Genomic DNA, 288,358 nt, shown 5'->3' on the forward strand with positions numbered 1-288,358 from the left:
TATTCCATTACTGTACTTAGAAGCATGTCAAACGCTGTTTAAAATCAATTTTTATGGGATTTCTCTCATAAAATAGCGATAATATTCCAACCGGGCAACGTTGTATTCATTCAAAGGCTGAAAGAAAAAAATGGAGCAGTCTCGTGAACGCGCATCTCAGTCTCACTGTCCCCAGGCTGACCACTCACAAACTCTGCTGCTGTTCTTTGCCCAGAGACAGCAGACACCCCATTCCACTTTCTGGCGGCTTTAGAGAGCCAATGGAAGCCCTAGAAAATGTCACGTTACAGCACAGATGCTGTATTTTCGATAGAGATGCAACAGAAGGACAACAAATTGTCAGACAGGGCACTTCCTGTATAGAATCTTCTCAGGTCTTGGCCTGCCATATGAGTTCTGTTATAGTCGCAGACACCATTCAAACAGTTTTAGAAACTTTAGAGTGTTTTCTATCCAAATCTACTAATTATATGCATATTCTCGTTTCTGGGCAAGAGTAGTAACCAGTTTAAATCGGGTACGTTTTTTATCCGGCCGTGCAAATACTGCCCCCTAGCCCCAACAGGTTAACAAACCTCCAAATGAGCTTCAATGCCATACAACACTCTTTCCGTGGCCTCCAACTGCTCTTAAACACTAGTAAAACTAAACGCATACTCTTCAACCGATCACTGCCCGCACCCACCCCGCCGAATGGCAACACTACTCTGGACGGTTCTGACTTTGAATATGTGGACAACTATAAATACCTAGGTGTCTGGCTAGACTGTAAACTCTCCTTCCAGACTCAAATTAAGCATCTCCAATCCAAAATTAAATCTAGAATCGGCTTCCTATTTCGCAACAAAGCCTCCTTCACTCACGCTGCAAAACATACCCTCATAAAACTGACTATCCTACCGATCCTCGACTTCGGCGATGTCATTTACAATATACCCTCCAACACTCTCCTCAGCAATCTATCACAGTGCCATCCGTTTTGGCATCAAAGCCTTATATACCACCCACCACTGAGACCTGCATGCTCTCGTCGGCTGGCCCTCGCTACATATTCGTCGCCAGACCCACTGGGTCCAGGTCATCTATAACACACGCTCCAGCGGGTATATCTCACTGTTCACCCCCAAAGCCAACACACAATTTGGCGGCTTTCCTTCCAGTTCTCTGCTGCCAATGATTGGAACGAATTGCAAAAATTGCTGAAGTTGGAGACTTATATCTCCCTCACTAACTTTAAGCATCAGCTATCTGAGCAGCTTACCAATTGCTGCAGCTGTACATAGCCCATCTGTAAATAGCTCACCCAACTACCTACCTCATCCTCACAATGTTTTTATTTACTTTTTTTGTTCTTTTGCACACCAGTATTTCTACTTGCACATCATCACTTCTGTGTTAATTTGCTAAATTATAATTACTTTGCTGCTATGGCCTATTTATTGCCTCACCTTCTTACTCCATTTGCACACATTGTATATATATTTTTCTGTTGTGTTATTGACTGTACTTTTGTTTATCCTATGTGTAACTCTGTGTTGTTTTTTGTCACACTGCTTTATATTGGCTAGGTCGCAGTTGTAAATGAGAACTTGTTCTCAACTGGCCTACCTGGTTAAATAAAGGTGAAATAGTAAAATAACAAATAAAATCAAGAAATCGTGCAAACTCACATGTACTTGCCAGCCTTTTCAAAGCAAGGATGTAGTCAGCCATGGTTTCCCCTTGACTCTGGTGATGTTGGAAAAATCTGAAACGTTCTGCAATGAGAATTGGCTTAGGCTTGAAATGCCTTGAAAGAGTTTCAGTCAGTTCTGCATAGGTCAACTCCACTGCTTTTAGTGGTTCAATGAGACCTTTCAGCAATCCAATCCTCAGTCTGCTTTCTTTTCATCTTTGATTTAATTTGCAGCTAGCCAACGCTCAAAATGCTCTAAATAGGAATCAAAATCCTCATTAGTAGCCTCAAACTCTGGTACTCGACCAATGGTTGCCATTTTCACAGTTAATTGTTCAGTTTCTTCATTCCTTGTATTTCTTAATTTTCATCTAATTCTTTACTTTCTTCATTTCAGAAGTTTCTGCAATTTCTTCATTCACTGCATTTATTTGTAATACATTTCTTCTTCCTTTTTTTTTACAATATTTCTCCACTGAGATCGCCTAATTTCAATGGGTTCAATGACAGTTTTTAATTTAATCACCAGAGGGCAGTGTCGCTATTCTGGTCTCCAATAGGCTTGCTACTTGGCAGCTCCTGAATACTGTACCTACTAGCAGTGCTTAGCCTTTTCTAATGGCGAAAAAAAAGATGATTTACATAATTATTTGGAGTTTCATTACTCACACAACATTCTTCCCTTCAAGCAATGTCCGTTTAAGAAGCTTAATCACCTCATCGCCACTGTAATATTTATGTTGTGGAGAAAAGACCAGGCAGGAGACGGGAGTATAGTTAGTCTCGTTTAGTCAAAACCTCTCGTGCTCCACAGCCCCCGGCCCAATAGTATGCATGTGCATTTCCTATTAGGTGATGTAACATAACACTGCCGTAATACATTACTGCTTAGTAACAGCATAGTAACTAATATAAACAGATGTAGATCACGGATACTACAGAATGATATTCCAACAGTCGCGAAGGAGTTCCCAGATATGCTGAGCACTTGTTGGCTGCTTTTCCTCCACTCTGCTGTCCAACTCATCCCAGACCATCTCAAATGAGTTGAGGTTAGGTGATTGTGGAGGCCAGATCATCTGATGCAGCACTTCATCACTCTTCTTCTTGGAGGTGCGTTGGATCATTGTTCTGTTGAAAAACAAATGATAATCTCACTAAGCTCAAACCAGATGGGATGGAGTATCACTGCAGAATGCTGTGGTAGCCATTCTGGTTAAGTATGCCTTGATTTCTAAATAAATCACAGACAGTGTCACCAGTAAAGCACACCCACACCATCACACCTCCTCCATGCTTCATGGTGGGAACTACACATGCGGAGATCATCCATTTACCTACTCTGCGTCTCACATAGACACATCGTTTGGAACCAAATATCTCAAATTTGGACTCATCAGACCAAAGCACATATTTCCACCAGTCTAATGTCCATTGCTCGGGTTTCTTGGCCCAAGCAAGTCTCTTCTTCTCATTGGTGTCCTTTAGTAGTGGTTTCTTTGCAGCAATTGGACCATGAAGGCATTCTCCTCTGAACAGTTGTGTCTGTTAATTGAACTCTGCTTTTTGGGCTGCAATTTCTAAGGCTTGTAACTCTAATGAGCTTATCCTCTGCAGCAGAGGTAACTCTGGGTCTTCCTTTCCTGTGGCAGTCCTCATGAGAGCCAGTTCCATCCTAGTGCTTGATGGTTTTTGCGACTGCTCTTGAAATGTTCCAGATTGACTAACTTTCATGTCTTAAAGTAATGATGGACTAGCATTTCTCTTTGCTTACTTGAGCTGTTCTTGTCATAAAATGGACTTGGTCCGGGATGCTGGCCATCTAGGCAGAGTTCCTCTGTCCAGTGTCTATGTTCTTTCACCCATCTTAATCTTTTATTTTTATTGGCCAGTCTGAGATATGGCTTTTTTCCCCGTAACTCTGCCTAGAAGGCCAGCCTCCCGGAGTCCCCTCTTCACTGTTGACTTTGAGAATGGTGTTTTGCGGGTACTATTTAATGAAGCTGCCAGTTGAGGACTTGTGAGGCGTCTGTTTCTCAAACTAGACACTCTAATTTACTTGTCCTCTTGTGCACCGGGGTCTCCCACTCCTCTTTCTATTCTAGTTAGAGCCAGTTTGCGCTCTTCTGTGAAGGGAGTAGTACACAGCATTGTACGAGATCTTCAGTTCCTTGGCAATTTCTCGCGTTTTAGAAGAAAGTCAATTGTTTCTGGACATTTTGAGCCTGTAATCGAACCCACAAATGATGATGAGGCGCCAGATACTCAACTAGTCTAAAGAAGGACAGTTTTATTGCTTCATTAATCAGCACAACAGTTTTCAGCTGTGCTAACATACAGTTGAAGTCGGAAGTTTACATACACCTTAGCCAAATATATTTAAACTCCGTTTTTCACAATTCCTGACATTTATTCCTAGTAAGAATTACCTGTCTTAGGTCATTTAGGATCACCACTTTATTTTAAGAATGTGAAATGTCAGAATAATAGTAGAGAGAAGGATTTATTTCAGCTTTAATTTCTTTCATCACATTCCCAGTGGGTCAGAAGTTAACATACACTCAATTTGTATTTGGTAGCATTGCCTTTAAATCGTTTAACTTGGGCCAAACGTTTCTGGTAGCCTTCCACAACCTTCCCACAATAAGTTGGGTGAATTTTGGCCCATTCCTCCTGACAGAGCTGGTGTAACTGAGTCAGGTTTGTAGGCCTCCTTGCTCGCACACGCTTTTTCAGTTCTGCCCACAGATTTTCTATAGGATCGAGGTCAGGGCTTTGTGATGGTCACTCCAATACCTTGACTTTGTTGTCCTTAAGCCATTTTGCCACAGCTTTGGAAGTATGCTTGGGGTCATTGTCCATTTGGAAGACCCATTTGCAACCAAGCTTCAACTTCCTGACTGCTGTCTTGAGATGTTGCCTCAATATATCCTCATAATATTCCTGCCTCATGATGCCATCTATTTTGTGAAGTGCACCAGTCCCTCCTGCAGCAAAGCACCCCAACAACATGATGCTGCCACCCTTGTGCTTCACGGTTGGGATGGTGTTCTTCGGCTTGCAGCCTCCCCCTTTTTCCTCCAAACATAACAATGGTCATTATGGCCAAACAGTTCTATTTTTGTTTCATCAGACTAGAGGACATTACTCCAAAAAGAATGATCTGTATGATCTGAAGTATGATCTTTTTATAGTTTGGCTTTTTTATGGCGGTTTTGGAGCAGTGGCTTCTTGCTGAGAGGCCTTTTAGGTTATGTCGATATAGGACTCGTTTTACTGTGGATATAGATACTTTGGTACCTGTTCCCTTCAGCATCTTCACAAGGTCCTTTGCTATTGTTCTGGGATTGATTTGCACTTTTCGCACCATAGTATGTTCATTGCTAGGAGACAGAACGCGTCTCCTTCCTGAGCGGTATGACGGCTGCGTGGTCCCATGGTGTTTATACTTGCATACTACTGTTTGTACAGATGAACGTGGTACCTTCAGGCGTTTGGAAATTGCTCCCAAGGATGAACCAGACTTGTGGAGGTCTTGGCTGATTTCTTTTGATTTTCCCATGATGTCAAGCAATGAGGCACTGCGTTTGAAGGTAGGCCTTGAAATAGATCCACAGGTACACCTCCAATTGACTCAAATTATGTCAAATAGCCTTTCATGACATGATTTTCTGGAATTTCCCAAGCTGTTTAAAGGCATAGTCAACTTAGTTTATGTAAACTTCTGACCCACTGGAATTGAGATACAGTGAATAATAAGTAAAAAAAAAAATGTCTGTAATCAATTGTTGGAATAAATTACTTGTGTCATACACAGTAGACGTCCTAACCAACTTGTTAAAACTAGTTAGTTAATAAGAAATTTGTGGAGTGGTTGAAAAAACAGTTTTAATGACACCAACCTAAGTGTATGTAAACTTCCGACTTCAACTGTATTTATAATGCATCTTGATAGTTTCATAAAGTGTATTTTCTTTGTCCAAGTAAGGTGACACAGGATGGTCATAATGCTTCATGACAGTGTTATGAAGTGTGTGTTCTATAAGTTATTTAAAATATGATGAAAATAAAAATCATTATAACAACAACAAAGGATTTAAGAAACAAACTTTCAAATGAAAGGAATCTTCTTGGCAAGTAAAAAAACTAAAATGAATAAATGTGGGTTTTGATACTCTTATGTATTTGTCATAACCAGCCATTAAATAACACAGTACGTCACAATAGGTGTATATATATTGGTCATGGCAGTGTTATGACCATATTATGACAGGTTATGTTGAGTTATGTCAGTTGTTTTGACATTATGATATGGTTATGACCATGTCATAGCATATTATGACACTGGGTGTCAAGTAAAGTGTTACCCAATTGTCTATATTCAAGGCAAACCCTGGTAGCTTTATTAAATGGAGTGATAACTATATGTTTGGACAGCACTGTGCTGATAGAAGAGCATGGTTCTCTCTCTGTGGAACGAGTCAATGTCATCCAGTGTCTCTGATCTCCACATTCTGCATTCAGGCCACGTTATGGTATGCTTGATCACTAGGGAAATAAATAAATGATTAAAGTCAGTGAGAGACTGGGGATAGGAGGTGTGAAGTGTGTAGAGCCTGAAATAAAAGTACAATGGCATATTTGCAACAGCACAGTGCTTTGCCTCTCTTTTAAATAGTGGCTTTGTTTTAAATATCATGCATGTAAATACAACATTTTGCCAGGGCCAGGCGTTTGGGATTTAGACTGGTACAGTGGGACCATTCTCCTGGCTACTTCAGTGATCCCTGAACTGGCAAAAATCACATCAGATGCACTTAGCCTCCACACAGGGCGGGAGGCATCAAGGTGAAGAGAAGTCTTATTCTTTACTCAGGCAGGAAGGAAGCAGAGCACTGCTTGTTCCAAGTGGAGCATACAGTAGTGTAGGACGTAGTGGCAAGGCAAGCAGCCCGGCAGGCATATGTTCTGCTTGGGAGAATTTGTACACTGGTAGTTCACTGAGGTATTTCAATGCTAAAGTGGAGAGCTTACCACCCATGTGAGTAGTACAGATCAGAAGACTTAACATAATGGTGATCATGCAGAACAAACATACTTTAACTAAGCACGTTCTAGTGTACAGTAGGGACCTTTGCTACACTAGGTATACATACACTGAGTGTACAAAACATTATGAACACCTGCTCTTTCCATGACAGACTGATCAGGTTAATCCAGTTGAAAGCTATGATCCTTTATTGATGTCATTTGTTAAATCCACTTCAATCAGGGGAAGAGACAGGTTAGAGAAGTATTTGTAAGCCTTGAGACAATTGAGACATGGATTGTGTATGTGTGCCATCCAATGTGCAAGACAAAATATATAAGTGTTTTTAAACAGGGTAGGTGCCAGGCATACCAGTTTGTGTCAAGAACTGCAACACTGCTGGGTTTTTGACGCCCAAAGGTTTCCATGTGTATGAGGAGGAGTATTTCTTTTGCTAAAATAAAATGTAGAAGGAGCGAAGGGATGGAGGGACGGAGGGATGGAGGGGGCTCTTGTCTGTGTCCCAAATGGCATCCTAATTCCTACATAGTGCACTACCTTTGAACAGAATCATATGGGCAATGATAAAAAGTAGGGAATAGAGTGGTATTTGGGATGCAGACTTGGAAAACAGTGTTGTATGAAAATAAAATAATGTCTGGGCTGGTCCTGGTGGCCTCTTCTGAGAATGACAGTGTGAATCCTATAGGATTCCTCATGTGCTTCTCTGAGTGAAATGCCTTTTATAACCCCTGCTCAGCTCTCTCTCCATCACTCAGATGTCTCTCCAATCTGTATCCGAGGTCAAATTAATTTTGGAATATTTTGTTCTATGGCCTTTATATATAGTGACTTACAAGGGTCGAGGGGTTTCCCATTGGCCTTCGTATACATACACTACATGACCAAAAGTATGTGGACACCTGCTTGTTGAACATCTCATTCCAAAATCATTCCAAAATCATTCCAAAATCTCATTCCAAAATCAAGGTCCCCCCTTGGCTGCTTCAATAGCCTCCACTCTTCTGGGAAGGCTTTTCACTAGATGTTGGAACATTCCTGTGGGGACTTGCTTCCATTCAGCCACAAGAGCATTAGTAAGGTCGGGCACTGATATTGGCGATTAGGCCTGGCTCCCAATCGGCGTTCCAATTCATCCCAAAGGTGTTCGATGGGGTTGAGGTCAGGACTCTGTGCAGGCCAGTCAAGTTCTTCCACACTGACCTTGACAAACCATTTGTTTTGACATCGCTTTGTGCACAGGGGCATTGTCATGCTGAAACAGGAAAGGGCCTTCCCCAAACTGTTGCCACAAAGTTGGAAGCACAGAAATGTCTAGAATGTAATTTTTCCTCCTCCAACAAACTTTACAGTTGGCACTATGCCTTGGGGCAGGTAAAGTTCTGCCGGCATCCACCGAACCCAGATTCGTCCGTCGTACTGCCAGATGGTGAAATATGAGAACGCTTTTCCACTACTCCAGAGTCCAATGGCGGTGAGCTTTACACCACTCCACCCGATACTTGGCACTGCACATGGTGATCTTAAGCTTGTGTGTGGCTGCTCAGCCATGGAGCTCCCGACAAACAGTTCTTGTGCTGATGTTGCTTTCAGAGGTAGTTTGAAACTCGGTAGTGAGTGTTGCAACAGATGATTTGTATGCACTTCAGCACTCGCCGGTCCTCTTCTGTGAGCATGTGTGGTCAACCACTTTTGCAGCTGAGCCGTTGATGCTCCTAGATGTTTCCACTTCACAATCACAGCACTTACAGTTGACCGGGGCAGCTCCAACAGGGCAGAAATTGGACAAACTGAGTTGTTGGAATTGTTTTATTTTAATTTAACCTTTATTTAACTAGGCAAGTCAGGCTAGGGGGCAGTATTTTCACGGCCGGATGAAAAACGTACCCAATTTAAACAAGTTACTACTCCGGCCCAGAAAATAGAATATGCATATTATTAGTAGATTTGGATAGAAAACACTCTGAAGTTTCTAAAACTGTTTGAATGGTGTCTCTAAGTATAACAGAACTCATATGGCAGGCAAAAACCTGATAAAAAATACAAGCAGGAAATGAACATTTTGTGCCTGTACTATTTTCAAGTCATTGGTAATAAAACACACAGTGACAAAGGATTCATTTTGCACTTCCTATGGCTTCCACTAGATGTCAACGATCTTTATAAAGTTGTTTGAAGCGTCTATGATGAACAGAGACCGAATGAGAAGGAAGGGAAGTTGACATCCCTGGGAGGTCGTCACTTCATTATTGCGCGCACATGCGCATTCATGTGAGGCGAGACATTTTTCAAAACTTCTTTCAAGACACAGGAGAGGTCGGGTTGAAATATTACTGATGTTTCACGTTAAAAATGGACCAAAAGATTGATGCTAAACAACGTTTGACATGTTTGAACGAACGTAAATCGATTTTTTTTTAAACTTTTCATCGTGACTTTTCCCTCCCATTTTGAGTAGCCTACCGAACGCGCTAACAACACGGAACAGCATGGAGTTATTTGGACATCAATTATGAACTTCATCGAAAAAAACCACATTTGTTGTGGACCTGAGATTCCTGGAAGTGCCTTCTGATGAAGATTATTAAAGGTAAGGGAATATTGCTAATGTTATTCATGGTTTTAGATGATTCCAACATAGCAGCTAGCTGTATAGCCTAGTGTATTTTTCTGACCAGAGTACTCAGATTATTGCAAAGTATGCTTTCCCAGTAAAGTTATTTTGAAATATGTCAATGCGGTTGCATTCAGAATGCAACGGAGTCAGGCGCAGGAGGCAGAAAAGTTCAATGCAGTGTTTTATTACGCACAAACGTATACGCCAAAATGCCGGGCGCACAAAACACAAAATGCCCAAAGTACACTTATCCAATACACACAACACAGTGGAAGGAATAATTAAGCCCGCACACAGAGCAGGCAGGCCTACTGGCTTAAATAGCCCAACTAATAAGCCTAAACGAAAACAGGTGAAACTAATTAGACAAAACAAACAGAAAAGGAAAAAGGGATCGGTGGCAGCTATTAGGGCGGTGACGACGACCGCCGAGCGCCACCCGAACAGGGAGAGGAGCCACCCTCGGTAGGAGTTGTGACAGTACCCCCCCTGACGCGCGGCTCCCGCAGCGCGCTGACACTGGCCTCGGGGCCGACCCAGTGGGCGAGGCGCAGGGCGATCCGGATGGAGGCGATGGAAATCCCTCAACAATGATGGATCCAGGATGTCCCCCACCGTTTCCCAGCACCTCTCCTCCTGGCCGTACCCCTCCCAGTCCACGAGGTACTGCAGGCCCCTCACCCGGCGTCTCGAGGCCAGAACAGCACGTACTGTGTGCGCCGGGGACCCCTCGATGTCCAGAGGGGGCGGATTAGACAAAACAAACAGAAAAGGAAAAAGGGATCGGTGGCAGCTAGTAGGACGGTAACGACGACCGCCAAGCGCCACCCAAACAGGGAGAGGAGCCACCCTCGGTAGGAGTCGTGACACCCTAGCACTACACAGCTGATTCAAATAGCCAACTCATCATCAACCTTTGATTATTTGAATCAGCTGTGTAGTGCTAGGGCAAACCCAAAATGTGCACCCTGGTGGGACCCCAGGACCGTGTTTGGGAAACCCTGCTCTAGTGTGTTCCATCATTCCATTCAATAAGCCTGCTCTAGTATGTTATATTGTTCCATTCCATTCTCTAACCCTTCTCTAGTGTGTTCCAATGTACCTACGTATCAGGTATGAAGGTAATACCCAGATGCAGACCACATTGAATAAACAATAGTTTAATATACCAACAGCGGCAGGCAATAGACAGGTCAAGGCAGGCAGGGGACAGTAAATCAGAGGTGGGGCAACAGTACCAGGCAGCAGGCAGGCTCAGGCTAAGGCAGAGGTCGGTAATCCAGAGGGGGGAAAAGGTACAGGTCGGCAGGCAGGCTCAGGGTCAGGCAGAGTGGTCAGGCAGGAGGGTTTGGAGTCAGGACAGGCAAGGGTCAAAACCAGGAGGGCGAGAAAAGAGAAACTGGAAAAAGCAGGAGCTGAGACACAAAATGCTGGTTGGCTTGAACAAACAAGACAAACTGGCAACAGACAGAGGACACAGGTCTAAATACACAGGGGATAATGGGGAAGATGGGTGTCACCTGGAGGGGGGTGGAGACAATCACAAAGACAGGCGAAACAGATCAGGGTGTGACATTTCCATTCCATTCTATAACCCTTCTCTAGTGTGTCCATTCCATTCTATAACCCTTCTCTTGTGTGTTCCATTCTTCCTGTCTATTCTATAACCAGTGGATGAACTGCATATAATGTGCACCCTGCTGATGTCATAGGAAGCGATAAAGAAGAAGAATACGGATGTCGCCCCTCCACTTTAAGATGCGGTGAAGGAGTAATATAGAACAGTGTTAGATTACCCACCTAAAATATGAGCCTTAGTTATATTAGAATGTACTGATGCCTGATAGATAGATGGATGGCTGGCCAGAGTTGATTGAATTGGCCTATACATCTCAAATAAGAGGAGACTAGCTGCCATGATAAATTATGTCATTTATTTCATTTTGGAGATATTACTGTTGGCTCTGTCAGGATATAGAAATGGATAGAGTTCCACAATCGTATTTCAGCTCCAAGACCAATACCTTTTCTCTAACGTCAGACTGGATTGTCAAAGGCAGATGCTTTGCAGCATATATAGAGCAATGTGTGTGTGCGCGCGTGTGCGTGTGGGGAAGGGTGGCGGGGTGTAAATCTTTGACTGTTGTCGATGTGTGCAGCGATATATTGATTTACAAATACAAATCAAACAGTGTTTGTTTGTGAATCGAGAATTGCATTTGTGGATAGTGATTTACATTTGTGGATTGGTGATTTACATTTGTGGAAAGTGGTTTACATTTGTGGATTGGTGACTTACATTTGTGGAAAGTGATTTACATTTGCGGAAAGTGGTTTACATTTGTGGAAACTGGTTTACATTTGTGGAAAGTGATTTACATTTGTGGATTGGTAATTTACATTTGTGGATTGGTAATTTACATTTGTGGAAAGTGATTTACATTTGTGAATACATTTGGCATGATATTGATCCCATACACTTCCCTAATACCCACTGGATCTATTATGAGTTGACTCGCTGTTTTGTAGCATTTGACATTTGTGGGGCATAAATTACAAATTATAAACATCCTTCACAGAATGCCATAGAAGGTATTTGCAGTTTGTTATAGTTTCCCCAATAAGTTGTATTTTGTTTTACAAAAATGAACATCATAAAAATGGCAAGAAAATTGGCACTCCCAAGACCTACATGCATATCTGCCAATTTTATCCGTTATTGTACAAATTATTCCGTTCCAGATGAAAAGACAAGTACAGTTTAATCATCAGTATTATGTACTGTTTTACACATAAAAATGTGAATTCAAATGAGCTTGAGGCCATCAAGTAAAAGATAATCCACAAACAATATATTCTCCTTTCTGTGACTGTCTGTAAAGATGCCTCCCTCAGCGGGAAGCCGTGAGTCATAAGCTACCAAATAACCCTTATGGAAAAACCATACAAATTTCACATGAACACATGATTTAATGTAAAGTTAATGTGACAACATGTGACGCAACATATCATAACATAAAACTACACGTGACAACATGTGAGCACATGTGAGAACATGATCTCATGTGAAAGTAATGTGAAATAAATGTGTAAACATGGGGATGCAAAATTTCAACATGTGATATCATGACACTACACATGTGACACCATTTGTGTACATGTAAAAACTAAGGTTTCAAATGTAATTTAGAATATTTCACTTTGAAAGGCATAATTGACATTGATTAAATTTAAACAGTCATGGTCCCATGCAGGTTTTGTCTAGTGCCCAGTTTCTTCCAGAGACGTCCACAAGGAAATTTTTTGGATGTTCTTAGAACGTTGTGTTATGGTTCTCTGGAGGTTTTTTTCTAGTTGTGGTGAAAATTAGGTAAATCTACAACAAGTTACTGTATCTAAACACTAGAGTTAATAGACAGTATGCTGAATACTTGGAACTAAACCTAACTTCAGATTTGAACTCACAACCTGTTGGTAGCTAGCTAGCTGACCATCCTGCTGTGCCACCAGGTCTGTGGACTCATCAGAGATTGGCAAGAATACATCTCTGCACTTTGCCTAAAGTTGCAGTAAAAATAAAGTAAATATATAGGTTAGCTGACAACATCACAAAATAAATGTGCATGCTTCAATGGGGCAGAAGTCCGTCTGGTGTGATTCTGGATGGCCAGACAGCTAGCAACAATGACAAGAAGCTACCAGGTGGGGAATCGTGTCTCGTTTGATCTTTTTGTATCTTGTTAGTGATACCATGTCCTGTTTTGAGGTGATTTGACTGATGTCACGTCTATGGCAAAAATTTGCTAGCTAGCTAACCATCAACTGTAATAATGTATTAGAGAGACACATTGTACAAATGTATTTGTTTTCAATAAACAGTTTACATGTTGTCAACAATCTAAGGAAACCCTGTCTGTTTCACATGTGTCGGTTCTGTAGCTAAACTATCAAGCTGTCTATACAACAACTTTAAATATTTTTATTTAACTAGGCAAGTCAGTTACAAACAAATTCTTATTTACAATGACGGCCTACCCCAGCAACGCTGGGCCAATTGTGCACCGCCCTATTTAATGCGTTTAAATAAATAAAGAGAGCATTTCTACAAACTGAGGGCTAGATTCTATCAAATCCACACTAGTGGACACCTGCATAGAGGTTGTTTTGGAGGTGGAAGTACGTTAGGGTTACCAAATCCACAAGCATCTCCCAGCATTATATCTGAAGTGGAAATTGCCATTGGCTGCACGGAGCTACATTACCAGAAATTGGTCACTGGAATGTGATATGTAATCCACACCTCATTAAGGCTGATAGAAACCCTCATGATTTTCAATTTGAATGTCATTATGTCTATATAGCTTACACTTTAGTGTTCTGAACTTCTAACTCCAGTAGGATGGGTGTGTCTTTGTGACAATGACCATACGAGCAGTCACTCACCAATTTGACACCTCTAATGCAGTTATACCTCAAATTCGCCAAAACACCAGCTATGCGGGTGTCAGCTATCATGTGTTTATGCTTGATCTGATTAAATATAGGCCTGAGCACTGCTACTTTTTAGTTGATGTTGTCAGATAATCTGATAAATATTGACTTGATTCCGGGAAACCTTTAGCAAAGTGCAGAAACGTATTCTTGCCAATAAATATGTGGCCGATCTCTGTCATGGCCACAGACCTGGTGGCGAAGCAGGAAATTCAGGTTACAATCATCTACAAAGTTGTGAGTTCAACTCCCAGGTGTGGTTTCATCCCAACTATGCTAACCAACGTTGAGGTCAATTCCATTTATGTTCCAGTCAATTCCGAAAGTAAACCCAATTCCAAATGTTCTGGTATTGTGTACTTCCTGAATACAGTTTGTTGTATATCTACTGACAAAATGCAGTTCAGCTGTAGAAATACATTAAATGATGTTCACTTCAACTCAGTAGCCAGTAACTTACTATAAATTTACAGGATTTTTTAAAAACAGTTTGTGCCCTAAGCACATTTAAAGTATCCTATAAATTGAAATTAAATTGCAAGTTATGCATGCCAAGGTAATTTGCAGGATGGGCCAAAAAAGTACCCAAGTGCATTATGATTGAAAGTAAATGTGGAAAAAGTGAAGGGGTCTGGATACTTTCCGAAGGCACTGTATATAGTGCACTAATTTTGACCAGAGCCCAACAGACCAGAGCCCCACAGACCGTCAACTCCTCTCAGGCAACGCTGGATAATGTAATGATCAGCTCCACGACGTTAAGTCACCTGAAATAATGATCTATCTGCGTGTGTGCGCATGTGTGATAGCGGGATATTGCTCTGTTAATCTGTTGGAATAGAGAGAGAGAGAGAGAGAGAGAGCGAGAGAGAGAGAGAGAGAGAGAGAGAGAGAGAAAGAGGCGTCTGGATTGATAGGAGACAGTCAGGCCCAATGGTGATGCTGCCTGTATGCTGCACACATACTTTTGTGCGAGCACACACACACTCTCCATATCATCAACTTGTCACCCTAGATAAGTTAAACAGTAGGTTTTTTGACACTGGTATTTCCCATCGCTCATTCTCCTTGACAACACCAATCGAAAAGACTGTTACCAGTGTGTGTGTGTGTGTGAGTGTGTGTGTGTGTGTGTGTGTGTGTGTGTGTGTGGTGTGTGTGTGTGTGTGTGTGTGTGTGTGTGTGTATGTATGTATGTGTGTGTGTATGTATGTATGTGCTGTGCTTACAAACATATTCTGAAATAACTTTATATTTCTTAGAAAGATAAGCTTGAAATAGGCACAATTTGATTAACTCAACAACCAAAAACACATAATAGTCTAGTTTTCCTAAGGAACCAGAAAATATTTAGTTGTTTCTGTTTGTTTATCAAAGTTAGCTGACTAACTAATTGAACCTGCTTTGCATTATAACCCTCAGGTATGGCCATGTTGTTTACCCCAGTAAGGGTAAATGTTGTATGTTGATGTGGTGCAGCAAAGCTGTCCCCGCCATTCATTGCTTCTGGGACTTACTGTAATTTTGCGTTGGAATTTTACTGAGCAATATAATCATTTCAAACAATAAACCATCAACATGGTTACACACTGACAGAGATCCTATAATGATTGTGCTCTGTTGAACAGGCTTAAATGAAGATGAACACTTTAGTAACATGCTACCAGAACATGCATTTTTAAAAGCATTATAGAGAACTTATAGTAGTATAATTTTCTACTCTCAAGTGAATGCCCAGCAAAGTCTGTACACATTAACCTAGAATAAAAATAATTATTTATTAATCCATACAAGAAGAGAGACGATTTCTGATAGAGAGGACGAGGTCAGGACAAAAAGCTATTGAATCAATGTAGCTTTCTGGACTGAGAAAGGAAGGTCTTTTTGATTGAAGAGGCTTTATCTCATTCATTTTGTTCTTGCGAAAGTGCACTGGCAATTTGAACTGTAATGTACATTCAGAAAACAATTACCCTGCTACCACTGGTGCCAAGACTCTCAGTCTGAAAGTTTAGTTGGGTGGCGATATGGCAACCTTACACGGTTGGCAAAGAGGCTAGTATGTGAAATTATATACTCTTTTATCATGTGTAATTGTTCAGTTTATATATATATATATATATATATATATCTCTTTAGTATATACACTGAGTGTACAAAACATTAAGGACACCTGCTCATTCAATGACATAGACTGATCAGGTGAATCCAGGTGAAAGCTATGATCCCTTATTGCTATGCAGACGACACTCAATTAATCTTCTCCTTTCCCCCTTCTGATAACCAGGTGGCGAATCGCATCTCTGCATGTCTGGCAGACATATCAGTGTGGATGACGGATCACCACCTCAAGCTGAACCCCGGCAAGACGGAGCTGCTTTTCCTCCCGGGGAAGGACTGCCCGTTCCATGATCTCGCCATCACGGTTGACAACTCCATTGTGTCCTCCTCCCAGAGTGCTAAGAACCTTGGCGTGACCCTGGACAACACCCTGTCGTTCTCCACTAACATCAAGGCGGTGACCCGATCCTGTAGGTTCATGCTCTACAACATTCGCAGAGTACGACCCTGCCTCACACAGGAAGCGGCGCAGGTCCTAATCCAGGCACTTGTCATCTCCCGTCGAGATTACTGCAACTCGCTGTTGGCTGGGCTCCCTGCCTGTGCCATTAAACCCCTACAACTCATCCAGAACGCCGCAGCCCGTCTGGTGTTCAACCTTCCCAAGTTCTCTCACGTCACCCCGCTCCTCCGCTCTCTCCACTGGCTTGCAGTTGAAGCTCGCATCCGCTACAAGACCATGGTGCTTGCCTACGGAGCCGTGAGGGGAATGGCACCTCCGTACCTTCAGGCTCTGATCAGTCCCTACACCCAAACGAGGGCACTGCGCTCATCCACCTCTGGCCTGCTGGCCCCCCTACCTCTGAGGAAGCACAGTTCTCGCTCAGCCCAGTCAAAACTGTTCGTTGCTCTGGCACCCCTATGGTGGAACAAGCTCCCTCACGACGCCAGGACAGCGGAGTCAATCATCACCTTCCGGAGACACCTGAAACCCCACCTCTTTAAGGAATACCTGGGATAGGACAAAGTAATCCTGCTAACACCCCCCCCCCCTAAAAGATTTAGATGCACTATTGTAAAGTGGTTGTTCCACTGGATATCATAAGGTGAATGCACCAATTTGTAAGTCGCTCTGGATAAGAGTGTCTGCTAAATGACTTAAATGTAAATGTAAATGATGCCACTTGTTAAATCCACTTCAATTAGTGTAGATAAAGGGGAGGAGACAGGTGAAGAAGGATTTTTAAGCTTTGAGACAATTGAGAAATGGATTGTGTATGTATGTCATTCAGAGGGTGAATGGGCAAGACAACAGATTTAAGTGCCTTTGAACAGGGTATGGTAGTAGGTGCCAGACACATCGGTTTGCATCAAGAACTGCAACGCTGCAGGGTTTTTCAGGCTGTTCTGAGGTCAAAAGGGACGGGGGGGGGGGGGGGTACAACTAAATTAGGAAGGTGTCTGTAATGTTTTGTACACTCAGTGTGTATACAGTGCATTCGGAAAGTTCTTACCCCTTGACTTTTTCCAAATTTTGTCACGTTACAGCCTTATTCTAAAATAGACAAAAAAATTCCCGTCATCAATCTCCACACAATACCCCATAATGACGAAGCAAAAACAGGTTTTTAGAAATGTTTGCAAATGTATAAAATAAACTGAAACATCACATTGACATAAGTATTCAGACACTTTACTCAGTACTTTGTTGAAGCACCTTTGGCAGCGATTACAGCCTCGAGTCTTCTTGGGTATGACGCTACAAGCTTGGCACACCTGTATTTCTCAAGCTCTGTCAGTTTGGATGGGGAGCGTCACTGCTCAGCTATTTTCAGGTCTCTCCAGAGATGTTCGATCAGCTTGAAGTCTGGTCTCTGGCTGGGCCACTCAAGGACATTCAGAGACTTGTCCCGAAGCCACTCCTGCGTTGTCTTGGCTGTGTGCTTAGGGTTGTTGTCATGTTGGAAGGTGAATCTTCGCCCCAGTCTGAGGTCCTGAGTGCTCTGGAGCAGGTTTCCATCAACGATTTATTTGTACTTTGATCCGTTCATCTTTGAATCGTTCCTGACTAGTCTCCCGACCCTGCCACTGAAAAATATCTCCAGAGCATGATGTTGCCATCACCGTGCTTCACCGTAGGGATGGTGCCAGGTTTCTTCCAGATGTGAAGCATGGCATTCAGGCTAAAGAGTTCAATCATGGTTTCTTTAGACCAGAGAATATTCTTTCCCATGGTCTCAGCGTCTTTAGGTGCCTTTTGGCAAACTCCAAGTGGGCTGTCATGTGCCTTTTATTGAGGAGTGACTTCTATCTGGCCACTCCACCATAAAGGCGTGATTGGTGGAGTGCTGCAGAGACAGTTGTCCTTCTGGAAGCTTCTGCCATCTTCAAAGAGGAACTCTAGAGCTCTGTCAGAGTGACCATTGGGTTCTTGTTCACCTCACTGACCAAGACCAAGGCCATTCTCCCCCGATTGCTCAGTTTGGACGGACGGCCAGCTCTAGGAAGCGTCTTGGTGGTTTCAAACTTCTTCCATTTAAGAATGATGGAGGCCACTGTGTTCTTGGGAACCTTCAATGCTACAGAAATGTTTTGGTGCCCTTCCCCAGATCTGTGCCTCGACACAACCCTGTCCCAAAGCTCTACGGACAATTCCTTCCAACTGAAAAATAGTTTTTTTTGCTCTGACATGCACTGTCAACTGTGGGACCAAATATAGACAGGTGTGTGCCTTTCCAAATCATGTTCAATCAATTGAATTTATCACAGGTGGTCTCCAATCAAGTTGTAGACACATCTCAAGGATGATCAATGGAAACAGGATGCACCTGAGTTCAATTTCGAGTCTCATAGCAAAGGATCTGAATGCTTACGTAAATAAGGTATTTTATTGTTAATACATTTGCAAAACAATTCAAAAAAACTGTTTTCAATGTTTTCCTTGCCTCATCATAGGGTATTGTGTGTAGATTGCTGATGATTTAAAAAAAAACTGTTTAGAATAAGACCCCTTCACTTTTTCCAAATTTGGTTACGTTACAGCCTTATTCTAAAATGGGTGAAAATATTTTTTCCCTCATCAATCTACACACAGTACGCCATAACGACAAAGCAAAAACAGGTTTTTAGAATGTTTTGCACTTCAACAAAGTACTGAGTAAAGTGTCTGAATACTTTTTCAGTTTTTTATTTTTAACAAATTTGCGACAACGTCTAAAACTGTTTTTGCTTTGTCATTATGTGTAACGCTCCTCTTCGTCTGAAGATATAGAGAAATCGCTGTCGGAAAAGGTGGACCAATACGCAGCGGGTTGAGTGCTCATCATTAATTTATTAAACAACGTGAACACGAAAAAACAAGAAAATCAGAAACGACAGGTACAGTTTAGCTGGCTAACATAAAGCAGCAGTGCTAAAGACAACAACCCACAAACCCCAGTTGAAAAACACACACGTAATATATGACTCCCAATCAGGAACAACGACATACAGCTGTTCCTGATCGGGGGCCACACAGACTAACAAAGAAACAGAACAACTAGATAAACCATAGAAAATCAACACTAGAACAATACTCAAACCCCACACTACATAAACCAAACACCCCTTAAATAACACACACAACCCAAACCATAAGAAACAAATACCCCTCTGCCACGTCCTGACCAAATATAATACAATTACTCCCTCTGCTGGTCAGGACGTGACAGTACCCCCCCTAAAGGTGCAGACCCCAGAATGCACCTCAAAAGTAAACACACAAAAAAACAAACAAACAACAAACAAAAAATTCCCCCTAAACTAAAAGGATGGAAGGGAAGGTGGCTGCCGTCAACGATGGCACTTGTGCTACACCCCCCCTCCCCAACCCACCTACACTGGAGGAGGCTCTGGTTCTGGCCTCCTGTCCTCCCGACTGACGACATAGTCTCTTGGTTCCGGACCGTAGGCAGACTCACTCAGTTCCGGGTTGTAGGCAGACTCACACAGTTCATAGTTAATTTCAATCTCACCCGGTTCTGGGTTGCAGGCAGCCTCACCCGATTCCGGGTCGCGGGCAGACTCACCCGGTTCCGGGTCGCGGGCAGACTCACCCGGTTCCGGGTCGCGGGCAGACTCACCCGGTTCCGGGTCGCGGGCAGACTCACCCGGTTCCGGGTCGCGGGCAGACTCACCCGGTTCCGGGTCGCGGGCAGACTCACCCGGTTCCGGGTCGCGGGCAGTCTCCCCCGGTTCTGGGTCGCGGGCAGTCTCCCCTGGTTCCGGGTCGCGGGCAGTCTCCCCTGGTTCCGGACAGTGGGCCGTCTCCCCTGGTTCCGGACAGTGGGCCGTCTCCCCTGGTTCCGGACAGTGGGCCGTCTCCCCTGGTTCCGGACAGGGGCCGCTCTTCCCTGGTTCCGGACAGTGGGCCGTCTCACCTGGTTCCGGACAGTGGGCCGTCTCCTCTGGTTCTGGACACTCTGGACGAGGCACTGTTGCCGGACACTCTGGACGAGGCACTGTTGCCGGACACTCTGGACGAGGCACTGTTGCCGGACACTCTGGACGAGGCACTGTCGCCGGACTCTCGAGGCTGGGCTGACACACTGGAAGCCTGATGCGTGGGGCTGGTAGAGGAGGTACCAGGCTGGAGACACGCACCCTAGGGTTAGTGCGGAAAGCAGGAACCGGCCGAGAGGAAATACTATTACGCACTAGAAGCCTGATGTGTGGTGCTGGTACTGGAACTGCCAGTTTGAGAACACGCACCCCATGGCTAGTGCGAGGAGCGGGAACAGGCTGAGTAGGACTAGGCTGACTCACTGGAAGCTTGATACGTGGTGCTGGTACTGGACGTGCCAGACTAGAGGTTCGCCCTTCCGGGTCAGCACGAGAGGCGGGAACTGGAAAAACTGGGCCATGGAGGCACACAGGTGGCCTTGATCGCACCTCCTGCACAACCCGTCCTGGCTGGATGGAACTAGTAGCCCTGTACGTGCGGAGTGCTGGTACAGGGTGAACTGGGCTGTGCAGGGGCCTGATGGTTGCCATGCGTAGAGCGGGAGTAGGGTAGCCTGGTCCAAGGAAGCGTACCGGCGACCAGACGCGCTGCGCAGGCATCCTCCTACCAGGCTAGATGCCCACTCTAGCACAGCATTTGCGAGGGGCTGGAATAACTCGCACCGGACTGTGCGTGCGTATGGGTGAGATCGTGCGCACTTCAGCAAAACACGACGCCCTCCACTCCATACGCTCCACCATATAAGCACGGGTAGCTGGCTTATGGCTCTTCCTTGACCTAGCCAAACTACCCGTGTGCCCCCCCAAAAAAAATTATTGGGGGTGCCTCTCGTGCTTCTCCCTCAGCGCGTACATGGCCTCATACCGCCGCCTCTCTGCCTTAGCTTCCTCTATTTCTTCCCGTGGGCGACGGTATTCCCCAGCATGGTGACAAGGTCCAGCCCCGTCCAGAATCTCCTCCCAAGTCCATCTCTCTCTATAGTCCATGTACTCCACCTGCTGCTCCTTCCTCCGCTGCTTGGTCTTTGTTTGGTGGGTTGTTCTGTAACGCTCCTCTTCGTCTGAAGATATAGAGAAATCGCTGTCGGAAAAGGTGGACCAATACGCAGCGTCCCACCTACTCAACAGCCAGTGTAATCCCGTGGCGCGATATTCAAATACCTAAAAAATGCAAAAACTTCAATTTTTCAAACATATGACTATTTTACACCATTTTAAAGACAAGAGTCTCGTTAATCTAACCACACTGTCCGATTTCAAAAAGGCTTTACAACGAAAGCAAAACATTAGATTATGTCAGCAGAGTACCCAGCCAGAAATAATCAGACACCCATTTTTCAAGCTAGCATATAATGTCACATAAACCCAAACCACAGCTAAATGCAGCACTAACCTTTGATGATCTTCATCAGATGACAACCCTAGGACATTATGTTATACAATACATGCATGTTTTGTTCAATCAAGTTCATATTTATATCAAAAAACAGCTTTTTACATTAGCATGTGACTAGCATGTGACTAGCATTCCCACCGAACACTGCCGGTGAATTTACTAAATTACTCACGATAAACATTCACAAAAAAACGTAAAAATTATTTTAAGAATTATAGATACAGAACTCCTCTATGCACTCGATATGTCCGATTTTAAAATAGCTTTTCGGTGAAAGCACATTTGGCAATATTCTCAGTAGATAGCCCGGCATCACAGGGCTAGCTATTTAGACACCCAGCAAGTTTAGCACTCACCAAAGTCAGATTTACTATAAGAAAAATGTTATTACCTTTGCTGTTCTTCGTCAGAATGCACTCCCAGGACTTCTACTTCAATAACAAATGTTGGTTTGGTCCCAAATAATCCATTGTTATATCCAAATAGCGGCGTTTTGTTCGTGCGTTCAAGACACTATCCGAAAGAGTAAATAAGGGTGACGAGCATGGCGCATTTCGTGACAAAAAATGTCTAAATATTCCATTACCGTACTTCGAAGCATGTCAACCGCTGTTTAAAATCAATTTTTATGCCATTTTTCTCGTAAAAAAGCGATAATATTCCGACCGGGAAAGCCTGTATACGTACAAAGAGAGAGAAAATAAATACATCTCGTGCCTTCGTGCACGAGCGTGAGTCTCAGAGTACTCTGACCAGCCACTATCCAAACGCGATAATGTGTTTCAGCCAGAGGCTGCCTCGATATCATTCAGCTTTTTCCCGGGTTCTGAGAGCCTATGGGAGCCGTAGGAAGTGTCACGTTACGGCAAAGATCCTCAGTCTTCAATAAAAAGAGCCAAGATGAACAACAACTTGTCAGAGTGGACGCTTCCTGTTTGGAATCTTCTCAGGTTTTTGCCTGCCATATGAGTTCTGTTATACTCACAGACACCATTCCAACAGTTTTAGAAACTTTATGGTGTTTTCTATCCAAAGCCAACAATTATATGCATATTCTAGTTACTGGGCAGGAGTAGTAACCAGATTAAATCGGGTAAAATTTTTATCCGGCCGTGTCAATACTGCCCCCTTGCCCTAACAGGTTAAACAACGTGAACACGAAAAAACAAGAAAATCAGAAACGACAGGTACAGTTTAGCTGGCTAACATAAAGCAGCAGTGCTAAAGACAACAACCCACAAACCCCAGTTGAAAAACACACACCTAATATATGACTCCCAATCAGGAACAACGACATACCAAAGTGTGGCTCCCGTTCCTGATCGGGAGCCCCACAGACTAACAAAGAAACAGAACAACTAGATAAACCATAGACATTATGGGGTATTGTGTGTAGATTGATGAGGGAACAACTATTCAATTAATTTTAGAATAAAAAATAAAAAAAAATGTAAAAATATATATTTTTATAGTATTTACTGCATTTAGATTGTGTGTAAATTATGTTGTCTACATTCTGTGTCAGCACCATTTCACCAGGTCAAATATGCTCAGAATGAAATCGACAATTGTGCCCTCTCCATAGCCCTTCTCTCCTAGCCATAGCCCTTCTCTCCTAATGTCATGATATGTTTGGTAAAGTAATAAAGAAGAAGGTGAAATATTTTGGGTAGATATTCCTAAAACTGATAATTCACTACCAGTCAAATGTTTTAGAACACTCATTCCAGGGTTTTTCTTTATTTTGACTATGTACTACATTGTAGAATAATAGTGAAGACATCAACACTATGAAATAACACAAATGGAATCATGTAGTAACCTAAAAAATTATGAAAAATGCTTGGGTAAAGGGATGTCAGCACTAATTGAGGAGCAGGGTTTGTGTTCGTAAACTTTCCTGTCCACATCTAGTCTGTTTGATTACATTTGTGTCCAATCTCCAATGTTTACCTAATCTTTTTTTATTATTTTTTTTATTCCCCCAGAACTGCCACAAGATGTACTGAGTAATTTACAGGCAAGTTTGTTTGGAGGAGGATCTTGATCAACGTGGTTTTACAAAAATACATATACAGTACCAGTCAAAAGTTTTTTTCTTTATTTTTACTATTTTCTAGATTGTATAATAATAGTGCAGACATCAAAACTATGAAATAACACATATGGAATCATGTAGTAACCTAAAAAAGTGTTAAACAAATCAAAATAGATTTTATATTTGAGATTCTTCAATTAGCTACACTTTGCCTTGATGACAGCTTTGCACATTTTTTGGCATTCTCTCAACCAGCTTCATGTTGTAGTCACCTGGAATGCATTTCAATTAACAGGTGTGTCTTCTTAAAAGTTAATTTGTGGAATTTCTTTCCTTCTTAAAACCTCTCTGGGTTAGGTGGGACGTGACCGTCCCACACTATTCAACAGCCAGTGATATAGCATGGCGCGAAATACAAAACAGCAAAAATATCATAATTTCAATTTCTGAAACATACGACTATTTTACACCATATTAAAGATAAACTTCTCGTTAATCCAACCACATTGTCCGATTTCAAAAGGCTTTACAGCGAAAGCAAAACGTTAGATTATGTTTGGAGAGTACAAAAATAACCACACAGCCATTTTTCATGCAAGGACATGTGTCACAAAAACCCAAAACACAGCTAAATGAAGCACTAACCTTTGACGATCTTCATCAGATGACACTCCTAGGACATCATGTTACACAATACATGTATGTTTTGTTTGATAAAGTTCATATTTATATCCAAAAACAGCATTTTACATTGGTGCGTGATGTTCAGAAAATGTATTCCCACCAAACCTCCGGTGAATGTGCACATCAATTTACAAAAATACTCATCATAAACGTTGACAAAATACATAACAATTATTTTAAGAATTATAGATACAGTACTCCTTTATGCAACCTCTGTGTCAGATTTTAAAATAGCTTTATGGAGAAAGCACATTTTTCAATATTCTGAATACATAGCTCGCCATCCCAGCAAGCTATACAGGCACCCGCCAAGTTCGGGGTCACCTAAACTCAGAATTAGTATATAAATATTCTCTTACCTTTGCTGATCTTCATCAGAATGCACTCCCAGGACTGCTACTTCCACAAGAAATGTTGTTTTTGTTCGAAATAATCCATATTTATGTCCAAATACCTCCGTTTTGTTCGTGCGTACAGAGCACTATCCAAAGGCATAACGCGTGAGCGTGGTACCAGAGACGAAAAGTCTAAATGTTCCATTACTGTTCTTAGAAGCATGTAAAACGCTGATTAAAATCAATCTTTATGGTATTTTTCACGTAAAATTGCAATAATATTCCAACTGGACAATAGCATATTCATTCAAGAAGAAAAGAAGGAACGGCGCACTCGCGGGATCGCGCATATCCAATCTCTTTGTCCCCAGGCAGTCCACTGATTGACTGAGCTACTATACTCTGCCCAGTGACAGGAGAATGCTGAAAGAACTTTCTGAAGGCTGTTGACAGCCAATGGAAGCCTTAGGAAGTGCAACACAACCCCACAGACACTGTAGTTTCGATAGAGAATCAAAAGAAGAACTACAATTCTCAGACTTTCCACTTCCTGTTTGGATTTTTCTCAGGTTTTTGCCTGCCATATGAGTTTTGTTATGCTCACAGACACCATTCAAACAGTTTTAGAAACTACAGAGTGTTTTCTATCCAAATCTACTAATAATATGCATATTCTAGTTTCTGGGCCAGAGTAGTAACCAGTTTAATTTGGGCACGCTTTTCATCCGAAATCGAAAATACTGCCCCCTATACCATGACAGGTTAATGCGTTTGAGCCAATCAGTTGTGTTGTGACAAGGTAGGGGTGGTATACAGAAGATGGTCTTTTACCAAAGAGGGCTAAGTCCAAGAACAGCTCAAATAAGAAAAGAGAAATGACAGTCCATCATTACTTTAACATGAAGGTCAGTCAATACGGAAAATGTCAAGAACTTTGAAAGTTTCTTTAAGTGCAGTCGCAAAAACTATGATGCTATGATGAAACTGGCTTTCATGAGGACCACCACAGGAATACCCAGAGTTACCTCTGCTGCAGAGGATAAGTTCATTAAAGTTACCAGCCTCAGAAATTGCAGCCCAAATCAATGCTTCACAGAGTTCAAGTAACAGACACATTTCAACATAAACTGTTCAGAGGACACTGTGTGAATCAGGCCTTCATAGTCAAATTGCTCCAAAGGAACCACTCCTAAAGGACACAAATAAGAATAGACTTGCTTGGGCCAAGAAACACAAGCATAGGACATTAGACCAGTGGAAATCTGTCCTTTGGTATGGAGTCCAAATGGTGATTTTTGGTTTCAACTGCCGTGTCTTTCTGAGATGCGGTGTGGGTGAATGAATGATTTAGTGTATTTCCCACCATAACGCTTGGAGGAGGAGGTGTTATGTTGTGGGGGTACTTTGCTGGTGACACTGTCTGTGATTTATTTAGAGTTCAAGACGCACTTAACCAGCATGGCTACCACCGCATTCTGCAGCGATTCTCCATCCCATTTGGTTTGGGCTTAGTGGGACTATCATTTGTTTTTCAACAGGACAATGACCCAACATACCTCCATGCTGTGTATGGGTTATTTTACCAAGAAGGAGAGTGATGTAGTGCTGCATCAGATGACCTGGCCTCCACAATCCCCCGACCTCAACCCAATTGAGATGGTTTGAGATGAGTCGGACCGCAGAGTGAAGAAAAAGCAGCCAACAAGTGCTCAGCATATGTGAGACCTCCTTCAAGATTGCTGGAAAAGCATTCCAGGTGAAGCTGGTTGAGAGAATGCCAAGAGTGTGCAAAGCTGTCATCACGGCAAAGGGTGGCTATTTTGAAGAATCTCAAATTTAAAATCTATTTTGATTTGTTTAACAGTCTTTTGGTTACTACATGATTCCATATGTGTTATTTCATAGCACTACTACATTAATAAAATATTGCCTTCTTGCTAGATTGATGACTAAAGCCATAGCGAAACAGTGCAAAATGTCTGTTAGCTCAGCTGGTTTTAATGATATGAAAATGTTTGTTTCTTCTCTTTCTATTTTCAAAGGGCAAAATGTAATTTTTTGTTGATTTCCATTCAACCATATTTTTGATGTTGTTGAAGTTGTTGTATGACGATGAATCATAGTGTTATATTGCCCAAGCCAGAACACTCAATATGAAGTTATTTCTGAGTTTGTGTTGTTGTTGTTTTTCTTTGGCTCTGGAAATGAATATGATGGGTCAGAAGCATAACTAAAGGTTAAAAGTCAAAGAAGGGGAAGTAATCCAAGGGTCTAAGATGTTACTCATCATTCCATCCTATGGTTTGCCCTCATAAGTTTACTGCCAATGGGATATTTTCTAATGAGTTCAGTGACCTTTTTCCCCGTAGCCTGCATAAGAGATGTTAAGCTACTGTACTGTACCTTGCTCACGCATTATTGCAGTGACATTTATGAGCAATTCGTTTTTTTCTGAATTGAGTGACTGGTGGGTTGTATCAACTATCACTGACTCGGATCAGGCCCCTTAATTGTTATATTTCCCTTTTTAACTCTGTTGCAGATAAACATGCACCATTCAAAAAGCTAAGGTTTTAAGACAAATCTAAGGAATGGATCGAAATTTACAGCATGGTTACCTGAAGGACAATGGGGGAAGGTCATGCTTTTTCAATTTCAGTCAAGAGGAAGGGTTTAGTATTTGTTTCATCTAGTCCAGGGGAGGGTCATGTAATATGTAATTGATGAAGTTTAAATATTACTCAGTGTTTTAAAATTAGTTGCTTATTAGAATATATATGAATGGGTGCCCAATGCCACCCCTCATCTCTGATTCTCCGCTGGGTATGTAATATCAACAGTGTCTCCAGAGTGGCACAGCGGTCTAAGGGACTGCATTGAAGTGCTAGAGGTGTCACTACAGACCCTGGTTCATTCCCAGGCTGTGTCACAAACGGCTGTGATCGGGAGTCCCGTAAGGCAGCGCACAATTGGCCCAGCGTCGTCCGGATTAGGGGAGGGTTTGGCCGGGGGGGTAGGCCTTCATTGTAAATAAGAATTTGTTCTTAACTGACTTGCCTAGTTAAATAAAGGTCAATAAATAAAAAATAAAGTGTGCCTATAGGCTATTTAGTGTGGTCTCAATCAAATTATCTATAGCCTATGCTACAAAGTGCATTCTCGGAGAAGCACTGAGCAAAGTTATATTTCTAAGATAGCTGCTGGGATGGTGTAAATGAAACTAGGCTGCATTACACACGGCAATGGATATTCCAACCCTGTGCCCCGACCTGCTCTGCTCTTGCTGATAAAACAAAAAAATGTGTGTGCTACCTAACCAATGGTTGTGCTGAATAATTGCTGAATCAGAAGGGATAGTGTTCCCCTGTGCAGTGTAGAGCCAGTGGAGGTAATTGGGATGGGAAGGAAGCCCGCTGACAGCGCAGCGGAACGTTTACACAGACTAATGGGCAGCATAGAATGTCACTAACACTGTTTGGAAAAGACAAAACTAGAGACAGAGAAAAGGGTCAAATGGCACCCTATTTCCTATGTAGTGCACTTTCTTTGGTCAAAAGTAGTGCACTAAATATGGAAGTGGTTCCATTTGGGACACATTGAGAGTGTGATGTTTGGTTGTAATAACGTAGGAAGGAGGTAGACTGGGGAGACTGGCCATGTAACTCAGAGGTAGAGAGGGAGAGGTGTGGGAGAGTTTTTGTTTCGTGCCTGACTAGCATTACCACGCTACTCTGGAGAAAAGTGTCTATACGCTTTGGGGAAGAATGGGGAATTTAACTCCGACAGTAAACACCCACTTTGATCAGCTTGATTTTCTAGCTGGTAGAATCCTGTAGTAACCGTTCCTGCTCTCTGTGGCCCAATATCGACTGTCTGTATCTACGTCCCAAACGGCACCCTATCCCCTGTATAGTGCACTACTTTGACCAGGACCCATAGGGCTTTGGTTAAAAGTAGTCCACTACATAGGGAATAGGGTGCAATTTGGGATGCATGCCATGTCTGCATAAACTTTCTGAGGAGTCCTCCTGGTGCTATAAATGAAGAAACTGTGTCAGGAGCTCTTCTTAAACCTGCCATCACCTCCTCTTCAAAGCTACACTCACAGGTAGCTGGAACAGAAAATAGCACTAAGGTAAGGTACTACACACCAAATGGGCCAGTGATACCTAGTGTTGATTTTTCATTTACTGTATGTGTGGGAATAACTGTTGGCCACATGCAGAACTCCCATCTTTAGCGAACCCACACAGAATGTTTAATTTGATTATACAATCTCCATTGCATTGTATAACTTGATTATGACACACCCCAGGAGCTGTGATGATCCACATACAGCAGCCAAAATCCAAGTTTGTTATTTAAGAAGTAAGTCCAGTGAAGATTGATATTTTGATCCTGCAAGATTAAAACCTCTCTAGGCTAGGCGGGACGAATTCGTCCCACCTACGTAACAGCCACTGCTATCCTGTGGCGCGATTTTCAAAACCTTAAAAATCCTATTACTTCAATTTCTCAAACATATGACTATTTTACAGCCATTTAAAGACAAGACTCTCGTTAATCTAACCACACTGTCTGATTTCAAAAAGGCTTTACAACGAAAGCAAAACATTAGATTATGTCAGCAGAGTACCAAGCCAGAAATAATCAGACACCCATTTTTCAAGCCAGCATATAATGTCACCAAAACCCAGAAGACAGCTAAATGCAGCACTCACCTTTGATGATCTTCATCAGATGACAACCCTAGGACATTATGTTATACAATACATGCATGTTTTGTTCAATCAAGTTCATATTTATATCAAAAACCAGCTTTTTACATTAGCATGTGACGTTCAGAACTAGCATACCATGCAAACTTCCGGGGAATTCGCTAACATTTTACTAAATTACTCACGATAAACGTTCACAAAAAGCATAACAATTATTTTAAGAATTATAGATACAGACCTCCTCTATGCACTCGATATGTCCGATTTTAAAATAGCTTTTTGGTGAAAGCACATTTTGCAATATTCTAAGTACATAGCCCAGGCATCACGGGCTCGCTATTTAGACACCCGGCAAGTTTAGCACTCACCATAATCATATTTACTATTATAAAAGTTTCATTACCTTTTGTTGTCTTCGTCAGAATACACACCCAGGACTGCTACTTCAATAACAAATGTTGGTTTGGTCCAAAATAATCCATCGTTATATCCGAATAGCGGCGTTTTGTTCGTGCGTTCCAGACACTATCCGAAATAGTAAAGAAGTGTCACGCGCATGGCGCAATTCGTGACAATAAAATTCTAAGTATTCCATTACCGTACTTCGAAGCATGTCAACCGCTGTTTAAAATCAATTTTTACGACATTTTTCTCGTAGAAAAGCGATAATATTCCGACAGGGAATCTCCTTTTCGGCAAACAGAGGAAAAAATCCCAAAGGCGGGGGCGGTCGGGGTCACGCGCATAAGCCAGTGTCCCTTGATCGGCCACTTGAGAAAGGCGATAATGTGTTTCAGCCTGGGGCTGGAATGACGACATTCTGTTTTTTCCCGGGCTCTGAGCGCCTATGGACGACGTGGGAAGTGTCACATTAGAGCAGAGATCCTTAGTAAATGATAGAGATGGAAAAGAAGTTCAACAAATGGTCAGACAGGCCACTTCCTGTAAAGGAATCTCTCAGGTTTTGACCTGCCATTTGAGTTCTGTTATACTCACAGACACCATTCAAACAGTTTTAGAAAATTTAGGGTGTTTTCTATCCATATGTAATAAGTATATGCATATTCTAGTTACTGGGTAGGAGTGGTAACCAGATTAAATCGGGTATGTTTTTTATCCAGCCGTGTCAATACTGCCCCCTAGCCCGAAATACCGGTGCTTGTGAGTGTGTGATTTTCTCATTATCTAACACAACGATGATTGGCCCTGACTATTTTGTACAGTCCTAATTGTCCCCCAATAGACCGAGGGAGAGGATAGTAGAGGGTCCCCAATACAATCAAAGAGGAACACTCTTCAACTCTAGACTTGTCACCATGCAGCAATCCAAATTTTCCCTTTTTCCCTACTGGTTTGTGTGCGCCCTGGATTCCCTCTGTTGGTAGGAACATAGGCTTAAATAAGAACAAGGCTTCAATAAGAACAAGGCTCATTTGTCTATCATGGTTAGCCAGATACCCAGCAAATGCTTTTACACTCTTTTTCTTTGTTCAAATGGAGATTGTTGCCTCACTTTGATATTTAAGCTGTCATTGCTTTCTATTTTTTTCAGCTTGCACTTTTGTTATGTGTGAGTGGGGTTAGTTCAAGAACACAGTCTCTGTTAGAAACAAAATAAAAAGTACAATTTACCGTTCCAATAAGTGGCTGATGTTGAAAGATTTATATTGCTGAGGCTTTGAAGTGTCAGCACTTTGAAAGAGTAGGAAGTAGGCCTTTTCTACTTTACATTCAGACATGTTATATTCCTGTCATTGCTCAACAAAAGTTCACTGTAATGTTTTGATGAATAAAGTGCTCATAAAGAATATGGCGGGACCGCTGTCAAAGGATATGTCATTGCATATTATCACAAACAAACTGTATTATATTTGCCTATAGTTGATTTCAAAAGGACAAATACATTTACAGATATATTTTCCAAGCAGAATGAAAGTAATGAATGCCTTACATATTCAATTTGGTTAAAAAAAAAGGACAGCCTCCATCATCATATAAAGCTGCAAGGGGAAGGTTGATGCTGATGATGATACTGTTCCCATATAGAGCCCAGGCTTTCTGACTGAGGAGGGTCCTGGATGCTGCTGGTTCTGCAAGGAGGTTGGACTTTAGCATGTATAGCTCGTTAGCACATAGAGCGCACAGACTGGTGTCACCTCGTCAGTCATTATGTGTTACACCTGTGCTGGTTGCCATGTCATTAGTGGGAAGGTGTTTCAGCTGTGTTGGCCCAGGTGCTTACTAGTGGCTTTGCCAACTTTCAGTGGGAACCCACATGGGCACTCACATTTCAGAACGCTCAAATTGAAAACCATTAAACGAAATAATCGAGGTGTAGATTACATCTCACATTCCAGTGTTCAAACTTGTAAACAATGCTGCATGGGATTCATCTTAATGCGAATCAGTGCAACCAATGTCCACTTTAGGTATAATGCCGGGAGCCGCTTGTGGATTTTACAACTCTAAAATAGTTCCACCTCCAAAACCGTCAAAGCATCAGCTATGCGGATTTTGGCTAGAGCGGATCTGATTGAATCAAGCCAAGAGTGTTAAATTATCGCACTGCTTAGTTTAAAGCCTTATTTGCATAATTCCCAGAATGCCTTGTCTTTTGAGTGAATTGCAGAGTTACCAGCCATGACTCTATTTTTTAGTGACACAGACATGGTTATTGTATTCATTCATTGTTTCTGTCCTGTGGCTTTCACCAAGTGAGATCCTAAATAAATATGTTATCATTAAAATTCAATTATTGAACACAATACCTACATCATACGGCCTTATTTTTAGGGCTTTGCCCTATACAGCACAGAAGGGTGGTGACACCTTAATTGGGGAGAATGGGCTGGTGGTAATGACTCGAGCGGAATCAGTGGAATGGTATCAAACACATGGTTTCCAGGTATTTGATGCCATTACATTTGTGCCATTCCGTCCATTATTACGAGCCGTTCTCCCCTCAGCAGCTTCCTGTGCTAGTCAGTGGCCTGAAACTCATGGTTTAGAGACATCAGGCCTGCAAGTCAATTTATTGTGGCTTGCAAAGTGATGTGTAATTCCTATTGGAATTCAGCCAGAGTGGGGATATCCAACATTTAGTTATTTTACTCACACGCAACCTCCATTCAGAATGACTGCCGGGTTGGGAAGACTAAGATATGATTCTAACTAAACCATCTAAACTAGAAAAATATATTTCAGTAACAGGCGTAATTAATTAACAGGCGTAATTAAAGTAACAGATTTGATTAGTTTAGAAAAATGTATATTATTTATATTTGAGTAGCACAAGATTAATTAATCAATCAATGCATATGCAAAACCAACCTGCAATAGAGCATGCTGGGATATATGTTAATGTTAGTTTTGGTTTAACACTGGCTATTAACACCAACACTGGGGTTATTTTACAGCAGAGTTGATTTACACCTGAATCAACGCTATAAATGTTACACTGAAAAATCAACACTAGGTATAACTTGCCCATCCTTGCGCTTTATTACAAATGCTAAGTCACTCACCCACCATTGCACCTTGTACCAAATGGTAGGTTGAACCTCACTTTATATGCACAGAAAGATACAATTGTATGTGTTCATCTACAAACTCCCTCTTTACCTCTGTAGTCTGGTCTCCTTCACCACCAGCAGTTACCATACCCAGTCTGCTAGGTGGTTGCTACTTAAAGTCCCCAGTACATTCACAGTATTAGGCAAGACTGCCTTCTCTTCTTATGCACCAGAGGCATGGAATAGTCTACAATTCATGCTTCAACTAGATATGTTAGTGCCACTGAATTAATTTAAAATATTGTTGGGAGACTGTTACGGAGGAGCGTAAATGCTTTTTTTTAGGCTGGATCATGTTGTGTTGTATTGTATTGTTGTATGTTTTAATTACGTAATGTATTGATTGTTGCTGCCTTCTTGGCCAGGTCTCTCTTGAAAAAGAGACTTTGGGTTTCAATGGGCTTTTCCTGGTTAAATAAAGGTTAAATACATTTGGTGTGTAGTACCTTACCTTAGTGTTATTTTCTGTTCCAGCTACCTGTGAGTGTAGCTTTGAAGAGGAGGTGATGGCAGGTCTAAGAAGAGCTCCTGACACAGTTTCTTCATTAATAGCACCAGGAGGACTCATCAGAAAGTTTATGCATCCTAAATTGCACCCTATTCCCTATGTAGTGCACTATACAGGGGATAGGGTGCCTTTTGGGATGTAGATATAGACAGTCGATATTGGGCCACAAAGTGTAGGAAAGTTTACTAGAGGATTCTACCTGCTAAAATATCAAGCTGATCAAAGCCCACAGTGGGTGTTTACGGACAGAGTTCAATTCCCCATTCTTAACCAAAGCGTATAGACACTTTTCTCCAGAGTAGCGTGGTAATGCTAGTCAGGCACGCAACAAGATCTCTCCCTCTCCTCTCCCTCACCTCTCTACCTCTGAGTGACATGGCCAGTCTCCCCAGTCTACCTCCTTCCTACGTTATTACAACCAAACATCACACTCTCAATGTGTCCCAAATGGCACCCATTCCCTAAAATGCACTACGTAGAGAATAGGGTGCCATTTGACCCTTTTCTCTGTCTCTAGTTTTGTCTTTTCCAAACAGTGTTAGTGACTACTTCCTGCCCATTAGTCTGTGTAAACGTTCCACTGCGCTGTCAGCAGGCTTCCTTCTCATCCCAATTACCTCCACTGGCTCTACACTGCACAGGGGAACACTATCCCTTCTGATTCAGCAATTATCTCTGTGAAAATGTCTCCAGAGACTCCTGTCCTGAGGCTCCGTCTCTTCTGCAGCCTCATCGTCTTTCTCTTCCTCCTCCCTCTTCCTCCTGCTCCTTTTCCTCCTGCTTGGCTGTCTATATACTGACCAAAAATATAAACGCAACATGTAAAGTGTTGGTCCCATGTTTCAATAGCTGAAATAAAAGATCCCAGAAATGTTTCCATACGCACAAAAAGTGTATTTCTTTCAAATGTTGTGCACAAATGTGTTTACATCCCTCTTAGTGAGGATTTCTTCTTTGCCAAGATAATGCATCCACCTGACAGGTGTGGCATATCAAAAAGCTCATTAACCTGTCTGGGCTAGGGGGCAGTATTTTCACAGCCAGATAAAAAACATACCCGATTTAAACTGGTTACTACTCTTTCCCAGAAATGGGAATATGCATATCATTAGTAGATTTGGATAGAAAACACTCTGAAGTTTCTAAAACTGTTTGAATGGTGTCTGTGAGTATAACAGAACTCATATGGCAGGCAAAAACCTGACAAAATTCCAAGCAGGAAGTGGTCTGTCTGACAATTTGTAGTTCTTCTTTCTAGTCCCTTTCGATACTACAGTATCTCTGGGGTTACGTTGCACATTCTAAGGCTTCCATTGGCTCTCTAACAACTCCAGAAAGCGGATTGAGGCGTCTCCTGTCTCTGGGCAGAGTATGGTAGCTCAGTTTGTCAGTGGTCTGCCCGGTGACAAAGAGATTGGAGATGTGCGGTCCCGCGACCATGCTGTTTTTTCTTTTCCTCTTTGAATGAAAACACTATTGTCCGGTTGGAATATTATCGCTATTTTACGAGAAAAATACCATAAATTGATTTTAAACAGCGTTTGACATGCTTCTAAGTACGGTAAAGGAACATTTAGAATATTTTTGTCTCGAAATGTGCTTGTGCATTACCCTTTGGATAGTGACCTGAACGCACGAACAAAATGGAGGTATTTGGATATAACTATGGATTATTTGGAACAAAAACAACATTTCTTGTGGAAGTAGCAGTCCTGGGAGTGCATTCTGACGAAGATCAGCAAGGGTAATACCATTTTTCTAATAGTTATTCTGAGTTTAGTGAGCCCCGAAGTTGGCGGGTGTCAAAATAGCTAGCCGTGATGGCCGAGCTATGTACTCAGAATATTGCAAAATGTGCTTTCGCCGAAAAGCTATTTTAAAATCTGACATAAAGAATTCCTTTATGCAATCGCTATCTATAATACTTAAAATAATTGTTATGTATTTTGTTAACGTTTATGGTGAGTAATTTTGTAAATTTACCGGAAGTTTTGGGTGAACATCACATGCCAATGTAAAAAGCTGTTTTTGGATATAAATATGAACTTGATTGAAGAAAGCATGCATGTATTGTATAACATAATGTCCTAGGAGTGTCATCTGATGAAGATCATCAAAGGTTAGTGCTTCATTTAGCTGTGTTTTGGGTTTATGTGACATATATGCTTGCTTGGAAAATGGCTGTGTGATTATTTGTGGCTATGTACTCTCCTAACATAATCTAATGTTTTGCTTTCGCTGTAAAGCATTTTTGAAATCGGACAATGTGGTTAGATTAACAAGAGTCTTGTCTTTAAAATGGTGTAAAATAGTCGTATGTTTAAAAATGTGAAATTATTGCATTTTTGAGGTTTTGTATTTCGCGCCACGCTCTTCCACTGGCTGTTGAATAGAGTGGGACGGCTGAAACCAGCCACCTGGACAGCTGATGAAACTGAGGAGCATTTATGTCTGTAATAAAGCCCTTTTGTGGTTAAAAACTCATTCTGATTGGTTGGGCCTGGGTCCTCAGTGGGTCGGCCTGTCACTCATGTGGGTGGGCCTGTGCCCTGCCCAGTCATGTGAAATCCGTAGATTTATTTCAATTGACTGATTTTCCTTATATATACTGTAACTCAGTAAAATCTTTAAAATTGTTGCATGTTGTGTTTATAGTTTTGTTCAGTATATATGGAGGGGTCTTTAACATTCACCTCCTTCTCCAGAGGCTCCTTCACTAGTGCCTCCTCCTCCTGTTCTCTGTTATCTTTCCAGAGACTCCTTCACTAGATCTCCTCCTCCAACTATCTGTTATCTTTCCATAGGCTCCTTCACTAGCGCCTCCTCCTCCTGCTCTCTTATCTTTCCGGAGGGTACTTCACTAGCGCCTCCTCCTTCTGCTCTCTGTTATCTCTCCGGAGGGTACTTCATTAGCGCCTCCTCCTGCTCTCTTATCTTTCCAGAGGCTTCTACACTAGTTCCTCCTCCTTCTTTCTGTTATCTTTCCGGAGGTTCCTTCACTAGTGCCTCCTGCTCTCTGTTATCTTTCCGGATCTCCTTCACTAGTGCCTCCTGCTCTCTGTTATCTTTCTGGAGGGTACTACAGTTGGAGTAGTAGTTGGACAGAGGCCAATTCTAATTTTATTAATCACATGCTTTGTAAAGATCAGGTGTAGATGAACAGTCAAATGCTTACTTACGGGCATTTCTCAACAATGCAGAGAGAAAGAAAATAAAGAAATAATAGAAAAATAATAACACATAATAATAGAAGTAATAATAAATACACTGAGCAATGTATCAAGTGTTTTCAGGGTCCTGGGGATGAAATGCTGACCATAAAATCCAGTTCTTGTTTAGAGGGGGAGCAAGAATTAGACATGTTGGATGAAGGATGGGATTCTACTGCATTTTAAAACTTAACTATATATACAGTATATAGTGTATTAGTTCTTCAGATAAACTAGTGCCCTATATGGGGAATATTGTACCATTTGGTACATAGTGTTGTTAGATACAGAACTTGGGGCAAAGTGGTTGAATTGACGTCATTATACAAGCACAAACCGGTTCAAATAACATAATTAGTACATTATATTTTTTTCAATTACCAATTTCTGCCTGCTGGATACTACCCCACCAGTATCCTTGTTGTAGATGTATTCCTCTTTTAACTTACCATGTATCAAAGGGAGAAGGAGAGAAGGATTGTTGATTGAAATATCATACATATATCTTGACATCACAGGAGGTTGGTGGCATCTTAATTTGGGAGGACGGGCTTGTGTTAATGGCTTGAGTGGAATGGTATCAAATACATCAAATGCATGGGTTGATTCCATTCCATTAGCTCCGTTCCAGCCATTATTATGAGCCGTCCTCCTCTCAGCAGCCTCCACTGCTTGACACCTCTTATTAATTGTAATGGGAAAATGAAGGAGAGGATAGAGGAAGAAATACTGTGCACTTTTCAAATGTCTTTCAGCACTTGTCATAATCAAAGCTTCTGTTCAGACAGACATCACCAAACCCACATTTAGTCAAATGTACTGATCCACAGATACTAATCCATAATCTCAGAGAGCTGTAGCCATTGACATTGTTGATGGTTAGGGAAACGGTTGTTGTGCTATTTAAAGAAGGTTATAGGGGGAAATTGTTCAGCCAGGCAATTGATCTCAATTGCTCACCAGGTTGAACTGACATTGACTTTGAAACAATGGCTGAGTTCCGAATGGCACCCTATTCCCCAAATGGTGCATTACTTTTGACCAGAGCCCTGTGGTCAAAAGTAATGCACTTTATATAAGGAATAGGGTGCCATTGATGACGTAGACAGTTTCTGAGGTTAGCTGACATAACAGAATGGAGCTATACGTAGCCATACCATGCATCAACAGATTATTATTGGGTTGGTAACAATGGCCACAAAATGTACAGTATGTAGTAGACATGTACATCTGTTTATCTGTTCCTTTAACCTCTTAGTGACCCCTTAACACGCGTATCTCGTTAGCGGGTTCGATTTGACAACAGCCAGTGAAATAGCAGAGCGCCAAATTCAAAACAACAAATATCTCATAATTAACATTTCTCACACATACAAGTATGATACACCATTTTAAAGATAAGATTCTCGTTAATCCAACCACTGTGTCCGATTTTCAAAAGGCTTTATGGTGAAAGCAAAACATTAGACTATGTTAGGACACCACCTAAACAAGAAAAGCCAAACAGACATTTTCCAAGCAAGGAGAGGTGTCACAAAAACCAGAAATATAACTAAAATTAATCACTAACCTTTGATGATCTTCATCAGATGGCACTAATAGGACTTCATGTTACACAATAAATGTATGTTTTGTTCGATACAGTTCATATTTATATCCAAAAATCTCAGTTTACATTGGGGCGTTATGTTCAGTAATGTTCTTGCCTCCAAAACCACCGGTGATTTTGCAGAGAGCCACATCAATTTACAGAAATACTCATCATAAATGTTGATGAAAATACAAGTGTTATGCATGGAACTTTAGATAAAGATCTCCTTAATGCAACCACTGTGTCAGATTTCAAAAAAGCTTCACGGCGAAAGGCACATGATTGCAATAATCTGAGTACGGCGCTCAAACAACAGCAGCAAGCCAAACAGAAACCGGCCATCTTGGAGTCAAGAAAACTCAGAAATAGTATTATAAATATTCACTTACCTTTGATGATCTTTATCAGAATGCACTCCCAGGAATCCCAGTTCAACAATACATTTTTGTTTTGTTCGATAAACTTCATCTTTATGTCCAAATACCTCCATTTTGTTCGCGTGTTAGGTTCACTATTCCAGGCGCGCACTTGCTAATTCCAGACGAAAAGTCAAAAAAAGTTATACTACAGTTTGTAGAATCATGTCAAACGATGTATAGAATCAATCTTTAGGTTGTTTTTAACATAAATCTTCAATAAAATTCCAACCGGACGATTCCCTTCTCTTTAGAAATGAAGATGGAGGAGGCTCGCTCCCAAGGCTGAGCGCATGACTGAACTCGTGCCTTATTCTGGGACACCTGTTTCCAGAAGCTCTTGTTGGCTCCCTACTCAGTAAAAGCCTGAAACAACGTTCTAAAGACTGTTGACATCTAGTGGAAGCCTTAGGAAGTGCAACATGACCCCGTTAACTTGTTATGGATAGGGGGCAGTATTTTCACTGCCAGATAAAAAACGTACCCGATTTAATCTGATTATTACTCCTGCCCAGAAACTAGAATATGCATATAATTATTAGCTTTGGATAGAAAACACTCCAAAGTTTCTAAAACTGTTTGAATGGTGTCTGTGAGTATAACAGAACTCATTTGGCAGGCCAAAATCACTTCTCCAAACTGTTCACCTTATCCATTTCCCATTCTGATGTATTGTGTTGAAGTGAGTTTGTCGGAAAGTAAACTGCGAATCCTCAGCAAACCTGCTGTGTATACCTGTTTCATCTTTCTCTCTCTCTCTCTCTCTCTGCACAATGTTCCTCCACATTGTTCACTAGACTACATATCCTTTGTTTGCATCTAACATTTCAATTCCCTCAGAAAATTGCTGCTACAATTTAAAATATGAACACTGAAAAGAATCTCTTCAATTCCGATAATTTTCCGCTAAAAGCATTTTGGATTGTTGCCTACTGTTAATCTGAAATAGAAAATTGGATAATTCAGTTGAATAGAAAAGCAGGGGAAAGAATAGGTTGGCTCCAGCTCGAAACAATCTATTCCATCATCCATTTTAGTTAAAGAAGTTTCTTACTTCAATGAAGACATTACTGTAGGAGGAATGCAGTGTCGATGGAGAGAAACAGAGAAAGAGAGAGCGAGAGAGTGAAAAATATGTGAAAAGGGGAATGAGTGTGCCAGAAAAGACTGTTCCTTACCTCTCCTCTCCCCGGGCCTAACCTTAAGGTCCCTAGCACCAACTACAACATTTTCCGTCAAGCTAGAACTGCCAAAGGGGGAGGAGTTACAATCTACTGTAGAGATAGCTTGCAAAGTTCTGTCATACTTTCCAGGTCTATGCCCAAATAGATCGAGCTTCTAATTTTAAAAATGAATCTCTCCAGAAATAAGTCTCTCACTGTTGCCGCCTGTTATAGACCCCCCTCAGCTCCCAGCTGAGCCCTGGACACCATAGGTGAATTGATTGCCCCCCATCTATCTTCAGAGTTCGTTCTGTTAGGTGACCTAAACTGGGATATGCTTAACACCAGCAGTCCTACAATCTAAGCTAGATGCCATCAATCTCACACAAATTATCAAGGAAACCACCAGGTACAACCCTAAATCCATAAACATGGGCACCCTCGTAGATATTATCCTGACCAACTTGCATTCCAAATACACCTCTGCTGTTTTCAATCAGGATCTCAGCGATCACTGCCTCATTGCCTGCAACCTCTATGGGTCCGCGGTCAAACGACCACCCCTCATTACTGTCAAACGTTCCCTAAAACACTTCTGCGAGCAGGCCTTTCTAAGTCGACCTGGCCAGGGTATCCTGGAAGGATATTGACCTCAGTCGAGGATGCCTGGTTGTTCTTTAAAAGTAATTTCCTCACCATCTTAAATAGGCATGCCCCTTTCAAAAAATGTTGAACTAAGAACAGATATAGCCCTTGGTTCACTCCAGACCTGACTGCCCTTGACCAGCACAAAAACATCCTGTGGCGAATTGCAATAGCATCGAATTGTCCCTGCGTTATGCAACTGTTCAGGGAAGTCTGGAACCAATACACACAGTCAGTCAGGAAAGCAAAGGCTAGCTTTTTCAAACAGAAATTTGCATCCTGTAGCTCCAACTTCAACAAGTTTTGGGACAATGTAAAGTCCATGGAGAACAAGAGCACCTCCTCCCAGCTGCCCACGGCACTGAGGCTTGGTAACACGGTCACCACCGATAAATCCATGATAATCAAACATTTCAATAAGCATTGCTCTACGGCTGGCCATGCTTTCCTCTTGGCTACCCAACCCCGGCCAACAGCTCCACACCCTCCGCAGCTACTTGACCGAGCCTCCCCAGCTTCTCCTTCACCCAAATCCAGATAGCAGATGTTCTGAAAGAGCTTCAAAACCTGGACCCGTACAAATCAGCTGGGCTAGACAATCTGGACCCTCTCTTTCTAAAACTATCCGCCGCCATTGTTGCAACCCCTATTACCAGTCTGTTCAACCTCTCTTTCGTATCGCCCGAGATCCCAGAAGATTGGAAAGCTGCTGCGGTCATCCCCCTCTTCAAAGGGAGTGACTCTCTAGACCCAAACTGTTCTAGACCTATATCCATCCTGCCCTGCCTTTCTAAAGTCTTTGAAAGCCAAGTTAACCTGTTAGGGCTAGGGGGCAGCATTGACACGGCTGGATAAAAAACATACCCGATTTAATCTGGTTACCACTCCTACTCAGTAACTAGAATATGCATATACTTATTACATATGGATAGAAAACACCCTAAATTTTCTAAAACTGTTTGAATGGTGTCTGAGTATAACAGAACTCAAATGGCAGGTCAAAACCTGAGAGATTCCTTTACAGGAAGTGGCCTGTCTGACCATTTGTTGAACTTCTTTTCCATCTCTATCATTTACTAAGGATCTCTGCTCTAACGTGACACTTCCCACGTCATCCATAGGCGCTCAGAGCCCGGGAAAAAACAGAATGTCGTCATTCCAGCCCCAGGCTGAAACACATTATCGCCTTTCTCAAGTGGCCGATCAAGAGACACTAGCTTATGCGCGTGACCCCGACCGCCCCCGCCTTTGGGATTTTTTCCTCTGTTTGCCGAAAAGGAGATTCCCTGTCGGAATATTATCGCTTTTCTACGAGAAAAATGTCGTAAAAATTGATTTTAAACAGCGGTTGACATGCTTCGAAGTACGGTAATGGAATACTTAGAATTTTATTGTCACGAATTGCGCCAAGCGCGTGACACTTCTTTACTATTTCGGATAGTGTCTGGAACGCACGAACAAAACGCCGCTATTCGGATATAACGATGGATTATTTTGGACCAAACCAACATTTGTTATTGAAGTAGCTGTCCTGGGTGTGTATTCTGACGAAGACAACAAAAGGTAATGAAATTTTTATAATAGTAAATATGATTATGGTGAGTGCTAAACTTGCCGGGTGTCTAAATAGCGAGCCCGTGATGCCTGGGCTATGTACTTAGAATATTGCAAAATGGACATATCGAGTGCATAGAGGAGGTCTGTATCTATAATTCTTAAAATAATTGTTATGCTTTTTGTGAACGTTTATCGTGAGTAATTTAGTAAAATGTTAGCGAATTCCCCGGAAGTTTGCGGGGGGTATGCTAGTTCTGAACGTCACATGCTAATGTAAAAAGCTGGTTTTTGATATAAATATGAACTTGATTGAACAAAACATGCATGTATTGTATAACATAATGTCCTAGGGTTGTCATCTGATGAAGATCATCAAAGGTGAGTGCTGCATTTAGCTGTCGTCTGGGTTTTGGTGACATTATATGCTGGCTTGAAAAATGGGTGTCTGATTATTTCTGGCTTGGTACTCTGCTGACATAATCTAATGTTTTGCTTTCGTTGTAAAGCCTTTTTGAAATCGGACAGTGTGGTTAGATTAACGAGAGTCTTATCTTTAAATGGCTGTAAAATAGTCATATGTTTGAGAAATTGAAGTAATAGGATTTTTAAGGTTTTGAAAATCGCGCCACAGGATAGCCGTGGCTGTTACGTAGGTGGGACGAATTCGTCCCGCCTAGCCTAGAGAGGTTAATAAACAGATCACTGACCATTTCGAATCCCACCGTACCTTCTACGCTGTGCAATCTGGTTTCCGAGCTGGTCATAGGTGCATCTCTGCAACGCTCAAGGTCCTAAACGATATCATAACCGCCATCGAAAAAAGACAGTACTGTGCAGCCGTCTTCATCAACCTGGCCAAGGCTTTTGACTCTGTCAATCACTGTATTCTTATCGGCAGACTCAACAGCCTTGGTTTCTCAAATGACTGCCTCGCCTGGTTCACCAACTACTTCACAGACAGAGTTCAGTGTGTCAAATCGGAGTGCCTGTTGTCCGGATCTCTGGCAGTCTCTATGGGGGTACCACAGGGTTCAATTCTCGGGCCGACTCTTTTCTCTGTATACATCAACGATGTTGCTCTTGCTGCTGGTGATTCTCTGATCCACCATCTCACTGGTCATCCCCAAAGCCAACACCTCATTTGGAAGCCATTTCTTCCAGTTCTCTGCTGCCAATGACTGGAATGAATTGCAAAAATCGCTGAAGCTGGAGACTTACATTTCCCTCACTAACTTTAAACATCAGCTATCTGAGCAGCTAACCGATCGCTGCAGCTGTACATAGTCCATCTGTAAATAGCCCACACAATTTACCTACCTCATCCCCATATTGTCTTTATTTACTTTGCTGCTCTTTTGCACACCAGTATCACTACTTACACACCATCATCTGCTCATCATCATCTGCTCATCTATCACTCCAGTGTTAACCTCTTACATCTAGACGTTCTGCTAGCGGAACACCTGCTCCAATATACAATGATGGGCGTGGCGCGAAATACAAAGTCCTCAAAAATCCGAAAACTTCAATTTTTCAAACATATGACTATTTTACACCATTTTAAAGACAAGACTCTCCTTTATCTAACCACACTGTCCGATTTCAAAAAGGCTTTACAGCGAAAGAAAAACATTAGATTATGTCAGCAGAGTACCCAGCCAGAAATAATCAGACAGACATTTATCAAGCTAGCATATAATGTCACAAAAACCCAAACCACAGCTAAATGCAGCACTAACCTTTCATGATCTTCATCAGATGACACTCCTAGGACATTATGTTATACAATACATGCATGTTTTGTTCAATCAAGTTCATATTTATATCAAAAAACAGCTTTTTACATTAGCATGTGACGTTCAGAACTAGCATACCCACCGAAACTTCCGGTGAATTTACTAAATTACTCACGATAAACGTTCACAAAAAACATAACAATTATTTTAAGAATTATAGATACAGAACTCCTTTATGCAATCGCTATGTCCGATTTTAAAATAGCTTTTCGGTGAAAGCACATTTTGCAATATTCTGAGTAGATAGCTCGCCATCACAGGCTAGCTATTTTGACACCCACCAAGTTTGGCCCTCACCAAACTCAGATTTACTATAAGAAAAATTGGATTACCTTTGCTGTTCTTCGTCAGAATGCACTCCCAGGACGTCTACTTCAATAACAAATGTTGGTTTGGTTCCAAATAATCCATAGTTATATCCAAATAGCGGCGTTTTGTTGTGCGTTTTCTCGTAAAAAAGCGATAATATTCCCACCGGGAGTCGTTGTTTTCGTTCAAAGACTGAAAATAAAAACATGGAGTCTTCTCGTGCACGAGCCCCCAGTCTCATTGTTCTCTGATCGACCACTATCCAAATGCGCTACTGTTTTTCAGCCATGGCCTGCAAAGTCATCATTCAACATTCTGCCGCCTTCTGAGAGCCTATGGGAGCCGTAGCAAGTGTCACGTTACAGCAGAGATCCTCAGTTTTCAATAAAGAGACTGTAGAAGGCCAAGAAATGGTCAGAGAGGGCACTTCCTGTAAGGAATCTTCTCAGGTTTTGGCCTGCCAATTGAGTTCTGTTATACTCACAGACACCATTCAAACAGTTTTAGAAACTTTGGAGTGTTTTCTATCCAAACCTAATACTTATATGCATATTGTAGTTTCTGGGCAGGAGTAATAATCAGATTAAATCGGGTACATTTTTTATCCGGCCGTGAAAATACTGCCCCCTATCCATAACAAGTTAATCTGCTAAATTGTAATTACTTTGCTATTATGGCCTATTTTTTGCCTTACCTCCTCATGGCATTTGCACACACTGTATATAGACTTTCTTTTTTTCTATTGTTTTATTGACTGTACGTTTGTTTATTCTATGTGTAACACTGTGTTGTTGTTTCTGTCGCACTGCTTTGCTTTATCTTGGCCAGGTCGCAGTTGTAAATGAGAACTTGTTCTCAACTAGCTTACCTGGTTAAATAAAGGTGAAATAAAAAAAGATACGTTTATTTATTTATCATTCTATAAATGGAAAGCTCTTGTGTGTTACTGTCAACAAATTTGTCCTACCTCTGATTTTAAATGATATCTTCTTCTCAATACAAATAGGTTCCACGTTATATGTAGTTTACTATCGAAATCAAGTGTTATTGACAGATACAATGTGATTCAGACTAGAGATTCTTATATTAGACCCAGTGAAAAGGCTGTTCCTGTTCCAACACAGCGTGTTCTTCTTAACATTGGTTTGGAGTAAGTAACAAGCACAGCGTTCTCTTTTGTTGCCTAAATCATGAAATGAAACTTACACTAAATTTTCATCCCAAATGGCACACTATTTACTTTATGGTGTACTACTTTTGACAAGTGCCCTATAGGGAGTGGGGTGCCATTTGGGATTAAAGCCTGCTTGGCAGAGTGCATGCTAAATGGGGATAGCACGGTAAAGCTGATTCTTATGTAAGAAAGATATATCCCTGTAGATTCCAGCTAAGCTCTGTAGGTTCTGGGCCATCAGGGTGCACTGATGCATGTACCACACAAGGCATTTGACTATCTGTCAGTCCCTTAGCTTATGATGCATGAGCAGAGAGGGAGTTCAATTCCATCATGGGAAGAGGACCCTGGTGAAACTGTAAGATCCCTATGGGCCTGGTCAACAATAGGGCACTATAAAGGGAATAGGGTTCCATTTGGGATTCAATCAGGCAGTTCAATTCCATCATGGAAGGATGACCCTGCCACTTATGGGGAATTACAAATGGTAAAACTGAGAAAGATAAAGTGGAGCAGAAAGGATTAAACTTCTCCCGTCAGTCCAAGACTGTACCAATCATAGAAAGAAGGAATAATTATTTTTCTATGGTACGAAGGAGGGACAGAGTGAATAGGACCTTGATCATTCAATGCATGTTCTAACTGCGTTCTAAATTTCCTCCCAAAAAAGCTGCTTCAATGTTAATTTCGACCACATTAACAGAAAATATTCGTTAACAACCAATAATGAAAACTAATGACTATAACGAGGTGCCATGAAAAAAATTATAACTGTTGTCACGCGCTGATCTGTTTCTCCTGTCCCAGTGATTGTCTCCACTCCCTCCAGGTGTCTCTTATTTTCCCAGTGTATTTATCCCTGTGTTTCCTGTCTCTCTGTGCCAGCTCGTTTTGTATGTTTCCAAGTCAACCAGTGGTTTTCCTGTTCTTCTGCTTTTTGCATTTCTCCTTTTTCTAGTCCTCCCGGTTTTGACCCTTGCCTGTTTCTGGACTTTGTACCCGCCTGCCTGACCATTCTGCCTGCCTTGACCATGAGCCTGCCACTTTGTACCTCCTGGACTCTGATCTGGTTTTGAGCTTTTGGTTGTCCACGACCATTCCCTTGCCTACTCCTTTTGGATTAATAAACATTGTAAGACTCAAACCGTCTGCATCTGTGTCTCGCCTTGTGTCATGATAACTGTAACAAATTAGTTTAAATTTTAGTTGACTAAAATGTCACGACACGAGAATTCCACGTGAAACTAATGGACATTCAATGTGAAGCTCCTTTTCATCTGTTTTGTCCAATCATATGCATGCATACCTTACAATATTTAATGCAATCCACTTATTGGCAGAATGAACATCTTTCAGTTGTGTGGTCTGATTGAGCTGATCTGTCCCGGCTCTTCCACACAACTCCTGGGTTGTCACTCCAGTCACGCGTCAATATTTTGAACTGATTGGCAAGCCAGGGCACTTGAATTGTAATTACGCTCTAAATAAAAAATCCTGTTTTTCCGGTAACTTACTGTCAGCCATTGTGACGGTCGTCAAAAGGAGTAGACCAAGGTGCAGTGTGGAAAGTGCTCATATTTATTGTAACTCAGAACACTCAAACAAAATAACAAACAAAGAAAACCGAACGTCACATTCTGTAGGCTTACTGAGCTGGCAAAAACAAGATCCCACACAGAAGGAGGGAAAAAGGGCAGCCTAAGTATGATTCCTAATCAGAGACAACGATAGACAGCTGCCTCTGATTAGGAACCATACTAAACACAAAGAAATAGAAAACATAGAATGGCATAGAATGCCCACCCCACATCACACCCTGACCTAACCCAAAAAAGAGAAAATAAACGGCAATCTAAGGTCAGGGCGTGACACCCATCTGTAAGTTACTGTAAAAAAAAAAAAATCTGTATGTTACCATAAATCCTAAATGTTGGTTTAACAGTATATTACTGTAAAGTTTGCAGTAAAGCTTTTTTCTCAAGTGTATCAGCTTTCATAGGAACATTACTTTCCCATTATTTTCTCCAATTGCAGTGTATGATATTCCATTTGAGCTCTGAGTCTGTCTTTTTATAAACTGTAAAGAACAGTTTTTGTAAAAATTACAATAAGCCTAGGATCGTGTAAACAGTCACATTTACCATGATGTCTGCATTAATATGGAGGAATGAAAAATAGCTCTCTTTCATATACTAGTGGTGCGTGGCTAAGCTGAACATGTTGACTCAATAGTACATTTTGTGATAAAAGCAAAAATTTGCCACAGAGGTAGATAGATGCATACATTCTGAAATATATAGATACGGAGCCACCCCAGATTTGGCCCCTGGGGGTGTGGCTCAGTCAATGTCTCTATATCAAGTTGAGAGTATCCTCTTTCAGAGGCAATTGGATCTGAGTTGGTAGCCCATATTGTTCCAAAGTTAGAGCTAAAAGTCTGACACAGGCGCCCATATTGCCTGTATCTCCCATATCGGTGGCCATCTTAGGTCATACCGGTATGTCAAAGTTGCTCGAACGCCAATGTCTCAGCCTCTGAGTATCACAGAAACACAACATTTGGAATAAATAATACAAATATTCATAAGTTGCTATGGATGAAATAGATAAAAAATATCTAAACAAAACAATAAACGTTCACGAAAAACATAACAATTATTTTAAGAATTATAGATACAGAGCTCCTTTATGCAATCGCGGTATCTGATTTTAAAATAGCTTTTCGGTGAAAGCACATTTTGCAATATTCTGAGTAGATAGCCCGGCAATCATGGCTAGCTATTTTGACACCCACCAAGTTTGGTACTCACCAAACTCAGATTTACTATAAGAAAAATTGGATTACCTTTGCTGTTCTTCATCAGAATGCACTCCCAGGACTTCTAGTTCAATAACAATGTTGGTTTGGTTCCAAATAATCCATAGTTATATCCAAATAGCGGCGTTTTGTTGTGCGTTCAAGACACTATCCGAAGGGTAAAGAAGGGTGACGGGCCCGGCGCGTTTCATGACAAAAAAATTCTAAATATTCCATTACCGTACTTCGAAGCATGTCAAACGCTGTTTAAAATCAATTTTTATGCGATTTTTCTCGTAAAAAAGCGATAATATTCTGACCGGGAGTCGTTGTTTTCGTTCAAAGACTGAAAATAAAAACATGGAGTCGTCTCGTGCACGCGCACGCCAGTCTCATTGTTCTCAGATCAACCACTTACCAAATGCGCTACTGTTTTTCAGCCATGGCCTACAAAGTCATCATTCAACGTTCTGGCACCTTCTAAGAGCCTATGGGAGCGTTAGAAAATGTCACGTTACAGCAGAGATCCCCTGTTTTGGATAGAGATGATCAAGAAGGCCAAGAAATGGTCAGACAGGGTACTTCCTGTATGCAATCTTCTCAGGTTTTGGCCTGCCAAATGAGTTCTGTTATACTCACAGACACCTTTCAAACAGTTTTAGAATCTTTGGAGTGTTTTCTATCCAAAGCTAATAATTATATGCATATTCTAGTTTCTGGGCAGGAGTAATAATCAGATTAAATCGGGTACGTTTTTTTATCCGGCCGTGAAAATACTGCCCCCTATCCATAAGTTAACGGGGCCATTTTGCCACAACTTCGGAAGTATGCTTGGGGTCATTGTCCATTTGGAAGACTCATTTGCAACCAAGCTTTAACTTCCTGACTGATGTCTTGAGATGTTGCTTCAATATATCCACATCATTTTCCTGCCTCATGATGCCATCTATTTTGTGAAGTGCACCATCCCTCCTGCAGCAAAGCACCCCCACAGCATGATGCTGCCACCCCGGTGCTTGATGGTTGGGATGGTGTTCATTGGCTCACAAGCCTCCCCCTTTTTCCTCCAAACATAACGATGGTCATTATGGCCAAACAGTTCTATTTTTGTTTCATCAGACCAGAGGACATTTCTCCAAAAAGTACAATCTTTGTCCCCATGTGCAGTTGCAAACTGTAGTCTGGCTTTTTATGGCGGTTTTGGAGCAGTGGCTTCTTCCTTGCTGAGCGGCCTTTCAGGTTACGTCGATATAAGACTAATTTTACTGTGGATATAGATACTTTTGTACCTGTTTCCTCCAGCATCTTCACAAGGTCCTTTTCTGTTGTTCTGGGATAGACTTGCACTTTTCACACCAAAGTACTTTCCTCTCTAGGAGACAGAACGCGTCTCCTTCCTGAGATGTATGATTGCTGCGTGGTCCCATGGATGTTATTTGTTGTACAGATGAATGTGGTACCTTCAGGCATTTTTATATTGCTCCCAAGGATGAACCACATTTGTGGAGGTCTCCAATTTTTTTCTGAGGTCTTGGCTGATTTCTTCAGATTTTCCCATGATGTCAAGCAAAGAGGCACATTGAGTTTGAAGGTAGGCCTTGAAATACATCCACAGGTACACCTCCAATTGTATCAAATGATTTCAATTAGCCTATTAGAAGCTTCTAAAGCCATGACATCATTTTCTGTAATTTTAAAAGCTGTTTAAAAGCGCAGTCAACTTAGTGTATGTACACTTCTGACCCACTGGAATTGTGATCCAGTGAATTATAAGTGAAATAATCAGTCTGTAAACAAATGTTGGAAAATTACTTGTGCAATGCACGCAGTAGATGTCCTAACCGACTTGCCAAAACTATAGTTTGTTGACAAGAAATTTGTGGAGTGGCTGAAAAACGAGTTTTATTGTCTCCAACCTAAGTGTATGTAAACTTCCGACTTCAACTGTATATATGTAAATAATGACCCGTTTTAGGACGCTAGGCATATGTCGCACGTCACTAATTCACAGGAGAGCCATTTTAAAGTATTGTTATACTTATTTTATCAAAATGTATTTTGGGGCAGATATGCCTTCTGGAACATGTGAACTTTCATGTGCCTTAATAACAAAATGATATGCCACAGAAAACGACCAGAACCTTCCCGCTAGCCATGATTGGCTAAGATAATGGATGGGCTGAACATGTTGAGAGATGAGTTTGGATTGGTCTGCCATGTAGCATGCTATAACGTGAGCTGCTCAGTATGTGTATATAATCCTTGCTACCGCGTATTTTTTGAAAGATATAACATTTGCCATGGAGAAGTACAAAAGTGTTGCTACTGCAACATTGCTGCTTTCTGCACATGGTCAGTGAGAACCGGAGTGAATTGACACAACACCGGCCAAACAAGCTGTACAAACAAAACAGAGTTAAAGGGGTTCCAGTCCAGTTCTAGAGTTTTCCCTGTTAACACTATCAACGTTTCCTTTTACTGTGGCAATTGTGATCAAATCAACGCAATATTAGCCACTTTCAATGCAACATACCGAACAAAACAAGCTATGCAAGAGATGTTTTTATAGGCAGAATGCAATGGAGAAGGATTCTATTGCATTGACCTGCACTAGTCAGCCCGTACGTTACATAGACCGTCGTGGCATAAAAAAATCTGAGCTTCAGTAGGCCTATACACAAATAGACCATTGCCATATATGGATCTGTGCCATTTACTTTGAACTGTGTTTACAGAATGAGTGGTCATGAGTAGATGCTTTTGTTTTGAGATCAAAGCGAGAGCTGCATGTGCCACGTGTGCACATTTTGTTCATATGCTTTGCTAGTTTTTTATAAATGTTTAATTTCACCTTTATTTAAGCAGGTAGGCCAGTTGAGAACAAGTTCTTAGTTACATCTGCGACCTGGCCAAGATAAAGCAAAGCAGTGTGACAAAAACAACAACACAGAGTTACAGATATATAAACGTACAGTCAATAACACAATAGAAGAAAAATAATCTATATACAGTGTGTGCAAATGTAAGGAGGTAAGGCAATAAATAGGCATTAAAGACAATTTAGCATTAACACTGGAGTGATAGATGTGCAGATGATGATGTGCAAGTAGAGATACTGGGGTGCAAAAGAGCAAGAAGATAAAGAACAATATGGGGATGAGGTAGTTGGGTGAGCTATTTACAGATTGGCTGTGTACAGGTACAGTTAGTGAGTTATTAGCCCAGTTATAGATAATTTGTAGTCAGCAATAGGGGAGTGATTGCTTCCAACAAGTGCACAACATTTGTACATTGGTAGACATCTTTGGTGTCACAGGAAAATAACTTTTGTTTGTCTTTAAGGGGCAGTGTTGTATTTTGAGACAGGCTTGAGTAAGCTAAGTAGCCAATAGTCAGAGTGTAGCATAATTAGTTTTATTCTCTGTAATAATGGTATGGGAATATTATTTATTTTTACATTTGTAAAGTGTTTTCTTGCATCAAACAACACAACAACATTTTCAGTCACCTCCTTGTCGAAGGACAAGTGGATAAACAGGTCAATGTCAAGCCCTGCATGTTTTCTTTTTTCTTTAAGTCTCATGGAATGTATGCCTACATAGAACACCACACCTTGGCTGCTACTGTAGCCTGAATGATACAACAGTGTCGTGTCTTTGGCTATGCCGGATTAAGTGATATGACATGCTATTTTATAAAATCCTTTCTCTGTAATTAATATCACCTGATTAGCTAATCATGTAAATGTAATTAACTAGAAAGTCGGGACACCACGGAAGAGTGTTTATAGAGTCGTTATCTTCCGAATAAACTCTTAAAGACCTAGTAATTTTTTACATCGATAGCAGTCAATATTAATCGTCACCTTATTTTCAGTCTCATATGAAAGTTGTAAGTTCTTGGTTATCTTCACGAACCCTGGCTAACAAGTTGAATCAGCAATACAAAATTGGGTTTCATTATTTATTTACCAATACCTAACTAATCACACAGAATGACATATACACAGAATACAAATGATGTCATACAGAAAACTTCCCTGGTGGACGGAACCTGTATGAGGCTTGTTACACAAAGAAAGGGGGTTGGGCTTGAATGAAAGAGCGGGAAGACTGAGGAACAAAGAAACAGCTGTGCTATCGTAAATACAGTATCTTATGCATTCTAAATTACCGCCCATTTGGAAAAGGAAAATGCAATAAATATTTACTCTGAGCTGCACTTCGGTAGGTTGGTCGTAGATGCTGGCCGTGTTGGCCAACAGAGATCTTCCTGTCCTTGGAAGAATGTCACTGGTGGTAAATTGGATACATTGTAGTATCTTCATTGTGTGTTAGACTGGATACGTCGTCCGTCCTTTCCTAGCCCATGTTTACAGCGGCCGCTGCTAACTCAACGGCTAGGAAGTATAACTTCTGTAGTGAATAAGAGTTCAAAGTTCATACCATTCACAACCAAAGCTCACGCTGAGGTTGGCTTAGTTCTGTACTTAACATGTTAGTCCTTTTAACACAGAGACTGCAGACCTCACGTACCTGGAACAGGCTGGTTATGTTTTTGTCAAAGGCTTATATAGTGGAGAGGGGTGTGTTTCATCGTTTATAACCCATGTCTCTTCACAGGGGCGGGCCACTGATTGAGAAGGGCTCTTTCCTTGTGAAAACCCAATTCCCAACTGAGCCACACAGGACCACAAGGAGTGATCATGCCAGGTAGTCCTGAGGCATGGTACTAGGGCTCAGGTCCTCCGAGAGAGAGAAAGAAAGAAAGAGAGAAAGAGAGAATTAGAGAGAGCACACTTAAATTCACACAGGACACCGGATAAGACAGGAGAAATACTCCAGATATAATAGACTGACCCTAGCCCCCCGACACAAACTACTGCAGCATAAATACTGGAGGCTGAGACAGGAGGGGTCAGGAGAGACTGTGGCCCCATCCAATGATACCCCCGGACATGGCCAAACAGGCAGGATATAACCCCACCCACTTTGTCAAAGCACAGCCCCCACACAACTAGAGGGATATCTCCAACCACCAACTTACCATCCTGAGACAAGGCCAAGTATAGCCCACAAAGATCTCCGCCATGGCACAACCCAAGGGGGGGGGTTGAGTCACATCAGTGACTCAACTCACTCAAGTGACGCACCCCTCCTAGGAACGGCATGGAAGAGCACCAGTAAGCCAGTGACTCAGCCTCTGTAATAGGGTTAGAGGCAGAGAATCCCAGTGGAGAGAGGGGAACCGGCCAATCAGAGACAGCAAGAGAGGTTCGTTGCTCCAGTGCCTTTCCGTTTACATTCACACTCCTGGGCCAGACTACACTCAATCATAGGACCTACTGAAGAGATGAGTCTTCAATAAAGACTTTTAGGTTGAGACCGAGTCTGTGTCTCTCACATGGGTAGGCAGACCATTCCATAAAAATGCAGCTCTATAGGAGAAAGCCCTGCCTCCAGCTGTTTGCTTAGAAATTCTAGGAACAATTAGGAGGCCTGCGTCTTGTGACCGTAGCGTACATGTAGGTATGTACGGCAGGACCAAATCGGAAAGACAGGTAGGAGCAAGCCCATGTAATGCTTTGTAGTTTAGCAGTAAAACCTTGAAATCAGCCCTTGCCTTAACAGGAAGCCAGTGTAGGGAGGCTAGCACTGGTGTAATGTGATCAAATATTTTGGTTCTAGTCAGGATTCTAGCAGCCGTATTTAGCACTAACTGAAGTTTATTTAGTGCTTTATCCGGGTAGCCGGAAAGTAGAGCATTGCAGTAGTCCAGCCTAGAAGTAACAAAAGCATGGATTAATCATTTTTGGACAGAAAGTTTCTGATTTTTGCAACATTACGTAAATGGAAAAAAGCTGTCCTTGAAACAGTCTTGATATGTTCGTCAAAAGAAAGATCAGGGTCCAGAGTAATGCCGAGGTCCTTCACAGTTTTATTTGAGACGACTGTACAACCATCAAGATTAATTGTCAGATTCGACAGAAGATCTGTTTGTTTCTTGGGACCTAGAACAAGCATCTCTGTTTTGTCCGAGTTTAATAGTAGAAAGTTTGCAGCCATCCACTTCCTTATGTCTGAAACACAGGCTTCCAGCGAGGGCAATTTTGGGGCTTCAACATGTTTCATTGAAATGTACAGCTGTGTGTCATCTGCATAGCAGTGAAAGTTAACATTATGTTTTCGAATGACATCCCCAAGAGGTAAAATATATAGTGAAAACAATAGTGATCCTAAAACAGAACCTTGATGAACACCGAAATTTACAGTTGATTTGTCAGAGGACAAACCATTCACAGAGACAAACTGATATCTTTCCGACAGATAAGATCTAAACCAGGTCAGAACTTATCCGTGTAGACCAATTTGGTATTCCAATCTCTCCTAAAGAATGTGGTGATCAATGGTATCAAAAGCAGCACTAAGGTCTAGGAGCACGAGGACAGATGCAGAGCCTCGGTCTGACGCCATTAAAAGGTAATTTACCATCTTCAGTGCTATGATGGGGTCTAAAACCAGACTGAAGCATTTCGTGTACATTGTTTGTCTTCAGGAAGGCAGTGAGTTGCTTCGCAACAGCTTTTTCCATTTTTTTTGAGAGGAATGGGAGATTCGATATAGGCCGATAGTTTTTTATATTTTCTGGGTTAATGTTTGGCTTTTTCAAGAGAGGCTTTATTACTGCCACTTTTAGCGAGTTTGGTACACATGGATAGTGTGTATAGAGAGCCGTTTATTATGTTCAACATAGGAGGGCCAAGCACAGGAAGCAGCTCTTTCAGTAGTTTAGTTGGAATAGGGTCCAGTATGCAGCTTGAAGGTTTAGAGGCCATGATTATTTTTATCATTGTGTCAAGAGATATAGTACTAAACATTTGAGTGTCTCCCTTGATCCTAGGTCCTGGCAGAGTTGTGCAGACTCAGGACAACTGAGCTTTGGAGGAATACGCAGATTTAAAGAGGAGTCCGTAATTTGCTTTCTAATGATCATGATCTTTTCCTCAAAGAAGTTCATGAATTTATTACTGCTGAAGTGAAAGCCATCCTCTCTTGGGGAATGCTGCTTTTTAGTTAGCTTTGCGACAGTATCAAAAATAAATTTTGGATTGTTCTTATTTTCCTCAATTAAGTTGGAAAAATAGGATGATCGAGCAGCAGTGAGGGTTCTTCGATACTGCACGGTACTGTCTTTCCAAGTCTGAGCAGATTATTTGTTGCGATTGCAAACGTAATAAAATGGTGGTCCGATAGTCCAGGATTATGAGGAAAAACATTAAGATCCACAACATTTATTCCATGGGACAAAACTAGGTCCAGAGTATGACTGTGGCAGTAAGTAGGTCCGGACAAAACCCACTCGATAATGGCTCCGAAAGCCTTTTGGAGTGGGTCTGTGGACCTTTCCATGTGAATATTAAAGTCACCAAAAATGTGAATATTATCTGCCATGACGACAAGGTCCGATAGGAATTCAGGGAACTCAGTGAGGAACGCTGTATATGGCCCAGGAGGCCTGTAAACAGTAGCTATAAAAAGTGATTGAGTAGGCTGCATAGATTTCATGAATAGAAGCTCAAAAGATGAAAACGTCGGGGGTTTTTTGTAAATTGAAATTTGCTATTGTAAATGTAAGCAACACCTCTGCCTTTGCGGGATGCACGGGGGATATGGTCACTAGTGTAACCAGGTGTCACGTCCTGACCAGTATAAGGTTAATTGGTATTGTAGTTTGGTCAGGTCGTGGCAGAGGGTATTCATTTTATGTGGTTCGGGGTGGTGTGTTTTGTTGAAGGGGCATTTGGTTTTAGTATTCCGGGGTTTTTGGGCACTGTTTGGTTTTCAGGTATTCTATGATTTGTCTAGTATGTCTGTTTCTATGTTTGGTTAATTGGGGTTGGGACTCTCAGTTGAAGGCAGGTGTTGTCTATCTGCCTTTGATTGAGAGTCCCATATATGAGGGTGTGTTTGTGGTTGTTATTTGTGGGTGATTGTTCTGTGTTGAGCTTTATGCTTTGTCAGACTGTTTGTTGTTGATCGTTCAGTCTAGTGTTTTGTTATTTTGTTATTCATTTTGAAAATAAATAAACGTCAAGATGAGCCTGCACTTACCTGCTGTGTTTTGGTCCTCCATTTCCAACGACAAGCGTGACACCAGGAGGTGAGGCCTAATTTAACACAGTAAATTCATCAGGCTTAAACCATGTTTCAGTTAGGCCAATCACATCAAGATTATGATCAGTGATTAGTTCATTGACTATAACTGACTTGGAAGTGAGGGATCTAACATTAAGTAGCCCTATATTGAGATGTGAGGTATCACGATCTCTTTCAATAATGGCAGAAATGGAGGAGATATTTATTCTAGTGAGATTGCTAAGGCGAACACCGCCATGTTTAGTTTTGCCCAACCTAGGTCTAGGCACAGACACGGTCTCAATGGGGATAGCTGAGCTGACTACACTGACTGTGCTAGTGGCAGACTCTACTAAGCTGGCAGGCTGAATAGGCTGCATAGTGCTGCCTGGCCTGCACCCTATTTCATTGTGGAGCTAGGGGAGTTAGAGCCCTGTCTATGTCCGTAGATAAGATGAGCGCACCCCTCCAACTAGAATGGAGTCCGTCACTCCTCAACAGGCCAGGCTTGGTCCTGTTTGTGGGTGAGTCCCAGAAAGAGGGCCAATTATCTACAAATGATATCTTTTGGGAGGGGCAGAAAACAGTTTTCAACCAGCGATTGAGTTGTAAGACTCTGCTGTAGAGCTCATCATTCCCCCTAACTGGGCGGGGGCCAGAGACAATTACTCGATGCCGACACATCTTTCTAGCTGATTTACACGCTGAAGTTATGTTGCGCTTGGTGACCTCTGACTGTTTCATCCTAACATCGTTGGTGCCGACGGGGATAACAATATCCCTATACTCTCTACACTCGCCAGTTTTAGCTTTAGCCAGCACCATCTTCAGAATAGCCTTAACGTCGGTAGCCCTGCCCCCTGGTAAACAGTGTATGATCGCTGGATGATTCGTTTTAAGTCTAATACTGTGGGTAATGGAGTCGCCAATGACTAGGGTTTTCAATTTGTCAGAGCTAATGGTGGGAGCCTTCGGTGTCTCAGACCCCGTAACGGGTGGAGTAGAGACCAGAGAAGGCTCGGCCTCAGACTCCTACTCGCTGCTTAATGGGGAGAACCGGTTGAAAGTTTCTGTCGGCTGAATGAGCGACACTGGTTGAGCATTCCTACAGCATTTCCCTCCAGAAGCCATGAGAAAGTTGTCCGGCTGCGGGGACCATGCGAGGGGATTTATACTACTATCTGTACTTACTGGTGGCACAGACACTGTTTCATCCTTCCCTGCACTGAAATGACCCTTGCCTAACGATTGCAGCACAGCTATCCTCGCCGTAAGGCGATCGTTCTCCTGTATATTATGAGTACAGCGACTGCAATTAGAAGGCATCATGTTAATGTTACTACTTAGCTTTGGCTGTTGAAGGTCTTGGCGAACCATGTCCAGATAAAGCGTCCAGAGTGAAAAAGTTGAATGAAAAAAAGTTCAGTGAGGGAAAAACTAAAAATATAAACGGTAATTAAAAAGTAAAAACCTTAAAGTTGTCAGGTAGCAAAGTAAGGTTAGCAACAAAACGCACAGCAGCACGTATACAAGTCTGCAAGTTGTGACTGGAAAGTGTAGCTAGACTCGGTTCACAGCAGACTGGAATCCCTTTAGCTAACTCTATTTTGTTTCTGTAGCTTGTTTGGCCTGCATTGTGTCAAGTTACTCCAGTTCACACTGAATTTGTGCATAAATGAATCCATCACAACTTTTTCCCACTGATCTTTGTCGATAGCGCTTGCTAAATTCAGAGCAGAAATATTGTTGAGAGCAGTAGCAACACTTTTGCAGTTCTCCATGGCTAACATTATAGCTTTCAAAAAAGCAGCAGTCAAGGATTATCTACGCATACTGAGCAGCTCACGGAAGAATGCTATATGGCAGACCAATCCGAACTTCTCTATCGGCATGTCCAGTCCATTAATCTCAGCCAATCATGGCTAGCAGAAAGGTCTCTGTATTTTTCCGTGGCTCAACCAACTAGGCTCATAATTTAACAGGTGTATTCATATTTACAGATATCATACAAGTCTGTTAGTAAGGCACATGAAAGTTAACAAGTTTGAGAAGGCATTTATACACCCCCCCCCCCCCCACAAAAAAAAAACATTCAAATTCATTTTCTATAACGTAGCAACGTGCGATGTATGGGTAGCTTCCTGAAACTGGTCTCATTTGTCCAAATAGTGTATTCCTAATCCATTCCATGAGCAAATGATTGAAAAACAACAAGGCTAACTTCGAATGGTCCTAAGGATACCATTAGTACACCGCTAATGTATTCACAGCCATAAAGAACTTTCACCATGCCAGCCACATCCCTTTTCTTTCTCTCTCTTTCTTTTTGTCTCTCTCTCTTCTCAAGCCCTGCCCCCCTACCCTTTTTTATGTCAGTGTCCTCAGCCAAATGGATGGTTGGTTTGGGCATTATCATCTATGAATATCAAAACACAAATGTTTGTTGAGTGAGCCAGAGTGAGATAGTGCCTGAGGCCATGCACCTGTTCCTGAAGATGAGACGGGAGAAGACCCCCATTCAGAACCCTTAATTTTCAGCTATTTATTTGGATCAAGAAGGCTCTGGTCCCAATTGTTCTTGCTGTGTATTATAGCAAATATTTGTTAGTTGTATCTATCTGATTAGTTATCTGCTTTGTTATTATAATCTACCTATCAACTGTAAAATTGTGTCATAAAAATTATTAAATATTATGTAGATAGGATTCCATGAAAGAAGCAATGGGCCAACAAAGGATTGTGTATCTGAAACGGTATTTCACTGCAGATTTTCTGAGTTCACTGCATTCAATAGAAAAACAGTAGGGAACGGTTGACAGCTCTAGTTGGAAGATCAGGGGCAGCACTGAGGCTGTAGTTCTTATACCCCTGTAGGTAAAGGTAATGAGTACAAACTGCATTAGCCAAGCAGCTTTCCAGAAATATAAGATGGCAGGGGCTTGTCCTTTAAGCCAATGGTGGTCATATTTCAGACAGGAATAACAGGAATGAGAACACAAATGTGCTTTAGCATTAGCTCAATGTATCGTCTATGGAGGAATGGGACATCTGGGACATCTGATCCCTCCTGTCTCAGCCTCCAGTATTTATGCTGCAGTATTTTATGTGTCGGGGGGCTAGGGTCAGTCTGTTACATCTGGAGTATTTCTCTTGTCTTATCCGGTGTCCTGTGTGTATTTAAATATGCTCTCTCTAATTCTCTCTTTCTGTCTTTCTCTCGGAGGACCTGAGCCCTAGGACCATGCCTCAGGACTACCTGGTATGATGACTCCTTGCTGTCCCCAGTCCACCTGGCCGTGCTGCTGCTCCAGTTTCAACTGTTCTGCCTGCGGCTATGGAACCCTGACCTGTTCACCGGACGTGCTTGTTGCACCCTCGACAACTACTATGATTATTATTATTTGACCATGCTGGTCATTTATGAACATTTTAACATCTTGACCATGTTCTGTTATAATATCCACCCTGCACAGCCAGAAGAGGACTGGCCACCCCTCATAGCCTGGTTCCTCTCTAGGTTTCTTCCTAGGTTTTTGGCCTTTCTAGGGAGTTTTTCCTAGGGAGTTTTTCCTAGCCACCGTGCTTCTTTCACATGCTTTGCTTGCTGTTTGGGGTTTTAGGCTGGGTTTCTGTACAGCACTTTGAGAATATCAGCTGATGTACGAAGGGCTATAGAAAAATAAATTTGATTTGAAATTTGATTTGCCAGCGGACTCTGGTTATAATGAGGATAAATAGGCAGGGAAGCATTTACAAGGATGGGTCATACACATTACCAGAGGAACTGATGTAAAGGGATAAATGTTACTCTATTGACTGTCCATATCATGTTTCCTTGCGACATATCTAATGCTAATGGACTAATACATACGTATCTTAGATAAACAGTTGAATTGTTAACACTTTACCATGGCACTATTTTGACATATTCTAATGAGACCATGTTGACTATAGGTAGTATGATCAAGTAAGTGCAATACAATATAATGGTGAAGTGAATTGAAGTGCCTGTCTCCAGTTGGCCAATGTCCTGAGATTTAGCTATAAAAGCCATGCTGGCAGCTCAGATAGTAAATAGTTTAACCTTGGTAGTTCTCCCCAGGGACGAAGATAGTTGAGATAAGAGGAAAAAGAGGAACGAAGATACATTACCAGTCAAAAGTTTAGACACACCTACTCATTCAAGGGTTTTTCTTTATTTTTATTATTTTCTACATTGTAAAATAATAGTGAGGACATCAAAACTATGAAATAACACATATGGAATCATACAGTAACCAAAAAAGTGTTAAACAAATGAAAATATATTTTATATTTGAGATTCCTCAAAGTATGACAGATTTGCACACGCTTGGCATTCTCTCAACCAGCTTCATGGGGTAGTCACCTGGATTGTGGCTACTTTGAAGAAGCTCAAATATATAAAATATATTTTGATTTGTTTAACCTCTATGGGCTAGGTGGGACGCTAGCGTGCCACCCGTGGTGCACTCCATCAACAGCAGGTGCATTTCAAGAGCGGCAAATTTGAATCCAAATAAATGTCAAAATTCAAATTTTTCAAACATACAACTATTTTACACCCTTTGAAAGATAAACATCTCCTTAATCTAACCACGTTTTACGATTTCAAAAAGGTTTTACGGCGAAAGCATAAATTTAGAGTATGTTAGGACAGTACATTTACAAGAGTTGTGTGTAATGTTTTGTCAATTCAAAGACCGGGTCACCAAAACCATAAAACCAGCTAAAATGATGCACTAACCTTTTACAATCTCCATCAGATGACACTCCTAGGACATTATGTTAGACAATGCATGCATTTTTAGTTCTATCAAGTTCATATTTATATCCAAAAACAGCGTTTTACTATGGCATTGATGTTGACGAAATCGTTTCCCTCCAATAACCGGCAGTCAAGTCAGCGTCACAAATTAAATAATTAAAATTAGAAAACATTGGTAAAATATTATATTGTCATTTAAAGAATTATAGATGTACATCTCTTGAACGCAATCAACTTGCCAGATTTAAAAATAACCTTACTGGGAAATCACACTTTGCAATAATCTGAGCACTGCGCCCAGAAAAATACGCGTTGCGATACAGACTAGACGTCATGTTGGGGAGATCTAAAATCGAAAATACTATGTAAATAATCCATTACCTTTGATTCTCTTCATCAGATGTCACTTCCAGGTATCACAGGTCCATAACGAATGTAGTTTTGTTCAAAAAAGCTCATCATTTATGTCCAAAAATCTCCGTCTTGTTAGCACATGATCTAAGCCAGCCGGACTTCTCGTCATGAACGAGGGGAAAAAATATATTTCCGTTCGTTCAAACATGTCAAACGTTGTATAGCATAAATCATTAGGGCCTTTTTTAACCAGAACATGAATAATATTCAAGGTGGACGAATGCATACTCTTTTATAACGTATTGGAACGAGGGTACCCAACATGAACTCGCGCGCCAGGTGTCTAATGGGACATCATCGTTCCATGGCTCTTGTTCGGTCAGATCTCCCTCCAGAAGACTCAAAACACTTTGTAAAGGCTGGTGACATCTAGTGGAAGCAATAGGAAGTGCCAAAATATTCCTCAGCCCCTGTGTTTTTCAATGGGATAGGTTTAAAGGTAATACAACACATCAGGTATCCACTTCCTGTCAGAAAATGTCTCAGGGTTTTGCCTGCCAAGTGAGTTCTGTTATACTCACAGACACCATTCAAACAGTTTTAGAAACTTTAGAGTGTTTTCTATCCATATATAATAAGTATATGCATATTCTAGTTACTGGGTAGGATTAGTAACCAGATTAAATCGGGTACATTTTTTTTATCCAGACGTGCAAATGCTGCCCCCTAGCCCTAACAGGTTAACACTTTTTTTGGTTACTACATGATTCCATATGTGTTATTTCATAGTTTTGATGTCTTCCCTATTATTCTACAATGTAGAAATAGTGAAAATAAAGAAAAAACCCTTGAACGAGTAGGTGTGTCTAAACTTTTGGGTGAATGAATAAACAAACAATTCCCCAGATTAGATATGGGTGACTTTGACTAAATTCTTGCTCACAATTTTCAAAACTGAAGAAATGCAGAATTTACATAATAGATAATTACATATAAAATAGCATTAAAACACATAATACGGGACGTAAAAACAAACATGATTCAGCTTTTTATTTTCTTGATTAGAAAAGTGTGTTATTGAACATTTATTTTCAATTATCACCACATTGTCCGATTGCAAAAAGGCTTTACGGCGAAAGCATAAAGTTAGATTATGTTATGACAGAGCCTAAACAAGAAAAACTACACCGCCATTTTCCAAGCAGGAGAGGCGTCACAAAAAAACAGAAATACAGCTAAAATGAAGCACTAACCTTTGACGATCTTCATCAGATGACACTCCTAGGACTCAATGTTAGACAATACATGTATGTTTTGTTCGATAAAGTTCGTATTTATATAAAAAAAAAAACATTTTACATTGGCACGTGATGTTCCAAAATATTTTGCCTCCAAAACTGCCGGTGAATGAGCAAAACAATTTACAAAAATACTCATCATAAACGTTGATAAAATATTAAACTGTTATTCAAAGAATTATAGATAAACATCTCCTTAATGCAACCGCTGTGACAGATTTAAAAAAAGCTTCACGGGGAAAGCACAAATAATCTGAGTACAGTGCTCAGAAAACAGCAGGCAATACAGACACCTGCCATTTTGGAGTCATCTAAAATCATAAATAGCATTATAAATATTCACTGACCTTTGATGATCTTCATCAGAATGCACTCTCAGGAATCCCAGGTCCACAATAAATGTTGTTTTGTTCGATAAAGTCCATCATTTATGTCCAAATACCTCCTTGTTGTTAGCGCGTTCAGTAAGCTACTCCAAATGTAGGAAGCACAACGAAAATTTCAAGACGAAAAGTCAAAAAAAGTTATATTTATGTTCGTAGAAACATGTCAAACGATGTATAGCATCAATCTTTAGGGCCTTTTTAACATAAATCTTCCATAATATTCCAACCGGACGATTCCAATGTCTTCAAAAACGTTATGGAACACAGCTACCTCTCACGTGAACAGGCGCCACTGAACTCATGTCATTTTCTGAGTCATCAACTTCAAGGCCTTCTTGTTCTCTCTCTGTTCACTGCAAAAGCCTGAAACAAGGTTCTAAAGACTGTTGACATCTAGTGGACGCCTTAGGAAGTGCAAAATGAACAATGACTTGAAAAGACTACAAGCATCAGATTTTCCACTTCCTGGTTGGATTTTTCTCCAGTTTTTGCCTGCCATATGATTTCTGTTATACTCACAGACATCATTCAAACAGTTTTAGAAACTTAAGCTAATAATATTCATATCCTACCTTCTGGAACAGAGTAGCATGCTGTTTAATTTAGGCACGTCATTCATCCCGAATTTCCGAATACTGCCCCCTATCACTAAAAATGTATGGTGAGTGAGTGTTGCACCTTTTCCTTTTCAAAGTGATAATTAAAAATAAATGTTCAATAATACACTTTTCTAATCAAGAAAATATAAAGCTTTTATTGAACATTTATTTTCAATTATCACTTTGAAAAAGAAAAGGTGCAACACTCGCTCTCCATTAAAAACTAAATGTTAATTTTTTTTACATTTACGTCATTTAGCAGATGCTCTTATCCAGAGTTGGGGGGGTGGGTTAGAAGGATTACTTTATCCTATCCCAGGTATTCCTTAAAGAGGTGGGCTTTCAGGTGTCTCCGGAAGGTGGTGATTGACTCCGCTGTCCTGGCGTCGTGAGGGAGCTTGTTCCACCATTGGGGTGCCAGAGCAGCGAACAGTTTTGACTGGGCTGAGCGGGAACTGTGCTTCCACAGAGGTAGGGGGGCCAGCAGGCCAGAGGTGGATGAACACAGTCCCCTTGTTTGGGTGTAGGGACTGATCAGAGCCTGTTTAATTTAAGCAACGTTAAAAAGCTTCTTAAAAAATAAAATATTTATTTAAAAAAATAAAAAACGTTTAAAAATGTAATATTTATTTTTTAACTTCTCTGGGCTACGTGGGACGCTAGCGGTACACACTATCAACAGCCTGTGAAATATCAGGGCGGCAAATTCAAAACAACAAAATCTCATAATTTAAATGTCTCAAACATACAACTATTTTACACCATTTTAAAGATACACTTCTCCTTAATCCAACCACATTGTCCGATTTCAAAAAGGCTTTACGGCGAAAGCATAAAGTTAGATTATGTTATGACAGAGCCTAAACAAGAAAAACTACACCGCCATTTTCCAAGCAGGAGAGGCGTCACAAAAAAACAGAAATACAGCTAAAATGAAGCACTAACCTTTGACGATCTTCATCAGATGACACTCCTAGGACTCAATATTAGACAATACATGTATGTTTTGTTCGATAAAGTTCGTATTTATATAAAAAAAATAAACATTTTACATTGGCGCGTGATGTTCCAAAATATTTTGCCTCCAAAACTGCCGGTGAATGAGCAAAACAATTTACAAAAATACTCATCATAAACGTTGATAAAATATTAAACTGTTATTCAAAGAATTATAGATAAACATCTCCTTAATGCAACCGCTGTGACAGATTTAAAAAAAGCTTCACGGGGAAAGCACAAATAATCTGAGTACAGCGCTCAGAAAACAGCAGGCAATACAGACACCTGCCATTTTGGAGTCATCTAAAATCATAAATAGCATTATAAATATTCACTGACCTTTGATGATCTTCATCAGAATGCACTCTCAGGAATCCCAGGTCCACAATAAATGTTGTTTTGTTCGATAAAGTCCATCATTTATGTCCAAATACCTCCTTGTTGTTAGCGCGTTCAGTAAGCTACTCCAAATGTAGGAAGCACAACGAAAATTTCAAGACGAAAAGTCAAAAAAAGTTATATTTATGTTCGTAGAAACATGTCAAACGATGTATAGCATCAATCTTTAGGGCCTTTTTAACATAAATCTTCCATAATGTTCCAACCGGACGATTCCAATGTCTTCAAAAACGTTATGGAACACAGCTACCTCTCACGTGAACAGGCGCCACTGAACTCATGTCATTTTCTGAGTCATCAACTTCAAGGCCTTCTTGTTCTCTCTCTGTTCACTGCAAAAGCCTGAAACAAGGTTCTAAAGACTGTTGACATCTAGTGGACGCCTTAGGAAGTGCAAAATGAACAATGACTTGAAAAGACTACAAGCATCAGATTTTCCACTTCCTGGTTGGATTTTTCTCCGGTTTTTGCCTGCCATATGATTTCTGTTATACTCACAGACATCATTCAAACAGTTTTAGAAACTTAACCTAATAATATTCATATCCTACCTTCTGGAACAGAGTAGCATGCAGTTTAATTTAGGCACGTCATTCATCCCGAATTTCCGAATACTGCCCCCTATCACTAAAAATGTATGGTGAGTGAGTGTTGCACCTTTTCCTTTTCAAAGTGATAATTAAAAATAAATGTTCAATAATACACTTTTCTAATCAAGAAAATATAAAGCTTTTATTGAACATTTATTTTTAATTATCACTTTGAAAAGGAAAAGGTGCAACACTCGCTCACCATTAAAAACTCAAGGTTTAATTTAAGCAAAGTTAAAAAGCTACTTAAAATATAAAATACAGAGTTTTTAATGGTGAGCGTGTGTTGCACCTTTTCCTTTTCAATGATGATCACATTTTTTGGATGAGCACCCTTGACTTCTTTCCATAAAATGATTTCAAAACATTTGAGAGCTAACGTCTGACAGCAGTGCGTAGAGTAACGTTTCTCAGGCAGTTCGTACAGCGTTGGTAGAGAACAGTTCATTACTTACTAAGGAGCCTGTTGGTTCAGTCACTTATTTTTGGAATTTTAAAGTTGCACATAAAAATAATGTGACTATCACAAATGCAGGTAAAACTATGGCCTATATCCGATCAGATTTTTTACAAAAAAAATGTCTTTAACCTTTATTAAACTAGGCGTATTTACAATAATGGCCTACTAAAAGTCAAAAGGCTTCCTGTAGGGACAGGGGCTGGGATTAAAAATACAAAATAAAATACAAATATTTCACAAAACACACATCACGACAAGAGTGACACCATAACACTACATGAAGAGAAACCTAAGACAACAACATAACACGGTAGCAAAACAACATGACACCAAGATGATGGATCAAGCGTTAACCAGCGATAACCGACACCCACGTTGCTGATGTTTTCACTGTGTTGGAGGTTTTCACAGCTGCTCTTGTGATAGTTGTCAAAAAGCCATATCCGTCCCACTCGTTAGAAGTTCAAACTGTGAAAGTGTAGGCTTTATAGACATAATGACACTCAAATTGAAAAGCATGATCAAGGTGTAGATTTCATCTCACATTCCAGTGTTTAAACTTGTAAAGAAGACTGCATAGAATTTACCTTTATGTGACATAGTGCAGCCAATGGGAATGCTCACTTTAGGTATAATGCCGGGAGCCACTTGTGGATGTGACAGCTGTAATGCAGTTCCACCTCTGACACCGGCAAAACATGTAGATGATGGCTAAAGCAGATCTGATTGAATTGGGCCCTAAGTCTTTCACTATGGCCCTGTTAAACCTTGTAACTGGGTTTACTGACACGTCTCTCTTTCATTGTGTCTAAGAAGTGATGCATTGTTTTTTTGGTCTTGGATCTGAAGAGCTAAAGGCCAGCTAGCTGCAGGAAGATAAATTATACTGCTGGACTTGTAGAGTTGCATTTTCTCTGAGCCCCAGATTTAGTTCTGCACAAGCTGGGAGGAAAATGAACAGAGAACTGAAGAGGTTGTTCTGACGGTAAAGCTACTGTAATTGGTAGTCATGCTGACAAAAAAAAACTACCTACAGAAATGGAGGACCTGATATGTCATCCCTGTTCTGGTAGGGATATGTATGCTACAACTATTTTTACAATCTCAACCAGACTGCTATATTCTCATGGCAAGCTTTTTACTGCATTACAGTCTTCGAAAGGTGACTGTGTAAGGTATAATAAATGGTTGATGTCATTGGAAAATGTAGGCATTTTATGTTACATAATGCCTTAGCTACAGCATATAGATCAGGTGTATAAATTACAACACACACAATCCCAGAGAAAAATGCACTTTAACAACATACCAACTGACATCAGAATTCATGTTCATATCTTTACTTATAATGCCACTCACTGGGGGTAGCAGGTTCCTGCTGAAAATAAAAATAATTCTTAAGTCCTGAAAAGTCATTCTGAAAAGTACTTTGCCTAACTACAAGAAAGTTTAAAAGACATGCTGAGTGGGCGGGGAGCTTATAGTCATGAGCTCACCTTGACTGACAGCTCTTTGAAACGCCTATGTCAAGCGACTTTGATGCAGTGAGCAGTGTTGCAGTAAAATCATCTCAAGCAAATTTGGTGATACATGAAGAAACTCAAGCATTGAAGTTGCATAAATGATAAACATTTATTTATACATTTCCTGTTTGGCACGTCTCTTCTGATATGCATCACAATACTGACAGATATGTTGACTTGACAACTGTGTTCGAGTTTTGTACAACCCCCCAAAGTAAAATTGTGGTACGAGTAGAGTAGCTATCTAGCTATATAAAACGCGCCTCTCTGCAAACACGCCTTCTCCGATGTTGGTTACAAGGCGGTACTTATTTAAATTAGGTAAGAGAATATCATGTTACCATTGCTGTATTAAAATAATTATTTAAAAATAAAATTATTTTAATAAGAGTTAAGGTGATGCCACCTTGTCCCTTTAATAATGAATCCAAGTCTTTGACATGGGGGAAGAGACCAGTAACTTTATCATCAAACTTTATCAATGTAGAAGCAACAGACATTTTTCATACTTTGGTCATCATACTTGGATCTGGTTTCCTTCAAATCTCATCCAATTTCATGACAAATTTTGACTGTTCATGACCTTCAAAGCATTTGCTTCACAACTTTTTAATGCTTTTAATAATTGAAGGCAAAGATCTCGAAAGATCTCTCACAAGACTCTTTGTCTCGCTAAGGGACACGATTACAACTCAGGATGATGCCTTTGAGAGAAACATCAGTCTGGTTGAATATTTAAAACCCTCTCATGACTCTGTAAAATACTGAAGGGGCACTTTTACACACGCAGTGTCATCAGCAAGAACCAGACTCCCAGTATTTTAAAATTACTTTGTAAAAAATTTCCAAAACATGAATTTACATTGGAAACCCAGTTTGTTTTAGTGTTTATAGGAAGCTATTTTCTCCCTTAGGGCCACCATAGTTAGTCATGTGTCTGCAGGTATGCTTGACAAAATTAAATTATGTTGCTAAACCATGGTTAAAAAGCAGCATACTGCTATAAGAAGACCTACATAAAATGTTACCCATTTTTGCACTATATTATCGCACAACGAAACAGATACAGATACACATGAACACATGAATGAATATGAATCTGTATCATGAAATATGACACCATCTACCCCTCCATTGACAGTTTACCAGAAGAGTTAAGAGGATGAGTTGGAGGTCTTCTGATTTGTTATTTTGTATGTTTGACTCATTAGAAATGACTCCACTGCTTCATTGCCCAAATAAGCCACCTCATCGCTGCTTCTGTAAGATGGGCAATTCTTCACCCTCTAGCTAGCCCATGGCTGAATGAAAACCACCACTCCACATCCACCCCTCTCCCTCCCATGTGAAAGCTAGCTCTGCCTTGAAATTCTTTGACAATTGCATTCTCGCCCAGGGCTGTCAAACCAGCCAATAAAGAGGGATTGAGGAGCAGGATCGTGATAGTTTTCTGTCCTAAGCAACAGCTGACCTATTTTCCTCTCGCATAATTCTATTTTGATTGAAAATAGAGAAAAATACTTTTCACAAACACATTGACTGGGAAATGTTTTCAGACTTATTGACTGGAGAGGGTTCAATGTGAAGTGTCCACTGAAGTTTAATCTGTAAACTAACGCCAAGGAACACCCATTACAACCCTTTATCTGCTTGCTATTGTATTTGTAAATATTTATTATGGATCCCCATTAGCTGCTGTCAAGGCAGCAGCTACTCTTCCTGGGGTCCGACAGAATTAAGGCAGTTATTGTCACGGCTGTTCAAAGGATCGGCCAACGCGCAGCATGGTTGTAGTTCCACATATTTATTTATTCCGTGAAACGTTTGCAATACACCAAAATACTTGTAACAACAAAACAACAAACCGTGACACAGAGAAAATAACACTACTCAAAAATTAATTTCCTCCCTCGGGCGACGATACTCCCTAGCCTGCCTCCAGGGTCCTTTCCCATCCATCATCTCCTCCCAAGTCCATTCCTCCAGCAGATCCCTACGTTTGCAATACACCAAAATACTTGTAACAACAAAACAACAAACCGTGATGCAGAGAAAATAACACTACTCAAAAATTAACAACCCACAAATGGAAAAACCCCCTACATAAATATGATCTCCAATTAGAGACAACGAGAACCGGATGCCTGTAATTGGAGATCATCGCAACAACCCCAACATAGAAACAGAAACCTAGAAAACAACATAGAAACAGATAACAAGAAAACCACCCAAAAACACCCCCTGTCACGCCCTGACCTACTCTACTATAGAAGATGACATCTTACAAGGGTCAGGACGTGACAGTTATACAATTTTAAAAACATTACAATACATTCATTACAGAATTCACAACACGCTAAGTGTGTGCCCTCAGGCACATACTCCACTACCACATATCTACAACATAAAATCCATGTGTACGTGTCTATGTATACTGCGTATGTTATCGTGTGTGTGTGTGTGTGCATGTGTCTAAATAAACTATTATTTACAGAAAGTTCTGTTCATTCAAATCAACTATTTTCTATAATACATTTCATGCATGTATCTGTATTTTGAGCTGAAAGCGCAGTTGTGCAGCAAGTATAGTCAAGAACATCCAACTGCTGCTGTTTCAAACAATGATTGATAGGTATTATTAAACGTTGGCCACTATGAATGAATCCCAGTATTTGTTGCCCACTTTTCCACTCCACCTGAGGAGCTTAAGGAGGACAGAATTGGGCAGGTGGAGGTGGAGGGAAACAAACCCACAAGACCCACAAGAGACAAACCCTCTCAATCCTGTCATGCTCCACGGTCACTGTGTCTGTTCTCTCCACAGAGCAGAACCCTGGCAGACAGCTCTACCCAGAGGATCAGACAGCAGCACCAGGCCCTGACCACACCAGATAACAAGGACAGACATAAAGCCCCTCTCCCCTGTCTCTAGGCCTCAGGTAAACATAGGTAAAAGGATCCCCATCCGAAAATTATACTTGAAGCTACAATCCTTCATTTGTTTTTAATTGAAGAGCTTTAAGATTGCACCTTCAAATGTGTACTACCATATACTCATCACAGAAATAAAAACAGGAACACAGAGATTATTATGAAATAAACACCAATTATTTATTTGAAATTTGTGACAAGCACACGAAAAAGAAATGTTCTTCTTTTCCACCACATGATTTTCTTCATAACACATTCGTGTCTAGTACACAATTTTCTTCATAAAGAATTCAAATTTGTTGCGGCTAACGTTAGCTAGGTTAACACTTTAAGAGTGTGCTCCTAATCTCAGCTCCTTACCTGTATAAAAGACACCTGGGAGCCAGAAGTCTTTCTGATTGAGAGGGGGTCAAATACTTATTTCCCTCATTAAAATGCAAATGATTTTATAACATTTTTGACATGCGTTTTTCTGGATTTTTTTGTTGTTATTCTGTCTCTCACTGTTCAATTAAACCTACCATTAAAATTATAGACTGATCATTTCTTTGTCAGTGGGCAAACGTACAAAATCAGCAGGGGATCAAATACTTTTTCCCCTCACTGTATTTACAGATGTGAGGTGTACAGCTGGAGCGATCGGTAAGCTGCTCAGATAGCTGATGCTTAAAGTTAGTGAGGGAGATATGTCTCCAACTTCAGCGATTTTTGCAATTCGTTTCAGTCATTGGCAGTAGAGAACTGGAAGTAAAGGCGGCCAAAGTAGGTGTTGGCTTTGGGGATGACCAGTGAGATATACCTGCTGGAGCGCGTACTACGGGTGGGTGTTGTTATGGTGACCAGTGTGCTGAGATAAGGCAGAGCTTTACCTAGCAAAGACTTATAGATGACCTGGAGCAAGTGGGTCTGGCGACAAATATGTAGCGAGGGCCAGCCAAGAACATACATGTCGCAGTGATGGGTGGTATATGGGGCTTTGGTGACAAAATGGATGGCACTGTGACACACTGCATCCAGTTTGCTGAGTAGAGTGTTGGAGGCTATTTTGTAAATGACATCGCCGAAGTCGAGGATCGGTAGGATACTCAGTTTTACGAGGGTATGTTTGGCAGCGTGAGTGAAGGAGGCTTTGTTGTGAAATAGGAAGCCAATTCTAGATTTCATTTTGGTTTGGAGATATTTAATATGAGTCTGGAAGGAGAGTTTACAGTCTAGCCATACCTAGGTATTTGTAGTTGTCCACATATTCTAAGTCAGAACCGTCCAGAGCAGTGATGCTAGTCGGGCGGGTGCGTGCGGGGAGTGATCGGTTGAAAAGCATGCATTTAGTCTTACTAGCGTTTAAGATCAGTTGGAGGCCACGGAAGGAGTGTTGTAATGCATTGAAGCTCGTTTGGAGGCTAGTTAACACAGTGTCCAAAGAAGGACCAGATGTATACAGAATGGTGTCGTCTGCCTAGAGGTGGATCAGTGAATCCCCCGCAGCAAGAGTGACATCGTTGATATATACAGAGAAAATAATCGGCCAGAGAATTGAACAGTGGTTCCCCCATAGAGACTGCCAGAGGTCCAGACAACAGGCCCTCCGATTTGACACACGGAACTCTATCTGAGAAGTAGTTGGTGAAACAGGCGAAGCAGTCATTTGAGAAACCAAGGCTGCTGAGTCTGCCGATAAGAATACGATGATTGACAGAGTTGAAGCCTTGGCCAGGTCGATGAAGACAGCTGTACAGTACTGTCTTTTATCGGTGGCGGTTATGATATTGTTTAGTACCTTGAGCGTGGCTGAGGTGCGCCCATGACCAGCTCAGAAACCGGATTGCATAGCAGAGAAGGTACGGTGGGATTCGAAATGGTCAGTGATCTGTTTGTTAACTTGGCTTAAGGAGACTTTTGAACGTTAGGGCAGGATGGATATAGGCCTGTAACAGTTTGGGTCTAGAGTGTATACAAGACTGTCTAGACTGTATACAAAATCGTGTGGTAGACACGAGCAAATTGACTTTTTTGTCTGTCACATTTCTCGCATAAGTAATTTGTGTCTATTTCATGACAATTTGTGATAGTGGGTTACAACAGCAGCAGTAGCAACAACAGGCAGGACATATAAACCCTCTTGGCAGCTTGAAAGCCCTGGCCCTGCAGAGTGATCAAAGTTGAACAACAAATGCTGCTTGTCTGTAAAATGGGGAATAGCTGTCTTATCTTGACAGTCAGCACACTGTTATGGGTTTTAGAAGGGTGGGGAGAATCAATCTTTCTGTCGAGGCTATGAGCAATGAAATTTGGCCATATTTTCTCTTGTACAATCCTTTTTAGTGTGTACAAAAAAACAGTTTATCTGATTTCCCTGAAAGTATATATTTTTTTAAATAAAATAATTAATAAAAGTAGTAGCTTTCCACATTTGAAGCAGATTATGTTTTTAATGCATCTGTCAGTCACTTTCTGGCCACTGTAGAGTAGTCAATTTACAGTCCATGATTTTGTACTAAGATATACATACACAGTGCCTTCAGAAAGTATTCATACCCTTTCACTTATTCCACATTTTGTTGTGCTACAGCCTGAAATCAAAATGGATTACATGTTTTTTTCAATCTCACCCATCTATACACAATACCCCATAATGACAAAGTAAAAATATGTTTTTATACATTCTTACACATTTATTGAAAATGAAATACAGGAATATCTCATTTGCATAAGAATTCACACCCCTGTGTCAATACATGTTAGAATCACCGTTGGCAGTGTTTACAGCTGCGAGTCTTTCTGGGTAATATTTGCACATTATTATAAAAAAAATATTCAAGTTGCTTGTTGATCGTTGTTAGCCCCTTTCAAGTCTTGCCATAGATTCTCAAGACGATTTAAGTCAAAACTGTAACTAGGCCACTCAGGAACATATCTTTGTAGTGACTGGTCATATTGATACACCATCCAAGGTTGAATTAATAACTTCATCATGCTCAAAGGGATAGTCAATATCTGCTTTTTGTGAGGTACCAATACGTGCCCTTCTTTGGAGGCATTGGAAAACCTCCCTGGTCTTTGTGGTTGAATCTGTTTGAAATTCACTGCTCGACTGAGGGACATTACAGATAATTGAGTAATATGAATATTAATATGTTAGTAGATTATTTACATTTTGAGTTTGTAATGGTTTACATGTTCAGCAACACGAACAGCGACAACTGAATGGCTGAAATGACCGCTGCAAAACAGAACAAGTGGAGAGATATAGGCCATCACCTGGAAGAACCATACAGGGGCAAATGTTCCTGAAGATGACCTCTACTTGAAGTGTGTTTACATTGACAGTGTGGACATTGTGTGGAAGTTGTAGAAAAGGAAACTGGGTGTGCATCCCAAATGGTATCCAATCCCCTATATAGTTCACTAATTTTAACTAGGTCCCAAAGAAAATAGGGTGAATAGGATGCCATAAGTGTGACAAAGCGTGGGCGTCTATGTGCTGACCAGCATCCTGCCCTTCCTACAGACCAGACTATTCATTCTCATTATGATGGCACTCACTGCACCAACTATGTTAATGATGATGAATCTCACTATAATGGAGTCAGACCCCTTTATTTACCATTGCATTGCATTGTCTAGAAAATAAAACATTGACTTAAAAACTAACATTTAATCTCAATATAATTTAATGGAGATCGTTGGAATCACGAAGTTATTAAGAACTGCGATTTTGGGGTTGGGTGGAGTGAGGGACAGTTTGCATTTTGTCACTGTAACATCCACCAATCAAAGTAAGTGACTAATGATGATGATGTAAATGAAAATAACATTCAAATACATTAAAATACTGTAGGTATAATGTTTTCACCCAACCACACATATTACTCCATAAAGTTTATACAACATTCTCAGTTAATGAAGATGACAGAGTGTGTTTTGGGCCACTGCATGCAGCAACTCTGTGATGAGTATTATTTTATGGACAGCAGTAAATGCATCACTAAGCTATTTTACATTTTATGACCTCCATTACACTACAAAGCAACTTCACTTATACTGCTGTCCTTTGCTGGTGACACAGCCTATAAGACACAGCAGGCTGGGAGAAACCCCGGGTCTCAAAGGACAAATTAAATTTCACCTCCCTGGAAAACTCTATTCACGTCACAGGCTTGTAATATGTGTAACGTCTGCTTCCAACTCACACTCTCAAACACGTAGATCCCCTGAACAAAGATCACTTTCCATCCCACTTCCAGCTCACACTCTCAAACACATAGATCCCCTGAACGCAGCTCACTCTCTAGATCCCAATCACCTGAATTCTGATCACCTGTTCAAACACCTGTATGTCATTATCACACACTATTTAGTTCAGTTCTTTGCACCGCATCATTGTGAGGTATTGTTTGGTTTGTGACACACTTATAGGCGGAGTGCTGGGTTTCCTGTAATGTACTCAGCTTGTGTATGATAGTTTTTGCTTGCCTCACTAACGATGCCTTTTACCTATTCTCTGCCTGTACTTTAGCCTATCGGATTTCCTGTTATCAACCTATTGCCTTATCTCCCGGATGACGTTACTAGCCTTTTCCCTGCCTGTACTGTTGCTGTTTTAGACCCCTATGTATGACCTTCTGCCTGTCCCTAGACCCAGCTACCTGCCTCCTCCTGAGGTCCTTTACAAATACACACCTGCTGCGCCCTGCGCTTGAAACAAGCTCTCTGTCTCCCATCGTGTTCAGTACAATATGGTTCTCTCTCTCTCGCTTGCACTCTCACTTTCTCTCTCTCTGAATGATATATGTTATAAAATGAATCACGCTAATGTAAAATAATGTGTTGACTGAGATTGCAGCATGGTATATGCAGCAACATCTTAATACATATTAATAGAGCGAGAGTTGCACCCCTTCTCAAAAAACCTACACTCGATCCCTCTGATGTCAACAACTACAGACCAGTATCCCTTCTTTCTTTTCTCTCCAAAACTCTTGAGCGTGCCGTCCTTGGCCAGCTCTCTTGCTATCGCTCTCAGAATGACCTTCTTGATCCAAATCAGTCAGGTTTCAAGACTGGTCATTCAACTGAGACTGCTCTTCTCTGTGTCACGGAGGCTCTCCGCACTGCTAAAGCTAACTCTCTCTCCTTTGCTCTCATCCTTCTAGACCTATCTGCTGCCTTTGATACTGTGAACCATCAGATCCTCCTCTCCACCCTCTCCGAGTTGGGCATCTCCGGCGCGGCTCACTCTTGGATTGCGTCCTACCTGACAGGTCGCTCCTACCAGGTGGCGTGGCGAGAATCTGTCTCCGCACCACGTGCTCTCACCACTGGTGTCCCCCAGGGCTCAGTTCTAGGCCCTCTCCTATTCTCGCTATACACCAAGTCACTTGGCTCTGTCATATCCTCACATGGTCTCTCCTATCATTGCTACGCAGACGACACACAATTAATCTTCTCCTTTCCCCCTTCTGATAACCAGGTGGCGAATCGCATCTCTGCATGTCTGGCAGACATATCAGTGTGGATGACGGATCACCACCTCAAGCTGAACCTCGGCAAGACGGAGCTGCTCTTCCTCTCGGGGAAGGACTGCCCATTCCATGATCTCACCATCTCGGTTGACAACTCCATTGTGTCCTCCTCCCAGAGTGCTAAGAGCCTTGGCGTGACCCTGGACAACACCCTGTCGTTCTCCGCTAACATCAAGGCGGTGACCCGATCCTGTAGGTTCATGCTCTACAACATTCGCAGAGTACGACCCTACCTTACACAGGAAGCGGCGCAGGTCCTAATCCAGGCACTTGTCATCTCCCGTCCGGATTACTGCAACTCGCTGCTGGCGGGGCTCCCTGCCTGTGCCACACTACAACTCATCCAGAATGCCGCAGCCCATCTGGTGTTCAACCTTCCCAAGTTCTCTCACGTCACCCCGCTCCTCCGCACACTCCACTGGCATCCAGTTGAAGCTCGCATCTGCTACAAGACCATGGTGCTTGCCTCCGGAGCTGTGAGGGGAACGGCACCTCCGTACCTTCAGGCTCTGATCAGTCCCTACACCCAAAGAAGGGCACTGCATTCATCCACCTCTGGCCTGCTCGCCTCCCTACCTCTGTGGAAGCACAGTTCCCGCTCAGCCCAGTCAAAACTGTTCGCTGCTCTGGCACCCCAATGGTGGAACAAGCTCCCTCACGACGCCAGGACAGCGGAGTCAATCACCACCTTCCGGAGACACCTGAAAGCCCACCTCTTTAAGGAATACCTGGGATACGATAAAGTAATCCTTCTAACCCCCCCCCCCCCCCCCAAAAAAAAATAGATATATAAATGTACTATTGTAAAGGGGTTGTTCCACTGGATATCATAAGGTAAGTGCACCAATATGTAAGTCGCTCTGGATAAGAGCGTCTGCTAAATGACGTAAATGTAAATGTAAATACAATGTTGATTCATTCCACAGTGGTTGTTACTGCATAGGAATTAGAACAACTTCACAAACATCTATTCCATAGTTAGCATAATGATTAAACCTCTCCATAATCCTTAAGTCCTGGTTCAGGGCAAGCTAGTTCAGAGCGACAGCAAAAACTGAGGAAAGATTTTAGAACCACTGCTCTAGCATACAATCATCACTGTGCAGAAATTAGTTTCTTCATCTGTCAAAGAAAAGCACAACGTTGGTGGCTGTCATTTTAGAGCTGTGTCACATGACATGGCCTGGGATCCTTTGTACTGAAGGAGGTCAGAGACTCGAGATCCATTGGATCTAACCTCAATGAAGTGAAATCCAGTGTGACTGAATGGTGTGAGAGAGGAAAGAATGGCGGACAGGTACAAACAAACGGTTATTTAAGAGAAAATGGAGGATCTACCTCAACACAACACTTGGGCAGATAAAACATGAGAACTTGGCCACAACTAGTGTCTCAGACTTGTATGTTGCTGAAGCTTGTATCGAAAATGCATCAAAACAAAATAACTACTACAAAGAACAATCAAACAATCAAATTTGTTGATGTACAGTACAACAGAAAAGCAACACCATTTGTACATAACAACTGGCAACAGAGGAAGGCTAGTATTTTTGTTTTCTCTTTGCAATGATAAGGCATATTAAAGTCTTTGCATTTAAAGGAAAATATCATATTTTTTTCAACTTAATCTCTAGCAGCACCCCAACATCAAAACATATGAAAATTGTGTGTTTCTATGATTTGTTGTAAAAAAAGATAGAGGAAGATAAGTGTTTCCAATGACATCATCAATCACTTAGTAGGCAACTAGTAGGTAATGCATACCCAAAATTGGTTAAAATCATACTGCACACTGATGATGTCAATGGAACAATTATCTTCCTCTGTCTTTTTTTACTAGAAAACGTAGAAACGCGCAACTTCCACATATGTTGATGTTGGGGTGGTGCTGGAGATGATGAATGTGAAGTTGAAAAATGGTGAATTGTTCTTTTAAGACGCCAATTCATACAAACAGCACATATTGATGAGCTAAGGTTCGTTGTATGTGTCTCCTTTCCCAGATAGACATTTACATTCCTGTCAGTCTTTACCAGGAATAAGTGTTTCCAGATAAAATGTGTCACAGCACCGGAGAGCCCTGAAGACAAATGTTAGCAGAATGGAAGACAGCCATTGATTTGTAACACAACAAATTGAAAGAGAATAAAATAATAATTACTGCATGCTATGAAAGGTAAGGAGTTGTCAGATCTCATTGGATTACACGCAGGTCCCTCCATCACCTGGTGAGGTAGAGACTGTGGGGAGAGATGGGGGGATATATCAGAAACAGGCTGTGGGTTGGGGGATGTGTGTGACAGGTTGACGTTTATTAAGGTGAGTATTGTCCTTGAGGCAGAACTGAGGGGTTTCCACTAGATGCCCCAACTGCAAAATTGAAATTGGCTATATTATAAAAAAGTGTGATTATTTTTTGTTGATGTTGCTTTTTGGTCCTAATTTAAGGTTAGGCATTAGTGTTAGCAGTGTGGTTAAGGTTAGGTTTAAATTCAGATTGTATGACTTTGTGGCTGTGCCAGCTAGTGACCACTCTGCAGAAATGCCCCCAGAACATGATTAATGAGAAAAATGTTAGTGTGTGTGTGTGTGTGTGTGTGTGTGTGTGTGTGTGTGTGTGTGTGTGTGTGTGTGCGTGTGTGCATCCGTGCATATGCCTGAGTGTGTACACGTGCGTGCGTTGCATTTACACCACAGAAATGTATCTCTAATTAATTTTTTATATTTTTTTCACCTTTATTTAACCAGATAGGCCAGTTGAGAACAAGTTCTCATTTACAACAGCAACCTGGCCAAGATAAGGCAACGCAGTGCGACAAAAACAACAGCAGAGTTACACATGGGATAAACAAATGTACAGTGAATAACACAATTCAAAAATCTATATACAGTGTGTGCAAATGTAGTAAGATTAGGGAGGTAAGGCAATAAATAGGCATAGTGGCGATATAAGTCTCCAGCTTCAGTGATTTTTGCAATTTGTTCCAGTCATTGGCATTAGAGAACTTGAAAGAAAAGCGGCCAAACGAGGAGTTGGCTTTGGGGATGACCAATGAAATAAACCTGCTGGAGCGCGTGCTACGGGTGGGTGTTGCTATGGTGACCAGTAAGCTGAGATAAGGCGGGGCTTTACCTAGCAAAGACTTATAGATGACCTGGAGCAAGTGGGTTTGGTGATGAATATGAAGCGAGGGCCAGCCAACGAGAGCATTCAGGTCGCAGTGGTGGGTAGTATATGGGGCTTTGGTGACAAAACGGATGGCACTGTGATGGACTACATCTAATTTGTTGAGTGGAGTGTTGGAGGCTATTTTGTAAATTACATTGCCGAAGTCAAGGATCGGTAGGATAGTCAGTTTTACGAGGGTATGTTTAGCAGCATGAGTGAAAGAAGCTTTGTTGCGAAATAGGAAGCCGATTCTAGATTTACTTTTGGATTGGAGATGCTTATTGTGAGTCTGGAAGGAGAGTTTACAGTCTAACCAGACACCTAGGTATTAGTAGTTGTCCACATATTTTAAGTCAGAACCATCCAGAGTGTTTTTATATTTCTATAACCACATGCCTCTTCAACCACTGCTAGTATTACCACCCAACACCATCACTGACACAACCCTACAGTAGCAGTCTGTCTGTACATAGACAAACCAGTTTAGTTCTATACATTTTAAAGTCACTCCATCTATAAACACAGAAGGGCCATTCCAAGAGCTATAAATACATGGTGTGAATTGTTGATGTCGGACTGTCATTTTGAAAAGCGTTGTACCTGGCGCTCCTGAAACCACCCGGAAATCATGGACACGATGACAGTGGAAAACAAGCCTGGGTGAGGATCAGAATACAGAAGTAACACAGACAGACAACATGATGCTCTAGTGACTTTTCTGCTGTGAAACCCACAGGGATGTTTGTGTGTGGGTATGCTGGCAGACAGTCCTGTTAGAAGCCTGTAAGTGAGAGCATGAACAGGGTCAGTAACACCTATAATCCAACCTGGTTTGCATAGCCTTTGGCATTTACAGCACAGAAACATTCTGATGTGAAGGAAATCTCCATTTGCATCATATTTTATTCCGTTTTATATATATATATATATATATATATATATAGTACCAGTCAAATGTTTGGACAAACCTACTCATTCAAGGGTTTTTCTTTATTTTTACAATGAGAGAATGCCAAGAGTGTGCAAATCTGTCATCAAGGTCAAAGGGTGGCTACTTTGAGGAATCTAAAATCTAAAATATATTTTGATTTGTTTAACACTTTTTGGTTACTACATGATTCCATATGTGCTATTTCATAGTTTTGATGTCTTCACTATTATTATACAATCTAGAAAATAGTAAAAATAAAGAAAAAAACTTTTGACTGGTACTGTATATACACTGCTCAAAAAAATAAAGGGAACACTTAAACAACACAATGTAACTCCAAGTCAATCACACTTCTGTGAAATCAAACTGTCCACTTAGGAAGCAACACTGATTGACAATACATTTCACATGCTGTTGTGCAAATGGAATAGACAACAGGTGGAAATAATAGGCAATTAGCAAGACACCCCCAATAAAGGAGTGGTTCTGCAGGTGGGGACCACAGACCACTTCTCAGTTCCTATGCTTCCTGGCTAATGTTTTGGTCACTTTTGAATGCTAGCGGTGCTTTCACTCTAGTGGTAGCATGAGACGGAGTCTACAACCCACACAAGTGGCTCAGGTAGTGCAGCTCATCCAGGATGGCACATCAATGCGAGCTGTGGCAAGAAGGTTTGCTGTGTCTGTCAGCGTAGTGTCCAGAGCATGGAGGCGCTACCAGGAGACAGGCCAGTACATCAGGAGACGTGGAGGAGGCCGTAGGAGGGCAACAACCCAGCAGCAGGACCGCTACCTCCGCCTTTGTGCAAGGAGGAGCAGGAGGAGCACTGCCAGAGCCCTGCAAAATGACCCCCAGCAGGCCACAAATGTGCATGTGTCTGCTCAAACGGTCAGAAACAGACTCCATGAGGGTGGTATGAGGGCCCGACGTCCACAGGTGGGGGTTGTGCTTACAGCCCAACACCGTGCAGGACGTTTGGCATTTGCCAGAGAACACCAAGATTGGCAAATTCACCACTGGCGCCCTGTGCTCTTCACAGATGAAAGCAGGTTCACACTGAGCACGTGACAGACGTGACAGAGTCTGGAGACGCCGTGGAGAACGTTCTGCTGCCTGCAACATCCTCCAGCATGACCGGTTTGGCGGTGGGTCAGTCATGGTGTGGGGTGGCATTTCTTTGGGGGGGCCGCACAGCCCTCCATGTGCTCGCCAGAGGTAGCCTGACTGCCATTAGGTACCGAGATGAGATCCTCAGACCCCTTGTGAGACCATATGCTGGTGCGGTTGGCCCTGGGTTCCTCCTAATGCAAGACAATGCTAGACCTCATGTGGTTGGAGTGTGTCAGCAGTTCCTGCAAGAGGAAGGCATTGATGCTATGGACTGGCCCGCCCGTTCCCCAGACCTGAATCCAATTGAGCACATCTGGGACATCATGTCTTGCTCCATCCACCAATGCCACGTTGCACCACAGACTGTCCAGGAGTTGGCGGATGCTTTAGTCCAGGTCTGGGAGGAGATCCCTCAGGAGACCATCCGCCACCTCATCAGGAGCATGCCCAGGCATTGTAGGGAGGTCATACAGGCACGTGGAGGCCACACACACTACTGAGCCTCATTTTGACTTGTTTTAAGGACATTACATCAAAGTTGGATCAGCCTGTAGTGTGGTTTTCCACTTTAATTTTGAGTGTGACTCCAAATCCAGACCTCCATGGGTTGATAAATTGGATTTCCATTGATTATTTTTGTGTGATTTTGTTGTCAGCACATTGAACTATGTAAAGAAAAAAGTATTTAATAAGATTATTTCTTTCATTCAGATCTAGGATGTGTTGTTTAAGTGTTCCCTTTATTTTTTTGGAGCAGTATATATACCATGCTCCTCCAGACAAACTTGCCTGTAAATTACTTCTTGTGGCAGTTTTGGGGAAATGAAAAAAAGATTAGGTAAACATTGGAGATTGGACACATGTAGTCAAACAGACTAGATGTGGACAGGAAAGATTAAGAAAACAAACCCTGCTCTTCAATTAGTGGTGACATCCCTTTACACAAGTATTTTTCATCATTATGAAAATGGTATATTTATTTACCCATCTATGATAACTAAATGTTTTGTTCATTTACCCCCTTTTTCTTGATATCCAATTTGTAGTTACAGTCTTGTCCCATCGCTGCAACTCCCCTACGAACTCGGGAGAGGCGAAGGTCAAGAGACATGCATCCTCCAAAACACAACCCTGCCAAACCGCATTGTTTCTTGACACACTGCTCGCTTAACCCGGAAGCCAGCCTCCCAATGTGTTGGAGGAAGGCGCCCAGCCTTCCACAAAGAGTCACTAGAGCACGATGGGACAACGGGATCCAGGCCTGCCAAACCTTTCGCTAACCCGCCTCATGGGCCTCCCTGTCACGGCCGACTATGACACAGCCTGGGATCTAACCCGGATCTGTAGTGGCACCTCTAGCACTGTGATGCAGTGCATTAGACCACTGCGCCACTCGGGAGGCCATAAGTAATAGTTTTGTGCTTGATGTATGACTGGTAAAGAAAAATTATTAGTATCTTGTTAACGTTTTCTCTCTCCCCCGTCTCACTGTCCTTCTCTCTCTTGCTATCTCCTCTCTTTATCTCTCTCTCTCTCTGTTGTCCATTCATTAGTATCCTGGGTGCTGGGCTGGACTACTACATATGGGGCCCCAGTGGAGCACCAACCTCTGGGAATCTGACCCTGCCCGGGCGCCTGGGATACCTTTTATGGTGACTAAGCTTCTCAGTACTGGAGAGAAATGCAGTATGTCTCCCAATCAGATCTTTTGTTTCTCCCATCGTTTGCTGTAGGGAACATTACATGTAATAAAATGGACAGGCAGCGATGGGCAAAAATGACAATATACCATATAGATCAATGTATCAAAATAAACCAAAAATACTTGTATTTTGAAATGCATTTAACTAAAATACATGTATTTTATATTTTAAAATGCAGAAAAATACATTTGCAAGTAGCCATGCCGAACAGCAACAATGTTCTCAGTGACGGTCCTGGAAACATTTTACTTTCTATAACTGTGATATGTTGTTGTTTATCTATCCTAGTTGAATGTGCTGACTGAAACTCACTTTGGATACAAGTGTCTGCTAAATTTACCAAAAAATTCTACAAACCTGTTTTCACTTACTCATTATGGGGTATTGTGTGTAGATTGATGAGGAATAAATGTAATTTAATCAATTTTCGAATAAGGCTGTAACGTAACAAAATGTGGAAAAAGTCAAGGGGTCTGAATACTTTCCGAGCATACTGATCAATTTGATCATTATGTTTATTGTCCCACACCTAACATACTTTTATTGCAAATTGCAAATAAACTTCACATTATAACACAGCATTACAGTCAAAGGATATTCAATATTGTGTGCTACAAATGTGTTAGGGAGCAGGCGTCACTGAGTGAGAGGAGGAATATAGGTGTGTGTGTGTGGTGTCTGTGTAGTGTGTGTGTTTCTTCTGTTTTGTCCCATTGTAACCTCATCTCTAGGGAACTGAGACAGAGGCATGTCAGTGTTGCCTCATCGTTCCCAGGGTGTGACAGTCTCTGAAGCTCTGAAGCCACCATTGGTGATGGGTGCAGCTGGGGCTTAGTGGCAACAATGGGCCTCTCTACACATATTTCACGCACGCACGCACGCAGACACACACACACACACACACACAATCTGTGTGTCACTACTTCACAGGAGAGGCATTTCAATGTTTATTTTGATCAAAATATACATCTTTGGGCAAAAATGCTTTCTGGAACATTAATGTACCATAATAACAAATGTGTATGCCATCTGTAAATACGAATAAAATGGTTAAATAATGAGCCTAGTTGGTTTAGCCACGAAAAATACAGGAACATTCCCACTAGCCATTCGTTTCTGAGATAATGGATGGGTTGGACATGCCGAGAGATGAGTTTGGATTGGTCTGCCATGTAGGATGCTTCTGTCTATAACATGATATGCTAAGTTTGTCTGGATGATCCTGTCTACCGCTGCTTTTTTTGAAAGTTAACATGAAGTACTTAAAAAGTTTGGCTAGTGCTCTCAACGTTGCTGCCCTGAAGTTAATAGCGCTATCAACAAAGCTCAGTGGGAAAACATTGTGATGGACTACTTTCTGGAGGATGATTGTGCCATGTTGACTCTCTCTGACGCTGAAAATGAATCAGATAATGAGGATATCCCTGATTTAGGTAAAAAATAATTCAATGAATCAGACATTGCTTTTTTCACACCATAATGTCATCAGACTTCTGATACCAATGCAAGGTGAAAGGGGGCCACAGAAAAGGGAACCTCTACAATTTTTTTTATAGAAAAGTATTTTCTATTTGAAAAATACAAATTACAGTATCTTGTTACAAAATACATTGGAGTGTAATTCAGCAAATTACAAATTACATAATACTGTCAAGTGGGTGAAATACATATTTCAAATACAATGTCTTTGGGCAGCATTTCTGTAACCATCACACCAGAACACTACAAAAATAATCACAATACCATAGATGACATATAACTAAGATGATTTAACATTTATAACTACACAGTAAACTGTATTAGCAACATATTAACAGGTAGTGTTTCAGACAATTGACTCTTGAGTATTCTTTCTTTCAAGGGTTACGTACCAAATGGCATCTTATTCCCTACATAGCATCCTATTCACTACCTCCAGTAGTGTGTGATAGATAGTGGTTCAAAAGTATTTGACAAAACTTGGGCACAATTCTCATCCTTGGTGACTCAGCATCGTTGTTGTCAGTGTCAGTTTAGATGAGAGATTAATATTGATGGGCCATGTCCTTGGCCAGGCTGCTACTGTACACAGACTGTAGGACTAGGGATGCTCAGTCTGCAGCACCACAGTCCCCTAGGCTCACCCTGTTCTCTGCGGTGGACAGGAAAGTAACAGACAGTGTGTGTGAGTGCTTGTGTCTGTCTGTTTGTCTGTCTGTCTGTCTGTCTGTCTGTCTGTCTGTCTGTCTGTCTGTCTGTCTGTCTGTCTGTCTGTCTGTCTGTCTGTCTGTCTGTCTGTCTGTCTGTCTGTCTGTCTGTCTGTCTGTCTGTCTGTCTGTCTGTCTGTCTGTCTGTCTGTCTGTCTGTCTGTCTGTCTGTCTGTCTGTCGATATGAAAGTGACAGACTGCCACTTCAGGTGCATAATCCTCCCAGGAGAAAACTGGAATCGGTAATGAGAATCTGAACGCGAGAGAATATGACTGTTATTTTCAAGGCAATGAATTGATTGGCAAGCACATTTTTCAATTATAGACTAAATGCATGGGCCCTGATGTGGTACAAGAACAATGCTGCCTTTGTGGGGAGAGACATTAACTAACAATGGAAAACAGTTGCATGCGTGTCACAAGGACATCAAATCAAATCAGCTTTATTTATATAGCACATTTCAAACATGAATGCAATGCAATGTGCTTCCAAAAAAAATAAAACATGAATAAAAAACAGTAAAAATAAAAATATTTACTACACAACAAACATAAGAGAACAAAAAACTGAAAGACTAAAAAAGAACCCAAATGAAAAGCAAAGCTAAAGAGGTGTGTTTTAAGATCTCTTTTAAATACAGTTTCAGGCCCCCCTCAGGTTCTCTGGTAGGCTATTCCAGAGGCAGGGGGCATAGTAACTAAAGGCTTCCTCTCCATGCCTCTTGGTCCTAGGCTTTGGGATAGTTAAAAGGCCAGTGCCAGAGGACCTGAAGGACCTACGGGGTACATAACTCAAAAGCATGTCTGACATGTATTGGCATGCACAATCATGGACTGTCTTCTTTCTTTTTATTACCATTTTTCTTCCTTCTTCAAATCAATTGTTAAACACACAGGTAGCCAGTGCAGACTTAAAGTGTAATGTGTGCACTCCGTCTGGTCTTGGTCAGTACCCTTGCTGCAGCATTCTGTATGTTTTGCAGTTGACCAATGGCTTTCTTTGGTAGACCAGACAGGAGAGCATTAGAGTAGTCAAACCTGCTTGTAATAAAAGCATGGATGAGTCTCTCTGTATCAGCCTGAGATAGAAACAGCCACACCTTGGCAATGTAAAAATCTATTTTGGTCACAACCAAATAAGAAAATGGTGTCGTTTGAAATTACAATTGTCATTGTTTTTGGGTAGTTCAGTGTGTTTCTACCTCCTGTACCTACTGTTGACTAACCACACTAAGGCCAATCCTTTGGTAATGTAGTGTGTGTTATAAGGATTCCATCCGTGTCATTTCAGAAATTCTTCTCTGTTTACCTGACTGTATGAGAGAGTGCTGTTTATACTATCGCTTTTCTGGTTCAGAGACTTGTTCTACTTATGAGTTCAACAAAACATGAAATAAAAAAAATCAATGGACGTATCTATTCACCCATCAACCCGCATAACGTAAATTGGATTTAGGAGTGAGCACAGCACAAGAGATGGCAGAGAGAGGCACATCCTTGACAGAAAATATATATTTTTTTTCATTATTTTATTTGTTATATAAGATTGTTCAGGTCCTCTTGGTCAACGAATCAGGGCTATGAGCTATAGAAGGGCTATAGAGAGGGGCTATAGACAGATGCTATGAAAACAGCACACCAATTGACTAACGATCTGATGATATTACATATTTGTACACGACAGAATGCTGGCAGGTCAGGAAAGTTAGCCTACCTGGTCAGGGATCGTTTTCAGATATACAGTATTTGGATGTCATTCAAGGAGAGAAGAAGAGAAAGAAGAAGATGGAGAAAAGAAGAGGAGGAAAGGAGAGAAGAAGAGGAGAGAAGAAGAGGAGAGGAGAGGAGGAGCAAAAGAGACGGGGAAGAGGAACAGCATGTTGAGTTCACCCGGCCAGTGCTTCATCATTCCAAACCTACGTTAACATGTGTTGTTCAGCTTGTTTAGCAGGTTAAACAGTCACAGGTCACTTCACCCCTACAGTAGCTGTCTCCATCTCCATCGATGTGACAGGCTGTGTTCAGGAGGTAGAGCCACCTGCCACTCACTCACCTGGAGGATTGCAGCTGTCAGCTGGGGAAGAATGGATGGATGGAAATTGTGTTTTATCTTAGCTGTGTCTCAAATGCACCCCATTCCCTTAGGGCCTATTCACAAATAGCACCCTAAGCCCTATCCCCGATAGGACTCTGGTAAAAAAAAAAGCAATATACAAGGAATAGGGTACCATATGGGATGCACACTGTGTTTTACCTTACCGCTAGTTTTCATAGCTGTCTGGAGAAGATATGGAGCTATGAAACCACACTGTTGGTTGTTTGTTAGCTTTTTGCAAGAGAGAGAAAAGGGAACATCTATTTAATGTCTCGTGCATGTACATTTATATAGGGGTAGCAACTCACTTTACATAAACACAAAGGTTGATTGTCTCCTTTTGTTAGTGTTATTTCATTGCACCAGCTGCCAACATTGGCTGACGTTCCTTCCAATTTAGCTGTCTACCCTTAAATGTTTAATCAATTTATTAATCTGTTAATGTCAACACTAGGGAGGCAAATTATCCCACAAGATCAGGACGTGTTTAGAATATGGAGGACTGAATGGCTGGGTAGGCTGGGAACATCCTCTCACACTGCATACAGACAGGCATGCGCACGTATGCGCATGTATGCACACACACACACACATGCATGGATGCACGCTGACACACACACAAACACACACACATACACCACCATATGAATCTCAGATCGTTAATCATTTAGGTGAAGCAATTTACGGAGCACCTGTCCCAAGCAGGAAACTATTAGGGCCTTCAATGAGAGGAGCTTATTTAAAGACATACTGTAGGTCGTGTCCCAAATGGCACCCTATTCTTTACGTAGTGCACTACTTTTGACCAGGACCCATAGGGCCATAAACACTGTACTGTCCTTCTTAGCAGAGTCCATGTTGTTCCAATACGATGTGGAATGGCTATTGTGTGTTTTTGGTGTATGTCTTTTTCAGTTGATAGTTGGAGGAGGGAGTGGGTGATCGTGATTGTTATTAATATGATGCTTCTGTATGTAGCAGTGTTAAAAATAAAACACACACTCGGTTACCAGAGGATTGGCCCTAGTGTGGTTAGTCAACACACACTTCGTTACCAGAGGATTGGCCCTAGTGTGGTTAGTCAACACCCACTCGTTTACCAGAGGATTGGCCTGTGTTGTTTAACCTCAGGACACAACATGCAGGACAGGAAAGTGTTGGTCCCATGTTTCATGAGCTGAAATAAAGATCCCAGAAATGGTCCATATGCACAAAAAACATATTTCTCTAAAATGTTGTGAACTAATATGTTTACATCACTGATAGGGAGCATTTTTCCTTTACCTAGATGATCCATACACCTGATCCATCAGGTGTGGCATATCAAGGGGGGGGGGTTCTACTAAGCTATATGAAATTGTTTTAAGAAGGTCATACCTGTGATGTAGTTGTTGAGCGGCTTCACAGCAAGTATGTATAAATATGTATAAATATTCAATAAAAACTCTCAGCATATGAGGGATGATGATGTGAATGATACATGGTGTGGACTGCATCAACAGTGTTTTGTCAGACCCTAGGGTAGTGGCCAGTTCTGTGTAGAGCATTCTATTTGGAACCGGGCTGCCTCCCGGGTATGAGCCAGGTGCCCCATTCTGTCCAACGGCTAAGTTGGCTCAAAAGTGACAACACGTGTAGTAATGAGTAGGATTTTGCGTTTTCACCTGCCAAACTGATTGCTTTTGATGAAAATGCTGTATCTGCCTTCCCTCCCCGCTTTCGCCCGATGACATGACGGGCAATAGCCCGGTGTACTCCAGGCCAGATTAATGAAACCCCTTCTCTGCTTGCTTAAATACTTGCTTAAATTTTGAACCATTACATGCTTGCTAACTTGGTTAGCTACGTGATTAAATTACTCTGTTTTCAACAAACTGTTTTAGATTATTGCATTTTAACCACTGAAGAGAAACAACCATTCAATCAGTCAGCACTGAGTGAATGAACAAAATTATTTTGGAACAAAGGCCATTTAAATGGTCTGTCAAAATCAATGTTTTAAGAACAGGGTTCATAGTGTAATGGTTAGAGTTACCACCTGTGGATCTGAAGATTGTGAGTTTGCCTCCATGAGGAAACATTTTGACCATTTTGTTCAAAGTTTTGACAGCCCCTTCCCGACACCACACACACATTTCATTTATTAGGTTGCTCTTAACCGATCAGAGTCTAGCCCTGTCTAAGCCAGGGAAGAGGGGGGGGGGGGGGGGGGGGGGTTCTACTAAGCTATTTGGAATTGTTTTAAGGTCATACCAAGGATCATTTAACTATTTGATATTTCCATTACTGCCATTAGCCCAAACAAATGCATTGAATAACAGATTCACTACATGGAACAACAGATAATCCCAAAACAACCAAAATGTACATGTTCATGAGAATCTCACCTTTGCACAGAAGGGTAATATTAGTGCTTAGCCCAAATGGCTCGGACGCTACAGATCGGCTGTACTGACTTCAGACAAGTCTCATGACACTTGTGTAGGCCGTAGAGCAAAACGGAGTACACCATCATGTTCGTCAGTCTCATCCAAACCGTTCTGACGCTACAGACGATTTTGTGAGAAGACCGATTTTTGAGATGTCTCATGGTCTGAAAAACACCGCTCTAGCTCTGTCACCTTTCATCACAGATGAGGAAGTGTGACATAGGTGGATGTGGTGGATTGAGACACAGCCAATGCAAAAATCTCTAGCTTAAATTGACTGATTTTTATGTGGATTTTTTTATTAGGCTAACTAGATTTCCGCACGGGCTTGGACATCGACCTTAGGGGGTGGTGGTGTGTACTACCATGTGCGTCTTGCTAGAACGGAGTAGAGACCAGCTCTCAGACTAAAGGAATAGGTCGTTGCCCTCATCCATGAACTGCCCAGGAATATCAAATTTCAAATTTATTTTTATATAGCCCTTCGTACATCAGCTGATATCTCAAAGTGCTGTACAGAAACCCAGCCTAAAACCCCAAACAGCAAGCAAAGCATGTGAAAGAAGCACGGTGGCTAGGAAAAACTCCCTAGGAAAAACTCCCTAGAAAGGCCAAAAACCTAGGAAGAAACCTAGAGAGGAACCAGGCTATGAGGGGTGGCCAGTCCTCTTCTGGCTGTGCAGGGTGGATATTATAACAGAACATGGTCAAGATGTTAAAATGTTCATAAATGACCAGCATGGTCAAATAATAATAATCATAGTAGTTGTCGAGGGTGCAACAAGCACGTCCGGTGAACAGGTCAGGGTTCCATAGCCGCAGGCAGAACAGTTGAAACTGGAGCAGCAGCACGGCCAGGTGGACTGGGGACAGCAAGGAGTCATCATACCAGGTAGTCCTGAGGCATGGTCCTAGGGCTCAGGTCCTCCGAGAGAAAGACAGAAAGAGAGAAAGAGAGAATTAGAGAGAGCATATTTAAATTCACACAGGACAACGGATAAGACAAGAGAAATACTCCAGATGTAACAGACTGACCCTAGCCCCCCGACACATAAACTACTGCAGCATAAATACTGCAGGCTGAGACAGGAGGGATCAGAAGACACTGTGGCCCCAACCGATGATACCCCCGGACAGGGCCAAACAGGCAGGATATAACCCCACCCACTTTGCCAAAGCACAGCCCCCACACCACTAGAGGGATGTCTCCAACCACCAACTTACCGTCCTAAGACAAGGCCGAGTATAGCCCACAACGATCTCCGCCATGGCACAACCCAAGGGGGGGCACCAACCCAGACAGGAAGACCACGTCAGTGACTCAACCCACTCAAGTGACGCACCCCTCCCATGGACGGCATGGAAGAACACCAGTAAGCCAGTGACTCAGCCCCTGTAAAAGGGTTAGAGGCAGAGAATCCCAGTGGAAAGAGGGGAACCGGCAAGGCAGAGACAGCAAGGGCAGTTCGTTGCTCCAGCCTTTCCGTTCACCTTCACACTCCTGGGCCAGACTATACTTAATCATAGGACCTACTGAAGAGATAAGTCTTCAGAAAAGACTTAAAGTTTAAGACTGAGTCTGCGTTTCTCACATTGGTAGGCAGACCATTCCATAAAAATGGAGCTCTATAGGAGAAAGCCCTACCTCCAGCCGTTTGCTTAGAAATTCTAGGGACAATTAGGAGGCCTGCGTCTTGTGACCGTAGCGTACGTGTAGGTATGTACGGCAGGACCAAATCGGAAAGATAGGTAGGAGCAAGCCCATGTAATGCTTTGTAGGTTAGCAGTAAAACCTTGAAATCAGCCCTTGCCTTAACAGGAAGCCAGTGTAGGGAGGCTAGCACTGGAGTAATATGATCAAATTTTTTGGTTCTAGTCAGGATTCTAGCAGCCGTATTTAGCACTAACTGAAGTTTATTTAGTGCTTTATCCGGGTAGCCGGAAAGTAGAGCATTGCAGTAGTCCAGCCTAGAAGTAACAAAAGCATGGATTAATTTTTCTGCGTCATTTTTGGACAGAAAATTTCTGATTTTTGCAATGTTACGTAGATGGAAAAAAGCTGTCCTTGAAACAGTCTTGATATGTTCTTCAAAAGAGAGATCAGGGTCCAGAGTAACGCCGAGGTCCTTCACAGTTTTATTTGAGACGACTGTACAACCATCCAGATTAATTGTCAGATTCAACAGAAGATCTCTTTGTTTCTTGGGATCTAGAACAAGCATCTCTGTTTTGTCCGAGTTTAAAAGTAGAAAGTTTGCAGCCATCCACTTCTTTATGTGTGAAACACAGGCTTCTAGCGAGGGCAATTTTGGGGCTTCACCATGTTTCATTGAAATGTACAGCTGTGTGTCGTCCGCATAGCAGTGAAATTTAACATTATGTTTTCGAATGACATCCCCAAGAGGTAAAATATATAGTGAAAACAATAGTGGTCCTAAAACGGAACCTTGAGGAACACCGAAATTTACAATTGATTTGTCAGAGGACAAACCATTCACAGAGACAAACTGATATCTTTCCGACAGATAAGATCTAAACCAGGCCAGAACTTGTCCATGTAGACCAATTTGGGTTTCCAATCTCTCCAAAAGAATGTGGTGATCGATGGTATCAAAAGCGGCACTAAGATCTAGGAGCACGAGGACAGATGCAGAGCCTCGGTCTGACGTCATTAAAAGGTCATTTACCACCTTCACAAGTGCAGTCTCAGTGCTATGATGGGGTCTAAAACCAGACGGAAGCGTTTCCTATACATTGTTTGTCTTCAGGAAGGCAGTGAGTTGCTGTGCAACAGCTTTTTCTAAAATTTTTGAGAGGAATGGAAGATTCGATATAGGCCGAAAGTTTTTTATAATTTCTGGATCAAGATTCGGCTTTTTCAAGAGAGGCTTTATTACTGCCACTTTTAGTGAGCTTGGTACACATCCGGTGGATAGAGAGCCGTTTATTATGTTCAACATAGGAGGGCCAAGCACAGGAAGCAGCTCTTTCAGTAGTTTAGTTGGAATAGGGTCCAGTATGCAGCTTGAGGGTTTGGAGGCCATGATTATTTTCATCATTGTGTCAAGAGATATAGTACTAAAACACTTGATCCTAGGTCCTGGCAGAGTTGTGCAGACTCAGGACAATGGAGCTTTGGAGGAATACCCAGATTTAAAGAGGAGTCTGTAATTTGCTTTCTAATGATCATGATCTTTTCCTCAAAGAAGTTCATACATTTATTACTGCTGAAGTGAAAGCCATCCTCCATTTGCGAAGGCTGCTTTTTAGTTAGCTTTGCGACAGTATCAAAAAGAAATTTCGGATTGTTCTTATTTTCCTCAATTAAGTTGGAAAAATAGGATGATCGAGCAGCAGTGAAGGCTCTTCGATACTGCACGGTACTGTCTTTCCAAGCTAATTGGAAGACTTCTAGTTTGGTGTGGCGCCATTTCCGTTCCAATTTTCTGGAAGCTTGCTTCAGAGCTTGTGTATTTTCTGTATACCAGGGAGCTAGTTTCTTATGACAGATGTTTTTAATTTTTAGGGGTGCAACTGCATCTAGGGTATTGCGCAAGGTTAAATTGAGTTCCTCGGTTAGGTGGTTAACTGATTTTTGTCCTCTGACGTCCTTGGGTAGACAGAGGCAGTCTGGAAGGGCATCAAGGAATCTTTGGGTTGTCTGAGAATTTATAGCACGACTTTTAATGCTCCTTGGTTGAGGTCTGAGCAGATTATTTGTTGCAATTGCAAACGTAATAAAATGGTGGTCCGATAGTCCAGGATTATGAGGAAAAACATTAAGATCCACAACATTTATTCCATGGGACAAAACTAGGTCCAGAGTATGACTGTGGCAGTGAGTAGGTCCAGAGACATGTTGGACAAAACCCACTGAGTCGATGATGGCTCCGAAAGCCTTTTGGAGTGGGTCTGTGGACTTTTCCATGTGAATGTTAAAGTCACCAAAAATTAGAATATAATCTGCTATGACTACAAGATCCGATAGGAATTCAGGGAACTCAGTGAGAAACACTGCATATGGCCCAGGAGGCCTGTAAACAGTAGCTATAAAAAGTGAGTGAGTAGGCTGCATAGATTTCATGACTAGAAGCTCAAAAGACGAAAACGTCATTGTTTTTTTTTTTGTAAATTGAAATTTGCTATCGTAAATGTTAGCAACACCTCCGCCTTTGCCGGATGCACGGGGGGTATGGTCACTAGTGTAACCAGGGGGTGAGGCCTCATTTAACACAGTAAATTCATCAGGCTTAAGCCATGTTTCAGTCAGGCCAATCACATCAAGATTATGATCAGTGATTAGTTCATTGACTATAACTGCCTTGGAAGTGAGGGATCTAACATTAAGTAACCCAATTTTGAGATGTGAGGTATCACAATCTCTTTCAATAATGGCAGGAATGGAGGAGGTCTTTATACTAGTGAGATTGCTAAAGCGAACACCGCCATTTTTAATTTTGCCCAACCTAGATAGAGGCACAGACACGGTCTCAATGGGGAAAGCTGAGCTGACTACACTGACTGTGCTAGTGGCAGACTCCACTAAGCTGGCAGCCTGGCTAACAGCCTGCTGCCTGGCCTGCACCCTATTTCATTGTGGAGCTAGAGGAGTTAGAGCCCTGTCTATGTTCGTAGATAAGATGAGAGCACCCCTCCAGCTAGGATGGAGTCCGTCACTCCTCAACAGGCCAGGCTTGGTCCTGTTTGTGGGTGAGTCCCAGAAAGAGGGCCAATTATCTACAAATTCTATCTTTTGGGAGGGGCAGAAAACAGTTTTCAACCAGCGATTGAGTTGTGAGACTCTGCTGTAGAGCTCATCACTCCCCTAACTGGGAGGGGGCCAGAGACAATTAATCGATGCTGACACATCTTTCTAGCTGATTTACACGCTGAAGCTATGTTGCGCTTGGTGACCTCTGACTGTTTCATCCTAACATCGTTGGTGCCAACGTGGATAACAATATCTCTATACTCTCTACACTCGCCAGTTTTAGCTTTAGCCAGCACCGTCTTTAGATTAGCCTTAACGTCGGTAGCCCTGCCCCCTGGTAAACAGTGTATGATCGCTGGATGATTAGTTTTAAGTCTAATACTGCGGGTAATGGAGTCGCCAATGACTAGGGTTTTCAATTTGTCAGAGCTAATGGTGGGAGCCGTCGGCGTCTCAGACCCCACAACGGGAGGAGTAGAGACCAGAGAAGTCTCGGCCTCCGACTCCGACTCGCTTAATGGGGAGAACCGGTTGAAAGTTTCTGTCGGCTGAATAAGCGACACCGGTTGAGCATTCCTAGAGCGTTTCCCTCCAGAAGCCATGAGAAAGATGTCCGGCTGCGGGGACCGTGCGAGGGGGTTTATACTAACGTTACTATCTGTACTTACTGGTGGCACAGACGCTGTTTCATCATACAGTGCTTTATGGCAGAGTGGGTGATTGTGGGCATGCGCCTGTCACAGAGAAATGCATGCTGGCCCATGTGGAGCTGACAAACGACTTATGCCAATTAAAATGCAAGTTCTAAAAATGGCACTTCGCACACTATCAATGCTAAAAATGCATGTTCTGTTCCAAATCTTTGAGTACTCTCATCTGTTTTGATATTTATACTGCCATGTATAAATCTGGGAATATATACTATTTTACTGAAGTTGGACAGCTATGTACAGAATTACTAATAACAGGGATTTAGAGAACCTATCCAATGTACTATTAAATATATTTTGATTTGTTTAAAACTTTTTTGCTTACTACATGATTCCATATGTGTTATTTCACAGTTTTGATGTCTCCACTATTATTATACAATGTATAAAATAGTACAAATAAAGAAAAACCCTTGAATGAGTAGGTGTACCCAAACTTTTGACTGGTACTGTATATACACTCCAGACTCCGACATTAATCTTCCTAATATTTTTTATATTTCTTAATTCTTTGCTTTTACTTTTATTTGTGTATATTGTTGTGTATTGTTAGATATTACTGCACTTTCGGAGCTAGGAACTCCCGCAATAACATCTGCTAAACATGTGTATGTGACCAATACAATTTGATTTGATTTAAAATAAAGGTTTAAGGAAATACAGGCATGCTACATATTACTACAAGACAAACCAGCTAAATCAAGCCTGATGGTCTTGTAAGTATAAAAGCAAAACTTGCTTTAATTTAATAAAAACATAATGAAAAGGTAACGTAATGGGATAATGTCTTAGTGTGGTGTGTGAAGAATCCAGTACTTTAGCTTGCATGTGGTACAAATCACATTATTGTTGGAGCACCTCCTCTAAGAGTATGAATTAGGCTATTTGAGAAGGTTTGAATCCTAAGAAACCTGCCTACACATAGTTTAAACATACTGTAGTAGGCCAAAGAAGTGTGGATGAGTGGAATAGGCATTGTGGTGCTCATGTGAATTTCTTTTTTTTTACGCTTCAGACCAATTCCTACTTCTGACTTAAAAATGTTTTTGTTTTTAATGGTTTTACATTTGACACCCAACTACTGTGTCTCCCGCAGAGAACCATGGCTATATCATAATCGGGGTCAATAGTTCAACTGTATAATGTTAAAACTATCATGTAACAAACTCACCGTTTCTCTCATGGCTCCAAGTATGCTTTAACTTCCTGACTGATGTCTTGAGATGTTGCTTCAATATATCCACATAATTTTCTTCCCTCATGATCCCATCTATTTTGTGAAGTGCACCAGTCCCTCCTGCAGCAAAGCACCCCCACAACATGATGCTGCCACCCCTGTGCTTCACGGTTGGGATGGTGTTCTTCGGCTTGCAAGCTTCCCCCTTTAACCTCCAAACATAACGATGGTCATTATGGCCAAACAGTTCTATTTTTGTTTCATCAGATCAGAGGACATTTCTCCAAAAAGTACAATCTTTGTCCCCATGTGCAGTTGCAGTAGTCTTACTTTGTATGGCGGTTTTGGAGCAGTGGCTTCTTCCTTTCTGAGCGGCCTTTCAGGTTATGTAGATATTGGACTCGTTTTACTGTGGATATAGATACTTTTGTACCTGTTTCCTCCAGCATCTTCACAAGGTCCTTTCCTGTTGTTCTGGGATTGATTTGCACTTTTCGCACCAAAGTACGTTCATCTCTAGGAGACAGAACGCATCTCCTTCCTGAGCAGTATGATGGCTGCGTGGTCCCATGGTGTTTATACTTGCGTACTATTGTTTGTACAGATGAACGTGGTATCTTCAGGCGTTTGGAAATTGCTCCCAAGGATGAACCAGACTTGTGAAGGTCTACAAAGAGTCTGTATTTCTGTACAGGCCATACATAAGACTACTACCATGCTTGGGCCTGCATTTACAAAGAGTCTTAGAGTATCTAGGATCTTGTCTTCGCTGTCCATATAATCTTATGAATGATGATCTAAAAAGCTGAACTGATCCTAGAGCATAATAACAATAATAATAACTTTATTCATAGAGCACTTTTTAATAACAAGCTAACAAAGTGCTTCACATCAAGTGCATAATTAAAAAAATAAAATTACTGCAAAGATACAGAGACAGAAAAATGGAGAAGGGAAACAAAATACCTATATAAAATTGAAAAGATCAGCAGCACTCCTACTCGCTTTATGACTATGGGCCCAGGTGTCTGTGAGTGAATGGAGGAACCACAGAGGTTCTAGCTACACTGGCTACCAGTAGCAAAGTGCACCAGCAGGCACAGTAATGTGTCCCATATTCAGCACATACAATAGACCAGCATGAGACCGTCTTGGGCTTTTAGCAAAGCTTGCCCCGATAATTGTATGCTTATTTTTTCTCTTTCTTCTTCTTCTCCTTTGTGGTTCTTTTTACCATCAAAGCCTCTTCCGATCTTAAAAAGGGTTGGCTTCCTTTAATGCTGCAGCAGTTTTATCCTCCTTCACTAATGGCCTGTTCCTCTCTCAAATAATGGCTGGTGCTGGCGGAGGGACTGGAGCACTCAAATGAATTATAGAGAGATAGACCTAGGCTCAATCACAAGTAGACCCCTAAACCCTACACCCCATGCACTTGTGGAGATATCAATGGATTTTATTGGTAAAAGTAATATGGAAAAACTTCCATTTAGTAGATTTAAGGGCAATTATTACCATACTGATTACACCTGCCAAATCCTCTTACATGTAGATCTCCACAAGTGCATAAAGTGTAAGGGTACATTGGGGATTGGGCCATAGTCTATTTATAGTTATGAGAGAACAGAGGTAAAGGGCATAGAACTGGAAATTGACATGGCATGGATTCTCTTTTTTCAGGTAAGATGTACAGTCCAAGTATTCATTAGAGAATCTAATCCTGAATGAGTGAACATCAAAACATGCACAAACCAGGCACCTGACACATGAACAGACCATGCTGTAGTCCACAGCATCCTAACAAGGAGACAGTCTGGCAGAGCGGCGTTTGAATGTCAGTTTATCATCTTAGTTAATTGGATTTCTCTGCTGCATGTGTTCCCATGGCAGCCTCTCTCTCTCTCTCTCTCTCTCTCTCTCTCTCTCTCTCTCTCTCTCTCTCTCTCTCACACACACACACACACACACACACGCTACCTCAAATGTGGCGATAGTCACACTTGTGAGCCATTGATAATTTGTTTGTTTATCTCACCGATGTATAGCACATTTGTTCATGCAACCATCCAGTTTTTCACCCTAGTAATTTCCCCTAGCCACACATGCACACACAGACACACACAGACACATGCACTAGCTATTTTAAAATTGCTGGTTGTTTTGAGACATTACTCATACTGTACTTTCTTTTAATTACTTTCTAGCTACATAATTTAACATGTAGCTCCCATATTCATGATACTGCTTTGTGCAACTTAGTCAATAACATGCTCCGCCTAATACCCCACCACCAATTAATTAGGGAAAACACTTGGTTTTGATAGGTGATTACACATTCAGTGGACACTTGTTGGCTTCCTCAGTCCTCTAAGGTCTATCTAAGTGCTCTCTCTGTACATGTATTTCCCATTATGCAGAGCATGATGATAACTGGGTGTGTCCCAAATGCCACCCCATTCTCTATATAGTGCATTATGGGTAGTGTGAGCCGTATGGGTAGTGCACTAAATAAGGAGTAAGGTACCATCTGGCACGAAACCTTGTTTTGAACTGAAACATGCATGACCACAGCCACATTCAACTACTTTAAAGCTTTTCCAATTGAGCATATCAGAAAACATGGATAAAGAAAACAGGAAAGTAGCTGCTACTTGACTAGTTATCGTTGCCTCGAAATGGCATCATTTTGTTTTCAAGTAGGGGACCCATGGTGAAATTGCCAGCGAATGCCCCATTTGGGACACCATCGAAGCAGAAGTCTCACTCAGAGAGAACTTGACATGTTTTTGGGAGGAGGTGAACATATTTATTGGTTCAATGAAGTCTGACATTTCTTTGAGGTCTTTGGTTTTACATGACAACTTTTTTTTGATCCAAGATGGAGTAGCAGTCAGACATCTTTTTGTCGTGTCCCATGTGTATATATATATTTTTTTCTTTGTAAATATTACGTATATATTTTATATTTTTTACCTCAATTTCAACCTACTCTCATGCAACCCGCCTCACCCTAATGTGGTACGGATCTGCTATTTTCTATACTTTAGAACCGGAACCCCAACAGAAGCTAGCCAGCTAACTAGCTACTAGCTACAAGTCAGTTAGCCACTGCTAGCGGTCGTCAGCTAACCTCAGCCCGGACAACCCCTGCCAGTCTGCACAGCTCAATTCAACCCAGAGCATATCGGACTGTTTTTTCTCTACCACATCTCCACATCTCCGGATTCCTACCGCAAGCGCTGAACCTTTTCACCTGGATAATCGCAGCTGGCTAGCTGCTATCCGTGTGGCTACTCCTAGCTAACGTCTCTGTCCCGAAACAAGGACCAGTTAGCCTGGAGCTAGCCCGGAGCTAGCCTCGTGCTAGGCCCATCTCCCGGCTAGCTGAAGAGGTCCATCACCTGGTTTAAATGGTGTCTCTAGAGACAAAACCTCTCTCATCATCACTCAATGCCTAGGTTTACCTCCAATGTATTCACATCCTACCATACCCTTGTTTGCACATTATGCCTTTAATCTATTCTTCCACGCCCAGAAACCGACATCTTTTACTCTCTGTTCCGAATGCACTAGATGACCAGTTCTTATAGCCTTTAGCCGTACCCTTATCCAACTCCGCCTCTGTTCCTCTGGTGATGTAGAGGTTAATCCAGGCCCTGCAGCGCCTATCTCCACTCCCATTCCCCAGGCGCTCTCATTTGTTGACTTCTGTAACTGTAAAAGCCATGGTTTCAAGCATGTTAACATTAGAAACCTCCTCCCTAAGTTTGTTTTATTCACTGTGTGGTATCCCAGGAGTTCTACCCCGGGGGATAGTAATAGAGAGGAGGTACGTGAGGCGACGTTGGTTCCCTCTGCTGGGAGTATGGGAGCTGGGCACCCCTACACGGACAGCTAAGTGGAAGTAATTTGAGGAAAGTGCCAACCAGCCGTGGAGGCTAAATAAAAGGAGCACAATGGCACACCGCAGGAGAGAAGGGAGAGAGACGGACAACAGTTAAGAGAGAGAAGGAAGAGAGACTGAGCAAAACCTAAGTTATTTCTTTGATATATTTATTTTCTGTCTTGAAGTAAAGTTGTTTTTCGTGCCTAAAACCTCCCTGTCTCTGTGTAAATCTCTGCACGCTCAACCCAACACCCCACGGTTTACCACAACTGCTTTAGCACACTCTGCCAACCGGGATGTCCTAGCTGTGTCTGAATCCTGGCTTAGGAAGGCCACCAAAAATCCTGACATTTCCATCCCTTACTATAACATTTTCCCGAAAAGATAGAACTGCCAAAGGGGGCGGAGATAGCCTGCAGAGTTCTGTCATACTATCCAGGTCTCTGCCCAAACAATTTGAGCTTATACTTTTAAAAATCGACCTTTCCAGAAAAAAAGTCTCTCACCGTTGCCGCTTGTTATAGACCACCTTCAGCCCCCAGCTGTGCCCTGGACAACATATGTGAATTGATTGCCCCCCATCTATCTTCAGAACTTGTACTGTTAGGTGACCTAAACTGGGACATGCTTAACACCCTGGCCGTTCTACAATCTAAGCTAGATGACCTCAATCTCACACAAATTATCAATGAACCCTCCAGTTACAACCCCAAATCCGTAAATACGAGCGCCCTCAAAGATATCATCCTGACCAACCTGCACTCTAAATACACATCTGCTGTCTTCAACCAGGATCTCAGCGATCACTGCCTCATTGACTGCATCCGTAATGGGTCTGCGGACAAACGACCACCCCTCATCACGGTCAAACTCTCCCTAAAACACTTCAGCGAGCAGGCCTTTCTAATCGACCTGGCCCAGGTATCCTGGACGGATATAGACCTCATCCCATCAGTAGAGGATGCCTGGTTATTCTTTAAAAGTTCTTTCCTCACCATCTTAATAAATAAGCGTGCCCCATTCAAAAAATGTAGAACCAGGAACAGATATAGCCCTTGGTTCACTCCAGACCTGACTGCCCTTGATCAGCACAAAAACATCCTCTGGCATAATGCATTAGCACCGAATATCCCCCACAAACTTTTCAGGGAAGTTAGGAACCAATATACACTGTTACCACCGATAAATCCACGATAATTGAGAATTTGAATAAGCATTTTTCTACAGCTGGCCATGCTTTCCACCTGGCTACGCCTACCCCTGTGAACAGCTCTGCACCCCCCAGCAACTTGCCCAAGCCTCCCCCATTTCTCCTTCCCCCAAAATCAGCAAAATCTGGACTCCTACAAATCAGCTGGGCTAGACAATCTGGACCCTCTCTTTCTAAAATTATCCACTGCAATTATTACAACCCCTATTAGTAGCCTGTTCATCCTCTCTTTCGTATCGTCTGAGATCCCCAAAGATTGGAATGCTGCCGCGGTCTTCCCCCTCTTCAAAGGGGGAGACACTCTAGACCCAAAATGTTACAGACCTATATCTATCCTACCATGCCTTTCTAAGGTCAAACATATCACCGACCATTTCGAATCCCACCGTACCTTCTCCGCTATGCAATCTGGTTTCTGAGCTGGTTGTGGGTGCACCTCAGCCAGGCTCAAGGTCTTAAACCACATCATAACCTCCATCGATAAAAGATAGTACTGTGCAGCCGTATTCATCGACCTGTCCAAGGCTTTCGACTTTGTCAATCACCACATTCTTATCGGCAGACTCAACAGCCTTGGTTTCTCAAATGACTGCCTCGCCTGGTTCTCCAACTACTTCTCAGACTGTGCCACAGGGTTCAATTCTCGGGCCGACTCTTTTCTCTGTATACATCAATGATGTTGCTCTTGCTGCTGGTGAATCTCTGATCCACCTCTATGTAGACGACACCATTCTGTACACTTCTGGCCCTTCTTTGGACACTGTGTTGTTAACTAACCTCCAGATGAGCTTCAATGGCACATGAGTCTCCAGCTTCAGTGATTTCTGCAATTCATTCCAATCATTGGCAGCAGAGAACTGGAAGGAAAGGCGGCCAAAGTAGGAATTGGCTTTGGGGGTGACCAATGAAATATACCAGTCAGTTTTATGAGGGTATGTCTTGAGATGTTGCTTCAATATATCCAAATCATTTTCCTCCCTCATGATGCCATCTATTTTGTGAAGTGCACTAGTCTCTCCTGCAGCAAAGCACCCCCACAACATGATGCTGCCACCCCCGTGCTTCACAGTTGGGATGGTGTTCTTCGGCTTGCAAACATAACAATGGTCATTATGGTCAAACAGTTCTATTTTGTTTCATTAGACCAGAGGACATTACTCCACGTGCAGTTGCAAACCGTAGTCTGGCTTTTTATTGGCGGTTTTGGAGCAGAGGCATCTTCCTTGCTGAGCGGCCTTTCAGGTTATGTTGATATAGGACTTGTTTTACTGTGGATATAGATACTTTTGAACCTGTTTCCTCCAGCTTCTTCACAAGGTCCTTTGCTGTTGTTCTGGGATTGATTTGCACTTTTTGCACCAAACTACGTTCATTTCTAGAAGCCAGAACGCGTCTCCTTCCTGAGCGGTATGACAGCTGCGTGGTCCCATTGTGTTTATACTTGCATAGTATTGTTTGTACAGATGAACGTGGTACCTTAACCTTTTTAAAGCTTTTTACATTAGCATGTGACGTTCAGAACTAGCATACCCCCGCAAACTTCCGGGGAATTTGCCGGTGAATTTACTAAATTACTCACGATAAACGTTCACAAAAAGCATAACAATTATTTTAAGAATTATAGATACAGAACTCCTCTATGCACTCGATATGTCCGATTTTAAAATAGCTTTTTTGGGGAAAGCACATTTTGCAATATTCTAAGTACATAGCCCAGCCATCACGGGCTAGCTATTTAGACACCCGGCAAGTTTAGCCTTCACCAAAATCAGATTTACTATTATAAAAGTTTGATTACCTTTTGTTGTCTTCGTCAGAATGCACTCCCAGGACTGCTACTTCAATAACAAATGTTGGTTTGGTCCAAAATAATCCATCGTTATATCCGAATAGCGGCGTTTTGTTCGTGCGTCCCAGACACTATCCGAAATGGTAAATCAGGGTCGTGCGCATGGCGCAATTCGTGACAAAAAAATTCTAAATATTCCATTACCGTACTTCGAAGCATGTCAACCGCTGTTTAAAATCAATTTTTATGCAATTTATCTCGTAAAAAAGCGATAATATTCCGACCGGGAATCTCCTTTTCGGCAAACAGAGGAAAAATCACAAAGACGGGGGCGGCCAGGGCACGCGCCTAAGCCCACAGTCCCTTGATCGGCCACTCGAGAAAGGCGATAATGTGTTTCAGCCTGGGGCTGGGATGACGACATTCAGGTTTTTCCCGGGCTCTGAGCGCCAATGGAAGACGTTGGAAGTGTCACGTTAGAGCAGAGATCCTTTGTAAAAGATAGAGATGGCAAAGAAGTTCAAGAAATGGTCAGACAGGCCACTTCCTGTAAAGGAATCTCTCAGGTTTTGACCTGCCATTTGAGTTTTGTTATACTCACAGACACCATTCAAACAGTTTTAGAAACTTTGGAGTGTTTTCTATCCAAAGCCAATAATTATATGCATATTCTAGTTACTGGGCAGGAGTAGTAACCAGATTAACCTGTTAGGGCTAGGGGGCAGTATTGACACGGCTGGATAAAAAACATACCCGATTTAATCTGGTTACCACTCCTACCCAGTAACTAGAATATGCATATACTTATTACATATGGATAGAAAACACCCTAAATTTTCTAAAACTGTTTGAATGGTGTCTGTGAGTATAACAGGTTATTAAGGTCTACACCTGTTGTATTCAGCGCATGTCACAAATCCAGTTTGATTTGATAAAAATGTCCACTTTTTTCTTTTTGACTGAAATTGCATTTTAAATTGTTCTCATTAATTCTAAAAGTGCTAACATATTGATAACCTAACCCTAAAAGCCCAACTCTTCATTTTTAAGTTTACTGGATTTGACACGAAACCTGGTGCACAGCAAATTCTCCAGTGTTAACCTATTGGGGCTAGGGGGCAGTATTTGCACGGCTGGATAAAAAAACGTACCCGAGTTAATCTGGTTACTACTCCTGCCCAGTAACTAGAATATGCATGTAATTATTGGCTTTGGATAGAAAACACCCTAAAGTTTCTAAAACTGTTTGAATGGTGTCTGAGTATAACAGAACTCATTTGGCAGAACAAAACCTGAGAAGATTCCTTACAGGAAGTGGCCTGTCTGACCATTTCTTGCCCTCCTTGATCATCTCTAACAAATACAGGGGATCTCTGGCATGACGTGACACTTCCTACAACTCCCATGGGCTCTCAGAAGGCGGAAAAAAGCTGAACGATGTAATTCCATCCCCAGGCTGAAACACATTAGCGCGTTTGGCAAGTGCTCTATCAGAGGGCCATTAGACTGAGGCTCGTGCATGAGGGGATAGCATGCTTTTACTTTCACTCTCTTTGTAATAAAAAACGATTTCCCGGTCGGAATATTATCGCTTTTTTACGAGAAAAATGGCATAAAAATTGATTTTAAACAGAGGTTGACATGCTTCGAAGTACGGTAATGGAATATTTAGACATTTTTTGTCATGAAATGCGCCATGCTCGTCACCCTTATTTACCCTTTCAGATAGTGTCTTGAACGCACGAACAAAACGCCGCTATTTGGATATAACAATGGATTATTTGGGACCAAACCAACATTTGTTATTGAAGTAAAAGTGCTTTCACCAAATAGCTATTTTAAAATCGGACATATCGAGTGCATAGAGGAGTTCTGTATCTATAATTCTTAAAATAATTGTTATGCTTTTTGTGAACGTTTATCGTGAGTAATTTAGTAAATTCACCAGCAGTGTTCGGTCGGAATGCTAGTCACATGCTAGTCACATGCTAATGTAAAAAGCTGGTTTTTGATATAAATATGAACTTGATTGAACAAAACATGCATGTATTGTATAACATAATGTCCTAGGGTTGTCATCTGATGAAGATCATCAAAGGTTAGTGCTGCATTTAGCTGTGGTTTGGGTTTATGTGACATTATATGCTAGCTTGAAAAATGGGTGTCTGATTATTTCTGGCTGGGTACTCTGCTGACATAATCTAATGTTTTGCTTTTGTTGTAAAGCCTTTTTGAAATCGGACAGTGTGGTTAGATTAACGAGAGTCTTGTCTTTAAAATGGTGTAAAATATTCATGTTTGAAAAATTGAAGTTTTTGCATTTTTGAGGTATTTGAATATCGCGCCACGGGATTACACTGGCTGTTGAGTAGCCCATAGAGGTTAAATCAACTAAAACCATATTCAATCCAACGTTTTTATGCGAAGAAAGTACATGTCACATACAAAATGTCCAACAAAAACACTTTTTTTGTTGGACAAAACCATAAGTAAAGTTGAAAATACGATGGAAACCCATTTATCTTGTATTCTTTGTTTGGTACATGGGAGTTTAACCTCAAAAGTTATTTTGTCAGCATAGTCCTTTATCCATGGCCATCATTATAATATTTCCAGTATCCTCTATAGGAGGATGATTTGAATAATTATTTGTTTCAGTATCTATGTTTTTGCATGTACATTGATTGATTAATTAATCTTATGCTTCTCAAATATAAATGTCATACATTTTCTAAACTAATCTAATTTGTTATTTGGACTTATTTCACCCGTTCCTAAAATGTTTCTTTTCCAGTTTATATGGTTTAGGTATTCTCATATTTCTCTCTCCATAACCCTGTCATTCATTCTGAATACAGGTTGTGGGTGCAAATTATTTTGAAGGTTGCATATCCACACTCTGGCTGGATTTCAATAGGACTAACACATCACTTTGCAAGCCAGCATAATGTGGCAGGTTACGTGAAATTAATTTAAACATAAATTGGGTTTTTATTGACTTTCATGATGGGTTAACAAAGCAGATGGGTCTTTTTTAATGTAATCCATGCTATTTCCAGGAGGCTTTTGAGGGCCATGGCTTTAATATATATATTTTCGGCCACCTATGGGAGTAAATGCCAACCCTGTTGATCATGCTACGTTTTTACACTGCAATGTCACATTTTCTTTTAAGGTTATTGCAAATTACATATTTAATTATTACAAACATATATTTACATATTGCAACAATGTGGTTACTATCCCATTGGGACTACCATATTGTAATTTACATTGGATTTTAATGAACTCTTACAATTTGGCAAGTTTCATCAAACTTACCAAAGTGTCAGAGTTAAACTGTAGCTTAACAGGCAAATTAACAGAAATTTAATTTACTCTCACGGGTGGCCAAAAATAAGTTCCTGAAAGCCACGCCCCTACTAAGTCAAGCTTCCAGTCTTTTGGATAACCCAGTATCAATAAACCAACCGAGCTGTTTTAAAAAGAACAACGACTAAGTAACCCAATGCTTGCAACTAACAGTTGCTTCCTTCAAACAACCCATTATTTTCTAGACTAAGCCTTCAAAATAAAGCCTTGTTAAATTTAAATGATAACATATTTACTTAGTGCTCAATTGGTGAAATCCATGGTATTGAAAATGGATGATGCAACAATCATGTCTCTGTCACTAACAGATTCAGTCATGGCTGGTAAGCATTCAATTCACTCAAAAGGCAAGGCACTCTGGGAAATATGCAAATAAAGCTTTACACTAAGCAGTGTGTTAATTAATCACTATACAATGTCAATACGGGTCCACGCATTCAGTGTTAAATTAGCACTGGGGAATTTGCTCTGTCGTAGCAGGACTGTAAGCCAAATGGAGAGAGGACTGGGATATTGGATCAGGAGAAGAGGAGGAGTGAGAGAGTGTTAAAAATCCAGACAGCACCCACAGAACAAAATGTACAGCACAGAAGGCACCAGGGCACTTAGGTCATCTTGGTGGGTGTGATTGGCAGGTGTTTGACAGGCGTTTTGTTTTTCTGAGATGCAAGGAAAAAAACAGTCAGTTCACTAGGATCTGGGGCACCACGAGTGCAGTTCTTTAAAGAGTTACCATCTCCCAAATTAAACTCTAAAGGTCTTTATCTATCACATCTATAAACAGTCAACTTATTAATCATAACCTCATATCATACAATCATTCTGAACAGTCGTAACCTCCTTGCATCTGCAAAATCAGCCTTACTTATGATTCAGTACTACACAAATTGGTTTCATTATTTATTTACTAGCTAACTAAATGGTAACACAGGATAAACATACATAATTAATATGTTAAAACAGGTCCCTAGCTGACTGACAACAATATGGCTGCTACAAAAGACATGGAGAGGGCGAGAGAGTAAACAATTCACTGTAAGGTCTACACCTGTTGTATTCGGCACACGTGACAAATAAACTTTGATTTGATTCGAGAGAGAGAGGGAAAGAGACACTTAACATTGGTACATTTAGAAACTAATTTCACTTAAAATCAAAATCAAAACACATTTTATTACTCACAGCCGCCGAATACAACAGATTTAGACCTTAGTGAAATGCTTACTTACGAGCCCCTATCCGACAACGCAGTTTAAAAACAAAAAAGAAGAATAAGAATAACAAATAAAAGTAACCATTAATTAAAGAGCAGCAGTAAAATAACAATAGCAAAACTATATACAGGGGGGGTACTGGTACAGAGTCAATGTGTGGGGGCCCCGGTTAGTCGAGGTAATTGAGGTAATTTGTACATGTAGGTAGAGTTATTAAAGTGACTATGCATAGATAATAACAGTAAGTAGCAGCAAAGTAGAAGGGGGGGGCTGACAATACAAATAGTCTGGGTAGCCATTTGATTAGATGTTCAGGAGTCTTATGGCTTGGGGTAGAAGCTGTTTAGAAGCCTCTTGGACCTAGACTTGGCGCTCCAGTACCACTTGCCATGTGGTAGCTGAGAGAACAGTCTATGACTAGGGTGGCTGGAGTCTGATAATTTTAAGGCCTTCCTCTGACACCGCCTGGTATAGAGGTCCTGGATGGCAGGGAGCTTGGCCCCAGTGATTTGCCCTCTTCACGAATGTCTTGGTGTGCTTGGACCATGGTAGTTTGTTGGTGATGTGGACAGCAAGGAACTTGAAGCTCTCAACCTGCTCCACTACAGCCCCATCAATGAGAATGGGGGCATGCTCGGTCCTCTTTTTCCTTTAGTCCACAATCATCTCCTTTGTCTTGGTCATGTTGAGGGAAAGGTTGTTGTCCTGGCACCACACGGCCAGGTCTTTGACCTCCTCCCTATAGGCTGTCTTGTCGATGATCATGCCTACCACTGCTGTGTCATCGGCAAACTTAACAATGGTGTTGGAGTCATGCCAAGCTGTGCAGTCATGAGTGAACAGGGAGTACAGGAGGGGACTAAGCACGCACCCCTGAGGGACCCCTGTATTGAGGATCAGCATGGCGGATGTGTTGTTACCTACCCTTACCACCTGGGGGCGGCCCGTCAGGAAGTCCAGGATCCAATTGCAGAGGGAAGTGTTTAGTCCTAGGTCCCTTAGCTTATTGATGAGCTTTGAGGGCACTATGGTGTTGAACGCTGCGCTGTAGTCAATGAATAGCATACTCACTTAGGTGGTCTTTTTGTCCAGGTGGGAAAGGGCAGTGTGGAATGCAATAGAGACTCATCATCTGTGGATCTGTTAGTGTGGTATGCAAATTGGAGTGGGTCTTGGGTTTCTGGGATAATGGTGTTGATAAGAGCCATGACCAGCCTTTCAAAGCATTTCATGGCTACAGAGGTCAGTTTTACGAGTCGGTCGTCATTTAGGCAGGTTACCTTAGTGTTCATGGGCACAGGGACTATGTTGGTGTGCTTAAAACATGTTGGTATTACAGACTCAGACAGGGAGAGGTTGAAAATGTCAGTGAAGACACTTGAAGACAGTTGGTCAGTGCATGCTCACAGTACATGTCCTGGTAATCCATCTGGCCCTGTGGCCTTGTGAATGTTGACCTGTTTAAACCTGTTAGGGACAGACGTTCCGCTAGCGGTACGCCTCACCAATATCCAATGGTATAGCGTGGCGCGAATTACAAATACCTCAAAAATGCAAAAACTTCAATTTCTCAAACATATGACTATTTTACACCATTTTAAAGACAAGACTCTCCTTTATCTAACCACATTGTCCGATTTCAAAAAGGCTTTACAACAAAAACAAAACATTAGATTATGTCAGGAAAGTACCCTCCCAAAAATAATCACACAGCCATTTTCAAAGCAAGCATATATGTCACAAAAACCAAAACCACAGCTAAATGCAGCACTAACCTTTGATGATCTTCATCAGATGACACTCCTAGGACATTATGTTATTCAATACATGCATGTTTTGTTCAATCAAGTTCATATTTATATCAAAAACCAGCTTTTTACATTAGCATGTGATGTTCAGAAGTAGCATACCCACCGCAAACTTCCAGTGAATTTACACAATTACTCATGATAAACATAACAATTATTTTAAGAATTATAGATACAGAAGTCCTTTATGCAATCGCGGTGTCAGATTTTAAAATAGCTTTTCGGTGAAAGCACATTTTGCAATATTCTGAGTACATAGCCCGGCCATCATGGCTAGCTAATTTGGCCCTCACCAAACTCAGATTTACTATAAGAAAAATTGGATTACCTTTGCTGTTCTTCGTCAGAATGCACTCCCAGGACTTCTACAACAAATGTTGTTTTGGTTCCAAATAATCCATAGTTATATCCAAATAGCTCCGTTTTGTTCGTGCGTTCAAGTCACTATCCGAAGGGTGACGCGCCGGCGCATTTCGTGAGAAAAGAATTCTAAATATTCCATTACCGTACTTCGAAGCATGTCAAACGCTGTTTAACCTCTCTAGGCTAGGTGGCACCAAATCGTCCCACCTACGTAACAGCCAGTGTAATCCCGTGGCGCGTTATTCAAAAACCTCAGAAATGCAAAAACTTCAATTTTTCAAACATATGACTATTTTACACCATTTTAAAGACAAGACTCTCGTTAATCTAACCACACTGTCCGATTTCAAAAAGGCTTTACAACGAAAGCAAAACATTAGATTATGTCAGCAGAGTACCCAGCCAGAAATAATCAGACACCCATTTTTCAAGCTAGCATATAATGTCACATAAACCCAAACCACAGCTAAATGCAGCACTAACCTTTGATGATCTTCATCAGATGACAACCCTAGGACATTATGTTATACAATACATGCATGTTTTGTTCAATCAAGTTCATATTTATATAAAAAACAGCTTTTTACATAAGCATATGACTAGCATGTGACTAGCATTCCGACCGAACACTGCCGGTGAATTTACTAAATTACTCACGATAAACGTTCACAAAAAGCATAACAATTATTTTAAGAATTATAGATACAGAACTCCTCTATGCACTCGATATGTCTGATTTTAAAATAGCTTTTCGGTGAAAGCACATTTTGTAATATTCTCAATAGATAGCCCGGCATCACAGGGCTAGCTATTTGGACACCCAGCAAGTTTAGCACTCACCAAAGTCAGCTTTACTATAAGAAAAATGTTATTACCTTTGCTGTCTTCGTCAGAATGCACTCCCAGGACTTCTACTTCAATAACAAATGTTGGTTTGGTTCAAAATAATCCATAGTTATGTCCAAACAGCGGCGTTTTCTTCGTGCGTTCAAGACACTATCCGAAAGGGGAAATAAGGGTGACGAGCATGGCGCAATTCGTGACAAAAAAAATCTAAATATTCCATTACCGTACTTCGAAGCATGTCAACCGCTGTTTAAAATCAATTTTTATGCCATTTTTCTCATAAAAAAAGCGATAATATTCCGACCAGGAATCTGCGTTTAGGTAAACAGAGGAAAGAAAAGAAAGCATTCGGTCGACTCGGGCACGCGCCTAAGCCCACAGTACTCTGATCGGCCACTATCCAAACGCGATAAAGTGTTTCAGCCAGAGCCTGCCTCGATATCCTTCAGCTTTTTCCCGGGCTCTGAGAGCCTATGGGAGCCGTAGGAAGTGTCACGTTAGAGCAAAGATCCCAAGTCTTCAATAAAAACAGCCTAGATGAAACACATCTTGTCAGACAGGCCACTTCCTGCATGGAATCTTCTCAGGTTTTGGCCTGCCATTTGAGTTCTGTTATACTCACAGACACCATTCAAACAGTTTTAGAAACTTTAGGGTGTTTTCTATCCAAAGCCAATAATTATATGCATATTCTAGTTACTGGGCAGGAGTAGTAACCAGATTAAATCGGGTACGTTCTTTATCCGGCCGTGTCAATACTGCCCCCTAGCCCTAACAGGTTAAAATACATTTTTAGGCAATTGTTCTTGTAAAATAGCGATAATATTCTAACCGGGCGATGTTGTATTCGTTCAAACACTGAAAGAAAAAAATGGAGTCGTCTCGTGCACGCGCGCTCCAGTGTCATTGTTCTCAGCAGGACCACTCACAAAAACTCCTGCTGTTTTTCGCCCAGAGACTGGAGAGCGCTCATTCCACTTTCTGGCGCCTTCTGAGAGCCAATGAAAGCCTTAGAAAATGTCACGTTTCAGCAGAGATGCTGTATTTTTGATAGAGATGCCCTAGAAGGATAACAAATTGTCAGACAAGGCACTTCCTGTATAGAATCTTCTCAGGTTTTGGCCTGCCATATGAGTTCTGTTATACTCACAGACACCATTCAAACAGTTTTAGAAACTTTATAGTGTTTTCTATCCACATCTACTAATTATATGCATAGTCTAGTTTCTGGACAGGAGTAGTACCCAGATTAAATCGGGTACGTTTTTTTATCCGGCCTTGAAAATACTGCCCCCTATCCCAAACAGATTAAGGGTCTTACTCACATTGGCTGCTAAGAGGGTGATCACACCGTCTTCCGGGAACAGCTGGTGCTCTCATGCATGTTTCAGTGTTATTTGCCTCAAAGCGAGAATAGAAGTAGTTCAACTCATCTGCTAGGCTCGCGTCACTTGGCAGCTCTCGGCTGTGCTTCTCTTTGAAGTCTGTAATGGTTTGCAAGCTTGGCCCCATCCGACAAGCGTCAGAGCCGGTGTAGTACGATTTGATCTTAGTCCTGTGTTGATGCTTTGCCTGTTTGATGGATCATCGGAGGGCATAGCGGAATTTCTTATAAGCTTCTGGGTTAGAGTCCCACTCCTTGAAAGTGACAGCTGTAGCCTTTAGTTAAAAAATTTCATTTTTGGGGCTCATGCACGGATGCATTATAAATGCTTTTTAATTCTATAGAAAATGGTCTATCTCTCTCTCCCTCCTAGATACAGGAAATATAAATATATATATTTTTCTATCCAACTAGACATTTATTTTCTATTTCTATATTTAGAGAGTAGCCATTTTGAATTAAATGTGTGGAGGTAATTACACATCTGAGTGGGTTTGGTGTGCGCCTCATGTTTTCTTATTAGGAAATGTAGGGTGTGTGACTTGACTACCTATGAAGTTATTTGTTTACTGGACTTAATTTGGTTTAGTTCTTATCTTGCTATAGATTAATAAAACAGCAATCTGCATTCCACTCAGACAGCTGGGCAGTATGCTGTATGGTTTGACCAATTATTCATGTCTTTACTCATATTGTACTGTATCTATCTGGTTTTAAGTACTTGGCCCAAAACAAAAAAAACAACATTTTAATTGTATCACTATGTATTTTCTTCTTGGCCCAATGTAAAAAACAAATGGGGAAGATTGCTGTGATGTCCTCTACTCTACACACACTTACCTGGACCATCCGTGAATCCCAAATGACACCCTATTCACCTTTCTGACCAGGGCCCTTTGGGCTATGGTCAAAAGTAGTACACAAAATAGTGAATAGGGTGCCATTTGGGACTCTCACCAAGATGTAATTGATCTTGCTCTAATGACCACGGCAGAGCAGCCATCTAGGTCCCAATCCTCCTAGTTGACAGACACTTACTGGGCTCTGTGGGACTAAGGGATGTCCGAGGTGTGAAGCCCATCACCAGGAATGTGTCACGTCATCTCCAATCCTGTTCAAACACCTTGTTGATCTCCCTGTCAGCTAGATGATTTAAGATTCCTTTAGGGCTAAACCCTGCAACTTTTCAACACTGAAACAGGAACTGAAGCCTGCACTGTAAAACCGGATACATTTATGGCTACTCAAACATTTTGAGGAAACCGATCACCTAAAAATAAATTTGTTAGTAACTGAAGTGAGCAGTACTTACATCATATGAGTAGCAGAAATGCAGTTTTTTTGAGTAAGTTATACTTAAATTTAGCACCCACACTAAGCTACGCCTCCAACAATTACCCAGTTTCTCTTTTCTATTGAATTGCAAAGTTACCACCCATGACTGTGTTTGTTAGTGACAGAGACATGTTTGTTGAATTCATTAGTTTTAACATTGTGGCATTCACAAAATAAGTTAATAAGTGAATATTACCATTATAATTGACATTTTACAGACAGTGGTTTTAGAATATATTACAGCCTTATTGTAAAATGTATTGAGCAACAACAAAAAAATCAGCAATCTACACACAGTACCTTACAATGACAAAGCGAAAACAGGTTTTTAGAAAAAACAAAAAACAGATACCTTACATACATAAGTATTCAGACCCTTTGCTATGCGACTTGAAATTGATCTCAGATGCATCCTGTTTCCATTGATCATCCTTGAGCTGTTTCTATAACTTGATTGGAGTCCACCTGTGGTAAATTCAATTGATTGGACATGATTTGGAAAGGCACACACCAGTCTACATAAGGTCCCACAGTTGACAGTGAATCTCCAAACGAAAACCAAGCCATGAGGTTGAAGGAATTGTCCGTAGAGCTCTGAGAGGATCGTGTCGAGGCACAGATCTAGGGAAGGGTACCAAAACATTTCTGCAGCATTGAAGGTCCCCAACAACAGTGGCCTCCATCATTCTTAAATTGAAAAAGTTTAGAACCAGCAAGTCTCTTCCTAGAGCTGGCTGCCTGTCCAAACTTAGCAATTGGGGGAAAAGGGCCTTGACCAAGAACCCAATGGTCGCTCTGACAGAGCTCTAGAATTCCTCTGTGGAGATGGGAGAACCTTCCAGAAGGACAACCAATTCTGCAGAACTCCACCAATCACGCCTTTATGGTAGAGTGGCCAGACGGAAGCCACTCCTCAGTAAAAGGCACATGACAGCCCGCTTGGAGTTTGTCAAAAGGCAGCTAAAGACTCTCAGAGCATGAGAAACAAGATTGTCTTGTCTGATGAAACCAAGATTGAACTCCTTGTCCTGAATGCCAAGCGTCACGTCTAGAGGAAACCTGGACCCATCCCTACAGTGAAGTATGGTGGTGGCATCATCATGCTGTGGAGATGTTTTTCAGTGGCAGGGACTGGGAAACTAGTCAGGATAGGGGCTAAGATTAACAAAGCAATGTACAGAGAGATCCTTGATGAAAACCTGCTCCGGAGCTGGACCTCAGACTTGAGCAAAGGTTCACCTTCCAACAGGACAACAACCCTAAGCACACAGCCAAGACAATGCAGGAGTGGCTTCGGGACAAGTCTTTTGAATGTCCTTGAGTGGCCCAGCCAGAGCCGGGACTTGAACCCGATGGAACATCTCTGGAGAGACCTGAAAATAGTTCTGCAGCAAAGCTCCCCATCCAACCTGACATAGCTTGAGAGGATCTGCAGAGAAGAATGGGAGAAGCTCCCCAAATACATGTTTGCCAAGCTTGTAGTGTCATACCCAAGAAGACTTGAGTCTGTAATCGTTGCCAAAGGTGCTTTAGCAAAATACTTAGTAAAGGGTCTGAATACTTACAGTTGAAGTCGAAAGTCAAAAGTAAAATGTCAGAATAATAGTAGAGAGAATGATTTATTTCAGCTTTTATTTCTTTCATCACATTCCCAGTGGGTCAGAAGTTTACATACACTCAATTTGTATTCGGTAGCATTGCCTTTAAATTGTTTAACTTGGGTCAAATGTTTCGGGTAGCCTTCCACAAGTTTCCCACAATAAGTTGGGTGAATTTTGGCTGGTGTAACTGAGTCAGATTTGTAGGCGTCCTTGCTCGCCTCCTTGCTCGCACATGCTTTTCAGTTCTGCCCACACATTTTCTATTGGATTGAGGTCAGGGCTTTGTGATGGCCACTCCAATACCTTGACTTTGTTGTCCTTAAGCCATTTTGCCACAGCAAAATTGTCCATTTGGAAGACCCATTTGCGACCAAGCTTTAACTTCCTGACTGATGTCTTGAGATGTTGCTTCAATATATCCACATAATTTCCCCCCCTTATGATGCCATCTATTTTGGGAAGTGCACAAGCCCCTCCTGCAGGAAAGCACCCCCACAACATGATGCTGCCACCCCCATGCTTCATGGTTGGGATGGTGTTCTTCGGCTTGCAAGCATCCCATTTTTCCTCCAAACATAATGATGGTTATTATGGTCAAAAAGTTATATTTTTGTTTCATCAGACCAGAGGACATTTCTCCAAAAAGTACAATCTTTGTCCCCATGTGCAGTTGCAAACTGTAGTCTGGCTTTTTTTGGCGGATTTGGAACAGTGGCTTCTTCCTTTCTGAGCGGCCTTTCAGGTTATGTCAATATAGGACTTGTTTTACTGTGGACATAGATAATTTTGTACCTGTTTCCTCCAGCATCTTCACAAGGTCCGTTGCTGCTGTTCTGGGATTGATTTACACTTTTCCCACCAATGTACGTAAGTCTCTGGGAGACAGAATGCGTCTCCTTCCTGAGCGGTATGATTGCTGCGTGGTCCAATGGTGTTTATACCTGCATACTATTGTTTGTACAGATGAACGTGGTGCCGTCAGGCATTTGGAAATTGCTCCCAAGGAGGAATCAGACTTGTGGAGGTCTACAATTTTTTTCTGAGGTCTTGGCTGATTTCTTTTGATTTTCCCATGATGTCAAGCAAAGAGGCACTGAGTTTGAAGGTAGGCCTTGAAATGTATCCACAGATACACCTCCAATTGACTCAAATGATGTCAATTAACCTATCAGAATCATCTAAAGCCATGATATCATTTTCTGGAATTTTCCAAGCTGTTTAAAGGCACAGTCAACTTAGGGTATGTAGACGTCTGGCCCACTGGAATTGTGATACAGTGAATTATAAGTGAAATAATCTGTCTGTAAACAATTGTTGGAAAAATTACTTGTGTCATGCACAAAGTAGATGTCCTAGCCGACTTGCCAAAACAATAGTTTGTTAACAAGAAATTTGTGGAGTGGTTGAAAAACGATTTTTAATGACTCCAACCTAAGTATATGTAAACTTCCAAATTCAACTGTATGCTATTGTGATATTTTAGGTGTATTCTTTGTAATAAATTATCAAAAATGTCTAAAAACCTGTTTTGCTTTGTCTTTTCTTGCTTTTTGCTTCGTCACCACCAAAGAATGAAGCTGGCGCTAAGACCGCTCTCAACCAACTCTATATGGCCATAAGCAAAGAAGAAAATGCTCACCCAGAAGTGGCGCTCCTAGTGGCCGGGGACTTTAATGCAGGCAAACTTAAATCATTTTTATCACATTTTTACCAGCATGTGCAAGCAGAGGAAAAAAAATCCTATTCCACCTTTACTCCACACACAGTGATGCATACAAAGCTCTCCCCCGCCCTCCGTATGGCAAATCTGACCATAATTATATCCTACTGATTCCAGCTTACAAGCAAAACTAAAGCAGGAAGTATCAGTGACTCGCTCAAAATGGAAGTGGTCAGATGACACGGATGCTACACTACAGGACTGTTTTGCCAGCAAAGACTGGAATATGTTTCGCTATTCATCCAATGGCATTGAGGAGTACACCACCTCAGTCATCGGCCTCATCAATAAGTGTATCGATGATGTCGTCCCCACAGTGACTGTACGTACATATCCCAACCAGAACCCATGGATTACAGGCAACATGCTCACCGAGCTAAAGCTTAGATCTGCCACTTTCAAGGAGCGGGAGACTAATCCGGATGCTTATACTAAATCCCCCTATGCCCTCAGACGAAACATCAAACAAAGCAAAGCGTCAATACAGGATTGAGATTGAATCCTACTACACAGGCTCTAACACTCGTTGGATGTTATCAGCCGGAATTGTTACAACCTCTATTCCTAGCCTGTTCAACCTCTCTTTCGTATGGTCTGAGATCCCCAAAGATTGGAAAGCTGCCGTGGTCATCCCCCTCTTCAAAGGGGGAGACACTCTAGACCCAAACTGCTACAGAGCTATATCTATCCTACCCTGCCTTTCTAAGGTCTTCGAAAGCCAAGTTAACAAATAGATCACCGACCATTTCAAATCCCACTGTACATTCTCCACTATGCAATCTGGTTTCCAAGCTGGTCATGGGTGCACCTCAGCCATGCTCAAGGTCCTAAATGATATCATAACCGCCATCGATAAGAGACAATACCGCGCACCCGTATCTATCGACCTGGCCAAGGCTTTCGACTCTGTCAATCACCAAATTCTTATCGGCAGACTCAACAGCCTTGATTTCTCTAATGACTGCCTCGCCTGGATCACCAACTACCTCTCAGAAAGAGTTCAGTGTGTCAAATCGGAGGGCATGTTGTCCGGACCTCTGGCAATCTCTATGGGGGTGCCACAGGGTTCAAATCTCGGGCCGACTCTTTTCTCTGTATACATCAGTGATGTTGCTCTTGCTGCTGGTGATTCTCTGATCCACCTCTACACTGACAACACTATTCTCTATACTTCTGGCCCTTCGTTGGACACTGTGTTATTAACTAACCGCCAGACGAGCTTCAATGCCATACAACTCTCCTTCCATGGCGTCCAACAGTTCTTAAATGCAAGTAAAACTAAATTCATGCTCTTCAACCGATCGCTGCCCGCACCTGCCCGCCCGTCCAGCATCACTGCTCTGGACGGTTCTGACTTAGAATATGTGGACAACTATAAATACCTATGTGTCTGGATAGACTGTAAACTCTCCTTCCAGACTCACATTAAGCATCTCCAATCCAAAATGAAATCTAGAATCGGCTTCCTATTTCGCAACAAAGAATCCTTCATTTACATTTTAGTCATTTAGCAGACGCTCTTATCCAGAGCGACTTACAGTAGCCTTCACTTATGCTGCCAAACATGCCCTCGTAAAACTGACTATCCTGCCGATCCTTGACTTCGGCGATGTCATTTTCAAAATAGCCTTCAACACTCTACTCTACAAATTTGATGCAGTCTATCATAGTGCCATCCGTTTTGTCACCAAAGCCCCACACCACCGCGACCTGTACGCTCTCGTTGGCTGGCCCTCGCTTCATAATCGTCGCCAAACCCACTGGCTCCAGGTAATCTACAAGTCTCTGCTAGGTAAAGCCCCGCCTTATCTCAGCTCACTCGTCACCATAGCAGCACCCACCCGTAGCACGCGCTCCAGCAGGTATATCTCATTGGTCACGCCCAAAGCCAATTCTTCATTTGGCCGCCTTTCCTTCCAGTTCTCTGCTGCCAATGACTGGAACGAACTGCAAAAATCACTGAAGCTGGAGACTCATATCTCCCTCACTAGCTTAAGCACCAACTGACAGCGCAGCTCACAGATCACTGCACCTATGCATAGCCCATCTGTAAATAGCCCATCAAACTACCTCATCCCCATGCTGTATTTATTTATTTCTCTTGCTCCTTTGCACCCCAGTATCTCCACTTGCACATTCATCTTCTGCACATCTACCATTTCAGTGTTGAATTGCTTCGCTACCATGGCCTATTTATTGCCTTACCTCCCTTATCCTACCTCATTTGCACATACTGTATGTAGACTTTTTCTACTGTATTATTGACTGCATGTTTGTTTATTCCATGTGTAACTCTGTGTTGTTGTATGTGTCGAACTGCTTTGCTTTATCTTGGCCAGGTCGCAGTTGCAAATGAGAACTTGTTCTCAACTAGCGTACCTGGTTAAATAAAGGTGAAATAAAAAAAGATATATATAAAAAGTAAAGCCCTGCCTTATCTCAGCTCACTGGTCACCATAGCATCACCCACCCATGGCACGCACTCCAGCAGGTATATTTCACTGGTCACCCCCAAAGCCAATTCCTCCTTTGGCCGCTTTTCCTCCCAGTTCTCTGCTGCCAATAAATTGCAAAAATCACTGAAGCTGGAGACTCATATCTCCCTCAATAACTTTAAGCACCAGCTGTCAGAGCAGCTCACAGATCTCTGCACCTGTACATTGCCCATCTGTAAATAGCCCATCCAACTACCTCATCCCCATATTGTTATTTATTTATTTGCTCCTTTGCACCACAGTATCTGTACTTGCACATTCATCTTCTGCACATCTATCACCCCAGTGTTTAATTGCTAAATTGTAATTATTTCTCCACTATGGCCTATTTATTGCCTTACCTCCCTTATCTTACCTTATATGCACACACTGTATATAGACTTTTATAGATTTTTTATATATATAAATGTGACTACAAAGGGAAACCCAGACATGAGCTGCCCAGTGAACAGGCCCCCATTAACATTGAAGGGTCTGTAGTGGAGCGGGTCGAGAGTTTTTAGTTCCTTGGTGTCCACATCACCAACAAACTATCATGGTCCAAACATACCAAGACAGTCGTGAAGATCGCACGACAAAACCTTTACCCCCTCAGGAGACTGAAAAGATTTGGCATGGGTCCCCAGACCCTCAAAATGTTCTACAACTGCACCATCGAGAGCGTCCTGATCGGTTGCATCACCGCCTGGTATAGGCAACTGCTCGGCATCTGACCGTAAGGCGCTACAGAGGGTAGTTTGAATGGCCCAGTAATTCACTGGTGCCAAACTTCCTGCCATCCAGGACCTATATAATATGTGGTGTCAGAGGAAAGCCCATAAAATTATCGGAGACTACAGTCACCAAAGTTATAGACTGTTTTCTCTGCTACCGCACAGCAAGTCTAGGACCAAAAGGCTCCTCAACAGCTTCTTCCCCCAAGCCATAAGACTTCTGAACAATTAATAATATCACCACCGTACAATTTACATTTAAATTGTCCCCCCCCTTTGTACACTGCTGCTACTCGCTGTTTATTATCTATGCATAGTCACTTCACCCCTACACCCCACCCCTACCAAATTTCTTCAACTAACCTGAACCCCCGCACACTGACTCGGTACTGGTGCCCCCTGTATATAGCCTCGTTATTCTTATTCTTATTGTGCTACTTTTTATTATTTATTTTTTACTTTAGTCTACTTGGTAAATATTTTCTTAACTGTTTTTACTGCACTGTTGGTTAAGGGCTTGTAAGTAAGCGTTTCACTGTAAGGTCTTCACTTGTTGTATTCAGCGCATGTGACAAATTAAGTTTGATTTGATTATGTGTAAATTGATGAGGGGGAAAAAACTATTTAATCAATTTTAGAATAATGCTGTAACCTATCAAAATGTGGAAAAATTAAAGGGGTCTGAATACTTTCCGAAGGCACTGAATATCATAGGGCCTTATTCAGTGGCCTGAAACTCATAGTTTACAGGCCACATCAGGGTTTCAAAATTCCACAAACATTACCCCGAGTAATCTTCTAACCAGGATTTCTGGAAAACTTGGGAGATTTACCAGAATTTTGAAACTCTAACTGTAAATCATTATGATGCTGGCTTGCAAAGTGATGTGTAATTCCTATTGGAATCTAGCCAGCATTAGGCGATCCAACAGTTGATATTTGTAATCACCCGCAACCTGCATTCATAATGACTGCCAGGGTTAAGAACAGTGGGAGGAAACTACCTAAGCCATTTAAACTGGAACCACCATTTCAGTAACGTGTGCAAAATTCAATAATTGGATTAGTTTAGAAACAAGTATTTATCTATGTGTAGCATAACATTTAATCAAACTCAGTTTGCAATCATAACTGTAAATCACATTATGCTGGCTTGTAAAATAACATATAATTCCTTTTGGAACACAGTCAGCATTAAGATATCCAATAGTTTACATGTATATTCACCCACAACCTGCATTTATATTGACTTCCAGAGCTTAATACAATGTGAGGAAACTACCTAACTCATTTAAACTGTAACAACTATGTCAGTTACGGATGCAAAAATTCAATTATTGGATTAGTTTAGAAAAACATGTATCTTTGTATAGCATAACATTTAATCAATCAATCACTCAATGTACATGCAAAAACATAGACATAAAAAACAATTCCAAAAAATCTACCAGCAATAGAGCATGCTGGGAATAAAGTTAATTGTTATCATATCTTTAAAAAATGTAGTTGGTGTGACTTCTCATTTAGGTTTTGAGTCAGTACCACAAACATTTTTAGCAATAATGATTTTTAATTGACTAAGTACAATTTACTAACCATATTTGAGTTAAAAATGCCTTGGGGTTTACAATGTGCTGCATGTGGCTTAAAAGGAGACCATTTGAAAAGGTGCCATTAAGATGGGCATTAGTTGCAAGCATTGCATGTGTTTGGATTAGACAGGGATTGCAAAAGAGATGACAGACGGAGAAGCTGCTAAGGTGAGGGTCAAAATCGATTCAAGGCAATTTAATCAAAATGAGGAGCAAAAATGGAAAGAATACAAAATTACTCTCCCCATCTTCCTCTCAAACAAATATAAAAAAATGTTTTTTTTTTAAGGACATATAGTAACAGTGTTGGGATAGAGTGAAGACAGACACAACATGTTGGGTTGAACACTGGAGCTCGAGTGGTCTGGCCACCGTCTATATCATATCCATAACTTGACTACATCAATATATGTATTTTCATTTATTTCTCACCAGTCTCTTCTGCAATGTTTTCCCTCTGGAGATGATTATCAGGACAAATTCGGTTTGATAAAAGCAGCCTTGGCTTAGCAGAGTAAATATTACAGCCTGGAGAAATGTGTGATTCTCCCTCCGATAGCCCTGAATCTGTCTGGCAGCCATTACATTTAGACTGCAAATTGAAGCAGGGCCATCAGCACCACAGAGAGACTGGCCCCTAATCACAAGGAGCCAACTGATTTTATCAGTCTTTGGGCTGGAACAAGAAGAAAAGAAGAAACATCTACTCTGACTTGTGTGTGCACCACTCCCCTCAACGCACCTTAATATTTTCTAAATGCGTACCTACTTATGAATTTGTAATTCCTTAGTCAGCCTTGGCTCCCTACAAAGGACGACTCCCTACTACAGTATATCTTCTCTAGGGCCAGTGGGACGAAATCGTCCCACCTACGTAACAGCCAGTGGAATCCTGTGGCGCGTTATTCAAATACTTTAGAAATGCTATTACTTCAATTTCTCAAACATATGACTATTTTACACCATTTTAAAGACAAGACTCTCGTTAATCTAACCACACTGTCCGATTTCAAAAAGGCTTTACAATGAAAGCAAAACATTAGATTATGTCAGCAGAGTACCCAGCCGGAAATAATCAGACACCCATTTTTCAAGCTAGCATATAATGTCACATAAACCCAAACCAAAGCTAAATGCAGCACTAACCTTTGATGATCTTCATCAGATGACACACCTAGGACATTATGTTATACAATACATGCATGTTTTGTGTAATCAAGTTCATATTTATATCAAAAACCAGCTTTTTACATTAGCATGTGACGTTCAGAACTAGCATAACCCCGCAAACTTCCGGTGAATTTACAAAATTACTCACGATAAACGTTCACAAAAAACAACAATTAAGAATTATAGATACAGAACTCCTCTATGCACTCGCTATGTCCGATTTTAAAATAGCTCTTCGGTGAAAGCACATTTTGCAATATTCTAAGTAGATAGCCCGGCATCACAGGGCTAGCTATTTAGACACCAACCAAGTTTAGCCCTGACCAAAGTCAGATTTACTATAAGAAAAATGTTATTACCTTTGCTGTTCTTCGTCAGAATGCACTCCCAGGACTTCTACTTCAATAACAAATGTTGGTTTGGTTCAAAATAATCCATAGTTATATCCAAATAGCGGCGTTTTGTTCGTGCGTTCAAGACACTATCCGAAGTGTAAATAAGGGTCACGCGCACGACGCATTTCGTGACAAAACATTTCTAAATATTCCATTACCGTACTTCGAAGCATGTCAACCGCTGTTTAAAATCAATATTTATGCCATTTTCTCGTAAAAAAGCAATAATATTCCGACCAGGAAAGCGTGTTTACGTTCAAAGAGAGAGAAAATAAAAGCATGGGATCCCCTCGTGCACGAGCCTGAGTCTCATAGTACTCTGACCGGCCACTATCCAAACGCGCTAATGTTTTTCAGCCAGGGGCTGCCTCGATATCATTCAGCTTTTTCCCGGGTTCTGGGAGCCTATGGGAGCCGTAGGAAGTGTCACGTTACAGCAAAGATCCTCAGTCTTCAATAAACAGAGTCAAGAAGCTCAAGGAATGGTCAGAGAGGGCACTTCCTGTAAGGAATCTTCTCAGCTTTTTGCCTGCCATATGAGTTCTGTTATACTCACAGACACCATTCAAACAGTTTTAGAAACTTTAGGGTGTTTTCTATCCAAAGCCAATAATTATATGCATATTCTAGTTACTGGGCAGGAGTAGTAACCAGATTAAATCGGGTACATTTTTTATCCGGCCGTGTCAATACTGCCCCCTAGCCCTAACAGGATATGCAAGCTTCTTATTCTCATTCCAGACAGAGAGATGTTATAAGAGATGTTATAAAAGTGACGCCGTCTTTTTATTTAATTTACTTTTATTAATTCAGGAGAACCCAATTGAGACCAGTGTCTCATTTGTAATGGTGCCCTGAGGACAAAATTCCATCAACACAACAACATAAAGATTAAAAACTACAAGACATCTATAAATACATTACATCAGGTTATTACAAGTCATGATAGTCCATTTCTCACTTCAGTAAACTCATTTAACAACAGAGTTTTCAACTACCCTATCGGCACCAGGGAATCCAGGTGTAATTGGTTTTGTATGGTGTTCCATAACTGTGGTGCATTAAATCTAAATTGACCAAACTTTGTGAAGGCAAGTGGGACCTCAAGAGTTAACCAACCTTGCAAACAGGTTGATATCTCATATTTTATATTTCAACAGGAAAATGAGGACTGCTGGAAACTCATGGAGCAGAGCTTTGTAAACGAGAAGGGAGTAATGAAGTTATCTACGGAACTTTAGTGAGGTCCAGCCGACCTTCTGATACAGGATGCAGTGATGGGTATTAAAACTGTCTCCTACTGTATAATAAAGTGGGGGGCGCTATGTTAGATGGCATCCAATGGATTAAAAGTAGTGGCTGCTGCATTCTGGTAAATAGTGTCACTATAGTCAAGAGCTGGCAGGAAAGTTGACTGCACAATCTGCTACCTTCTGTTCATTAAGAGGCAAGATATATTTCTTAAAAAGAAACCCACTTGAAATCTTAGCTTTTTTCACTAGCTCATCAGTATGTTTTTTAAACATTAGATCTTCATCGATCTAGACGCCCAGATATTGATAGGTGGGAACCCGCTCGATGAGAGAGTCATCCAATGAGTAAATATGTAGCCCATCTGAGACATTTAGAGAACAACATATGTTTAGTTTTTCCCGCATTAAGTACAAGTTTTAAAGGGCTTTCTGTAATGCAACAAAATTAGATTGCAGCTCCAACATAGCTTGGTCAACAGTCGGTGCAATGGCATACATACAGCTTAATATTATTACAGGATTTAATACATAGACCAATATTATTTATATAAATAGTAAAGAGAACAGGTCCCAATGCGGTACACCTTTTGTAATATCGTGGAGACTAGATTTGACAACATCAGAAAGCACATATTGTGTCCGGTCTGCGGATAGCTCTTAAACCATTTGCAAGACTCCTTGTCCAAGCCCATTTCAGACAGTTTTTGAATATGTAGAGAATTGGTAACAATATTGAATGCCTTGGAAAAAATAGGGCAGCACAATGTTTCTTTTAATGATCTAGACAATTTAACACATCATCTAAAACAAGAATAGTGGCTGAAACAGTGCTATATCCAGATCTAAAACCAGACTGGTGCATATTTAGAATAGAGTGAGAAGTAAAAAAAAGTTATTAGTTGGGAGTTGGTCAGATATTCTAGTACCTTGGCTAGGCAAAACAACTTGGAGATTGGGTGCTAATTATCTAAGTCGGAAGGATATCTGCCTTTATGCAGGGTAGGACATTGCCACTTCCCAAATCAAGTTAAAAATAGAGGTTAAAGGTTCAGCAATGAGTGGGGCTGTAGTAAGAAAGGGTCAGGTGTGGAATTTTTTACATCAATCTTTAGCAAGGCACTTAATACATCATAGATATCAAATGGTTGAAATTAAAATGAAGTATGTGAGTCTGGACATATTTGGCATGTTAAAACTTTACCATTGCTCCAGGGTGAAGTTTTCCCTAGGGCCTAGGTACAGATCTAGGATCAGCTTACCCTCCCCCTAGCCTTAGCCATTAGCAGAGAAAATGCAAAACTGACCCAAGATCAGTGTCTAGGGGCAACTTCACCCTATACTGTAATCAGACAACAATCAATACCAATACCTGATAATAGGAGGGGATATAATGTAGCCCTGAATTGAAATAGAAGTCCTGTGGATTTAAAGGCTGCATCCCAAATGGCATCCTATTCCCTACATTTAGTCCAGGTGTGATGAGAATAGAGAGACGCTCCTTTCTTTGGTAACGCCGCCATCTCGTCACAGGCACAAAGACCTGATTGAATGTGTTTGATTACTGCCATTGATTCTGCCATTGTGTGCCCGTTTTATCAGGGGAGACAAATTGCCTTCAGACAGCCGTGTGGGGGGTGGACAGAGACGTGACTGAAATCTAAGGGGCAGCCAGGATCCATGGAATTGCCTTGCCATAATGTCTCTCCATAAAGAGACATTGGTTCTGTCAGGATTTACAAATCAAAATAAGGATCACTGATAATGTTTAGCTTCCTTACTTACATAAAATGGTTACGTTAATGTTATTCAGATTACCTATCTGCATTTGATACCCTTACCTTCACAGCAAATTCCCCAGTGTTAAATCAACACTGAAAGTGTTGAATTAACACATTGCTTAGATTAAAGCTTTATTTGCATATTTCCTAGAATATTTTGTCTTTTGAGTGAATCATAGCGTTACCACCTATGACTGAATTTGTTACTGACATAGACATTATTGTTGCACACATCCATTTTCAGTACTGTGGACTTCACCAAGTGAGATCCTAAGTTTTAATTTATTTTTTAAAATGTTATTTCACCTTTATTTAACCAGGTAGGCCAGTTGAGAACAAGTTCTCATTTACAACTGCAACCTGGCCAAAAAAAAGTAAAGCAGTGCGACACAAACAACACAGAGTTACACATGGAATAAACAAACATATAGTCAAAAACACAATAGAAAAAATCTATATACAGTGTGTGCAAATGGCGTGAGGAGGTAAGGCAATGAATAGGCCATAGTAGCAAAGTAATGACATTTTAGCCATTTAGCAGACGTTCTTATCCAGAGCAACTTACAGTAGTGAATGCATACATTACATTTCATTTCATGCATTTCTTTTTTTTTGTATTGGCCCCCCGTGGGAATCAAACCCACAACCCTGGCGTTGCACACACCATGCTCTACCAACTGAGCCACAGGGAAATTAACACTGGAGTGATAGATGTGCAGATGATGATGTGCAAGTAGAAATGCTGGTGTGCAAAAAAGAGCAAAAAAGTAAATAAAAACAATATAACAATATGGGGATGATGTAGGTAGATTAGATGGGCTATTTACCGATGGGCGGTGTACAGCTGCAGCGATCGGTAAGCTGCTCAGATAGCTGATGCTTAAAGTTAGTGAGGGAGATATAAGTCTCCAACTTCAGTGATTTTTGCAATTAGTTCCAGTCATTGGCAGCAGAGAACTGGAAGAAAAGGCGGCCAAAGTGGGTGTTGGCTTTGGGGATGACCAGTGAGATATACCTGCTGGAGAGCGTGCTATGGGTGGGTGTTGTTATGGTGACCAGTGAGCTGAGATAAGGCGGAGCTTTACCTAGCAAAGACTTATAGATGACCTGGAGCCAGTGGGTCTGGCGACGAATATGTAGCGAGGGCCAGCCGACGAGAGTATACAGGTCGCAGTGGTGGGTGGTATATGGGGCTTTGGTGACAAAACGGATGGCACTGTTGTAGACTGCATCCAGCTTGCTGAGTAGAGTGTTGGAGGCTATTTTGTAAATGACATCGCCAAAGTCAAGGATCGGTAGGATAGTCAGTTTTATGAGGGTATGTTTGTTTGTGAGTGAAGGAGGCTTTATTGCAAAATAGGAAGCCGATACTAGATTTCATTTTGGATTGGAGATGTTTAATATGAGTCTGGAAGGAGAGTATACAGTCTAGCCATTCACCTAGGTATTTGTAGTTGTCCACATATTCTAAGTCAGAACCGTCCAGAGTAGTGATGCTAGACGGGCAACGATCGGTTGAAAGCATGCATTTAGTTTTGCTAGCATTTAAGAGCAGTTGGAGGCCAGTGTTGTATGGTATTGATGCTCGTTTGGAGGTTTGTTAACAGGAGTGTCCAAAGAACGGCCAGATGTATACAGAATGGTGTCGTCTGCGTAGAGGTGGATCAGGGAATCACCCACAGCAAGAGCGAAATCATAGATATATACAGAGAAAAGAGTCGGCCCGAGAATTGAACCCTGTGGCACCCCCATAGAGACTGCCAAAGGTCCGGACAACAGGCCCTCCAACAGGCCCTCCCACACTGAACTCTATCTGAGAAGTAGTTGGTGAACCAGGCGAGGCAGTCATTTGAGAAACCAAGGCTGTTGAGTCTGCCGATAAGAATACGGTGATTGACAGAGTCCAAAGCCTTGGCCAGGTTGATGAAGACGGCTGCACAGTACTGCCTTTTATAGATGACGGTTATGTTATTGTATAGTACCTTGAGCGGGGCTGAGGTGCACCCGTGACCAGCTCGGAAACCGGATTGCACAGCGGAGGAGGTACGGTGGGATTCGAAATGGTCAGTGATCTGTTTGTTAATTTGGCTTTCGAAGTCTTTAGAAAGGCAGGGCAGGATGTATATAGGTCTGTAACATAAGTGAATATTTTATTATTAAAATGTTATTATTTAATACAACACAAAAAGGTATTTCATAAGGCCTTGTTTTGAAGGGTTCGCTCTAAAAAATACTGGGTTGTTTGCATGACCCAACTGCTGGGTTGCAGGCATTGGGTCACTTAATTTTTTATTTTTTTATTTTTAAGAGCAAGGTTGTTTTGTTGATGCTGGGTTATTGAGATATGACAGAGAAGACTGGAGGCTTGGTTTAGCTTTTAGGAAGTTATTTTTAGAACACAAGTGTAAATGTCAATCTGTTGTGCTCAATTGTTGTTTCATGTTGTGGTCAAACACTATCATTTGTGTAGTTTCAAATAGGTTATAGCAGTGTATGAGTTTCTTTAATTATGAAAATCCCAATGTGTTAGTAACCACTTTGTTGCAATAAGTAAATAATATTGTTAATATTTATTTATTAGAATATGTAATGTGCAATAATGTTCAGGAAACATGTAACATTCCAGTGTACAAACTTAACATGAGCAACTGGATTGACATTTCTCTCACAGGTGGCCAAAAATAACTACATAAAAGCCACACCCCTAATAAGGCACGCCTCCTGAAAATAACCTATGAATTACGTTAAAAAGACCCAGGTGATTGGTCAACCCAGCATGGAGGTGAATAAAAACCCCATTGATGGTTAAATTAACACTTGTTGGGTAATCCCAAGGTTGGTTTATTCACGCGACCTGTCACAGTATGCTGGTTTGCAAAGTGATGTGTAAATCCTATTGATATCCAGCCAGAGGGGATTTGAAAGACAGAAATATGAGACTACCATATATCCATGTAGGGTCTAGTCTCTGCTGGTTTTAGTTTTTTTCCTTTCAATTAAGACCTTAACAACCAGGTGAGGGGAGCTCCTTACGAATTAGTGACCTTTATTCATCAATCAAGTACAAGGAAGGAGCGAATTAGTGACCTTTATTCATCAATCAAGTACAAGGAAGGAGCGAAAACCCGTAGGCACTCGGCCCTCTGTGGAATGAGTTTGACACATGCCGTAACACAACAAAATGTGAAATAGTCAAGGATTGTGAATACTTTCTGAAGGCACCGTATACAACACAGGACATTGGTGGTATCTTAATTGGGGAGGACGGGCTCGTGGTAATGGCTGGAGCAGAATAGGTGGAATGGTATCAAATACATGGTTTCCATGTGTTTGATGCCATTCCATACGCTCCGTTCCAGCCATTATTATGAGTTGTCCTCCCCTCAGCAGCCTCCACTGTATACAACATGGATATATGACACAGTTGTTGATAGGTGACACCTGAGCCATATTTAGAGTTCAACAAACCCTCAACCAAAATAAAGCACACAATGATGGGGAAGGGTAGAGTTGCTGTCAAAGAGAAAATAATAATTTTGTATACAGTTCTTTAAGGCCACTCTGGGGTCTGGGTCACACCTACATAACACCGACAGTTCTATGTAGACAAAGGGAATGCAGAACTAGTCATAATACCAGACAGAGAAGATTAACTTTATAAGATTAGTATTTTTTGTTGCTTTCCTTGTTTTTTAAAAATATGTTAAATGCAATAGCACAATTAACTCCTCTGAGCTTTGTTGAGAAACCCCCAAAAAGAATAACATATTTTAAAAGTGCATCTACATTCTGCCAACAATTCCCCTCCCTAAATAGGAGTAAAGAAGTTGTAGACAATTAACAATGCACTAGAAGGCTTTTGGTTTTGAAAGGAACACTACTGTTAGGGAAAATGCTAATTTTAGTGTTCTAAAAGGAGTTGAGATCTGCTTTGGTACAAACGTTACATAAAGTGACGACAGTCAGCGGAAAGGTGCAGTGAACATGAAAATAGAGATTGTCAGAGGGACAATTTCCCCTATTGCTTTTAAATTAAACCTCAATTAATCCTGGGCAAAGAATGGATAGCAACTGTCATCAACTCTGACACTTCGGACATACTCACATTTGAAAAGCCATTGAAGTCAATACAAAAATAAATTCCTTAAATGTGTAAATAATTCAACAGTGCAACAGGGGTACTTGCTACTGTAATTCCTGAAATGCAGAGCCTGTTGATGGAGTATTTTTCTAACCTGAAGTTATACTTTTGCAACATTGTTGCTGAGAAGATATTTTTTTGTAATTTTTTTATAGTATACTTATTCATTTTTTTTTTTATCAGGGGGTGATTCAGCACCCGTACTTCCTTTGGCTATGTTGTTTGCTAGCTCAGTCTAATTGAACACCCAACGCTGCTAACACAGCTAGCTAGCCAGTTAATATAAATTTTTTTATGTATGTTAGCTAGCTAAGTTAGCCATATTATGAATACAACGCTCATCTGCTGTCGACATCAGGATACAATTTAAGAGCACGAGTTTGCTCCAAAAGTGTTTACTAACTTTGGCTGTATGCTGATAGTGCATTCAGAGCCATCCAGTGACTAGCCACACTGCAACGTTCATTTTATCCAGTTCCCATAAAGTAATTGTAATGACATTCCACCTCAACACACGAGTCTCCTGATTAGCAAGGTGTCTGTGTTTAATTTCATTATGCATTAGAAACACAATTTTTTTTTTAATCTGCGGTTGCAACAGTAACCATGGGGCTTAACGAATACTCAATTGTGGAGAATAATTTCATCCAGGTTGCGTCCCAAAAATCTCTCCTTCCTGAAGTGTGTACGCATTCACTACTACCCACAAATTTAAAAGCCCTGGATTGGCGAAAGCATGGGCTACATGGAATTTCCATATACAGTACCAGTCATTTTCTTTCAAATCCAAGAAGGGAAGTGAATGAGTCCACAGTTTGGGAGAAAGGAGAGATTTTTGGGAGGCAACCCTGTCCCAGGAGGGAAGGGGAGTCGAGTACATTATTTTACATACATTGAAAAAATACCAGATCAATGACAATGATTGAAGACTTAGATTGGCATAACTGGATGTAAGTTGACGTAACTAGCTGATTGGTATTTACAGAAAAATTGTATATTAGATAAATAATAGATGGATAGATTGCATTGTAAAGTAGATTGTATTATTATTAATTATTCATATCGTCAGTCAAGGTATTGGATCAGCATCCTATAAAGCTGAGTTTCTGGCTTGGTGCATGGAAACAGATGAGAGAGAGAGACACAGAGAAAGTGAGGGAGAGAAGCTGATAGAGAGAGAATGAGAGTGAGAGAGAGACGCTGAGAGAGAGGGAGTGAGAGAGAGAAAGAGAAGCTGAAGCTGAGAGAAAGTGGCTGAGAGAGGCAGATAGAGAGAGAGAAGCTGAGAGAGAGTCATGGGATGGAGCAGGGGAGTAAATCTTCTTGTGCTTTACTCTCTCTCCGTGGCCCAACCATTCATTACCATCACCAGGGGAATTGTTTACCCAGTGATGTGCTGCAGAGTCAGTGATGAGATGCCTCGTCAGAGGGAAGAAGAATATTCTCCTGTTATAATTCACTAGTCTGATACAGATACAATCCATGCAGCATTTTTATAATCTAAAGTGTCAAGGTTGTGGGAAGCTAGCTGTGTTTTAAAATGTGAGACTCCTCGGGTAGGGAATTAAGTGTGAATCAGGAAGTTGTTTTGTTGTATGGGCTGTGGTTTAAATGATTGCATATTACCATAGTAATGAACTGAAGGTCAATCAATGGAAAGACTTGCAGTTTAGTGGATACCTCCATATACTGTATGTAACTAAAGAGCAATCAATGCACAGATTCCAGCATCTTATGGTACTGTATATATACTGTAGCTCTATATGCAGTATCTCCATGGTACGTGTCTGTAGGTCAATCAATGCAGAGACACAGCTTTGTATGTACGGTATAGCTTGAGTCAATATACTGTACACTGAGTAAGCAAAATATAAAGAATATCTCAATATTAGGAAGGTGTTCCTAATGTTTGGTATACTCAATGCTATTGCTGTATAGAAAAGGACTGTTATTGTTAAATTTTGCTAAACCAGGCATTTTTCTCTGTCTGAGGGTAATCAGGATTAATTTCATATTCCCTCACATAGTGTTCACTATAGTGAAACAAAGGACGAAGAGAACCAAGTATACTTTCACACACTTTGAAATTCATAACTGGCATTCATCTTTGGAGATGATGTTGATCAAATCAAAACAAATATTATTAGTCAAATGCGCCGAATACTTACAGTGAAATGCTTACTTACGAGCCCCTAACCAACAATGCAGTTAAAAAAATACAGATAAGAATAAGAGATAAAAGTAACAGTAATTAAAGAGCAGCAGTAAAACTACAATAGTGAGACTATATACAGGGAGGTACCGGTACAGAGTCAACTATGTGCCGGCACTGGTTAGTTGAGGTAGTATGTACATGTAGGTAGAGTTATTAAAGTGACTATGCATAGATGACAACAGAGAGTAGCAGTGGTGTAAAGAAGGGGTGAGGGGGGGCACTGCAAATAGTCTGGGTAACCATTTGACTAGTTGTTCAGGAGTCTTATGGCTTGGGGTAGAAGCTGTTTAGAAGCCTCTTGGACCTAGACTTGGCGCTCAGGTACCGCTTGCCATGCGGTAGCAGAGAGAACAGTCTATGACTAGGGTGTCTGGAGTCTTTGACAATGTTTAGGGCCTTCCTCAGACACCACCTGGTATAGAGGTCCTTGATGGCAGGAACCTTGGCCCCAGTGATGTACTGGGCCGTTCGCATTACCCTCTGTAGTGCCTTGCGGTCAGAGGCCGAGCACTTGCCATATCAGGCAGTGATGCAACCAGTCAGGATGCTCTCGATGGTGCAGCTGTATAATCTTTTGAGGATCTGAGGACCCATGCCAAATCTTTTCAGTCTCCTGAAGGGGAATAGGTATTGTCGTGCCCTCTTTACGACTGTCTTGGTGTGCTTGGACCATGTTAGTTTGTTGGTGATGTGGACAGCAAGGAACATGAAGCTCTCAACCTGCCCCACTACAGCCTCGGCGATGAGAATGGGGGCATGCTCGGTCCTCTTTTTGCTGATGTCCACAATCATCTCCTTTGTCTTGATCACGTTAAGAGAGAGCTTGTTGTCCTGGCACCACCTGGCCAGGTCTCTTTCCTCCTCCCTATAGGCTGTCTCGTCGTTGTCGATGATCAGGCCTACCACTGTTGTGTCATCGGCAAATGTAATGATGTTGTTGGAGTCGTGCCTGGCTGTGCCATCATGAGTAAACAGGGAGTACAGGAGGGGACTGAGCACGCACCCCTGAGGGGCCCCTGTACCCTTACCACCTGGGGGCGGCCCGTCAGGAAGTCCAGGATCCAGTTGCAGAGGGAGGTATTTAGTCCCAGGGTCCTTAGCTTATTGATGAGCTTTGAGGGTACTATGGTGTTGAACGTCTGAGGTAACCCCATCCAGAATGATATATATATATATATATATCTGTCATGACGAAATACCTTTCCCCTTTTTCCTCTCTCTACTCTACCGATGTGACTATTGAAAATCCCTTTGTTAACATAGAGAGTCTGGGAACATCAAAAAGTGGGAAATGGAACCCTATTTTGGTAATCCAACCATTTGAAAATATGCGTTGGTACTTAATGAATATGATGTCTGATCAGTTGGTGTCTGAGACATTATTACTGATGATAGGATGAAATAAACTATCTTGGAAAGGCTACACATTCTAGTTATCAGATTCACATGGAATTGTTGTGCAGTTTAAATATGAAACTATTTGTGAAAAGATGAAATGTAATTTTAGCTTCCAAATGAGAGAATTGGTTTTCATGAGTGAAGTATGCTCAACTCAGTGGCCCTGCCCATGTGAACAGACATCGGTTGTAAACTATGAAACACGGCCCTCTCTCCCAACCCTATATAAGCCCCTTTTACGAAAATGTAACTTTCTGTTCCGAGAGCGTGAGGACGACGGTCTAACGTTAAAAGGGCTAAGATAATAACCTAACGAAATTAGCATCGTGTTCAATGTGACGATCGACACGCCGAAAGAATGAATTTCGACTATACCAGCCAGAATATAGCACGAGCTTGAAAGTATGGCAACTTGGTATGAACTTTGAACTCTTCTTCACTAAAGAAGTGATACCTCCTAGCCGTTGCGTTAGCAACAGCAGCTGTAAACTTGGGCTAGGAGAGGACGGACAGAGTATCCATTCTACCACGCTCCAGTTCACCACTAGACATTCTTCAGAGGCCAAGAGATCCATGCTGGACAACCCGGTCATCTATCTACGACCAATCTACCGAAGCGCAGCTCAGAGTAAATATTCATTGCATTTTCCTTTTTCAAATGGGCGGTTATTTAGAATGCATAAGATACTGTATTCACGATAGCATAGCTGCCTACGGCCCGAAAGAGACACAAAATCTTTTTGTTCCTCAGTCTTCCCGCTCTTTCATTCAAAACCCAACCCTTTTCTTTGTGTAACCAGCCGTCATATCTGTTCCGTCCGCTAGGGACGTTTTCCTTTATGTCATAATTTTTAATCAATGAATGATCCATTCTGTGTGGATGTAATTCTGTGTGATTATTTAGGTATTTAGTAAATAAATAATTCAACCACATTTTGTATTGCTGACTCAACTTGTTAGCCAAAGTTTATGAAGATAACCAAGAATTTACAACTTTCAGATGAGACTGAATAAAGTGACGATTAAATATTGACTGCTACTGATGTAAAAGATTACTAGGTCTTTAAGAGTTTATTCGGAAGATAACAGCTCTATAAACATTATTTTGTGGTGCCCCGACTTTCTAGTTAATTACATATACCTATCACGCCCTGACCATAGAGAACCTTTTATTCTCTATGTTGGTTAGGTCGGGGTGTGACTAGGGTGGGTTTTCTAGGTTGTTTTATGTCTATGTTGGCCTGGTATGGTTCCCAATCAGAGACAGCTGTTTATCGTTGTCTCTGATTGGGGATCATATTTAGGCAGAAATTTCCCCACTGGTCTTTGTGGGATCTTATTTTGAGTTAGTGCATGCTGCACTGCTTATGTTACGGTTTGTTGTTGGTTTCCTAAGTTTAACAAAAATAAAGATGTGGAACTCAGAGCACGCTGCACGTTGGTCTGTCTCTCCACACAACCATGACATTAGCTTAATCAGGTAATATTAATTACAGAGAAATTATAGAATAGCATGTCATATCACTTAATCCGGCATAGCCAAAGACACGACATATCACAGGAGGTTGGTGGCACGTTAATTGGGGAGGACGGGCTTGTGGTAATGGCTGGAGCGGTATAGGTGGAATGGTATCAAATACATCAAACACATGGCCTGTGGAATGTTGTCCCACTCCTCTTCAATGGCTGTGTGAAGTTCCTGGATATTGGAGGGAACTGGAACATGCTGTCGTACACGTCGAACTAGAGCATCCCAAACCTGCTCAATGGGTGACATGTCTGGTGAGTATGCAGGTCATGGAAGAACTGGAACATTTTCAGCTTCCAGGAATTGTGTGCAGACCCTTGTGACATGGGGCCATACATTATCATGCTGAAATATTATGGGATGGCGGTGAATGAATGGCACGGCAATGGGCTTCAGGATCTCGTCAAGGTATCTCTGTTCATTCAAATTGCCATCGATGAAATGCAGTTGTGTTTGTTGTCCATAGTTTAAGCCATAATCCCACCGGCACTCTGTTTACAATGTTGACTTCAGCAAACTGCTCGCCCACACGGCACCATACACATGGTCTTCGGTTATGAGGCCGGTTGGACATACTGCAAGATTCTCTAAAACAACGTTGGTGGTGGCTTATGGTTGACAAATTAACATTAAATTCTCTGGCAACCGCTCTGGTGGACATTCCTGCAGTCCGCATGCCAATTGCATGCTCCCTCAAAACTTGAGACATCTGTGGCATTGTGTTGTGTAACAAAACAGCACATTTTAGAGTGGCCTTTTATTGTCCCCAGCACAAGGTGCACCTGTGTAAATATCATGCTGTTTAATCAGCTTCTTGAAATACCACACCTGTCAGGTGGATGGATTATCTAAGGAGAAATGCTGACTAACAGGGATGTAAAAAAATGTGTGAACAGAATTTGATAGGAATACTTTTTTGGGGCATATATAACGTTTCAGGGATCTTTTATTTCAGCTCATATTTTTGGTCAGTGAGCTCTGGTCAAAATACAATTTGAGATGCAGACACTGTTTGTTTTTCAGATCGTAACTCTTCCCTTTTTAAACAATCAAATGTATTTATAAAGCCCTTTTTACATCAGCAGATGTCAAAAAGTGCTTATGCAGAAACCCAGCATAAAACCCCAAAGAGAAAGCAATGCAGATGTAGAAGCACTTGCTAGAAAAAACTCCCTAGAAAGGCAGGAACCCAAGAAGAAACTGAGAGGAACCAGGCTCTGAGGGGGTGGCCGGTTCTCTTTTGGCTGTGCCAGATCGATATTATAAGAGTATATGGCCATTAATAAAAACCAGATCGTTCTTCAAGATGTTCAAACATTCATCGATGACCAGCATGGTCAAATAATAATCCCAATGGTTAGTTATAAATGGTGCAACAGGCCAGCACCTCAGGAGTAAATGTCAGTTGGCTTTTCATAGCCAAGCTTTCAGAGGTCAAGACAGCAGGTGCGGTAGAGTGAGAGAGAAATGGGGAGAGAGGGTCAAAACAGCAGGTCTGGGATAAGGTAGCACAGGCGGTGAACGGGTCAGTGTTCCATAGCCACAGGCAGAACAGCAGACACTGGAGCAGTAGCACGACCAGGTGGACTGGAGAAGAGGGACAGCCACGAGTCGTTGGCACCTCTGGGCTGACAGTCCTTGTTTTTGTCATACCTTTCTTGGGCTTGACTGTCACAGTCTGTTGGAATGGGCTACTTGACTGACCTGTGAAGCTCTGTGTTGGATTGGGAATCTCCTAGTGGGCTAAGATTCTAGGGAAGAAGAGGAGCAGGGAAATTAACTACAGTGTTCACGCAGTCCTTTGAAAGCAGAAATACATACACTGGTGAACAGCCTGAAAATCACACATTGTAAAAAAGCCAGTTTAACCAATTGCTTAACCAGAATTATTCTGTGAGTTGGGTGGACTTCAGAAGGACAAGAAATGTAGCTAATTTGTGAATGTTTGTTAACTCAACAAACTTTGCTCACCGTGAACTGAATGTAAAAACTTGCTGAGTCGAATTACAGATTCATGTTCGCCTTAAAACCAGTCCAGTATCTATACATATCCATACTTTTCAGTGTTATATTAACAATGGGGGGGGGGGGGGGGGGGGTTCGGTTCGGTTCATCTGGCCTTTCACATCATTGGGAGAAAGCGGGGAGGAGCACCCTTCTCAAATTGAACAGTAACCTGCACCACTCTATCATGTTGTCATCCAGAAACTCTTGTTGTATAAATTACGTTTGAAACTTGTTTTTATTGGGAAGGTATATAACGCATTTTTATTAAAAGCAATCACGTTTGCATGGGAAAACACAGAATCCTACTCATTACTACACATGCTTAATTACGTCACTTGTCACTTTTGTTTTGAGCCGACTTCGCCGTAGGTCAAAGCGAGGTTCCTGGCTCACGCCTGGGAGGCAGCCCGGCTCCAAATCAAATGCAATCAACCTAGAGTGCCTTGCCTTATGAGTGAATTGTAGAGTTTCTACCCATGACTGTGTTTGTTAGTGACAGACACATGTTTGTTGCATTAATACATTTTTACTCCTTTGGCCTTCACCAAGGAAGTTCCTAAGCTAAAATGTTATTTTGAAAATAAATGATATACCAAAATTAAACAGATTTCCTAAGGCCTTATTTTTGGGGCCTAGTTTCACCCCAGTACAGTGCACTGCCTGAAACTAGTGATATTACGTTTGATATTTGAGACCTGAGGCATGGTTCGTAATCGCTAAGCAGCTAACTTCGAAGCAGTGTATCACTTTTTCAGAAGTATGTAATCAATAACGTCCAAAGCTTCGTTTGATCACATGCTTTTTCAAAGCGTGTGTTGCAAAATGCGAGATCCCACTGATTTCACTGCGGTTTCGATTCCAAGCTGCTTTCAAACACTGACCTCTACTTTCAAATATAGGTAGGCTTTTGTAGATGTTTCACCTGCCTGGTAGTTTAGCAGGTAGAGTAGGGAAATCAGGGACTTGAGGGTATGAGTTTGAATCCTGTTGAAGGCGAACTATTTTGATTTTTTTATGTGAAACCACACTTTCTGCGTTGTTGAAAGTATTTTTTTTATTTAGTACAGTGTAAGCTTTATTCATGTATTTTTAATCCCAGCCCCCATCCCTGCAGGATGCCTTTTGCCTTTTGATAAGCTGTCATTGTAAAGAAGTGTCTTAATTGACTTGCCTGGTTAAATAAATCAAATTAAAAGCTTCTGTCTTAAGCATCCTAAATAATGCCATAGATTACATTTTTCAAAAATAGTCAACTTGAAGGCATAAAAGGGAAGCATGATGTTAGATGCAAATCTGCTATTCCAACTGTTTATAGGCTACTAAAGCCAACAACGTACCATTGTGCCACAGAGTTTTGATTTAAAATAGTGGACAAAAAAAAAAGTTTCTAATTATCACACTGCTGTTTATTGCTGACCAGCAGATGTCACTAACGTGCATTGTGAACTGATGAAGATCTGAGTAATCGTTTTTCAGCACAATTTGGTGAACGCTCCAAAGCCATCAGAAAGTTCTCTCATCACCACTTGAAACTAATGCTTTACAGGAAACATCAGGCCTGCAATACACATTACGCAGGTTTAATAAGTGATGTGTCACTACTATTGGACTCCAAGTTGAGCTATACAACAGTTCAACATTTTATTCACCCACAACCTGCATACAGAACGATGGTCAGCTTATGAGGAATAACACATGGGACCATCTAAACTGGAACAACCATTTCAGCAATGGGTGCAATAAATCCAACTAACAAATTGGATTAGTTCAGGAGAATGAATGTTAATTATATTTCAGTAGCATAGGACTAATTAATCTATCAATGTATATGCAAAAACATACACAGTATATTGAAACAAACAATTCTAAAAATCAACCTGCAATGGGGCATGCTGAGAAATATGATGGGTGTGGTTTTGGTTTAACACTGGTGTTATTTTACACCAGTGAGTGTTAATTAAACACCTGAATCAACACTCAAAATGTTACTGAAAATTCAACACTAGGGAACACTAGCCAATTTGCTGTGAAGGTAACACTATGTTGGTTCACTTACAGTGCCTTCAGAAAGTATTCAGGCTCATAGCCTGTGACAAAAATGAGGGGACACGAACAACAGGTATAGGCCAATCAAAAAGGTTCTTTATTATAAACCAAAAACTATTAACTTTAAACAAAGAAAAAGGAATGCGGTGTGAAAATGTCATAATGTAAGGTGAATGTGAAGTGCAGGGATGCATGAATCTGTGTGTGTGAATATGACTGAGTGGAAACTACATAAAACTACAAAGGAACAAACAAAACAGGATCATACCTGGAGGAGCACAGAGAGTGAGAGAGAGAGAGAGAGAGAGAGAGAGAGAGAAGAGTGGTTAGTGAAGCAGTTTAAATACCCTGAGCCTAGGTGGCTCCAATCACTAACGACCCTCCTCTGCCTGCAGGAGGAACCGCCCCTGCACTGCAGAGGGGCCGTGACACCCCCCTCCTTAAAATGAGGGTCCCACCCTCAACCCAAATTTCGACCCAACATATTTAAAACAATCCAAATTTCAACCCCCCCCCCCAAAAAAAAAAAAACAGATACCAGTCCCGGCTTCTAGCAGTAGCCCCATGTCCCCTAAAAACACCTATTTCCTTAAGACCCTGCTTTAATTTAGCTTTAACAGTCTCTTTAATTTTTTTATCAACAATCTCAATCTGATAATGTTAAGCAATTTCAATTAACTGCTACTTAGTACACAACTCTAAGGCTACCTCTGAAGGAGCTTGAACAAAACTACTCAGAATGGAAGACATTTTCCTCAACCAATACAACTATTACATACACAACTCACTTGCTGTCAGTCTGGGTTCAAGGACAGGAGCCACATCCCACTATCCTCCAAAAACAACTAACTAACTGGCCCTGGTCTTCATGCAGTCACATGTGGTGGGGTTTTATGCACACAAAACCAGTGGAGTGGAAAAGACAACCAGAACTGGCGGCCCCCCCATAACCACGGAGGTGCTCCCGAGCCGATGTAGGGGAAAAGGGAAGATCTACCCACGTTCACTGCCACCTAAAACAAAAACACCACGAGCCTCCTATTGACACTCGCTGATAAGCCTGAACAGGAGAGGACTCCCACTTGAACAAAAACCCAGAAAAACCCAGAGTGAATTGTTAACCAAATTTAGCTAGCAAGTTAACTGAACCAAAAGAACACATGGCACAATGCTCTCTTCAACAATATTGGCCCAACCAAAACATCCCCTCAAACAAAAAATTTGGCAATCTGAACTAAACTAACCCAAGTTAACTTTAAAACAATAGTCAAATAAGCCAAATTACAAATAAACAAACGTATCAATAATAAAACAAAGACAATCTAGACAAAACCTTAACCAACTATGTCAAAATGTTAAATTAAACTAAAATACTAAAGTAAGACTAAAGTACAATTAACTTTAACTTACGGACGAGCCCCCACTTGTCACATGCCGGCTCATAGCCTGTGGCAAAAATGAGGGGGACACGAACAACAGGTATAGGCCAATCAAAAAGGTTCTTTATTATAAACCACAAACGATTAACTTTAAACAAAGAAAAAGGAATGAGGTGTGGAAATGTCATAATCTAAGGTGTATGTAAAGTGCAGGGATGCATGAATCTGTATGTATGAATATGACTGAGTGGAAACTACATAAAACTACAAAATAACAAAAAACAGGATCATACCTGGAGGAGCAGAGAAAGAGAAGAGCGGTTAGTGAAGGAGTTTAAATACCCTGAGCCCAGGTGGCTCCAATCACTAACGACCCTCCTCTGCCTGCAGGCGGAAACGCCCCTGCACTGCAGAGGAGGGGCCATGACAATACCCCTTGATTTATTCCACATTTTGTTGTGTTACACCCTGAATTCAAAATGTATGAAATACTTTTTTTCTCACCCATCCACACACAATACCCCATAACGACAAAGTGAAAACATAAGTATTTACTCCCCTGAGTCAATGCATGTTAAAATCACCTTTGACAGTGATTACAGCTGTGTCTTTATGTGTAAGTCTCTAAGAGCTTTGCACACCTGGATTGTACAATATTTGGCAATTTATTATTTTCAAAATTCTTCAAGCTTTGTCAAATTTTTTGTTGATCATTGCTAGATAACTATTGCTATAGATTTTCAAGCAATGTATTTTCAACTCCAGTGTATATTTGGCCTTGTTTTTTTAGGTTATTGTCCTGCTGAAAGGTGGATTTATCTCCCAGTGTCTGGTGGAAATCTAACTGAACCAGGTTCTCCTCTTGGATTTTGCCTGTGCTTAGCACCAATCTATTGATTTTTTTATCCTGAAAAACTCACCAGTCTTTTATGATTACAAGTGTACCCATAACATGATTGTCACGTCTTTCGTAGGTATTGGACCAAGGCGCAGCGGGTTGAATGCTCATATATACTTTATTGAGACCGAACGAACAGGATACAGGCTAAACACAAAGCTATGCAACTACAACTACCCACAATACCCCCATACAAAACAACCCCTATACATAGGACCTTCAATCAGAGGCAACTAGAAACAGCTGCCTCCAATTGAAGGTCAAATCAATAAACTGAACATAGATGTAAGCAACCTATAACATAACATGATTAAATAATTATTGACGAAAGACATTTAATTTTCTCATTTCTTAAAATGTATTTGTATTTTATTTTACCTTTATTTAACTAGGCAAGTCAGTTTAGAACAAATTCTTATTTTCAATGACGGCCTAGGAACAATGGGTTAACTGCCTTGTTCAGGGGCAGAACGACAGATTTTTACCTTGTCGGCTCAGGGATTCGATCTTGCAACCTTTCGGTTACTAGTCCAACGCTCTAACCACCAATGTATAACCATTTCGAAAAACATAATTCCACTTAGATATTATAGGGTATTGTGTGTAAACTAGTGACAAAACAATCAACATTTAATACATTTTAAATTCAGGCTGTAACTCAACAAAATGTGGAAAAGGTGAAGGGGTGTGAATACTTTATGAAGGCACTGTATATGCGCAAATGTTGAGCAAACACCCATTGCAGCAGTTTGTCTATTAATTTTACGTTGAATTAAGAAACTCTGCACGAAGTGAGCTTAACTTGAACAAGCATGTTGAGTAAAATCACAAATGTATGTTTGCTCAAAACCACACCGGTCATTATCATATTTCCCAGCTTGCTCTATTGCAGGTTAATTTTCAGAATTGTTTGCTTCAATATCTGTGTTCAAACCGGAAGCTTTTTGTGATGGATGGGGTTAAATTTGGAACCTTTTAAATAGTATATTATATGGTTGACCTTGTGAAACAGAAATGTAGAGTACCATTAGCGAACACATAGCTACTATTTTGTATAGTGTATTTTATTTTCTTAACTCACATTTAGTCTGGGAGCAGACAATCTGAAGTGCAGCCATCCCCGAGGTGAGTGAGTAGCAGGGTGAGCTTCTTTGTGGCACTGTCTCCTCTTTAAGTGCTTTGTCCCTGTTCCATGGGATTATGTCCTTGACACCAACAGCATTACAACACAACCTTGCCTTTTCAGGGTATAGAATTAATATCTCCTTCACCTACCTGACTTCTTCAAATCAAATTTTATTGATCACATACACATGGTTAGCAGACGTTAATGCGAGTGTAGCGAAATGCTTGTGCTTCTAGTTCCGACAGTGCAGTAATATCAACAAGTGATCTAACAATTTCCCAACAACTTCCTAATACACACAAATCTAAAGAGGTGAATGGGAATATGCACATATAAATATATGGATGAGCGATGGCCGAGCGGCATAGGCAAGGTGTAATAGATGGTATAAAATACAGTATATACATATGAGCGATGTAACCAAAATTAAAGTGGCATTATTTAAAGTGACATTGTTTAAGGTGACTAGTGATCCATTTATTAAAGTGGCCAGTGATTGGGTCTCAATGCAGGCAGCAGCCTCTCTATGTTAGTGATTGCTGTTTAGCAGTCTGATGGCCTTGAGATAGAAGCTGTTTTTCAGTCTCTTGGTCCCAGCTTTGATGCACCTGTACTGACTTCGCCTTCTGGATGATAGCGGGATGAACAGGCAGTAGCTCGGGTGTTTGTTGTCCTTGATGATCTTTTTGGCCTTCCTTTGACATCGGGTGCTGTATGTGTCATGGAGGGCAGATAGTATGCCCCCGGTGATGCGTTGTGCAGGCCACACCACCCTCTGGAGAGCCTTGCGGTTGAGGGCGGTGCAGTTGCCGTACTAGGCTGTGATACAGCCCGACAGGATGCTCTCGATTGTGCATCTGTAAAAGTGTGTCAGGGTTTTGGGTGACAAGCCAAAATCCTTCTGCCTCCTGAAGTTGAAGAGGCGTTGTTGTGCCTTCTTCACCACACTGTCTGTGTGAGAGGACCATTTCAGTTTGTCTGTGATGTATATGCCGAGGAACTTAACATTTTCCACCTTCTCCACTGCTGTCCTGTGGATGGGGGGGTGCTCCCTCTGCTGTTTTCTGAAGTCCACGATCATCTCCTTTGTTTTGTTGATGTTGAGTGTGAGGTTGTTTTCCTGACACCACACTCCGAGTGCCCTCACGTCCTCCCTGTAGGCTGTCTCATTGTTGGTAATCAAGCCCACTACTGATGTGTCGTCTGCAAACCTGATGATTGAGTTAGAGGTGTGCATGGCCACGCAGTCATGAGTGAGGAGGGAGTTCAGGAGGGGGCTGAGCACGCAGCCTTGTGGGGCACCAGTGTTGCAGGTCAGTGAGGTGGAGATGTTGTTTCCTACCTTCACCACCTGGGGGCAGTTCGCCAGAATGTCCAGGGCCCAATTACACAGGGTGGGGTTGAGACCCAGGGCCTCCAGCTTGATGATGAGCTTGGAGGGTAATATGGTGTTGAATGCTGAGCTGTAGTCAGTGAACATCAATCTTACATAGGTATTCCACTTGTCCAGATGGGATGGGGTAGGGCAGTGTGCAGTGTGATGGCGATTGCATATACTGTGGACCTGTTGGCGCGGTATGCAAACTGAAGTGGGTCTAGGTTGGCCGGTAAGGTGGAGGTGATATGATCCTTGACTAGTCTCTCAAAGCACTTCATGATGACAGAAGTGAGTGGTATGGGGTGATAGTAATTTAGTTCAGTTATCTTTGCCTTCTTGGGTACAGGAACAATGGTGGCCATCTTGAAGCATATGGGTACAGCAGACTGAGATAGGGAGCGATTGATTATGTCCGTAAACACATCAGCCAGCTGGTCTGCGCATGCTCTGAGGATGCGGCTAGGGATGCCATCTGGGCCAGCAGCCTTGTTTGATTGCCTTGCGGAGGGAATAACCACACTGTTTATATTCAGCCATATTTCCAGATCTCTTTCCATGGTTAAATGCGGTGGTTCGCGCTTTAAGTTTTGCGCAAATGCCGCCATCCATCCACGGCTTCTGGTTAAGATAGGTTTTAATAGTCACAGTGGGTACAACATCTACAATGCACTTCTTTATAAACTCACTCACCGAATCAGCGTATAGATCGATGTTGTTATCTGAGGCTGACCGGAACATATCCCAGTCCGCGTGATCAAAATAATCTTGAAGCATTGATTCCAATTGGTCAGACCAGCGTTGAGTGGTTCTAGTCACTGGTACATCCTGTTTGAGTTTCTGCCTATAAGACGGTAGGAGAAAGATGGTGTTGTGGTCGGATTTGCCGAAGGGAGGAAGGGGGATGGCTTTGTATGCATGGTGGAAGTTAGAGTAGTAGAAATCGAGCGTTTTACACTTGCTCGTAGTGCAGTCAATATGCTGATCTAATTTAGGTAGCCTTGTTCTCAAATTTGCTTTGTTAAAATCCCCAGCTACAATAAATGCAGCCTCAGGATATATGGTTTCAAGTTTACATAGAGTCCAGTGAAGTTCCTGGAGGGCCGTCGTGGTGTCTGCTTGAGGGGGAATGACACCGCTGTGATAACCGATGAGAATCCTCTTCGGAGATAATATGGCCGGCATTTGATTGTAAGGAATTCTAGGTTGGGTGAGCAGAAGGACTTGAGTTCCTGTTTGTTGTTATGATTACACCATGAGTCGTTAATCGTTAAGCATACACCCCCGCCCTTCCTCTTCCCAGAGAGGAGTTTATCTCTATAGGCGCAATGCATGGAGAAGCCCGGTGGCTGAACCGATTCCGACAACATATCCCAAGAGAGCCATGTTTCCATGAAACAGAGGATGTTACAATCTCTGATGTCTCTCTGGAAGGCAACCCTTTCTCGAATTCCATCTACCTTCTTGTCAAGAGACTGGACATTGGCAAGTAGTGTACTCGGGAGCGGTGGGCGATGTGCACGTCTACCGAGCCTGACCAGGAGGCCGCTCCGTCTGCCCCTTCTGCGGCACAGTTGTTTTGGGTCGGCTTCTGGGATTAGATACAATGTCCTGGGTGGTGGTCCGAGACAAAGGATCCGCTTCGGGAAAGTCGTATTCCTGGTCGTAATGTTGGTAAGTTGACGTCACTCTTATATCCAATAGTTCTTCTCGGCTGTATGTAATAAGACTCAAAGTGAGGCGACCATCTCTGTCGGTACCAACTTATTCTTCAAACCCTCTCAGCAGTAGAGACTACAAGACAGCCTTGCCTTTTCAAAGTCTATAATTTCATAGAACACATATTTTCTTTACCACAAGAGTCTTAACCTCTTACATCTAGACGTTCCGCTAGCGGAACACCTGCTCCAATATCCAATGATAGGCGTGGCGCGAATTACAAATTCCTCAAAAATACAAAAACTTCAATTTTTCAAACATATGACTATTTCACAGCATTTTAAAGACAAGACTCTCCTTTATCTAACCACACTGTCCGATTTCAAAAAGGCTTTACAGCGAAAGCAAAACATTAGATTATGTCAGCAGAGTACCAAGCCAGAAATAATCAGACACCCATTTTTCAAGCTAGCATATAATGTCACAAAAACCCAGAAGACAGCTAAATGCAGCACTAACCTTTGATGATCTTCATCAGATGACACACCTAGGACATTATGTTATACAATACATGCATGTTTTGTTCAATCAAGTTCATATTTATATCAAAAAACAGCTTTTTACATTAGCATGTGACGTTCAGAACTAGCATACCCCCCGCAAACTTCCGGAGGAATTTGCTAACAATTTACTAAATTACTCACGATAAACGTTCACAAAAAGCATAACAATTATTTAAAGAATTATAGATACAGAACTCCTCTATGCACTCGATATGTCCGATTTTAAAATAGCTTTTTGGTGAAAGCACATTTTGCAATATTCTAAGTACATAGCCCGGCATCACAGGGCTAGCTATTTAGACACCCGGCAAGTTTAGCACTCACCAATATCAGATTTACTATTATAAAAGTTTGATTACCTTTTGTTGTCTTCGTCAGAATGCACTCCCAGGACTGCTACTTCAATAACAAATGTTGGTTTGGTCCAAAATAATCCATCGTTATATCCAAATTGCTGTGTTTTGTTCGTGCGTCCCAGACACTATCCGAAAGAGTAAATAAGGGTCGCGCAATTCGTGACAAAAAAAATCTAAATATTCCATTACCGTACTTCGAAGCATGTCAACCGCTGTTTAAAATCCATTTTTATGCCATTTTTCTCGTAAAAAAGCGATAATATTCAGACCGGGAATGTCCATTTAGCTAAACAGAGGAAAGTAAACAAAGCTTTCGGTTGACGCGGGCATGAGCCTGAGTCTCACAGTACTGTAACCAGCCACTACCCAAACGCGCTACTTTTTTTCAGCCAGAGCCTGCAAAGCCACGATTCTGCATTTTGCCGCCTTCTGAGAGCCTATGGCAGCCGTAGGAAGTGTCACGGGACAGCTAAGATCCTCACTCTTCAATAAACAGAGACAAGAAGAACGACACCTTGTCAGACAGGCCACTTCCTGCATGAAATCTTCTCAGGTTTTTGCCTGCCATATGAGTTCTGTTATACTCACAGACACAATTCAAACAGTTTTAGAAACTTTGGAGTGTTTTCTATCCAAAGCCAATAATTATATGCATATTCTAGTTACTGGGCAGGAGTAGTAACCAGATTAAATCGGGTACGTTTTTTATCCAGCCGTGAAAATACTGCCCCCTAGCCATAACAGGTTAACCTTCTCAGCAACTATTGTACAACTACTGCAGAGAGGGTAACCTATCACCCGTCTGTGAATTAAGGAATCTGTGTTTGAGCATGTATTTATATTTAGGCCATCATTGTAAATAAGAATTTGCTATTAACTGACTTGCCTAATTAAATAAAGGCTAAATAAATAAAAAAAGGACATTGTGTCCTTGAGATAGACTTAAGAAATTATCAAAGCTTGGTATTCAGGATAACCCCATGTCTTTGAATTCCTGTCATGGAATCCAAACTTAACACACAACGATGTCAGCTTATGGCTGCTGTGAGGGCAACGGAACTTCACATTATCTGGAACAATAGTGAGGGGGAATAAAGTAATACCCCATAAACGCTAGGCATCCCAAAGAATTGATAATTAGAATGGACTCCAGAGTGCTAGAACCACCGTCACGCTCCGGAACCTTGGAATGACTGATAACCATAATTACCCTCAGAGCATAAACAAACCCAACACTCTGAATTAGGACACTCAAAGGCAGGCAGGCGGCCGGCGGAAGGCAGCCCACGGGACTGGGGCGTGGAAGCACAGAGCAGAAAGGACGCAAAGCAAAAGGGACATGCCTGTTGTAATACGTGTGATCAACAAGAACAGAATGTCAGGCTGTAATAGTGTGACATTTCACACATTTCATTTCACATTTTGTTTGTGTTGAACACAGTTTAGCCAAGGAGCCCCACAGTCTGCTCTGCTCAGTTTCATTTTTTGCATGGCATTATAATGTGACATTGCAGGTCAACGGTGGATTGACTGAGTCTAAAAAAGGAAACATTGATGTGAATGCAGGTCAGAATGGTGTTTTGAATCAGGGACCTAGGGCACACACTAACAGACCTGTATATATTAATCCGCAACATCACAATAGCCCGAATAGACTGGGGACAGGGTTGAATTTATGCATGGGCCGAGGGAGGCTTGAGTCATTTCCATCAAAATCCTTTTATGCATTTATGTCTCTAGAATATGAGATCAGTATTCTGCCAAACAGCCCTAAATGGAGATTATGCCACTGCAGCTGTAAATTGAATTATACACAACGGCACCCCTCTCTCTCTTGTTCTCTTTCTCTACACTCATTTTCTCTCACTTCCTCTCTTTCTCTCTCTCGCACTCACTTTTTCTTTCTCGCTCACTGACGTTCTTTCTCTCTCTCTCACTTAATCTCTCTACTCATTTGGCAACCCTTTTCCTGTCTTTGATGAAATCTAGATAATTACACAGCTCGCTTTTGCTACATCTCAGCTCTACATCACATTTGTATATTGTACTGTATTTCTTATCCTAAAGTTCAGCAGCATTCTGTTATCTCAGTCACAAAATAATTCATTTTGCCCTCTACATAGTAGTTTGTTTGAGTCAGAGCTTTCATCAGTGTGATGAATCTGTTTTGATAAATGTGTCTAAATCATTCAGTTGGGGCAGAGGGATTCACCACGCATCAGTATGATTGAATAGTATTAGGAAATTACCTTTTGTATTGACGTGCATTCATTCATTACCAGGCCTAGGTGGGTGTAATTGTCTACTGTTCTGATTCCAGACAGGATGGGTCCGTAATGTGTAATGAAATATATAATCTGGTCGTATGAGGGGTTGTGTGGCAGTGTGAAATTAATACTTCTCTTCTCTCCTGAGAGTACTAAATAAAGCCCTTAGAGAGGAGAGAAAGAAGCCCACATCAAAAATGGTACCCTATTCCTTATATAGTCCACTACATAGGGATCTGGTCACCTAAATTTATTTTCAATTTAGGCACATCATATTTGTATTGCCTCATTAACCTAAAGTACACATAAATCACTGACTTCCATGTGCACAAGCATACATACCCTTGTCCTAACAACATATTTCTGTATAACATTATATGACAAACATACAGTATACAGTGCATTCGGAAAGTATTCATACCCCTTGACCTTTTCCACATTTTGTTACGTTACAGCCTATTCTAAATTGGATTCAATTGTGTTTTTCCTCTTGCCAATCTACACACAATATTCCATAATAACAAAGCAAAAACAGGTTTTTAGAGTTTTCTAATTAATAAAAAGTTCAAAACGGAAATATTACATTTACATAAGTACTCAGACCCTTTACTCAGTACTTTGTTGAAGCACATTTGGCAGCGATTACAGACTCGAGTCTTCTTAGGAATAATGCTACAAGCTTGACACCTGTATTTGGGGAGACATTTAGTACCTTCAGAGACTTGTCGCAGAGCCACTCCTGCGTTTTCTTGGCTGTGTGCTTAGGGTTGTTGTGCTGCTGGAAGGTGAACCTTCGCCCTAGTCTGAGGTCCTGAGCGCTCTGGAGACGGTTTTCATCAAGGATGTCTCTGCACTTTGCTCCTGACTAGTCTCCAAATCCATGCTGCTGAAAAACACCCCCACAGCATGATGCTGCCACCACCATCCTTCACCGTAGGGATGGTGCCAGGTTTCCTCCAGGTGACGCTTGGCATTCTGGCCAAAGAGTTCAATCTTGGGTTCATCAGACCAGAGAATCTTATGTCTGGCCACTCTACCAAAAATGCCTGATTGGTGGAGTGCTGCAGAGATGATTGTCCTTCTGGAAGGTTCTCCCATCTCCACAGAGGAACTCTGGAGCTCTGTCAGTGACCATCGGGTTCTTGGTCACCTCCCTGACCAAGGCCCTTCTCCCCCCGATTGCTCAGTTTGGCCGTGCAGCCAGCTCTTGGGAAGAGTCTTGGTGGCTCCAAACTTCTTCCATTTAAGAATGATGGAGGCCACTGTGTTCTTGGGGACTTTCAATGCTGCAGAAATCTTTTGGTTCCCTTCACCAGATCTGTGCCTCCACACATGCATGTCTCGGGGCTCTACAGACAATTCCTTCAACCTCATTGCTTGGTTTTTTCTCTGACATGCACTGTCAACTGTGGAACCTTATATAGACAGGTGTGTGCCTTTCGAAATCATGTCCAACCAATTAAATTTGCCACAGGCAAAAACATCTGAAGGATAATCAATGGAAACAGGATTCTGCTGAGCTGAATTTTGAGTCTCATAGCAAAGGGTCTGAATACTTAAGTAAATAAGGTATTTCTGTATTTTATTAAAAATAGTTTTTGCTTTGTCATTAGGGGGTATTCTTTGTAAATTACTGAGGTTTATTTTAATCCATTTTAGAATAAGGCTGTAACGTAACAAAATGTGGAAAAGTCAAGGTCTAAATACTTCCCATAGGCACTGTATACTGTACTTCCATTCTTGTTGGCGTCCTACAGAAAAATGGAGAACACCATCGTGTTCTTGAGTCTTTCATATTTCAATAGACTGGTCATAATAGTTTGTTGGCCAAACCTTTCAGAAGCTACAGACGTCTTCGTGAGAAGATACATTTTTGGGATTTACTGACAAACACCGCTCTAGCTCTTCCACCTTTCCCGGCGGATACAGTGGATTGAGAGGCAGCCCATGCAAAAAAGCAGATACTGTATCTCTAGCTTAAACAAATAGATGTTGATGGGGATTTTTTTATTATGATAATTAGATTACTGCAAGGGTGCAGAAATTGTAGGCTAAGGGTTAAAAGGCTGTACAATTTAAATTCTGCATAATGCTATAGCATTTCATCAACCTTACTGTGGGAAAGTTGACACAGTATGTTGATATGATTCAATTTGCTGACGTGTCACTGGTTTCACATTTGTCTCCAGCGATTATAAGGTCAGTTCTAAAACAAGTGTAATTTATATTTACAATTCCTTATCCAAACAGATTACTCAGTTACCTATCTCTTATCAATAGCTCTTATCAAGTTGTAAATTACAGTGCATGAAGAATGGTGTTATTTCTATTGGAAAAAAATTAAGTAGATGCTTTTTCCACTTGGAACCGGTAAGTTTGCTAGACATTATTCATTCCTCGCACGTAAAGGTGGTGGCATTAAGTCTGTAGACATATCTCCACCCCAAACGAATGGTGGGTGAATAGTATTCTATTCAAGGTTAGAATATGCATAGAGAGAGGTGCATTTTAAAGGGAAATATTTTCCATTTACGTGCACTTAACTCGGGTCGGAATCGGGCCATAACAGTAAACCATGTTGTGTTTGAAATGGGGTAATTTTTTCTGTCATCCATTAATTAATTAATTATACCACGAAGATATAATCCTAAAGTATTATTTGCCATTTCTAATTCCTAAACATTTCCACTGGTTATTTTTTTCCTCAACACCAGAAATTACAATCACCTGTACCAAGGTGGTTATTTGGGTGTAGTTCTCTACCAAGTGATCCCATGCATACAAACAGAATGGTAAACAAAAGGTGTCAAACCATATTACGGCTGGTTGTATTATATAGGCTCATAGCCTCGTTCCCTTTGGTGTACTGTAGCTAGCCTACCTTCCATCCATGGCCCTGGCTACATTTTGTTTTACCGCTTTGAACTTTCATTGGATTCATTTGCATGACAATTAACTTGCAAATGTATTCTTAATTCCTATTTTGGCATTGCACAACTCTAGTGTTTGTTCTGAATAACTTGGCGCTAAACCATTAGCAGACAGACTAATACGAGGTTTGCCTGTGAATGGGGTCCTTTTATAATGTTCTATTGAAATAAATTACTCCCATGTTGAAACAGAGGTCGACTCTTTGAATAATGTACAACCTTATCATCACAGGGACATAAAGCATGCATTGATTGCTTTTTCAAAACAATAGCCCACAGTTGAGATAAGTCAGTTGAGACTAAAAGCATTGTGGTTAAACCCCAATAGATTGACGTTAAAATCGTAAACAATGAGGCTCTATATAAAGCCATCGGATTGCATATAGATTGCATACATTTATTATTATTATTATTATTTATTTTTTACTGTTTGTACATTTTCCAATTGGAGTTTGCGTTTGTCTATGTGTGCTTGCTCTGTTTCACTCATTGGCATTTTCTAAGTCATACTCAATCAAATGAGCAGATACCTTATACAAGGTTGTGGTCAATTCCACAAATTAGTATTTCCAATTCAGTGACCTCTCCCTAAGAATTCCATCAATTAATTTCACATTTCCAGCAGGGTTGGAGAAATTCTACAAATTCAATTTCAATGCAATTCCTTCTCCCTAATAGATTACATAAATTCAATTCAAAACTACTGAGCAGTTATTCAATTCAGAGTCAATTCAACTCCACTCGAATTCCAATTCTAAGTCAAATCTAAACTACAATTCCTAATTTAATATTCTGCCACAACAAATTGACATAATTCAATTACTTCTCTGGACTAATTCCCAGAATTGTTATTTCTTCACTTCTTTCAACTCAAGCCAAACTTAACTCTTTCAACTCATAGCAGATTCCAAAGACCGACATTACCTCTTAACGAAATAAGAGGGAATATTCCTGCCTCAAAATATCCCCTGAATGCTGAAAACGTTCAGGAATTTGAGGAATTAGCTAAACATTTAAAATAGATAAAGTAATACAATAAGATGCTTTTCAAAGTAAAACATACAATCATAAAGATGTACAACACTGTCCTAAATATAACCCATCCATTTAATGAATTTCATTGATAAGTTGAAGTTGTTTAATAATGCTGAAAATGCAAAATACTCAATTCCACTCGGTAGTGACTACTATATTATTCATTATTACGTTATACAGTTGTTTTTCTCCAATCGGTTTGGCACATTGTGGGAAACAAAGCTCCATGCTCTGTATGTTGAAGGTTTGGGTTTTTCCATTTGGTTGGACTTTAGCACTTATAGCTCGTTAGCGCATAGGGCGCTCTGATTGGTGTCACCACGTTAGTCAGCATGTGTTACACCTGTGCTGGTTGCCATCTCGTTAGTGGGAAGGTGTTTCACCTGCTGGCCAGGTGCTATTTAAGAGTGGCTGGCCCAGTGCAGCAGTTTTTTTGTTGTTGTTGATAGATGTCGCTCCCTATTTAGATTTTTATTATCATTTTGCCCCACCTTTTTGGTTTACCTCCTGTCTTTAAATTAAAGTAGATGGCCCAAGCTAGTGTAAAGATAGTACTAGACAACAGATAAAGACAAAAATTATACTATAGAATGGATACTTTCAATCTGATTAATCTGAAATAAATATTTTGTAGATGACAGATATGAAATAGATTTTTTTCCCCCCACTTATGTTTAATTTGTCTGTTGCCCTCCCTCTTTCCCCAGATACACTATGTGTTAACCTTGTGTTGAGAAACATGGTGACCCCTGTTCTCTTTCTGTGGCAGCTATCATCTTTTCACTGCATTTCCCGCAGAGAGCTGCCAGGCCTAATATGAGCTTAGGTAGTGGCCATTGAACAATGGATGGAGAAGATGTGATTGTTTTCCGAGTGGCCAACACCACAACCCACTACTGCAAATGTCTCCCTCTGCACTGCCACCATTCAACATCTCTCGAAAGGCACTGAAAACAAACACATTTTGAAGCAAAGATATTGGCACATTGTGCGACTTAAAACTAAATTGCTGCCATGGAAATAGCTTTCATGGAAATGGTGTTATCTTCATTGCCTGTATGATGCATGACTTGATTTTAAGTATTTAATATCAATATTGCTATTAATATCAATGTGTATGGAATCCACTGTATATCAGTAGAGACAGCATAGTTACTGTGTCCCGTCGCTTCCCTCTCAGGAGTCAGCCTGGCCTAGGAGACTTCACACCTCATCAAGTCCAATGATGACATCATTGGACTTGACAGCTTTGAAAAGCAGTACTGAGCTCTCTATCTATTTGAACCCCAGTCGTCTTACAAAAATATCCCATGGTAATAGAATGAAAAATGGTACTATCATGGCAGGAAAATACTATGGTACTGATGCAAATGCCATGGTATTTTCCTGCCGTGGTAGTGACCAAAAAAGCATAATAATACCATGGTATTTTTTTCATTGTACTACCATGGCAGGAAAACACTGTGGTATTTGCACCAGTAACATGGTGTTCTTCTGCTATGGTAGTGACCAATTTTTTAAATGTTATTTTCATTGTATTACCGTGGTACAGAAATGCACCATGGTACTGTAGTACAATAAAAAAAATACCATGGTTTAGCACCAGCAGCATATAGTGAAACATGAAAAGCATGGTAGTTGTTTATAATGCATTATAATGATGGTCCCACCATTTTTTGTGTAAAGTGACCAAAAAAGTAGTAATTCATGGTAGTTACATAATGCAACATTGACTACTCACTCTGCAATGGAAAAGTGTAGGCCAAGTGTACCTTCTGAAGCCTATTTAGCTCATAGGGAACAACCACAACACACATGGTCTAGTAGTATACTCTTTTAAACCTTGGGATGTGGATAAGGTGTGGTGAGAAGAATGAATAGAGTCTGACACCTTGAACATAAGGTTTAAAAGAATTAGTTCATCTGGTGCTTTTCAATACAGTTTTTAGTTAGCTCTCTTTCATTCAACTGACTGAGCTACTCATATATGTTTCTAAATTTCCAATGAATTTTAAGAAAGTTGAAGATAATTTACTGCATTTCTATACAGTTAAAAAAACTCAAACGCTATTTGGAGAACAGCAAAAACAAGCAAAAAATTACCCCAGCCATTATCACTGTCACGTCCTGGCCAGTATAAGGGTTAATTGGTATTGTAGTTTGGTCAGGACGTGGCAGAGGGTATTTTTTTTATGTGGTTAGGGGTGGCGTTTATCTAAAAAGGGCATTTCATTTAAGTATTCCGGGGTTTTTGGGCACTGTTCCTTGTTTACGTATTTCTATGTTGATCTAGTTAGTTGTATGTCTATGTTTGGTTAATTGGGGTGGACTTCCAATTGAAGGCAGCTGTGTGGTGTTGCCTTTGATTGGAAGTCCTATATTAGTTGGGTGTGTTTGTCTGTTTAATTGTGGGAGATTGTTCTGTGTTTAGCCTTGTGCTTTGCCAGACTGTTCTGTTGATCGTTTGTTCTTTTTGTACGTTCATTCTGAGTTTATTAAATGTCAAGATGAGCTTACACATACCTGCTGCGTTTTGGTCCTCCATTACCAACGACAACCGTGACAATCACATTGGTTGCTTTAGCTTCATTCACCTCAGTCGATATACAAAGTTATCTATACAATTAGCCGCTACACATTACCTCAAGTTAACTCAGCCCCGGGATAGTCGTAAACAAATGACTTTGCAGAACCATTTCTTCAATTTTACAGCAAATATTCTGCAATTCTACACATTGCCATGGGGTGGGCAATTTTTTTGCAGTTTTAAAGAACATTTCCTGCAATTCTACACATTGTGCCATGAATTATACCATAATATGATATCAGAGTGTGTGAGTGAGTGTCACTAACAAAATCAAAAGGATCCCCCTGCATACCCGGTCTGTAGTTTGGACATGATAGCCATCTAGACAAATTTGACTGACTGTCAGTGAGTGACATATAGGAAAACTGCTGATGTACAAGTTTCGAAATGGCACCTTGTGAATTCTACTTGTCACGTTTGTTGTACGATGAAGGAGACCAAGGCGCAGCATGGGTATCGTTCTACATTTTCTTTTAACTGTGAAATTATGCAAGACATACTAATAAACAAAACAAACCGTGACGAAGATGTGCAACATACACTAACTCAAAATAATCTCCCACAAAAAACATCTACTTAAATATGATCCCCAATTAGAGACAACGAGGACCAGCTGCCTCTCATTGAAGATCATCCCCCCCTGAGAAACTAGAACATAGAAAATTTCAACTAGACAAAACCCCGTCACGCCCTGACCTACTCTACCATAGAAAATAAAAGCTTCTATGGTCAGGACGTGACACTACTATTCTAACGCTCAACACTAAGTTGAGACCCTGACTGAGTTCCCAAAATAAATATATATATTTAGATTTTATTTTTTGTCAAACTTTTTTTTCTTCAAAAAACATTTCAGTGGTCTGGACTTCAGCGTCTTCATATGTAATTACAGCCTTGCTCATAACAAACTGTCAACTGTGCCTTGTAACAGATAAGGTAGAAACAGAACCCCATGAAAGATGTCCTCAGTTACTTTGAGGGGATTTGATGTTATATACCATCAGTAGCGATGCGTGGGTAAAATCACTGGGGAAGCCAAGCCAGAAAGAAAAAACACTAAAACGTGTTGTGGTGATTGAATTGTTTGCTCTATAACCTTTTAGTTCATATGCCTTGCGATTGGGATATTTAGGCCTAAGGCCGGGACAATAAGAAAACAGTGTCAGAATAAACTCAATCACACCTTCGTTTCATCACAAAACCGGAGAGCAACCTCTGTCCGGTGAAGTCCACAAAGCATATTGCATGTAAACAACAGTTACAGTACATGACCTACAGCAAGGTCAAGAAAGGTGAAACCTCTACTGGATCGGTGTCCATAAACCGGGACAGTTGTAAACAACAGCCAACTTTCCGGGACATAGACATGTCTTTATATGGGCAGAAAGCTTAAATTATTGTTAATCTAACTGCAGTGTCCAATTTACAGTAGCTATTACAGCAAAATAATATCATGCTATTGTTTGAGCATAGGGCGCAACAACAAAACACTTTTACAGCTGCAATTGGTTTGATACATTCACCTCTGAAGGTAATGTATTTACATTCAGTAATCTTACTCTGATTTGTCATCCTGAGGGTCCCAGAGATAAAATGTAATGTAGTTTTGTTTGAGAAAATACATTTTTATATTCAAATGTATGAACTGGGTTCTACAGTTTGACCCTACTGCTGTCTCTGGCTCCACATCAACCCTGCCCGGCTATCTAGATGTGTGAATGTTAGTGTATTTTCTGTAAGGAAGCAAATGATCCATCATGTATGACATTCCTGTGAGTGTGTAAACTTATTTTTTATTATTACGATAGCATTTTTGTATGTTCTCTATAGTTATGTACTAGAAAATGTATAAATTGACCAATTCAGCACATATGGGCAAACTCCTGGCAGACTTGATACAAAATATTGTGTAGTGATGTAATTCCTCACTGGATCAGTCTGAAACTTTGCACACACACTGTTGCCATATTGTGGACAACATCTAAATTACACCTAGAATCCTACATCACTCTCTTGCAATTCAAAGATAATGTGTTATCTTTTACCAGATCTAATGTGGTATATTCTCCATTTCCACAAACTTCAAAGTGTTCCCTTTCAAATGGTATCAAGAATATGCATATCCTTGCTTCATGTCCTGAGCTACAGATAGTTAGATTGGGTATGTCATTTTAAGCGGAAATTGAAAAAGGGTCCAATCCTTTAAGAGGTTATTTAATGTTTCCGACATTTTCTGAGTACAGAACTATTGACTTATAACCACTGGAGAGTTACTGCAACTCAAAGAAAACAGGAGCTGCCTCCACTATTCCAGCACCATTTCAACTTCACCATTTCAACACCTCAACTGACCAATGCTTAGTCTAATACGGTGACAACTAAAAGATACCAAAAACGTAATATGTCTATGGTTCTGATTTGTGTGTGTGTGTGTGCGTTTGTTCATGCAAGTATTAAAAAAACATTTTGACTCATGTTGAAGAGGAACGCCAATGTCGTCCTCCTCTCTTTCATGTTGACGAAAGGTCTATAACTCTGTCATACAGTACACGCTTTTATTTTTTGTTGTCCTAGGCTACCTGGCTAAAATGCTAACTTCCTTTCATGGGGAACATTATCTTGTTAACATTAGCCTTCTACATCTAGCTAGATATTGAACTTCCATCCTCTCAGTCCAGGGGCACAATGTATTTTAAGGTTTGACCAGAATCACGATGGGACAAGACTAACTACCAATTGGATACCAGGAGTTTGGGGGTAAATAAAAATAAATAAATACATTTGAAAAAAGTTTATTTTCTTTGTTCAAGTAAAGTGACACAGGATGGTCATTATGCTTCTTAACAGTGTCATAAAGTGTATTTTCTTGGTCCAAGTAAAGTGACCCAGGATGGTCATAATGTATTTTCTACATGTTATTGAAAATAGGATAAACATTTTAACTTGACCGTAAAGAAATCATTACAACAACAAAGAATTTAACGAACAAACTTTCAAATGAAAGGAAACTTCTTGGCAGGGAATATTAAAAAAAATATATATTATTTTGACACTCTTATATAGGGTTCATAACCAGTCATAAAATAACGCAATATGTCACAACAGGTGTGAATATATAGGTTATGAGTGTGTTATGACCATATTATGACCGGTTATGACAAGTTATGTCAGCTATTATGAAGTATTATGACATGGTTATGACCATTATTGCATGTATCAAACCTTACTCAGCAAAGGTATGACTTCTGTGAAACAGCAGCAAAGGCAATGCCAGAAAGAGAAGTCTCATGGGTGACCCAGGTGTCAGTAGTCCTGTAAATTAGACCAGACAGATCTGATCTGTTACCTGTAAAAAGCCTGAGGTCCTGTAGTGGTACTAATTAGACATAGCAGAAACTGACTCCAGGCCTGGCATACAGTGACCCTGCTTACCTTCCTTATTAATCAGCATGTCTACACATGCCCAGAACTTGAAGGTCAATGCTGAAAATCAATGTGTGTATGCCCTTGAATTGAAGTAGTAGAAGTTAATGAAATCACAGTCAGTCACACACAGTAGCTAGGTAGTAGTGCTCAATAAATAATTGGCAAATGTCTTAAGTGCTACAGTATACCTCTAAAATGATTGAGAAATTATATTGTTTCACTTTCACACTAATAACAGAGTGCGGAGATGAAATGTGTATTCATCACAAGTGCAGAAATACATCTCTAAAAGGATTAGCACTAAAACAATATCAGACAGACGAGATTGATTTGTTTACCCATTCTGCTATTTATAGATATGGCGGAACTGGAAGCCTAGCTGTGACAGGTCTGTATCACAAAGACCATAAAACATGAAACATCCACAGAAATATGATTGTAGGACCAATTATAATTAGATTTCTAGACATAGTTCATAGCAATACTATCGGAATGACATCTAGACTCAGTGTCTATCAAATGAGACATACCTTTTAAATACGCAGTGCACTTACCCAACATTCACTCAAACCATGATCTTTCTAATGTTTTACATGATTGTTTAACACTCTTTATTTCAGCAATTGAGACGCTTTTAATAAATGAACCAAATAGTGACGTTAACTTTGACTAAATGCAAGGTTCAGCATGTGTTCAATACATCAGGTCAATTGGTGGCCAACGCTGATCAGATGTAATGTAATATTGCTTCAATGTGCCGAGGGTTTCTCTAAGGGTTTGCTCTATTATTCTCAATATGCTTTTTAATCTCCTGCTTCAGTAGGACTGTGAATACTGGATCATTTAAATCAGTTTGACCTGACAATGGATTAACATAGATTAAACTTTGAAATTATATGGAAAAACATTTGCAATATCAAACGGCATGAAGTGGTGAGTAGTGGGGGTGGTAGTGGGAGGGGAGAAGGAGGTAGTGGGGGGTAACCAAGGCTCCCCAATAAAAAGCAATCGCTGCTCAATAAAGCGGCAGTAGTCACATCTTCAGTATCTGAGATAAATCTTCCCCCATCAGAAAGCTAGGAATAGTCCCCTATCTTTAAGAATACTTCATAGAGCATGGAGTGGAAGAAGGAGACAGAAAAGTGAGAGAAGGACATTTTAAACAGTGGCATTTTATTCATGAGGTAAATCCATCGTGTGCTGCTTAGAATATTTATTTGAAAGTAGATGAGCACTCAAAGAGTGGAGTGGTAGGCTGTTGAGTAGAGAGGAGGAGAGTCTAAAAGGAAAGGACTGTCTCCTGGTCTGCAACTGTCTTCAAGGAGTAATTACTTATGTTTAATGAGGTGAGACAGCAGTGAGTCAGAGAGACACTAGAGAATATTTATCCCTTTCCCTTTACACACTTTCTTTGTCAGGGATATCTTTCCTATTCCCTTTTATAATAATAGTTAATAATTACGCAAAGTTTCTCAAGAAACTTTCGTTCTGTTAGGTGACCTAAACTGGGATATGCTTAACACCCCGGCAGTCCTACAATCTAAGCTAGATACCCTCAATCTCACACAAATCATCAAGAAACCCACCAGGTACAACCCTAAATCCGTAACCATGGGCACCCTCATAGATATTATCCTGACCAACTTGCCATCAAAATACAACTCTGCTGTTTTCAATCAGGTTCTCAGCGATCAATGCCTCATTGCCTGCATCCGCAATGGGTCTGCGGTCAAACGACCGCCCCTCATGACTGTCAAATGCTCCCTAAAACATTTCTGCGAGCAGGCCTTTCTAATCGACCTGGCCCGGGTATCCTGGAAGGATATTGACCTCATCCCATCAGTCGAGGAAGCCTGGTAGTTCTTTAAAAGTAATTTCCTCACCATCTTAAAGAAGCATGCCCCTTTCAAAAAATGTAGAACTAAGAACAGATATAGCCCTTGGTTCACTCCAGACGTGACTACCATTAACCAGCACAAAAACATCCTATGGCGGACTGCAATAGCTTCGAATAGTCCCCACGATATGCAACTATTCAGGGAGGTCAGGAACCAATACACACAGTCAGTCAGGAAAGCAAAGGCTAGCTTTTTCAAAAATAAATTTGCATTCTGTAGATCTAACTCGAAAAAGATTTGGGACACTGTAAAGTCCATGAAGAACAAGAGCACCTCCACCCAGCTGCCCACTGCACTGAGGCTAGGTAACACGGTCACCACTGATAAATCCAAGATAATCAAAAATGTCAATAAGCATCTCTCTACGGCTGGCCATGCTTTCCTCCTGGCTACCCAACCCTGGCCAATAGCTCCCCCCCCCCCCCCTGCAGCTACAGTGAGGGATAAAAGTATTTGATCCCCTGCTGATTTTGTACATTTGCCCACTGACAAAGAAATGATCAGTCTATAATTTTAATGGTAGGTTTATTTCAACAGTGAGAGACAGAATAACAAAAAAAAATCCAGAAAGACTCATGTCAAAAATGTTATAAATTGATTTGCATTTTAATGAGGGAAATAAGTATTTGACCCCCTCTCAATCAGAAAGATTTCTGGCTCCCAGGTGTCTTTTATACAGGTAACGAGCTGAGATAAGGAGCACACTCTTAAAGGGAGTGCTACTAATTTCAGCTTGTTACCTGTATAAAAGACACCTGTCCACAGAAGCAATTAATCAGATTCCAAACTCTCCACCATGGCCAAGACCGAAGAGCTCTCCAAGGATGTCAGGGACAAGATTGTAGACCTACACAAGGCTGGAATGGGCTACAAGACCATCGCCAAGCAGCTTGGTGAGAAGGTGACAACAGTTGGTGCGATTATTCGCAAATGGAAGAAACACAAAAGAACTGTCAATCTCTCTCGGCCTGGGGCTCCATGCAAGATCTCACCTCGTGGAGTTGCAATGATCATGAGAACGGTGAGGAATCAGCCCAGAACTACACGGGAGGATCTTGCCAATGATCTCAAGGCAGCTGGGACCATAGTCACCAAGAAAACAATTGGTAACACACTACGCCATGAAGGACTGAAATCCTGCAGCGCCCGCAAGGTCCCCCTGCTCAAGAAAGCACATATACATGCCTGTCTGAAGTTTGCCAATGAACATCTGAATGATTCGGAGGACAACTGGGTGAAAGTGTTATGGTCAGATGAGACCAAAATGGAGCTCTTTGGCATCAACTCAACTCGCCGTGTTTGGAGGAGGAATGCTGCCTATGACCCCAAGAACACCATCCCCACCGTCAAACATGGAGGTGGAAACATTATGCTTAGGTGGTGTTTTTTGGCTAAGGGGACAGGACAACTTCACCGCATCAAAGGGACGATGGATGGGGCCATGTACCGTCAAATCTTGGGTGAGAACCTCCTTCCTTCAGCCAGGGCATTGAAAATGGGTCGTGGATGGGTATTCCAGCATGACAATGACCCAAAACACATGGCCAAGGCAACAAATGAGTGGCTCAAGAAGAAGCACATTAAGGTCCCGGAGTGCCCGAACCTTAATCCCATAGAAAATCTGTGGAGGGATCTGAAGGTTAGCGTTGCCAAACGTCAGCCTCGAAACCTTAATGACTTGGAGAAGATCTGCAAAGAGGACTGGAACAAAATCCCTCCTGAGATGTGTGCAAACCTGGTGGCCAACTACAAGAAACGTCTGACCTCTGTGATTGCCAACAAGGGTTTTGCCACCAAGTACTAAGTCACGTTTTGCAGAGGGGTCAAATACTTATTTCCCTCATTAAAATGCAAATCATTTTATAATATTTTTGACATGCGTTTTTCTGGATTTTTTTGTTGTTAATCTGTTTCTCACTGTTGAAATAAACCTAGCATTAAAATTATAGACTGATCATTTCTTTGTCAGTGGGCAAACGTACAAAATCAGCAGGGGATCAAATACTTTTATCCCTCACTGTACTTGCCCGAGCTTACCCAGCTTCTCGTTCACCCAAATCCAGATAGCAGATGTTTTGAAAGAGCTGCAAAACCTGGACCCGTACAAATCAGCTGGGCTAGACAATCTGGACCCTGTCTTTCTAAAACTATCCGCCGCCATTGTTGCAACCCCTATTACCGGCCTGTCCAACCTCTCGTATCGTTCGAGATCCCTAAAGATTGGAAAGCTGCCGCGGTCATCCCCCCTCTTTAAACGGGGTGACACTCTAGACCCAAACTATTATAGACCTATATCCATCCTGCCCTGCCTCTCCAAAGTCTTCGAAAGCCAAGTTAATAAACAGATCACTGACAATTTCGAATCCCACCGTACCTTCTCCGCTGTGCAATACGGTTTCCGAGCTGGTCACGGGTGCACCTCAACCATGCTCAAGGTACTAAACGATATCATAATCGCCATCGATAAAAGACAGTACTGTGCAGCCGTCTTCATCGACCTGGCCAAGGCTTTGGACACTGTCAATCACCATATTCTTATCGGCAGACTCAATAGCCTTGGTTTCTCAAATTACTACCTCGCCTGGTTCACCAACTACTTCGCATACAGAGTTCAGTTTTTCAAATCGGAGGGCCTGTTGTCCGGACCTCTGGCAGTCTCTATAGGGTACCACAGGGTTAAATTCTTGGGCCGACTCTTTTCTCTGTATATGTCAATGATGTCGCTCTTGCTGCGGGTGATTCCCTGATCCACCTCTACGCAGACGACACCATTCTGTATACATCTGGCCCTTCTTTGGACACTGTGTTAACTAACACTCCCTCCGTGGCCTCCAACTGCTCTTAAACGCATGCAAACCAAATGCATGCTTTTCAACTGTTCGCTGCCCGCACCCGCCCGACCGACTAGCATCACTACTCTGGACGGCTCTGACCTAGAATACGTGGACAACTACAAATACCTAGGTGTCTGGCTAGACTGTAAACTCTCCTTCCCGACTCATATTAAACATCTCCAATCCAAAATCAAATCTAGAATCGGCTTTCTATTTCGCAACAAAGCCTCCTTCACTCAAGCCGCCAAACTTACCCAAGTAAAACTGACTATCCTACCGATCCTCGACTTCGGCGATGTCATCTACAAAATAGACTGCATCCAGTTTGCTGAGTAGAGCTATCACAGTGCCATCCGTTTTGTTACCAAAGCCCCTTATACCACCCACCACTGCGACCTTTATGCTCTAGTCGGCTGGCCCTCTCTACATATTCGTTGCAAGACCCACTGGCTCCAGGTCATCTATAAGTCTATGCTAGGTAAAGCTCCACCTTATCTCAGCTCACTGGTCACGATAACAACACCCACCCGTAGCACGCACTCCAGCATGTATATCTCACTGGTCATCCCCAAATCCGAAACCTCTTTGGCCGCCTTTCTTTCCAGTTCTCTGCTGCCAATGACTGGAACGAATTGCAAAAATCGCTGAAGCTGGAGACTTATATTTCCCTCACTAACTTTAAACATCAGCTGTATGAGCAGCTAACCGATCGCTGCAGCTGTACATAGTCCATCTGTAAATAGCCCATCTATCTACCTACTTCATCCCCATATTGTTTTTTAAAACTTTTCTGCTCTTTTGCACAACAGTATCTCTACTTGCACATCATCATCTGCTCATTTATCACTCCAGTGTTAATCTGCTTAATTGTAATTACTTCGCTACTATGGCCTATTTATTGCCTACCGCCATTTGCACACACTGTATATAGACTTAATTTTTTTTCTATTGTGTTATTGACTGTACGCTTGTTTATTCCATGTGTAACTGTGTTTGTGTTGCACTGCTTTGCTTTATCTTGGCCAGGTCGCAGTTGTAAATGAGAACTTGTTCTCAACTAGCTTACCTGGTTAAATAAAGGTGAAATATATATTTTTTAAACATCACTCTACAGTATACAGCGCATTAACCTCTTGGCGTTCCCCTAGGATAGGGGGCGCTAAAGCGATTTTTGAAAAAAGTCCGTGCCCATTTTGAACGGCCTCCTACTCAAACTCAGAAGCTAGGATATGCATATAATTAATACTTGTGGATAGAAAACACCCTAAAGTTTCTAAAACTGTTTGAATGGTGTCTGTGAGTATAACAGAACTCATGTGGCAGTCAAAACCCCGAGACCGATCGTAACAGGATGTGGAATTCTGAATTGTGGACTCAACTTCACATCTTTGCCTGTAATTCACACAGTGAGCAATGGTTCATTGAGCACTTCCTATTGCTTCCACTAGATGTCCCCAGTCTTTACAAAGTGGTTTGAGTCTCCTACTGTTAAAACTGAATGAATGAGACGCTGTTGAAATTGGTCACATGAGGAGGGCCATCACCATTATGACGCCGGCGGCCCTGTCTACCCTCCCCTTTCGAAACGTTTTGAAACAAAATGCAGTCGTCCCCCTCAAATGTTATTGGCTCTCTTGTTGAAACAGGCCCTGAAGATTTATGTTATACAACGTTTGACATGTTTGAATGAACCTAAATGGAAAAAAAATGCTTTTTCTCGAAATAGCTGTCCCGTGGCCGACGGAGCATTTGGATCAGCCTTCAGACGCGTTAACAAGAACAAGCTCTTGGAACATAAAGGAGTAATTTTTTCGAACGAAAATACATTTGTTGTGGACCTGGGATTCCTGGAAGTGCTTTCTGATGAAGACAACCAAAGGTAAGGGATTATTGACAATAGTATACAAGACTAGATGTGATATGCGATTGTTCCAAGATGGCGCAGACCTATATTTACTAGGTCATTTTCTGAGTATCGCATCCTCTTTTATCGCAAAGTGTGATTACCCAGTAACGTTATTTTTAAATCTGGTATTACAGGTGCTTTCAAGAGATATTCATCTATAAATCTTAGAATGACAATATTACATTTTAAAAATGTTTTCGAATAGTAATTTAGTAAATTGTAGCACTGTTTCACCGGATGCATTTGAGGGAAAATAGTTAGTCAACGTTACGCACCGATGTAAAATGCTGTTTTTATATATAAATATGAACTTTATCGAACAAAAGAATGCATGTATTGTGTAACATGATGTCCTAGGTGTGTCATCTGATGAAGATTGTCAAAGGTTAGTGCTGCATTTAGCAGTTTTTTGGTTATTTGTGATGCATGTGGTTGGTCGGAAAATGGCTATGTGGCTACTTTTACGATATACTCCTCTAACATAATCTAATGTTTTCCTTTTGCTGTAAAGCCTTTTTGAAATCGGACAACGTGGTTGGATTCAGGAGAGGTGTATCTATAAAACGATATAATTTGAAAAATAAAATAAAATAAAAAAAATTATTACATTTTGTTATGCTAATGGCGATATTATTTTTCGCTGGAGGCCGCACAGGGGTTAATGCACGCTTCTTTATGTAAACCTTTCTCTAAACATATCTCTCATTCACTTTACACAATGTCTTTGTTAGGTTTTGTACAGTAAACAACAGTTTAGATACAGTACTGTATGTGTGCCACATGGACGTCTGAGAGAGCTAAAGGTACAGTAGAGCAACATCACACGTTACTCTACATTTAGTGTCAGGGACATTACTCTGCACAGAAGGGGTTTAAAGGGAGAACTAAGCCCATGCTGAGACCCAGTATAAGACCCATGCTGCCCTTCAATCATTCCTGCTGTACAGAGAAGAGTCAGTGGTTCAGAGAGGTTATACACTGATGACCAGGAACAAGAACACTGCCTCTGATTATAGCAGCAGCTCTCTCATGAAGTCCTGTAAGACACTCAAAGACAGTCATTTCTTGCTCTCATTTAAGTCTGTAAATAACTTTCTGTGTGACGATAAGCTCTTAGTCATAAGGCCAACTTCCCAAAGCTGTGATATTGATGATGATTAACCACTGTGGTCTGTCCTAATCATAAACGCTTGAGAGGTGAAAGGATCTACTGTGTGTGTGCTTGTGTGTGCCTGCCTGTGTGCTTGTGTGATAGAACTACTGTGGCTCCCAATAGTTATTGACTTCAGTGAGTGAGTGAAAAAAATCGACAACACTGTTTGAAGACAACGTTACACTGATCAACGCCGCCTTCTTCTTTGGGTTTTATGGTGAACTACAAGCAAAAAGGCGTAATGTCGCCACCAACTGGGCAGGATGAAAATTAAAGATCCCAAAAGACAATCTATGTAGCTAAAAATACTCATTGACTGCCTGAAAATCAATCAACAACATGCTCCTTGGATCATCTGTTAAAAATCTGATCCATACACAGGCTCAGGAGCCTGGAAGGGTGGCGCATCTTCTGTCGCAAATAACCCTTCTAAATCTGCTGTGAATTCCTGAAGCCCTGGATACTTTCCTGCTGCAGCCACAATGATGTCCAATTTCTTTGATTTCCTTTCTAATTGAGCAGGGCAGTTTATCACAGTTGCAATGAATGCCACAAAATCCACTTCCTTTACATACAGCATGTCCGGTTCTTTTGGTTCTCTTGGTCTATTCACTATGGGCACTGGTGCATCCACTACCATTTCTTCAACATCACTTGCTCTCTCAATTATTTTGATTTCCTCTGCATAAGAGAGCCGATGGACTGCCCTAACTTTTGCCACCTCAAACTACTTCACCCTTACAAGGCATCTCAAACACTCTGGGTCATGATCCCCACCACAATTGCAACTCGGCTGTTCTTCACTCCGATCTTCTGTATACTATACCCATCTGCACACACTTGAAACATGGCCAAATCCTTCAAAATGTTTACACTGTAATGGTTTGGGGTCAAACCTCATATACCCCAGCTTTTCATGTGTAGGGAGGTGCTCATCATAAAAAAATACAATGGAACCAACACATTTTCTTCCTTTCGTCCATCCACCATGCGAGTCAAGCGACAGGCACAAACCACACCTGGTATTCCTGTTGTCGTGTCTTTGGGGGTACCATTAAACGGAAGATATGTTTATCAATTAGCTCCCTGTAATTATTATCACGCGATTAAACTGATTATTCGTTTAATTGTAATTAACTAGGAGATCGGGGCACCAAGGAGAATATTCAGATTACAAAGCTATAATTTTCCTAATATAACTTTCCTGTACTATAATATTATATTCTATTATAGTATAGGCAGATTATCTTCTAGTTTAATTGGTGTATTTACCTCTAGTCCAGTCTCATTCCAAAACGTCGTAAATTGTTGTATCTGCACGAACCCAGTCTTTACTAAAATCATCCATACATCAATTGTCTTAAAATCATTTATTTACTACACTAAGTAATTAACAGAAAAACATACAAACAGTCATTATCGTCACAAAGGATTGGTATCGGAATGTGCCCTACTGGCTAAACAGGCAGGTCGGCCTGTTGAACAATGGATCATAAAAGGTCGGCTGAGAAGTTACACAGGGTGATTTAATATTAACAATTGACAATTGAAGGCTCACTCATTCGGGAACAATTGCAATCAATATATATTTACGCTCAGTGTGTCGTTCTGATTCTTGTTGGAGAGTAGTTCTGTTGGGGAGTTTTGTCCGCGTTCTCTCTCTCTCTCTCGGTTAGAATGGATCTTTCAGAGCGACATTCATTAATGTCGTCATCGAATGGTTGGTTTGTTGGTCTTCGCGTTCAATGATATAATTTACTTAGCTGCAGACTAATAATTAATATCAAAGACTTGTTCTTATTCTGTCAGTATCGATAGTCTAAAAGTTAACCACGTGGTACCACCACGTGGTATGGTTCACTTTCAGTAGAGGAATTGGAAGGTAAAACCTATTAGCCAACGGAAATACATTAGAGTGTAGGCCTGGTCTGAAGAAATGTAAAACCCGGGGGTGTTTTATAGTGCCCATAGAACAGCTTGTCAAATGACGCCTGGTCCTGTATGGGTCCCTGGGGGCGTGCCTATGACTGAGTTAGATTTGGTTACAGAAATACAATTCTATCACATTACATCAGTACATAGCATCTCAATGTCTTACAAAAGCTTTATCCTTATTAATACATTCCATACACCCATATGATGTAAGTCTTAAACTGAGTCTATTATATAAACAGTTTTATGGTAATATGGCTATATTGTCTCTTCTGAGTATCACAAAATGGTGCCAAGCGGATCAGTTCGTAGCTGGATTCTTCACCAATCTCCCATACCTTCTCCAGAACACAAAATGTCGCTTGGCTTTCCAATTCTATGAGTTGGAAGAATTTCCTGTGTCTCTCTATGGGCCATGTGGCCAGAGACTCTCCTGGAATTTTAGAGTTTTTACGACCCTTTACACACAGGGTGGATTGTGTGCAAAAGGGAGGGGTCAACTGTCCTCCCTGTACCAAAAGAGGCCAACGTCATGACACTGTTGTGCGATTTTCCTCACATAATCTCCATCGAAACCCCGGAGATGACTCCCTTAACAGGTGCCCCATTCGGAGTTCAAAGCACGATACTTAAGATGACTCGATTCTTGTGAGGCCCACTGCCCTCTTCCTCTGTTCCTCAGACACCCAATTAATTAGGACAAGCCCATTCCTGTTCACTCTGATTTAACTTTTCCCAACACACGATTCACACTCTTTGAGACCCCAAACAAATTTCCCAGATAAACATCCTCATAAAAAAATTGCATCCCAAAATAAACAAATCCTTGCAGATATACTATCATCCACTTCAATTATCAAAACTTTTTTATTTTTCATTCTATTCTTTGACACTACTGTGGTCATTCCTCTTCTCCAACTCCACTCAACGCACTTCTTATTTCAAACTCGGCATTAACTTCCGCCATCAGTTTCTAGCTCTCCTGATCAACACCTCATGACAGGGAATAGTGTGCAATATTTCTCCTCCTCCGCCAACCGAGCCGTTCCCTCCTTCCCTCCCTCTGCCAGTAGACCAATAATAAGGCTGTCAGGTTGATTTAAAAGCCGGTCACCGTATTATGAGAGACGCCATCAGATTTACAATCATTCATAAATCTAAAGCAATAAAGGATAAATCAATGGAAGTGTGAGTATAAACCGTTTTTGCTCCCTCTTTTCTCTTAGTGTCAACACTCACAATTTAATGGTGGAAGAATTGCTCCTTTCCTTATTGAAGTGGTATGTTGACATTTAGCGGAACGTCTGAAAAAAATTGAAGAGAAGAAAAATGATCTATGGCTCCATCTGCAAAGACCTTCTTGATTGCTGGCTGTCAGAGTGTGTTCATCACTAATGCATATATTCATTTCTTTCTGTCTGATTTGGTCTGAAAAGGTGAATGACTCAGACATCTCATCAGATGCGGTGCAGTCGTTCCTCCTCCTCCTCCTCCCACCAAACCTCTGCTCTGTACATGTTAATGAGGACCAGTTGTCGGCTCTCATACCGCAGACTCCTGGTGTCAAACCACAGAGTCCTGGTCTCATACCACAGATTCCTGATCTCCTACCACAGACAGAAACCTCTAGCCAACACGGATGGCTTAATTAAACCTGTGATAAACAGGTTGAGTGAAGTGTTTACTAAAAAGCATCAGGCCAAGCAATGGATCTAACAATTGTCTACAGTACTGTACAGATGTAGAATCTTAATTTGACCTTTACAGTACCAGTCAAAAGTTTGGACTCACCTACTCATTCCAGGATTTTTCTTTATTTTGACTATTTTCTACATTGTAGAATAATAGTGAAGATATTAGCACATATGGAATCATGTGGTAACCAAAAAAGTGTTAAACAAATCAAAATATTTTTTTTATTTGAGATTCTTCAAATAGCCACCCTTTGTCTTGATGATAGCTTTGCACACTCTTGGCATTATCTCAGCCAGCTTCGTGAGGTAGTCACCTGGAATGCATTTCAATTAACAGATGTGCCTTGATAAGATAATTAGTGGAATGTATTTCCTTCTTAATGCATTTGAGCCAATCAGTTGTGTTGTGACAAGGTGCAGTAGGGATGGTATACAGAAGATAGTAGTCCTATTTGGTAAAAGACCAAGTCCATATTAAGCAAAGAACAGCACAAATAAGCTAAGAAAAATGACAGTCCATCATTACTTTAAGACATGAACGTCAGTCAATCCGGAACATTTCAAGAACTTTTAACATTTCTTCAAGTGCAGTCGCAAAAACCATCAAGCGCCATGACGGAACTTGCTCTCATGATGACCGCCATAGGAAAGGAAGAACAAGAGTTACCTCTGCTGCACAGGATAAGTTCATTAGAGTTACCAGCCTCAGAAATAGCAGCCCAAATAAATACTTCAGAGTTCAAGTAACAGACACATCTCAACATCAACTGTTCAGAGGAGATTGCGTGAATCAGTCCTTCATGGTCAAATTGCTGCAAATAAACCTTACTGAAGGACAACAATAATAAGAAGAGACTTGTTTGGGCCAAGAAACATGAGCAATGGACATTAGACCGGTGAAAATCTGTCCTTTGGTCTGATGAGTCCAAATTTTAGATTTCTGGTTCCAACCGTCTTGTCTTTGTGAGACGCAGAGTAGGTGAACGGATGATCTCCGCATGTGTGCTTCCCACCATGAAGCATGGAGAAGGAGGTGTGATGGTGTGGGGGTGTTTTGCTGGTGACAGGGTCAGGGATTTATTTCGAATTCAAGGCACACTTAACCAGCATGGCTACCACAGCATTCTGCAGCGTTATGCCATCCCATCTGGTTTGCTCTTAGTGGGAATATCATTTGTGTTTTTAACAAATGACACCTCCAGGCTGTGTATGGGCTATTTGACCAAGAAGGAGAGTGATGGAGTCCTGCATCAGATGACCTGACCTCGACAATCACCCGACCTCAACACAATTGAGATGGTTTGGGATGACTTGGACCGCCGAGTGAAGGAAAAGCAGCCAACAAGTGCTCAGCATATGTGTACTCTTCTTCAAAACTGTTGGAAAAGCATTCCTCATGAAGCTGGTTGAGAGAATGCCGCTGTCATCAAGGCAAAGGGTGGCTATTTTGAAGAATCTAAAATAAAATAACCTTGAATGAGTAAGTGTGTCCAAACATTTGACTGGTACTGTAAATTGTCACAGCAAAATAATCCTGCAACAACAAGATTTGAATGTTTAGTCCATAATGTTGCTTGATCGCTAGTTAGACTATTATCTGGCCAAAAAGGCCAAATGAAAACTGCAATACTGTTAATATAACAGTGTGTTAGTGTGGGTTTTCAGTGATTTTTTTTGTTGTTGTTGTAAATCACGTAGGTCATTTGCATTCCCTGCTGTGCAGGCAAATTTTCAGCAACAAAAGTGTGATCAAATTAAAATCCTACATTTGTACCTGTACCATACGCTCTTAATCTGTGGCGGCATCCCAATTGTCACCCTACTCCCTATAGGCTCTGGTCAGAAGTAATGTACAATATAAGGAATAGGGTGGCATTTGTGACTAGAATGTGTAAATCAGCGCTATAGGCTTATAGAAGGAGAGACGCCATAGAGAGATATTTACTGCTGGATGAGAATAAGCAGAGACAAGGAGGAGCTACTAAAAGAACACATCAAATGGCTTAAACGCATGTTGACATTCATCACTTCCCCTAATGGTAGAAAGTAGTGGGGAAATAGGACCATCGAGGGGAGGTAAAGTAAAATACAGATTTGATTAGTTATTGCCAGCCTCTACTTTGGGAAAGAAAAATGCCCAGCAAATACAACTTCATCTAAACCTCTTTTTTTACTGTATATACATGCTATCTCTAATATGTAATTGCTTGCAGGAGCTTTATTTGTTTGTTGGAGCTGGATTTCAAGTGAAATTAGTGATGTGTGAAAAATAACCATGTACTGTATATAATATATGGATGGTGCCCAGAAAAAATTATATTTTACAACTTTGTTTCTTGATTTCAAAACACTATAGAAATTGAATAGTGTGTTTGAGTAGGCTTTTCCTTAATTACCTTTAATTGGCAGGATTTGGGGCTTGATACTGGCAACATGTGTGGTGGTAAGGCTGCTGTCAGTATTTAAAACCCTCAAGTAAGCAGCAGATCTGTCTTCATATATTATTATCTCATGGTAATGGTGATTTACTAGCTTCTCTTCTCTGTCCCAAATGGCATCCTATTCCCTTTATAGTGCACTAATTTTGACCTGGGCGCATAGAGCGCTGGTCAAATGCAGTGCACTGTATAGCGAAAAAGGTGCCATTTGGAACACACTGTCCTTCTTGGAGGGACTATAACCCACTTCAGCCCTCAGCATTAAAGTGTTGCTCTTTTTCCTCCTGCATAAGGATGGCAAATAACGAGCAGCACACAATAGTGTTGTTCCAATTCTGTTTGTACTGGATGAACAGTGTTTCATCAACCACAACACAAGCACACACACACCAGACCACCAACCTCACGCACCCACACACACGCCAGACCACCCACCCACCCATGGAACAGTGCGTATTCCAGTGGAAGTATAGTAGTCGTTAATAAAGCGTCAATACATATTTATAATGGTATATAAATTAGAGTTATTATAAAGTGTTATCGATCTATCTTCTCCACTCTGTCTGACCATTTCTCTCTCCAACCCCTCCTTAGTCAGAGTGAGCCTGAACCTAGAGAGTGTCTCATTTTGTGAAAATTACCTTTAATTTATAGCAGTTTTCCATAATCATGGAGAGAGCTCTTTGAGCTGTTGTGTGTCTTTTGTTAAGTGCACAGCAAATTTCTACATTGTTAAAAAAAGTAATTTATCCCAAATTTTTGTTAAATCAACACTGAAAGGGCTGCTTCTATGGACTCATATAGACACTGGAACAGTGTTAAATTAACACACTGCTTCGTATAAAGCCTTATTTGAAATATTTCCCTGAATGCCTTGCCTTTAGATTGGGTTGTAGACTTACCACCCATGAATGTATTTGTTAGTGAGAGAAACATGGATGTTACATTCATCTGTTTTTAATCCCATGGACATATGTCATCATTAAAAATATATATTTAAAGGTTGTGAATGGTCATTCTGAGAAGTATTTTCTAACAACCAGGAAGTTTGAAAGACAGGCTGAGTGGGCGGGTAGCTTACATTCCTGACCTCGTCTAGACTGACAGCTCTTTGAAACGCCTTAGTTAATGCTGTAACTTCATAGTGAAAGAGATCAGTGAAGAATTCTGATTCCTCCTTCTTTCATGTATTTTCCTCGCTCGCTCTCTCTCCCTCTTGCTACCTCTCTCTCTCGCTCTCTCTCTCATTTATTTGAGATTTCAGCACTCCTTACTTCTCAGATGACTTCAGAGAGAGCTGTAGACAGAAAACACTAGGGAGGCAGCAGCCCTTATGAGGGGGGAGTTTTTCTCGGACTCTTAGTTTTGATATGTAGTTGAAGATTGTTGATTAATCATGACAAGCTGCTATAGAGTCTCCATTGGGAGAGAATCATTTAAATTATTCTTTTAAAGTGAAGTGTAATTAAGACTTTATTACAGACACAGACAGCTATACTCAGTGTGATTCTTTGGCTTAGACTTTATGATATTTTTTGTTGTTGACAAAAGTGTGGATAGTTTGCTATTATTTAAGGTCAAAAGCCGTTTCTAACTTTGACAACCCTTTTCTGTGGTATTTCCATTTTCTTTACAAATATATGGGTATGTTCACAGCCATGGACATAAAAATAAAGTTTAAATAAGAGTGATACCACTCTAGTTTCCACATTCTCTGCAGGGAAATTGTGTGTTATGACTGTCCTGTGAGGACTCAAATAGGTCAGATCAGGTTTACAATGAATGACTTCAACCAGACCCCCTCTCACCTGCAGAAGGAGGGAGGAGGGAACTGTGGGGATTAACAACTCATGCCCTGTTGTAAATCAAATGGAGAAGATTCAGGTCTCCATCTCCAAATTCACCCAAGGAATGTGCTAATTTTCAAGACTACTTTTTCACTCCGGAACGCTAACACGTTCAAAAGCAACTACTGGAACAATATTTCTAACATAGAACATGGTCAGAGGTGATCTAAAGAACACTGTCATTTTGTTTGTTATTTTGTGATGTCATTAACCTCTCTGGGCTAGGCGGGACGAATTCTTCCCACCTACGTAACAGCCAGTGTAATCCAGTGGTGCGATTTTCAAATACCTTAAAAATCCTATTACTTCAATTTCTCAAACATATGACTATTTTACAGCTATTTAAAGACAAGACACTCGTTAATCTAAACACACTGTCCGATTTCAAAAAGGCTTTACAACGAAAGCAAAACATTAGATTATGTCAGCAGAGTACCCAGCCAGAAATAATCAGACACCCATTTTTCAAGCTAGCATATAATGTCACAAAAACCCAGAAGACAGCTAAATGCAGCACTAACCTTTGATCTTCATCAGATGACAACCCTAGGACATTATGTTATACAATACATGCATGTTTTGTTCAATCAAGTTCATATTTATATCAAAAAACTGTTTTTTACATTAGCATGTGACGTTCAGAACTAGCATACCCCCTGCAAACTTCCGGGGAATTTACTAACGATTTACTAAATTACTCACGATAAACGTTCACAAAAAGCATAACAATTATTTTAAGAATTATAGATACAGAACTCCTCTATGCACTCGATATGTCCGATTTTAAAATAGCTTTTTGGTGAAAGCACATTTTGCAATATTCTAAGTACATAGCCCAGCCATCACGGGCTAGCTATTTAGACACCCGGCAAGTTTAGCCTTCACCAAAATCAGATTTACTATAACAAAAATGTTCTTACCTTTGTTGTCTTCATCAGAATGCACTCCCAGGACTTCTACTTCAATAACAAATGTTGGTTTGGTCCTAAATAATCCATCGTTATATCCGAATAGCGGCGTTTTGTTCGTGCGGTCCAGAAACTATCCTAAAGGGTAAATAAGGGTTGTGCGCATGGCGCAATTCGTGACAAAAAAAATCTAAATGTTCCATTACCGTACTTCGAAGCATGTCAACCGCTGTTTAAAATCCATTTTTATGCCATTTTTCTCGTAAAAAAGCGATAATATTCCGACCGGGAATCTCCTTTTAGGTAAACAGACAAAGGAAAAGAAAGCTTTCGGTCGACGCGGGCACGAGCCTGAGTCTCACAGTACTGTAACCAGCCACTACCCAAACGCGCTACTTTGTTTCAGCCAGAGCCTCCAAAGCCACGATTCAGCTTTTTGCCGCCTTCTGAGAGACCATGTGAGCTGTAGAAAGTCTCACGTTATAGCAGAGATCCTTTGTAATTGATAGAGATGGCAAAGAAGTTCAAGAAATGGTCAGACAGGGTACTTCCTGTACAGAATCTTCTCAGGTTTTGACCTGCCATTTGAGTTCTGTTATACTCACAGACACCATTCAAACAGTTTTAGAAACTTTGGAGTGTTTTCTATCCAAAGCGAATAATTATATGCATATTCTAGTTACTGGGCAGGAGTAGTAACCAGATTAAATCGGGTACGTTTTTTATCCAGCCGTGTCAATACTGCCCCCTAGCCCTAACAGGTTAAACATTTTATAAAGGAAATAGTGTAATTTGGAAAGTATGCCCGCTACATGTACGAAGTTTCCATCCTATGCGTTGTGCATGCTATATGAAAAATGATTAATTGCTTTTGTTAAGAGAGGGTTGTGATTTGAGAAACTATAAGATATTCTTTTTTACATAAGCTTTGCATAGGGACACTTCACACCCTTGAGTGAGGTCAGAGAGCATATCAGCCGGACAAAACCCGCCCCTTTTGAAAAACTGTATAAATGGGTTAAGAATTAACAAATCAGACCAGAGAGACGTAGAGATGCAGCTTTACACGTAAAGTCGTTTGAACTCTGAATCTCAACATGAGGTAGAGACGATAAACTCACCTCGCAGGCAATCACTGGTGCGGCTGATTAGCTGTCCTAAGTAAAGTATCTAGAAAGTGAATTGAAGTGGGACCATTCTACTATTCTGCTCAAACTATCATATTACGGTACTGTCATCACCCCACTGGGAACCATAAACATGGCTGGTTAGCCTATCTTTAAAGAAGCAGATTTAGGAGTGAATGGAAGGAAATTCAACTCTAGTTCTGTTCAGGACTAAATGACCGGATACCGGACAACTACAAAGAACAACAGTAGAAGACTTGTTGGAACCATTTTGGGACAGTCATAGCCTTACAAGCGTGCTGTGAAAAGGCACAACCCCCTTTCCAAGGCCCTGTCCACTGAGAGAAACCAAGGCATTTCACGTAAATACATTCATGACTTGTTAATCCAAGCCGGTGACAGTTTGTGTGGAAAGTACAGGAGTACTATAAATGATAGTTTCTAAATGTGCAAAAGTTAAGTGTCGCCCTTTCCATGTCTTTTGTTACAAGCAGCCATTTTGTTTTAAGTCTGCTAGGAACATGTTTTAATGTATTAAGTGTGTATGTTTATCCTGAGTTAACATTTAATTAGCTAGTAAATAAACAATTAAACCAATTTGTGTTGTACTGAATCATAAGTACCGTAATTTCCGGACTATTGAGCGCACCTGAATATAAGCCACACCCACTGAATTAAAAAAATAAATATATTTTGAACATAAATAAGCCGCACATGTCTATAAGCCGCAGGTGCCTACCGGTACATTGAAACAAATTAACTTTACACAGGCTTTAACGAAACAAGGCTTCTAACAAAAATAAATAAGCTTTAACGAATCACAGCTTGTAACAAAAAAAAAATAGCAGTAAGCTTTAGTTGTCTTTTTTGCACTGAGTCAATTCCTAACGCTGCTGTTTCCAACGTCTTATCATCGACTCATTAAGACCAAGCTCCCGTGCAGCAGCTCTATTTCCTTTTCCAACAGCCAGATCAATCGCCTTCAACTTGAAAGCTGCATCATATGCATTTCTCCGTGTCTTTGCCATGATGAGGGTGACAAAATGACTACCGTAATCAGAATGATGGGAAGTTTGAGAGCGCTCGATTTAATCTAAACAGTAAACAAAAAAGTTGTTTGACCTTAACCCGTTCGGCAATTTCAATTTCAGCTTCATGCCGGTAAAAAACTGAGCACGTCACAGAATGTGTTTTTTTTTTAAAATTTATTGAAAGCGGGAAAAATCCATATATTAGCCGCGTCATTGTTTAAGCCGCGAGGTTCAAAGTGTGGGAAAAAAGTTGCGGTTTATAGTCCGGAAATTACGGTAAGTCTCGGGTTTTAGCAGATGCAAGGAGGTTATGACTTTTCAGAATGATATGATATGAGATTATGATTAATAAATTGACTATTTATAGATGTGATAGGTAAAGACCTTTAGAGTGTAAATTTGGAAAATGGTAAGTCTTTAAAGAACCACTCTTGTGGTGCCCCAGATCCCAATGAGTTAAATGTTGCATGATTCATTTCATTGGGTAACAATTAAACACATTTAGGTAATCAATTAAATAAGTCTTCAGATTAATGTTAAAGTCAAGTCACGACATGTGCTTGATAAACATTTAATCTGCCAAGCAGCTAAAGGGGTAAGAATGGGGGCCTGGCCCAACAGGGAGATTACCATTGCAAATCCTTCCCTCTCAGGTGCCATGATCCCTTTCCTCATTGTGTCTGTCCCCTGCCTATCTCACACCAACATTCACACACAATATAGACTGTTAGCACCAGCCACAAACAACTTCATTATTAAGCTTGAGGCCCTGGGTCTCAACTCTGCCCTGTGCAATTGGGTCCTGGACTTAGTGACGGACCGCCCCCAAGTGAAATTTGTCTTGTCACCTAAAACCCTAACACATTTTTACAGATGCACAATTGAGAGCATCCTGTCGGGCTGTTTCACTGCCTGATACGGCAACTGCACCACCCACAACCGCAGGGCTCTCCAGAGGGTGGTACGGTCTGCACAAAGCATCACCGGGGGAAAACTACCTGCCTTCCAGGACACCTACAGCACCTGATCTCACAGGAAGGCCAAACAGATCATCAAGGACAACAACCACCCGAGCCACTGCCTGTTCACCCTGCTACCGACCAGAAGGCGAGGTCAGTACAGGTATATCAAAGCTGGAACCGAGAGACTGAAAAATAGCTTCTATCTCAAGAGAATCAGACTGTTAAACAGCCATAACTAACTCAGAGGCTGCTGCCTACATACAGACTTGAAATCATTGGCCACTTTAATACATGAATCGCTAGTCACTTTAATGATGCCACGTTAAAAACATTTACACATCTTGAATTACTCATCTCATATGTATATACTGTATTTTATACCATCTATTGCATCTTGTCTATGCCACTCGGTCATTGCTCATCCATATGTTTATATGTATATATTAGATTTGTGTGTATTAGGTAGTAGTTGTGGAATTGTTAGATTACTTGTTAGATATTGCTGCACTGTCAGAACTAGAAGCACAAGCATATCAATACATTCGCATGTGATTTGATTTGACTCTCTCATGCCTCATCAGTCATGACTGAAAAACAAAAGACTAAGTCACTTTTTCATGATATCTATACACAATTTCCCAATCATATACAATAGTTACTGGTTTCCTTTCAATGTACGGTAGGATCATTTGTTGTTTTGTATTTGAATGGCTGTAGCCTACACTGGATTGTTTTTCTGCCATGAAGGGAAGTGAGACTTTGGAAGAGATTTGTAAGTCATGTGTATTATGATAATTAGCACCAACTATGTGATTATGAATGCTACACTACATTGCATTCGATGGTAATCACTGGAGTAGAGAAACCATCTTGCACCAACACTTTTGTTTCATGCTTGGCTGGATTTATTATTCTAGAGGTGCAATGGGATACACTTATCAAACAAACAGATAATTGCTACACATGCTGATGAGAATCCACATTGCACAGATCCAATGCAAAAGATGAAAAAACTTGCATCGTCACTTATGTTATGCAGACTATGTGTTCTGTGAATCGTTTTCTCTATTTGTTAGATAGGAGCATACATCCTTTCTGTCTTCAGTTTTTTTATGGAAAACTACAGAGCTGTAAACTGTTTGAATAAACAACACAATAACTGACAAGGTGACTTTGAAAGGTTAAATTGACTTTAATCATTCAATATTAAACTAGTAACACATAGGTTAACCTTTTGGCGTATTCAGGACACAAATTAGTTTTGGGACTATGGCTTCCCCTGTTAGGTAGAGTAGATGGTTTGTGAACACCTGAAGTCTTTACACTTGGTCTACAGAGATGTTTACCTACTTATTAAGGCAAGCTGAGATGATGAGACATGATGTATTGCTCTTCCTGCCCCTCTCTCATGATTCAACCAGCATCTCTAGGCTCGCCTGGCTCAAGTGATTTAAGGTGTAACGAGCAGCAGAGCACACAGGTAACCTGTTATGAGAAGGAGCATGATAGTTAAAAGGAGAATTATGAGTGAATTTTTAAGCTCTCTCTCCATTTGCTCTGTAAATCAGGATGGAGAATAATGACATCCTTTACACCAGACAGAAATTATAATGCTCAGACATTTTACATTTTTAAATCAAAATATTTGTATCATAATCTAGTGTAGTATATCCTGAGCTACTAGTGTATGTCAGTTACACATCATTTTGAGCAGATGTTTGTCATAATATATATCATAATGGATCATGGATTTATTTGTAACATTTTATAAGGCTAACAGTATATGCTCACTATATGAGTGGTGTTATGACACGGTTATGTGGATTGGGATCAAAGTCTTATCACCCTGTTGGTTCCAGTGAGGGATGAGAAATTGAACGGAAAGGAAAACCTTTGAAAGGAGAAAGGGAGCAATTTTTCTTATGATGATTGAAGGTTTTAGACTATTTAAGCAGCCTCCATTGGCTGGTGGTGAATATTTCACATCATTGTGCCACCTCGCTGAGTGGGCCAATGATTGTCTAGGATGCAGACTTCTGCAGAATGAGAAGACGTCAATCAACAGCAGACATTGAGTCAACCGGGCTGCCCAGCTGTGAAGGAATAAATGAGAACCAACCAGCCTGATTCTAATCAAAGCCAGTTTAACTACTGTAATGTCTTTGATTGACCAAGAACACAATCATAAGGTAGTATAGCTGTATGATGGCAGAAATAGTTACACAGTAGTTACATTTGTTTCCGTAATTTCAACAGTAGAATACTGTAGAATGCACAGTAAACTACCGTAAATATGTTTTACAGCACACTGAGACTTTTCTGTGATTTCAACAGTAAAACACTATTGAATGCAGAGTACCAGTCAAAAGTTTGGACACACCTACTCATTCCAGGGTTTTTCTTTATTTTTACTATTTTCTACATTGTAGAATAATAGTGAAGACATCAAAACTATGAAATAACACAGATGGAATCATGTTGTAACGAAAAAAGTGTTAAACAAATCAAAATATATTTTATTTTATTTTTCGAGCAGTCACCCTTTGCCTTGATGACAGCTTTGTACACTCTTGTCATTTTCTCAACCAGCTTCACCTGGAATGCTTTTCCAACAGTCTTGAAGGAGTTCCCACATATCCTGAGCACTTGTTGGCTGTTTTCCTTCACTCTGCAGTCCAACTCATTCCAAACCATCTCAATTGGGTTGAAGTCGGGTGATTGTGGAGTCCACGTCAATTGATGCAGCACTTCATCACTCTCCTTCTTGGTCAAATAGCCCTTATACCGCCTGGAGGTGTGTTTGCTCATTGTGCTGTTGAAAAACAAATGATTCCACAAACCTTGTCCTGAAAAACAACAGTAACTTACTGACGATTTGCTGGCAGTAATTTACTGTATTTCAGAATACAATGCCATACTGCATTTTTGGTAGTGGTTCCCTAACAATTACATTTATTTAGGGGACATATTTGAGTAGCAGAACATCTCAAACCTTTAATTGTTGAGGGGCTAGCATTGTCTTTTGATCTGTTTTGCCCTGTAATGCAGTGCGTACTGGCGGCAGAGAAGTAAGGCGCAGGAGAGCGAAAACTGATTTACAACGGTGTCGTTTAATAAACATAAACCACCGTCAACAGAACAATACATGAAATGTGTCAAACACCAGCATACCGTGCACAAGCACTACAAAAACAATTACGGACAAGGACATGGGGGGGGAACAGAGGGTTAAATGCACAACATGTAATTGATGGAATTGGAACCAGGTGTGATGGAAGACAAGACAAAACCAATGGAAAATGAAAAGTAGATCGTCGGTGACGTCGACCGCCGAACGCCGCCCGAACAAGGAGAGGGACCAACTTCGGCGGAAGTCGTGACAGTCAGTTTAGAAGCATTTGTTAAGACCTAAAGTGAAAGTGATATAAAACACCAAATATCAGTTGGTATGCTATAATATATCATTAGTATTTTTTTAACGGCACAAATAGTTACTATTTAAATACAGATGTGAAAAAATGGCTACTTTTTAAAACTACTTCAATACAGATCTGAAAAAGCCACTACTTTTAAAATATTTGAATACAGAACTTCAAATGTGACTACTTTTTGAAAATATTTTAATACAGATGTCAGGAAGTGACTACTTTTCAGAAACTATTGGATTGGCTGCTTTAATTTCATTTTATGATACCTGAAAATACTGCAGAGAAATTCAAAGCCATTTGTAAACTTTGCAAACAACAACTTGGAATGGCATCATCTACCTGGAGCTAACTCTGCAAATAGTAGTGATGTTACATTTGATACCGGAGCTCCGAGGCATACATCGAAATCGCTAACTTCGAAGCAGTGTGCACTGTATCAGAAGTATTCAATGACGCTTGAAGTTTCATTTGATCACATGCTTTTCAAACTGTGTGTGTTGCAAAATGCGAGATCCCACTGATTTCGCCATGGTTCCAGTGATTTCTTTGATTCCAAGCTACTTTCAAACACACCAATATATTTTTTTTGCACAAAATGTTTCTCGTAACCAGTAGCTTAGCAGGTGTAGTAGGGAACTATGGAATATTCAGTGACGTGATGCTATAACGTTGAGTCCCATTGAAGACACACTATTTTGAAAATTGTTTCTGCACTGTTGTTCAAATAATTTGATTTATTTATTATACTATAGGCCTCTGTCTTAGGCACCCTAAATAATGCCATAGATTCCATTTTTGAAAAATAGTACATTTGAGGGCAAAAAAGGGAAGCATAATATAAGATGCAAGCCTGGAATTCCGACTAATTATAGGCAACTAAAGCCAGAGACTTACCGCTTCGCCACAACGTTTTCTATCTGAAAGTCATAGACTGCTATTTATTGCTAACCAGTAGATGTCACTATTGTGCATTGTGAACAAATAATTAAGCTCCGAGTAATGAATCGTCTTTCGGCACAATTCGGTGAAAGCGCCGAAGCCTTCAGAAAGCCTCGGTTTCCCATCACTAGTAGATAGTAGTGATGTAAAGTTGAATATTGCTGCTCCGAGGCATGCGTCGAAAACACTAAGGAGTTTACTTCAAAGCAGTGTGCCGATGCTTGTGTCACTTTATCAGAAGCACGTATTCAATGAAGTCAAAAGCTTTGTTTTGTCAAACAACCACCTGATTGGTTTGGTATTTGTTTTGGTTGAAGACAAAAGGCTACCCTGCACACACGCTATGGCGTTATTATTTATAATAATTTGGCTGCTCTAAATTGTTTTGACCATGGGGTGCCACTAGTGTACAAAGTGTAGATCAGAGCCTAGAGTAATTAACCTATTTTTGACACAATTGGCTGGAAATGATCAATGCTTCAGGAAGCTTAATTTCCCCATCACTCATTTCAGGCCCCTGTATTCAGATACAACTAGACCCTTTAATAAGGCCTTATGAAATACATACGGTATTGTGTTAAAGAAATGTTGTTCTTGTGTTTTTATAACATACTCGTTAGTATTTCACTTGAAGTCCATAGGACTAAAAATGGATGAATGCAACAAGGATGTCTCTGTCACTAACAAATACAGTCATCGGTGGTAACTCTACAATTTACTCAAAAGGCAAAGCACTCTGGGAAACATTTGAATAAATGTTTACACTAAGAAGTGTGTTAATTTAACACTGTTCCGGTGTCTATATGGGTCCACAGGCTCCACACTTTCAGAGTTGATTTAACATGACCTAGAGTCAATTTCAAGGCCCCACGGAAATCATCTTAGCATAATAAAACCATTCCCAACAAAATCCGTCAATTTCAGGTAGAGATTTTTAGCATCGGATGCATCTCACAGCATCAGCCGATGTCATACTTCCGCATCTGCGGTGAAAGGTGGCAGAGCTAGAGCAGTGTTTGTCAGACCATGAGACATCCCGAAAATCGCTCTTCTCACTAAATCGCATGTAGCGTCTGAACGGTTTGGCCTACAAAGTATTATTAAAGATGAGACTCTCACGAACTCGTACATGTCGGTTGTTTTACTCAAGGATGCCCACAAGCCTCACAAGACTCGTCTGAAGGTCCCCCGGTACCAGTTTTGCTGCTAGTGTATGTGTCACTGTGGATCTTTGGTCATCATCCCAGATTAAGTCATTCTTGGGAATTACTGGCTATTTCATTCATGACTGGGACATGTAGAATGGCATGCTGGACATCAAAACGTTTAAGGGGTGTCACACAGGGGACAAAAAACGGAGAATGATCCTGTAACTATTGAGTCCTGTTTTGCATGTTTTACAGCTCGTTATCGAGGATGGAATTTCAATGTGTCGAACCTCACAGAAGGTTCTTGCCAAAGCAGGGGCTTTTGGCCCACAAGTCCACCATTGCAACAGACCTTCTGGATGAAGAGAAGAAGATACAGCCTCCAACCGCTGTATGCTGGAACTCACAACTAAGAATGATCAAATCCATCCTGAGAGCAGAACAGGACAAATTAAAACAGCTGAATGCACCAGTGAAACTCAGCCAAAAGGACATTCAATGAATTCAAGAACTGGTCACATCTAAGTTTGTCAATACAATTCAACCAAAAAGTATGGTATTGCAGTTTTGCTGTATATTTAATGTAGCATACTGTAAATCCTGGTGCATTGTGGGAGGGGAAATAATCACAGGGTAATTAATAGGGGCGGCAGGTAGCCTAGTGGTTAGAGCGTTGGACTTGTAACCAACAGGTTGCATGATCGAATTCCTTAGCTGACAAAGTAAATAATCTGCCGTTCTGCCCCTGAATAAGGCAGTTAACCCACTGTTCCTAGGCTGTCATTGAAAATAAGAATTTGTTCTTAACCTGTTGGGGGTAGGGGGCAGTATTTACACGGCCGGATAAAAAACGTACCCGATTTAATCTGGTTATTACTACTGCCCAGAAACTAGAATATGCATACAATTATTGGCTTTGGATAGTAAACACCCTAAAGTTTCTAAAACTGTTTGAATGGTGTCTGTGAGTATAACAGAACTCATATGGCAGGCAAAAACCTGAGAAGATTCTGTACAGGAAGTGCCCTCTCTGACCATTCCTTGAGCTTCTTGACTCTGTTTATTGAAGACTGAGGATCTTTGCTGTACCGTGACATTTCCTACGGCTCCCATAGGCTCTCAGAAGGCGGGAAAAAGCTGAATGATGTAATTCCAGCCCCAGGCTGAAACACATTAGCGCTTTTAGCAAGTGCTCTATCAGAGGACAATGGGCTGAGGCGCATGCACGAGTCGACCCCATTTTTTTATTTTCTTTCGTTTTTGTACCTAAACACAGATTCCCGGTCGGAATATTATCGCTTTTTTGCAAGAAAAATGGCATAAAAATTGATTTTAAACAGCGGTTGACATGCTTCGAAGTACGGTAATGGAATATTTAGAGATTTTTTGTCACGAAATGCGTCGTGCGCGTCACCCTTCTTTACCATTCGGATAGTGTCTTGAAAGCACGAACAAAACAGAGGATATTTGAACATAACTATGGATTATTTTGAACCAAACCAACATTTGTTATTGAAGTAGAAGTCCTGGGAGTGCATTCTGACGAAGACAGCAAAGGTAATAACATTTTTCTTATAGCAAATCTGACTTTGGTGAGTGCTAAACTTGCTGGGTGTCTAAATAGCTAGCCCTGTGATGCCGGGCTATCTACTTAGAATATTGCAAAATGTGCTTTCACCGAAAAGCTATTTTAAAATCGGACATATCAAGTGCATAGAGGAGTTCTGTATCTATAATTCTTAAAATAATTTATGTTTTTTGTGAACGTTTATCGTGAGTAATTTAGTAAATTCACCGGCAGTGTTCGGTCGGAATGCTTGTCACATGCTAGTCACATGCTAATAAATATGAACTTGATTGAACAAAACATGCATGTATTGTATAACATAATGTCCTAGGGTTGTCATCTGATGAAGATCATCAAAGGTTAGTGCTGCATTTAGCTGTGGTTTGGGTTTATGTGACATTATATGCTAGCTTGAAAAATGGGTGTCTGATTATTTCTGGCTGGGTACTCTGCTGACATAATCTAATGTTTTGCTTTCGTTGTAAAGCCTTTTTGAAATCGGACAGTGTGGTTAGATTAACGAGAGTCTTGTCTTTAAAATGGTGTAAAATAGTCATATGTTTGAGAAATTGAAGTAATAGCATTAAGGTATTTGAATAACGCGCCACGGGATTCAACTGGCTGTTGAGTAGGTGGGACGATTTCGTCCCGCCGACCCTAGAGAGGTTAACTGACTTGCCTAGTTAAGTAAAATAAGAATATTTTAAGCCGTGGCTATATTTGTTGCACCCGTTAGTGTGAGTCCTGTACCAATTTAAACTATATACTGTATGTGGTAGTATTTCCCTGACAATTAAATATCTATTGGGATCAAATTGGAGTAGAAGTGTGTTTTAAAAGTTCAATGGTTGAATAGTTAACTATGTCCGTATGATCTGTTTAGCCCTGTATTTAGTGATGGGAAACGAAGGCTTCCTGAATATTGTGGAGCTTTGACCAAATCGTGTCGAAAAACGTTTCATTAGTTAAAGCTTCATTATTGGTTCACAATGCACATTTTTGAGTCAGCAATAAGTAGCAGCATGTGATTATCTGATAGACTTATTTTTTTTTATTGTGGTAAGTCATTGGCTTTAGTAGACTATAATCAGTTGGAATACTAGGTTTGCATCTTACATCATGCTCCCCTGTTTTGACTTCAAGTTTACAAATTTTAAAAAACTGAATCTATGGCATTATTTAGGATGCTTAAGACGGAAGCTTATACTATTAAGTGATCATGCTTGAGGGCTTCGAGGGCATTATCGATTTTATACAACGGGTTACCAACATATTCAAATAATGATTGACGTATTTTAATTGAAAACTTTATTTTGATGAATTTATTCATACTATTTCATCCTTCCACAACATATAGTCCCGACACAAAACAAGGGTAGCTACCCAAGCCGGCTGGTTGTTCGTTCTATTGGTTCGGTTGCCAAAGACACGACCCAGTCGTTCAGTGTTTTTGTTCTGTATCTATTAATGCGACCCAGTCGTTCGTTCCAAATGTTCCATTGCCATACTGGCTGGCAACGTTCTTATCCCTTTCTTGCTAGCTAGTCATGTCAAAAGTCAAAAAGAATAACAACATCAGCTGCACGTGCAATTGTTTAAGCTGTTTTCTAGTGACATTTATTTGGATAAATCAATGACAATGAGCTAGTGAGACACAATTTCACCTGGCATAGAAAATGTGCTCTCTCATCAGGATACTGTTGTTCAGAGGGGCTAGCCAACAACACAGCAAACACAATCACTTCAAACACTGAAGATCGTCACCACTGAAAGAACTTCAATGGACTCTATGTAAACTGGAAACCATACATCCTGAGGCTGCATTTATTGTAGCTGGAGATTTTAACAAAGCTAACCTAAGATCAATACTCCCTAAATTCTATCAGCATGTCAAATGTGAGACACGAGTTTTCAGAATTCTGGATCATTGCTAATCGAACTTCCGCGATGCATACAAAGCCCTCACGTGCCCTGCCTTTGGCAAATCTGACCATTGTTGCTCCCAACCTATAGACAGAAACGAAAACAGGAAACGCCCGTGCTCAGGTCAATAAAACTCTGGTCTGACCAATCGGATTCCAAGCTCCAAGATTGCTTCGATTACGTGGACTGGGATATGTTTTTGATAGCCTCAGACAACAACATTGATGTATACGCTGACTCGGTGAGCGAGATTTTTAGCAAGTACATCGGCGATGTCTTACCCCCTGTGACTATTAAATGGCAGCATTCGCGCAAAACTGAAAGCGCGAACCACCGCTTTTAATCGTTGCAAGGCGACCGGAAACATGACCGAATACAAATAGTGTAGCTATTCCCTCCACAAGGCAATCAAAGAAGCAAAGCGTCAGTATAGAGACAAAGTAGAGTCGGAATTCAATGGCTCAAACACGAGACGGATGTGGCAGGGTCTACAGTCAATCACAGATTTCAAAAAGAAAACGAGCCCCGTCGCGGACATCGACGTCTTGCTCCCAGACAAATGAAACAACTTATTTGCTCGCTTTGAGGACAACACAGTGCCACTGACACGGCCTGCTTCCAAATCCTGTGGGCTCTCCTTCTCTGTGGCCAACGTGAGTAAAACATTTAAACGTGTTAACCCTCGCAAGGCTGCCGGCCCAGGCGGCATCCCTAGCCGCTTCCTCAGAGCATGCGCAGACCAGCTGGCTGGTGTGTTTACGGACATATTCAACCAACCCCTATCCCAGTCTGTTGTCCCCACATCCTTCAAGATGGCCACCATTGTTCCTGTTCCCAAGAAAGCTAAGATAACTGAGCTAAATGACTATCGCCACATTGTACTCACTTCTGTCATCATGAAGTGCTTTGAAAGACTAGTCAAGGATCATATAACCTCCACCCTACCTGATACCCTAGACCCACTCCAATTTGCTTACCGCCCCAATAGGTCCACTGACGATGCCATCACAATGCAAAATGCCCTATCCCATCTGGACAAGAGGAATACCTATGAAAGAATGCTGTTCACTGACTACAGCTCGACCCCGCCCTATGCAACTGGGTCCTGGACTTTCTGACGGGCCACCCCCAGGTGGTGAAGGTAGGAAGCAACATCTCCACCCCGCTGATCCTCAACACTGGGGCCCCACAAGGGTATGTTCTCAGCCTACTCCTGTACTCCCTGTGTGGCCATGCACGCTTCCAACTCAATCATCAAGTTTGCAGACGACACTACACTGGTAGGCCTGATTACCAACAACAACAAGACGGCCTACAGGGAGAAGGTGAGGGCCTTCGGAGTGTGGTGTCAGGAAAATAACCTCTCACTCAACATCAACAAAACCAAGGAGATGATCGTGGACTACAGGAAACAGCAGAGGGAGCACCCCCCCCCCCCCCCCTCCCACCCCCCATCCACAGGACAGTAGTGGAGAAGGTGGAACATTTTAAGTTCCTCGGCGTACAGATCACGGACAAACTGAATTGTTTTCATTTATTTTTTATTTCACCTTTATTTAACCAAGTAGGGTAGTTGAGAACAAGTTCTCATTTACAACTGCGACCTGGCCAATATAAAGCAAAGCATTGTGTAAGACCCTCCCACTCTGTCTGCCATATTCTCTCTCTTTGCTCTTGTTTAGTTGTATATAGTTTACCTTAGTTAATAAATATATTTTGTTATTCCTTATCTCCACGAACCGGCTCAAAGTTCGTAACAAGTGGGGGCTCATCCGGGATCATAAGTTTGGTTCCAAGACATTTTGGCACTTCTTTTGCACTTTGTTGCATTATGAAGGATTAATACTAGTGTCGTTGGGCTTACTAGTATGAGTGTTGTGTTTGGGAGAAAACGTGGAGTTAATGTTAACTTCTATGGGCTAGATACTCAACAGCCAGTGTAATCCCGTGGCGCGATATTCAAATACCTTAGAAATGCTATTACTTCAATTTCTCAAACATATGACTATTTTACACCATTTTAAAGACAAGACTCTCGTTAATCTAACCACACTGTCCGATTTCAAAAAGGCTTTACAACAAAATCAAAACATTAGATTATGTCAGCAGAGTACCCAGCCAGAAATAATCAGACACCCATTTTTCAAGCTAGCATATAATGTCACATAAACCCAAACCACAGCTAAATGCAGCACTAACCTTTGATGATCTTCATCAGATGACAACCCTAGGACATTATGTTATACAATACATGCATGTTTTGTTCAATCAAGTTTATATTTATATCAAAAAACAGCTTTTTACATTAGCATGTGACGTGCAGAACTAGCATACCCCCCGCAAACCTCCGGTGAATTTACTAAATTACTCACGATAAACGTTCACAAAAAACATAACAATTATTTTAAGAATTATAGATACAGAACTCCTCTATGCACTCGCTATGTCCGATTTTAAAATAGCTTTTCGGTGAAAGCACATTTTGCAATATTCTCAGTAGATAGCCCGGCATCACAGGGCTAGCTATTTAGACACCCAGCAAGTTTAGCACTCACCAAAGTCAGATTTACTATAAGAAAAATGTTATTACCTTTGCTGTTCTTCGTCAGAATGCACTCCCAGGACTTCTACTTCAATAACAAATGTTGGTTTGGTCCCAAATAATCCATTGTTATATCCAAATAGCGGCGTTTTGTTCGTGCGTTCAAGACACTATCCGAAAGGGTAAATAAGGGTGACGAGCACGGCGCATTTCGTGACAAAAAAATTCTAAATATTCCATTACCGTACTTCAAAGCATGTCAACCGCTGTTTAAAATCAATTTTTATGCCATTTTTCTCGTAAAAAAAGCGATAATATTCCGACCGGGAAAGCGTGTATACGTACAAAGAGAGAAAATAAAAACATCTCGTGCCCTCGTGCACGAGCCTGAGTCTCAGAGTACTCTGACCGGCCACTATCCAAACGAGATAATGTGTTTCAGCCTGGGTCTGCCTCGATATCATTCAGCTTTTTCCCGGGCTCTGAGAGCCTATGGGAGCCGTAGGAAGTGTCACGTTACAGCAAAGATCCTCAGTCTTCAATAAACAGAAACAAGAAGAACAAGATCTTGTCAGAGAGGGCACTTCCTGTAAGGAATCTTCTCAGGTTTTTGCCTGCCATATGAGTTCTGTTATACTCACAGACACCATTCAAACAGTTTTAGAAACTTTAGGGTGTTTTCAATCCAAAGCCAATAATTATATGCATATTCTAGTTACTGGGCAGGAGTAGTAACCAGATTAAATCGGGTACGTTTTTTATCCGGCCGTGTCAATACTGCCCCCTAGCCCTAACAGGTTAAAACTCGGTTTTCAACCACTCCACAAATGTCTTGTTGACAAACTATAGTTTTGGCAAGTTGGTTAGGACATCTACTTCATGCATGACACAAGTAATTTTTCCAACAATTGTTTACAGACAGATTGTTTCACTTATAATTGTAACAGGTGTCGTCGGGAATGGAGGACTAAAACGCAGCAGGAATGTGGATGCTCATCTTGTACTTTATTTTAAACCAAGAAAACACCAAAATAACAAAATGAAGAACTAACGATCAACAAAACAGTCTTGTCAGGCTCACACATGCAAAACAAGAAACAATCTCCCACAAACACTAAACCAAACACATACACATATATAGGACTCCCAATCAGAGGCAATGAGAAAACACCTGCCTCCAATTGAGTCCAACCCCAATAAACCAGACATAGAAATACAAAAGACCAGAGACCACATAGAAATACAAACATAGAACATTACCCAAAAACCCGGAAATAATAAATCAAACGCCCTACTAAATAAACCACCATCCCGAACCACATAAAACAAATACCCTCTGCCACGTCCTGACCAAACTACAATAACAAATAACCCTTATACTGGTCAGGACGTGACAATAATTGACTGTATCACAATTCCAGTGGGTCAGAAGTTTACATACACTATGTTGAATGTGCCTTTAAACAGCTTGGAAAATTCCAGAAAATTATGTCATGGCTTTAGAAGCTTCTGTTGGGCTAATTGACATAATTTGAGTCAATTGGAGGTGTAACTGTGGATGTATTTCAAGGCCTATCTTCAAACTCAGTACCTCTTTGCTTGACATCATGGGAAAATCAAAAGAAATCAGCCAAGACCTCAGAAAAACAATTGTAGACCTCCACAAGTCTGGTTCATCCCTGGGAGCAATTTCCAAATGCCTGAAGGTACCATGCTCATCTGTACAAACAATAGTATGCAAGGACCACGCAGCTGTCATACCGCTCAGGAAGACTACGGTTTGCAACTGCACATGGGGACAAAGATCGTACATTTTGGAGAAATGTCCTCTGGTCTGATGAAACAAAAATAGAACTGTTTGGACATAATGACCATCATTATGTTTGGAGGAAAAAGGGGGACGCTTGCAAGCTGAAGAACACCATCCCAACCGTGAAGCACGGGGGTGTTAGCATCGTGTTGTGGGGGTGCTTTGCTGCAGGAGGGACTGGTGCACTTCACAAAATACATGGCATCATGAGGCAGGAAAAGTATGTGGATATATTGAAGCAACATCTCAAGACATCAGTCAGGAAGTTAAAGCTTGGTTGCAAATGGGTCTTCCAAATGGACAATAACCCCAAGCATACTTCCGAAGTTGTGGCAAAATGGCTTAAGGACAACAAAGTCAAGGTATTGGAGTGGCCATCACAAAGCCCTGAACTCAATTCCTATAGAAAATCTGTGGGCAGAACTGAAAAAGCGTGTGTGAGGAAGGAGGCATACAAACCTGACTCAGTTACACCAGCTCTGTCAGGAGAAATGGGCCAAAATACACCCAATACCAAATACTAATTGAGTGTATGTAAACTTCTGACCCACTGGGAATGTGATTAAAGAAGCTGAAATAAATCATACTCTCTACTATTATTCTGACATTTGACATTCTTAAAATAAAGTGATGATCCTAACTGACCTAAGACAGGGAATTTTTTACTAGGATCAAATGTCAGGAATTGTGAAAAGCTGAGTTTAAATGTATTTGGCTAAGGTGTATGTAAACTTTCGACTTCAACTGTATGGATGTGGATGGATGTGCTGTTGCAGTGAAATCATCTCAAGCACATTTGGTGATACACAAAGCAACTCAAACAAATTTCATAATTTATTTTTATACATTTTCTTCTTCGGGATTGGGTTAGTGGATTGCATCCAACTTTTAAGGTGCATACACCATCATCTACTGTACTGTAGAGTGAGGCCAATCGCGGCCTACCTACATTAAATTCTCTTCATTATTCCTGTTCCTCTAAAGTGAAATAGAGCCCTAGACATGACTCCCCCCCCCCCCACTACACCACCCAAACCCAGTCCAGCAGCTTATAACCCTTTCACACAATCTCTCCCTATCTAAGTCATACACTTCACAAAATATCAACACATGCTCCACCGTTTCCTCCACTAAACACTCATCACACAAACCTGTTTCCCTATCATCCACAATGTGGCATTCAAACCGTAGTCTATTCCACACAACTTCCTCTCTCCTACATCCCATACACCCCACCTCTTCCTTTCCTGACCAATAAAATTGCCTCCCCTTACTACTAGCATCCCACAAAGATAAAGCCCTTTATCCCGGATCACTTCTCTGCAGCCCGGCGGGACCTGAATATCTACCCACTCTTTCCTCATAGCACTCTAAGCCACCACACCTGCCTTCTCATTACCCTCCCCACCCACATAGGAGGGGACCCAGCAAAAGCTTACCACCACTCCAATCCCATTAACAGCACCATCTTCTCCACAAACAAGTCTTCCCTAACCAACCTGCCCGCCTTCACACTACTCAACACTGCAGCCGAATCAGAGTAGATCACCACTCTGAGTGGTTTCACCTCCTCCACCGATCTTAAACCTATAATCATGGCCATCAACTCGGCCGCTTACATACTCTAACATTAAATTCTGGGATATACACCCCTGGTCCCACCCTACCACTGACTGGATCCTATATCTTTGAAAACGAATAAAAACGGTTATCTATACTGTATACAGTATCTCTCCACACGCTGTCTCACGTCTTCACCCCATTCTCTCCTGCCCTCAATCATGTCCACATCTACACTTGGTTTCAGGAAATAGCCATGGAGGAACCTTCCCCAATGCAATTGCCGGCCCTATCTCTCACTCCCCCAGTCCATATTCTACCACCTTCTGCCCAATTATCCACCCACCCATTCCTCGCTCCCAGCATTTCCCAGTTGCCATGACCGCAGGATATGTTTCAGGAACTCCTTTTCAACCTCGCCCAGTGCGCTAATGCAAGTTTGTCTCACCTTATCCTCAGTGGTAGTTCCCCACTATCCATCTGCAATGCCTCAACAGGTGTCGTCCTGAAGGCTCCAACACACAATCTCAGGGCCCTTGACTGTATCCTATCCAGGTGCTGTCGTACCATTTTGTCTGCCGATCCATATACAAAGCTCCCATAATCAAAAGAATTACCTGATCAATGCCTGTAAAATAGTCTTTGTCTAAACAACCCCCAATCATATCCTGCCACTGCCCTCATGAGGTTCAGCACCTTCCCGCACTTAATTTCAATATGCTCAACATGTCTTTTCACGTATGCCTCTCATCAGCTAACCACTGCTAGCTGTCATCAGCTAACCTTTACTCTCGCCAGTCTGCACAACGCGATTCTAACTAGAGCATACCGAACCTATTTTCTCTCCATATCCCCGGATTCCCACCGCAAGCTCTGAACCTTTTCACCTGGATCATCGCAGCTAGCTAGCTGCAATCCGAATGTCTACTCCTGGCTAACGTCTCTGTCCTGAAGCAAGCACCAACTAGCCTGAAGCTAGCCCATGCTAGGCCCATCTCCCAGTTAGCTGAAGAGTTCCATCAGCCACTCCTGGGCTACAATACCTATTTTGCCAATTGGCATGGACTAATTTTACTGCCGGTGCGGAGCCCCGTCGGTCCTTCACGACTGGACAACCGATGTAATCTGCCTGGGGGGTTATTCAACTGGCCCCTCCGTCTCGACATCCCCTGAATGCCCATCTGCTTGCCTGCTAGCCGCGGTCCGCTAGCTGTCTAGAGCATATCTGCTGTTAGCTGAATAGGTCCATCGGACAATTTCTTGGGCCACTATACCTATTTTGCCAATTGGACTGGTCCAATTTACCACACGGAAATCTACTAATCCATCACGACTGAAATCTACTAATCCATCACGAGGAGGCTCCGCATGAGGAGGCTATAAACAGACTTCACCCGTTGCGACATCCCTCTGAGGCCCTTCTGCTAGCTTGCTAGCCCCGGCCCACTAGCTGTCTGAATTGCTGTGTCTCCAGCCTCAGTACTCACTGGACCCTTATGACCACTCGGCTACGCATGCCTCTCTTTAATGTCAATATGCCTTGTCCATTGCTGTTCTGGTTAGTGATTATTGTCTTATTTCACTGTAGAGCCTCTAGCCCGGCTCAATATACCTTAGCCAACACTTTAGTTCCACCTCCCACACGTGATGACATCACCTGGTTTAAATGATGTTTCTAGAGACAATATTTCTCTCCTCATCATCCAATACCTAGGCCTACCTCCACTGTATTCACATCCTACCATACCGTTGTCTGTACATTATGCCTTGAATCTATTCTATCGCACCCAGAAACCTGCTCCTTTTACTCTCTGTTCCGGACGTACTAGATGACCAGTTCTTATAGTCTTTAGCCGTACCCTAATCCTACACCTCCTCTGTTCCTCTGGTGATGTAGAGGTTAATCCAGGCCCTACAGTGCCTAGCTCCACTCCTATTCCACAGGTGCTCTTGTTTGTTGACTTCTGTAACTGTAAAAACCTTGGTTTCATGCATGTTAACACTAGAAGCCTCCTCCCTAAGTTTGTTTTATTCACTGCTTTAGCACACTCTGCCAACCCGGATGTCCAAGCCGTGTCTGAAACCTGGCTTAAGAAGACCACCAAAAACCATGACATTTTCATCCCTAACTATAACATTTTCCGACAAGATAGAACTGCCAAAGGGGGCGGTGTTGCAATCTACTGCAGAGATAGCCTGCAGAGTTCTGTCTTACTATCCAGGTCTGTACCCAAACAATTTGAGATTCCACTTTTAAAAATACAAATCCATCCATATCCAGAAACAAGTCTCTCACTGTTGCCGCTTGCAATAGACCACCTTCTGCCACCAGCTGTGCTCTGGACACCATATGTGAACTGATATCCCCATCTATCTTCAGAGCTCGTGCTGCTAGGTGACCTAAACTGGGACATGCTTAACACCCTGGCCATCCTACAATCTAAGCTTGATGCTCTCAATCTCACACAAATTATCAAATTATGAACCTACCAGGTACAACCCCAAAGCTATAAACATGAGCACCCTCATTGATATCATCCTATCCAACTTGCCCTCCAAATACACCTCTGCTGTTTTCAACCAAGATCTCAGCGATCACTGCCTCATTGCCTGCATCCGTAATGGGTCTGCGGTCAAACGACCACTCCTCATCACTGTCAAACGCTCCCTAAAACACATCAGCGAGCAGGCCTTTCTAATCGACCTGGCCCCGGTATACTGGAAGGATATTGACCTCATCCCATCAGTAGAGGATGCCTGGTTATTCTTCAAAAGTGCCTTCCTCATCATCTTAAATGAGCATGCCCATTAAAAAAAATGTTGAACCAGGAACAGATGTAGCCCTTGGTTCTCTCCAGACCTGACTGCCATTGACCAGCACAAAAACATCCTGTGGCGTTCTGCATTAGCATCAAATAGCCCCCGTGATATGCAACTTTTCAGGGAAGTTAGGAACCAATATACACAGGCAGTTAGGAAAGCTAAGGCTAGATTTTTCAAGCAGAAATTTGCATCCTGTAGCACAAACTACAAAATGTTCTGGGACACTGTAAAGTCCATGGAGAATAAGAGCACCTCCTCCCAGCTGCCCACTGCACTGAGGCTAGGAAACACTGTCACCACCGATAAATCAACTATAATTGAGAATTTCAATAAGCATTTTTCTACAGCTGGCTATGATTTCCACCTGGCTACTCCTACCCCGGTCAACAGCCCTGCACCCCCCACAACAACTCGCCCAAGCCTCCCCCATTTCTCCTTCACCAAAATCCAGGTAGCTGAAGTTCTGAAAGAGCTGCAAAATCTGGACCCTCTCTTTCTAAATGTATCTGCCGAAATTGTTGCAACCCCTATTACTAGCCTGTTCAACATCTCTTTCGTATCGTCTGAGATTCCCAAAGATTGTAAAGAAGCCGCGGTCTTCCCCCTCTTCAAAGGGGGAGACACTCTAGACCCAAACTTCTACAGACCTATATCTATCCTACCCTGTCTTTCTAAGGTCTTCAAAAGCCATGTTAACAAACATATTACCGACCGTTTCGAATCCCACCATACCTTCTCCGCTATGCAATCTGGTTTCAGAGCTGGTCATGGGTGCACCTCAGCCACACTCAAGGTCCTAAACGATATCATAACCGCCATCGATAAGAGACAATACTGTGCAGCCGTATTCATCAACCTGGCCAAGGCTTTCGACTCTGTCACCACATTCTTATCGACAGACTCAACATCCTTGGTTTCTCAAATGATTGCCTCGCCTGGTTCACCAACTACTTCTCTGATAGAGTTCAGTGTGTCAAATTGGAGGGCCTGTTGTCCAGACCTCTGACAGTCTCTATGGGGGTGCCACAGGGTTCAATTCTCGGGCCGACTCTCTTCTCTGTATACATCAATGATGTTGCTCTTGCTGCTGGGGATTCTCTGATCCACCTCTACGCAGACGACACCATTCCGTATACTTCTGGCCCTTCTTTGGACACTGTGTTAACTAACCTCCAGACAAGCTTCAATGCCATACAACTCTCCTTCCGTGGCCTCCAACTGTTCTTAAATGCAAGTAAAACTAAATGCATGCTCTTCAACCGACCACTGCCCACACCTGCCCGCCCGTCCAGCATCACTACTCTGGACGGTTCTGACTTAGAATATGTGGACAACTACAAATACCTAGGTGTTTGGTTACACTGTAAACTCTCCTTCCAGACTCACATTAAGCATCTCCAATCCAAAATTAAATCTAGAATCGGCTTCCTATTTTGCAACATAGCATCCTTCACTCATGCTGCCAAACATACCCTCGTAAAACTGACCATCCTACCGATCCTCGACTTTGGCGATGTCATTTACAAAATAGCCTCCAACACTCTACTCAATAAATTTGATGCAGTCTATCACAGTGCCATCCATTTTGTCACCATAGCCCCATATACTACCCACCACTGTGACCTGTACGCTCTCGTTGGCTGGCCCTCGCTTCATACTCGTCGCCAAACCCACTGGGTCCAGGTCATCTACAAGTCTTTGCTAGGTAAAGCCCCGCCTTATCTCAGCTCACTGGTCACCATAGCAGCACCCACCCACCCGTAGCACGTGCTCCAGCAAGTATATCTCGCTGGTCACCCACAAAGCCAATTCCCCCTTTTGCCGCCTTTCCTGCAAAAAAAAAATCACTGAAGCGGGAGACACATATCTCCCTCACTAGCTTTAAAACCTCTTGAGGATACCCTAGGATAGGGGGCGCCACAGCGCATTTTGAAAAAAAATCGTTCCCATTTTCAACGGCCTACTAATCAAACTCAGAAGCTAGGGCATGCATATACGTATTATATATGGATAGAAAACACCCTAAAGTTTCTAAAACTGTTTGAATGGTGTCTGTGAGTATAACAGAACTCAAATGGCAGTCAAAACCCCGAGACCGATTGAAACAGGAAGTGGAATTCAGAATTGTGGACTCGAATTCTCATCTTTCCCTATAAATCACACCGTTAACCATGGTTCAGTGAGCACTTCCTATTGCTTCCACTAGATGTCGCCAGTCTTTTCACAGTGGTTTGAGCCTTATACAGTCGAAACTCAGTGAATGAGACGCGTTGGAAATTGGTCACAGGGGATGGGCCATCACCATTATGACGCCGGCGGCCATGTCTACCCCCACCTTTGGAAACGGTTTTAAAGGCAATGAAATCATCCCCCTCGAATCTTATTGGCTCTCTTGGTGTTACAGGCCCTGAAGATTAATGTTTTACAACGTTTGACATGTTTGAACGAACCTACAGGCGGGAGAATCTCATTTTATCCGGAACTTCAGCCCTGCGCTTGGAGAGAGCCATAGGACGCGCTACCAACAGCAGGCTAATGGAACGTGAAGTATGGACTTTTTGACCGAAAATACATCTGTTGTGGACCTGGGATGCTTTCTGATGAAGACAACTAAAGGTAGGCGATTATTGACAATATTATACAAGATGAGATGTGACATGCGATTGTTTCCAAGATGGCGCCGAGCTCTGTATATTAGCTCATTTTCTGAGTATCGCATCTCCTTTTATCGCAAAGTGTGATTACCCAGTAAAGTTAATTTAAAATCTGGTATGACAGGTGTTCTCAAGAGATATTCATCTATAAATGTTAGATTGACAATATAAATTTAAAAAATCGTTATCGGATAGTAATTTAGGGAATTGTAGCATTGTTTACCGGGACGCATTTGAGGGGAAATTATTTAGTCAACGTCAGACGCCGATGTAAAATGCTGTTTTTATATATAAATATGACCTTTATTGAACAAAAGAATGCATGCATTGTATAACATGATGTCCTAGGGGTGCCATCTGATGAAGTTTGTAAAAGGTTAGTGCTGCATTTAGCTGTTTTTTGATTATATGTGATGCAAGTGGTTGGTCGGAAAATGGCTATGAAGCTGCTTTTTACGATGGACTCATCTAACATAATCTAATGATTTGCTTTTCCTGTAAAACCTTTTTGAAATCGGACGACGTGGGTCGATTCAGGAGAGGTGTATCTATAAAAAAAATATATATATATTAATTTTTTTTTGTTTTAATTATGATTTTTTTTTAATGCTAATTGGCGATATGATTTTTCGCTGGATTTTGATCCCGCTGACGGGATGAGACGCTGGAGAGGTTTTAAGCACCAGCTGTCAGATCATTGCACCTGTACATAGCCCATCTGTAAATAGCCCATCCAACTACCTCATCCCCATACTATATTTATTTATTTATCTTGCTCCTTTGCACCCCAGTTTCTCTACTTTCACATTCCTCTTCTGCACATCTACCATTCCAGGGTTTAATTGCTATATTGTAATTACTTCGCCTCCATGGTGTATTTATTGCCTTACCTCCCTCACCTCATTTGTACACACTGTATATAAACTTTTTCTAATGTATTATTGACTGTATGTTTGTTTATTCCATGTGTAACTCTGTGTTGTTGTATGTGTCGAACTGCTTTGCTTTATCTTGGCCAGGTCGCAGTTGTAAATGAGAACTTGTTCTCAACAAGCCTACCTGGTTAAATTAAGGTGAAATCAAATCAAATAAAAAAATCGAATCACATACCTAAATACCTCAACTCAGACACCTTTCCTGTATCCTGAGTGCATATTTGCAGCCTAAAATCTGTAAGCTTCCTCCTAGAATACACCATAAAGCAGGACTTGGCCACAGACATCCTAAACCCCCATGTTAGAGACCAACCTTCCACAACTCTCACAGCTTCTTGCATCTTCCTCATCACATATTTCACTTTTACACCTCTCGTCCATACAGCTCCATCAACAGCATACAAGGCCACACCCACTCCCTGTCCCTCTTCCTTAAATATATAATCTATCATCAGGGTGAACCACACTGGACTAACCACACTTCCCTGAGGTGCACCACTGTCAACTTCAAACCCCAATTCACCCGTATGACTCGATCATACAGGAAGTCCATGATCCAGTTATACAGACTTCCCCTAACGCCCAATGCACTTAACATGATCAACAACCCTTCCCTCCACATGGTATCATAAGCTTTCTTAATGTCCAAATAGACAACACTCATCACCTCTTTTATTGTCAGGGCCTTGGTTATCTCTGTACTAAATGTCACCAGGGCATCCATGGCCGACCTCCCTCTCCTGAACCCACTCTGTGCTATGCTCATCAAACCCATAACTTCCAAGAGATACAAATCATCCTACTCACCCTACTATCATCTTTTCCATAAATTTACACATGTTGGATGTCAGCGAAATAGGCCTATAACTTCCTGCCCTAGAGGGATCTTTACCAGGTTTTACAAACGGCAACACCATCGCATGTTTCCACCCAGCAGGTATCACCCCAGTCCTCCACACCTTAATATACAACCCTAACACTGCTTTCAACACACTGTCAGGTGCATGCTTAAACTTTACATAACACACCCTATCTTCAACAGGAGCAGTCTGCCCTGCAGTTTTCCAATGCCCTTGTCATCTCAAATATAGAGAACTCTGCATCGATAGCTTCTTCTGACTCCCCTTTTCTCTTTAAGACATCTCCATGCTCCTTTTATTTTTACCTACGTCTCTTGCTCTCATCACACAGGTGCTCACATCTATGAACCGCTGCAAACGCACCACCTAGGATATTTGCATTTTCTTTACTTGATACAGCTGTGACGTTTCCTTCTACCAACACTGGAATTCCATCAATTTGACCCTTCCCCATCATTTTTTTAAACATTTTCCAAACCACACCAATTTCTGTCCATCTAGCAATAGTGGAGCAAAATTCCCACCATGCCTCCCTTTCTGTTGCCTTAATCGTTTTTCTCACCATCACTCTCTTCAATGAGATTCCTTTCTGTCAAGCCATTCTTTAGTACCCGTAAAGCTATATCACCCGTAAAGCTATACCGCCTTTGAGCACTCATCTGTCCACCACGGCAACACCCGCCATCGTCATCCCCCCATATACACTGGAACAGTCACATCTGCAGCTGATATAATTACAGACGTTACTGCCTCAGCGCATTCATCCACAGACATGATAGGTTTGCAGGGGTATTTATACAGTGCATTCTGAGTATTTAGACCCCTAGACTTTTTCCCTCCAAAAAATGTACTTTACAGCTTTATAATACAATTGATTACATTTCTTTTCTCATCAATCTACACGCAAAACAGGTTTTTAGGAATTTTTGCTAATTTACTACAAATATAAACAGAAATACCTTATTTACATAAATATTCAGACCTTTTGCTCTGAGGGACGCAATTGAGCTCAGGTGCATCCTCTTTCCATTGATCATCCTTGAGATGTTTCTACAACTTCATTGGAGTCCACCTGTGGTAAATTCAATTGATTGGACATGATTTGGAAAGGCACACACCTGTCTATATAAGGTCCCACAGTTGACAGTGCATGTCAGAGCAAAAACCAAGCCATTAGGTTGAAGGAATTGTCCATAGAGCTCTGAGACAGTATTGTGTAGAAGCACAGATCTGGGGAAGGGTACTAAAACATGTCTGCAGCATTGAAGGTCCCCAAGAACACAGTGGCCTCCATCATTCATAAATGGAAGAAGTTTGGAACCACCAAGACTCTTCACTTAGCTGGCTGCTCTGCCAAACTGAGAAATCGGGGGAGAAGAGCCTTGTCAGGGAGGTGACCAAGAACCTGATGGTCACTCTGACATTGATCCGGAGGTCCTCTGTGGAGATGGGAGAACCTTCCAGAATGACAACCATCTCTGCAGCACTCTACCAATCAGACCTTTATGGTAGAGTGGTCAGACGGAAGCCACTCCTCATTAAAAGGCACATGACAGCAAGTTGGAGTTTGCCAAAAGGCACCTAAAGGACTCTCAGACCATGAGAAACAAGATTCTCTGGTCTGATGAAACCAAGATTGAACTCTTTGGCCTGAATGCCAAGCATCACATCTGGAGGAAACCTGGCAACATCCCTACGGTGAAGCATGGTGGTGGCAGCATCATGCTGTGGGGATTTTGCTCAGCGGCTGGGAGACTAGTCAGGATGGAGGGAAAATGAACGGAGCAAAGTACAGAGAGATCCTTGATGAAACCTGCTCTAGAGTGCTCAGGACCTCAGACTGCGGCGAAGGTTTACCTCCCAACAGGACAACGACCCTAAGCACACAGCCTAGACAACACAGGAGTGGCTTCGGTACAAGTCTCTGAATGTCCTTGAGTGGCCCAGCCAGTGCCCGGACTTGAACCCGATCGAACATCTCTGGAGAAACCTGAAAATAGCTGTGCAGCGATGCTCCCGATCCAACTTGAAAGAGCTTGAGAGGATCTGCAGAGAAGAATGGGGAAAAACTCCCCAAATACAGGTGTGCCAAGCTTGTAGCGTCATACCCAAGAAGCCTCGAGGCTGTAATCACTGCCAAAGGTTCTTCAACAAAGTACTGAGTAAAATCTGAATACTTAAGTAAATGTAATATCAGTTTAACATTTTTAATAAATGTGCAAAAATCAGTTTTTTCTTTGTCATTATGGGGTATTGTGTGTAGATTGACAAGGGGAAAAAAACGATTGAATCCATTTTAGAATAAGGCTGTAATGTAACAAAATGTGTAAAAAGTCAAGGGGTCTGTGTCACATCTGCTCCTGCCACACCCCTAGTGGACATCTGGTGTCTCCTTGACCTGCAGCCACTCCTCCAGTACACCCTCTCTCTCTCTCTCCCCCTCGCTTGCTGCTTGTGTGTGATTGTGTGGTTGGAGACAGATGTGCTGGAGCCAGAGGGGATTCTCACCAGGTGCAAACCGTTTCATAATCAAGACCTCTACAAATACTCAGTCCTGCCACTTCCACTCTGCCGGATCGTAATCGCCATTCCGTCAGTCATGCTACTAGCTATTTGTTGTTATTTAAGATCTTGTATCCTGCTGTGCCTGTTTCCTTGCCTGACACTGTTTCTCCTCTCACTGCAGTTTTGCCGCTCTGACTTCCTGTCTCCTGTTCCATCATCTCACTACCCTGTTCTGGATTCAACTCATCATCTCTCCCTTGGATTCCCCTCCAGACCTGTTTACCCTGTCCCAACCCTGCTCACTCCATCCTCAGCCTCCACATCTGGTTTCCTACAACTCATCCAAGCTTCCCTGGATTTGCACTTCGTCTCTCCCTGTGTTACAATAAATATATTGGTTTATTGATCCCTGTTTCCTGGTCTGCTCTTGGGTTCCCCGGTGCTGCTCTGCTTAACAATACCTTCCGAATGCACTGTACATCTTTCGTTTGGCATGTCGCCTGTGTTGCAGTTCACATGAGTTTTGAATGACTATCTCCCCCCTTTTGTTCCATGCTGGCTGAAGACCTGGCTAGCCAGTAAGCAGCTAACACCAGACACAGATGAAAGGGGAAACATATACGTATCTTTACCATAGATCAATAGGGTAAACTTTTAGTTATTTTTGCTGACACCCCACAGTCAAATGTTGGCACTAGTAGAGTTGCCATCTATCTTCTGTATATAAACCACACCCCTGTATATAAACCACACTTTCTCTGATTGTGGCTACAGGGCGAACTTATTTAAATTAGGTAAGAGAATATAATTTTACCATTGGTGTATTAAAATGAGATTTAGGGTGATGACAACCTATCCCCTATATAATGCGTTAACCTACTTTTGAACAGAGCCTAATGCACTAGCCTACGTTCGACCAGAGCACCTTTGACCACTATATATGGAATAGGGTGCTATTTCGGATGCAGACATGGTTTATAAGATTAACAAAAGCCTGAAACTAAGGACAAGGGAGTTTGTATTACGAAAGAGTATGGCTAATCACAATTCCTGTCAATCTGCATATATTATTTGCCAACAACCTTTTTGCTTCTACTTTCAGTTTTAATTTAAATGTTATTTATTTAACCTTTATTTAACTAGGCAAGTCAGTTAAGAACAAATTCTTATTTACAATGACAGCCTACCTGCGGGGACGGGGGCCTGGGATTAAAAAAATAAATACAATATAAATATAGGACAAAACACATCACAACAAGAGAGACAAAAAACTACATAAAGAGAGACCTAAGACAACAACATAATAGCAAAACATGACAACACAGCATGGTAGCAACACAACATGGCAACAACATGGTAGCAACACAACATGGTAGCAGCACAAACCATGGTACAAACATTATTGGGCAAAGTCAACAGCACAAAGGTCAAGAAGGTAGAGACAACAATACATCATACAAAGCAGCCACAACTGTCAGTGAGAGTGTCCATGATTGAGTCTTTGAATGAAGAGATTAAGACAAAACTGTCCAGTTTGAGTGCTTGTTGCAGCTCGTTCCAGTCGCTAGCTGCAGCGAACTGAAAAGAGGAGCGACCCAGGGATGTGTGTGCTTTGGGACCTTTAACCGAATGTGACTGGCAGAACAGGTGTTGTATGTGGAGAATGAGGGCTGCAGTAGATATTTCAGATAGGGGGGAGTGAGGCCTAAGAGGGTTTTATAAATAAGCATCAACCAGTGGGTCTAGCGATGGGTATACAGAGATGACCAGATTACAGAAGAGTATAGAGTGCAGTGATGTGTCCTATAAGGAGCATTGGTGGCAAATCTGATGGCCGAATGGTAAAGAACATCTAGCCGCTCGAGAGCGCCCTTACCTGCCGATCTATAAATTCTGTTTCCGTAATCTAGCATGGGTAGGATGGTCATCTGAATCAGGGTTAGTTTGGCAGCTGGGGTGAAAGAAGAGCGTTTACGATAGAGGAAACCAAGTTTAGATTTAACTTTAGCCTACAGCTTTGATATGTGATGAGAGAAGGACAATGCACTGTCTAGCCCTACTCCCAAGTACTTGTATGAGGTGACTACTTCAAGCTCTGAACCTTCAGAGGTAGTAATAACACATGTGGGAGAAGGGGCATTCTTCTTACCAAACCACATGACCTTTGTTTAGGAGGTGTTCAGAACAAGGTTAAGGGTAGAGAAAGCTTGTTGGACACTAAGAAAGCTTTGTTGTAGAGCATTTAACACAAAATCTGGGGAGGGGCCAGCTGAGTATAAGACTATATCATCTGCATATAAATGATGAGAGCTTCCTACTCCCTGAGCTATGTCGTTGATGTAAATTGAGAAGAGTGTGGGGCCTAGGATTGAGCCTTGGGGTACTCCCTTGGGGACAGGCAGTGGCTGAGACAGCAGATTTTGACTTTATACACTGCACTCGTTGAGAGTGGTAGTTAGCAAACCAGGCCAAAGACCCCTCAGAGACACCAATACTCCTTAACATTAGCAGCCTACTCCCTAAGTTTGTTTTACTCACTGCTTTAGCACACAATGCCAACCCGGATGTCTTAGCTGTGTCTGAATCCTGGCTTAGGAAAACCACCAAAAACCCTGAAATCTCCATCGCTAACTATAACATTTTCCGCCAAGATAGAACTGCCAAAGGGGGCGGTGTTGCAATCTACTGCAAAGATAGCCTGCAAAGTTCTGTATTACAATCCAAGTCTGTACCCAAACAATTCGAGCTTCTACTTCTAAAAATTCACTTTCCAGAAACAAGTCTCTCACTGTTGCCGCTTGCTATAGACCTCCCTCTGCCCCCAGTTGTGCCCTTGATACCATATGTGAATTGATTGCCCCCTATCCATCTTCTGAGCTCGCGCTACTAGGTGACCTAAACTGGTACATGCTTAACACCCCGTCCATCCTACAATCTAAGCTTGATGCCCTCAATCTCACACAAATTATCAATGAGCCTACCAGGTACAACCCAAATCCATAAACACGGGCATAGATGTCATCTTAACTAACTCGCCCTCCAAATACACCTCTGCTGTTTTCAATCAAGATCTCAGCGATCACTGCCTGCATCCGTAATGGGTCTGCGACCAAACGACTACCCCTCATCACTGTCAAACGCTCCCTAAAACACTTCTGCGAGCAGACCTTTCTAATCGACCTGGCTGGGTATCCTGGAATGACATTGACCTCATCCCGTCAGTAGATGATGCCTGGCTATTCTTTAAAAGTTAACCGGCCCACAAGAATGGAATGGTCTACCAAGTCAATAAAAATAGCAGCACAATATTGCTTAGAATTAAGGGCAATGGTGACATTGAGGACCTTTAAGGTTGCAGTGAGACATCCATAACCTGAGCGGAAACCAGATTGCACACCCGAAAGAATACTATAGACATCAAGAAAAGCCAGTCAGTTGATTATTGACAAGTTTTTCCAACACTTTTGATAAACAATGCAAAATAGATATAGGCCTATAACAGGATCAGCTTGATCTCCCCCTTTAAATAATCAACGAATTGTGGCTGCCTTCCAAGCAATGGGAACCTCCCCAGAAAGGAGAGACGGGTTAAAAAGGTTGGAGATTGGCTTTGCGATGATAGGGGCAGCAACCTTAAAGAAGAAAGGGTCTAAACCAGCTGACCCAGATGTTGTTTTTTTTAGGGTCAAGTTTAAGGAGCTCCTTTAGCCACTCGGACTCAGTGACTGCCTGCAGGGAGAAACTTTGTAGCGGGTAGGGGAAAAAGAGGGAGAAGCATCAGGAATAGTCACATTAGAAGGGGTGGGAGATGAGGAAATGTTGGACGGGCAAGGAGGCATGGCTGAGTCAAATAGGAATCCTGTAATAATGAAGTGGTGATTGAAGAGCTCAGCCATGTGCTTCTTGTCAGTAACAACCACATCATCAACATTAAGGGACATGGGACATTCTCCAGGTCTTTAACCGTTTTCCAGGACTTCTTGGGGTTAAACCCACAGAGAGAGAACTGCTCCTTAAAATAACTAGCTTTGGCCTTTGTTGTGGAATATCTTGAGTCAAATATTTGCACAGATAACAGAACTTGTGAATTCAATTTAGACTTTATTATAAACGTAACAGAGCCGAGCCCTTCCATGGAAAAGACTAAATAATCATATCACAGTATTCTGCCTTTGCATAACGCATAGAGTCCCCTCCCACTATATGAAAATAGCTTCCCTTGACCTTTCTCCACCATTATCTTTCCATCTCAGTTCTTGCTTGTTAACGCCCACATCTGACAGCTGTATAGGTTATAATGGTAGCGGGGCCCTAGTCCTATATGTTCCATTCCTTATATAGCCATTCTGTCTCAGAACTTCACAGTGGACAGTCTAGATGCTGCTAATAATGGCAATGTAATCATAGTCATGAGTTTTGCTCCCACACCTTCCGGGTAAGCTAATTGCACTTATTTCTCATTTGCCTGAATGAGAGCCAGTCAGCCTGAGTATGCGTGTGCCGAGCCTTTTGCCAAATGCAATTCTTGAGGTGGAGTAACGCTGCAAGATCACGGTCCAACCAGGGGCTGAACATGTTTTTAAGTATTAATTAATTAAGTATTCCATATATACTTTGATCAGGGCCCACAGGGCTGTTGTCAAAAGGACTGCAATATAGGGAAAAGGGTTCAATTTGCGACATGACAATAGAGTTATTCTGTGAAATGATAATGAATTTAGGTTCCCATCTGACCTCTGACCCCAGAAAATCATTATAGAAGGCCAGGGAGACATCACTGATATTTACAGACTTGGAAAAGCTGTCAGGGTATTGCGGAAACCTGGGTATGAATCTGCTGAAAGGCGGTCTTGCTGTTGTGGTAATGTGTGTGTGTGTGTGTGTGTGTGTGTGGTGTGTGTGTGTGTTTAAGTCATTCTTGTTTGTATAATTACCAGAGAAAAGGCTCCTCTCATCCTCTTCCTCTTCTAAGGTCGACAGTGTGCTTACAAAGAAAATCAAGAAATACGTACCTGTGTCCCAAATGGCACCCTAGTCCCTGCATAGGAAGTAATGCACAATATGGGAATAGGTTGCCATTTGGTATGCAACCAGAGACTTTTTAACTTGAGAGGTTGGTTTGGATAGTTTACAAAGCAAGTTTACAAAGTAAAGGAAGAACAAAATGCAAGGTTTGTGTCTTATCCTGGGACGAATACAAATGTCTACATGTCTCATACAGTGAGGGAAAAAAGTATTTGATCCCCTGCTGATTTTGTACGTTTGCCCACTGACAAAGAAATGATCAGTCTATAATTTTAATGGTAGGTTTATTTGAACAGTGAGAGACAGAATAACAACAAAAAAATCCGGAAAAACACATGTCAAAAATGTTATAAATTGATTTGCATTTTAATGAGGGAAATAAGTATTTGATCCCTCTGCAAAACATGACTTAGTACTTGGTGGCAAAACCCTTGTTGGCAATCACCGAGGTCAGATGTTTCTTGTAGTTGGTCACCAGGTTTGCACACATCTCAGGAGGGATTTTGTCCCACTCCTCTTTGCAGATCTTCTCCAAGTCAGGCTGGCGTTTGGCAACTCGAACCTTCAACTCCCTCCACAGATTTTCTATGGGATTAAGGTCTGGAGACTGCTAGGCTACTCCAGAACCTTAATGTGCTTCTTCTTGAGCCACTCCTTTGTTGCCTTGACCGTGTGTTTTGGGTCATTGTCATGCTGGAAAACCCATCCACGACCCATTTTCAATACCCTGGCTGAGGGAAGGAGGTTCTCACACAAGATTTGACGGTACATGGCCCCGCCCATTGTCCCTTTGATGCGGTGAACTTGTCCTGTCCCCTTAGCAGAAAAACACCCCCAAAGCATAATGTTTACACCTCCATGTTTGATGGTGGGGATGGTGTTCTTGGGGTCATAGGCAGCATTCCTTCTCCTCCAAACACGTTGAGTTGATGCCAAAGAGCTCCATTTTGGTCTCATCTGACCACAACACTTTCACCCAGTTGTCCTCTGAATCATTCAGATGTTCATTGGCAAACTTCAGACGGGCATGTATATGTGCTTTCTTGAGCAGGGGGACCTTGCGGGCGCTGCAGGATTTCAGTCCTTCACGGCGTAGTGTGTTACCAATTGTTTTCTTGGTGACTATGGTCCCAGCTGCCTTGAGATCATTGACAAGATCCTCCCGTGTAGTTCTGGGCTGATTCCTCACCGTTCTCATGATCATTGCAACTCCACGAGGTGAGATCTTGCATGGAGCCCCAGGCCGAGGGATATTGACAGTTCTTTTGTGTTTCTTCCATTTGCAAATAATCGCACCAACTGTTGTCACCTTCTCACCAAGCTGGTTGGTTATGGTCATATAGCCCATTCCAGCCTTGTGTAGGTCTACAATCTTGTCCCTGACATCCTTGGAGAGCTCTTTGGTCTTGGCCATGGTGGAGAGTTTGGAATCTGATTGATTGATTGCTTCTGTGGACAGGTGTCTTTTATACAGGTAACAAGCTGAGATTAGGAGCACTCCCTTTAAGAGTGTGCTCCTAATCTCAGCTCGTTACCTGTATAAAAGACACCTGGGAGCCAAAAATCTTTCTGATTGAGAGGGGGTCAAATACTTATTTCCCTCATTAAAATGCCAATCAATTTATAACATTTTTGATATGCGTTTTTCTGGATTTTTTTGTTGTTATTCTTTCTCTCACTGTTCAAATAAACCTACCATTAAAATTATAGACTGATCATTTCCTTGTCAGTGGGAAAACGTACAAAATCAGCATGGGATCAAATACTTTTTTCCCTCACTGTAGCAAGTGACACAAGGAGGACAAACTAAAGTTTCAAGGTGAAATGTGATAAGAGTCTAGCAGGCAGGTAAAAGTTATGGCATCCAATAAAATATTTCCTAGAATAATAAAGGAAAAGAAAACATAATATCCATGCAGTCTTGATGTGATAGTTTTGTATTTCTAAAGAGAGTCAGTGGAGGTTGCATGTTATAAAAACACATCTCTATATTTACTCCAATTTCTCTCTTTCTCTCTTTGTCTCTCTCATTAACACTTCATAGGAGCCAGAAGAAACGTGAAGAAGAACAACTACAATTTCAGCAATTGCTTTTTTTACACTGCCATAAAAATACTGGCTGATGCAAGCACACACATTTCCATCAGAAAATGGAAGGTTTTGTTGAATTTAAAAAAAAGTTAAAGTATCAATTAACTCTATCATCAGGGTCTTCCTCAAATTGGGGGCTGTCTGTAAACAAAAAAAATGGTGGGTTAAAAACAACCCAGCGCTGGTTGGACAGAACACACATTGGGCTATTTTGACCAAGCCAGGTCATTTATTTGGGATGTTTCCTTTTAAGACCAGAGGTGTGGCTTAGAAAGGGCATGGCTTTCATATAGTTATATTTGGCCACCCGGGAGAGTAAGGTAAATGTCATACTGGATCATCTCTTGTCAACACATGTTAAAGGGATACTTTGGGATTTTGTTAATGAAGCCGTGCATCTACTTTCCAATGCCTGAAGCAGGAAGGCCACAGGGGATTACCATCACTGACCTCTGGGTCTTGTGTTTCTGCTTGCTCCTTAGGTTTTCCTTTCTCCCCTCCAGTCCCAGCACCAACCCACCACCTTTTTTGATTGAATGCATTTGTTTTTAATTGTTATTTGATTAGCTTAACCAACCCTCCAAAACAACTCCTCTCATATAGTCTCATTTTGGCAACAAAATGTATCTTGTTGTTTTGGAAAAGGGAGGAAGTTATCTCTACGAAATTATGGCTCAGCGATTTTAAATTTAAACATTTTTATTTCACCTTTATTTAATCAGGTAGGCTAGTTGATAACAAATTCTCATTTGCAACTGCGACCTGGCCAAGATAAAGCATAGCAATTCAACACATACAACAACACAGAGTTACACATGGAATAAACAAAACATACAGTCAATAATACAGTAGATCAAAAGAAAACAAAAAGTCTATATACAGTGAGTGCAAATGAGGTAAGTTAAGGCAATAAATAGGCCACGGTGGCGAAGTAATTACAATATAGCAATTAAACACTGGAATGGTAGATGTGCAGAAGATGAATGTGCAAGTAGAGATACTAGGGTGCAAAGGAGGAAGATAAATAAATCAATCCAGTATGGGGATCAGGTAGGTAGGTAGATAGAAGGGCTGTATACAGATGGGCTATGTACAGGTGCAGTGATCTGTGAGCTGCTCTGACAGCTGGTGAGGGAGATATGAGTCTCCAGCTTCAGTGATTTTTGCAATTCGTTCCAGTCATTGGCAGCAGAGAACTGGAAGGAAAGGCGGTCAAAGGAGGAATTGGCTTTGGGGTTGACCAGTGGAATATACCTGCTGGAGAGCGTGCTACCTGTGGGTGCTGCTATGGTGACCAGTGAGCTGAGATAAGGCGGGACTTTACCTTGCAAAAACGTATAGATGACCTGGAGACAGTGGGTTTGGCGACGAATATAAAGCGAGGGCTAGCCAACGAGAGCATACAGGTCACAGTGGGTAGTATATGGGGCATTGGTGACAAAATGGATGGCACTGTGATAGACTGCATCCAATTTTCTGAGTAGAGTGTTGGAGGCTATTTTGTAAATGACATCGCCAAAGTCAAGGATCGGTAGGATAGTCAGTTTTACGAGGGTATGTTTGGAGCATGAGTGAAGGATGCTTTGTTGCGAAATAGGAAGCCAATTCTAGATTTAATTTTGGATTGGAGATGCTTAATGTGAGTCTGGAAGGAGAGTTTACAGTCTAACCAGACACCTAGGTGTTTGTAATTGTCCACATATTCTAAGTCAGATACGTCCAGAGTAGTGATGCTGGACGGGCGGGCAGGTGCGGCAGCGATCGGTTGGAGAGCATGCATTTAGTTTTACTTGCATTTAAGAGCAGTTGGAGGCCACGGAAGGAGAGTTGTATGGCATTGAAGCTCGTCTGGAGGGTTGTTAACACAGTGTCCAAAGAAGGGCCAGAAGTATACAGAATGGTGTCGTCTGCGTAGAGGTGGATCAGAGAATCACCATCAGTAAGAGCGACATCATTGATGTATACAGAGAAAAGAGTCAGCCTGAGAAATGAACCCTGTGGCACCCCATAGAGACTCTCAGAGGTCTGGACAACAGGCCCTCGAATTTGACACACTGAACTCTGTCTGAGAAGTAGTTGGTGAACCAGGCGAGGCAGTCATTTGAGAAACCAAGGCTGTTGAGTCTCCCGATAAGAATGTGGTGATTGACAGAGTCGAAAGCCTTGGCGAATACAGTATTGTCTTTTATCGATGTGGTTATGATAGTGTTTAGGACCTTGAGTGTGGCTGAGGTGCACCCATGACCAGCTCTGAAACCAGATTGCATAGCGGAGAAGATATGGCGGGATTCGAAGACCTTAGAAAGGCAGAGTAGCTCTGTTTGTTACAAAGCTATATCTTTTCTACTCTGCCTTTCTAAGGTCTTTGAAAGCCAAGTTAACAAAAAGATCACTGACCATTTCGAATCTCACCGTACCTTCTCCGCTATGCAATCTGGTTTCAGAGCTGGTCATGGGTGCACCTCAGGCACACTCAAGGTCCTAAACAATATCATAACCGCCATCGATAAAAGACAATATTGTATTTGCCAAGACTTTCGACTCTGTCAATCACCACATTCTTATCAGCAGACATAACAGCCTTGGTTTCTCAAATGACTGCCTCGCCTAGTTCACCAACTACTTCTCAGACAGAGTTCAGTGTGTCAAATTGGAGGGCCTGTTGTCCGGACCTCTGACAGTCTCTATGGGGGTGCCACAGGGTTCATTTCTCGGGCCGACTCTTTTCTAGAGTGTCTCCCCATTTGAAGAGGGGGATGACCGCAGCAGCATTCCAATCTTTACGGATCTCAGACGATGCAAAAGAGATGTAGAACAGGCTAGTAATAGGGGTGGCATCAATTTCGGCAGATAATTTTAGAAAGAGAGGGTCCAGATTGTCTATCCCAGCTGATGTGTATGGGTTCCAGATTTTGCAACTCTTTCAGAACATCAGCTATTTGGATTTTGGTGAAGGAGAAATGGGGGAGGCTTGGTTAAGTAGCTGTGGGGGGTGCAGGGCTGTTGACCGGGTTAGGGGTAGCCAGGTGGAAAGCATGGCCAGCCATAGAAAAATGCTTGTTGAAATTCTCAATTATCATGGATTTACTGGTAGTGACAGTGTTTCCTTGCCTCAGTGCAGTGGTCAGCTGGGAGAAGGTGCTCTTATTCTCCATGGACTTTACAGTGTCCAGAACTTCTTGGAATTTGTGATACAGATGCAAGTTTCTGTTTGAAAAAGCTAGCCTTTACTTTCCTAACTGCCTGTGTATATTGGTTCCTAACTTCCCTGAAAAATTGCATATTGCGGGGGCTATTCGATGCTAATGCAGTATGCCAGAGGATGTTTTTGTGCTGGTCAATGACAGTCAGGTCTGGAGTGAACCAAGGGCTGTATCTGTTCCTAGTTAAAAAAAATTTAAAGGGGCATGCTCATTTAAGATGGTGAGGAAAGCACTTCTACAGAATAACCAGGCATCCTCTACTGACGGAATGAGGTCAATATCCTTCCAGGATACCCGGGCTGGGTCGATTAGAAAGGCCTGCTTGCTGAAGTGTTTTAGGGAGCGTTTAACAGTGATGAGGGGTGGTCGTTTCACCTCAGACCCATTACGGACGCAGGCAATGATCACTGAGATCCTGGTTGAATACAGCAGAGGGGTATTTAGAGGGCAGGTTGGTCAGGATGACAGTGCCCGTGTTTACGGATTTGGGTTGTACCTGGTAGGTTCATTGATAATTTGTGTGAGGTTGAGGGCATCTAGCTTAGATTGTAGGACGGCCGGGGTGTTAAGCATGTCCCAGTTTAGGTCACCTAACAGTATGAGCTCTGAAGATAGATGGGGGGCAATCAATGTGGGACACATTTTTATGCATCCGTCAAACATGGAAGGTTTAACATTTCCTAGATAGGTACATTTATCTGAAGATAACTTAAATGAAAGAAGGTGTTTTGCAACCTTATGGGCATTAATTCGCTCTTGTTCCAATTTATTTCATATCCCGAGAAGGTAACAAACAGCTTAATAAAATCAAGAACAGCTGGAATATTAGATTGGAGTTCCGTTACATAGAGGAGAATATTATCTGTGTATATATAAATCTTATTTAGTGTATCTTTAGTATTATAGCCGTGTATTGTTGCGTGAGATCTGATCGCTTGAGCGAGAATTTCAATGGCTAGAGCAAAAAGTAGAGGCGATAGCACACAACCCTTCCTTGTCCTTCTATAAAGGTTAAATTGGGATGACAATGATTGGTTAGTGAGTATTCTCGCACAGGTGTTCCCAGATAGAAGCTGGGTCCATTTTAGGAACCCATCTCAAATATTACATTTCTGTAGGACCTTCAATAGATAGGAACACTGAATTTTGTCAAAGGCCTTTTCGGCATCAAGAGATATAACGGCAAGGTCCACGTTGGGTAACTTATGAGAATATATAATGTTGAAGAGGCGTCTGAGATTGAAGAATGAGTTTGTTAGGGATAAAGCCGGTCTGGCCCAAATGGACCAATTTTCCCACTAAAGTCTAAGCCTGTTAGCCAGAGTTTTTGCAAAGATCTTTTGGTCTGTATTGAGGTGAGATATTGGTCTGTATGACCCTACTTCTTCCGGTTCTTTACATGATGACAACTTTGCACACTCGGCTCCGGACTGTGGGCCGTCTCCCTCGGCTCCGGACTGTGGGCCGTCTCTGCTGGCTCCGGACTGTGGGCCGTCTCTCTACGGGGCACTGTCGCCGGAAGCTCTGGACGAGGCACTGTCGCCAGAAGCTCTGGACGAGGCACTGTCGCCGGAAGCTCTGGACGAGGCACTGTCGTCGGAAGCTCTGGACGAGGCACTGTCGTCGGAAGCTCTGGACGGGGACTGCGCACTGAAGGCCTGATGCGTGGGGCTGGTAGTGGAGGTACCAGACTGGAGACACGCACCCCAAGGCTAGTGCGAGGAGCGGGAACAGGACATACTAGACTGGGCTGACGCACTGGAGGCCTGGTGCGTGGTGCTGGCTTTGGACACGCCAGACTAGAGACACGCACCTCAGGGCTAGTGCGAGGAGCGGGAACTGGATAAACCGGGCCATGGGTAAGCATTGGAGGTCTGGAGCGCACCTCCTGCACAACCCGTCCTGGCTGGATGGTAATAGCAGCCCTGCACGAGCGGAGTGCTGGCACAGGGTGAACTGGGCTGTGCAGAGGCCTGATGGTTGCTGTGCGTAGATCAGGCGTAGGGTAGCCTGGGCCTAGGAAGCGCACCGGTGGCCAGATGTGCTGCGCAGGCATCCTCCTTCCAGGCTGGATGCCCACTCTAGCATGGCACTTGCGAGGGGCTGGGATCACTCGCACCGGACTGTGCGTGCGCATGGGCGAGATCGTGCACACTTCCGCATACTCCGGCACTCTCCACTCCATATGCTCCCCATAATAAGCACGGGGAGTTAGCTTAGGGCTCACCCTTGGCCCAGCCAAACTACCTGTGTGCCCCCCCCAAGAAAAAAGTTATTGGGGGTGCCTCTCGAACTTACCCCTCGGCGCGTATAATGCCTCATAGCATCGTCGTTCCGCCTTGGCTGCCTCTATTTCCTCCGGTGGGCGATGGTATTCACCAGCCTGGTGCCATGGTCCAGCCCCGTCCAGAATTTCCTCCCATGTCCATGATTCCCCATAGTCCATATAGTTCCTCTGCTACTCCTTACCCCGCTGCTTGGTCCTTTGGTGGTGGGAAGTTCTATAACGGCCGTCGTATGAAGTGGACCAAGGCGCAGCGGGTTGAGTGCACATTTTAACGTTTATTTTAATAAACTTGAACACGTAATAAAAACAAGAAAACGAATGACAGCTAAACAGTTTTGCAGGCTAACCCTAGCAGTGCAAAAACAACTTCCCACAAATCCCATGACAAAAACACCACTCTTAAATAAGACCTTCAATTAGAAGCAATGAAGAGCAGCTGCTTCCAATTGAAGGTCAACCACATCAACTAAACATAGAAATAGAAAGACTAGAACATAGAAATATACTAACAGAACATTAACCAAAACCCCGGAACACTCTAAACAAACACCCCTCTACATAACCACATATTCCAAATAACCCCAAACCACATAAAACAAACACCCCCTGCCACGTCCTGACCAAACTACAATAACAAATAACCCCTTTACTGGTCAGAACGTGACAGCAACAAAGCATCCTTCACTCATGCTGCCAAACATACCCTCGTAAAACTGACCATCCTACCAATCCTCGACTTCGATGATGTCATCTATAAAATAGCCTCCAACACTCTACTCAACAAACTGTTCACCCATGACTGCGTGGCCATGCACGCTTCCAACTCAATCATCAAGTTTGTAGATGACACAACAGTGGTAGGCCTGATTACGAACAACAACAAGACGGCCTACAGAGAGTGCTGGCGGTGCTTTCACTCTAGTGGTAGCATGAGACGGAGTCTACAACCCACACAAGTGGCTCAGGTAGTGCAGCTCATCCAGGATGGCACATCAATGCGAGCTGTGGCAAGAAGGTTTGCTGTGTCTGTCAGCGTAGTGTCCAGAGCATGGAGGCACTACCAGGAGACAGGCCAGTACATCAGGAGACGTGGAGGAGGCCGTAGGAGGGCAACAACCCAGCAGCAGGACCGCTACCTCCGCCTTTGTGCAAGGAGGAGCAGGAGGAGCACTGCCAGAGCCCTGCAAAATGACCTCCAGCAGGCCACAAATGTGCATGTGTCTGCTCAAACGGTCAGAAACAGACTCCATGAGGCTGGTATGAGGGCCCGACGTCCACAGGTGGGGGTTGTGCTTACAGCCCAACACCGTGCAGGACGTTTGGCATTTGCCAGAGAACACCAAGATTGGCAAATTCGCCACTGGCGCCCTGTGCTCTTCACAGATGAAAGCAGGTTCATACTGAGCACGTGACAGACGTGACAGAGTCTGGAGACGCCGTGGAGAATGTTCTGCTGCCTGCAACATCCTCCGGTTTGGCAGTGGGTCAGTCATGGTGTGGGGTGGTATTTCTTTGGGGGGCCGCACAGCCCTCCATGTGCTCGCCAGAGGTAGCCTGACTGCCATTAGGTACCGAGATGAGATCCTCAGACCCCTTGTGAGACCATATGCTGGTGCGGTTGGCCCTGGGTTCCTCCTAATGCAAGACAATGCTAGACCTCATGTGGCTGGAGTGTGTCAGCAGTTCCTGCAAGAGGAAGGCATTGATGCTATGGACTGGCCCGGCCGTTCTCCAGACCTGAATCCAATTGAGCACATCTGGGACATCATGTCTCGCTCCATCCACCAACGCCACGTTGCACCACAGACTGTCCAGGAGTTGGCGGATGCTTTAGTCCAGGTCTGGGAGGAGATCCCTCAGGAGACCATCCGCCAGCTCATCAGGAGCATGCCCAGGCATTGTAGGGAGGTCATACAGGCACGTGGAGGCCACACACCCTACTGAGCCTCATTTTGACTTGTTTTAACCTCTATGGGCTAGGTGGGACGCTAGCGTGCCACCCGTGGTGCACTCCATCAACAGCAGGTGCATTTCAAGAGCGGCAAATTTGAATCCAAATAAATGTCAAAATTCACATTTTTCAAACATACAACTATTTTACACCCTTTGAAAGATAAACATCTCCTTAATCTAACCACGTTTTACGATTTCAAAAAGGTTTTACGGCGAAAGCATAAATTTAGAGTATGTTAGGACAGTACATTTACAAGAGTTGTGTGTAATGTTTTGTCAAGTCAAAGACAGGGTCACCAAAACCATAAAACCAGCTAAAATGATGCACTAACGTTTTACAATCTCCATCAGATGACACTCCTAGGACATTATGTTAGACAATGCATGCATTTTTAGTTCTATCAAGTTCATATTTATATCCAAAAACAGCGTTTTACTATGGCATTGATGTTGAGGAAATCGTTTCCCTCCAATAACCGGCAGTCAAGTCAGCGTCACAAATTAAATAATTAAAATTAGAAAACATTGGTAAAATATTATATTGTCTTTTAAAGAATTATAGATTTACATCTCTTGAACGCAATCAACTTGCCAGATTAAAAAATAACCTTACTGGGAAATCACACTTTGCAATAATCTGAGCACTGCGCCCAGAAAAATACGCGTTGCGATACAGACTAGACGTCATGTTGGGGAGATCTAAAATCGAAAATACTATGTAAATAATCCATTACCTTTGATTCTCTTCATCAGATGTCACTTCCAGGTATCACAGGTCCATAACGAATGTAGTTTTGTTCAAAAAAGCTCATCATTTATGTCCAAAAATCTCCGTCTTGTTAGCACATGATCTAAGCCAGCCGGACTTCTCGTCATGAACGAGGGGAAAAAATATATTTACGTTCGTTCAAACATGTCAAACGTTGTATAGCATAAATCATTAGGGCCTTTTTTAACCAGAACATGAATAATATTCAAGGTGGACGAATGCATACTCTTTTATAACGTATTGGAACGAGGGTACCCAACATGAACTCGCGCGCCAGGTGTCTAATGGGACATCATCGTTCCATGGCTCTTGTTCGGTCAGATCTCCCTCCAGAAGACTCAGAACACTTTGTAAAGGCTGGTGACATCTAGTGGAAGCAATAGGAAGTGCCAAAATATTCCTCAGCCCCTGTGTTTTTCAATGGGATAGGTTTAAAGGTAATACAACACATCAGGTATCCACTTCCTGTCAGAAAATGTCTCAGGGTTTTGCCTGCCAAATGAGTTCTGTTATACTCACAGACACCATTCAAACAGTTTTAGAAACTTTAGAGTGTTTTCTATCCATATATAATAAGTATATGCATATTCTAGTTACTGGGTAGGATTAGTAACCAGATTAAATCGGGTACATTTTTTTATCCAGACGTGCAAATGCTGCCCCCTAGCCCTAACAGGTTTTAAGGACATTACATCAAAGTTGGATCAGCCTGTAGTGTGGTTTTCCACTTTAATTTTGAGTGTGACTCCAAATCCAGACCTCCATGGGTTGATAAATTGGATTTTCATTGATTATTTTTGTGTGATTTTGTTGTCAGCACATTCAACTGTGTAAAGAAAAAAGTATTTAATAAGATTATTTCATTCATTCAGATCTAGGATGTGTTATTTTAGTGTTCCCTTTATTTTTTTGAGCAGTGTATATTAAACTGCTCCGGCTATTCACCAAGTTCTTCTCTCCTGCGTTTGACTTCCCTGCCAACAGTTACGCGCCCCTTACAGAATTCCCGACCACCTATGGAGTCAGCAGGAACAGGTGCCCCTGGTATAGGGGTCGAGGAGCGCATCCAGGAGCAAGCGAAAGTAATCCACCATCTCGGCGCCATCATGGATCAAGTTATCCAGACCCTGGACTGTTGGGAGAGACAGGGAGGTCCTCCAGCGCATTCAACAACGCAACCCGAACCTCCACTACTCACTTCTCCTGTAACCGGTCCCAGTGGGACGCGTCTCGCCCTTCCCGGCGAGCATGATGGGACGGTGGCACGGTGCCAGGGTTTCCTATTACAGCTGGACGTATACCTGGGCACCGTTTACCCGGCTCTCTCGGGAAGGGAGAGGGTGTCCGCCCTCATCTCGTGCCTCTCAGGGAAGTCTTCGACCACCCGCCCGAGGGTAGAGCGGCGGATGAACGCCTCTTCCAGCTGAGGCAGGAGACGAGGAGCACCCAGGAGTTTGCCTTGGAGTTTAGGACTCTGGCTGCTGGCGCAGGATGGAACAACAGGGCCCTGATCGACCACTACCATTGCAGTCTGCGCGAGGACGTCCGTCGGGAGCTGGTCTGCAGAGACACCACCCTCACGTTGGATCAGCTGGTGGACCTGTCCATCCGGCTGGACAACCTGCTGGCTACCCCCGGGACGTTCAGAGCAGGGTCTGGTGGTTCCATCCCCTCGCACCCACTCTCCTGAAACTATGGATTTGGGAGGGGAGGTGTGTAGGGAGACTGGAGGGGGTTCCAGTTCGTGCACCATCTGTGGCCGCAGAGGGCACACTGCCGGTCGGTGCCGGGTTGGTCCCTCTGAGAGTCGAGGCAGCAGACAGAGTACTCTGGCGTCACCCCAGGTGAGTCTGCACCACGCTCATCCAGATTCCTCTGTTGTCCAACTGTTTGTACCCATTTGTTTTCCAGATTTTTCCCCGCATTCCCAGCATAAGGCGCTCGTCGATTCAGGCACAGCTGGGAATTTTATTGACAGAGCACTCGCTCTTAGTTTAGCGATCCCCATTATTCCTGTGGTTAGTCCTTTCCCAGTACACGCTCTGGATAGTCGACCATTGGGGTCCGGGCTAATCAGGGAAGCCACTATGTCCCTGGCCATGGTGACGCAGGGGAGTCATGAGGAGAGAATCAGTCTCTTTCTCATTGACCATCCTGCGTTTCCCGTGGTACTGGGCCTTCCCTGGTTGGCTCGTCATGACCCCACCATTTCATGGCAACAGAGGGCTCTCACAGGGTGGTCGCGAGAGTGCTCAGGGAGATGTGTAGGCGTTTCCGTTGGTGCTACTGCATCAGGGGTACATTCGGTCCTCCACTTTTAGAGTTAATTTTTTGTGAAGAAGAAGGATGGAGGTCTGCGCCTATGCATTGACTATAGAGGTCTCAATCAAATCACGGTGAGGTACAGTTACCCGCTACCTCTTATCGCCATGGCGAGTGAGTCAATGCACGGGGCACGCTTCTTCACAAAACTGGATCTCAGGAGCGCATACCACCTGGTGCGTATCCGGGAGGGAGTTGAGTGGAAGACGGTGTTTAGTACCAACTCAGGGCCTTATGAGTACCTCGTCATGCCGTACGGGTTGATGAATGCTCCATCAGTCTTCCAATCCTTTGTAGTTGAGATTTTCAGGGATGTGCACGGACAGGGTGTAGTGGTGTATATCGATGACATTCTGATATACTCCGCTACACGCGCCGAGCATGTGTCTTTGGTGCACAGGGTACTTGGATGACTGTTGGAGCATGACCTGTACGTCAAGTCTGAGAAATGCCTGTTCTTTCAGCAAGCTGTCTCCTTCCTAGGATATCGCATTTCCACATCAGGGGTGGAGATTGAGAGTGACCGCATTTCAGCCGCGTGTAATTGGCCGACTCCCACCACGATAAAGGAGGTGCAGCGATTGTTAGGGTTTGCCAATTACTACCGGAGATTTATCCAGGGTTTTGGTCAGGTGGCTGCTCCCATTACCAGGTGGCAGCTCCCATTGATACCCCCCAAAAATTGGGGTATCAGCCGGTTCTGGCTCCTTGGCATCAGAGTCAGACCTGCTGTGGATGACTGGTTCTGGCGCGTGGAGGAAACATTGGACGCCGCCCATGTCCATCTTCAGCGTGCCGTGCTGTGCAAGAAAGTTGGCGCAGACCGTCACCGCAGTGAGGCCCCGGTGTTCGCACCGGGGGATCGGGTCTGGCTCTCCACCTGCCCTGTCGGGAGCTGGGTCGACGGTTTGTGGGGCCATTTAAAGTCCTAAGGAGAGTGAACGAGGTACGTTATAGGTTACAGCTTCACCACGATAACCGCATTAACCCCTCGTTCCATGTGTCTCTCCTCAGGCCGGTGGTGGCTGGCCCGCTCTAGGAATCTGAGGTGCGGGAGGTTCCTCCACCCCATCTGGACATCGAGGGGGCCCCGGCGTACTCCGTTCGATCCATACTGGATTCGAGATGTTGGGCAAGGGGCCTTCAGTACCTTGTGGAGTGGGAGGGGTACGGTCCGGAGGAGAGATGCTGGGTTCCGGAGGAGGACGTGTTGGACCCTTCTATGCTGTGGGATTTCCACCGTCTCCGTCCGGATCGCCCTGCACCTTGCCCTCCGAGTTGTCCCCGAGGCCGGTGTCGGTGCGCTGCTGGAGCTGCGCGTCAAGGGGGGGTACTGTCACGACTTCTGCCGAAGTCGGTTCCTCTCCTTGTTCGGGCGGTGTTCGGCGGTCGACGTCACCGGTCTTTTAGCCATTGCCGATCCATTTTTCATGTTCAATTTGTTTTGTCTTGTTTTCACACACACCTGGTTTCAATTCACTAATTACATGTTGTATATTTTCTCTCTGTTTCCCCCATATCCTTGTCGGGAATTGTTTATTTTGTAAGTACTCGTGCTATGTGTTACTGGTGCGCTACGGGTTTTGTACCCATGTGTTTGTTGTTTTGTATGCCGTTAGTTTTATATATTAAACTGCTCCGGCTATTCACCAAGTTCTGCTCTCCTGCGTTTGACTTCCCTGCCACCAGTTATGCGCCCCTTACATTCTCATTTACAACTACGACCTGGCCAAGATAAAGCAAAGCAGTGAGACACAAACAACAACACAGAGTTACACATGGAATAAACAAACGTACAGTCAAAAACACAATAGAAAAGTCTATATACAGTGTGTGCAAATGAAGTAAGATTAGGGAGGTAAGACAAAAAATAGGCGATAGTGGCGAAGTAATTACAATTTAGCAATTAAACACTGGAGTGATAGATGTGCAGAAGATGTATGTGCAAGTAGAGATACTGAGGTGCAAAGGGGCCAAATGTTTTTTATAACAAAATGGGGATGAGGTAGTGGGCTATGTACAGGTGTAATGATCTGTAAGCTGCTCTGACAGCTGATGCTTAAAGTTAGTGAGGGAGATATGAGTCTCCAGCTTCAGTGATTTTTGCAATTCGTTCCAGTCATTGGCAGCAGAGAACCGGAAGGAAAGGCGGCCAAAGGAGGAATTGGCTTTGCTGGAGCGCGTGCTACGGGTGGGGGCTGCTATGATGACCAGTGAGCTGAGATAAGGCGGGGCTTTACCTAGCAAAGACTTATAGATGACCTGAAGCCAGTAGGTTTGGCAACGAGTATGAAGTGAGGGCCAGCCAACGAGAGCATACAGGTCACAGTGGTGGGTACTATATGGGGCTTTGGTGACAAAATGGATGGCATTGTGATAGACTGCATCAAATTTGCTGAGTAGAGTGTTGGAGGATATTTTGTAAATGACATCGCCGAAGTCAAGAATCAGTAGGATAGTCAGTTTTATGAGGGTATGTTTGGCAGCATCACTAACATAGAAAGGCTGCTGCCAACATACAGACTCAAATTTCTGGCCACTTAAATAAATGGACTTAATAAAGGTATCACTAGTCACTTTAAATAACGGCACTTAATAATGCTTACATATAAGTATCACTAGTCACTTTAAATAACGCCACTTTAAAAATGTTTACATATCCTACATTACTCATCCCATATGTATATGCTGTATTCTACACCATCTACTGCATCTTCCCTGTGCCGCACGCTATCGCTCATCCATATATTTATATGTATATATTCTTATTCATCCCTTTACATGTGTGTATTTATGTGTATAAGGTAGTTGTTGTGAATTTGTTTGATATTACTGCATAATCGGAACTAGAAGCACAAGCATTTCGCTATACTCGCATTAACATCTGCTAACCAATAAAATTAGATTTAAGCATCTGTAGCAACACAGTTTGCACTGCAATGCAGTGTCTTAGACCGCTGCGCCATTCAGGCACTGTACCTCATGAACGGTCGGGAGTAGGCTACAGTACTACAGTAAGAGCAAAATAATCCTAACATTTCCACACCCTAATTGTAGTCTAATTTTCTCTTAGAATAAAAACCTTAGTGTAACAACAGTTTTATTAAGTAATACTGAAGTCATGCATAATTATCAGTTTCTATTTGATTTATGTTGCCCATTCATTGTCAGTTAGAGACACAGTAGCGCCTTGGGACCCAAAAGCATAGTCAGAGCTCTAACTCCCCCTTGCGCTGGTCAGGTGCACTGAAGTAGTGATGGAGGGTACCGTACTAAACCAGAAATTACCTCAAAATCCCGCAGCATAATCGCAAATCTTTTCGGCGATCAACCACTGTAGGTCCCAGCATCCGTTCATAACCAGGGGATCGCCGTAACACTATGCAACCAACTGTGACATGTTTTGGTATGGCCCTGGGTTGGTTTGAGTTTGTTCCTGCTTGTTAGTACGCCATTGTAGTCAGACATGAGTTAGCTAGTACAGTGGGGGAAAAAAGTATTTGATCCCCTACTGATTTTGTACGTTTGCCCACTTACAAAGAAATGATCAGTCTATAATTTTATTGGTAGGTTTATTTGAACAGTCACAACTTGCGGACTTGTTTACGCTGCTGTGCGTTTATTTGAACAGTCACAACTTGCAGACTTGTTTACGCTGCTGTGCGTTTTGTTGCCGATCTTACTTTGCTACCTGACGGTTTTTTACTTTTTCATTACCGTATATTTTTACTTTTTCCCTCACTCAACTTTTTTCATTCAACTTTTTCACCCCGGAGGTTTTATCTGGACATGGTTCGTCAGGACTTCAAACAGCCGAAGCTAAGTAACATTAACATGATGCCCTCTAATTGCAGTCGTTGTACTTATAATATACAGGAGAACGATCGCCTTACGGCAAGGATAGCTGTGCTGCAAGCCCAGCTTCAGACGCGATCGTTAGGCAAGGGTAATTTCAGTGTAGGAAAGGATGAAACAGCGTCTGTGCCACCAGTAAGTACAGATAGTAACGTTAGTATAAACCCCCTCGCACGGTCCCCGCAGCCGGACATCTTTCTCATGGCTTCTGGAGGGAAACGCTGTAGGAATGCTCAACCGGTGTCGCTTATTCAGCCGACAGAAACTTTCAACCGGTTCTCCCCATTAAGCGAGTCGGAGTCGGAGGCCGAGACTTCTCTGGTCTCTACTCCTCCCGTTGTGGGGTCTGAGACGCCGACGGCTCCCACCATTAGCTCTGACAAATTGAAAACCCTAGTCATTGGCGACTCCATTACCCGCAGTATTAGACTTAAAACTAATCATCCAGCGATCATACACTGTTTACCAGGGGGCAGGGCTACCGACGTTAAGGCTAATCTAAAGACGGTGCTGGCTAAAGCTAAAACTGGCGAGTGTAGAGAGTATAGAGATATTGTTATCCACGTTGGCACCAACGATGTTAGGATGAAACAGTCAGAGGTCACCAAGCGCAACATAGCTTCAGCGTGTAAATCAGCTAGAAAGATGTGTCGGCATCGATTAATTGTCTCTGGCCCCCTCCCAGTTAGGGGGAGTGATGAGCTCTACAGCAGAGTCTCACAACTCAATCGCTGGTTGAAAACTGTTTTCTGCCCCTCCCAAAAATTGAATTTGTAGATAATTGGGACTCACCCACAAACAGGACCAAGCCTGGCCTGTTGAGGAGTGACGGACTCCATCCTAGCTGGAGGGGTGCTCTCATCTTATCTACGAACATAGACAGGGCTCTAACTCCTCTAGCTCCACAATGAAATAGGGTTCAGGCCAGGCAGCAGGCTGTTAGCCAGCCTGCCAGCTTAGTGGAATCTGCCACTAGCACAGTCAGCTCAGCTTTCCCCATTGAGACCGTGTCTGTGCCTCGATCTAGGTTGGGCAAAATTAAAAATGGCGGTGTTCGCTTTAGCAATCTCACTAGTATAAAGACCTCCTCCATTCCTGCCATTATTGAAAGAGATTGTGATACCTCACATCTCAAAATTGGGTTACTTAATGTTAGATCCCTCACTTCCAAGGCAGTTATAGTCAATGAACTAATCACTGATAATAATCTTGATGTGATTGGCCTGACTGAAACATGGCTTAAGCCTGATGAATTTACTGTGTTAAATGAGGCCTCACCCCCTGGTTACACTAGTGACCATACCCCCCGTGCATCCGGCAAAGGCGGAGGTGTTGCTAACATTTACGATAGCAAATTTCAATTTACAAAAAAAAAACCAATGACGTTTTCGTCTTTTGAGCTTCTAGTCATGAAATCTATGCAGCCTACTCACTCACTTTTTATAGCTACTGTTTACAGGCCTCCTGGGCCATATGCAGTGTTCCTCACTGAGTTCCCTGAATTCCTATCGGATCTTGTAGTCATAGCAGATAATATTCTAATTTTTGGTGACTTTAACATTCACATGGAAAAGTCCACAGACCCACTCCAAAAGGCTTTCGGAGCCATCATCGACTCAGTGGGTTTTGTCCAACATGTCTCTGGACCTACTCACTGCCACAGTCATACTCTGGACCTAGTTTTGTCCCATGGAATAAATGTTGTGGATCTAAATGTTTTTCCTCATAATCCTGGACTATCGGACCACCATTTTATTACGTTTGCAATTGCAACAAATAATCTGCTCAGACCCCAACCAAGGAGCATTAAAAGTCGTGCTATAAATTCTCAGACAACCCAAAGATTCCTTGATGCCCTTCCAGACTGCCTCTGCCTACCCAAGGACGTCAGAGGACAAAAATCAGTTAACCACCTAACCGAGGAACTCAATTTAACCTTGCGCAATACCCTAGATGCAGTTGCACCCCTAAAAACTAAAAACATCTGTCATAAGAAACTAGCTCCCTGGTATACAAAAAATACACGAGCTCTGAAGCAAGCTTCCAGAAAATTGGAACGGAAATGGCGCCACACCAAACTGGAAGTCTTCCGACTAGCTTGGAAAGACAGTACCGTGCAGTATCGAAGAGCCCTCACTGCTGCTCGATCATCCTATTTTTCCAACTTAATTGAGGAAAATAAGAACAATCCGAAATTTCTTTTTGATACTGTCGCAAAGCTAACTAAAAAGCAGCCTTCGCAAATGGAGGATGGCTTTCACTTCAGCAGTAATAAATTTATGAACTTCTTTGAGGAAAAGATCATGATCATTAGAAAGCAAATTACAGACTCCTCTTTAAATCTGGGTATTCCTCCAAAGCTCCATTGTCCTGAGTCTACACAACTCTGCCAGGACCTAGGATCAAGGGAGATACTAAAGTGTTTTAGTACTATATCTCTTGACGCAATGATGAAAATAATCATGGCCTCCAAACCCTCAAGCTGCATACTGGACCCTATTCCAACTAAACTACTGAAAGAGCTGCTTCCTGTGCTTGGCCCTCCTATGTTGAACATAATAAACGGCTCCCTATCCACCGGATGTGTACCAAGCTCACTAAAAGTGGCAGTAATAAAGCCTCTCTTGAAAAAGCCGAATCTTGATCCAGAAATTATAAAAAAACTATCGGCCTATATCGAATCTTCCATTCCTCTCAACATTTTTTGAAAAAGCTGTTGCACAGCAACTCACTGCCTTCCAGAAGACAAACAATGTATACGAAACGCTTCAGTCTGGTTTTAGATCCCATCATAGCACTGAGACTGCACTTGTGAAGGTGGTAAATGACCTTTTAATGACGTCAGACCGAGGCTCTGCATCTGTCCTCGTGCTCCTAGATCTTAGTGCCGCTTTTGATACCATCGATCACCACATTCTTTTGGAGAGATTGGAAACCCAAATTGGTCTATATGGACAAGTTCTGGCCTGGTTTAGATCTTATCTGTCGGAAAGATATCAGTTTGTCTCTGTGAATGGTTTGTCCTCTGACAAATCAATTGTAAATTTCGGTGTTCCTCAAGGTTCCGTTTTAGGACCACTATTGTTTTCACTATATATTTTACCTCTTGGGGATGTCATTCGAAAACATAATGTTAAATTTCACTGCTATGCGGACGACACACAGCTGTACATTTCAATGAAACATGGTGAACCCCCAAAATTGCCCTCGCTAGAATCCTGTGTTTCAGACATAAAGAAGTGGATGGCTGCAAACTTTCTACTTTTAAACTCGGACAAAACAGAGATGCTTGTTCTAGGTCCCAAGAAACAAACAGATCTTCTGTTGAATCTGACAATTAATCTGGATGGTTGTACAGTCGTCTCAAATAAAACTGTGAAGGACCTTGGCGTTACTCTGGACCCTGATCTCTCTTTTGAAGAACATATCAAGACTGTTTCAAGGACAGCTTTTTTCCATCTACGTAACATTGCAAAAATCAGAAATTTTCTGTCCAAAAATGACGCAGAAAAATTAATCCATGCTTTTGTTACTTCTAGGCTGGACTACTGCAATGCTCTACTTTCCGGCTACCCGGATAAAGCACTAAATAAACTTCAGTTAGTGCTAAATACGGCTGCTAGAATCCTGACTAGAACCAAAAAATTTGATCATATTACTCCAGTGCTAGCCTCCCTACACTGGCTTCCTGTTAAGGCAAGGGCTGATTTCAAGGTTTTACTGCTAACCTACAAAGCATTACATGGGCTTGCTCCTACCTATCTTTCCGATTTGGTCCTGCCGTACATACCTACACGTACGCTACGGTCACAAGACGCAGGCCTCCTAATTGTCCCTAGAATTTCTAAGCAAACGGCTGGAGGTAGGGCTTTCTCCTATAGAGCTCCATTTTTATGGAAGGGTCTGCCTACCAATGTGAGAGACGCAGACTCAGTCTCAACCTTTAAGTCTTTACTGAAGACTTATCTCTTCAGTTGGTCCTATGATTAAGTATAGTCTGGCCCAGGAGTGTGAAGGTGAACGGAAAGGCTGGAGCAACGAACCGCTCTTGCTGTCTCTGCCTTGCCGGTTCCCATCTTTCCACTGGGATTCTCTGCCTCTAACCCTTTTACAGGGGCTGAGTCACTGGCCTACTGGTGTTCTTCCATGCCGTCCATGGGAGGGGTGCGTCACTTGAGTGGGTTGAGTCACTGACGTGGTCTTCCTGTCTGGGTTGGCGCCCCCCCCCCTTGGGTTGTGCCATGGCGGAGATCGTTGTGGGCTATACTCGGCCTTGTCTTAGGACGGTAAGTTGGTGGTTGGAGACATCCCTCTAGTGGTGTGGGGGCTGTGCTTTGGCAAAGTGGGTGGGGTTATATCCTGCCTGTTTGGCCCTGTCCGGGGGTATCATCGGATGGGGCCACAGTGTCTTCTGATCCCTCCTGTCTCAGCCTCCAGTATTTATGCTGCAGTAGTTTGTGTCGGGGGGCTAGGGTCAGTCTGTTACATCTGGAGTATTTCTCTTGTCTTATCCGGTGTCCTGTGTGCATTTAAATATGCTCTCTCTAATTCTCTCTTTCTGTCTTTCTCTCGGAGGACCTGAGCCCTAGGACCATGCCTCAGGACTACCTGGTATGATGACTCCTTGCTGTCCCCAGTCCACCTGGCCGTGCTGCTGCTCCAGTTTCAACTGTTCTGCCTGCGGCTATGGAACCCTGACCTGTTCACCGGACGTGCTTGTTGCACCCTCAACAACTACTATGATTATTATTATTTGACCATGCTGGTCATTTATGAACATTTTAACATTTTAACATCTTGACCATGTTCTGTTATAATATCCACCCTGCACAGCCAGAAGAGGACTGGACACCCCTCATAGCCTGGTTCCTCTCTAGGTTTCTTCCTAGGTTTTTGGCCTTTCTAGGGAGTTTTTCCTAGCCACCGTGCTTCTTTCACATGCTTTGCTTGCTGTTTGGGGTTTTAGGCTGGGTTTCTATACAGCACTTTGAGAATATCAGCTGATTTACGAAGAGCTATATAAAAATAAATTTGATTTGATTTGATTTGAATAACAACAACAAAAATCCAGAAAAACGCATATAAAAAATGATTTGCATTTTAATGAGGGAAATAAGTATTTGACCCCTCTGCAAAACATGACTTAGTACTTGGTGGCAAAACCCTTGTTGGCAATCACAGAGGTCAGACGTTTCTTGTAGTTGGCCACCAGGTTTGCACACATCTCAGGAGGGATTTTGTCCCACTCCTCTTTGCAGATCTTCTCCAAGTCATTAAGGTTTCGAGGCTGACGTTTGGCAACGCGAACCTTCAGCTCCCTCCACAGATTTTCTATGGGATTAAGTTCTGGAGACTGGCTAGGCCACTCCAGGACCTTAATGTGCTTCTTCTTGAGCCACTCCTTTGTTGCCTTGGCCGTGTGTTTTGGATCATTGTCATGCTGGAATACCCATCCATGACCCATTTTCAATGCCCTGGCTGAGGGAAGGATGTTCTCACCCAAGATTTTACGATACATGGCCCCGTCCATCGTCCCTTTGATGCAGTGAAGTTGTCCTGTCCCCTTAGCAGATAAACACCCCCAAAGCATAATGTTTCCACCTCCATGTTTGACGGTGGAGATGGTGTTCTTGGGGTCATAGGCAGCATTCCTCCTCCTCCAAACACGGCGAGTTGAGTTGATGCCAAAGAGCTCCATTTTGGTCTCATCTGACCACAACACTTTCACCAGTTGTCCTCTGAATCATTCAGATGTTCATTGGCAAACTTCAGACAGGCATGTATGTGTATTCGTGAGCAGGGGGACCTTGCGGGCGCTGCAGGATTTCAGTTGTTTTCTTGGTGACTATGGTCCCAGCTGCCTTGAGATCATTGACAAGATCCTCCCGTGTAGTTCTGTGCTGATTCCTCACCGTTCTCATGATCATTGCAACTCCACGAGGTGAGATCTTGCATGGAGCCCCAGGCCGAGAGATATTGACAGTCTTTTTGTGTTTCTTCCATTTGCGAATAATCGCACCAAATGTTGTCACCTTCTCACCAAGCTGCTTGGTGATGGTCTTGTTGCCCATTCCAGCCTTGTGTAGGTCTACAGTCTTGTCCCTGACATCCTTGGACAGCTCTTTGGTCTTGGCCATGGAGGAGAGTTTGGAATCTGATTGATTGCTTTTTGTCTTTTTTACAGGTAAAAAGCTGAGATTAGGAGCACTCCCTTTAAGAGTGTGCTCCTAATCTCAGCTCGTTATCTGTATAAAAGACACCTGGGAGCCAGAAATATTTCTGATTGAGAGGGGTCAAATACTTATTTCCCTCATTAAAATGCAAATCAATTTCTAACATTTTTGACATGCGTTTATCTGGATATTTTTGTTGTTATTCTGTCTCTCACAGTTCAAATAAACCTACCATTAAAATTATAGACTGATCCTTTCCTTATCAGTCGGCAAACATACAAAATCAGCAGGGGATCAAATACTCCCCCCCCCCAACTGTACTACCATAGCTGGATTCAATATTAATTTGTGCCCTAGACATGGGTTGCACATAGGAGGCTAATGTGATTGTTTCGTCTAAATTACACCAACTTAGAGTGGCATAGAAGTACAATGACATTGCTAAAGTAGGCAAAAAATAAGTAGGAATTATAATATGAAATCATCAAATTTACTTTAGAGTGATGGCAATGTTGCCATTTATGTTGCTAGCAAAGTTTGTCAAAAAAGCTAGCAATGTTATGTTAGCTAGCTAAAATACCTGGGTCCCCTCTATCTTAGCTGGCTAAATATTCTGCTTCTAAAGTCAATCTGGAGACATCACAATATGACAAAACGTTTTTCTACAAATGATTTGCCTTCTTTTTAAATGTTACTGTGTTTCCAAGCCAAATCTGAGTTGCATTGAGGCAGACTAATGTTAGCTTGCTAGCTAGCATCAGCTATGCTAGTGATGATAGTGATAATGATTATCAAAATATACATAACCAGCAGTCTATGGTCTAGCTACCGGTATACTCCCCACCACTGGGGACCAATGAACTCCAACCACCTATGATAGGGTCCTTCGGCAGGGCATGCAAACCACAGTTGTTGGCTGTGCATCCTTCTGGAAACACGCATTGCATGGTCAATCCGTATAGGGCTTTTCAGTCTCAAATGGCCGTGATCCTTTGAACGCGTTGGGGGCGATGATACAACGGAGCCCCATTCAATGAAGTAATGTGAAGTGGGTGGAGGGGGGATTTGCACCTAGAACTTGGTAAAAGGGGACATGTTTTGTTGATATAATTGTAATCCAAACTAGAAGGTCTTCATGGGTCCACCTGAACCAGATTACCCGGGCCCGACCTGGGACCTGACCGTGTCGGGTCTGCAATTCTATACTTGACCCTCGGATCCGGGTTGGGTCTGATTTGATTATCACGGGTCTTGGGTATGGTAATTATAATTAGAGACTCAAACGCGACTGCTGCAATAGAGAGAGAGAAAGAGAAAATTGTCTAATTTATACTGCTTCTCAGGCTTTTCACAAGAGTGGCGCATGTAGCTTGTTGTTGTCGGCCGGGCCAATCTCAAGTCATCAAAGCGGCACTGGCCTCTGGCTCTGCGTGTGCTGTGACAATTAAGTTAGGAGATCAATGGAAGATGGAATTAAAATGGCTTAAATAAAAGTTAAATGAGTAGGATAGGCTGCAATGAGTAGGCTGTTACTTAACTTTTTAAATTGAGTTGATGTTGTTGTAATTGTGTAGGACGGGGGAATGCGCAGCCTATTTAGCCTCAATTAGCCAACCCAACTTCTCTTCTCAGTTTGATGCAGTCAAAACAGGTACCATGTAATCAGATTGGGTGATAAATTACCTAGCTTTGGCAGCTAACAGTTAGTAACTAGTGTGGGTCGGCTTGGTTGCTGCTGTCTCTCTCTACCTCCTTCCGCCACCTAGCCACCACCTGCTGATAGTGCCTTCATTCCTCTCTCCTTGTGTGCATTAACAGCTTCAGTTTCCTGCTGCTTCCCTCATTTTGATCTGATCAGACCGGATCTGGACCTGACCGTGTTTATACGGGGCCGGGTTTGATTGTCCTTAGATCCATTTGGACAGGGTCTCCATGTTCATTTGTTTATTTATTTGTGTAGGGTACAGGGAGGAAAGCCCCAGGTCCAGTTTGGAACATGCCCAACTTTCTGGACATGAGAGACGTCTAATCCAAACCCAACCTTCAATTAGGTTCCAAACAAGACTGACTTCATGACCACACTTTGTAGTACATTTTGACATTAGAATAAATGGTTCTGATTCATATCGATTCCACATATCCTGTTTTCAAAGGGATTCGTTGTTTTTTAGGGACAGTCACTCTTTAAGGGGCAATTTGTGATTGCTGTTGTTTTGGTAATCAGTGGCTGTATTGGAGGGGGAGTAGTTTCTCCTCTCCTAGACAATCAGCAATTGGTACCGGGAGGTGTGCTCTTCACCTTTGCTAGACAATAAGCGATAAGTGTTACTACTTCCCACCAGGTACCCTTAGAGAGTTCCTCAATGAGCTTGACACCTAGATAAGCTAATTTCCTGATGAAGCCTCACCGCTCTTCGTACTTGGCGACTTCAACATCCCCATGTCTGCCTTCAATTCATTTCTTTACAACTCTTTCTTTCCCCTCATTGCCTCCTTTGACCTCACCCTTTCCGAGTCCACTCCCACTCACAAGGCAAGCAATACGCTTGACCTCATCTTTACAAGACACTGTTCACCTGCTAATCTCACGGCAACCCCCTCCAGGTTCCTTTTCTGTCTCCCTCTCCTCCAACCCTAGCCACTCAGCCGCTACCCACAGGGTCATGCACCGTCACAATCTTCGCTCACCCACTACTCTCTCCTCTTCTATCCTATCATCTCTCCCTTCTACTAAATCCTTCTGTCTCCTCTTTGACCCTTCTATCCTCCCTTTCTGCTTCCATTGACTTACACTGTTCCCTTTCCTCTAGGCCGGTTTGGCCCTCCCTCCTGCTTCGTAGATGAGATGAGTGACTCATTGCGAGCTTACAGAAAAGGACTGTTGGCAGCCAAGTGAAAATGGAGGAAAACTAAACTTCCGGAGGACCTATCATCCTTTTACTCCTTCCTCTCAACCTTCTCTTCCTCTGTATCTGCTGATAAAGCCACTTTCGATCACTCTTAATTTCAAGCTTCTGCCTCTAACCCAAGAAAACTATTTTCCACCTGCCTATCCATCCACCTTCCCTGCAGACGATTTTGTCAACCACTTTGAAAAGAAGGTTGACGATATCCTCTCCTCATTCACTCAGCCTATTGAATCCAGTGGTCCCACACATACATAACTACCCTATGCCTTGACTTCTTTCTCCCCTCTTCAGATGAAATCCTGCGACTAGTGAGGTCCAACAGGCCGACAACCTGCCCGCTCTACCCCTGCCCTCTCGACCCCTTCCCATCTCTGGAGACCTCCCATTTCTCACTTCCCTCATCAACTCATCCCTGCCAACTGGCTGCTTCCCCTCTGATTTCAAAATGGCTAGAGTCGCTCCCTTTCTCAAGAAACCAACACTCTACCCCTTTGATGCCAAAAACTACAGACTGATATCCCTTCTCTCTTTCCAAAACAATTGAGCGTGCTGTCTCTGACCAACTCTCATGCCATCTCTCTCAGAACGATCTTCTTGACCCTAACCAGTCAGGCTTCAAGGCAGGTCACTCAACTGAGGGTGATCTCCTCTGTGTCATAGAGGCTCTCCTCTGTTCTCATCCTCCCATATCTATCCGCTTCCTTCGACACTGTGAATCATCAGATCCTCCTCTCCACCTTCTCTGGGCTGGGCGTCTCAGGCTCTGCACACTCTGGGATTGCATCATACCTGACAGGTGGCTCCTAACAGGTGACTTGAAGAGAATCTGTGTCTGCACCACATGCTCTCACTACTGGTGTCCCCAAGGGCTTGGTTCTAGGCCCTGTCCTCTTCCTCTTCATGTGAATTTCCAGGCAGACTTGATGCTGCGGTGCGTTTTGATGCCTTTCGCAGGTCGGATTGCACATTTTGGTCACCCCACCTAAAAAAAGTGAAAAGGGGGATGGGAAAATCTTGAATCGCACCACCATCTAGCCCTGCACCTATACACTATCCCCAAAAACCCACCACCCCATCCCATTACTTGGCCCTAAACGGTCCTACACCAGGTCTTCAGCCTAGGAGGATGGAACCCCTTCTCTCAATACTTCCTGTAGATCTTCTGCACTAAAATCTCTCACAACCAAATATTTCTGTGCTGCTGCAACTCACATCTATCTTCTGTGCTTTCCTCTCCATCAGTGGAGCGAAGTTGATCACCATGGCTATAAATGCAAGAAATCCAACCTTACTAAACACATCCACTCTGGATCTCTCTCTTCAAGCCTACTCACTGGAGGACTCCCAGGTGACTCAATCACCCTTGGGCTTTCCTCTATTCTCTTCATTGCCTCTGCATAGGAGGTAGCGGCAGGTAGCCTAGTGGTTAGAGCATTGGGCCAGTAACCAAAAGGTTACTAGATCAAATCCCTGAGCTGAAAAGGTAAATATCTGTCATTTTGCCCCTGAACAAGGCAGTTAACCCACTGTTCCCAGGCCATCATTGTAAATCAGAATTTGCTCTTAACTGACTTGCCTAGTTTCTGGCAATCTCAACCTGTCTCTCACTCACAGAGCACTTCAGATCCTCAGTTGCATGGGCACCCCCACAGTTGTCACACAGTGTTTTCTATATCCCAAATGTACATTCCCTCTGACTATGCCCTCCTGCAGATTTCTCGTATCGTGGGACCTCCATGCTACACACTGCTGCAAAATGTCAGAATCCTTGGCACCTAAAGCACTGTAGCGGATTCGGAACATAGGCCCTCACAGAAAAACAAATATAACCTGACCTTATTAGGTAGAAACTCTGTGGCAAAGCTCAACAAGGCAGACAGGGTGTTCCCAGTCTCACCATTGCCACTGGGTCTACGTCTCCCAAAACGGCGGGTGTCACAAACAATAGGAATATTCCTTTTAATTTGATTCCCTCTACACACAATGCTACCCCACTGATCACTCCCTTGAGCTACGGCCTGCTCCGGAGAGATAAGCACGACACAGGTTGAGCCCCAAGACGCTTGACTCGAAGCGCCTACTTCCTCTGGACGGCTGATACACAAAAAAATCGAAACAATTCCACTTCTCTGAACTTTTACAGATGCAACCATGACCAGTTTGTCCTTTACCCAGCTTGACGCAACGTATGGGTCGAACGAAAGCAGGAATATCACTCCTACAGGTCCAAAATAATCTCTGGTAGGATTCTCTAGGGCAAGCGTTGGAAGTCTCTACCACACCTGTTGCCGCAGGCAGACTCACTTCCCCCTGGACCGGGTGAACTTCAGAGCACTCACCACCGCCGACCAACCCCATTTTTAGATCTTCAAGGATCTCAAGAGAGCAAGAATACCTAAAGGTTAGATTACGTGGTTTGTATTCAGGAGATGAAGTTATGGACTCAGGAGACAAGGGACTGAATTTGGCACCATTCGATCCAAGATGGCATAGCAGTAAGACGTGTTTGTTTTTGTTCCGTGTAAATATTATTTTAGTTTCTTCGTTTTTTTGTATGTATACAAAAAAATATATTTCAATCTCTTTTTTCCATTTTCGGATTAAATATACCTCCCTGCAACCCGCCTCACCCAATGTGGTACAGATCTGCTATTTTTTAGACCTTATACCTAGAACCTCCATCAGAAGCTAGCCAGCTAATTAGCTACTAGCTATTTAGTCATTGTTAGCCACTGCTAGCAGTCTTTACCTTTAGCTCAGACACTAGCCGCTTTAGCCCAGACACTAGCCGCTTTAGCCTGGATAGCCCAGATAATACCTGCCAGTCTGCGATATCAGCCCTGAGCATATCGGACTGCTTTTTTCCACTACATCACGGGATTCCTGCCGCAAGCTCTGGACCATTAAACTGGATCATCGCAGCTAGCTAGCTGCTATTGTGGCTAACGCCCTTGTCCAGAAGCAAGCACCAGTTAGCCTCGAGCTAGGCCCATCATCCAGCTAGCAAACGAAGTACACCAACTGCAATACCTCTATTGCCTATTGGCATGGACCCTTTGTCGACACGGAGCCCCGCCGATACATCACGACTAGTCAGCTGGTCTACTGACGTAATTCGGCCAATGTGCTCTCAACCGGCCTCTGCGTCGTGGATGTCGGTGAAGACCCATCTGCTAGCCCCGGCCCGCTAGCTTTCTGAACGCCATGTCTCCCGCTCACTAAGCGTAGCAGCGACTACCGAACGGCTCCCTGTTTCATCTATTGCTGCTCATTGGACCCTAAGATCACTCGGCCCACACACAGCTGATGCCTGCTGGACTGTTCATTAACACAATACTTCATTTTGTTTATCTGTTGGCCCCAGCCTCGAACTCAGGTCCTGTGTGAATCTAACTGACCCTCCCTGCCCATTCATCGCTATTTACCCATTGTTGTTGTCTTAGCTGTTTACACGTTGTCTTACCCATTGTTGTCTTAGCTCTCCCAATCAACACCCGTGATTGCTTTATGCCTCTCTCTAATGTCAATATGCCTTGTATACTGTCGTTAGGGTAGCTCTCATTGTTTTATTTTACTGCGGAGCCCCCAGTCCCACTCAACATGCCTCAGATAGCTCCTCTGTCCCACCCCCCACACATGCGGAGACTGCACCTAGCTTAACTGGCGCCTCCAGAGATGCAACCTCTCTCATCGTCACTCAATGCCTAGGTTTACCTCCACTGTACTTGCACCCTACCATACCCTTGTCTGTACATTATGCCCTGATTCTATCCTACCACGCCCAGAAATCTGCTCCTTTTATTCTCTGTTCCCAACGCACTAGACGACCAGTTCTTACAGCCTTTAGCCGCACCCTCATCCTACTCCTCCTCTGTTCCTCTGGTGATGTAGAGGTTAACCCAGGCCCCGTGTCCCCCCAGGCGCTCTCATTTGTTGACATTTGTAACAGGACAAGCTTTGGGTTCATGCATGTTAACATCAGAAGCCTCCTCCCTAAGTTTGCTTTATTCACTGCTTTAGCACACTCCGCCAACCCTGATGTTCTAGCCGTGTCTGAATCCTGGCTTAGGAATTCTGATATTTCCATCCCCAATTACAACATTTTCCATCAAGATAGAACTGCTAAAGGGGGCGGAGTTGAAATCTACTGTAGAGATAGCCTGCAGAGTTCTGTCATACTATCCAGGTCTATGCCGAAACAGTTCGAGCTTCTACTTTTAAAAATCAATCTCTCCAGAAATAAGTCCCTCACTGTTGCCGCTTGTAGACCACCCTCAGCCCCCAGCTGTGCCATGGACACCATATGTGAATTGATTGCCCCCCATCTATCGTCAGAGTTCGTACTGTTAGGTGACCTAACCTGGGATATGCTTAACACTGTGGCCGTCCTACAATCTAAGCTATATGCCCTCCATCTCACACAAACTATCAAGGAACCTACCAGGTACAACCCCAAATCCGTAAACATGACAACCCTCATAGATAGCATCCTGACCAACCTGACCTCTAAATACAACTCTGCTGTCTTCAACCAGGATCTCAGCGATGCCTGCGTCCGTTATGGGTCTGCCGTCAAACAACCACCCCTCATCACCGTCAAACGCTCCTTAAAACACTTCTGCGAGCAGGCCTTTCTAATCGACCTGGCCCGAGTATCCAGGAAGGATTTTGACCTCATCACATCAGTAGAGGATGCCTGGTTGTTCTTTAAAAGTGCTTTCCTCACCAACTTAAAATAACATGCCCCTTTCAAAAAATGTAGAACTAAGAACAGATATAGCCCTCGGTTCATTCAAACCTTGACTGCCCTTGACCAGCACAAAAACATCCTGTGGCGTACTGCACTAGCATTGAATGTTCGGGCAACGCTCGGCAGTCATCGTCGCCGACCTACTAGCTGCCACCAATCCCCTTTTCATTTGGTTGTACACCAACCCGCTCCTCCGCACACTGAACTGTAAAACCGGATAAGTTCCGGTTATTCCAATTTTTGAGAAAACTGACTACCTAAAAAGAATTCAGTTAGGTATACTTAAATTGAACGCCCCCACAAAATCACGCCTCCAATATTTTCCCAGTGTGCCTTGTCTTTTTGATTGAATTGTGGAGTTACCACCCATGACTGTATTTGTTAGTGACAGAGACATGGTTGTTGAATTTGTTTATTTTCAGTCATGTGGCCTTCATCAAGTGAGTTCCAAGGTGATTATTATTATTATTATTATTATAATTGAGCGTTTACATATATCATATGCCTTATACAGTGACCTGAAACACAGTTTACAGGCCACATTAGGGTTGAAAAATTCAACAAACTTCCCCCCCCAAAATTCCAGTACTCTTCCAAACAGGATTTTTGGAAAACCTGGGAAATTGACTAGAATTTTGCATCCCACATTATGCTGACCTGCGAAGTGATGTGAGATTCCTATTGTAATCTAGCCACTGTTAAACTATCTGAATGTTGAAATTTGTATTGTAAACCTGGATTCATATGTCATGCCAGGGTTAAGAAAAGTGGGAGGAAAATACCGAAGCCATTTAAACTGGAACAACCATTTCAGTAACAGGTGCAAAAATTCAGTGATTGGATTAGTTTAGATTTTTATTTAAATCTTTCTGTTACATAACACTTAATCAATCAATCACTCAATGTAGATGCAAAAAACACATATATTAAAAACAATTCCAAATCAAATTTTATTGGTCACATACACATGGTTAGCAGATGTTAATGCGAGTGTAGCGAAATGCTTGTGCTTCTTGTTCCGACAGTGCAGTAATATCTAACAAGTAATCTAACAGTTTCACAACAACTACCTTATATACACAAATGTAAAGGGATGGAATAGGAATATGTACATATACATATATGGATGAGCGATGGCCGAGCAGCATAGGCAAGATGCAATAGAGGGGGTACCTCTGAACCGGTACCCCTTGTATATAGCCCCGCTATTGTTATTTACTGCTGCTCCTTAAATACTTTTTTTCTTATCTCTTACTTTTTAAACGTATTTTTCTTAAAACTGCATTGTTGGTTAAGTAAGCATTTCACTGTTGTATTCGGCGCATGTGACAAATAAAATGTGATTTGATAGATGGTATAAAATACAGTATATACATATGAGGTGAGTAATGTAAGATATGTAAACATTATTATTAAATTGGCATTATTTAAAGTGACTAGTGATCCGTTTATTAAAGTGGCCAATGATCTGAGTCTGTATGTAGGCAGCAGCCTCACTGTGCTAGTGATGGAAGACAGATACTGTTTTTCAGTCTCTCAGTCCCAGCTTTGATGCACCTGTGCTGACCTCGCCTCCTGGATGGTAGCCTGGTGAGCAGGCAGTGGCTCAGGTGGTTGTTGTCCTTGATGATCTTTTTGGCCGACATCGGGTGCTGTAGGTGTCCTGGAGGGAAGGTAGTTTGACCCCGGTGATGCATTGTGCATACCTCACCACCCTCTGGGGAACCTTGCGGTTGAGGGTGGTGCAGTTGCCGTACCAAGTGGTGATACAGCCCGACAGGATGCTATCAATTGTGCATCTGTAAAAGTTTGTGAGGGTTTTATATTTATACTCCAAAAAAACATAACTGCAGTAGAGCATAATGGTGTTACTTCTCATTAAGTTTTGAGTCAGTACCACAAACATTTGAAGTAATAAAGACTTGTCATTGACTTTGAGTACAACTTACTAGAGGTATTTGAGTTAAAAATGCCTTGGGGTTTACAGTGTGGCTTCCAGTCGAACCTCATATCCACTACACGACCATGTTACTTGCCTAAGGAGCAGCAAGACGAACTACCTCCAGGCTACTTTAAAAAAATGTTTTTTTTTAACCTCTTACATCTAGACGTTCCGCTAGCGGAACACCTGCTCCAATATCCAATGATAGGCGTGGCGCGAATTACAAATTCCTCAAAAATACAAAAACTTCAATTTTTCAAACATATGACTATTTCACAGCATTTTAAAGACAAGACTCTCCTTTATCTAACCACACTGTCCGATTTCAAAAAGGCTTTACAGCGAAAGCAAAACATTAGATTATGTCAGCAGAGTACCAAGCCAGAAATAATCAGACACCCATTTTTCAAGCTAGCATATAATGTCACAAAAACCCAGAAGACAGCTAAATGCAGCACTAACCTTTGATGATCTTCATCAGATGACACACCTAGGACATTATGTTATACAATACATGCATGTTTTGTTCAATCAAGTTCATATTTACATCAAAAAACAGCTTTTTACATTAGCATGTGACGTTCAGAACTAGCATACCCCCCGCAAACTTCCGGGGAATTTGCTAACAATTTACTAAATTACTCACGATAAACGTTCACAAAAAGCATAACAATTATTTTAAGAATTATAGATACAGAACTCCTCTATGCACTCGATATGTCCGATTTTAAAATAGCTTTTTGGTGAAAGCACATTTTGCAATATTCTAAGTACATAGCCCAGCCATCACGGGCTAGCTATTTAGACACCCGGCAAGTTTAGCACTCACCAATATCAGATTTACTATTATAAAAGTTTGATTACCTTTTGTTGTCTTCGTCAGAATGCACTCCCAGGACTGCTACTTCAATAACAAATGTTGGTTTGGTCCAAAATAATCCATCGTTATATCCGAATAGCGGCGTTTTGTTCGTGCGTCCCAGACACTATCCGAATGGTAAAGAAGGGTCGAGCGCATGGCGCAATTCGTGACAAAAAAAATCTAAATATTCCATTACTGTACTTCGAAGCATGTCAACCGCTGTTTAAAATCCATTTTTATGCCATTTTTCTCGTAAAAAAGCGATAATATTCCGACCGGGAATGTCCATTTAGCTAAACAGAGGAAAGAAAACAAAGCTTTCGGTCGACGCAGGCACGAGCCTGAGTCTCACAGTACTGTAACCAGCCACTACCCAAACGCGCTACTTTGTTTCAGCCAGAGCCTGCAAAGCCACGATTCAGCATTTTGCCGCCTTCTGAGAACCTATGGCAGCCGTAGGAAGTGTCACGGGACAGCTAAGATCCTCACTCTTCAATAAACACAGACAAGAAGAACGACACCTTGTCAGACAGGCCACTTCCTGCATGAAATCTTCTCAGGTTTTTGCCTGCCATATGAGTTCTGTTATACTCACAGACACCATTCAAACAGTTTTAGAAACTTTAGGGTGTTTTCTATCCAAAGCCAATAATTATATGCATATTCTAGTTACTGGGCAGGAGTAGTAACCAGATTAAATCGGGTACGTTTTTTATCCAGCCGTGAAAATACTGCCCCCTAGCCATAACAGGTTAAACCTTTATTTATCTAGGCAAGTCAGTTAAGAACAATTTCTTATTTACAATGACGGCCTACCACAGACCAATTGTGCACTGCCCACCACAGACCAATTGTGCACTGCCCTACGGCTCTCCCAATCACTGCCGTAAAAATAAAAATATACATATTGCCTTTACTATCACTGACTTTGCTGATAGCTACTTTATTGAGGAAAACCGTAGTTATTATGACTGCTATATGTGGTTGTCCCACATAGGTATCTTAAGATTAACACACTAACAGTAAGTTACTCTGGCTAAGAGTGTCTGCTAAATGACTCAAATGTAAATGTAAAATTACAAAGATCTAGGCCTTGAACTGTTCTGTTCTGGATGTGGGTGGAAACAAAACAGCTGCTTGCTTAGACTTGACAATACTAAACATCTGCCTGATAGACTGACATCTGTCTGATCCCCAAACACCAGCTAAACCCATTTAGTAGAGCCTTTGTGTCCCAAATGGCATCCTATTTTCTATACAGTGCACTACTTTTGACCAGGGCCCATAGGGCTCCAGGGCCCATACACAGGGACCTGGTCAAAAGTAGTGCACTATGTAGGGAAAAGTGTGCCATTTGGGACGCTGTCCTAAAGTTCCACCAGAAGGCTTCCACACTCCCACTATAGTGGCACAAAGCAGCTATGAGAACCTTCCAAATATGTCGTTGTATTTCTCATAGGGATCTACAGGGAGTTAAAAATGACTGTGCTTTATGGCTCTAATTCTCTAATCGATTAATCAGCAGACTGATCCTGACACAGCCTGCTTTACTCTGGAAAGCCTGAAATTATGGAAGCATTCAGCGATGCTAATGAAGATGTTGATCACTGTAAGGTTAATGACACTCTATTAATGTTCTATGTATGCACCAAAATTGAGGCCTGGGTTCTCCAAAACTAAGTACAAGCTGGAAATTCAACATATAATACAGTGTTTTAATACTGTCTTGAAGAAGAAGAAAAAGACCCAAAGGTAGGTCAGCAGCCTACCTGCTCAGTGTCTCCTGCTGTCAGAGTGGACCCGTGTGTGTGTGTGTGTGTGTGTGTGTGTGTGTGTGTGTGTGTGTGTGTGTGTGTGTGTGTGTGTGTGTGTGTGCGTGTGGGCGTGACTGCGTGTGTGCGTGTGTGTGTGTGCGTGTGTGTGTATGCTCATGTGTCCCCAAAGCCTGGTCTCCCAGAGTTGACTGGCACATATCTCCCTGTTGCCTCAGGCTGACTGACAGGATGTGATGGGCTGTCATTCTCTGTCTTCCTTCACTGATGGATCACACTGACATTATTTTATATCAAGGGAAGGGAGACAAACTTGAATAGGAGATAGGCTTGGGTTGCATCCCCCCTATGGGCCCTGATCAAAAGTAGCACGGAATAAAGTGCCATTTTGGATGAAGCCTAAATAGGACATATGGCTATAGAGGAAAGACAGCACTGCACAGTAGGGGTGTAAATTCTGCTTCAGTTCAACTCAACATCATGACAAAACAATTATGCAATCAACAGGTGTCTGGAACTTCTTTTTTTTCTAAATCAAATCAAATCTATGTATATGTGTATGAAATATACAGGGTTGCTTGAGGAAAACGGAAGAATTTGGGGACCTGTATTCTTAATGAAGTTCTATTTTCTTTAATACAGGCACTGACAGGGCTTTATAATGTCACTGAATGCTCTCCCTGCCTGCCTAGTTTGCCAGAGCACCCAAACAAGGCAAGGATGTATTGATGAATACAGATGACTGAGTTGATAGGCACGCGCACACACGAGTGGGCACAAACACTAGTCTAATGCGACGTGGGGGATTAGCTGACAGAGAGGAACCGACAGACAAACAGACATGGGGACCAGATGGTCTGATGACTAACCTAAAGCAAGGTAAACAAATGCAGAGCTACACCTAAGAGAGGCGATACCATGTTATTAAAGCAACATAAAGCAATTGTACGGATGTAACTGCCTGAGTAAGTGAGAGGAATAATAATAGCCACCACTTCCTCTATATAAATGAAATAACAACAACTATACAACTGCTAGGATAGTTAGTATTTCTGTCCTGTGGTTCACAGACATAAATGAACAAAGCCTTGGTTCATTTAAAGTCAGCGCTCGTGTGTGTCTAGCTTCAGGGACCCTTTATAATTCTGTCTGAAAATTATTCAGAGCAAACAGGAGGTATTATGGGTATTATGGCTATCGGACAGGAACAGGGAGGGTGTCTTGGTAATGACACAGTCCAACTGCCCAACAACGTCTGCCAGTACTCTCAATGGAAATGTATCTACACCAAAATGTTATTTGAAAGACAAATAAAAATAGAAAAATGAAACACATACACAAATAGAAAGAATAAAAGCTGTCAAAGGAGGAACATTCGGATATACAGTATATTTACCATTCCTAAACCAAGGGACATTTTATTTATTTAGTGAGGCCTTACTTTACTTTGGGTTGGGCTGAGGGGAAAAAAAACTACCAGGGTTCAGGTATTGAATTAAAGAGAAGGCATAGAGACGAATCGTGAATTTCTGTTCTGCCCGTATGACTACATAATGCGTCCCGAATGGCACCCTATTACCTACCTAGCGCACTACTTTTGACCAGAAGTTTCAAGTGTTAAGTTGTTAATGTCACGTGCACAAGTACAGTGAAATGCCTTTCTTGCAAGCTCTTATCCCAACAATCCAGTAATCAATATCAATGTGGTACTATAAAATAAAGTAAGAAGAACATGAGAAAGTAAGTAAACTATATACAGGGTCAGTTCCAATACCATATTTACAATGTGCAGGGATACTGGAGCGATAGAGGTAGATATTTATAAGGGTAAGGTGACTAGGCATCAGGATATATGATAAACAGAGTAGTAGCAGCGTATATAATGATTGTATGTGTGTGTGTGTATGTGTTGGAGTATCAGTGTGTGTGTATGTGTTGGAGTATCAGTGTGTGTGAGCGAGTGTGTAAATTCCTGTGAGTGTGCATAGAGACATTTTGTTAGCTATTTAGTAGTGTTATGGCTTGGAGATAGAAGCTGTTCAGAAGCCTGTTGGTGTCAGACTTCATGCACCGGTACTGCTTGCCATGCGGAAGCAGAGAGAACAGTCTATGACTTGGGTGGATGGAGTCTTTAACAATTTTCCGGGCCTTCCTTTCACACCACCTGATATAGAGGTCCTGTATTGCAGGAAGCTCGGCACCAGTAATGTGCTGGGCTGTCCGCACCACCCTCTGTAGCACCATGCGATCGAGGGCAGTGCATTTGCCATACCAAGCAGTGATGCAGCCAGTCAAGATGCTCTCAATGGTGCAACTGTATAACTTTGTGAGGATTTGATAACAAATCTTTTCAACCTCCTGAAGGGGAAGAGGTGCTTTTGCGCCATCTTCACAACTGCTTGCATTTGTGTGGACCATGTTAAAGTCCTTAGTGTTTTGGACACCAAAAACTTGAAGCTCTTGACACTCTCCACTGCAGCCCTGTCGATGTGGACGGGAATCTGCTCGCCCCCTCTTCCTGTTGACAATGATCAGCTCCTTGGTCTTACTGACATTGAGGGAGAGGTTATTTTCCTGGCATCACTCCGCCAAGGCACTCACCTCCTTCCTGTAGGCTGTCTCATCATTGTTGGTAATCAGGCCTATCACTGTTGTATTGTCCACAAACTAGATGATTGAGTTGGAGACGTGCATGGCCACGCAGTCATTGTTGAACAGGTAGTACAGGAGGGGGCTGAGCTCACACCCCTGTGGAGCCCCCATGTTGAGGATCAGCGTGGCAGAGGTGTTTGTTGCCTACCTTCACCACAGTTGCAGAGGGAGGGGTTCAGACCCAGGGCCCTGAGTTTAGTGATGAGCTTGGAGGGCACTATGGTGTTGAAGGCTGATCTGTAGTCAATGAACATCATTCTTACATAGGTATTTCTCTTGTCCAGGTGGGATAGGATTTGTCCTTGGATTTGTTTATTTTCCTTGGATTTGTTGGGGAGATATGCAAATTGTAGTGGGTTTAGGGTGTTGGGAAAGGTGGAGGTGATATGGTCCTTAACTAGTCTCTAAAAGTGAGTGCTATGATGCAATAGTAATTTAGTGCCGTTACCTTCGCTTTCTTGGGTACAAGAACAATCTTGTTTTCCTGGCTGGCTTTCCCTTTATAATCCGTGATTGTCTGGAGTCTCTGCCACATATGTCTCATGTCTTAGCCATTGAATTGCAAATCCACTTTGTCCCTGTACTGTCGTTTTGCCTTTTCTGATTGCTTTACTGAGGTCACAGCAGGTCTGTTTGTACACGTCCATATTCCCAGTCACCTTGCCATGGTTAAACGCGGTGGTTTGTGCTTTCAGTTTTGTGTGAATGCTGCCATATATCAACAGTTTTTGGTTTGGATAAGTTCTAATCTTCCCAGTAGGAAGGACATCCTATATGCACTACAGGATGAACCCCTCCAATGAGGCAGTGTATACGTTGATTCTATTCTCAGAAGTGACCCGGAACATAACCCAGTTTGCATGATCTAACAATCTTTAAGCATAGATTCCGATTGGTCAAACCAATGTTGAACAGTCCTTACCACGGGAGCTTCATATTTACGGGGGAGGAGCAGAATGGAGGCTTGACCTGATTTGCCAAAGGGAGGGCGGTGGAGGGCCTTGTAACCATACCGGAAGGGAGAGTGGCAATGATCCAGGGCCTGTGCTGCTCATGTGGCACAGGAGATGTGTTGATAGGATTCCGGTAGCCTTTTCCTCAGATTTAATTTATTAAAGTCACCAGCTACAATAAATGTGGCCTCAGGATATGCCGTTTCCAGTTTGCACAAAGTCCAGTGCAGTTCCTTGAGAGCTGTCGTGGTGTCAACTTTGGGGTGGAATATACACATCAGTGATGATGACCAAGGAAAATCATTTCAGGAGGTAATGTGGTTGCCATTTGATGGTGAGGTATTCCAGATTGGGAGAACATAAGGACTTGAGTTCCTGTATGTTACCACAATCACACAATGAGTTGTTAGTCTTAAAACAAACCCCTACGTCTTCCTTTTTCCCGGAAAGTTCTTTCTTCCAGTCTGCGCGATGGATGGAGAACCCCACTGGCTGAATGGACAATAAATTAGGAGAGAGCCATGATTCCATAAAACAGAGTTTGTTACAGTCCCTGATACAGTTACAATTACTGTTAGCGAGTAATATACCCGGAAGAGTTGGATGGTATGCATGCCGTCTGAGTCTGACTAGGGCCTCACTCCATCTACCTCTTTTCTGGCGTCTGCATTTTGCTACTGCTCCTGGGATGCATAGTGCTGCATCGGGAAGTTCAAACAAAGGATCCAGGTCAGGGAAGTCTAATTTCTGGTAGAATTTCTGGTGAGTGACCGCCGCTCTAATATCCAAAAGTTATTTCCGGCTGCAGGTAATACAAGAAACGTTCTGAAGAAATAACCCTCCTCTGCAAAGTTGGCTAATAGCTAGAAACAAATTAAGAGTGGGTGTCTCGGATGATGGAGTTGGTGTGTGCCATGACCAGCCTTTCAAAGCACTTCATGATTACAGAAGTGAGTTCTACAGGGCGATAGTTATTGTGGCATCCTTATAGTTCTTGGAAACAGGATTGATGGTGGTCAGCTTGAGACGTGGTTATTACAGACTGCGACAAGGAGATGTTGAAAATGACCATGAATATGCCTGCCAGCTGTTTTGCGCATGCTCTGAGAACACGCCCTGGAATACCGTCTAGCGCCGCGATCTTGCGAGTGTTGACCGGATTAAAGACCTTACTCATGTCGGCCTCGGAGAGCGAGATCACCCAGTCCTCTGTGTCATTGGGGGCCCTTAAGCACGGCACGGTGTTGTTTTTGTCGAAGCTTGCATAAAATGCATTGAGTTTGTCCGGTAGAGAGGCATCATTGGGCAGATCATGGCTGGGTCTTCCTTTGTAATCCGGAATGGACTGTAGCCCCTTCCACATGCGGATTCCACCTTGTTCCTATATTGTCCTTTTGCTTATTTGATGGCTCGATGGAAATTGTGGTGGAGGTTGTTAGCTTGTCGGCGCTATTGGCGAAGTCATTGAGTATATTCCAGTCAGCTCTAGCAAAGCAGTCCTGTAGCATAATCTCAGATTCTGAGGACCATTTCTCAATGGAGCGAGTCACGGGTACTTCCTGTTTGAGTTCAGCTTGTAAACAGGAAGCAGGAGTATGTATTCATTATCTGATTTGCCGAGTGGGGGATAAGGGAGGGCCTTGTATGCTTGCTTGTGGATAGAGTAACAGTGGTCTACAACTTTATCGCCCCTAGTGGCAAAGGAAATGTGTTGATGGAAGTTGGGCATCATGTGTCTTAACACTTTTTCAGGTGTGAGTTCCAAATATCTTTAACGGTCGCCCCAGCGTGAGTTTTTTTATGCACGTGATGTTAGAACGTTCTCTCCATTCCAGAATGTGATTGTTACACAACAGCACATTTAATCCACACTGCCCTCAAACCAAGGCACACGCAGCCTGTTTTTATTTATAGGCTGTTTTCAACCTGTCAATTTTAAATTATTTTCTAACAAGTTTTTTATTTTCTAATAACAGTTTGAATTGAGGTGTGTTCCGCCTCATTCATTCACATAAAAGTAGTCATTTTTACTTTTGCGGAACAATTCATTTTTGAGACATTTCTGACCCGGACAAAATTCCCCAAACACTTCCCAATTGTTTGTGCAGTTCAAGTCTGACATTTGCTCATCTTCCGTCCTGCATACAGGTGTTCACATTTTCCGTCTGTTGTCTGCATCGCAATCAAAGTTGTTTTCGTTACCAATAATAACTTTGGAAATGTGTGCTTTTCTATTAAAGTAAGTGCCTTATTACGTTATAATAGTTTCTGTGTGTCGTGTTATACCATTTCTACTGTAGCTCACTGTGTGTATGGAGCATAATATAGTTGTGTATATTCCTTATAACCGCAGACATGCGAGGTAACGTTACTCATTTCATAACCTTTATGGTGTTATATTCAATCGTACTTATATAGCTAGATACATTCTTATATTATCTCTGTAAAACAATGCTAGTTGCGTCAGAAGTATTGGCTTGTAGTATTTTGAAGCTACCCTGGAAAAATTGAAAAATATCTTCTTATACCACTTGGTCGTTTTCTGAGTGCATTCCACAAAACTGTTTATCATGTCCACCTTATCCACTGCCTCCATTTTGAGGTTATAGTCAAGCACGCAGTCTGGTTCGATGTTTCTCTCTCCCATCAGGTGGTCCACCTTCCCTGTGACTGACATGGTTGCTGTATGGACAGTGGAGAGGACATGGACATCTCGTTTGTCATGGCACTTTACTGCCAGCTGTTGACATTTCTTATTTTGTATAACGGGTCATTTAGGATGTCAGTAGCGTTGTTGATGAAATGCAGTCATAGCAGCAGAACTAGGAAGCAGTCTTGGGAAAAGAGTCTGGCAAAGAAGGGAGTTGCAAACATAGGATCTCTGCTCCAGTATTCTCTTAGAGACTTATTCTTTACTATCTCCATGAGAAGGACTGTCTCCAGGAAGGTATACATTTCACTAATTGTGGTTGTCCCCCCAACTCCTGGCTCTCTCTTCTCCTGTAGCTCCAAGGCATAGTGATTGGTCTCTGCTATGTCTCCCAACAGCTCCTCTGTCAGAAAGAACTTGAAGCACTCTGCCTCAGATGGAAATGGCAAGGGCTGTTGCACTCCAGACTGGGACTCATCAACACAAACAGCAGGACCAGGAGGGGTGAAACGGCTGGCAGCCTTCCAGCTACCACAGAACTCCTGTACTTCATCCACTGTCAGTCTGCCTCCATCACCATCAACATCTTCAAATGGAACTAGGACGTTGTCAGTGGACAAGGGGTCCTCAGATTCAGGGTTCTCAATGGCTGGGGGGCAGCTCCTCACTGTCAGAATCTGATTCCTGAGTTTCAGACTCATTGTCAGAATTTTTTTAAATCTCCAGAATTTCCGCATTTGTGAGCTGTCTCCTTTTGAAAGACATTGCTAATGCTACAGCTTAGCTCATTAGCTACATACATAAACAACAACACTGAATGGTTCAGAGTGGGAGTGAGAGGCTACGTGATTGACTGCCTGCATGTGCCATTTGTAACAATAAATCACTATCAGAAAATGTTTTGTGTGGTATTATTGATATATTTACTATTTTATTCACGTTTTTCAATTTCCGGTGATAAATCATGCATTCCGATTTTTGCATAGATTGTAATGGGCACATAGTATGTGTGTAAAATATTTTTTTTAAGGTGGTACTGATTATGATGAGCTAAGCTAATTCCAGCTATGTGTGTGGAGCCATGTTTGTTGACATACAATGCATTCTGGGTTTCACGTGATCGTCTGTCGGACCAAAGATGCTATAACAAAATGAGGTGAGTAAGGGTTCACTCATTTTTTGAGAACTTCAGGAAGTGAATGGTGGGATGTGAACGATGGTAGACGACACACCCCTTCAACATGCATAGTATAAACAGACCAAACTCATCTTGTCTTCTCTTATTATCTTTGGTTTCTGTGCGTAAAAAAAGCATGGCTGCGTGCTGAAACTAATCGTCGGATTAATTTTGATTTCTAGAAAGTGTTTTACTCAATTATTTTGATCAACAGTGAGCTCACCCATGATGTGATTAATTATAAATAGAAATTGCTATTAGCTAATTCATATTGTAGTTTATGTCAGCCAACAGTTAGAAAATATGACCGCTTGTGTTGCGTCAATCTTTTCTCAGTTAGCGCTAGGACAAATGTAGCCTACATTTTCCCGGTTAGGATGATTGTGTTATGCTATAGATACTTCTGTGAATATCTGAACATTTCATTCAAAAATAAACTGCTCACATTCTGGACATAACTTTGTAAGGACTGTGTTTGTGTAAATAGTTTCTGAAAAAAGTGTGGCCAGCTCAAATGCTGATTGTGGTGTCATTCGAAACTGGCCTTTCTAAATGAGCGTTCTAATCACATGGGTGTGACCGTACGTCTCAGGGACCACTGTAGAATGATCACACCCGTGTGATGGTACGTGTGAAAGGGTTAATGATGCAGAATTAAAACTGCCAAAAAGCAGCCTCCGGGTGCAAGGTTTCCTGCTTGTTTATAGCCTCTTACAGCTCGTTAAGTGCCAGCTTGTTATATTTCCTGTCTTGAGGAGGAATGTATACAACAGTCACAATAACAGCTGAAAACTCCCTCGGGAGGTAAAAGGGGTGGCATTCAAGTATTCCAAGACGGCTGAACAATGAGTCTTTCACTATGCTCGAGTCAGCACACCATTTGTTGTTGATGTGAGTCACATTGGTAGCAAATCCGCTATTGGAGGTCATCCATCTTATTATGAAGTGAAAATTGGCAAATAAAATAGAAGTAAAAAGAGGCCGGTTTTCCTTTCGCATTAATCTCACCAGGACTCCATCTCTCTTGCCTCTTTATTCCCGGCAGTTTCTCTTGGATACCCCAAAAATTGGGTCGGAATAATGTAAAGAGCTCAGGGAAGATGAGTCAAAGTCAGAATTGAGGTTAGTAGATGCCGATCGGATGATTATAAGTTCTTGTTGACAAATACATTTTGTGAAAATAAACTAAAAATGAATGCCAAAAGAATCACAAAATAGCAAAGTTGGGTTGGTGCTAGCAAGACTGAGGCCACACGGTACCGCGCCAGCTTATAATCCAATCAGAGTATGTGAGCTGAGCGGCACTGGAGTCGAGTGAGGAGCGTGACTGGAGCACGGTGTGAGATTCCCGAAGGCTGGAGCATTACCCTTCTAACCCACTCCAATTTTACTCCAGTAGCCTCCAGTTGCACTCACTTCAGGAGCTCAGGGCATGCCCGGCCCAGCATGCATTTGTAGTTAACTTGTGTGCTGTTTATAGCCCCTTGCTTTAGCTATTGTCATGGAGTTCGCTAAATATTTTCATAAAGAAACTGATAAAACACACAGGTGCAAAATCAAGGTGACTTACAAAGATGAGGACGAAGAGCAAGAGCGGGAGTGCGGTGATGAATTGACCACAACTAAAGAATTATTGTGGAATCTGACAAGACACATATCCTGAAAGTCTACTAACTACATGCACATGCTAAAATAGAGGAACAAGATGGGTAGATAACTAAGTGTGTTATTGTAGCAAAGTATTTATAAACAAAAAATAATCTCTCTTAATCTTTTCGTTCACTTTTGTTCTACTATCCATACAATAGGCCATAATTAAATTTTTGCCCAATAGTCCTGGCATGTTCCCACGTTCAAGGAGCTTTCTATTTTGGTTGGGTTATTTTGCTTACAAATCTTTAGGTGTAGCTATATCAAAGAAAAAAAATGTAAACCTCTGCATCTCTACACAGCCTGGCAAGAGTGGCCAAAAGGGTGTTTAGCATCCCCAGTGGCTCTGCAAGTGTGGAGAGGATATTATCTGCTGATGGCCTGCTCTCCAGGCACCATCACATGAGCCTGAAGCCACAGACTGGCCAAACTTGTGTTTCTAAGTCACAGCCTATATGCACAATTTATAGAATATAATGATTTAATACAACAAAATGTTCTTTAAATTCAGAGTGTTTTATGTCCCTACCAGCCTATTGTGTCTCACCCGCAAATGCTTCACAATGTATTTCCTTGTAGGCTATAGCGTTGAAATAATATAGCCTAAACAATTCATTTTCGTGAGGCTCCCTGTCTGGCTCCTGACCTATTTATAGTGTTTATATGCTGTTTAATATGACATGTAGCCTATTTGAAATTATGTGCACTTCTTAAATTCATTCACGTTTTCATGTTTATTCAAATACTTTTCATTCAAATCATATGGTTTGGTTTCAATACTTCAAAACCAAATGGTAGGTCTAGGTAGTCATACAAATAGATGGGTGTTGATTAAATAGTGATTTTAAATAATGGAGAGAATTTGGAGCAGCGGTTTTTAGTGGAGTGTTGGAAAGGATGTGAAGCGCCAGAGTAGTGAGCAAGCACCACTCCATGAGCGCTCAATTCAACTCAATGTGCTCTAGTCATAGGCAGATGGGCAGTATTGCTCTTACATGTATTTGAAAAATTAAAGAGGTTCACAATTTTGTGGCCCCCTTTCACCCTGAATTGGTATCAGAAGTTGGATGGCACTATGATGTGATAAGTCTGTCTGCTAAATGAACTAAATATACGTAAATATAATGTAAAAATGAACAATTGTAAAGCATCCTGAGTATTATTCTGATGAGCTCGCCCGAAACAAGGCTAATACTAATACCCAGTGTGCTTTGCATTTCATTTTGGTATTTTCATATGTTCATATACACTGAGTGTACAAAACATTAGGAACGCCTTCCTAATATTGAGCTGTGCCCCCTTTTGCACTCAGAACAGCCTCAATTCGCTGGGGCATGGACTCTACAAGGTGTCGAAGGCATCCCACAGGGATGCTGGCTTATGTTGACTCCAATGATTCACACAGTTGTGTCAAGTTGACTGGATGTTCTTTGGGTAGTGGACCATTCTTGATACATACAGGAAACTGTTGTGTTAAAAAACCCATCAGCGGTGCTTTTCTTTACACATGCAAATCGGTGCGCCTGGCACCTACTACCATACCCAATTAAAATGCACTTAAATCTTTTGTCTTGTCACACACAATCCATGTCTCAATTGTCTCAAGGCTTAAAAATGCTTCTTTAACCTCTCTCCTCCCCCTCATCTACACTGACTAAAGGGGATTTAAAAGGTGACATCAACAAGGGATCATAGCTTTCACCTGGATTCACCTGGTCAGTCTATGTCATGGAAAAAGCAGTTGTTCCTAATGTTTTGTACACTCAGTGTACATTTACATTTTGGTCATTTAGCAGACACTCTTATCCAAAGTGACTTATAGTCAGTGAATTCAACTAAGGTAGATAAACAACAACATACTGTATCACAGTCAGTAGCTAGGTTTCCATCAATTTGCGACCGATTTTTATTCAAATATTCAACTCTACTGATGGTTTTGTTACAAAAACTGTTGCGTTATATAGCAGTGTGCCCACTCTGGTCATGACTCTGGACTTGGCGCGTTCTAGCCAACAGCTTGAAGATAGACTACAGTGCAGGTAGGCTATCTACATTATGAGATTAATATGGATAACAGCGATATTATTTGTATTTGTCAAACGGCAGCCAAACATCAATCATCATGTCACCAGCATAAGACCCCCAATATTTATTGGAAAGGAGCATCAAGCTCATCACCTTGCACATTCCCCACCCTGTGAAGTTCATCATAACTTATTTCATCTGTATCCTAATAAACTGCATGGATTCCCACGTTGTAGTATGAGGACCACACAACATATCATTGCGTGACTCCAAGTTTACTTCAATATGATGGTTATTATATCAGTATTTGCACATAAAAGCATTTCCACCGCCATTTCTCGCATAATTTATTTTAACACAAAAATATCCCACCATGTCAAACTAACAAATTGTCGGCATTTATAAAATTGTACCGGCATTTCATGTTTCCATCCCGGTCGTGACGTTTTCATGCATCAGGTAATTCATCCGCATGAAATGGTTGGATGGAAACGTGTCTAGTACAAGTAAAAAAGTTTCTATAACTGTTACTGAAAATGTATTTGGTGTTTGGGCCGGCTACTTGCAAATATATTTTTGTATTTTAAAATACAGAATACATGTATTTTAATGAAATACATTAAAAATACAAGTATGTAGGATATTTTGTAATTATATTTTGTAATTTTTGCCCCAACCCTGTTTATGTGACTCATGCCCTTCTCATCTCTCAGGTGTTCAGCTGCTTGCATACTAATGAGATGAAATTATCTGCTTTACACTCAGTTTGCAATTGTAAAACACACTTTTTGCAAAACACTTAACACAGTTCTCTACATTAGACACATCATTCAAAACTAACAGGTATTGTGTTTCATTTGGAAAACACTGCCATTAAAAAATGCCACACTCATTTACCGATTACCTACACCCAGTGCTCACGTCTGAAAACCCGTTCAATTTCTTAACTTAGAAATCAGAGCTTGAGCACTATAAATAAGCTTCAGGTTGGCTTTCTTGGTTTGGACAACGATGGAGGCCAATTTTGGAGAGAGAGTTAGAGGAAGAGGAGTGAGAGTAAGAGGGGTACAAGAACGAGGACAAGGAGGAGGCCTGTGGTGACATAGGCGAGGGGGCATGCCAGGGCTGGATATGCCACTCCAGACGCTACTTCCCCCACTGTTTAGCCAGAGAGAACATTGATTGTGATGTTGATGAGGTGCTGTGGCCAGATCCAAATAGGAGACAGGATGCACCCTAATTGTCTTTTTCTTTACAGTAACAAGCCTATTTGTTTATCTTCTACTGTATTTGTTTTGTCTGTTACTGTTCATCCCAAATTCTGGATGAAAATACATTTCTTTTTCCCCCCCATGCATTTCTGTTTATAGTGTAAACATATACTGAATATGCATATATACTGTATATATTTGTGCACATACATGTTCGTATGAGTGCTATTAGAAAGTGCCGTGGACGCCACTGAACATATATGAGTGCCTCTGTAGATTTGTTTTTAGGAAGTTTTAATGAAGAGGCATTGTCCACTAGTATAATACTATTAACCAGTATCATAAGTCATCCATACTACATGTCTAACAATGCACTATTTATCAGGTACCAAGGTAAGACCCAAGTGCAGACTATGTAAAGTAACAATGTTTATTGTAACAACAGGAGCAGGCAAACGACAGGTCAAAGCAGGCAGGGGTCAATAACCCAGAGTAGAGGCCCAGGTACAGGACGACAGGCAGGCTCAGGTTCAGGTCAGGCAGAGGTCGGTAATCCAGAGGTGGAGCAAAGGTACAGGACGGCAGGCAGGCTCAGGGTCAGGCAGAGTGATCAGGCGGGCGGATACAGGGTCAGGACAGGCAAGGGTCAAAAACCAGGGGGACGAGAAAAGAGAAACTGGAAAAGCAGGAGCTGAGACACAAAACGCTCGTACACATACACAGGGGATAATGGGGAAGATGGGCGACACCTGGAGGGGGGTGTAGAAAATCACAAAGACAAGTGAAACAGATCAGGGCGTGACACTATTATTTTTTTAGCTGACTAGATAAATGATTGCCATGTTTGGTAAATATTATGGAATACATCCTCAAAAATACAGTATACAAATAACATTACTTTTAGGATCCAATGTATTATTTCATGTTGAATTCAAATTTTCTCCCAGCATTTTACATGTAAATTCAAATGATAACAATCATTAAACTCCGATCTTCCCTCAGAGACAAAAGAGAAGAGGGAGTCAGCATAAGATTCATCAGCACAAGGATCAAAGTAGGACATTCTCTCTCCCTACAACGCCCTCTCCACTGTAGAGTAGAGAGGGCTGTGAATCCCTCCTCTTTGTTCTGTCTTACTGAGAGCACCCTCAGAGGGGAACACAGAAGGCAAGGATGGACTTGTCTGTCAAACACAATTAACCCAAAGTGTTTAGAATACTTTCTATCCTTTTATCTATTCTTCACAGGGAGAATACCGCCAAGCCTCCTTATTCGAGCTGTCATACACCAACCCTACACTTTACTAACCCTTCCTAGGCAGAGTTTGAGAGAAATTCTGTTCAAGAAAATACCTTTTTTTAGTCTCTGTTAGAGAAGTACAGTGAATAAGAAATCCTTTACTGTAATGCAGGGGTTTCAAATTGGAGGTTGCGCAGGGGATTACGGGATAGATTATTATTTAATTTTTTTTTTAAACAATTTATTAATTCTTTAGAGTCTAATAGGCTGACCACACTGCTCGCGCTGCAAAATAAATGTTGAAATCTATGTTATTCAATAATTGCACCCATGCTGCTCGCGCGTGTCAATGAGCGTCTGTTTTGCCAAGGTCTAACTCCTTTCTATTTCTGACGCAAATCGCGCTGCAAGTCCTGCCTCTCCCATCTCATCGGTTAATAGAAGCAGGTACCCACGTGCCATCTCCTCATTGATTATACCCATGTGGGTGACTGAAAGACGAACTGTGTTATTGGTTGGTGTAGTAATACTATGAAAGTTTAGATGCCAATCACCATATAAATTCAAAGATGAAAAAGTCTGGAAGGAGGAGAGATGACTAGAAACAATTCAGTTGACCGTTTTATGTGTGGATTAATTGTCGGAGTAGAGGACCTTAAAATAACGTAAAATAACAACTCAATGTTTATATCCCAGGACAAATTAGCTAGCAACAGCAAGCTAGCTAAATAGGACAAATTACCTAGCTAGTGCCAGCTAACTAGCTAAATTGCCATACATGTTTAACGCTTTTTGACCTGTTCCCAAATTAATGTAATTGGTTCAGAGTTTGTTTTGATATTTTAACCCGCGTGTCGTGATCGCGTTTGGTGTAGGGGGACAAAATAAATGTATGCACGATGGCGCACGATGGCGCACGTGCGCAGCCGGTTTGGGTTCCGTGTAAAATGGTGGGGGAGGGGAGGGGTTCGTAAGATGGTCATACTATGGATAATTTAGCTATTTGATTTGGAATTTCAGGACCCCTTTAGGTACAAAAATATATATATATATATGTATATATTTTTGTACCTAAAGGGGTCCTGAAATTCCAAATCAAATAGCTAAATTATCCATAGTATGACCATCTTACAACAATTCCATATGTCAGCTTTGGAACCCCTCCCCTCCCCCACCGTTTTACACGGAACCCAAACCGGATGTGCGCGTGTGCCATTGTGCGCCATCGTGCATAAATTTATTTTGTCCCCCTACACCAAACGCGATCACGACACACATATATATATATATTTTTTTTTATAAAATATTGATTTTGGCCTTTACTATAGCACATAGAAAGGCATTGAATAACACATTCATGAATGGCAAAAAAGACTGTCAACAAAGAACTCTTAAGAAACAAGGTTTCAAAGTGTCTGTCTTAAATTTAGGAGATATAATAAAATTCAGGAAAATATATATATATTTTTTTACACATATTTAACCCCTTGTTTTGGGTAGGTACAAAACTTCCTTCATACTGCCAATAGTTTTTTTTAAACCAGTACCAGTTACCTTCAGACAAGTCCCGTAACACTTGTGGTGGTCGTAGAGCTGACACATGGAATTTTTGTAAGATGGTCATACAAACAAAAAATGGTCCACTCACATGGACAGTGTGGTGAGGAAGGCGCAGGAGGCTGAATAAATTTGGCTTGTCACGCAAAAGCTTGACAACCTTTTACAGATGCACATCCTGGTATTGCAGCCTGGTACTGCAATGGCATCGCCCTCAACTGCAAGGCTCTCCAGAGGGTGGTGCGGTCTGCACAACACATCACCTGGGGCAAACTACCTGCCCTCCATGACACCTACAGCACTCAATGTCAAAGGAAGGCCAAAAAGATCATCAATGACATCAACCACCCGAGCCACTGCCTGTTCACAATGCTACCATCCAGAAGGCGAGGTCAGTACAGGTGCATCAAAGCTGGGAACGAGAGACTGAAAAACAGCTTCAATCTCAAGGCCATCAGACTGCTAAACAGCGCTCATTAACTCAGAGAGGCTGCTGCTTACATTTAGACCCAATCACTGGCCACTTTAATAAATGGATCACTAGCCACTTTATACAATGCACTCTAAGTAATGGCACTTTAATAATGTTAATAATGTTAATAATGGAATGACAGGGCCCTGATCGATCACTACCGGTGCAGTCTGCACGAGGATATCCGTCGGGAGTTGGCCTGCCGAGACACCACCCTCACGTTGGACCAGCTGGTGGACCTGTCCATCCAGCTGGACAACCTGCTGGCTGCCCGCAGATGTCCGGATCGGGGCCATCCCCCAGCATCTCCGCTCCGACGCCCATGGAGCTGGGAGGTGCTGCGCTTAGGGCGACCGGAGGAGGGGCCATTCCCTGCACCATCTGTGGCCGCAGAGGGCACACTGCTGGTCGGTGATGGGGGGGTTCCTCAGGGAGTCGAGGCAGCAGGCAGGGCACTATCGTGTCACCCCAGGTGAGTCGGCACCAGGATCACCCAGAGCCCCTTGTTGCTCACATGTATGTGTTTATTATATTTCCTGAGTTTTCCCCGCATTCCCAGCATAAGGCGCTCGTAGATTCATGCGCAGCTGGGAATTTAATTGACCGTTCATTTTCCCATAGTTTAGGTATCCCCCTTGTTCCTGTGGATATGCCCTTCCCTGTGCATGCCCTAGATAGTCGACCATTAGGGTCAGGGCTGATTAGGGAGGCCACCGCTCCACTAGACATGGTTACGCAGGAGGGTCACAAGGAGAGAATCAGTCTCTTCCTTATTAATTCTCCTGCGTTTCCCGTGGTGCTGGGCCTACCCTGGTTGGCCTGTCATGACCCCACTATTTCGTGGCAACAGAGGGCTCTCAAGGGGTGGTCACAAGAGTGCTCAGGGAGGTGTGTAGGAGTTTCCATCGGTGCGACTACCGTGGAAAGTCCAGACCAGGTCTTCACCGTGCGCATCCCCTCAGAATATGCCAATTTGGCTCAATTACCACTCCATCGACGGGGGGATTGTGCGATAAATCTCCTGGTAGACGCAGCACTTCCCAGGAGTCACGTGTATCCTCTGTCACAGGAGGAGACGGCGGCTATGGAAACATATGTCTCCGAATCCCTGGGGCAGGGAAACATTCAGCCCCCCACATCACCTACCTCCTTGAGTTTCTTTTTTGTGAAGAAGGATGGAGGTCTGCGCCCGTGTATTGACTATCGGGGTATCAATCAGATCATAGTGAGGTACAGCTACCCGCTGCCTCTCATCGCCAGTGTGATCGAGTCAATGCACGGGGCGCGCTTCTTCACAAAATTGGATCTCAGGAGCTCTTATAACCTGGTGCGTATCCGGGAGGGGGATGAGTGGAAGACGGCATTTAGTACCACCTCAGGGCACTATGAATACCTCGTCATGCCGTACGGGTTGATGAATGCTCCATCAGTCTTCCAGGCCTTTGTTGATGAGATTTTCCGGGACCTGCACGGGCAGGGTGTAATGGTGTATATCGACGACATTCAAGGCTGAGAAATGTCTATTCTTCCAACAGTTCGTCTTCTTCCTAGGGTACCCCATTTCCACTTCAGGGGTGACCGTATTTCAGCCTTGCGTAATTGGCCGACTCCCACCACGGTAAAGGAAGTGCAGCGGTTTCTAGGGTTTGCCAACTACTACCGGAGGTTTATCCGGGGTTTTGGTCAGGTAGCGGCTCCCATTACTTCACTGCTGAAGGGGGGACCGGTGCGACTGCAGTGGTTGGCTGAAGCGGACAGGGCTTTTGGTCACCTGAAGGCTAGTGGGTGGCGTTCATCCCCTGGGCAGAGATGGCCCAAAACTCACTCCGCCACTCCTCCACTAACCTCTATCCCTTCCAGTGCGTCCTGGGGAATCAGCCGGTTCTGGCACCTTGGCATCAGAGCCAGATCGAAGCTCCTGCGGTGGACGAATGTTTTAAGTGCTCGGAGGAGACCTGGGACGCCGCCCATGGGCACCTGCAACGGGCCGAGAGGCGGCAGAAGGCGATCGCCGACCACCACCGCAGTGAGGCCCCGGTGTTCGCACCGGGGGACCGGGTCTGGCTCTCGACCCGAAACCTGCCCCTTCGCCTGCCCTGCCGGAAGCTGGGTCCGCGGTTTGTGGGGCCATTCAAAGTCCTGAGGAGACTGAACGTGGTATGCTACAGGTTATAGCTTTCCCCAGATTACCGTATTAATCCCTAGTTCCATGTGTCTCTCCTCAGGCCGGTGGTAGCTGGTCCACTCCAGGAGTCTGAGGTGCGGGAAGTTCCTCCGCCACCTCTGGACATCGAGGGGGCCCCGGCGTATGCTGTTCCAGCCATCCTGGACTCGAGGCGTCGGGCGAGGGGCCTTCCGTACCTCATGGAGTGGGAGGGGTACGGTCCGGAGGAGAGATGCTGGGTGCCGGTGGAAGACGTGTTGGACCCTTCGTTGCTGTGGGAGTTCCACCGTCTCCATCCGGATCACCCTGCGCCTCGTCCTCCGGGTCGTCCCTGAGGTCGGTGTCGACAGTACCCCCCCTTGACACGCTGCTGGAGCCGCGTGTCAAGGGGGGGTACTGTCACGACTTCCGCCGAAGTCGGTCCCTCTCCTTGTTCAGGCGGCGTTCGGCGGTCGACGTCACTGGCCTTCTAGCCATCGTCGATCCACTTTTCATTTTCCATTTGTTTTGTCTTACACACCTGGTTTCAATCCCCCAATTACTTGTTCATTATTTAACCCTCTGTCCTCCATGTTTGTTTGTCTTGTATACGGTCCGTTATTGTGGGCTCGGTATAATGTAGGAGAGTCAGGAAATATATATATACAGTACCATTCAAAAGTTTGGACACACCTAATCATTCCAGATGCAGAGTAGGTAAACGGATGATCTCTGCATGTGTGTTTCCCACTGTGAAGCATGGAGGAGGAGGTGTGATGTTGTGGGGGTGCTTTGCTGGTGACACTGTCTGTGATGTAAATAGAATTCAAGGCACACTTAACCAGCATGGCTACCATACCATTTCAACAGGGCAATGACCGAAAACACACCTCCAGGCTGTGTAAGGGCTATTTGACCAAGAAGGAGAGTGATGGTGCTGCACCAGATGACCTGGCCTCCATAATCACCCGACCTCAACCCAATTGAGATGGTTTGGGATGAGTTGGACCGCAGAGTGAAGGAAAAGCAGCCAACAAGTGCTCATCATGTGGGAACTCTTTCAAGACTGTTGAAAAGCATTCCTCATGAAGGTGATTGAGCGAATGCCAAGATTGTGCAAAGCTGTCATCAAGGCAAAGGGTGGCTGCTTTGAAGAATCAAAAATATATTTTGATTTGTTTAACACTTTTTTGGTTACTGTCTAATTTCAGACAAGTCCTGTGACACTTGTGGAGGTCGTAGAGCATCTGCCTGCCTGCCTGCCTGCCTGCCTGCCTGCCTGCCTGCCTGCCTGCCTGCCTGCCTGCCTGCTGTGTCATTGAAATAGGTATGGTTGGTGAATTATTACTGTAAGCCCAAAGGATATACAGATCAAGATATACAGACTCAAGTAGACTATTTCTAATGCAGACAAGGTACGTACGACTAAATGCAATTGTTCAAAGTATTTGAGGACCGGAACCTTTAGAGGCAAAGTAAAATGCACAAAGAGAGTAAATGTAACTATAGTTGCTCTATGATAATATAGTACTATCTTCTCCCTTTGCTCTCCTCCTCTTGAAAATATACTGCTCTACTTTATTTGAAGGTTGTGATGTTATAATACATTTTTAAGCATACCTTTCATAAATTATATTGCACTGAATGTTCTTTGTGGTCTGCACTGTGCTTACACGCACACACTTCTCTTGGTCAGAGTTCACTCCTTGCAGCAATAGCAGCCTAATGAGATTGGTTCATGTACGTAAATGTGATGTCACCGTGGCTGATAAAGAACCACCCAGTTCAGTAATAAAACACTAGTGGTGACACACTGGAGGCACAACGGGAGGATGGAGGCTAGTAAAGGTCAAATGTCTGTATTCCAAATGGCACCCTACTCCCTTCATAGTGCACTACTTTTGAGCAGGGCCCATGAATAGGGTGGCATTTGGGATGCACACCATATGTTTCCCCACAAATCCGCACTGAATGGCTCCAACTCCATTAGTTGAATTTAATTGGTTCTCTGATGAATGTAAGCCATTCTATACCTCACCATATCAAAACCTATGACATACTTTGATCAATCGATCAATTAATATGTGGATGACATTATTCACATCCAATGTTAATCTCGCTCACCCCAGTTTTGTTGTGTGCGCACGTTAATATGGTGTTAATTTCACAAATGCTGCCGTCTAAATTACTGTACACTTGGAACAAGAGAAATACACTTTTTTGTCTGTTTAAACTTTAATGTGAGCGTTGGCAGCCTCTGAGTTCAAAGTGACATACCATCAGAGGTTTGTTCGGTGCACAGTAGCTTTCTACTACTGTGTAATAACTCAGTAATGCAGATAACTCAGCCCCAAGTATTGTAGCCTCAGCTCTCGTGCTTGCTCTCTCTCTCTCTCACACTATCTTGCTCTTTCTCTCACTCTCTCTGTGGACGTGTGTTTTGAAGTTACTGCAGTTACAGAGGAGTCGTAGGAAGACAGTAATGGCATGCAGCAGCAACTATTGGCAGGATGATAGAACATTAACAAAGGAGGGGAGGAAACACAGGAGGAGAAACCTCTGTTGTTTTTTATCATACGCCTCTGTAAATCGAACAGTGAATTTTGAATTTCAGAATTTTATTAGGATCCCCATTAGCTGACACCATAACATCAGCTAATCTCCCTGGGGTCCAACACAGAACTAAAAATACATTAAAAACAATTACAATTTACATTACAAACATTTAACAAGTAGACATTACAGACAATTCAAATGGACAGGTAATACATTTAACATTCAGCAGATGCTTTCTGGGGTTAGTATCTGTCTGGTCATATGGCCAATTATGTTATGTTATTTTATTGTTTTCTTGAAGGTGGATTTATTTTTTGCCCGAGAAACGTGAGTTGGTAAAGAATTACCCTAGCGATGGCTCTGTAATAACTGTAGATATGAGGGGATTTGTCCTTGGCCTGGCGGTATCAGATGCCCTGAAATTGCCTGTCTGGTTTGGTGGTTATGTATTTTGCTGCACAGCAAATTGTTTCCAGTGTTAAAACAACACTGAGAGTGTTAAATTAAAACTGAAAGTATGGACTCGTCTAAACACTGGAACAGTGCTAAATGAACACACTTATTGGTGTAAAGCTTGATTGTATTTGTTAGTGACAGAGTGGTAGCATTTATCAATTTTCTCACCATGTGAGATCCTGAGAAATTATGTTATCATTAAAGTGTTACTCTTTAACACAATAATATATGCATTTCATTAGTCCTTATTTCGAGAGCCTACACCAGTGTTTTCCAAACTCAGTCCTGGGGACCCCAGTGGGTGCATCGTTTTGTCCTAGCACTACACATCTGATTCACATAATCAAAGTTTGATGATGAGTTGATTATGTGAATCAGCTGTGTAGTACTTTGGCAAAGAAACTAAATGTGCACCCCTTGGGGTCCCCAGGACCGAGTTTGGGAAATTCTGGCCTACACTCTAAAAATAACAGTTAACTCTGTAAGTGTTGAATTAACACTCATTGGTGGAAAATTATCCCAGTGTTAATAACCAGAGTTGAAACAAAACCATGCCAATCATATTCATATTTCCCAGCATGCTCTATTGCAGGTTGATTTTAAGAAATGTTTGTTTCAATATCTATGTTTATGTATGTACATTGATTGAGTCTACTGACACACCCGAGTATCAATCTAATTACCCATAATGACAAAATCTCCATCAAAATGTGTCAGTTTAAGCTACAGATACTGATATTTATTTTTTGTTGTTGCATGGGCTGCGTTTCAATCCACGGCATCCGCCCATATTGGCCTTTCACATCTGCGATGGAAAATCGCTAACTAATATGACCAGATGAAAGATATGAAAGATAATTGTCTCATGAACCCCCACAAGTGTCACAAGGCTCATCTGAAGGTAACCCATAGGTAGGTAGTTTTGTACCAGCAAATAATTTGTTAAATGTGTCGAAAAACTTTCTTATATCTCCAAGATATATGATACACTTCAAAACCTTATTCCTTATGATTTATTGCTTGACAGATTTTTTTACATTTACGAATGTGTTATTCAATGGTTTCTATGGGCTATAGTAGTAATGGCCAAATGTAGGGGAACTACAATTATAAATAAAATAGCTAAATGATCCATCGTATGACCATCCTAAAATATTTCCATATGTTAGCTGAGTAGAAACAACACCCTTCTCTAAACTAATCCAATATATATCACTGGGTGTAAATGGTCCATATCATTACATATATTATTACATTACATTACATTACATATCATTACAAGTTTTTGATATTCTAGAGAATTACAGAACATTTCCAATGCATATTTTTTGTTTTGTGGATATGCACCATATCCTGACAAATTAAGAATCCAGATGTGTCTTTAAGACATATATGATATTGGGATTACTCCGAATATCAAACATGCGCATTTCCAATGGCTGGATATAGACATTCTATATTTTGAGATAAATCAAATCTAATTTTAATGATCACATACACAAGGTTAGCAGATGTTAAAGCGAGTGTAGAGAAATGCTTGTGCTTCTAGTTCCGACAGTGCAGCAATATCTAACAAGAAATCTAACAATTCCACAACAACTACCTAATACAAACAAATCTAAAGGAATGGAATAAGAATATGTACATATAAATATATGGATGAGCGATGGCCGAGCGGCATAGGCAAGATGCAATAGATGGTATAAGATACAGTATATACATATGAGATGAGTAATGTAAGATATGTAAGCATTGTTAAAGTGCCATTATTTAAAGTGACTAGTGATCCACTTAATAAAGTGGCTATTGGTTTGATTCTGTATGTACTGTAGGCAGCAGCCTCTCTGAGTTAATGATGGCTGTTTAACAGTCTGATGGCCATGAGATAGAAGCTGTTTTTCAGTCTCTCGGTCCCAGCTTTGATGCACCTGTACTTACTGCGCCTTCTGGGTCGTAGTGGGGTGAACAGGCAGTGGCTCGGGTGGTTGTTGTCCTTGATGATCTTTTTGGCCTTCCTGTGACATCGGGTGCTGTAGGTGTCTGGGAGGGCAGGTAATTTGCCCCCGGTAATGTGTTGTCCAGACCGCACCACCCTCTGGGGAGCCTTGCGGATGAGGGCGGTGCAGTTGCCATACCAGGCTGTGATACAGCCTGACAGGATGCTCTCAATTGTGCATCTGTAAAACTTTGTCAGGTTTTTAGGTGACAAGCCTAATTCTTTCAGCCTCCTGAGGTTGAAGAGGTGCTGTTGCGCCTTCTTCACCACACTGTCTGTGTGGGTGGACCATTTCAGTTTGTCTGTGATGTGTACGCCGAGGAACTTAAAACTTTCCACCTTCTCCACTACTGTCCTGTTGATATGGCTAGGGGGTTGCTCCCTCTGCTGTTTCCTGAAGTACACAATCATCTCCTTTGTATTGTTGACATGGTGGCCATTTTGAAGCATTTGGAGACAGCAGACTGGGATAGGGAGCAATTGAATATGTCCGTAACACACCAGCCAGCTGGTCTGCACATGCTCTGAGGATGCGGCTAGGGATGCCGGCTGGGACAGCAGCCTTGCAAGGGTTAACTTGTTTAAATGTCTTACTCACGTCGGCCATGGAGAAGGAGAGGGTGGGCCCGCAGTCCTTGGTAGCGGGCCGCGTTGGTGGCACTGTATTATCCTCAAAGTGGGCAAAGAAGGTGTTTAGTTTGTCTGGAAGCAAGACGTCAGTGACCGTGACGTGGCTGGTTTTCTTTTTGCAGTCCATAATTGCCTGTAGACCCTGCCACATACGTCTCGTGTCTGAACCATTGAATTGCAACTCCACTTTGTCCCTATACTGACATTTCGCTTGTTTGATTGCCTTGCGGAGGTAATAACTACACTGTTTATATTCAGCCATATTCCCAGTCATATATACATGGTTAAATGCGGTGGTTCGCACTTTCAGTTTTCCGCAAATGTCGCCATCTATCCACGGTTTCTGGTTAGGGTAGGTTTCAATATTCACAGTGTCTAAGCTCATGTTTCTAAAAATGAATTCAAAGGCACAAATAAGTAATTTGTCGTTTAATTTGTAGTTAATTTCATGTAGATCACAGGCTATATGTGAAATGTATAGACTATAATGATTTAATACAATGTTGTTTAACCTCTTCTAACTGCCTGCTGAGCGCATTATGTCCATACCAGCCTATTGCGTCCGCTGATAAATAAGCTATTTCTTGACTGATAGACGGAGTGCTGTGTGCCTGCCGCCCAGCGGACTGGATGAATCAGAGGTTGTGGGAGACTGATGACTTTTAAACGTCATGAACAGTCAAAATCATGTTTTTCATAAAATGTGATGATATTTGGTTGAAACCAGATCAAAATATGATGGCCAAAGTATGACAAATTACTGTTGTTTCTACATTGATAAAGTTTGATTATAAAGTTACTAGTCCCCTCCCCCATGTCAAACACTTGGATTCGGGAGACGGGACTATTAAGAGGATAGGTTGACATCACCCTATCTCTCATTTTAATATACCAATGGCAATATGATATTCTCTTACCTAATTGAAATAAATACCACCTTGTAACCAGCATTGGAAAAGGTGTGTTTGCTCATGGTCATTAATATGGAGTTGTTACCCCCCCTTTGCTGGGAAGGCTTTCCACTAGATGTTGGAACATTTCTGCGGGGACTTGCTTCCATTCAGCCACAAGAGCATTAGTGAGGTCGGGCACTGATGTTAGGCGATTAAGCCTGTCTCGCAGTGGGCGTTCCACTTTATCTCAAAGGTGTTCGATGAGGTTGAGGTCAGGGCTCTGTGCATGCCAGTCAAGTTCTTCCACACCAACAGGAAAGAGCCTCCCCCAAACTGCTGAAACAAAGTTGGAAGCACAGAACCATCTAGAATATCATTGTATGCTGTAGCATTAAGATTTCCCTTCACTGAAACTAAGTGGCCTAGCCCAAACCATGAATAACAGCCCCAGACAAGTATTCCTCCTCCACCAAACTTAACAGTTGGCAGTTTGCATTGGGGCTAGAATATATAAGCGGAGTTGATCGATCCCAGTTGGACTGGATCGCGGAGCAAGATTCGCAAAGGCTGGAGCGTCGGTCTTCTCGCCCACTGCAATTTCTCTCTGGTAGTGCTCACTTCATGAGCTCAGGGCATGCCCAGCCCAGCATGCATTTGTGGTCTACTTGTGTGCTTCTATAGCCCCTACTGTCAAGGAGTTCGCTAAATATTTTCATAAAGATACCTTGATTTTGCACCTGTGTGTTTTGTCAGTGACTTACAAAGATGAGAACCAACAGCAAGAGAGGGAGTGAGGTGATGTAGTGTCCACAACTAAAGAATCATTGTGGAATCTGAAAAGACACATATCCCGAAAGCATGATGGTGTACTTACTACATGCACATGCTAAAAGAAAGGAATGAGGTGGGAGGAAACTAAGTGTGTCATTGTAGCAAAATATTTATAAACCAAAAATCTGATCTCTTAAAAGTTTCGTTAATTTGTATTCTATTATTTATACAATAGGCCATAATTGATTTTGTACCAATAGGCCATGTTGAAGAAGCTTTCCGTTTTGATTGGGTTATTTTGCCTAAAAACGTTTAGGCCTACCTATAGAAAAATAAAAAAACAACTCTGCATCTCTGCCCAGCCTGTCCAAAGGATGTTTACCATCAACAGTGGCTCTGCAAGAGTGGAGAGGATATTTTAGACTGCTGGCCTGCTGTCCAGGCACAACCACATGAGCCTGAAGCCACAGACTGTCCAAACTCGTGTTTCTAAAAATGAATTCAAAGGGACGAATAAATCATTTTTAGTTTAATTTGTATTTAATTTCAAATAGGTCACAGCCAATATGGGAAATGTATAGACTATAATGATTCAATACAACACAATGTTGTTTAAATGCTGAGCACTTTATCTCCCTACCAGCCTATTGCAATGCTTCACAATGTATTTCTTTGTAGGCTATAGCCTTTAAAGAATTGAAATAGTAAAGCTTAATAATTAATTTGTGTTCCTTCTTAGGCTCCCTGTCTGGCTCCTGACCTATTTATAGTGTTTATATGCTGTTTAATATGACATGCAGCGTATTTGCAATGATGTGCACTTTTTACATTCACATTTTCATGTTTATTCAAATACTTTTCATTGAAATCATATGGTTTGGTTTTAATACTTCAAAACCAAGTGGTAGGTCCAGGTAGTCACAAAAATAGGTGGGTGTTGGTAAAATTGTGATATTAATGAATGGAGCGATGAGCGGGATGTCAACTCTGCTCACATACTCTGTCTGATTGGAGCAGGTCGCATTCTCCTGGCATCCACCAAACGCAGATTCGTCAGTCGGACTACCAGATGGTGAAGAATGATTCATCACTCTAGAGAACGCATTTCCACTGCTCTAGAGTCCAATGGCGGCGAGTTTTACACCACCCCATGCGACGCTTGGCATTGTGCATGGCGATCTTAGGCTAGTGTGTGGCTGTTCGGCCATGGAAACCCATTTCATAACTCTCCCGACAAACAGTTATTGTGCTGATGTTGCTTCCAGAGGAAGTTTGGAACTCAGTGTTGCAACTGAGGACAGACGATTTTTACGCACTACGCGCTTCAGCACTCAGCCGTCCCGTTCTGTGAGCTTGTGTGGCCTACCACAACACGGCTCCTAGATGTTTCCACTTCACAATAATAGCACTTACAGTTGACCGGGGCAGCACCGGTCAAATTGGAAATTTGAGAACTGACATGTTGGAAGGGTGGCATCCTATCACGGTGCCACATTGAAAGTCACAAAGCTCTTCAGGAAGCCCATTCTACTGCCAATGTTTGTCTTTGGAGATTGCATGGCTGTGTGCTCGATTTTATACACCTGTCAGCAACTGGTCCACATACTTTTGTATATATAGTATTGCTAGTTTGCTACTCTACTGGTGGCAAAATTTGACCTTCACAGGGTGTTGAAAGTGCAAGGTGATGAAGTTGATGCTCCTTTCGTATATTGATGGTATTATTCTGGTGACATTATTATCAATGCTTGACTGCTGTTTGACAAATATAAATATTCTCGCTCTTATCCATAATAATCTCATGTAGACTAGCCTACCCGCACTTGTATCTATTGTTGTCTAGAATGCTGTAATGGCCGTCGAAGGGAGTAGACCAAGGCGCAGCGTGTTGAGTGGTCATATTTGTATTTATTATACTGAAACACTATAAACAAAACAAGAAAACGACAGCCATGAACTAAACAGAAAATAACCACCCACAAACACAATGAGAAAAAAACCCTACTTAAATATAGTCTCTAATCAGAGGCAACGAGATACAGCTGCCTCCAATTACAGACCAATCCCAAACACTCCCAACCTAGACATAGACAACCTAGAATAAACATAGAAATAGACTAATATTGAACATAATCCAAAAACCCCGAAACACACAAACCAAACACCCCCTGCCACGCCCTTACCAAACTACAATAACAAATAACCCCTTTTACTGGTCAGGACGTAACAGTACCCCCCCCAAAAGGTGCAGACCCCGAATGCACCTAAACACAAAACCCCCACAAAAATAACCCCAAACTTAAAGGGAGGGAAGGGAGGGTGGCCACCATCAACTACGGCTCCCGTGCTACACCCCCCAATCCTCCACCTACGGAGGTGGCTCTGGCTCCGGGCTTAGTCCCCATTCTAACCTGCCCACCCCCGTTGAAGACTCATGGCTGTAGACCACTGCTGAAGGCTCTGGGCTAAGGTGCGTCGCTGGAGACTCCGGGCTGAGGAGCGTCGCTGGAGACTCCGGGCTGAGGAGCGTCGCTGGAGACTCCGGGCTGAGGAGCGTCGCTGGAGACTCAGGGCTGAGGAGCGTCGCTGGAGACTCAGGGCTGAGGAGCGTCGCTGGAGACTCAGGGCTGAGGAGCGTCGCTGGAGACTCAGGGCTGAGGAGCGTCGCTGGAGACTCAGGGCTGAGGAGCGTCGCTGGAGACTCAGGGCTGAGGAGCGTCGCTGGAGACTCAGGGCTGAGGAGCGTCGCTGGAGACTCAGGGCTGAGGAGCGTCGCTGGAGACTCAGGGCTGAGGAGCGTTGCTGGAGACTCAGGGCTGAGGAGCGTCTCTCCGGGCTGTGGGACGTCTCTGCAGGCTCCGGGCCGTCTCTGCAGGCTCCGGGCCGTCTCTGCAGGCTCCGGGCCGTCTCTGCAGGCTCCGGGCTGTGGGCCGTCTCTGCAGGCTCCGGGCTGTGGGCCGTCTCTGCAGGCTCCGGGCCGTCTCTGCAGGCTCCGGGCCGTCTCTGCAGGCTCCGGACTGTGGGCCTTCTCTGCAGGCTCCGGACTGTGGGCCTTCTCTGCAGGCTCCGGACTGTGGGCCTTCTCTGCAGGCTCCGGACTGTGGGACTTCTCTGCAGGCTCCGGACTGTGGGACTTCTCTGCAGGCTCCGGACTGTGGGACGTCGCCGGAAGCTCTGGACGGGGCACTGTCGCCGGAAGCTCTGGACAGGGACTGCTCACTGAAGGCGCCAGACTAATGACACGCACCTCAGGGCTAGTGCGAGGAGCAGGAACAGGACGTATTGGACTGGGCAGGCGCACTAGAGGCCTGATGCGTGGGGCTGGCTTTGGAGGCACCAGACTAGTGACACACACCTCAGGGCTAGTGCGAGGAGCAGGAACAGGACGTACTGGACTGGGCAGGCGCACTATGGGCCTGATGCGTGTGGCTGATTTGAGGCGCCAGCCTAGTAACACGCACCTCAAAGCTAGTGTGAGGAGCAGGAACAGGACGTACTGGACTGGGCAGGCGCACTAGAGGAAGAGTACCAGGAGCAGGAACAGGATACACTGGGCCATGAACCCTCACCGGTGGTCTAATGCTTGCAACTTGCATCACCGGTCCTGGCTCGATGCTGGCTCTAACATGACACCTGTGAGGAGCTTTCACCAAGCGCACCGGTCTGTGTACGCGTATTGGCGATACCGTGCGTATCTCCGCATAACATGGTGCTTGCTTGATCCATCGCTCCCCATAGTAAACACAGGTGCCCCTTCGTGCCCTTTCCGCCAGTACCTCTCTCCGGAATCTTGCGTCAAGCTCCTCGCTTGATTCCTTGACTGGCTCCCCATAATAAGCACGGGGAGTTGGCTTAGGGCTCACCCTGGCCCAGCCAAACTACCCGTGTGCCCCCCCCCCCCCCACACACAATTTTTTTTGGGGGGGGGCTTCCTCCTCTCCTCCTGAAATGGAGGATATAATGCCTCATACCTCCGTCGTTCTGCCTTAGCTGCCTCCAGCTCCTCCTTCGGGCGCTTGTACTCCCCAGCCTGGTGCCATGGTCCCTTTCCATCCAATATCTCCTCCCATGTCCACGACTCTAAGTAGCTCTCCTGCTGCTCCTTCCTTCGCTGCTTGGTCCTTCTTTGGTGGGTGGTTCTGTCATGGCCGTCGAAGGGAGTAGACCAAGGCGCAGCGTGTTGAGTGCTCATATTTGTATTTATTATACTGAAACACTATAAACAAAACAAGAAAACGACAGCCAGCAGTTCTGTCAGGTTAACATGAACTAAACAGAAAATAACCACCCACAAACACAATGAGAAAAAAAAACTACATAAATATAGTCTCTAATCAGAGGCAACGAGATACAGCTGCCTCCAATTAGAGACCAATCCCAAACACTCCCAACCTAGACATAGACTAACATAGAACATAACCCCAAAACCCCGAAACACACAAACCAAACACCCCCTGCCATGCCCTGACCAAACTACAATAACAAATAACCCCTTTTACTGGTCAGGACATGACAAACGCACGTTCCAAGACCTGAGTAGGTTTTTGTAACAAAGTTGTCGGTAGAGTGGAAAATGCGATGGAAACATATTGAACTTCAGATTTTTATTTGGTACATGCAAACATAAGGGAGAAATTACTTTTTGTGTGCACTACGTCATCACAAACTGATTTTTATCAGCAACAAGTCCATTTGGTGGCAACAAACCACTGGTGGAAAAATACGCATCTCTTCTTTCTTTCTGCATCCAAGTTTCTTTACATAGAGCTGTCAGTCAAGGCAAACTAATGAATATAAATTACCCGCCCACTCAGCCTGTCTTTTCAAACTTCCTGGTAGTTAGCCATGAGAGAAAAAGTACTTTTCTTAATTCTTTGCATTTCTATCCCCCCAAAATATCATGGGTGATACTTTGTGACTCAAAAGGCTATTTTACATGGGAATCAAAATGACTGCTCAGGATCTTTTAGAGCACCATAAAGAACCAAATGGTGAATTATTCAAAAGCATTTTAATTTATAGGGTAATTCTGAGGAAAGGGTTTCCCTTATCCATTAGCTTGAATGCGATTCTTTTGACATTTATTTAGTCCCTCGGAGCAGCAGGTTTTAAATAATTGCAGGTGCTGAAAAAAAAACCTTCTCTTACCGGTTGCCAATAAATAAATATAATTGCATATAGTGGATATTGAAACTTGAATGCAGCCAGTAACTTTTACAATTAATTATTACCAAAACCCTATGAATAATGTAGATTTTTAAATTGGATAGAGATATCACATTGATTACTCTGCTACAGGTAGAGGTAGAAAAAAATGGCATCATGGCAAAACATTAGTGGAATGGTACTATCAATAAGACAACCCTACCTCACTAGTTTCTGCAGAAAACCGAAGGTCATTTTTTTTATAAACAATGGTGTAATATCTTAGAGCAATTTTAAACACGTATTTGACAACGTCCCGATGCAGCTGATATTTCCATACATGAATACCATATGTCTAGTACACACTGTCTTAAAAAATATTTCATTATGCACAGACCTTGACTGTTCATCCCTGATAGCTCCTCACTTCACCTCAGTTTGTGAAGCAGCAGACTACTAGAGAGATTTTCATCAATCCACCCAGACGATCTCTGACTGTGTCCCTATTGGCACCATGTGTCCCCTGTGGGTCCTGGTCAAAAGTAGTGCACTACATAGGAACTATGGTGCAATTTGGGATGCATCCTCTGAGATTCAGCTTGTCAGGGGCAGTAGCTGTTCTGATTGAGTTAGAAGTGGCCTCTATCTAAAATGCCAAAGTAGCTCCCAAGATAGTCGAGGAAATGCCACCGACCTTGTCAGGACAGAGAAGAGTGAAACATGCCATTAGAAACTGAACGTCAATCACAGCAGCTGATTAGTGAAAGCCAGATGACAACTTTGAGTTAAAAGTCGCTATCTATAGAGAGTTAGATGGGCATTTGTGGCGCTAACTACACATAAAATGTCTTGAGGTTTTAGCTTTTCATATTAGCTGTTTAACAGTTAACAACAAAAAAAATAGATGGTAATTGTTGTGAAAAGTGCACAAATACCACATTTTACTATGAGGATCTGTTGAGATGCACACTGAAAAGAAGATCATACTCTGACATTGTTTAAGGTCATTGCTGTATTCACTCGCTTGCAAAGCCCTTTTACCTTAGCAACATTTATTTTTGACCTGTTTAAAAATGCATTTCACACTTTTGTCTTCTAATAGGCTGTCTGATATATTCTACACTAAATAATTAAAGTTTCTAGAATAACCGTGTAGGTACTCATTTTTTACTCCTCTGGTACTTTTTAAAATGGCGGGGACCTGACATACAGTAAGTAACCTGTTGAACTTGGAGAGTTACATTTAATCAAGGCCCGATTGGGGTGTGCTATATGGCCTATATACTACAGCTAAGGTTTGTTCTTATAGCACGACACAACGCGGAGTGCCTGGATACAGCCCTTAGCCGTGCTATATAGACCATATACCACTAACCCCTGAGGTGCCTTTTTTTGCTTTTATAAATCGGTTGTCAACACAATAAGGCAAGGAACTACACATCTAAAATGAAAATGTTGCTTTAATAATTAAATTCATAATAAATACATTCCGCCAGAAAAATTAGTCCGGACAAAAGTCTCATTGCTAGACTGGTTGCTATGCAACATAACCACAGGCTAGCTAGCAAGCTTAGAGTAAATGTATGCAAAAATCAAGCATTAGCTCCACTTCTAGGGTGACTAAGACATGCCAATTATTTATTCATGTTGATCTGGATGTTGCCATTTATTGTACAGGAATGAAAAAATTGTCCCATGTTATCACTTGTTGGCTCAACGCTACTGGAAATGGATGCCGTTCTTTTAGCTGGGGGAGCTGCTGCTTTGTTGTCAGAGAACAGTAAGTGCTCCACCGCTTCTTCGCTTCCAGATTTGGCCTCCAGTAACTTTGAAGAGATTACGAATCTGTGTCTGACAGACAACATTTATTGTGCCACTAGTCTAGCATCCGACAGTTTCTGGATCATGGTGGTTCGGAGGCAGTGGTTTGTTTAAATCTGCAACGGGCCAGCTACTTTGCAGGCTTTGGCTGCATTGTTGCGAGGGTGTTCACTCGCCTCAGCTCTTTTGTGTACCGGAAACATATAAGCCAAAATAACCCTTTATATTGTCAGGGTACATTAGAATGATTTAACTAGCTAGCTAAAACATACCATATGTATCCATTCACTGGTGGGCAGCTTAGTCACGCCCCTCTTTCCTCAACTTTTGAATTACGGCGACAGACACATTGTTGTGAATTGGGTGTCCATGCCAGACTGAGGGGGGTCGTTGATATGTCGGTTCAAACCAGCGTAGCTGCTAATCGCATATTCTTAGCTATTCATGTTTCTCACTGAACCAGGGACGTTCAGCTCCATTTTTGCTGTATTCCCAAACTGACAATGTATCCCCTTTTCTGCACACCAATCAGTGAATCAGGTAAGTGCCGATTTTGTTTGTTTCACAATGTTCGTTTCAGTTTCTCTCAAATTCATCTAAACGCTTGTTTTCTACATCAGCATGTCAAACTATTGTTGATGAAGCCATTTTATCGAGGTGAAAAGGTGCAATGATATCAAGGTGAAGCAAACACAAACACACCCTACTATATGGGACTCTCAATCAAAGGCAGATAGACAACACCTGCCTTCAACTGAGAGTCCCAACCCCAATTAATCAAACATAGACATACACTCACTAGACTCCACATAGAAATACCTAAACATAAACCAAAACCCGGAATTACTAAATCAAACACCCTTTTTACAAAACACACCACCCTGAACCACCTAAAACAAATACCCTCTGCCACGTCCTGACCAAACTACAATACTAATTAACCTTTATATTGGCCAGGACGTGACACATATCTAAAATGTTATAAATTGATTTGCATTTTAATGAGGGAAATAAGTATTTGACCCCCTCTCAATCAGAAAGATTTCTGGCTCCCAGGTGTCTTTTATACAGTTAACGAGCTGAGATTAGGAGCACACTGTTAAAGGGAGTGCTCCTAAACGCAGCTTGTTAACTGTAAAAAAGACATCTGTCCACAGAAGCAATTAATCAATCAGATTCCAAACTCTCCACCATGGCCAAGACCAAAGAGCTCTCCAAGGATGTCAGGGACAAGATTGTAGACCTACACAAGGCTGGAATGGGCTACAAGACCATCACCAAGCAGCTTGGTGAGAAGGTGACAACATTTGGTGTGATTATTCGCAAATGGAAGAAACACAAAACAACTGTCAATATCCCTCGGGCCTGGGGCTCCATGCAAGATCTCACCTCATGGGGTTGCAATGATCATGAGAACGGTGAGGAATCAGCCCAGAACTACACGGGAGAATCTTGTCAATCATCTCAAGGCAGCTGGGACCATAGTCACCAAGAAAACAATTGGTAACACAATACGCCGTGAAGGACTGAAATCATGCAGCGCCCGCAAGGTCCCCCTGCTCAAGAATACATATACATGCCTGTCTGAAGTTTGCCAATGAACATCTGAATGATTCGGAGGACAACTGGTGAATGTGTTGTGGTCAGATGAGACCAAAATGGAGCTCTTTGGCATCAACTCAACTCGCCGTGTTTGGAGGAGGAGGAATGCTGCCTATGACCCCAAGAATACCATCTCCACCATCAAACATGGATGTGGAAACATTATGCTTTGGGGGTGTTTTTCTGCTAAGGGGACAGGACAACTTCACCGCATCAAAGGGATGATGGACGGGGCCATGTACCGTCAAATCTTGGGTGAGAACCTCCTTCCCTCAGCCAGGGCATTGAAAATGGGTCGTGGATGGGTATTCCAGCATGACAATGACCCAAAACACACGGCCAAGGCAACAAAGGAGTGGCTCAAGAAGAAGAACATTAAGGTCCTGGAGTGGCCTAGCCAGTCTCCAGAACTTAATCCCATAGAAAATCTGTGGAGGGAGGTGAACGTTCGAGTTGCCAAACGTCAGCCTCGAAACCTTAATTAATGACTTGGAGAAGATCTGCAAAGAGGAGTGGGACAAAATCCCTCCTGAGATGTGTGCAAACCTGGTGGCTAACTACAAGAAACGTTTGACCTCTGTGATTGCCAACAAGGGTTTTGCCACCAAGTACTAAGTCATGTTTTGCAGAGGGGTCAAATACTTATTTCCCTCATTAAAATGCAAATCATTTTATAACATTTTTGACATGCGTTTTTCTGGATTTTTTTGTTGTTATTCTGTCTCTCACTGTTCAAATAAACCTACCATTAAAATTATAGACTGATCATTTCTTTGTAAGTGGACAAACGTACAAAATCAGCAGGGGATCTAATACTTTTTTTCCCCCACTGTATTCAAAAGTCCATGAGTGTCATTAGCATTTTGACATTTCATACATAGAAAGGCATTTTTCTATTTCTCCTCCTGTCATGTTGATATGGCTTGACAAGTCAGCCTAAACAAAGAGCTCTGTATGTTTTGTCCATATTTGAGATGATTTTACATGTTTTTTGTTGTTTTTTAGCAGCTTTTTTTTGTCATTGAGTGTCGATTGAATATATCTGGTAGTTTTAACCCATGAAATTTAAGGACCGATAGCAAGTCTGCTTGTTTGGTTTGGCTAGCATTTAAATGATGCATTTCACTCAGCACCGGCATCTTGATCAATGAGACCTGACTGCCTTGTAGACATGGCAGAGACCTCGCAGTGAGGATGACTACTGCTCTGGACTGATGTGTGGTGAGCTTTGTTGCGCCATAGCAGCTGCAGAGGAATCACCCAAGTGGGTGCTACACGTTAGTTGTGGAGGAGTACGACATCCAGGCTACAGAGAGGCTGAGCTGAGAATGACATCAGGGCCAGCAAGCCAACTGCATCACCATCATCTGATATCGATCATCTAGCATCATCAACTACAGTGGGTTAATCTACATAATTGTTAAGTCTACTTACCTTTTTTCTCTTCATCTGTAATTCAGTATTAGCTGTGAATGTGTAGGCTACAATTAAATGAACCAATGAAACAATAAACCTTTATATATATATATATATATATATATATATATCGTACAGGTTGAATGTAAATCCATGAACTGAACATCTTGGAACATTATGAACATACAGTATGCATGAATTGGAATTTATAAAGACATGTCTGCCATTAACACAGTGTCAGTCATGGTCAGGGCCTGAGTGACATAAACATGCTATTTGTGCTAATTAGTAACAGTTTTGCGACCCATGTAAACTGTAATGTTCATAATGCTTTAAAGAGGTGGGCTTGATGATACTTGCCAATGAAAGACATTAGGAACCGTGGAGAATGTCTCAGCCCGAGGTCTTAGAGAATTAGATTGGTTACACTTGGTAATGTTCACAGATGACATACATCTACTTCTGCTGGCTCAATCTGATTCAACAATATCATGCTGGTTAATAATGAATAGTTTATTTGCAAGGGAGGTATTTCTTTTAAGCCTTTTAACTGATACTTGATACCCTTTACATTCCACAGTACTATATTAGGCAAACCTTGAATGAACAAAATTGACAAACCTGTAAAAATGGGAATATTTCGATATGACTGTTCAATGTTTCTCACCTATTTTCTGTACTCATGTAATCCCTGCTCAGACTGTGTGTTTGTGTCTATGGGTGTTGATCCTAGGAGAGCTTCAGTGAGATCTGTAGAGTCTCTCACTCCAAAGAAAGGCTAGACTCAGCACTATGCCTAGAGAGTGCCCAAGGGCAGAGAGAGAGGGAGAGACTATTAAGAGAAAGACAGACCCAGAGTTCTGGACAATGAGAGAGGAAAAGAGACCCAAAACTGTGAGGATGAGAGGAAGGAGAGGCTTAATGAGAAGGTACTGTACATGGCTTACAGCAAATCCACAGCCACACCTCTCTGTTGTTTCGGTTTGCTGTTTGCTTAGCCTGATCCTTGCTGTCACGGTAAAACAAAGTTGGGAGATGAGCTTTAAATCCACAGGTTCTAGCTTAATATCAACAACAATCCAAACCAGGCAGCCGGGAGGTATGTGGGATAGGGTTTCATTAATAAAAAAAAAAGCATGTTATCATACTCAAAGTTTTCCATCTAATGAATGGCAGCCAAATGTCTCAGAATTTTCATCTTTCATCCATTGCAGATGCTCCTTATTCAAATTCACTGAAGTTTGACAGTATGCTCCTCCATCTTCCCCCATGGTATACATTTTTTTTTCAGGACTGAGGATCGACAATAACCATATGTTATCCTAATTTGTTGGAAAACAACAAAGGATAGGCAATAAACGACTCAAGCTCTAGTGACAGAAGGCAGAATGAATGGCCCCCGTGATTATGCCTAGGAGACTCCTCCAGGCGGGAAGATAATTGCACAATTAATCCAAGATCTCAGTCAAGATTTCATGCTAGAGCATTATTTGTATCTCTCTGTCAAAGCCTTATGCATCTAATTAAAATAGGAAAATTTGTTGGGTTCTTTATTTCAACACTGCTTATAGATTTCTTTCTGTGATCAATCTAACTGACTATTCTTGCTTACTACCTTCCAGTTGCCATGAGGGAAAAGCATTCTATCTTAATACTGTATCCTACCTGTGTTTTAGTAGAGACCCAGAGCTGTAAGCAAACACATAGATAATACATAGACAATAATAATACAGAACAATGCATCCACAAATAACACAGTAGAGCATGCACAATCTGTTATAAACCTCTGTGCCTGTATTCTGATCCTAATACAGTATCTCTCTTTGCCTCTTGGATAAAGCTTCTTCTTCACAGGGAGTCATCGGATAAAAAGGCAGAGATGGCTTGTTTTGGTATAAATAAAGACATTTTATTAATATTCACTGTATGTCTGCTTGCCAAACACCACGCCAGAAGATATTTCTGTAATTAAAGCTGCAATATGTAACTTTTTGGGTGACCTGACCAAAATCACATAGAAACGTGATTTATACAGTGCATTCGGAAAGTATTCTGACCGCAAAGCCTTATTCTAAAATGGATTGAACAAAACAATCCTCATCAATCTACACACAATACCTGAGGATGACAAAGCGAAAACAGTCTTTTTTTTTTTTTTTTTTTTTTACATATTTGGGAATGCATTAAAAATAAAAACAGATACCTTATTTACATAAGTATTCAGACCCTTTGCTATGAGACTCGAAATTGAGCTCAGGTGCATCCTGTATCCATGGATCATTCTTGAGCTGTTTCTACAACTTGATTGGAGTCTAGCTGTGGTAAATTGGGCTCCCGAGTGGCGCAGCGGTCTAAGGCATTGCATCTCAGTGCTAGAGGGATCACTACAGACCCTGGTTCGATCCCGGGCTGTATCATATCCGGCCATGATCCGGAATCCCATAGGGCGGTGCACAATTGGCCCAACGTTGTCCAGGTTAGGGGAGGGTTTGACCGGTGTAGGCCATCATTGTAAAATAAGAATTTGTTCTTAATTAACTGACTTGAAAAAAATAAAAGATTAAATGAAATATTTTTGTTGTTGTTGATTGGACATGATTTAGAAAGGCACACACCTGTCTATATAAGGTTCCAAAGTTGACAGTGCATGAGGTCTAAGGAATTGTCCGTAGAGCTCTGAGACAGGATTGTTTCGAGGCACAGATCTGAGGAAGGGTACCAAAAAAATGTCTACAGCATAAAAAAAAAAAATGTTTTATTTAACTAGGCAAGTCAGTGAAGAACAAATTCTTATTTACAATGACAGCCTAGGAACAGTGGGTTAACTGCCTTCTTCAGGGGCAGAACAACATATTTTTACCTTGTCACTCTCAGGGATTCAATCTTGCAACTTTTCAGTTACTCTCCCAACACTCTAACCACTAGGCTATCTGCCGCCCCAGCATTGAAGGTCCCCAATAACACAGTGGCCTCCATCATTCTTAAATGGAAGAAGTTTGGAACCCCAAGTCCTAGAGCTGGCCGACAACTAAGCTGAGCAATTGGGGGAGAAGGGCCTTGGTCAGGGAGGTGAGCAAGAACCCGATGGTCACTCTGACATAGCTCCAGAGTTCCTCTGTGGAGATGGGAGATCCTTCCAGAAGAACAACCATCTCCGCAGCACTCCACCAATCAGGCCATTTTGGTAGAGTGGCCAGACGGAAGCCACTCCTCAGTAAAAGGCACATGACAGCCTACTTGGCTTTAGGGATGACCAGTGAAATATACCTGCTGGAGCGTGTGCTACGGGTGGGTGTTGCTATGGTGACCAGTGAGCTGAGATAAGGCGGAGCTTTACCTAGCAAAGACTTGTAGGAACATGTTACTTGCTAAGACTGTGCTATGTTTTTTTTAATCAACCTTACTGTATGTTACTTTGGACAAGAGTGTCTGCTAAATGACGAAAATGTAAATGTAAAAATGAACACTTGCAAAACACACTGCTGGGTATTATTCTAATGAGTTCAGATCTCAAAATATTTGTATTTTGATCAAATTTGGCCTTGTTTTGGGGCGGAGTGCCTTAGATTAACACGCAGCAGTATGTTTTGCAAGTGTTGATTTTACATTGACACTTACATTTTTGTCAATTAACAGACGCTCTTATCTTAAACGATTTACAGTCAGTGCATTAAACTAAAGTATATGAACAAGAACATATCCCAGACACAGCAAGCAAAAGATTATGTTAAGTATTGAAATATTTATATCAAATAAGTGTAACAAAAACACTACCCGTCGATGGCACTAGCTGCCTGCACTGTAAATCTGTAACAGTTTATTAGCTATTGTGCTTCCTGGAATGCAATTTATATGAAACAATACAGGAAATGTTTTACAGTGTAGGAAATCAGACCTTGGCAAGGGATTGTATTAAAGATGTACTATGTAGAAATCACTCCGCCATTTCCTGGTTGCTAAAATTCGATTAGTTCATTTTATTTCAGTTTGTGACAAAACAAGCAAGTATAGCGTAGAGAATCATTGCACCATCTAAACTGCTGTGAAATATATTTTCCATAATCAAAAATATTGTATTTTCATGCTGTTTGAAGCTGGTGCACAAGACGCAAAAGACTCAAATAGTATACATAGAACAGATCTAGTACTTCTTAGACTTGCATTCAACGAGAATGACAGATCTATAGTGCATTCGGAAAGTATTCAGGGCACTTGACTTTTTCCACATTTTGTTACATTACAGCCATATTCTAAAATGGATTTAAGAAAAAAAATTCCCCTCATCAATCTACACAAAATACACCATAATGACAAAGCAGAAACAAGTATTCAGACCCTTTACTCAGTACTTTGTTGAAGCACCTTTGGCAGCGATTACAGCCTCAAGTCTTCTTGGGTATGACTACAAGCTTGGCACCCCTGTATCTGGGGAGTTTCTCCCATTTCTTCTCTGCAGATCCTCTCAAGCGCTGTCAGGTTGTATGGGGATCATCGCTGCACAGTTATTTTCATGTCTCTCCAGAGATGTTTGATCAGGTTAATCTCCGGGCTCTGGCTGGGCCAATCAAGGACATTCAGAGACTTGTCTCGAAGCCACTCCTGCGTTGTCTTGACTGTTTGCTTAGGGTAGTTGTCCTGTTGGAAGGTGAACCTTCGCCCCAAGTCTGAAGTCCTGAGTGCTCTGGTGCAGGTTTTTATCAAGGATATCTCTGTACGTTGCTCCGTTCCATCTTTCTCTTGATCCTGACTAGTCTCCCAGTCCCTGCCACTGAAAAACATCAGGCCAAAGAGTACAGTCTTGGTTTCATCAGACCAGAGAATCTTGTTTCTCGTGATCTGAGTCCGTTAGGTGCCTTTTTTCCAACATCTCCTTTGACCGCCTTTCCTTCCAGTTTTCTGCTGCCAATGACTGGAATGAATTGCAAAAATCACTGAAGCTGGAGACTTATATCTCCCTCGCTAACTTCAAGCATCGGCTGTCAGAGCAGCTTACCAATCACTGCAGCTGTACACAGCCCATCTGTAAATAGCCAATCCAACCAATTACCTACCTCATCCCCATATTTTTTTTCCTGCAATTTTGCACACCAATATTTATACCAGTATTTATACTTGCACATCTTCATCTGCAATCTATCACTCTTGCTAAATTGTAATTACTTCGCCACTATGGCCTATTTATTGCCTTACCTCCTTACTTCATTAGCACACACTGTATACAGATTTTCTATTCTATTGTGTTATTGACAGTACTTTGTTTATCCCATGTGTAACTCTTTGTTGTTGATTTTGTCACAATGCTTTGCTTTATCTTGGCCAGGTTGCAGTTGTAAATGAGAACTTGTTCTCAACTGGCCTACCTGGTTAAATAAAGGTGAAAAAAATAAATAAAAAATAAATACTGAGAATGTGGTTGAATTTAATAATAAATTGGTCTTCAAGGTAATTTCTATTTGCAATGCGATACTATTTGATGAGTCTTTGCAAAGCTCTGGCTAGTGCCATGGACGTTACTGTGATATCACAGCAATTATACAGTACAATACTATAAAATTAGCCTATGACATTGTAAGAAAGTAAATACTAATGTTATTATAATATTGGTATTTTACTGTAATTGTATGGGATTGGTGCAAGCAGGACGGCTGCTAGATATTTGCATATTTATGAATATATATATATTTTTTATATCATTTGCACTTCTAGAGGCCAAAACAAAAGCTTCCAAACTGGCTGTGATTACAGGACAAAACGGACCAAAAGGGCTTGGCAAAATACCCAACCAGTAAAGGTTTAATGGTCATGAACAGTCAAAATCTTGTTTTTCATGAAATGTAATGATATTTCAAAGAAACCAGATCAAAGCATGACAATGAAATGTTTCTACATTGTTAAAGTATGATCATAAAGCTACTGATCCCCTCCTCATTGTTAAACAATCAGATGTATTATTAAGGGGACAAGGGTAATATGATACACCAATGGTAACATGATATTCTCTTAACTAATTTATATAAGTACGGCATTGTAACCAACAGGTGTGTTTGCAGAGGGGCGTGGTTTATATAGCTAGATAGCTCTTCTACTGGTGCCAACATTTGACTGTAGGGTGTCAGCAAATAGAATAAAAAGTGTACCCAATCCATCTATGGCAAAGTGACTTATATTTACCCTTTCATTTGTGTCTGGTGTTAGCCAGTTACTGGCTAGCTAGGTCTTCAGCCAGCATGGAATAAAAGGGGGTGAAGGGTCATTCAAATCTCCGACACAGTCTTCAAGTCAACACATCCGTCCGTGTTGCTGTGAACCGCATCTCAAGAAACATGCCAACAGGAGATGTATATTAAAATAAATTGTATCGTTGATGCAATTGTAATGTTGTATGAGTTGCTTTGTGTATCACCAAATTCGTTTGATAGGATTTTACTGCAACACTGCATCCAAGGTACTTGACATATGCATTTCAAAGTGCAGTCAGTCAAGAAAAGCTCATGAATATAAGCTCTTTGTAGTGATGTTACGTTTGATACCTTAGCTCAGAGGCATGCACCAAAATCACTAAGCAGCTAACTTTGAAGTGGTGTACCGATGCGTGTACCACTTTATCAGAAGTACGTCATCAATGACGTCCGAATCTTCGTTTGACCATGTGCTTTTTCAAACCATGTGTTGCAAAATGCGAGATCCCACTGATTTCTTCGATTCCAAGCTGCTTCAAACAATGACCTGTACTGGACACCGTACTTACAAATATAGGTAGCGTAGGGAACTGTGGAACATTCAGGGATGTGAGGGTATGAGGTTGAATCCCGTGAAGGCACACTTTCTGCACTGTTGTGCAAATAATTTGTTTTTATTTAGTATAAAATTCCTTCTTAAGCATTGCTAAATACTGCCATAGATTCCATTTTTTTTAAATAGTCAACTTGAAGGCAAAAAATGGAAGCATGATGTAAGATGCAAACCTGTTATTCCAAATGATTATAGGCTACTAAAGCCATTTACTTCCAGCTTCGCCACGGAATTTTTATGAAAACAATGGAGAAAAAAATGTCTAGCTGCTAATCACTTCATGGTATTTATTGCTGACCAGCAGATGTCCCTAACCTGCATTGCGAACAGATAATGAAGCTCAGAGTAATGAAACGTTTTTCAGAACAATTTGATGAAAGCGCTGAATTCTTTGGAAAGCTGTGGTTTGCTATCACATGCTCTCTGCCCGCTCAACCTGTCTTTTCAAACATTCTGGCAATTAGTCATGACAGAAAGTACTTTTTAGAATGATTGTTCAGGACTTTAGATTTGCTGCTGCTTTTTTCACCACTGTATATTACATTAACAGGGTGCTCTGACCACAATATCAGTTCAATTGGTACAGCATTCTCACTTACGGGTGGAACAAATATAGCCACTTACAAAGCATGCCTCAAGATATGTTAATGAGCCAGAAGCAAGAATACCATGCACCCACTAGTGGTCAAAAGGCTTTTGGCATGCCAAAGATACGGTACAGTACTGTATTTATTTTATTTTAATTTAACACTGTTTACTTTTACTAACACTAGAGAATTCACTATTTCTTAAAAGTGACCCATCTCAAATGAAGCAGTTTTTCCCTTCCATTACATTGATCATTACACCTCAGTTTTACGCTGGAGCCAGACGCTGTCGACTGAGCCTTTTGTTAGTGAGGGAATGAGAGTTGTTCACAAGCAGACAGGGACACATAATTAATATTTTGCCCTTGGTTTAGCCTTGTTATGCTGGAATAAATGAAAATCACATCTCTCATAATCTATCTCACCTATCTCATAATTATCTGCAATTGTGAGTCAAACCTACAGTAAAATGAAACCGACAAACATGTTAAATGATACATGATCAATTTTGCTTTCAATACATTGATCAGGACATATTTATCTGTTTACATCTCTTCACATGGTACAATGATGGTTGAATCATGAGTTTTTTTACTGAGGTTATGAAAATAATACAATCATTTGGCAGTATATAACCCATTCAATAGAATGCCCTGCTGAAAAAAAACAGCACATACCAGCATCAATTTCAAGATGAACCATGCTTGTCTATGCTGATCCGTGCTGGTCTATGCTGATCCATGGTGGTCAGATCCTGGTGAAGCTGGTCTGACCAGCATGGTCTAACTGGTTGTGCTATCAGACCAGCCTTCGTTGTGTTTTTGCTGGTGACCAGCCTTCACTGTGTTTTAGACACTGGTGACTAGTATAGGCAAAATAGTATTCATTTACAATTAGAATCCAGCCAGGGTAGATTCCCACAATCTGCATTAAGAATGACTGCCAGGGTAAGAAAATTGTATGAATGAGACTACCTTAACCATCTAAACTGGAACATTCATTTCAGTAACGGGTGCAATAAGTCCAACTAACAGAATGGATTGGTTTAGAAATATTTGTTATTTATCTTTGTGTAGCAATCAATTGATTAATTGAACAAAAAAGAAGTGCTGTGAAAAAGTATTTTTTCCCTTCCTGATTTCTTATTTTTTTGCACATTTGTCACACTTAAATGTTTCAGATCATCAAACAAATTTAAATATTACACAAAGATAATCCAAGTAAACACAAAATGCAGTTTTTAAGTGATGATTTTGTTTAAGGGAAAAAAGCTATCTGAACCTTCATGGCCCTATGTGAAAAGTAATTGCCCCCAAACCTAATAACTGGTTGTGCCACACTCAGTAGCAATAACTGCAATCAAGTGTTTGTGATAACTGGCAATGAGTCTTTCACATCGCTGTGGAGGAATTTTGGCACACTATTCTTTGCAGAATTGTTTTAATTCAGCCACATTGGAGGGTTTTTGAGCATGAACCGCCTTTTTAAGGTCACGCAACAGCATCTCAATCGGATTCAAGTCCAGACTTTGACTAGGCCACTCCAAAACCTTCATTTTTTTTTTTTAAGCCATTCAGAGGTAGACTTGCTGGTGTGTTTTGGATCATTGTCCTGCTGCAGAACCCAAGTGCGCTTCAGCTTGAGGTCACTAACTGATGGCCGAACATTCTCCTTCAGGATTTTTTGGTAGAGAGCAGAATTCATGGTTCCATCAATCACAGCAAGTCGTCCAGGTCCTGAAGCAGCAAAGCAGCCCCAGGCCATCACACTACCACCACCATATTTGACTGTTGGTATGATGTTCTTTTTCTGAAATGCTGTGTTAATTTTACGCCAGATGTAATGGGACGCACACCTTCCAAAAAGTTCAACTTTTGTCTTGTCAGTCCACAGAATATTGTCCCAAAAGTCTTGGGGATCATCGAGATGTTTTTTGCCAAAAGTGAGACGAGCATTTATGTTATTTTTGGTCAGCAGTGGTTTTCGCCTTGGAACACCTTGAATGCCATTTTTGCCCACTCTCTTTCTTATGGTTGAGTCATGAACACTGACCTTAACTGAGGCAAGTGAGGCCTGCAGTTCTTTAGATGTTGTTGTGGGTTCTTGGATGAGTCGTCGCCGCACTCTTGGGGTAATTTTGGTAGGCCGGCCACTCCTGGGAAGGTTCACCACTGTTCCAAATTTTCTCAATTTGTGGATAATGGCTCTCACCGTGGTTCGCTGGAGTGCCAAAGCCTTAGAAATGGCTTTGTAACCCTTTCCA

The sequence above is a fragment of the Salmo salar genome, chromosome 21 (genome assembly GCF_965601325.2).
Source record: "Salmo salar chromosome 21, fSalSal1, whole genome shotgun sequence".
NCBI lineage: Eukaryota > Metazoa > Chordata > Actinopteri > Salmoniformes > Salmonidae > Salmo > Salmo salar.